Genomic DNA, 273008 nt, shown 5'->3' on the forward strand with positions numbered 1-273008 from the left:
AGAAGGAGAGAGTGGGCAGCCCTGTCTGGTTCCTCTTCCGAGAAAAAACCTGTTTGAAGTCTGTTTATTAGTTCTAACTGATGCATTGGGGTTGTGATATAATATTTTGATCCATTTGATGAATGCTTCTCCAAAACCAAACTTATGGAGGGCGGCAATAAGGAACTTCCAGTTTACTCTGTCAAAAGCTTTTTCAGCATCCAGTGATAGTATGGACATTTCCTGGTTGTTAATGGTGGCAAAATCTATTATATTAACAAGTCTTCGGAGATTGTCATCCGAGTGTCTGCCTTTGATAAATCCAGTTTGGTCGAAGTCAATTATGTGAGGAGTGATTTTTTCTATTCTCTGTGCTAGTGCTTTGCAGATAATTTTTACGTCTGCATTGATTAGAGAAATAGGGCGGTAGCTTGAAGGACTATTGGGATCTTTGTCTGGTTTTAGAAGAAGAATTATGTTGGCTGAGTTCATGTTAGGTGGCATTGATTGGCTTTCATTGATAGATGTGACCGTTTCATAAAACGTTGGTGCCAGCTGTTCCCAGAATTCTTTATAAAACTCAGCAGGAAAGCCGTCAGGCCCTGGTGCTTTACCATTAGGCATAAGTAACAGAGCTTCATGAAGTTCAGACAACGAGAACGGAGAGTCTAAGTTTGTTATTTGATCCTCATTTAACCTGGGTAGGTTTACATTATTAAGAAATGAGTCAATACTTTGCTCTGACGGACTGAATCCCTTTTTTTTTAAAGACATTCTGTGCTTGCAAAGCTCTCTCATTGCCCTTTGAGTATTTTTTAAGGGATTATAAATTACTTTCCCTTTAAAAACTATTTAAAGTTGTTGAAGCTTTTTACATTTTTTCCAGCTCATTTGAAAAATACGTTCATGTTAGGAGAATTTTGTGTGCAGATATAAATTTACAGCAGCAAACAGAGGACAAAGTAAAAGTTCTCAATAAGATAAATAAAAACATTTATTTAAAAAAAGGATTTTTGCAGAAAAAGAAGAACAATACCAGTTTTACAACTCTTCCAGGTTTTTACAAAAGAAATGAAGCGTTTAAGGGCAAAATATTGTATTTCTAACCTGAGGCCATTTGTTTCTGTATGACCTTACCTGTGCAGTAAGTAATCCATGGCAGTTTACATGGCGACTTTTTGCATTTCAGTGGTCCTTTTAAAGCTTGTAAATCAATCTTGGGGTCCCTCCTGGCTGTGTGCAGCTATGTTCCTTAATCAGGACATCAAAAGCTGAAAGAAACTCTGCGTCACAAAAATAATGTGGCGTTTCTGATGAAACTTTTCTCATCCTAGATCCGATTTGGGCTTGAAGACGCTTTGAGCAACTTTTACGTTCATTCAGAGGAAAAAAAGCTGAAAAAATATCCATTTGAAAAATAATTTGTATCCATTTCAACAATGATGTTTGTGAGTTCCTTTACTCATTTGAGTCTGACTCATTTTAAAGAAGAAATGTCTTTTTCCTTTACTTGTTAGACTAAAAACTCTCCTTGTTTTCTTCACAGGCTACGGCTGCATCTCATACTGTCCCTCCGTGGCGATGAAGAAGTCATTGAGAGTGTTCTGCAAAAAGTCAAAAGTTGGCCGTTCTTCAGGCCTTTGCCTCCAGCACATCATCATGATATCATAGAGTTCCACAGGGCAATCATCCGGCCGTGGCATCCGGTACGACTGGTCCAGGCACCTGACCACCTCCGGGTTGGTCATGCCTGAAACGAAAACACAGATCACAGCAATAAGTAGAAGTTTAACCAGCACCCAATCAAACAATAAAGCAAATTCTGATCAATTTGGAGGATATCTTAAATACTGCACCTGGATAGGGAATTCTCCCATATGTGACTATTTCAGTCAAGAGAATTCCAAAAGACCAGACATCTGACTTAATTGTGAATGTCCCAAAATTGATGGCTTCCGGGGCTGTCCATTTGATGGGAAATTTTGCACCTTTGGAAAAAAGTAAGACAAATTGCTGAAAAGATTTTATTTAGATTCACAAGTTTCTATTTCCCTTAACTCAAAAGAGTACATTTTGATTTAGAGAAAATGTCAACTCAGTTTTTAACTTTTTTTTTTTAGACTGACTTTTTTTTTTTTTTACCAGTTAAGTCAACCGAGAGCCACATCTTGTTTGAATTGTCAACGTGGACCCAGGAAGTATGTTTTAGAACTGTGGGAGGAAGCTAGGGTGCACAGAAAACATGCAAACTTCACATGGGATTTGAACAAGGGCCTCTCTAAAAAGATCACTCTAAAAGTCAGAGTGATCGGAAACCAACTTCATTTGAACGGCTTTAATTTAAACTTAACCGGGGCAAATATTTTTACAAATAAAGATTTGTAGAAAAAAAATCTTATAAAAAAGTAGAAAATTTTACTATTAAGAAAAAAAAATTATTTCGATCTCCTAGCATTGATTTAAATTTATCAATTGATTTTATTAAAAGTTAAGCTATTACAAAATGGAAAAAGAACATATTTTTTGTTTATTTTATAAATGGAACAGACTACAAATCATCAAGGAAATCCTAATAAGGCTTTAACAGAATGTACTCGGTGGATCTAACTGAAATGTTCATTGAAGACATGATTTAAAAGTCATCTCAACATTGTTTAAGTCACAGATATGATATAAAAGAAATGTTATGGCCAAAAATAGCTCAGCGTCTCTCTAACACCCTGTGAGGCTTTGTAACAAGTATGCATGATTTGGAGAAGCTGTGTTTATAGGTGTTATAGGCTGCACCTCTTTCTGTGCTTGAACCTAACAGCAGACAGAGATAGAAACAGGAGTTAAAAGTAAAGTTCATATGTCTGTGATGTTCATTTGAGCAGAAATGTAAGAACAGTTCAAACTAAAGAGGACGTTTTTTTCTAGACCGCTGACAGGAATATAACTTCAGTCAGAGACAGTTTATTTCTGCATCAGTGTGAAAGATTTGCAACAAATATATTTCATTATTATCCCATTAAAAATATTTTATATATGAATTTAAAGATCAAATTGCACTTTTGTTGACTGGTGAAAACAAGTAGCAGACTTCACCTTCTTGAGCGGTGTATTCAGTCTCGATGATTCTGGCCAGGCCAAAGTCTGCTATCTTGCAGTGCAAAGTCTCACTGACCAGAATGTTAGCGGCGCGCAGGTCACGGTGGATGTAGTTCTTCTTTTCAATGTACGCCATGCCCTCAGCTATCTGCCAAAATAAAAGGCAAAAAGAGGTACCAGATCAAGTTAGAGTTTATTGCATTCACATTATGTTTCACACAATATGAGTCAGCATGGACAAGCATTTGCAGAAGAACATGCAAACCCGTGTCTCTACGTGACAGGGTTCAACAGGAAGCAGCAACCATAAGCTCAGTGAAAGGTTTTCTAAAGGGGGGCTGTAAGGTTGTGAGGGAGCTCAGTGTGGATGGAAAAAAAAAAAAAAGCATGACTTCCTGTCCGGATGTTAATAATTGACGTAGGCGGAGGCTTTGAAGCCACATGTGCAGATGCTTCACCACAGAAGCCACACAGCTACTGCTGACATGTTTCCATTTATGATAGGAGCTGAAGAAAAAACTACACTTTTAAAAGTGTTACCATAGAGCAGACAATAGGTAAAAATAGATTTGTGGTCTGAGTCGAGGACAATGTTTTTAGACTGAGAATAATGGTCCAAAAGCTAAATGGAGAGCACAATAAGTCAAAAATCACCAAGTTAAAGCAAAAAAAAATTAACATAAAAAATCGTGCTCTAAAACAAGCTAAAAATACAAAATTTCTCTGCAATGGGATACAAGGTTTCCAACCTGCGCTGACATGTCAATCAGTTTGTTCATCTTGAGCTTTCCCCCCTCATCTGATTTCAGAAAGTCAAGAAGGGATCCTGCAAATGACAGAACAGACCATCTGTGTGTGACAAAAAATGAATGACAGTTTTTGAAACATCATGGGACTGAGGCGTTTGGTGAGCGTCATGATCCTGACATTTCCATTACACAACAGGATTTGAAAATGTGAAATCAAACGTCTTTTATGTTTTGTTCTAATCTTAAACGAGACATCAAGAAAACAAGAATCTCACACATTTATGAAGTTTGAAGTATGAAGAAAAAGCTAAAAATTTTGCAACAAAATTAAAATATATTAGGTTTCATTAACACAGGATGCTTCCACAGCAGTTATATATTTAAAATAACTTCTTAGATGTTCCATTGCTTGTCACAGAGGCTTTCTTATTTCTGAAATACATTACATTATACTAAAAGACGGTATAGTTCATTGGAAAAGTTCTCACTTAGCAACAAAGAAGTCTTAAGAATGTTGTAAAATGGTGACATACGGCATGAAGGGGTAAGTTTAACCACTAGGTTTTGTTTAACAAAAGGTTTTTTAGATACATTTCTAAAACTGACATATTTTTCAGATTATACAGTAACATATTTTTGAGATAAGGGAAACTTTTTTCCACTCATTCACAAACAGTTGAAGCACACCATGGGTCACTCTTCAAGACTCCTAACTACGTTACCCATAATACTCCAACAGTCAATCAAGCAGAGCAGCTTTGTAGTTTTCTAAAGTCTAACCTTTTGACAGATTTTTTAGCCCCGTGTACCACAGAAAATCAGTTTGAGGTCAGAATTCATACTTAAGGAGTACAGGATTTTAAGGACAGCAACAGGCAGCAACAACAGTAAAATAAACAGAGTATATTTTATTTATTTATTTTTTATCACACTACCAACTATTACATTTGCTGCATTGAGATGATCCAATGTGGTACTGGGTACCTTTAATTTTGAAAGATAAACTATTATAAACTATTTCATAATTTGGAAAAAAATATCTTTAGGTCTTTCTTATTTGCTCAAAAAGACATTTCATATATATTTTATATATAAATAGTGACAATTAAAATAAATGCAAATCAGTGTCTTGTTTTTCTAAAAAGTGAAGTGGGACTTTGGGGCTCAAATCGGGTTGTAGCTTGTGAGAATTACCGGTTCACCTGAATGACTCTTTAAGTGTTGAAGGTTGCAGACCCCCTCCCATAACCCAAACCCTTGACTCTAAACCTGTTTTTAAACCACTGATGACCAAACTAACCACACCAAAGCAGGGGGCCTCACTTTCACCTTTGATTTTAAAAAGATGACTACAGGCCACATCCATTACATCTTCTAAGAATCTCACATTTCTGTTCTAAAGAGGAAGTTAGAAATCTCCCTTGATGTTGAGCTTACCATTCACCATGTACTCAGTGACGATGAGGATGGGCTCCTTGGTGACCACGGCGTGGAGTCGTACCAGCCGGTCGTGCTGCAGTTGCTTCATCAGGTTGGCTTCCTGCAGAAAAGCTTCGGGCTCCATCGTCCCCTCCTTTAAAGTCTTGATTGCAACCTTTTGGGTGTTCTTGTAGTACCCTGCAAAAAACAATCTGGCGTTCCTGTCTTTGTCTTGGCTTGGAGCCATTCCAGTCACTAGATGTTACATAACTTACCCATCCAAACTTCTCCAAACTGCCCAGCACCCAGTTTCTTTGTCATCTTTAATGTGTCACGGGGAATCTCCCATTCATCATGTGCCCAAGGCTCCTGAGGGTCCTTTGGTTTACAAGGACTATTTAATCTCTCGCATAACCCGTCTGCTGTGCCTGCACACAGAAATGGCATTTAAAGTAATGAAAATATAATTTTTCTCACAGTCTCCAAAAACGAAACAATAAGCAGTTTTGATTTGTACTTCTCTTTTAGAATTTGATGGCGTCTACTAGATTTCGGCTCATAGTGTGGTTTGATCACATGAGGAAAAAACTATCATTTCTCTAACACAGGAAATGCAAAAAGGATCAAAAGGGTCTGTCTTCTGTTTTCAATCGAAATTTTACATGTGTGTCAAAAAAATGGGGTGCCAGAGCAGACTTTAGCAGTAACTTTGCGCTAACTTTATACTCACGGCTGTAGTATTTGACCAGTTCGGAAAGCGATGAAAAGGTTGTGGAGGGGGAGATGTAAAAACCACCTTTGTCGAGACAGCGGATTTTGTAGTGTTTTACCACGTCTCCTTGTTGTTGATCGTGATCTCGGATGGACAGTGAATAGGACCCTTAAGGTGAACACACAGACGTTAGGTGTAGGTGTCATTTTATTTTTTAAACCAGTGGAATTCTGACTCACCTTTAGAAGTCTCACTCTCCCGAATTAAAAAGGTGCCTGGTTTATTTCCAGGAGCTAATAGCAATCGTTCTGTCTCCCTCCTACTGACATCCTTGAAAAACCACCTGTCAGGGGGAAAATAAACAAAACAACCATCTTTATTTAGACCGGATCAGAATGTATTACCGCTCTGACATGGAGTTTTATTGTTCAATTCTTACTTCTCCACCTCCAGCGAGTCAGCCCTAGCAACATAGTTGGATGGGATGTAGCCCTCGTCCCCAGTGCTGATTGACTTAGCCAGGCACCATTCTCCTCTCCTGCAAACAAGATGCTTCTTTTTGACTCTGAGCTAAATCTCTGATGCAGCAAAATCTCTGTGAAGACCAGTGGTGTACCTACTCGTGCAAAATTTTGAGTTTGTCTCCCTTTTTGAAGGACAGATCGCTTCCATTTGTGGCTTTGAAATCATGTTGGGCCACAAACACATCTGCAAAAATGACGCAGAACATCAAATTATTCTGATGAATTTGCAGTTTCTTCTTGTGCACTTTTCACAATTTCATTTAGTTTTAGTTTTTATTCCCCTATAAACCTTTTCCATGTTTATGTCTAAGCAGCTTTACATTTACACTGCATCCTGTTTAAATACTGCTGTAATGTTCTAACGACTCTCTAGTGTTTACAGTCTTATCTGAGCCCCAGAAGAGAAGAGAGGAAATTCAACTGAGATTCAAATCGCTAAAATTTGCCTCATCTTTCTGCAAGTATTTATTGTTTGGTAAAAAACAGAAACATTGGCCTGTTTCTTTGGCGCAGAAAGGGTCTCTGCGTGACATGCCAACCCTCCACCTGCCATGTTACCCTCATCTTTTCCCCTTCTAGTGCTCTCCACCTGTCTTTCCTTTCACTCTTCCTCATCAGTTTTCCCTAATTAGGAATAAATAATAGCAAAAGTTCAGCCTCAAATACAAATTTAACAAATTCCATGTTACAATCAAATCTGATCATCCCATGAGGGTCTTAGCGTCTGTTTGCTTAACTTTTGGACAAGAAAATGATAAAAAGAAGGGTTTAGGTATTACCGTTATCTAAAGAAGTATTTCCTCTTTGAGCCTAAAAGGCACAAGGGCGTTTTTGTCAGTGCAGAGTCACCTTAGTGAGAACTTCTTCTTTCTAAATAAAAAAACGTTGTAATTTAGTACTTACTGTATTGTTTGGTGAATGTGTAAACTGAGTATTAGGCTTTATTTTGTAGAAACCGCTATTTTTTGCTTGTTTCTGGCCACTGCAAGCGCAGCCCATCCTGGGTGTACCTCAGCAGCAATCAGCCACATTTACTGTGAAATATGTCAGATTCCAAGACACATTCAGTAATTTAATACAACTATTCTATATGAATTAACCTTATTTGTAACCAACATTTTGAGGATTTCTTGCCTTCTTACCTAGTAACAGATGAACTCTCCCCCTTTTTTTTGGGCTCGTTTTCAGTTATCACCCCTCCCGGAGCCGTCTCTCTCCTTTATCTTCATTCTCGAAACTTAAATAATAATCAAATACATTCAAAACATGAGCTGATCCTGAAAATTGAAGGTTGAAAATGTGTATACAACAATATATAGAAGAATTTTCTTGATAAACTTGGCCTAGATAGAAAAGAAGAAGGAAATAAAACTAAAAATAACTGATTATGAAACTAATTCTCCGTATTTGCATGAAAAAAAGCCCAGCGCAAGCATTTCCAGGAGTTTATGCCTGAGTGAATTTATCACACAATCCAAGAAAACCAAACTATTTTTATTAAATGACAATATTATGCAAAAAATATGTCTTAACTATTTGTCACATCATTGTATGATTGTTTTAAAGTAAGACAATTTTAAATTACTTTTCAGGTACAATCTGCATAAGCGATAAAGCCGGACCAAACCTAAGTGAATAAAATTAGATCCGATTTATCCCCTGATTGGACGCTTTCTTAATACATCATTATGAATTACAATATTACAAATGTTGCTTTTTGTGACGCTTTTGTGCCTTTATTTGGAAAATTAAATACATATTAAATGTCATTTTTAGTACAAAAAGTTAATTGCTGTTGAAGCCAATACTAATTGCTAATCAATCTAACCCTTTATCTTAAGTTCAACCAAAAATCTGTCAAATGCTATAACTCAATTTTGTCAAATAAAAAAAATAAGAATTGGTTCAATAATTATTGATTTAAAGAATGATTTCTCTGGAATTGAAGCATTAAAACAGGTTGTTACCTTGAGCTTTTCCTAGACTTGTTCAGATTAAGGCATTATACAAAATGTTTCTTCGTAAAGCCAAAGTGTCTGTCAGCGTGCCACTTTCATTCTGGCCTGGAAGGTTTCTCTCTCAGTGTAGTCTCCCCCCCAACACACACACACACATATAAAGACCAGGCCTCCCTTCAGGGACTGCAGCGCACTGAACGAACTGAAAATTGGTGCGGTTAGTCGTCTGACGTTTGCTTCCCTGCCCCTTCATGTCACGCCATCAGACAGAACAACAGAACGAGAATCAGCTGATTACATTTAACATTTATCCTGTAAAGTGAGACATTACAGTCATGCCAACTGTAAAAATTCATTGTGGAACACAGTTGTAAAAGTTTTACTTTTTACAACTGTGTTCCAAAATTCATTGTGGAACACAGTTGTAAAAGTTTTATTTTTTACAAAAATATATTTTCTGTACATGATTTTGTGTAGGTTGTACCAACTAACTAAATTGGGTTTGATGTAGTGTAGGGGTGGTTCTTTAAGAGAACATGGTTTCCATGACATACTTCTCAGTTCCTGAAGTGCTCTGTTATGTTTATCTCAACAAAACATCTTCTCAGCTCAGTTAAACGGCCATGGCTGCAGTGCCGCACTTCTGCCACTAGAGGGACTGCAAACAGCTGAAACAACACAGTCTATTTAGAACACATATCTTCATAGTGGGAGATTATGTCCTTATCTGGATTTTATTTAAAAGTTTTCTTCTTTTATTTAATTTCAAAAGGCTTAAAATGCAAAAAGAAATGTTTTACCTAAAAAAACAGAGAAGATAGACAAAAACAAACATTACAATGTCTCAAAATGTCCCAAAAAGGTGGAAAAAAAACTTTTAAAGTAAGATGTTTGGAAAAGAAATCCATGCAAAATTTTAGTCAGTTTTAAACATGACATTTCTCCACATACCTACTTGTTGTAAAATTATTTAATTAACTAGTAAAGACATAATGTTAACATTTCCAATTTCACGGTTCAGAGCAATTAGGAAGCTTTCTAAATCAAATTAAAACTCACAAAAACCCTTGTGCTATCCTAGGCACTTTAACATTGGGAGTTGGGTCATCTAGACCCACTAGACAGTGCTCTGAACCTTTTTTCTTCACTGATTTTTTATCTTCACTGGTGTCCATGGATTACATGAAATCTTTCCACCTTTATCCACCTTTGTCCTGGTAGGGAGAACACGTCAATGTAAGGGTGGGGTCATCTAAGATCCAGGAGCACAAGGGATAAAGATTCAATCCATGGTGTTCCTCAGTTAGACACCAGGGGGTGGAAGAGATCACCTTTAGCAACAGTTTTATTCCAAATCAAATTTGGATAGGTCTTCAACCCCCAAATTGCTCATTTTCTACTTCTAAAGAATTCACACTGTAGCCTCATATAGATGATTCAACAGTGTCTGACTTTCATTTTGGTTCTTTTTTTTGCAGGCTACAACGTGCAGACGTTAACTAGTGCACATGCAAAGTCTTTTGCACCTGGGTGAAAAAAAAGCCTTGCAGAGTCTTGTGTGGTCGATCCCTCACAGTCTGACAATGCTTTGATTTTGACACCATACAATACAGTCAACCAGGTCTTTCCTTTTTCTCACCACGCAATGCGCTGCAGCAGGGAAGTCATCTAACTGCAGAGCATTTCACACAATGACATCCTTGAATTACTTGATTGTTTTATTTATCAGCACTTTTGGTTTGATTGCTATCAAGAAAGAATCAAAGAGGCTTGTGGAATATATATCATTCACGTATACTGTAGTCTGTAGGTGCGGGAACAATAAATCTTACAGCACAGGAAGTGTTTGTTTCCTATGGGGGGCTTTATAGAACACGTAACGTGGGGATATTACTCTCTGGGCAACACTTCACAGGTTTTTGTTTGGACCACCTGTGTTGTGTGTGGGGACTTCTCTGTGCAAACACTCACAGGCTGCAGGTGCATGGTCAGTGTTATTGAGTGCGTCCTGGTTACTAACCGCCGTTTCTCTTTTCACTCCTTTCTTCCAGTTTTCCATCAAGACCTTGTTTTCTTCCCAGGGCTTGACGGATGCTTGTGTACAGCTCTGCTGGGGTCCCCAGACATTGCATCCTGCCTGTGGAAGGGTCATAAGTGGCCCCACAGGATAACGTGAACAACAGTGGGAAAGAAAGAGAGCGTGGGTCTCCTCTGGCAATGCAGTTCTGACCACCTCTGTGCCAAAGGCATACACACTGCCAACAGCAGCTCTCAGTTCCTATTATTAATGTGAGTGTGTGACCAAAAAACATCTGCACGTGTGAACCTTTTTCTTGCAGTTTAAGTGGTTGTTCATCAAAAAACATAAAACGATCTTAAAAAAGGTGTGCAATAAACCTGTGCGTGAAGATTGACAGCCTTTTTTCATTATTACACACACACACACACACACACCCCCCCACACACACACACGCACACACACCTACACACACTTTCTCATTTTTGATCCCTCTGTGCAACACAAGAGGCCCCTCTTCAACTTCCTGTCAGTGTGGGAACAGTTTATATCTTTTGTCACACATGAAGAGAGAAGGTTTTGCTATTATAATAGGACTAAGCGACTGTCAATAAACAAGGAACAACTGAGTCTGCTTCAGTGCCCGCCGTGCATGATGGGTACCCCTTAAAGGACAGCAGAAATTTCTACTGAGCCTAATGCTTTCGTTTTTTTAACAGAGAAACCCAACAAAAATGTGATTCTAGTCATTTTACGTACCTATTTTTGGTCATTTCGATCTAAAACAAACGTGTGAATCACATGAAATCAAAAATTTCAATACAGTGTGTTTTTCTTGTATTTTTATGTAAAAAATTCTGGATTTTTGCTTGCTGAGAACCTTAGCAGAATCAGAATCAGCTCATTTGAAGCAAGTGTCTGCAGCTGCTCCAATGGCAAGTTGGTCTGAGGTAAACAGGGCAGCGGGGAAACCCCTCATTATTGTGCTCCGGATGACGTCCTTCACTCTTCCAGTGTTTACTGTGGAAATTACTGCCAACAGCCAAAGAGCAGGTGCTTCCTCAACATTCCTTTGCCTTCCAGAAGATTGGATTACATTAAGATTACAATAATCTTAAGAAATCAAAGTCATTTTCCTTCCATTTCCTGATAGTCGTGCACAAAAAATAGTTAAAGATATGTCTTGTGAAGGTGAGGCAGCCTCTTAAAGTAAACTATAAAAAGAATAAAACAGTATTTTAATGAAAAAAGAAATATTGTTGGATGTCTTTAGCACTATTAGCATTCCACCTGCATGTTTGTGAACATCTCATTGGAATGGCAGTGATTAACAGCCAGCTTAGTCATGCGTGCCTTTTACTGTAAAAAGCATCAAGTGTTGAATGACAGCCTTCTACTCTAAACAGGAAGTGACTGCCAAAACCTTTCACTGATGAGCTTTAGAGAGCAGGAAAGTCCTTTTTATCACTAACCTAGGGGAGAGGGAATCTTCAAAAAGCCTCAGGACAGTTTTCTTGAGAAAAATATTTATGTTTATTATATGCTGTCAAGAGCAGGTTGTGTTGTTGTCCTTATTGGAACAAGTGTTGCACAATTGTATCTCTTGAGCAACACGTGTTTTGCAATAGCTAAGATTCCTCAGAAGGTGTTTTCAGACAATGAACAATGCAGTAAAAAAACTGTGGCTTAATGTATTTACGTGCGCCACAGTGTTCATCAGCTGCTTAGTTCACTCGTCCGTCTGGCCTTAAACTAAAAAAAACACCTTTCAGGCAAATGAGTCATTTACAAATGTATTCTAAGAAGACGCAGGGAGGGTTTGTTGAAGGCCCTCTCCTTGTGTTTACACTCAAAACATTGATAGGAAAAATAATAATGATCTTTTTTGGGACAAACTAAGAGTTGGAAGATCAAAAAGTGAAAACTTTGATGAGAAAGTTGAACATCAGAGTTTTATCTCACTGTTGTTCATCAGCAGCTGATAAGACAGTAGTGGGTAAAGAAGGCATTTTTTTTTACCCATTCATTTGTTGAGTTTTCCTAAAGTTCTCCCAGCATAAACTGTGTGCATTTCTTTAAAAATCTACACACAACTCACCTGAGCTGTTTACTGTTAAGACATTAGAAAGAGAAGCTATTCAAGGAATTTCTTTTATTGTGGGCTTCCTCTGAGTTCATTCCAAAAGTCAGGTTACGTGGGACTGTTGTATAGACATTTCTCTGCTCAGAAACTTTTTTTTTGATTAATCTTGAACCCCTCATTTAAAATGATTTTATTGCATGTTTTTATACACCTCTTTAAAACTCAGGTATTAGCCTGTTTGAACACACTTTGTTTGCTGGAGTACCCAGACTTAGATGATGTTTGCTGCTTTGTTTTAAATAAAGGAATATCATATCATGGGTGGCAGTGGTCCGGCGGTCAATGATCGTAGAGTCAGCAGTCCGAACCCCGCTCCCCCTAGTTAACTGTCATTGTATCCTTGGGAAAGACACTTTACCCTCCTTGCCTCCAGTGTGGCTTTACTGGTGTGTGAATGTTTATGGATGTCCCGGTGATGGTCATCTTAAATAGATAACTTCAATATGTTACTGAAGATGTCAAAGTTAAAATATGTCTTTACGTCTCAACACAAACCAGTTTGCAAGGTTTTTTGTTTTGGAATTTTGGTAAGGAAAACACAGAAACAAAAGACTTAAAAAAAAGGAGGTGGTTTTGCTGAAAAGGGATGATTAATGAGTTAAATAATCCCTGTCAAAGTAAATTAAAAATCCTGACCAGATTATTTTACCTTTGGAAATGTGATACATTATGTTGGCAAACAGCTGCTGATTCTGTTGTAACCCTCACAAAAGTCTTTGCTTTATTTTTGAATATTTTATTTTTATTCTTATTTTAAAAGTTCTCTTTAAGTGATGGTAAAGGCTAAATCAGACACATTCTATAAACTTAAACCAGGTAATATTTTTCTGAATCAATATTATAATTTGAATTTGAACCACAAGTAGATTTTTTTCCCTTCTAAATATTACCCATACACATATTTTGCACTGCAGTGACCAGGTTATGACCAATTATTACATTTAAGTAAAAAATATCCTGTATTTCTTTTTTGTAAGGTTGTAGAAATAAAGCTACCAAAACCCGATTTATTTTTAATTTTTGATGTGATGAAAAGACTTTTCCAGTCTCAAAAAATATCTCTTTATTTACCTTTAACAGAACAAACAGTTTATGAGCCTTAGTGAAACCACAATTGCCATGTCCATACATGCGATTGTATTAACATAACAAATACATCAATTAAATTAAAATACCTTTACAGAAACATTCATCGTTTTTAGTGACTAATTTACATTCAGATCAAAGCAGTTTTAGTTTGTAGCACAAAGATTAATGATGACAGCTTAAGGGTCTAAAACACAGAACTGAAGTGCTTTTACTTTGAAAGAGAATTAGTAATGTGGTTTAGTGATCAGCTTGACAAGATGTTTAAACCAAAAACCACTAACCACAGCTGTTTTGAAACTCTTTAAAGCAGAAAAAGAATAACTTGACCAACTATAATTTAAACAAAACCAAAAGTTTTCAGATGAAACAGAATAAATAGTTGAAGATAAAATATAATGTGACATCCTGTTAATTCTACAAGCACAGAACAGCAGGAATAGTTTAATTGCATAAAATGAAATTCAAGAAAATGTGCGTTTGCTCTAGTTTGGTACAACTGTTGCAGATTATATTGGTTCTAAACAAACATGGTTTTTGGACCATTTAAAGTTTAAAATGACACCAATTACATCAAATAACATTTTTAAGATAATGCATCTAAACTACTACCTGTGTACACATTCAAGTATTCAAGATTTTGTGTACTGATTCAGCATTGCAACTGCTGTTGGAAAGTGCATGTGTTTCTGTGCTTGTTTCATCACAAACTAATTACAAGTGTTTCAAGTAAAATAGCAGGGTTTAACTTACATCCTGCCATGTTTTTTTTTTTACTGTGCACATCTTTTCTTTGGCTTTTCTGAAAGATCCAAGTGACAGGTTACATTTTGTTAAACCCAGGTTATTTCTGGCTGTTTATTTCTGTCTCAGAATCTTCAATATCTGCATAAGTGCCATCTTCAGATTCATCCTTCTCTTTTTTCAGAGTATCAAGAGGCATCAACAGTGTTTCTTTCCCTTGTCTGTCAGGCTGACTCTGATTGGTTGCTTTGCTTATGACTAATGGTTTTAGTTCAGCCTGAGTATGTTCTTCCGGTTCGTCTGAGTCTTCCTCTGCTTCATCCTCTTCATCGGCAGAATTTCCCTCGTCTCCACTCCAGTCATCATTGGCGGTCTCGGTTTCTTCCTCTTTGTCAAGAGCGTCATCCATGTTTTTTTCTTTTTCACAACTATTAAAATCTTTACTTTCAGATTTCTGAACATCTTTTCTTCCTGTATCTTCTTTGAACGCCTGTCCTTCATCTGTGATGATTGTTAGAACGTCTGTCTCTTCTCCGGCTCCTGTCTCTTCCTCACCAGATTCATCTTTAGTTTCATTTTCTGTGATCACATCTCCAGACTTTTCCTCTGGAACTTTATGTTCTTGCTCCATAACGTCCTCACTGTAGGATTTGTCTTCTTCACTCTTGTCTTCTGTCAATAGTTCACTGGCATTGCTGTCTGCAGGCTTCTCCGATGATTTTGTCTTCTCCTGCTCCTCACTTCTACTTGGAGTCTCATTTTCATCACTAGCCTCCTGCAGAATCTCATCCACAACCTGATTTTTGGGCTCGGCCTCTGAATCATCTGGTGACTCACTGTCATTGCTAACTCTTGACTCGTCTTGTCCTGTTGTGTCATTTGCATCTGTTACAGTTGAGCCAGGTCTGCTTTCATCAGTTCCAGAGTTCTTGCTTTCTTCCTTTGATTCATCTTCACTGGAACTTTCTGTTCTTGTAGATTGATGATCATCTTTTACACTGCAGTCATCAAGCTCTTCTTCATTTGATGTTTCAGTTAATTTTTGGTTTACTTTGTTTATCTCCTCTTCACCCGAAGTTTCTTTTTCTGCAGCGGATATTTCCTCTTTTGTGGAGGCATCTTCATCATCTGCAGAATCATCCTGACTGCTTGTGGTGTCTTCTTCTCCATCTTCAGATGTGATATCTGCCTGGTCTACCACAGGAGTTTCACCATGGTCTTCCTCATTTTCATCTTCACTCTCTCTGTTTGCAGTAACCTCTTCTTGATCGGGCTCTTTGAAGATGGCAGTTGGATCTTCATTGTTGGCTTGGTCAGGTTCCCCTTCTTTGCTGTCGTTTTCGGCTCCACTGGTGACACCAGGATAATCGCTGTTAGTTTCTGGGGTTGCAGGTTCTTCTTCAGTCTTCGGCAGGTCTTTTTCAGATTGTTCATTTAAGGGGTCTCTACACATAGCAACATTCTCCTTTGGGGTTTCATCTTCTGTAGAAAGATCTTCACTTATAACTCCAGTGTCATTTACATCATCAGCTGTGTCTTCCTGTGTGTGCAGTTCAGTCTCCTCATCTTTGTCAGCCTCTTCTGTGCCAGTCTCATCTTCGTCAGTCTCATCTTTAGATTCACTTTGACTGGTAGCAGCCTGATCTTTATCTGTAGCTAAGTCATCATTTGTCATTTTAGCATCTTCTTCTGATGATGATTCATCTGCTGTAGATGTATCCCTGTTTTCATCTGCACTAGTTTCCAGAGGCTTTTCCTTTTTAACCACACTGCTTTCCTCCTCCTCTTCATCCTTCTCTGAGTCATGCTTACTCACACGTCCTGCAGCAGCTTCTTCTGCCGGTTCGTCTTCACCTGAGATTGCATTGGAGGTACCATCAAGATCTTCTGCAGATTGGGATTCACTGGCAGCAGAAGACTCCTCCTCTGCATTTACCTTCTCCATTTTCACAGGTTCCTCACTCTCAGATTCGTGATCACTTGAGGCTCTCACTTCTGAAGAACTTTCCTCTTCAGCATCAGTGTCTTCCTTTGATTCATCGTCTCCAGTGGAATGTTTTTCTTCTGATGTATCATCTTCAGTTGTCGCTATGTCATCTGGCACTTTTGCTAAATCATTATCAGATACTAAGTTCTGGTTTTGAGTTGGGGGATCATCTTCACTTATAGGTGAAACCACCTCTAGATCACTTTGTAAGCCTTCTTCTGAATTTTTTCTTGTTACAGATCCATGCTCACTTGTTGCAGACTCGTCGCTTTCTTTTACAGTTTCATCTTCACCTGCAGAAACTTTAGTTTGGACATCGCAAACCTCATCTTCTCTTGCCATCTCAAACTCCTTCTCCACAGCAACTTCATCTTCTTTTGCATCGTCAGCTGCTTCGCTTGATAATCCGTGACTAGTGGTATCATCAGAAGTGTCATCGTCATTTGTGGTGGAATTTGAATCTTCGTCAAAGTCCTCTAAACCACCATCCTCTTCTTCATCATTAACACTCCCTATTTCCAAAGCTGCCTCCTTGACAGATTCATGTTCAGCTTCATCAAAGTCTTCAACAACCTCATCTCTCTCAGATTTATTTTCATGTGTTGCTGCCATTGATACTTCTGCTGTTTCAGTGTTGCCCTCTTCTTTTTCTGCTGTACTTGCTACAGACAATTCATTTAAGAGTTCAGGTTCATTTATGACACGTATTTCATTTTTGACCAATTCTTCCTCCGGATTCTCATCTTTCGCTGATTCCTCCTCTGCTGCTGTTTCTGCATCAGCCTCCATTATTGCGTCTTTGTCATCCACAGCTTTGGTTTTTATTTCTTCTGACTCATCTTCATCAAAGTCTTCAGTCTCTCCTTCCAATGGGGTTTCATCTACAGTTTTTGCTTCTTCTCCTAAAGTTTCATTAACATCATCTTCACTGTCCCACTCTGCAACTACAGGTTTCTTCTGTTTTTCATGTTTTGTTAAAGATTCCATACTTTCACAGTCATCTCCCTTTTTGTCTACTTCATATGAAGAGGTATTTTCTGTACATTGTTCCACTTTCTCTCCCTCCACTTCTTTCACTGCTGCAAAAACAACGTTTTCTACAAGCGTCTCTGCTACCTTGATTTCATCACTATTTCTGCAGTTACCTGAATGCGCCGCGTTTGTAGCTTCCATCCGTAGAGAGGCCTCTGAGTTCTTTCTTTTCTTTATGCATGTTTCGCATGGACAGGACTCATCTGTGTTGTCACTGCGCTGGTCACTGTAAGGTGTTCCTGTTGTGGAATTGCCACTTATTTCGTCTTGTGATCCCGCTGAATGTTGGAGCCTTTTCTTCAGCTTCTGTTTTCTCTCCTTTGCTTGCGATGTTGATTCTTGGGATACTGTGTCGTTGGGAGGTCTTGGAAGGCCCACACTGTCTTGAATCTTTTTTACCTCTCTGTTGATGCTTTTTTGGATCCGTCTTTCAATCTCAGCTTTTAGTTCATTTATAATTTCATCAAGTTGATCATTATCTGCCAGATTCCATCGACCTTTAAACTCTTTCATTGCACTGACATAGTGTACCATAAATTGTTTTTCTATTTTAGTAAGTAAGTTTATGACCCACACAGGATCTGGATTGTGAGACATACTTTTTGTTAAATCGGCCCTTGTACTAAGAATATGACTCTCAGGATCAAGGTCCTCTTCACCCTTAAGTTCAGCCTCCTGTATTACTTTTTGGCTGATGGTGCTGGAGGTTCCTGAGCTCTTATTTGAAGAAGACGGTGTTTCGGGTGTCTCTCTTGGACTATCATTGTTCCTGATGGTATCATTAGTTTCTGGATTATCTTCCTCCTTTTGCTCTTCTCTCTCAGAATGCCACACAGCATCTCCCTTTGTGTCTTTGCAAACAGGTTGAGAAGCATCTTCGTGATTACTGTTACTGCTCTTTATTCCATCACTGCTTTTCCCAGATCCTGTGGAGCCACTGTTGACATCCACACCAGAAGATGAGGTGTGATTGTAATCATCCTCAACACAACGGTTATCGCTTCTTGTTGGTTTTTGCTCATTTTCTGAAGGATCACAAAGCCAAAGAGACTGAAGGATGTGCATTAAATCTTGGTATTTTTTATCTCGTTCATTTGTATTGTTAGGATTGTGATCTATTAATTGTAACTTCACAAGGCAATCCAAAAGACCTGTAGCAGATGTGCTCAGCTTACGTCCATACACAGGGGAGATTTCTGGTAAACTGTTGCATCTGTCAGACTTTGGATTTAAAAGTACTCTCATGACTTGTACGGAAGAATTTAATATTTTTGAGGCATCAGCTGTCTGAGGAGAGCCATTATTGTCATTGGATGTTTCTGTTCCTGTTTTGCACTCATCGTCAAGGTCGGGATGTATCGCCCCACCCGTATCTATGTCTTTTGAGGTCTCAGCTGAAGAATTGTCGGTCTTCTTACTATCCTCTACTTCATTACCTCCCTCTGCTGCTTGGCTGATCTTCTCGCTGTTTTCACTGAGGTCCTCCATCTCATATATGTCACTCTCTGGTGGTATTGTCTTTAGCCATTCATTTACAACCTCAGTAGGGGATGCATTGGGGAGAATGGATGGAACTAACTCATATTCATCTGCCTCCTTACTCTTTGGTCTGTAGTTGGTGTCGATTTCACTTACAGACTTTGATTCTGGAGGTTCTGCCGCCCCATCAGTCTCTTTGACGACCTCTAAACTGGACAGAGTTTGAGACATGTCACTTTCTTTTGACTCTGCTTGACGAATCAGCTGATTTTTACCTTCCAAAGGTTGCTTTGCATAATCACTCATTGCATTAGCTTGCTTTTTGTCCGATAAGTGTGATCCACTTATCCCTCTGACTTTTACCACTTCTGCCGGATTAGTGGAAGTAACAGTGGCAGCCGACACATTTGTCACTGTGGATCTCTTAGATTTAGCAGACAGATGTGAATGTACGCTAAGAGAACCTTTAGATTTTCTTTCACTTTTTTGACCTTCAGATGATTTCGATTTTTTTGAACGTCCTGAAGATTTAGACTTTAATGACATAGTTGTGGGAGACCTGTCTTCACTTTCTTCTATTGTTACAGCTGGGACTTCAGACTTGTGTGATTTTGCTGATTCGGTTGATTGGACACCATCCTTTATATTGTCTGTGTCTTCTTTATCTCTAGTGGTCTTCTTGTTGGAGGTGCCAGATCTGTTTGACTGCATGGTTTTTGAAGAAGTGTTTGACTCAACTGAAAGAACGCTTGGAGTCTTCTTTACATCATCATCTTCCTTGTTTTTCGTTTCCAAACCTTCTACATTTCTGGATCTTTTCGCATCATATGACAAGTTTGATTTTGTTGTTGTGGATGTTGCATTTGACTTTACAGATATTGGGCTCAGTGCTCTTTTGCAAGCATCCTCTCCTTTGTTTTCATCAACAGCATGGACAACTTGTTCAGGAGAAACATTAGAACCTTGGAGTTTGTTGCATTCATCTGAATGACTTGATTTAGCGGAATTCATGGAGGCTTTACTTAGAGCTCTGTTCATTTGCTCATCAGGCTTTTCTTGTCGTTGAGCATCAGAAATTTTTGATTTGCTGGACTTTGTAGAAAAACTCTTTTGGGTGGATTTTGTAGATGTAGAGGATTTTGCTGACACTATGCTTGTTGATCTCTCTTCTTCATTTGTAAAGTCTTCTGAAAGTTCTCCATGTGGAGTCACGTTCCTCGATGAAGCATAGTTAGAAGTTTTGTTTGTAGTCCCTGACATGTTGCTTGGGGACCTCTCTACTTCTTCAGTAGTCTGTTCTTCGTTGCTCACAGCTTGAAGCTTGCGGTATTTCGAAGATTTTCTTGAACCACTTGAGGTTACAGACATCACACTCTGCCCTCTTTCAACGGAATCTTCTGATCCAGTCAAAGCATCACTTGGTGCCCCTTTTGTTTTTTCTCCTATGGCACTTTCTTCAAGTAAACCCGCCTCCATTGACCTCTGAGACTGCACTGAGGTGTTTGACTTTTCTGAAGCACAATCATTAGCTGGTGCATCACTTTCTTTTAACCCTTTTGATTTGATAGACTTTTCTGATTGTGTGGATTTGGAAGACAGTGTTTTTGTGGATCTAGCTGACAACGTGCTTGGCGTTCTCGCCATAGTTTTCTCTTTTTTATCCACAGCCAAGTCATCAGTGGCAAGTTCTTTGTGCTTCTTGGATTTTTTAGACAAACGAGACTGGTCTGATTTGACTGATGTGCAAATTTTTTCTTCATCACAGTCATTGCTTTCGCTCTCGAGGTTTTGTGAAGCCACAGTGTCCGAACATTTGGAAAGCTTTGATCTTGCAGAAATGTTTGACCTGTTGGTTAGGGTTGACAGTGAGCTCATTCTATCTTCATTGTCTGCATCAGTAGCTTCAGTTTCATGTCCGGACTGTTGATTGGAGGCTTTTGATTTCTTAGCTTCAGAAAAATTTGACTTTGCTGAGCTGGCTGATAAAGAGCTTGCAGATCTTGTCATGTCATCAGAATCAGAAGCACTTCCTTCAGCTGGAGATGCTGAGACCTTTGACTTCTTGGATTTTTTAGAAGTTCTTGATTTTTTAGAGGATGTACTCTTTGCTCTGTCTTGACTTTCTTCCTCATATCTCTCGTCTGGAGTGTTGTGAACAGAGCTTCCAGACATATTAGATTTCACAGATATTGCTGAACCTTGGGACCTTGGCCGACTGTTTTCCTTATTTGGGAAATCAGATTCACATTTTGATCGACTTGATCTTGCAGATGTATTTGACTTCACTGACCTATTTCCAAGATCTTCTTCCTCATGCTGTTTTTCAGTTGCATCTTCAGTGTTAAGTTCACAGGAAATGGAGACTTCAGAGTTCTTGGACACTGCAGAAACATTGGACTCAATTGATTTAGATCGCTCTGACATGTTACTTAAGGTTCTACTTTCCTTCTCCTTCTCATCAGGTGTGTGTCTTTTGGCTGAATCATCCATTCCTTTAGACTCATTAGATTTTGTAGACCTGGTTGATTTGACCGACAGTGCACTCTGTGTTCTCTCTGCACTGTCCTCATGAGTTCCAGCAGCACAAGACTTTCTGGATCTCTCAGTCACGTGGGACTGGACTGATTTGTTCGATGTGCAAGAAGATGCTCTTTCCTCACTCACTATGTTGTCTCCATCAGTGTTCACTTCTTCAGAAACATTCGATCTTTTAGACGCAGTAGAAATTTTTGATTTAGCAGACTTTCCAGATTTGATTGATAGATTGGTTTGTGCTCTGTCTGCTTGTTCTTCACAATCAGTTGGGCTCTCCACATCCGAACATTGTGGTCTGTTTGACTGAACAGAATTCTCTGAATTATTAGATTGAACTGAAATTGCACTCCCTGTCCTCTCCTGATCTTTGCTATCTACTGTAGAAGCTCTTGCAGACTGAGGCTCTGAGTCTTTTGAGTGTACAGACTTTTCGGAAGTAGACGACTTTGTTGATTTAGCTGATAAAGCACTTGAGGTTTTCTTTCCATGACTTCCAGACATTTCTGAGATGTTTGAATGGACAGATTTGGTTGAAACTGCACTTCCTGCTCTTTCTACTTCCAGCTCTTTGAAGGTTTCTTCACTGGAGACAATGTCAGAACCAACGGGCACGTCAGTGGTACAATTTGATTCATTTGCAGATATGTTTGAGTCAAATGACTGAGCTGACGGCAGTCTTCCTTCACTCCCTCCCCGAACAATTCTTTTGTCAGGATGGTCCACTCCATCTTCTGAGCAAACTTCATAAACATCTGTAGCAGCGTTTAGTGTCGCTGACTTTCCTGATAACTCACTGAGAGCTCTCTCTACAGGCAGGTCATCATCAGATGCTTCCTTCTCTGTTGGACAATCTTGACCATTTGTTCCCTCTAGATTTTCACCACGTTTTTCATCAGGGATTTTGCCTGAACAGTTTTCAGAAGCTTTTGATTTGACTGATTTAGTTGAACCACGTGATCTTGCTGATTTGGATGACCTGGCACTATTTGCTGTCTCTGCAGAATTTATGGACATTTCTGAGAAACTTGACTCCTCTGATTTGGCTGACATATCACTTGGAGGTCTTTCATTAACGTCTTCTTTAGAACTCTGCTTACTGGTAACAGACTCTTCATCAGGAGGAACACCTACTCGACTTTCTGGTGTTTTTGATTTTTTAGAAACACTTGATTTAACTGACTGCACAGATGCAGACCTAACATGTTCGCTGCCACTCCCTCCTTTGATATTTCTCTCATCAAGATTGTCTACACCTCCTTCCAGACAGGTTTCAGAAATGTTGGATTTCTTAGATGTTGTGGAAACTTTTGACATTGTGGATTTTGCTGATCTGACAGACAAAATGCTGGGAGGTCTATTTTCATGATCACTGTCAGACACGTTTTCCTTCACATCACTTTCTTCAAGTTTGTGACTTTTTGCAGATTTAACCGATTTTCCTGATTTGGCAGACAGGACGCTCTTGGCTCTTTCTTGACTCTCATCTGGATCCTCTTGTGTTCCAGCTTTTATGCCATTTTCAACACTGAGGACTTCAGATTTGACTGACTTTGCTGATTTAGCTGACAAAGCACTTTGTGGTCTTTTCTCAGATTTTTTTGAGGCAGAAGACTGTTTGGATCTGGAAGATTTACTGCTTGATGGTCTTACTTCATTTGATTCTCTGGTATTTTTAACATCAGGAGTTTCTCTGGAATCATCATTTTGACATTTTGACTTGTTTGATCTTACAGAAACATCAGAGACAACTGAATGACTTGACAACGGTCTCTGTTCATCCTCTCCGTCAACAATACTATCCTCATTTCCCAAGCAAATGTCAGAAACATTTGTTTTCTGGGATGTCAAGGAAGTGTGGGATTTTTCTGATCTGACAGACAGATTACTTGGAATTCTCTCCACGTGTTTTTTACATTCAGACATGTGTTTTTCTGCTACAAGATCTCCTTCTCTTGATTCTGTGGAGATGACTGACACTCCACTCTGTGGTCTCTCTGGTGCTTCTTCTTTAGATGTTTTGTCACCAAAATTTTCTGTATTTGACTTGTTAGACTTCATGGAAGTACATGACTTTGCTGATTTACTTGACAGAGCACTTGATGCTCTTTGTGTATGGGATTGGACTGAGTTGACTGAAATACTGCTTGAGCTGCTGTCTTCAGTATGTACTCTATTTTCATCCAGAGAAATCTCAGTATTTTCATTAGGAGGACATCCAGAGCAGTTTGATCTCTTCGATGTTGCAGACAATGAGCTCAATGATCTTTGGATCTCTCCATCAAATAGAGTTTCATGAGAGTTATCCCCATGGGTATCACTTTTTTGAACTGGAGTTACCTTTGATTGAAACAGAGAACCTGCTGTTCTTTCCTCTGAATTGTTTGACATTTTCGTAACTTCCCTTGGTTCTTCAACATCTCCATTTTCAACACTGTCATCATCTTTGTGCTCAAGGATTTCAGCTGTTTGAGGTCTTTCTGATTTTGTAGATTTATTTGACACAATAGACTTCACTGATTGGGTTGAATGTGTGCTTTGTGGTCTTTCTTGGTTTGTGTTTTCAGAATTTGCATCATGAGACTCCGCATCTGCACTTTTGGCAGAAGCATTAGACTTAACCGACATCACACTGGTGGTTCTCACAGTTGTTGCTTCGAAATCTGTAGATTTTTGAAGTGGTGCAGATGAGTTTGACCCAACAGACTGTGCACCTTGTGTTCTTTTGTTTTCCAACTTTGGAGAAAAATAGCCTTCCTCTGATATCCTGCTTTGTACATTCGGATCACTCTCTTTTTCTTCTGCTGAGCTCTGACTGCTTTCTTCTTCAGATGTCTCATATGCTATGTGTTTCAATTCTGCAGAAACGCTTGATATAGCAGACATGGTACTGGGTGTCCGCTGCTCCAAATCCTCATCAGCTGGCCTTTCACTCGGGACAGACGATATTCTTGATCCTTTAGACTTGGTCGACACTTTGGATGACACAGAACTCAATGGTCTTCTCTCTTTTCCATTTTCTTCAGGCTTGAGATATTCCTGTGATTGCTCCAACTTTATGGAACGTTCTCCCTTGACAGATTTTACAGACTGGGTGCTGGGTGATCGCTCTTGTGAAGCTTTTACATCAGCTGTTCGTTGGCCTTTGGTGGCAACATCCAAAACACCACATGTGGAATTGGTAGAGGCATCTGAATAACATAACATGGCACTTTTAGACCTTCTCCCCTGATTTTCCCTGCACGCTGCATTCTCTGTGTTTTCTGATGTGTTAGAGGCAGGTGATTTAACAGACATGGCACTTATTAGTATCCCACGTTCTTCCTCCGCTTGATTTATATTTTGTTCATTTCTTTCATTGGGATGACCTGCAGGTACTTCACACTGACAGATCTGGTAGAGGTCGGGATTATTTGACGTAATAGAGCCTCCTGAAGATCTAGATGCTTGTTTTTTGAAATTTACTTCCGAGTTGCTCTTCTGAGAAGCTCTTGAAGTTCTCTGAGAGGCTCCTTCCCCTTCATCACTGACAGTGCAGTACTCCACAGTTTCAGCTGCCTGAGTTATGCTCTTTATACAAGTTTCTTTCTCAATAACCTGCTCTGTTAGCTCTTCACTTGATCTTGACATGGACTGCATTTCAACTATCGTCTTCCTAGAGACCACAGCGTATGAGGATGCACTTGAGCTTGAAGAGTGAACACAGCGATTTGCACCGTGTGTGTCAGGTACGTTTTCCCAAATGTCATAATCCCGGAAGTGACTGAAGCATTGAGGACAGTGAGGTTCCTCTGCATGTCTCTGATAGGACCGACTGACCCAAGCTTCTTCGGCAGAGATGGTTTCAGATTCTGAAAAGCTTCTATCACTAACCTGGGCAAAGTAGGCGTTACTGTGTCCTTGCTTGAACTCACAGGTCCCACCTGAGGTCTTCTTTACTTTTGTGGACCAGTGTAATGTTTCGTCGTTTTGTAATCTAAAGCGTACTTTCATCTCCATGGACAAACTACCATCTTTATTGATGCGGACGCGTTTCTTTATGTCATCATCCTTCATGTTGTTGTCGGTGGGGGGGCAGGAACCAACAAGGTCCGGGGAATCTGCACTATCTGGGACGGGCTTCTCAGGTGACTGCTTGGTTCCTTTCTTGACAGATTCTGCTTCTAGAGAGATGACATTTTTCTCAGCAGCAATTCCTTGGTAGATTAAAAACAAAAACAAATAAGTATTATTTATTTTAAAGGCAACACTTGAGGTTGAAACCTAAAATTTAGATCATGCCTACTTTTGTGTCCATCAGTGGAGTCAGTGTAATGGGACTTCATGCCCAGCTTTGGAAGTTTGTCCGTCAGTGAAGGATGAGTAGGCTCCCTGCCCACGCAGACAAGTAGACCCGGGCACTGCAGAAGACTCTGAATACTGTCGATCTGAAACACAACACCAAAAACCTTTAGTTACAGATTGTTCAAAAAGGAAAAGGCATTTTTTTCCTTCCCCCCGCCATCAAGAAGATCACATCCCACTGTGAGCATTGCATAATGGAATCATGATGATGCATGACTTTGAAAAATCACACATTTCTGTGACTGTGACAGCTTTTATTTGCAGTAAACACTATCCTTCTGTATTGTTCAACCCTGGAGAACCGAAGAACAATTTTCTTGTGGGTTTTTTCACTTATGTTGATTTGATTTTTTTTTTTTATTTGTTTGTTCGTTTTGGGCAGCAGCAATTACACATAGCCATAAACATAATATTAGAAAAAAATACAATTAAATGTAAAGAAAAAATTTTAAAAAATTAAAAAAAAATCAGTGGGAAAATTTGAGCCCATGGGTTCTCCAGGAGGCAGTCATGACAACATTAATTTCAACAAGATCTTTAGTAGGTTAAGCAAAGATAAGTGAAAAAAAAAAAATAGAATTGCTAAAATCTTCTAATAGAATACTTTCTTTTTGATCCCCATTTAGCAACATGCTAGAGCAAATTATTTTACATCATTTTACCACTTCAAATTAGAGTTCTAGTGTTCTCTAACATTTGCTATAAAAGTAAAATGGTAACAACAAAAAGCTACAAATAAATATGCTGTTATTTAGAGGGTTTAGTTTCTCCTTTGAGCTGAAATATGGGTCACAATAGGGGGACTTGCAATGAGTCAGGAAGAGATGAATGTATTCTAATCCTGGATCATCACTGAGCATGACGGTGAACTCATGCAGGGATGGACAACATCTGCAGATAATAGCATTGCTCAGCAATATTACCAGCTGTTTAAGTAAAGGGGTTTGCTGCAGTATAAACCGGAAACATTGCGTTAAAAAAACACATTCATTTAACATTATTGTTCCAGTTTATTTGATGCAGTTAGTATCTAAAGTTTTGCATAAAAGCAAACACAGAGTATCTTGAGTCACAGATGATTAGCCTGAAAGGAACAGCTGCTTATCAGTTGGTGAGCGCCTTTCTCCTAAATTGTCCATTCATGGCCCATCAGAGTCAATACTTGGGTAACATTGTAACAAAGCTGTCTTATGCGCTCCAGAAATAAAGTTTCAACTGTCAAAGTTGTAGCAACTTATTTTGTCTATCAACAAAACTAAAATATTGATAGAAAATCAAACCAAAAAAATAGAATTCGGCTGACATTTTTTATCATTCAAAAAATTGTCACAAATTAAAAGATATATCCATTTATGTAGGCTTGATAGTGTTATTAGAATGGACTTATTGTAAATACAAGGTGGTATTTAATAACATTTAGTTTAGATTTTTTAATACTCACTACTCTTTTTTTTGTTGACAGCTGTAAAAACACTAAAAACAGGAACTTGAGAATATTGAGTTTGATGATTTTATTGTGCCCATGTGCAGTTCATTTGGATGACAGTGCACTTTTGGATATCGACTCCACTGCTGTAAAAAGCAGATGAATGGTTTCAAATGTGGTCACGCCGAGCCTGTAGTTCAGGATAATTAATTGCCACTCTGGAAGACACCTTTTCTGTGACACCACTGGTATCAAACGCAGAGGAAATTTCAACATTGACCTGTTTCTGCTCTCTCAAAAATAGCCCTGATTTGACCAAGATTAATGTGGCTCAGAGAGGCAGAATCTGAATGTGAGGGTAAAGGAATATCCCTGTTTTATTCCCTAATGCACAATGGTGGAAGGAAAACCTTCCTCCTGCACAGACTAAATCACTGAGAGCAGGCTGAGTAAAAAAAAACATTTTCTTTAATTGTTTGGTATATTAAATAATTTGGCTCATTGCAATACTAAAATGAAAAAGTCTTTCCTCTTTTTTTCCTTTACTAGGTCTGATTTTATTCCAAACTCGCCTCGGCCCTTTTCCAATAAATCAAATATCATTTATTTTTCTGTCCTGAAAACATTTACTTCTTCTAGTACAATTACTGATGCAATTTCAATTTCTACATAAGGCAACAACAACAACAATAACACAAAAGTGCAAATCTGGTTTAACAAAATATTGCTTTGTTTAAAAAAAAAGTTGAATTTTAAATATATAAATTATCATAAACACAAAGATCTTAAACACTTTCAAATATCATATATTGTGTTCTTGAAAAAAAAATCCTCATAATTTAATTTAACACCAGAAATATGTTTTTTTTTTCTTTGTGAAAAATTATATATTATCTTATCAGATCAATGCAGCACCATCTTTTAACTTCTGACTGTTATTCTGTACTTGTCCAAACTTTGGCTAAAAAAATAATCAGAAACTTTTTGTAAAGCATATGTCTAAGTGCTTCTGTCTCTAAGTAAAAAATCTAGAAAAAAACCAAATTGATTGACTTTTGAAAATGCATTTATATTTATCCTGATGTCCATTTTCTTTATTCTAAAGCAAAGCGTCCCAGAATTCAGTTTGTTTTTCCAGCCATGGTGTGGTCACTAGAGGCCTCCCTTTCTCTCCAGGCCACTGTCCTTGGTATGTCATCAATGCATGACAACTCTTTTACATCAGATTCTACTCTAATTAAGGCCAAATGATAGGCTCCAGCTATTTTAAGTCACACAAACTGCAAAAACATAGAATTACAACATTTAACTTTAAATCCTGGACCCACCTTTTGGCCTTCTGGAGTGTACAGCTTCTTGATGTTGAAGTGCATGAGCTCAGAAATTTCTTCCAAGAAAAGGCCAAAGCTGCGCAGACTTCTGCGGTGCAAAATGATTGTCTTCTTGACTGACGGATCGCTGCTTTTCACCAGCACCACTCTCTTGTTGTGCCTGTGATGGAAGATGTGGCATTCCTGATCTACAGGGGCCTCTTCGGGTCTCCCCGGTGCTCTAAGGACGTACTGATGTGGGTGATATTTGTGGTACGATGGGTGAGTCTGATGGAAATCTGATAGATGTGTCTCCTCCTCTTCCAGGGCTTCGGCATGTCTGTACTCACTGCAAAAGCAGCATTCATCTGTGTGGTCGTGATGGACCACCGAGCCATGCTGGGGGATTCTGGGTAAATGGGTGGTATGATGCTTGAATGGGGGAGAAGATTTGTGGGAGCCCTTTCCACCTATGGCATTGAAGCACTGAAAGTTGTGTTTATGAGAGGACATTTTGGATGGTTTGGGTGGATTTGCTTAGGATCTCAGCTCCGCAAAAGAAAATAACAGCTGAAATGCAGCATACAATAACAGAAGACTGTCATGTTTTTCTGGCGCTGCCTGGAAAAGGGCCCTGAAGGAAACATCTCTATGACTCTTGTTCATCCAAAACTGGAAGAAAAAGATGGGGGGGAAAAAATAACTATTATTGTTTCCTGCTAATCCATCATTTCTGAACATGACCACCACGATAACTAGTTATTCTAACCACAAAAGAAGGGAGTTGGATGCGCTCACATCATCAATAATTAAACTGGTTTGTAATAATGAATCTACTGAGCAGATGTGACATCTCAAAGTGGTAAACACACAACATGGTGGTTATTTACAGCATGTACTGACTGCTGTCAAGATCAAAGAGTAAATGAAGGCAGGGATAATGAGGATAAAGCCACAAATAAATCTGGCACGTTGCTTTAAATAACAAGCTTAAGTTCCCAAGCAGCAAAAGTGGACATTACCTCGGTTATCGTCTTTGTCATTGACAAAAACACTATGTCGGCTCCTTCTCTTGCAATTACAGGAAGAGGATTACCTACAGAAGGCCAAAATATCTCCAATAAGAAAAACGAATACTTAACGTGACAAAACAATGACAAATGACTGTTCATTGTTTCCTGATAAGAAGGGATGCACACCAAAAGCTGCAAATTCTGGAAACGATAAATAGAGTAAGCTTGACTGACAAATAAAAGGTTTGGGCTTTCATCTTTCTTTTATTATTAGAAATGTTGCAGACATTATATAAAGACCAAGAAATGTTACTCATAACTGAGTGTATTTGTTGATAAATTTACATGGATTCATAAATTTGAGCACACACACGTGTCACATTAACAATCTGTCTTTGAACAGATGTTACATTTTCGAAGATAAATCTTAAAATCATTATTTGACTTATGACTTGTTGCTACGGTGACACAGCATTAGGCACCTTTTTTACACAAACAACTGCTAATTTGAGAAACAGATAAAAAGCATGAAACATTTGAACCATTTCTTAAAGTCAATTTTTTAAAATTGCAATAAAAAATGCAAACCTTGCCACTTCAACTAGAAAACACTAAGAATTGTTACTAGTGACAGTTCAAATAAGAAAAAAGAACTTGCATGAGGGCCTGAGAGAAGATTGACATTTTTTGTTATCTCCAAAAACACCTTTTTGTGTTTAATTTCAGAAATTGGATGCCTTTTATAAAAATGGAAGATTTATAAGTTGTCAATCCACAACATGTATGGAATTAAAAGAATACTTACATTAATGAAGAGTGTGATCCAAAAAATAAAGCAAAATATTCGCAAATGTTACGAATGAGATCCGAATATCAAAAATGAAACTACAGCTAATGCAAGCAGTGAAACTGGAAGCTGGTGCCACAGCTTTCCTGCAGAAGTGGCCTATACCTGCTAATCAGATGCACAAGAGGCTAAGGATAGACTGAAAAGCCTTGCTAATCACTCTGAGATGGGGCTGCAATCTGCTGAGGCTTTGGACACATGACTTGGACCTTTGCATTGCATAAAGAGAGTTAAACTGTCTTTTGGAAGCTTCTGCACGCTCACCAAAAGTTCATGACTGAGCATAGGTTTTTTTTTCTTTAGCACCCTTTTTCAGTAATCAGGGTTGCCGAAAACACACAAACACACCCACAAATTACACCAATGGATGTTCAGTGCTGCAGCATCCTTTAATGCACACGTCACCTGGAAATCAAACTAGACCACTGACACCAGATGTGTGGCTGACCTTAAGGGTTTATATATATAATTTACTAAAGAAGGGAACTTAAAGAGATGAAGTGACTAAGCATTGTGGATATCTTTTGACTTTCATTTCTGCATGAAGTCAGGAGATTTTGGATTTTTTTCAGGTTTCTGACCTTATGATCTAATGGCAACAGCTGCTTATGACCTTGCTATAAATTATAATGGGGATTATTAAAAAACGTGTAAAAAAATGTGTGACCAGTCTATTTTGGAGAACATGGTGAAGACATTTCTGGACATTTCCAATTTCCTTTCCAATAATTTTTGGTGTTTGTATTTTTAAACGACAACCGAGCCCTTAAATATTAAAGAAGCCTTGTTTTTTTTTTACTTTTGGAGAACTCTAGAGTAAAATACATCTATGTATGCACGGGGAAATCCATGCAAATGCAACACAAAGGACCCTTATGCACGTTGCACAAAGTTTCCAAAAATTATGTCACATGTTAATGAACATGAAGCCCTAGTTGAGTGAACCTTCACCTGCCATCTGTCTAAGCAGCTTGACAGGTCAGAGCTAGGTGGAGCAGACTCTATAGGTTTAGCTAACAGGTAGACAAACCCCTTAGTCATGATGGTAAGCATGATAAGGAGGAGCCAATGAAGATGCTGTTTTAGCACAAGGGGCACCTTTTCCTTGGCGTAAGATAAAGGACGTTCAGGATTAAAACAAACTACTTACCTTTAATTTGTAGGAATTCCTAAATTTGGTGATGCCTCGCCCTTAATAACATCTCATTAAGAATAATTTCAATAACTGATAAAAGTTGTACAAAGACTGACTGCATTTTTACAAAAATATGTTAAATGGAAAAATAACAGTCATTTTTCTTTCTAAAATATAGTCCAAACAAAACAATTTCTACAAGTTTGAATTAAACGTTGTCTACTTACTTTAGAGACCTGTCAGCAGCCAAGTCTCTGGCATGTCAATGTAGTTTGGATCACAGCAGGATGCTCTAAAGCTCGACATTCCTCAAGCTTGCACGTTGGCTCTGATGCTGAGGCTTAGAGCTCCCTCCTCCCAAAAGCATTTAAAATATCATGACTAATTAATGGGACGCCTGCTGGTTTAAGTCACCAAGTAAATAAAGCGTACACCTAGGAGGTTGGGGCAAGGATAACTGGGCACTGTTTAAGGGAAGGACTTGGATGTTTAAATCCATTGATTGAAAAGAAGATAATCCTCTGAACTGAAATAGTTGCAGAAAAGACGTTTATAATGCATATCTTCAATTTTAGAAAGAAACCATCAAAACTTGTAATTGTTTACAATATTCTGATTTGCATGAAAATGCTTCAGGTTGACAGTAAAAACAATTATAAACAGTATATGTCCCTTGGGTGCTGGCCTCCTGGGCCCTGCAGCCCTCTCTTCCCGCAGGGAGAGGGATCCCTGAGTTCTCTGGCAAGTCCAAGAGCCGGGGATCACATCACACCTGAGCCGGGGGTGTCCGTGTCCCTGTGGTATGGGTTCTAATCCTTGCCCCTGAGCGCTGGGCCTCGCAAAATTTCCAACTGTGGGCGAGCCTGTTCGGGCCATGTTTACAACACTGCTTTTGGACGCCCTCTTCTCCTGGGTGTCCTCCTCCTGGGCGGAGATGGCTGGCCCCTGCCTTGCTCCTTCCTGGACCAACCGTGGGCCGGGTGAGTGGCTGCCAGGAGCGTGGGGCGGGTCTCCCTTGGGGGGTCCTGGCTCTTACCTGGGATTGGGGTGGAGGGATGCCCAGAACTCCTGGGTGGTGGTGAGGTGCTCGTCTGGGGCTGTGGGTGCTCCTCTGTGGCGGGGCCCCACGTTGGGCCGGCGCAGGCCTGCTCTCCTGGTTGGGCTGGAGCTTGCACTCTCTGTCCCCCCATGCCTCCCTGCTCTCTGGCTTTAGGGACCCCCGTGGCGGTCCTGCTGGCCCTGGCCTGCGTGGAGGACACATTCACCCGGGGGGGGGGGGGGGGGGGGGGGGGGGTTCTGGGAGTTCTGGCTGCCGCTGCTGCTGCGGCGGGGGTCTTGGTGTGGGGATGGCTGGGCGCTCTCCCTCCTTCTTTTTACATTACATCATTTATTTTGGAAGAACACAAACACTCACTTGAGCACAGGTGTTAGCTCACCTTCACTGTGATATGGGTGTGATTGAATGAAATATTTTACACCAGTTGGTTTGAATGCATAAGTATGCGTGTGTGAACAATATTTGTACTGTGTACATGTTGACATGTGAACATTTTTAGAGCCAAGAGGTACGTTTGTGGCATTTGAGTGTGTGTGTGGACTGGCCCCACCCTTATAGACTTGTATTACATCTGAACCTCACCATCCAGCAACTTGTTGCTTTATGCTGCTTCATGCCCCACCCCCACCCCCACCCCCCCGCCCCCTTCTTCTATAATTAACCGATGTTCTCTAACATCCCTCTCTCTTCTTCCCTCCTTTCCTTTTCTGTCCGGTCCAACACAAACGATTTTCAAATATGATTAAATTGAATAAAGTTTGACCTCGATTACAAAATGGGTTTATTCAGACATACCTCTGGTTTGTCAGAAAATTCATAACCACTGTTGTTAAAGTAAAATATGTCCAACACAAGAGGCCCTCAGTTCTCATTTGTTTGCCCAGCTGTTGGATAGGACAAGTTAAAGAAAAAAAAAGAATTTTTTTTTTCTTTTTTTTAAAAGAGAATCAAATCCAACAAAGTTTGTAAATTCTCCTTAATTCAGAATATCAAAGCTGTAAACTCAATAAAACAGGCTTTAAACTACAGTTTTCTCAGTTTTCTCTGTTCAAACCTTTTAGCTACATTCACACCACCATTGATGCGTAATTAAGCGACCACGTTCAATGGAAAATCTATGTAAACCAGGTAAATGTGTTTTTCCGGCTTACGTGCTTAAAATTCTTGCAGTCGTAGCAACGCACATTTGTAAGATAATGGAGCAAGATTCCAGAGATTTGCAGCGCTTCGATATTTTGGTGGACATCCACTAAATAGTAGATAAAGAAAGAGTAGAAGAAGCCCTTCCCTGTTTGTCCAGTGTGAACAGTGTAGACTTAACGCACATGTCTGGTGTGTTCGCAGAGTTTCTGTCAGTCACAGACAAGTATGAACGCTCCCAGCTTATTCTTTTGTTCAAGAAAAAATGATTCAGTCTTCAACTTTGAACAATCCCATCACAACAACTTGCTTTTCTCTTTTGTGGGTGTTGTGAGATGGATGACTCATAAGTTACTCAATTTGATATCAAACTATTTATTACATAACAGTATTAGTGTTAAAAATATATCTAAAGGTATTTGTTTTAAAATCTTTGGGAGTAAGAAAAACATAGTTGAAAGTGTATTCTTACACAGGTCAATCTGGACAATGAAACCGTCGCAATCCCATGACTAGACAGGTTTTAGCACTGTTCCCCTTTTAATCTTCAGCTGGAACAGTTCATGAAAAGTGTGCACTTACATTTAAGGTTTGCATTGATTTGCATGTATTCAATAGCTCTCTATTAACAATTGAAGTGTACTTTGAAAAAAAATTAATTCAAGTTGTTTAACTTATTTATAGATTGAAAGGAAGAGTGGCAGCAAATGACCTCACAATATTTGTTTTCAACCACTTTGTACTCACAAAATAGGTTTCACTCAGCCCGTCAGCCAAGACAATTACGGCTTATTTGCGTACATTTTACATTAAAAAATATGAAGCGTCAAGAATATGCGCGTAAAATACACAAATAAAATTGACTTTTAATTAAGCATAGTGGCATTTATTCTATGTGGAGACAATGTACAAAAGTCAGAAAAGAATATATGCAAAGTTTGTATAAAAAAACTTAAACTTGTCCTGTCCAACAGCTGAGCAAGCAGATCAGAGCTTGGGGCCTCTAGTGTTAGACATATTTTACTGTTACAATAGGGGGTTATGGATCTTCAGACAAACAGAGTGGATATTTTCTATAAACCCCTTTTGTATTTGAGGCTAAGCTTTATTTATGATAGTTATATTCATATGCATTCTTTGTTAGACTGGACGGAAAAGGAAAAGAGAGGTGGGATGTTAGAGATGGAGGACTGGGGGAGGTGAGGGGGGGGCAGTCGATAATACAGAGTCACACCATGAGAATGTATAAGAGTTTTATCAAATTAAATTTAACAAATGTTCAATGCGGAGAACGTGTGTAAAATATGTAAAGAATATGCATAAAGTACATAAAGAGAAGGTGCAAAAAACTTGACTTAAAATTAAGATGCACTTGACTCGGACCAGTGAACATGTGCAAAGTTTGTAAAGAATACTTCATATGCACAAAAGTAGACAAAACTTGTGACTAGAAAACTTTAAAGGGAATGTTTTTATGAATACTCGTCACATATTATGCAAATGAACGGCTGCTAAATGTGTTAAACAGTCAAGATGATCTTTTTTTTTAAATGAAAGACATCATCAGAAGTTGGATCAGAACCCACAACTTCCCGTAGGTTGGGATGCTGAACTATACTGAATAACCAAAGCCCTAAATTGTAGGTTTAAGAGTGCTGAAAGGAGTGAAATCTGATTTTAAAAACTAATACAAAATACAATGTCTATACACACAAAAACTTAGGTTTATAGTTCTGTATCTAATCTGCCAAAGGCTCCATCATCTTATTAAAATATTTACCAACTTTAAAAACAGCTATGTGAAGCTTTTAAAACTCTAGTGTCCTTCTTGTTTCACAAGCAAAAGCTGAAAATCTTACTCAATCCTAGTTTGATTCAATCTTAGCTCCTCTGGTTTTCATGTTATTTCCTTCTTTTGTTAAAGATTTGGGTTGGAAATAAAACCCACAATCATTCACATGTCCACTTTCTTTTTAGCAGCCTTTTTAATATGTTAAATGAAGTGCAACATTTTGTATTATTTTCCTCCAGTCAGAAGTCTGCATGTTATGATGCAGCAAAGAGGAAGAGTCCACAAAAATGCTTTGATTAGTTTGACCAACTAACACTTTATTTTACACATTTTGAGCAGACCTTAGGATAAAAAGCAAGACAGGGTACAGACAGGGTACAGAAAAAGACAAATACGCATAAAACAAATGACATGCATTAACTTTAGTTTTTATTTAACTGTGTAAATGTATGTAGTAATGTAATCAACACAAAAATAGGCAACAAGACACCAAGACTCTGAGAAGCAAATCCTGGGATTGCATTTCGTGTTTGAATACACTGTTTGTCCTAATGAGATGTAGGAAGGAAATTGTGCTTATTCCCAAATGTTGATTTCATATTTAAACCTTTATGTTCCAAAAATGTCTTCTCCAAGGCCTTTAATGAAATATAACACATGGATCCAGGTTAATGGAAGGAAAGATCAATCAATTTAGCAAATTTAACCAATAAATTATTAGCTTAAAGATAGCTTTTTTTTAAGTTATTTTGTGAAGAAAATGCATCAGTCTGCCTTTAAGCAAATTCATGTTTAAAGATTGCAGAATTGATTTCTGATCAAATATTAGCGTATTTTACTTTTTTTGTGGTCTATTGCCAAATGTTAAAGGCTGCAAGGCAATTCCTTTACATTAGTAAAAAGATGATTTTTCCGACATGATTTCACTTTAAATAACAAATTAAAAGTATACACCTATGGGGATATTCACAGGAACAATAGAGGAGATCATTTTCCTTGCAGATCTAACTATATATAGATAAATCACACTATTAGTGTGGCATTGAAGAGAAAAACAGAGTCCAAATGTTTAAATTGTAGCAGCATAATACTCGTATGCATATGGAATAAAGTCTTTTATTAGATAATAATCAGTGTTGACAGAAAATGAACACTATATCAATGGCTAAAGTCCAAATGTCAGTGTGCTGACTTGTGGGTCAAACTGAATACGTGACTGAGCCTGCTTGATCTGCTATCTGATCTTTCAACTATCACTGCTCCTAAGTAGTCTGCCATCTGCAATAAACAGACCTATGCTGCTCATATCCTGTTTTGAACCTGTCAACATGGTGCTTTAGCCGGAGCGTCTGAACCTTCGGGAAAACTGTGAGTCATTTCCATGCTCTCATTTTTGATGTGGCGTCTTTAAGGAAGCAGTTCTGAGCATCCAGCAGGAAAGGATTCCTCTGAGCTCAAACATCAACAACATCCCAAATATGAGCCCTGTGGAGGAACGGGAGGAATCATGGAAATGATGCCAGGGTTAGCTGTTGGCAAGGTCACCGAGGAGCATTCTTGCAGAGAAATTCTGGGTATAAACTCAGCACATCAAGGTGCAGGAAATACATTGTGTCATAACTGACGTCCTTTGCCTCTGAACAACCAGCAGTAAATTTGCTTTTGACATTCTTGTCATCTTTCGCATCTTGAATTTGTCCTTGAAGTTTTTTATGGTGGAGGATGAGTTCCACAACAAAACTAATTCCAGAGACTTAAGTGTGAAACCATATATGGATCTTTAACTTTGCAAATGTTTGATTATGGTGAATCATTGGTTGTTGTTTACTGTTGCAATGTGCAACAGACAACATCTATTAATATGCAATACACACTAGTTTTCAGGCGTCACTATAAGACTAATTTTGTAAAAAACCTTAAATTCAAAAAAAAAACTTTTCAGTGTGTTTTATTTTTTATAAATAATCATAACTTCTTCTGTTTTCTATAGCCTAAGAAAACTTTGTGTTAAGAATAACACAAAGAAGGGCTGGATCATCAAATTTGTAGTTTTTCTTATGTGTGATACTTTTTTAAAGGATTAGTTCAAATGTTTTTATTAAGTCTGTTCAATATAAATACAAATGTATTAAGCCTTATAACAAAATAATTAGTATTATTTGTCGAGAAATTACACAAAAATAAAAAATTCTTATGTATATAGAATAGTATCTTTAAAAAACAAATTTTGCTGGACATGTACTTTATTAAATTCCCTCACTCACATCCCCAACAACAAAGACAAATGTTTATTAGGGCAAAGCATCTAAACATGTTAAACCAAAGAATCTGTCATGATTTGAACTTGTTGTCTTGTTTTTGGTCCTTTTTCTGTCTTGTTTCTGTTTCCTGTTTTATTTTGAAAGTCTCCTGTCTTGTCTGTTTTCTTGAGTTGTACTTCCTTTGGTCCCCATCAGCCCTGATCGTGTCCACCTGTGTCTTGTCTGCCCTGTCTGTATATAAGTCTTGTCTCTGCCTTCTTCCTGGGTTGGTCCATTCTGTCACGGTGGTGGGGCTCGAGAGCCGGTAGGACCCAGAATGCAGAGGCGGAGGCACACGGTTCAAGGGCAAGGGGTTTAATTACAAACAAAGGGCGCTGCCGAGCAGGATGACAAAACCAAAAAACAAAAACTCACTGTGACGTGGCATGAGACAAGGAACAAGGAACGAGGAACATGGCATGACATGACATGAACACCGGAACAGGAATAATGGACCAACCTATTTTTCTGGACCCAGCAGAGCGGGACATGATGCTCCTAGAGGCTTACTGCCAGGAAGCCGAGCGTACGAGGTCTTACTGGGTTTTTGACCAGGCCCAGTTTGCCTCGTATGCCTGGAGTGGGAGCCACAGGGAGCCGTCTTGCCCTGAGGGGGGGGTCGTCGTCACCGTCGTCCCCGCCGTCCCCTTCCTGTTCCAGAGGTGGTCCGGCACGCTCCACATCGCTTTCCAGTGGTGGTGCCGGATGCACCCCATCCCCGTCATGTTCCGGTGGTGGTCCCGGATGCACCACAACCACGTTCAGTGGTGGTCCCGGACGCACCCCGACCCGTCCCGGCTCCCAGGGGGGTGCCGCCTGCGCCCCGACCCGTCCCTGCTCCCCGGGGCGTTCCGCCTGAACCCCGACCGACCCCCGCTGCCAAGGCCACGCCTGTCCCGCCAGAGCTCGGCTCCACGCCTGACCCGCCAGAGCTCGGCTCCACGCCTGACCCGCCAGAGCTCGGCTCCACGCCTGACCCGCCAGAGCTCGGCTCCACGCCTGACCCGCCAGAGCTCGGCTCCACGCCTGACCCGCCAGAGCTCGGCTCCACGCCTGACCCGCCAGAGCCTGACTGCTGGCCCGACCCGCCAGAGCCTGACTGCTGGCCCGACCCGCCAGAGCCTGACTGCTGGCCCGACCCGCCAGAGCCTGACTGCTGGCCCGACCCGCCAGAGCCTGACTGCTGGCCCGACCCGCCAGAGCCTGACTGCTGGCCCGACCCGCCAGAGCCTGACTGCTGGCCCGACCCGCCAGAGCCTGACTGCTGGCCCGACCCGCCAGAGCCTGACTCCATGCCTGACTCCACGCCTGACGACTCCACGCCTGACGACTCCACGCCTGACGACTCCACGCCTGACGACTCCACGCCTGACGACTCCACGCCTGACGACTCCACGCCTGACGACTCCACGCCTGACGACTCCACGCCTGACGACTCCACGGATCTCATGCCGGACCTGCCTCGCCGGACCGCTCGGCCCCCCGGCCGTCCTCCGGACCTGCCTCGCCGGACCGCTCGGCCCCCCGGCCGTCCTCTGGACTCTTGTGCCCGTCGAGGTTTATCCTCCGGGCCCCCCCCCTCATGTGACTTTTGGAACCTCGGAGCGGTTCCTTGAGGGGGGGGTACTGTCATGATTTGAACTTGTCTTGTTTTTGGTCCTTGTTCTGTCTTGTTTCTGTTTCCTGTTTTTATTTTGAAAGTCTCCTGTCTTGTCTGTTTTCTTGAGTTTTACTTCCTTTGGTCCCCATCAGCCCTGATCGTGTCCACCTGTGTCTTGTCTGCCCTGTCTGTATATAAGTCTTGTCTCTGCCTTCCTCCTGGGTTGGTCCATTACCCCTGTTATGGTGTTCATGCCTTGTTCCTTGTCCCTCGCCATGCCACAGTAAGTTTTAGTTTTGTTTTGTCATCCTGCTCTGCAGCGCTTTTTTGTTTCTATTAAACCCCTTGCCCTTGAACCGTGTGCCTCTGCATTTGGGTCCAACCAGCAAAAGACTTTTGATTTGACGATATTTTTGTTTTTATCAAGAACAGAAACAAATTTTCTAATTGGAACAATTTATGTGACTGACTCTCAAAAAATTAAGGCTTTTAAAAAGGGTGATTTTGTCCCATAATATCTTTTTTTTTTAAGTTCTACAAACTTTTTAAAAATAAAGAAGATGAATAATAATGGTGCTTTTTTTTTTATAGGCTTTAGGATTAAAAACATTTTTATGCAATCTCATAGAATAAAAAAAATTTGTTTGTTGATTCGTTTAAGTTCAAATTTATTTTTAACCAACAATGAGTTTTATTCGCTGAAACATAGCGGCCCCTGTGTCTGGCCGGCTGTCATCAGACGTGGAGTTGTGCTTTGTCTATCCTCCACAGTAGCTGTTAAAAGGGGCTTTCTCACACCGCCGAACTTATAACATCACTCATCTGCGTCATTACGCTGCCTGCTTTTCAGGATGCATGCTGAGTAGGCTCTGTTAGTGCAGGACCACAGGCCAAAGCCACCGCGGCCTCTCACAGGCCCACTAAAATGGAAAAGATTGGGAGTGACTTAAGATCAAAAGCAGGCATTTTTCTCAGCTGTGTGCAAATTCACTATATCATTTTCCGGGGAATTGTTTATTTAAATTTGACTGAGAACCAGTAGAAGAAATATTATTTAAACCTTATAACTGAAGATTTCTGTGTTAATATTTGTATTTAATAAAAAAAAGTGGATTGATAATAATGCTAAAAATGTTTATTCTTTTGGGTCTTTTGTCGAGGAAACGACATCTTTGAAGAAACTTTATTTAAATGCCACAACAGCAGCTTTTGGTAGACATAAAATTAAAGCAAAATAATTTTAAAAAAGGCTTCTAAAAATATTCCCCGGAATATTATATAGCACACGTGAGAATATTCTATTCTTTAAAAGAAAAAAAAAGAAAAAACATTGTAATTGGGAAGCACAATAGGAACATCCTCCCCTACAATGAGGTGAAGCAGTACACCCCCCCAAGGGAGAATCTGCAGCAGTCAAACAGATAGTGATGTGGTTTGCAGCAGTTCTAATACTGATCGAGCCATGCAGGTCAATCTGTGAAAATAGAGTATATTCTGCAGTTTGTTTTTTTCCAGAAATGTTTAAAATAAAATTGTACAGCTCAATGGTTGAGTTTGTTGACAATATTTGTTAAAGTGTATTTTTTAATTTTTTTTCATACTGCAAACACTTTAGTGTATGTACCGATTTGGTAATCAGGTTGTGCATTTGGGTAAATGGAAATCTAGCCGTCTCCTTCTCTGTGCTGGCAGCCAGTTGCTGGACTCCCTCTGTGCTTTTGCCGTTTGCCTGTATCTGCTCAGAGCAGGTGCCAGAGCCCGTTCAGCTGCAGCATTCACAGCGCAGGTACGGGTGGGAGGCCCTTGGCTGCAAGTACAGTTCCCCAAGTTTTCCAGGGGTCCCCATCTGTGTCCCCGCACATCCACTGCCACATGGCACCTGTCCCTTGACGAGTCTGGTCCATTCTTCGTCCGGCGCCTTACTCTCCTTTCTGCCACACCACACTCTGCCTGTTTTTGAGCCACAATGAGATGAAGAATAGCTGCACCCATAATCCTTTGCTGTGAAATGCATGTGTGTGTTTGTGTGTTCTTTTCCCCTCCTGCTCCTCCTTTGGACAAATTTAGTTCCAAGTACAAATTGTAAACAGCTTATTATGCTGCTGAAACTCCAGTTGGATATGCACTCCTCCAACATGCAGCGTGTACTGATGTACATGGAATTACTAGTTTACTTTTAAACTGTATCCCAAAATAACAACACTGCACTTGTAGAATTGATTTTTCCTTCAAAATTGATTTTTGGTTTTCATCCGAAAAATTCTAAATCAAACCAGAATAGCTGAGCACTCAGAACACGTCACAGCAAGTTAATTTGGAAAGGGGAATTTCTCTCTGAAACTGTGACTTATGCCTAAGTCACGTACCTCAAATCAACTACTTCCTCTTAAGCCAAAGTTAATACATTAAGAAAGTTGTGCAGCTTCAATAGTCTTCCTACAAGTGTGACGTGCCTGGACCTCTCCCTCCTGAGCTACACAATGGACACTGGTCCAACCAGACAGTCAGCCTCCTTTATGCCTCCTGAGAACACGATCAGTGATCGGTGCTCCCCACAGTCCCTGTAAATTGGTAATATTTTGCACAGCTGTGATACTTCTGGGTCCTGTCCACACACACGCACGCACACACACACGTCTTACGCTGTTACCTTGACAGTTGGCGCTGCATTGGAGCTGCGCTGTTGTTTGTTTGCCCAGGGAAGTGACACGTCGACAGAAGAGGAAATAGGAAACATAACAGACTACCTGACAGACTCATTCCATGGGCCTGACCTGAGACTGGAACCGAGCCAACCAGCAATCAGAGAAAAATAACAAACGGAGGCTGTTTTGTTTGTTCAGCCTATATCCTTAAAAATTAAAAAATATTGGAAATCTTATGAACCTTGAACGGTGTGAAAAACTATCGTTCTCATTTCATAGCTGTTATGAATGCCATTGTCAAAGGAAAAGGGGTCACGGAGCTCATTTGCTCCAGCACCAGAGAGAATAAAGTGTTGTATTTCTGCGGTTCAAAAATATGTCAAGCTACTGTTTTTGTCACATTCTGCCCTTCTTTTCTGATTGATTGTAGCTGAAACAGCAATATTCGCTTGGTTCCTCCAACTGAAGTATGGGAAGAGGATGAGCCAACTCCTTCGGAGGAAAAAGCAGGCTAGTTTTTATCTTTCTTTGAGGAAAAAAAAATGCAAAAAGTCCAGTAAATAACCTTGTTTCAAGGTATTTCAAAGCTCCTGTTTGATTGGATTAGCTTCGGATTTGGAAGTCCACTAACAGCAGGATTAGAGGTTTGATCCCCTTCATTTCCCACTGCCAGAGTGTCCTGAAACAAAACCCTGAACCCCAAATTGTTGCTGATGCCAGTTCAGCTTCTCAACATCACTTGTGTACAAATATATCTCTATCAACTTAACAACCGAACAGGAAAAAAGTTTAGCAAAAATTCAGAATATTCCTGTTCATAATTTATAAAATGAATAATAAATGTTTACAACTGCCTGAAAGTCTCTACAGATCAAACATAAAAACTGTATTAGCAAATATTTGTGGTACAAACCATTCTTGTATTACATGCAATAAATGTAGGATAAATATTACATATAACAAGTATTTCGCTTTATTTAGATACAAATTTAGAAATAAGTTAATTTTAAGTTAATAAGTTAATTCTAATTTTAAACACTGCAACAGAATTTGAGCTCCAAATAAAAGACTAAGTATTAACTCTAAACTGGAAAAAATATTAACTTTTTCAAATTTTTCTCATTTTAGTTAGCCGCTTAAAATTATAGACTTTTGATGGAATAAAATATGTATGATAAATAAATTAAAATAGTCCCCCTTTGCCATAAAAAGTTCAAAAATTGAATTTTTGTCTAAAAAATGAGATCAGGTTTGTATTCTGTTTACATTCAAGCTAGAAAAATAAAAACATTTATTTCGTTAATGCCTACTGGTGAAAATTTTCATCAAACCACTTTACTTTTATAATTACTTCTTGCATCTTCTTGAAAGCAAAAACAGAAGTGATTTCTTTTTCATTTCTAGAAATAAATTTAGGCATAAAGGGGTTAAGAATCAACAAAGATTCCCCAGTCCATGCACATGCATCTTGCGCGCCGTCTAAGGTGACGATGCTTTGTTGACACTCTGTCCTTGTCCGTGTTGCGGCGCCCTACCCCGAGGTGGTGGATGCGATTGTTCAGACAGGTCGCCCTCACCTAGGGAGTCTGCAGCAGCACCCTGAGCTAACCCCTGACAACACTGGAGCTGAAGCCCCATCAAAGACCACTTTTTCACCCAGAATGCCTCAGGAGTCGACCTGTCCGAATCCCAAATTCAGAACACGGGCGGCCACCCCTGCAGAGTTTAAAAACCCTGAAGCAAAACGGGGTAATGACCTAACCTCAAAACACTAACTGGATGCTAAGACGGCCGCATGATGAATGTTGTCATTCTGGTCAGTTAAATCACATCCGAAGGCTCACCGGAAATGGGTTCTGGGGAAGGTCATGCTTTGCACATGTGTTTGCTACAAGGACCTATGTGTTTAAAAAGGTACAAGAGGCCGGGTTTTCAAAGCCTCCCCTGAAAAACTGGGCTAAGTAAAGACAAGTAGGTAAGATGTTAATCAGCCAAGCGGTGCTTCCTCTCGTTTGCTGAACAGCGGGTTCCCTTCCTTCTCTCTGGCTCTTTAATGCTGGGCCCTACCAGGCCCAAACATCCTGATGGAGAGAGGCTTTTGCCTTATCAGTCAGGAAACACCGCTCCTCCGCTACATCCTCTTTACAAGAAGCACGACTCAACCATTCCCAAAAAAAAAAAAAAAAAAGGCAGGAAGACCAGCCAGACTCCAGGATTTGTCAAAAGCCCCCAGAATTCCTTTTATCCGACGAGAAAAATCAGAACGGACTGGGTGAGAAGGGGACAGAGAAAAGTGAGGGGAATTATGTTGAACAGAATATATCCAAGATTAATTTCATATTTTATTTACGCAGATTACAAAAGGTCTGTATCAGCAAGATAGATTACGGGACGAGGGAGTGGGTGTGGAATGGGTAGGGGAAGTCCAGCATGCCTCAGAATGGCACCCAGAATAAGACTCCAGCAAAACAAAGGATGGTTGAGAGGGAGGCAAGTGACGACAAATGTGCCTATTTTACACTAATCCTCCAAACAGGGATAAAATGAAAGAATGAGGAAATGAGAAAAGGGACATGACGGAGGGCGGAAAAAGCGTGTGGCATGGTGGGTGTAGGAATGAGCTTTTCTTCAGGGCCCAAAATAAAGACAATATCTCTGCTAAAAGACTTTCCCCCATTTAATTCTGCATTTTTACAAGCCACAATTCTGTTCAATGGATTTTTTTTTTTAAGTGCTCAAATTTTCTATTGGCTTTCAATGGCATCGCCAAGTATCTGTTGCAACACGGAGTCTCCTCTTTATACTGTCTACGCAGCAACCACAATTCTTAGAAAAAAAAACTGACCTTTATTTTAAATTATTTTCTTCATAAACCTAAATCATCATACAGTTACAATTATTATTCACTCTGGTGCAGAGACTGATTAACATGGATTGAAGAATTATAAACGGCTCTTTCCTCTTTTTCATTAAACACCGTTTACTCAAACCGCCAACTAAAACCTCATTCACTTACAACTATTGAGGTAAGACTCCCAAACCGATGAGAGCAACAACGTATAATACAAACATTCGAATGGAAAGCGGGGATAATAGCATAACATTTATGCAAGACATCAAAGGACTTCGGTTAGCTTCCGTAGAGCATCTGTACAGTAACATTTACAATTGGGCAAACACGTTTTTTACATTTGTTCTATAGATTTTGGAAATTTCATGACACTTGGAACTGCTTCCCTGAGATGTCCATCTCCTTTTCTTCATATCTATTTCTTTGTTCTGTTGTGGCTCCAGAAATCATATTGCTCTGAAACGGTTTCAGCTTATTATAGTCAGGTGCATTTAATGGTTTTGCATTAACAAATGTTGCCCCTTCCAGCACCGGCTTGCAAAATCCTCCCATATCGGTTAACTGAATGCTCTTGCAGAGTCCGTTTAGTCTGTGATCGCGTTTACGAAATGCCGTAGTTGTTGTAGTAGGCAGCAGTTGCATCTGCGAGCACAGAGATGAGGCTGGTTTCTGTACTGCTGCTGCTGCTGCTGCTGGAACACGGGGGTGCAGCTGATGCTACCTGGATGTGTCCCGTTACAGTCATGCTGCTGCCCTGTTCCGGGTGGAAGCCGCTCCCATTGGAGTTCAGGTACTGGTCGAACTCATTGCGGTCCACCTCACCCAAAAGTTCGGCCTGGCTCAGCTGATCTAAAGTCTCCAGGTGACCCTGAGTCTCTGGTGGGGGGGACAGCTGACCCAGGTGGCCTTGATGGAGCCCGTGGTGAATTTGGGCAAAAGTTGAAGAGCTGTAGTAAGAAATGGGAGGCCCATGGATTGGTCCACCACTACCTCCAATTTGAGACATGTGAGGCATGTGACCCAAATGTGTGCCCCCACAGTGGAGTTGGCTCTGGGTGTAGTCAGTGTGGTAGGGAGGTGGGCTGCCCATATGTGTCTGATTCTGGTGATGTTCGTCTGGACAGGAGGCTGAAGAAGAACAGGAGACTGAAGAGCTACCAGACGCTGAGTAATAGGTGGGGGGCACATGCTCATGGTCCATGGCGTCTAAAGGGGACATCTCAGGAGGAGTTGGCAGGCCGTACGGGTATGTGTCGAAGCTGCTGTTAGAGCCAGCAGGTTCTCTGAAGGTTCTGACGCTGGGAAGAACAGTGCTCGGACCGGAAAACCCACCGCTGATTTTGTTGGGGCTGCCCTCATCTTTGTCGAGGGGGTGACAAAGGGCCCGCTGCTCCGGCAGGGTGCTGTGTTCCGGAGCCAGCCCGCTCAGGAGGAAGCCAGGATCCACTCTCTTGCAAATACGTTTTAGCTGTTTCTTCCGGCGAGGCCGGTACTTGTAGTTGGGGTAGTCCTGCATGTGCTGCACCCGCAGCCTTTCTGCCTCCTCCACATAGGGCCTCTTCTGAGGAGGAGTAAGGGCCTTCCATGACTTTCCTGCATGCAAAGACAACAAGAAAAGAACTTAAGTTTCACCTAAAACTTTTTACACTTCTTTGTGCTTGTGACATTTTCTTTTATTACAAACATATTTTCCCCCCATTTTATCACTTAAAATTATAAATGTTATTTTTAAATGAGTATTTTAAGTTAATTTTCATATTAAGTTGATTAAGTGACAGAAATCAAAATAACACCTGATTACAAAACAAACTTATTTTTTATATTATTTTCTAAGCTTTTTAACGATTTCCCCCCTTTTTTTAAATGTTAGTAATTTTTCTTCAATTATTTACAAACCAAGCTAAACTTTACCTGTTTTTTTCTAACTTTAAAATTTCCCTTGTGTTAAATTTGAGTTTTGACGCACCTTAAATGGAGCGCAGTTCAGTTTGGAAATGCGCGCGACAGAGCTTTCAATTATGTTTTAACTGTGAATCTAAAGGTGTCTTAAAGTCTGAATTTGTTGTGTTCTTTTCTTAATGGGTTTTTAAATTTTTTTACAGACACTTTAACACCAAACAACAAAGTTGTGTTGTCTTTTTGATTAATGCACACAAACATGATAAGACTTTCTACAGGGTTCTTAACAGTAATATAACATTTAAAAATAATTATTTAGATTATTAGCACCAAAAAACTCTGTTACTATTTACTATCCAACGGAACCTAAAGAGGAAAATGCTGACAAACTAATAATAATAATAATAATAATATTAACAATAATAATAATAATGGTTGATAACTTTTTTTCTCACCTAACATTTTGCTGAGCTCGGCATTGTGCAGGTCAGGGTTTTGAACCGCCAGACGTTTGCGCTCATCTTTGGCCCAGACCATGAACGCGTTCATCGGCCGTCGGATCCGCGGCTCCGGCGCCTTGTCCACGGTTGTCCTGTGCGATCCGTGCCCATCAGGCCCATCTCCGTCTTCTGGAGAACATTCGAAGGACTCCGGCCACGACGAGTACGCGCTGATGAGAGCAGCCATCTGCCGCGCGCTCTCCCCTCTCCAAACTTAAAAAGTGCGTCTTTCTTCAATTTTAGCCTCAGCTGATTAAATTGACGAAAAACTGAAAAGTAAAAAGAACTTCAAATGTTCAAATCGCTTTCCTCTCTGTGTGTGAAAGAAGTTATGTCGGGAATGATTTTAGGGGGACCACTTGCGCGCCTACAGCGGCTCCTCCTCGTGCGTAATGGTTCAGTCTTTCCTGGCGGATGGGAGAAGCGCTTTATATTTGAGGAGCAGGTTCCAGGAGAAAGCCCGAAGGACTCTCGACTCCTCCTTGATTTCACGTTGAGCCCAGTAAATGAAAGAGAGAGGACACAACATTTCAACACAACCAACTCCTTAAACTTGCTTCACAAAAAAAACCAACAACTTTAATTTATATGAAAGAGCTTTTCCTGCTGATTAGCACTGACATTTTTGACAGAGGGCTCACCAAAAACCATTAACCAAATACTTTCTATGTGTATAGTAGTTGTTCTTGTTGAAAAGATTTTAAGATTTCTGTTTTTTTATGTCAACAAAGAAAACATTGCTTGACAAACTTACCTAACTTGTTTTGCAGCCTACTCTGCTCTGCACAGCACAGAAAACTGCACTGATTAAGTGACATTTTGAGCCCTCCTTTGCACTTTAAGGGCCAAGTTAGTCATTCCATGCCAAGAAAAACTCATTCCCCCCTTTTCCATGTATGTTTTTTAGTATAAGAAGTACAACTTCAAAAAAGTAATAATCACATTTATTTTAAATCAGTTTTGGCACAGAAGAGTTTTTGGAAATTTTGACCTTCTCCATGGTTGACCAAAGCAATGAAATCACTGAACACGCACACTTTCCGAACAAATCAGTTTTCCTTTTGCGGCCAGAGGCAGTTGCATATCAAATTCAGGAGTTCCTGTTGACAGGATACTCTCTGGCTACAGTTGAGGAGTAGCTCACACTCCCCCACACTCTCACACTGCTCAAATGGAGCTCCTGATCACAGGTCAGATGGTATCTTATCTGCACCTTCTGTGGAAAAAGGAGTAACCTGACAACAGATTGGAAGAATATCCAGTGTTTGCACACAGGTAACATGGCGTTTCCACACATATTTGTTTGTGATGGAAGGAGTGGTGGTGGTGGGGGGGGGGGGGTACCTATACTTCTAAGTCATAAAAGTGAAGTGTCAGCTCTAGTTTGGTCCACACAGGAACAGGATACGGCACCTGAAGCCACAGATTGTGCACGGCGCAGGCACATCACTGATATATAGGCCTGCACTTCCTCTTCTGAAATGAACCACATTAATGTGCAAGCAGTGAAAGTTTGAGGAAAACGATGGGGGTGACTAAAAGGACACATTGGACAGAGAGCATGAATAGAAGTTAACTTAATTAAAGCTCGAAATCCAGACTTTTATTAATGGGGAAACAGCAGCTGCCTGTCTCAAACACTGTGTGGGTGGAAGCTGCATCAGCCGGCTGTCGTTAGCCCTTTCAGAGTAAAAGACATGTGGTTAAGGCCTGAAAAGGGAGGTGGTCTGTGGGAAAGCTGAGGGCAAATTCCACAACCCCAAAGATCCTTACTATAATTCAAGGATGGTTTGGGAACAGTAAGTTCAAAGAAATAGCAGTAAAAAAGAAGATATTTTTATAAACATAACTGATTGATAAGATTAGAGGAATTTAAGTTTTTCAAATCGATTAGATAAAAAAAAAATCTAAGGATTAAACTAAATAATTGAGCACAAAGCTATTGCATCATTTCAGATGCTAAAACGTCTATGAAACATCATTAAATTCAATGTAACATAGTGCAAACACTCTCCAAATTTAATAAATACTGCAAGCTTCGCTATTTTTTGAGCCTAAAGGAATGTAAAAGAGACCATTCTTTTTTAAATTTTTAAAACAATAAACAACTAATTTGAGAAATTTATTTCTACAAAAATACAAGTGGCTTGAATTAATTTATTCAGAATAAAAAAACAGCAACAAAGAGGTTATTTTTTTTTAAATTCCAGCTTTAATACAGTTTCTTAATCATTTTGGTTAAATGTTCTAACTGATCTAAATGTTTGGGACAGGTAATTTCTTGTAAACTTCTTGTGGAAAGAAAAACAACTTTTTTAAAAGCTTAAAAAAAAAATAAAAAAAATCATACTAAGCATTATGGGATTTTTAAAAAGCTCCTTCACTCACAATGTAAAATACATTGTAAATTATTTGGATTTTTCTTCTTATTTCTATACTAAAAAAAAGTGTAGTTTAACTTAGTTCCACAAAATTAGAACAAGTTTGGAAAATCAGTAAGTACAGGGGTTTTTACGTCTCCCCCTAAAATGTGCTTATTTACATTTTAGTCTTTGATGATTGTTATGTTGTTCAACAAAAACAACCTTAAGTAAAACATATTCATAAAGAAAATAATACCTGGCCCAAATCAGCAACAAAAAGTAAAGCATGGTTGAGGTTTGATTATAATATGGGACTGTTTTTCCTGTATAAAGCAATTTTTACTCATACTTTTTGAGGATTTTCGTATTTATTTTAATTTTTAAATCACATTATATACTGGTTATTAAATTATATTGCTTTCCAAAGTACTTCTATCTGCTTTTGTCTTGTAACGTATTGAAACCTACCAATACACTTTAAATCTTGATGAGGTTCACCTGGTTATGGCTGTGCAGCGCGTCTCCTGTAAAACGCGCTTAGAAAGCGGCTTCAAGAGTCACAACTCCACAGAATATGCCGAATTTAAAAAAATCAGTGTACTAGGGACGTGTGCCTAGTACAAAGTTTACATTTTTTTTTTCATTCCAACTTTCCAAGCAGGTTGTTTTTCTCACTTACTGCAACTGAAGGAAAATGATAGCCCTTACAGTTTTTTCTGTCCATTTCAAAGACTCAAAACCTCATTATCATTACCTTGTTGTAGTTGGGAACTGGTTGGTCTGGGTAAAAAGCAGACGTGACATATCCAGGTAACACTAGTGGTATATGACGACAATAGATGGAAACTGTATGTCCAAACGTGAGATGCCTTCAGGAGGCGTCAAGCTTTCTTTAGTCAAAGAAAATCCCCAGCCTTGAACAAACTTAAATATTTTTGCTTCCTTTTACCTTCTTTGACTCACGCCATGCAGGTATGGATCCAAACAGTCACGTCTGTCAGATTATTTCAAAACATCTCGAGTCGGGTACTGAACTTGAAAAGACAACTGTCATTTTGGATTTCTTCAGTGTTTCCAGCTATCTTGTTACGTGTTTCACAGGTCAACAGCGTACGTGCCGTTTTCACCAACAGACAGGAATCGAATTTTTCCCTTCGTGTTCTCTAGGTGGATGAAAAAATAAATAAATACCCATTTTGCAAAAAAATGCCTTTATTCAAAAATGAATTTGATTTCGACAAAACCCAAAATACTTTAATGTGATGTCTGAAAGTTTGACGTTTTTCAGAGATTAAACTTTATCCAGACATTTTTGTAAAGATTTGGGTCAAATATTTCATGCATCCAAAAAGTTTTAACAAGTACATTTGTAAATATAATATTTTTGTAGTCTTTTGAAACATTTTTAAACCATTTTCAATCTATGGAAAATGGTGTGTCCGAAAAAACCTAAGATGCCTACTTTAAATTTATGATTTAACTGAGGCAGATTTTTTTTTAATTGACTTATGCATCAATATTGGAGATCATGTCATTTTTGCAGTAAACTCCTGATTGACAGGATTTTTCCTGATTAACATATTTTATTTGTCTATTGAGGAATATATGTCTATTTACTCCATGAATGTGACAATTTAGAAACAGGAGTAAACATTGAAGGTGAAGAATATCTCATTTTATCTTCATCCTAATCTTGACTTTGCCTCTTTCTCTTCTTTTTAGATTTTTTATCCATCTGCTCTGCATCATTCTCTATAACTAAACAGTCCTGTTCCTTCTCCATTCTTTCAGGGGAATCACAATCTTTTATTGGCTCTTCTTTTTTGTTCTTCTTTGACTTTCTCTTCTTAGAAGAACGCAGATGTTCATCTGCAGAGCCACCCTTCTCATCTGTGTCATTTAGATTTTCTGTCCCCCTTTTCTCCTGCTTTTTTTTGTCTTTAGTTACAACAGATGAGCCGTTCTCCTCGTCTTCCACCTCCTCAACAAGTTCCTTGTTCTTCTTTTTCTTCTTCTTTTTCTTCTTGGGCTCTTCTGTTGCATCGCTCATGCGGCCTGCGGAAAGCTCTTCCTTCGCCTGAGAGTCCGCTGCAAGTGCTGCACTCTGGTTTCCACGAGCCTTCTTCAGCTGAGCCATTCGCTGGGCAAAGTACTCCTGCATGGTGAGAGTGCTGGTCACAGTCTTGGCGATGGACTCCGTATCCAACTCCACGGCACTTGATGTCCCGTTTTCCTCAATTTCGCTCTGGGAGGCACTGCTGCTGCTCTCCTAGTCCAGAAAGACACACAACAGAGGAGCATGTAGAGAGGCTGCAAACCACAAGGCTAACAATGACAGACAGAAAGGCTCAAGTGATTGTCAATCATCATTCAGAGATTACCCACACTGCGAAAACCCCCAAATAGGACTGCAATGTGACAAAAGGTGTTAAAGCCCTAAAATAAGTACATTCAACATAACTGTTCGATCTGAGAACAACGTTTTGTGGTTCTTTACTTGCACTTGGGTTTCTCTGCAGAGTCAGCATCCAACCCTTAATCCCCCAGTTCCTCATCTGGATTACTGCCACGGAAATTCAAACTAAAGCATTACGACATCATCCAGACACTTTTTTCCAAGATCCACTTCCTCCTTTTTTAAAGTGTTATATGGACCTGGAGTTGATGGTAATCTATAATAAAGGGAGCAGACAGTGAGGCTCATTTCCCTTTCCTGTCTTTAAAGACCCACTCTGGTGAAAATAGTGTTTTTGGTTTTTTTTTTTTTTACAGGTTCTTGCTGCATTTGTCTTATGATATATAAGGACAATTAAGCTTAAATTTGCATTTCTGAGTATTTCTTTTTTTAAATCGTAGTGAATCGGGAGCAGACGAAAAAATGCAGCCTGAAAAAACTTGTAATTGTGGCGTAAGATCTAAAATTCTATTCGGTGAGCCTAAAGCTCATCGCTCCACTCCATTCTGATGCATCTACTTGTAGACGACTAGATCCATTTATGTCTTTGTTTTCCTCATCTGAGCTGGCATTTGGATCAAAACTGTACAGCTGGATAGCTCCTATATTGTTTGCCATTTTTGTAGCACCGCTAAGGTTAGCTTGGGGATGTGAAGGAATGTACCGGTAAGCTAGCAGGAGAGAGTGTAAACAGAGAATTGTCAGCAATGATGAGGGGAAGGGGGGGCGGGGTTTCTCAATGCCAACAGTCCCACCCACAATTCCCAGGTGAAAATCTGATTGACTCCTGCCGCGCTGCAGAAACCATGTATTAGAAAACGACAGGTTTTGTGATTTTTGACTAGAAAATGCACAATTATAATCAAAGTTCCACAGAAAACGCTTTTTACAATAGATCAAAATATGATTGGAGCAGGTAGATTGGGAAAATCTGGAGCTAAAAATGGTGTTTAACATTATGCAAGTAAATCTGGAATCTTTTAGGATTTTTTAAAACCATTTTACCCTTTATTTCAATGATGGGGAAAAAAAACAACACAATATTTATATAATTTCAATACTTCTGTTCATAAGTTTGATCACAAACTCCGCCCTGCAGCCTTAAACACTAAACAGGTCTACCTTCACATCTGTAAAAAGGCCATAAAATGTGCAGATTTTAACTCCACAGCATGAACAATTTGTCACCTCACCTGTATAACTCATTTGTCTTCATTTTCCTAATGACCTACTCAATGCATAATGATTTGTCCAAAAGAATACAGACGCTCCTCTAGAGAACTGCGTTAAACAATGCCACCGTTCTGCGGATTATTTCCGATGGTGAGGCGGACGGCATTTTTCAAATCCCACCGATTAGGGATAAATTGAAAACACTGAGTTGTGTGAAGTTGTGCCTCAAGTTTGGCCTTTAAGCTCTTAAAGTGAGATTACAACAGATCTGCAGTTTTTTTCTGAGGGCTAAAACAACCCGACACCACAGCTAAATGCAGAGTTTAGATTAATGTTTCTTTACAGCCGATCTGTGCAGTAAATGCTGGGGGGGGGTTTAAAAAAGCGGTTTGGAAATGACAAAATTCTTGACTATGAATTCAAAAGAAGAGCTTTTTTTTTCCAAATCTTAGCCCTAATTATTTCAATTTTATCTAATAAGTGATTTTTTTTACATCGATGGGGATCATTTGTTGGGATTTAATCTAAACCAAAGTTTTCAAAAACCTAAAAATCTTAACTAGAAAAAAAAATCCAAACTTCTAACAAAGAGAAGGGCTTTTTTCAGGTTAGGTGTCATTAAACAAAACTTTCCAACATCCAGGAGAAAATCTATATTCCCTGTTACTGCACAATGGCATCCTCTCTGCTTGGGAGAGGGAAGATGGGGCTTAGCGCTGACAGCGCCAAACAACATGTAACTGGGATTTGGGAAGATGGCTGGGGGCCATTTTAGAACTGCCTTTGAAATTACTCTCAAGAGAGGCGAAATGAGAGAGGTAAGAAAGAGGGGAGAGTGACGGAGAGAAACATCATCAGCAAGGTGAGGCAGCTTGAGCCAGGTTTGTGGTTCTTTCTCACTGCCTGGGGATCTCCATTAGATTCTGATCCGACAGCAGGAGAAGAGCTGCGACCAGCAGAGGCTGGACTAGCACAAACACTGAACTGGCTGCATTTCTGGCAGCCCTGGAGATCTTCCTCGCCATGATGTACTGAAGGAAAACATGCAAGTAAGAAACTGCAAAGCAATTGAAAAAGTAAATTCCATTTTTATTAGGTTTACACTGTAAATCTGACTTCGATTTCTGGGCTCAACCGAAGGTTTAAACAGAAAAAAGTTGTCCAATTGAATGTTTTTTAACGTATTTTCTAAAAAAGGTAAAGTAAAGTAAATGCAAAAATTGAGTAATTTTCCAGCTTCCAAATTTAAATATATCAGTTTGTCGCATTCTTGATTTAGTTATGATCTGAGCTAAAACTGAACAGAATGAACTGACTGACATTTTTGATTTAAGCACTGATCTCAGCTCACTATAATATTCAAATTCAAGTTTTAATCAATTTAGTTCAATTTAGTTTAGAATTTAGTTTAATTTAGTCAATTTTTGCAAATTCCAATTCATGAGTCTATTTGATGCTTTTGAATGTTTATTTCATGTAAATTTAATTATTTCCTGATTGAGGATAACTAAGCAGTTAAGTCTGAAAACGTGTTAGAAAACAAGTTTTTAGTGCAACAAGAATCTGCTGAAAAATATCTTACAGGAAAATAAGAGTTTGAATCGTGTCTCTTTTGGTAAAATGGTAAATGGTGTGTACTTGATAGTGCTTCGAGTCCCAAAGTGTAAGATATTGTGGTTAGGGCGGGTTTTATGCTTTTATTTTGGTTAATTTTGTTACTTCCTGTTGTCCTCTCATATCAGATGTCTTGACTTCTCCTTCCCAGTGTAATTCTTCATCAGTGTTATCGCCCGTTTTTCCTGTTGTGCGCACCTGTTTAACTGTTTAATCACTCCTCCTGTTTTAAAGTCTGCATCTTCCTTCAATTCAATTTTATTTGTACAGCCCAAATTCACAACAACAGTCGTCTCGATTGGCTTCATATCGGTACTACTGAAAAAGTGAAGTGTAAAATCAATAGGATCATGAATACATAGAATTCAATAGGAAAATACTAAATTGAACTAACAAACTGACTAAACTAAACTGGCATCCCTGCCCTTAGACCCCCCTTCGTGGTAAGGAAAAAGTCCTAAACAAACAAGATTCCGGAAAAAACGAAGAAACCTCAGGGGTATCCACATGAAGGAGGGATCCTCCCCCAGGACGGACAGGCGATTTACCAGAAATGCATTCGTTGCCGGATTGTTTTGTGTTTGTATGAGAGCTACAAGCCTTCTTACCTTTGTTTCCAGTTTATTTCCAGTCTGGTTCCTTAGAAAAGGAACTTCGGATTCCGAATCTATCTGCGTCCTGCATATTGTGTCCACACCCATCCTGACACAAAGTGCCTCAGAGTCAGTCACTAGCACCAATGGCCACACATGGTGCCAACCTGTTAACCACCAGGAGTGGTAGGGGGCTAACCGTCTTGCCCAAGGACACTGCCTCATAGGGAGGCAAAGCGGTAACCGAACATGTGACCTTCCAATCAGAGGCCAACCGCTCTGCCGCTGCACCACAGCTGTCCCCATACACATGATAGTGACATCATGTGTTGGTTCACCAATGTCACATGTCCAGACCAACACTGCTTACAAAAATGCCAACAAGTTCAAATGTCAGAGGTGAATTATAAATAAAATACTATACCACTCTGCAGAAACTATGCCCTATAAACTATGATGATCCAGGTTCTTTTATTTTGGCTAAAACAGCATAATCATAATTAAAGGACCACTGGGAACACTATGACTGATGATTGGAGTGAAGTCCATCAATAACAGTTGCTCAGATAAAAATGTGCTTGTTAATAGTCAACATTTTCTCTGAATGTTTATCTTTATTCTTTATTTCTGAACACGTTAGGTAACAGTCTAATTCTTATAAGACGTATTTACAAATCAGTGGAATAAAATAGTTTCAGTCACATTGAGAATAAAGCTACTTCAGTCATTAGTGTGTAAATACTGGACATTTATGCCGCGATTCCATTTGTATGTTGAGTTTTGATAGCAACTGGGACCCCCCCCAAAAAGCCAAAAAAATCCAAGGCTGAAGAACACACCTATATCAAGCAATGTCTACCCTTTCTCCTCCTTTACCCCCTCCCCTCGCAGACGCAGAACCCCAGGAAAAGGATGCGCTCAGTGCACAGTGTGCAGCCCTGAGATAAGGCTCCTTCAGCAGAGGAGCGGCCTGGCTGGCTATCGGGTCCTTCCTGTTTCACTCTCTCCCCTGGCGGGGGCTGGGCAAGGAACACAGGGAGGGTCCGTGGAGGGTCCCAGAGAAAAGGAGAGGGTGGGAAGGCATTCAACAGGCCGCCTCCTTCAAGACAGTCCAGTTCTATCTTCCCAGGCTTAATGTGGCCAATGGAAGGCCAGTCATAGCAGACGTGCCAAGGAGCCAAAATACCGAAGCCAACAGATTTAGTGAGAGTCCATCAAGCCAACAGAGATGATGGGAAGGCTTCGTGGAAGTTCTGGAGGAAAGTTATACAAAACTGGGTGTTACTGAATATTTGTGGTGGTTTGGCAGAAGTTATTAGACCACATTATGGTCATCTGTAGCAATGGCAGAGTATAAAGACAGAAACAAACTTCCAAATGTACAAGAAATTTGATTGATCACATTTTCATATTTTCTTCAAACCTTCATTGTCAGAATCTTGTCTTATGATTTATTTTGGTTCAACACAAACTCTGAATAAGAATGCGGATTGGGTGCATTTCTGCTGATGCTAAAGGCCATTGACCAGAGTTCAGGAGGATGTTCACATCAAGGCATTTAATAAGATCAAAGTCAACAATAGAAATGGCAATACATATTTTAGGGAAAAACAATCCAACCATCCATATGTGCTAAAGTTACAACAGCAGAAGTGTTAAGGCCCACACCTTTTTTACTCAGCTTTCCAGAAGGTCACAGAGGCGTTCCAAGAGACCCTGCCTCTGAACAAACTCATTCAACCTCCCTAAAAGGTCCTGGATGAGTCTCATCAGTAAACATCTAAACAATTAAATCTGACTCTTCAATAGAGAAGACCAGTGTTCTGTGTCTGTGCTCTCAGCTTCTCATGGTAGTGAAGCTTCATCCCGTATCTCCAATGGAGAGTCACAACCCTATGAAGGCAGCTCATTTTGGACTGCGTGGGAAGACAAGACTGTAGATTAACCAGTAAATTAAGAGATTAACCATTTAATTCAGATTTCTTTATACTACAGCAGACCAGTTGAGAATCATTATTACCACGTCTGTCAACTTGGCGCCATTCTTCCACTGGGGAGAGAACAGCTGAAAACTTGTACTTGGTGACTCATTCCAAGCACATTACACCCTTTTCTGTCTTCAGACCTGAAAGAGGTTCATCCTCTTCCAGAAGTTTGCAAGACCATTTTCTAGCACTTGAGCTAGAAAAATAGCTTTAGCTGATAGTAAGTTTTGTCTCCAAGTAAATTGTTTCCTACACTCAGGTTTGGAGAAGGCTTTATGCCCCCCACCTTTGCCTGCTGGGTTTCTCTTTCAGAGGTTCCCTTCCCAGCAAACCTTTCCTTGGGCCTACCAGGTCAAGCTTAGTCACATGCGCCCATACAGGAGTTGATTCATAATGGCAAATGCAGGTTCTTGGGTTGTCAGGGCCCATGGAGGGTTGCAGAGAGGAGCAACCACATCTTAAAGAGGGGGACCAGTGTGTCTTGCAGCTCCCTTGCAGCTTTTACAGCCACCTTAAGTGACATCATGAAAATGGAATGCATGTGGTAAGTGCATCATTAAGTATTTGTAAGACGATGACGTCACTCAATCAAAAACTCATGGGTCACTTTGACAGTGTGCAGGATTTTGGAGGTTCTCACCACCAGGTCACTTGTGGTACCTAAACAAATCCTGACTTTATCAAAGTCCCAGTGGGTTTTATGGGGGAAAGACTTTTACTCCTATGCCAGAAAATGCACAACTGAAGAGGAGAATGTCTGGGTGCAACTGAAAAAGTAAATGAAGCATACCTGACATGACAAACCCGATGTTTACAAAACCCTCAGCAGGTAGAGAGCGAATCTGTTTTTCAAAATAAGTCATAACTTAAAAAGCGACAGCACTGACTGAAGTTAAAAACTCTTATGTGAAAATGACAAGACTCAGTTTTGTACCTAGACAGGCTATAATGGAGATAAGACGGGTCTGTTTAATAAACCACAAGGTGGCTATTGACAGCAGCACACCATAGTTTTATCCCCCCCCAATTCCATTTCTGTCTTAGAATTAAGTAATTTATGAGACAAAACATTATTTTGCTGGCTAAACAGCAAAATGATTCCACCGACAGCAATTGTGTAATTCAGTTCAATAGCATGCTGTTCAGCAAAAACCTAGCTAGGCCATACAATTACTTACAAGTGTAGTTCTGCGGGGAAGCTGCACAGATACACACACTTTCTTCTTGGTGATGCAGCACCACAGCCAGGGAAAAAAGATGAGAACAGCTTAAAAATAAATGGATGCTGAAACCCTTTATTACATTTTCTTTTTATTTGCACTCCACGTTTTCTGTTAAATTGCTCTCCGATATGATGCAACCAGAACAGCCCAACAGAACAAGTACCACAGATTATTCATTTGTCTTTTTTGCTGCTTTGGTTTGCATTATGGCAATGCTGAGGAGGAGATTAGTTGTATTTTCAGAACTTTTCACAGCTTATCTTTTACATTTCTTTTGATGCAACAGGTGTGTCACTAAGTAAACCTGTGTGTGTGACAATTAAGTTGGAAGATGCATCAAGTTTCCATAAAATATGGTAAAATCAAAGTTTAGTCTTAATTGAAAGGTAAAGTGATTGTTTTGTTTTTTGCCACAAAAGCCTGTCTGTCATTTTCCTTTTTATAGCAACAAAAAAGGTGTTCACCCATGTAAATCGCTCTGTAATAAGTTTATACACAATCCTATGAGTGTGAACAATTAGAAAAAACAAACACAATGGTTGGATGTTATCTTACTCAAGATAGAATCTATGAAACAAAAACCAAAGTGGTGTACACTTACTCAACAAAGCGCAAATATTTCATTTGATTCGTTATGGCAGCAATGTAAAAGAAAAAAAAAAGGACTGTAAAAGAAAAAAGGTAAATTTTTTCATTTGGTTTAAATTTTTTACTAAAATTATTCTTCTGCTATGTAAAGTTTTGAGCGACTCGCATTTTAGACTTGAGCTTTGGTTTCATCAAATTCTTTGGAGGAGGGTTTCACATTTGTTCATTTAATAGCAGAAATTCACGTTAAGGCTTTGCAATTATGCCCAAGATATTAAAATAAGTCATTTAGTGGTAACAATTAGTTAACGCAGAAATTAAAGTGATTTAGATGAAAACATGTTTTTGTGTCTCTAAAATACCAAAAAGACTAATTAAAAAGTTTTGTACAACTGTACTCCTTTAAACATACACCTTTTGGATGTTAATTAGAATTTGACACCATTACTGTTGCCCATTCATTTTCTTAAAAACTGCCTCTTTGCATTACTAGCTTTTTTTCCACTCTATAATTTCTAGCCAATATTGCTTGGGTGTGTAATTGCGCGACTATGCCCTCATTGTCCTGCCACAATAATAAATTTGGTAGTACTCAGGGTGTATGGATCAGGGCCTGATTAGCCAGCTGTCTCTCCCTGATGAGCTGCAGTGGTCCGGCAGCCCATCGTTCATCCCCCTGACGTGGGCGGATAGAAAAACAGGTGGATTTGTTATTCCCCGGCAAATAAGAAAATATGTCAGTCGGCCGTCAAGGTTTTCCACCGCTCGACCCTTGTTTACGAAGATGACAAAGTACTAAGGTGAAAGTCTAAAAATTATGAGAACTTGATGCATTATATGTAATGCAATCCAAAACCGGACCAAATGTAGAGTACTTTTAACAGAAAAGAAAAAGAAGAAAAAAAACGCCTTAAAAAAATTGCTCGTTCTCCCTACTCGAAGAGCGTTTATCATCAGTAACAAATGAAGACAGCATTATGCATGCAGCATGACTGCCCTGTGCTTGTAGAACACTGCATACGGGAACCGAATATGCCCCCTCTTGAACACTGGGGTCTCCACGCCCCAACCCCAGGGAGGGAGGATGCTGCGATTATTTTCTCCAGCTGTGATTAATTAGATTAAAGAGTCAGTGATTAAACAGTCGTCTGTGACTGTAAACAGCCGAGGGCTGAAAATCTTTGGGTGGTTAGCTCCACCAGGCGATAATTATCCTGCTCCCTGAGTATTTTAGCATCACTCCTGCAACCAAGAGACGACTGCTGGTAACATTTATTATTTCCCAAGTTATTCATTTATGTGTTTTTGTATTGAGCTAAGCTGAAAGTGTCAGCATGGTGGCATAGGCAGAAGTTTTCAGTTCACAGAACAGCTAGATAGATGATTGGGACAGGTGCGGAGTTTACACTTTTTCAGAGAAGCATAGAAACGCATGATGGAAGTTGTTGGCAAATCTTGACATTTAAATAGTAAAATAAAAAGCTTATGTATTAATTAGCATAGTCAAAAAAAATCAGGTTGAAGGCACTTAAAACTATCCTTAAGATAAAAGAGAGTTATAACTCAAAGAGTTTAACTCGGATCCAACAGCAGCAAATGGGAATCTGCACAGATAGGATCAGGAATGAATGCATCAGAGGAACAGCTCATTTAGGATAATCACTTTGAGGAGCGGAGGATTGGTGATCATGGTGGTAAAAGGATGCTGAGGTTGGAGCTACCAGGAAGGAGGCCAAGAAGAAGACCAAAGAGGAGGTTCATGGATGTAGACAAAAAGGACATACGACTGGATCGCGTACAAGAGGAAGACAGAGGATAAAATTAGGAGGTGGAAGAATCCCCAAAAGAGAAACAAGAAAAATTCAAACAGCAGCAAAGTTTAAAATAAGGTGCTTCAACTCAATGTTGTTTGATAATTAACGTATTTTCAGTTTTTCTAAATCTTGCAAATGTATCAACTGTGAAAAATATGTAACTGTCTACCTGAAAAGCATCTTGATGGACATAAATGTTTATTGGGAAATTAAAGCTAAAAGTATTTGTAATTCTTGAAGGAGGAAAGACTGTGAGCTGCAAGTGGTGGAGGATGAGTTTCATTTTTTGTTTTATTGTCCTTTGTATGAAAAACACAGACTTTGTTTGTAGTAATGATGATAATGAGTAATGATAATTTGTAATAATAATGAGGTAATAGAAAAGAAATGTACTCATTTGTTTTGGTCATCTGAAGATAAAATCTTACCTTTGCTTTTTGAAAATGAAATTTTTTGTTTGGTAATTTTTGTGGCAAAGGCATGGAGAATAAGAATTGACACTTGGTACTCTGTTAGACTCTGATTGGGTGGATTATTGTATTTTTGTGATGCCAATTTTCTGTATTTTGTCTTCCAGTGTCATATCAGCTCATGCGGGCTGGCCACATTAGTGCCTGACACTTAAATTCAATCAATCAATTAATCTTGAGAAATCACATGGAGAAAAAATAGATTTTAAATGTACAATAGTCTATAAAAGTAAAGTATATTTTCTGAAACAAACCTAGAGTTTGTGGAGTAATTGTTCTATAATCCTATACCATTAAAAAATTTCAAGTTTGGTTGTCAAATATCTCAGAAATTGTGGGAGAAGATACACCCAAAAAGTGTAGTTGAAGCAACTGTTTGTTGGGTCTGTAATATACACCAAGGAAAGGGGAATTTATTTTTAAGCAAATGTAAAATCCATTTAAAAAAAATTAAACTTTTCAAAAGGTCTTCATGAGCTGAACAGATATACATCCTTGATGAGCAAAAACTGCTGCAAAATTGTTATATTATTAAAAAAAAAGAAAAAAGGTAACTTGTGGCATGGTTACAGATCATTTCTGTTCTGTGGTCAATGTCTATGAGCTGTCAGTAAATTTTCACCAATAGACTCCGCCCATTAGCTCCCCGGCGCTTCCAAGATGCATCTGCCAAATGCTCAAGCCCTCCAACCAGGGTCGCCCCGGCACCATGCTCCCTAACAGTGGTATCAGGGGAGCACCTGCTGACGCGCGATCCTTCATGGAGACGACGCGTGGGAAGAAACGCTGGCAACAGGTGCCACCCGACGAGGCTGGATCCTATGTCTTTTGTGCCGGAGCAGGAGTGGGAGTGGGAGTGGGAGAAGCAGCAGGGGTCACGCTGACCCGAGAGCCAGGCGCACCCTGTCCCCTGTCTGACTGGAGGTTCAGGAGTCAAAACAAGGCTTGCACCAAATTATACTCAGCCATTTTTCTTCCTTGACACTTAGGGAGTAGAGATATAAATGAAAGGATTAATACTGGAAAGACTTCAATGTTCGAGGCAGTCAAAGTCCAAACATAAAGGCTAAACATCCAGTAGTAGTTTCAAAAACAACAACAGTCATCTATTAAAAACTCATCTTATAAATGAAATTAAATCAGAGTTAAAAAAGCATTAAAACTACAACTAAAATATGAATAATGTCCTTATATTTCCCATTTGCTTCATATTTAAACGTTACATCTGAATATCATGCAAGACTGGAAACATTTCCAATGTCCTTTAAAACAGTGGGGAAAAGGCAATAACGTATCAAATAGTTTTTAATGATCCACAATTTTCAAAGAAAAACACACAGTTGAAAAAATAAAACTGCAGCTTGTTTCCACCTTTCATTTTAGCAGGCGGCTTTAAAAAATGACCAACTTTCCTTGATGTATGAATCGGCGGGGAGTCTATTTATCAGCAGGCCCTCTGCGGTCGCCCGCTTGGGTCCCTCAAGTCACAAACCGCGTCGTTCCCTTTTGACTGATTAATTAGCCAATCAGAGGACATTTTTCACTGGGCGGCAGAATGGTTTATTTCAGCTAATGCCGAGCTTTCGAGCAGAGACCCGCTGGAGCCTCGTCGGCTCTTTCGGCCTGCCTGAGTGGCTGGGCAGAGGGGCAAGGGAGATAAATCAAGACAGGCTGGCCCTCTATGTGGCTCCCTTAACTAAACCCCTTGAGAAGGGCATGGAGAGCAGAGGTGGTGGAGAAGGGGGAGGATGGAGAGCAGGACGGCCAGGGGCACTGCTCGCCCGCCGATAAGCACGGGGAGCACAGGGCTGCCAAAGTGCCTTCATTTAGAAGTGGCCGGGGCTTTTTGATATCTCGGCAGCGAGAGCCAGTCATTTGTCATGCGGTGAGTAATTGTGTTGAGAGGAGCAAGAGGAGGCAGGAGACGGAGGGAACAAGCAAGCGTGGGACGGGTGATGGATAATGGAGAGCTAAGTAGATGGACGGACACTTCAGTAAAACTCTCACTGGTCAGACAGTGGTAAATAATTTAAAACTTACATTTTAGACCTCTAAAAAGGGGAAAAAACATAGGAAGTACTGACTAAAACATTAATTTTTGAAATATTTTTGGGACACTTGCACCAATTAAATAAATGTGTTATTTGCTAAACACACACTGTAAATTTTTAATTAGTGCTTTAAATCTTCTTACAGTAATTTGCTATTTAGGACTTACTTACTAAAAGTATGATACTAAAAGTATCATAACTCAAAACATATATTTTAATAGGATAAAATGACAGCTTCCTAAATTCTGGCTTAATTAAGGAATTTTGACATCTGACTTTAAGTTTGTTATGTCTAAACGTTTATAAAATATCATAAATCGACATTTTCAGATTAAAATTTGCATCATGTTATTTTTAACACATTAGAACTGCTTTTGATGGGCTGAGGCCTTTGGGACAGTTAGACGTGTGTGCGCTTGTGTGCGCCTGTGTGCGCCTGTGTGCTTTATGCAGCGTTGTGAGCAGCGATAAGGGGTGAACAGGAAGCACATCACTGCGGAGGAAGGAAAACACCCGCAGAGGGGGACTGGTGGAAAGGCCGCTAAAGACAGAGAGGTGGGTGGTAGGTGAATTTCTGGAAGATTCATGAGTGGAGAAAGGGGGGGCCTGTCTGGAGACAGCCATGCAGATAGGATTGACAATCTCACATTATCCTGATACTGCTTTGCACAATAATGCAACCCTGCCACCAATGCAGATCTCTAAACACTCACGACTCTTATGGGGCGTTTGATTTTTGCACGAGCTGATGCGACAGCAGCAACACAGCAAAGATCAGTGAGGGATGAAGGTCACCAAGTGAGGAAAACTTTCACGGAAAATCCGGCTAAAAACCTCGCCGCTTGGCTGGTCAATCCCCCCCTTTATTCATTTTCAACAACTTCTGACACTGCTGGGCTTTAACACAAGGCCTCATGGGAAGCCATTGTGGTTGTGGCCTGTGTTTTCGATATGGTCAATGGTGTCCCCTCTGTCTAAAATATAGCAGCCCATAACCAAACAATTAGAGAGAAAATAACTGTGAATTGCTTGCATTTCCAATGTTAATCAGCTGGGGAGAGCCCGCCATTGTCTTGCTATGGCAGAGTACCTACAGGAGAATAGAGGCGTTTTTCCAGGTAAATTTATGTTGTTTTTTTTTACAATGCCAGTTTCTTCCAGACAAATGTTAGAGATAAGTACGTGATGCAAACAGGGGGCAATTGTGCGAGTTTGTGTCCCGAGGTAAGATGATAACCTGTATATCATATAGATGACCTATCAGGAAAGATCCCGGAGGATAGCTGAAACTGAGGCTTCCCAGCAAAATATTGCAGCAAGCATTCCGTCCCTTTTTTCTTGTTGTGCCAAATCTTTTCCAAGTAACCTGTCCAAAATATCACGCAGCTCTCTACATGATGCAAAAGTACATTTATTTTAGAGCAGGACATTTGGGTCCAATTCTAATGTCAGCCAGCCTACTGTTGGCGTTTTCTTTTGTGGACATGCATGCAGGTGGATACACAATGACCTGTAGTGTGCTCTAACACCGTTCTTTTAGAACCAACATTATGCTTTTGTCACAGCTGCCCTTACGGGTAGATTCGGGCTGACAGTCTACAGGCCAAAAAAGGCTAACCTGTTATGAGGCACACAGGTGGCCCATGTGAAAAAGCAAGGTCATAGGCCGCTTGGCGATTTCATACAAAGAAAATGTTTATGCATGTTTCTTTCTACAGGTATGTTGCGAGCAAGGGTACAGTAAGGTAGAAGGGATGTCATCCAGATTTTTCCTTTTTTAACCCACTCCAAAACTTGCAGATTGCACAAGGGGCTCAAAGGGGCTGTTCACGTGATAAATACGTACTTGACTGTTAGAAAATTAGAAAATTAGAAGGGCGTAGTTAGTGTGGGTATCCTACAGGGACTTGCATATCCCCTGGATACCCACCCCTGCACGCGGTCAGTAAGGGGCTAGTACTTGGACCTCACTAACAACTAAAGCGTAGTTTAAGCGCAAACGATTTACATTAGCCTTACAAATACTTAACAGTACACTTACCCCACACGACAATCGTATGTTCCATTCTAAATGACGTCCCTTGAGGTGGCAGTTAAACTGGAAGACAAACCTACGCTCAACTTAAAATGTGGCCTACCTCTCTACCGGACGACCCAAAACCCTGCAGTACTTGTATAGATGTCACGGTTTTAGTTCTTTACTTTTGTGTTCTGGTTCTCTTTTGTTTCTGTCATGTTTTGAGTTCAGTTCCTGTTTTATTTTCTAAGATTTCCTGTTTTGTTGTCATATCGAGTTTTGCTTTTGGTCCCCATCTGTCCTGAGTGTTTCCACCTGTGTCTGGTTTGTCTGGATGTATTTAAGTCCTGTCTTTCCCTTCCTTCTGTACTGCTCCATAGGTCAATGTTCCCCTGTTCCCAGTGTGTATAATATTTCGAGTTTCTAATTTGCCCACCTGATGCAGTGGTTCAGTTTTGTTTTGGACTATTTTTTATTAAAGCCTCCTCCTCCTCTCTGCGCCTGGGTGCTTCCCTCATTCCCCGTTTGTAACAATAGATCAGCCTCATACAGGTGCATGTGACCAAGGCTTTACTTTCTTCTGAAATTTAACCCAAAGTTGTTGATCTGATACATCGGATCACACAGCTTTCACCCCGAGTGCGGTCTCGGCCGCCACTGACCATCACTCCTTCCAACTGTCATTTCAACTTTTTTTGCAAGCATCATCACTTGACATTTTTACACAGCAAACCCGCTCTTACTTTTTCTCTTTAATAATGCCTGCTGGCACAGCTAAACCACCTGATATGACACTTTAAGGCAGAAGTAGGAAAAAAAGAGGGGGGGGGGGGGGTAAAATGAAGGTAGTAGGAAGGGGTAGGAGTGTAAATCCCTTAAATGGATTTAAGAACTCTTGCCACCATCAGCGGCCTGCTGGCGCTGTTAAAGCTGTGCAGTGTGACATGGCTAATCTACAGCCAGAGGCTGCTCGGCGGCCCGGGCCAGTAGAAGCAGCACTGGTCACATGACACCTGAGCATCTGATGAAGGGATCAGAGCTGATGTTCACCAGCAATTCCAGAAACAGATAAGCTATTCGCCCAACAGCATGGCCTCAGCAGCCTGAAAGTGGACTTTAAGAAATATAAGAGACCTGTTTGCTCAATTTCTATACAAGTGGAACTTGATTCTTCTGCTTCTGCTTTTCTGTTCCTTCAACAGTATCTTTAAAAAGTCTCTTTAAATTTTACCTGCTCTTGGTCTTTTTCAAGTCTCGACCTCTTCCCAAAGATACAGTTCAGGTCTGTTTCACTTTTGGAGGACAGGTCTTTTCCTGTGGAACGAAGCAAAAACAAATACATATAAATCAACAAGGTAAAAGTCATTTTTAGTTTGATAAGGAAAAGATAAACCACCAAAAAGATATCACTCAAACACAGTTAAAGAAAAATTAAACTTTTAATAGCACCATATGATTGATTAGAATACAAAAAAAAAACCTGGTGTCTGATGTGGATTCAAAATAAACACATGGCACCATCAGAACATGTGTGTTGGTTGGGAGGTGTGCGTAGGTGGCCACACTGAAAAGATTCATCGCTTCACGTCGCAGGGATAAAACAGCAAAGAAAAATAAACGGAGGATGAGGTCCGCCGCGACACGCCTCCGGATTCCCATTTTCAAGCCGGGCCTCAAAGACTCCTGAAGCACGCAGTTGCCCGTCTCAGGCTGGGGTCCTGTTCGTACAGCTGCATCCTTTTCCTTCAGTGGGGCTCTGATAACATTTGGTTATTTATTGCTCTTAAGCTTTATCTGCCCCAGCTCTTGGCTTTGAAAGTCACTTGCACATGCAGGTCTAAGAAGCTAAAAACCAAGAAAGGAGGGCCTGTGCTGTTTGTTGCCGAGCAAACTGAGGTCAGAGGTAACACGAAGCCCTCCAGATCAATCCTCGGTTTGGACAAGGAAGTGCCCGTCAAAATTCTTGGGCTTTTAGGTGAAAGTGCAAACAACAATGCTCTTCAAAAAAAAAAAAAAAAAAAAGTTTCTCCCAGCTGCGTTTCAGAAAGATTTAAAAGTCATTAAGGTGCCAAGCAAGACAAAAACTTCTGGGTACAATTCAGGAAAATCAAAATTAGATTAATTTCTTAAATATTTACTTACTTTACCATTTACTACGAATGGTCAGTAACCCTATGTTGCCAAAAAAAAAAAGAAAATATGCCCACAAAGCTGCAGTAAAAGCGCCACACAGCGCAGCAGATGGAGGGCTGCAGTTAGGTTCTGCACCAGCCACCCTGGCTGCCCTGACAGGTGATGGATGGAGGTACCAATTAGAACTGGGTTACCGGTTTATGCTGCGAAGCCTGGGCCTGAGCAACACAGATTTCAGTACTTTTCCCTGCAAACAAAGACCATCAATCCTCAGTGCAGGCAAAGAGGGAGCCAGCAGGAACAAGATATCAATACTTTTCTTTAAGCAGCAGGAGGAGGCTTTCATTTGGAAGGAGAGGTGCACGTTTGGATGGTTCCTTGATGTTGAAGGGGTCAAAGAAAAAAAAAAACTGCAATGAACTCACTTTAGCAGCTTTTATCATGTTAATCTCATTGTGTATGATTTTACTTATTTAGTAACACACTAGGCCTCTGAATCCAATGTGGAATAACAGGCCTTTCCTGCTGACCGTCGATAACAGAACTATGAGAGTATAACATGACCTTTTCAGCCTCTCTTATAACAAGCTTAGCAACAGTAAATCTATTATGAAGCCTTAGCTTGGCAACAACCTCGCTGTGAGAGGAGGAAGCATTCAGTGGAAGCATGCAAAGAGGTGTGGCGGGTTAAATGTTGCCACACAAATCTGTGGCCTAAGCCAGTCCACATCTAACAGAACAGCAAGGGCCAGACCCACTAATGAAAACATTTCCAATGGGCGCCGTTTGCAACGCAAGAGCGGTCACCAACTGTTGTGAGAAATCAGAGTTTGTAAAACCGTTAAATGTGTTTTCAGGAGAAAAGTTTTTTTGTTTTTTGTAATAAACTCTTTTTACTCAAAAAAGTTTGACAAAGAAGCTCAAAAAATATTCGAATCTATTGTTTCCTCGCAAATTTTTAATTTTAAAAAATTTTATGCAGATGATGAATAATTTCCGTTTCTTACATTGCTAAACCTTTGAATAAAACGATCCCTTTCATTAGAACACAGTTGTGCAAAACTAGCTTTTTTTTCTAGGCAATACATTGGGTAACATATTTGTACAAAAATAGATAAGAGGACAAACTAGACCACAAAACCCTGTGAATAAAAATAAATGATCTGTAGTTTATTTAAGCCAGACATAAGAAAGTTTAAACCTAAAGACATTCACAACAACAATTCCTAACGCTTTCTTGAAAATGAAAATTGGGGAAACTATGTTTTTGGCATTTTTAAAACGTTCTTGTGTTATTTTTCTGATGATAATGATGATATTTAAAGAGAATTAATCTTAAATTGCATTTTTTTGAGTGTTTCTTTGAAGAAACAGTTGTGAATCAGAAGCAGACCCAAAAATGCTGTTTGAAAAAGATCGTATTCTTGATGAAGATTATATGCTGGGTGGGCCACAAGCTTCCTGCTCCGCTCCATTCTGATGCATCCACTTGTAGGTGAATAAATCCATGCACGTCTGGGTTTTCCTCGTCTGAGCTGGAATCCGGCTTAAAACTGTACGGCTGCTAATGTTAGGTTGGGGGTGTGAGGGGCTGTAAACTAGCAGGAGAGAGTGTAAGGGTGGTGGGGCTGCAACTCAAAGGTGAATTTCTAATGAACTCCTGCCGCTGTACAGAAACTGTCTTAGAAAACAACACTGTTTTTTCTTTTTGGGAAGCTAATCATAATTAAAAAAAACAGAAAAACACTGGGAGTGCTTTAAAAAAACTCAAAAGATGATTGGAGTGGGTCAAAAAAACTATGCACCTTCTAACTGAGCTATTATTAGACATTTGAACTGTTAGAAAGCCTAAATATAGCTGAGTGGCGTCAGCAGCCGTCAGCTTGGTTTTGTTTGACTGTCCTGCAAACATCTCTACAGTGTCCTTTAGAGCTGCCTGAGTGGAGATGTGATCCTTTTTCCTGTACTTGTGAACATCTTTGTGTCTTCAGCTCCAGGAAGGATGTGATGTCTGTCTGCTGTTGCTGCTGACATTTAGGATGCTGTGCTGCAACGGTGAACACTCATGGTAGGCTTGAGAATCTGCCATATTATAAAGCAGAGGTCAAGTTTGACCACTTTCGTTAAAAAAAACAAAAAAAACAAACAAACACATATTTGGCTTTATTTTAAGTCATTTGTACAAAAAAATTTAGTTACCTTCTGCTTCTGAATTCAAGGAAAACCCAAAAGTATCAAATGTTAAACGACCACTGGATGCAGCCATCAGACGAGGAATTTCCCAGTAACTCCCACGTTAAGAATAAAAGCATGCACAATAGAGCTGCACGATACGAGGAAAACTCGCGATATGCGATATTAGTGATCAGTATTGCGATGACGATATAACTTGCGATAAATGAACAAATAGCAAAAACAATAAAAACATTTCCATTTTACTGCAAAAGTTTAATTTAAATAAGAGTCAAAATACCTTAAATTAGTCTCCAAATGACCCTCTTCTAATTAGGAGGGCAACATCTAACATGAAGCTCCATCCGATTGGTCAAGAACGTGAATGGCCCCATCTGATTGGTCAAATGGATAATGGGATTTATTCAATTCATTAAATAGTTCAAGTTGTCATAAGATTGTTTTAGCACCTTTAAGGTTTACCATTTATTGCGACTTTTGCGATATGGATATTGCACAGCTTGAAATCGCGATAACGATAAATTTGCGATTAATTGTGCAGGCCTAATGCACAACATACCATTTAAACTTATCACTTTATTTCCTAGTCGTGACAGGTCCGAGTGAGAGTTTTTGTTTTATTTAGAGCTCAAATTTGTGCATTAAGGGCGTGTCTCTTATTTTGACTGGCAGGTGGGAGGACCCATGGCTGCACTGAGCAAAGCTCTCCTTAATTCCTGCCAGTGTTCCACCTCCATAACTCCATCACGACAAAGATGAATGATGACACATCAGTAATATGCTTGTCTCAAATAAGTGACACATACTGATGAGTCACTAAAGTCTAATTTGACCTGAACTCTTCAAGCTACATATAATAAAGAAAAAATGCATTTTATGTTTAGTAATAAAAAAGAAAGAACAAATAAAGTTGGATGTTGGTTTACAGATGACCACAATCTCCGAATTCTCTCACTACTCCTCGGTTAGTGACGAAAAGGCCTGATCTACAATTTTAAATTCCCCAGAAATCTCTGAGAAAAACTATTGTGCATCAATGCTCACTAGATTGGAGAATATAGACCACACTTCTTTGCGTTAGACTCTTTTAGTGGTAAGAAAATAATTCAGAAATAGCCAACGATTCACAGATTCAGTTTAGTATCTAGTGCCCTGAAATTTAACGCAATTTGGACACCATGCTTAATACTATTGGCACTATTTTGAACGCCAAATATGATGTCACCAATTTCCTGAAGTCAAAACCTATTTAGCACAGACAGTAATGTTAAATTCAATATGTTCTGATGATTTGGATGGTTTACAAAAAATACATTTAAATGCAATTTTTTTTCAAATAAAATATTGTTTGAACACAGTGCATTGTGGTCTGTATTCACCAATCTAGTGAGCATCAATGCACACTAGTTTTTTCTAGAGACTTCTGGGAAATTTCCAGGGCACTAAATTTTGGAATTATAGATATGAACACCCTGGAAAAATGGCGAATGCCCTATATAGTGCACTATATACAAACAGAGAGAAGTGAGGGGATTTAGACGTAACCTATGAATGCTTCAAGGTTAAAAAAACATTTTTATGTCATGAACTAATTAAAACCACAAAAACAGGTGGAGAGGGTCTGGGAGAGAGACCAAGGTTCTTTTTTATCTGGCAAGGTCATCCAATAGGTCATGGAAGGCGTTGTTTCGGGGGGTAAATAGAGATGCCAGATGACCAAAACAGGAAACAGGAAGGTGCAACAGAATGACATCAAGTGTACACGGGTCCTCCAGGTGAGGCAGAGGTGGAAATCGTTTTGTTTTGGGAAGTGGATGATGATGCCGATTTGAACTTGATGACACTCGCTAATAAGATCATACCAGATTTAAGGAGGAATTAAAACCCACTTCAGGACTTCAAAATGCACACCACTATCCTATCCAAATCAGTGCAACTTTCCTGATCTTTCTGGAAGAGGTTTGTTCTTGGAGGCATGCAGATTGTCACGACTCAGCAGTAAAACTCTGTAATTATTCATTTTAGCCTCCACTGGTCCTGAACGCTAAATTCCTTCTTGAGCCTATCAGTGTAATGGCCTTGACCAACAAATCTCAGCTTCCTGACGTGTTAAGAGTAATGAAAGGAGTAGGGAGAGTTATAAATAAGCTCTCTTAACACGCATGGGGTCAACTGACCTAGTGCAGGCTGACTGAAGCTGAGCAGAATCCGAAGGAAAAGCACAGGTCTCAATGAGGGGGTCAAGCAAGCACTTTGAATGAGAATTGGAGGTTTTTGGGTGGCAGAGAAAAAAAAGAACCAGAACTTCCGGTTGTCTGTTCATTTCTTTAAATTCTTGCTAAGTAAAGAATATTTTCAGAGATTTCCTGTCAAGTTCATATACATAAAAAATAAAAATAAAAAAAAGAACTCACCTTTGGTGAATTTCATGTAGTGGACCCTCTTTTTAGAAGTCTTTGATTTCTCTTCTAAGCTGAATCCCCTTTTCTCTTCGGATGGAGCTTCTGCAGACGGAAAAAATCATACATAGAGAAAATTAGATCGAATGTTGTTGACTCCTCTGATGATCAGTAAAAAAAAAAAATAGCAAATTCAGGTCAATTATAAAGTTTGGAACAGGATGTTTCATATAGAAAATGCTGTGTTATAGCTCCCTCTACTGACCAACAGAAAAAATGTGAAACCAAATCAAGTGGCCTCTATTGGAAACTAAATGTCTGATAGAATCCAACGGGATAAATGAGTCTGTGGGATGTTATTAGTGATGCTTTTCAAAAGCACATCACTAAGGAAATGAACTACTGAGATGCTGATAAGACAAACACAACTGTGTGTATAACAGTTACAGCTGTTCTACATGTGACAACCTGAAGTTAAATAATTGCCCACAGCATTACAACAGCCAAGGGAAAAACACATTAAAACTAAACTTGGGTTAAAAGTTTATTACATCCTGATGGACCACAGTCTGCCTACACACCGCTGCTCTGGGTTTGACCATGATGGTTGTTCAGCTGAGCAAGAAGTTCATTGAAGTCATCTTGATGGGCGATCCAGTTATCCTGCAAAAATCAAAGATGTCAACAAAACGGAAAACAATTGTTGAAAAGGAGTATTTGAATGCTTTCAGAGAAGCTAGAGAAGGTATTAGTTAGAAAGTAAAAATATATGACTTTTGGTTTGAAATAGGCATTTCTAAAGAGAGAGAGGGCCAAAAGAAATTTAAACTTCAGGTCAGTGTGTTTGTGCTCACCTCATGACTTGCATTGGTTCCAAGCCCATGATTGTTGTTTTTAACTTTTACTTTGATATGTTCTGTAGAACCTTGCTCACTCCTTCCCAGTCCCTGGAAGTACAAAGAATCAGCTCATATTTATTAATAATCACCTGACTGTAATGGTTATGATGTAACTGCAAAATAACTGCAATCAGCGATGTTTGTAAGTTCCGCCAAATTTTGAAACATCATACTTCTCTCTTTCAAGTTCTGTCAGATTACTGTTTCTGTATTTGTATCAAGCTGAGTGGACATTTTAACTCTGTCTGTTTACGTTATTACACTATCAAAAGGAACAATAGGCACAACAAGCACAAATAATTATTGTAAACTAATGCACTCAAAAGGTCCAACATGAGTTTAAAGTCTCACTCCGATCATTTTTTTCATCTATTTTAAAAGCGTTCCATATTGGCTTTTTTAAAATCATGTTTTTTGGGACATAGTTTCTGCAGACCATAAGAAAATTGCCTCCAAGTTGTGGTTGGGACCATTGGCGCGGTGTAAATCCGCCACTAACTCCCAACATTCATCTGTTAACACGCTTTTTAAACAACGACCCTGAAGTTGGCTTCCGATTCACAGCTTCCGATTCGCGAAGGCACTAAAAGAACATTCCGCTGCATTTTTTGCATTAAGATCACCTTAGACCAGGTCCTGTTCAAAAACCGCTGGACCTGGACTGCTCAAACCTGGATTAAATTATAATTAAGATAGTAAAGAACACATTAAACACAGTTTCTGATTTGTGAAACCTTCTTCTGATTTGTGAAAATGTGAAATAGGTTGATTTTTTATCGCATCTTACGCACTGAGTCCACCTTAGACCAGGTCCTGTTCAAAAACCGCTGGACCTGAACTGCTCAAACCTGGATTAAATTATGCATTAGATAGTAAAGAACACATTAAACCCAGTTTCTGATTTGTGAAACCTTCCTCTGATTTGTAAAATAAGTTGATTTTTATCGCTTTTTCTCAGACAAGGTCCTGTTCATGAAATTTGGGTGGAAATGTATTTTTTTATTCCTTAACACTTTTATTTTTTATACTGCATTGTACTATTGTATTTCTCCACACAGGTACGAGCCGGTGGCCCTAACATATCACCTGGGTGACCAAAATCACTTTGTTGCAATACACAGACTTCTGCCCAGACAAAAGCTTGGACCTTTTACGATGCACTACAGGAATCCAAGAACGCTAGACAAGGCGACATCAAAATCTCAACATTCAAAAGAAACTGGGAAACAGATGTCAGATTGGACAAATAGTTATAGTCATGGTTAGCATGAACCCCTGACTTAAGTTTTGTTTTTTTGTTCAATATTTCTTGGTTTGTTTTCTGATTTACTTTAGAGTTCCTGTTACGGTGTTTTCCTTAAAGTTGTCCTTCCCTTGTCCCCATTATCCTTAAATTGCATAAAATTTGATGAAATGATACTATTTCCCACAGCGGTTTTTGAACAGGACCTGGTCTGAAGTGGACTCCGTGCGTAAAATGCGATAAAAAATCAACCTATTTCACATTTTCACAAATCAGAAACTGTGTTTAATGTGTTCTTTACTATCTAATGCATAATTTAATCCAGGTTTGAGCAGTCCAGGTCCTGCGGTTTTTGAACAGGACCTGGTCTGAAGTGGACTTAGTGCGTAAAATGTGATAAAAATCAACCTATTTAACATTTTCACAAATCAGAAACTGTGTTTAATGTGTTCTTTACTATCTTATTTATAATTTGATCCAGGTTTGAGCAGTCCAGGTCCAGGACCTGGTCTGAAGTGGACTCAGTGCGTAAAATGGTATAAAAATCAACCTATTTCACATTTTCACAAATCAGAGGAAGGTTTCACAAATCAGAAACTGGGTTTAATGTGTTCTTTACTATCGAATGCATAATTTAACCCAGGTTTGAGCAGTCCAGGTCCAGCGGTTTTTGAACAGGACCCGGTTTTACGGTGGTCTTAGTGTTTAGGGCCCTCGCGAATCGGAAGCTGTGAATCGGAAGCTAACTTCAGGGTCGTTTTTAAACAGCATTTTTCCCTTCTGCTTGTGATTCAACACGATTTGAATAAAGAAATACTCAGAAATGTCATTTTAAGCTTAATTTTCCTTAAATGTTTCACCCATCTTAAGAAAAAAGCAACGAGAAAGAAGTTCTGAAAAACAAACAAAAACTATATCTGGATTGCATTCACTTTTAAAGATATCAGCATAAGTTTAGACCGCTTACCTTGCCCTTGGACCAACCCATTCGCTCCAGCATCTTCTGGCCAAATTTAGAGTCATCTTTACTCCAAGTGCTGTTCCTGGGGTCAACCGACCACTTTTGTTTCCTTCGGGCTAAATTCACAAAAGCAGCAGCATTGTTACTCAACAGTCTGTCATTAAATAATGACAACTAGACTAGTATATAGAGCTCAAAACGCAGAGTGAATATAAAACAGTGCTGAAGATAAACATATGTAATGTGCTTTAACATTTTTTATACAAACATCATGACAAAAAATACATCTTGATTTTAATCCAAGGACAAGCAAGTGAGAATGTAGCACACACAAACGTGTAAACTACTATCCAGATCTTACAGAGAGTTCTACAAAAAAAATAATAAAATAAAAAATAGGCCACGATTATTTTTCAAAAAATAAACAGTCAAAAAGCTGATTTACAGCGTTTGCAAATCCTTCAGTGTTCGACATATTTTTCAGATACCCCTACTCTTCCTGCTACTGTAGTCAAGCTCTGTGCTTATAAGAGGCAGCCGGGCAAGTTGAAAAACAAATACAGCGATGACTGCAGTTTGACACATGTTGTAAAGTAAGAAACACGTGTTTAAAGAAACCGATGGGGGAAAATGCTAAAGCTAATGCTAACCTTGTTAACACTTTGTTAATGGCAACTCAAAAAACCGTTTATAATTTATACCGTTAGGCATGGTGCTTTGGCTAATATCACAATGAAGAAAAAAAATAAACAAAGAAAAGGAATATATACACACATGTAAGAGAAAAGTACTTACGTTCAGCTAGCATAGACATCTTGGGTCCTCAGTCTTGTGGACGCTCGAGCATTTAGGTACCTTCCAAAATGCCTGAATAAAATAAATCACTGTTGTCATTTTAAACCTTAAGTATCTGTAAATTAAATAAAATGACATTTTTGTTTACAATTTATATATAAAACAATATTCTTTGACTTTTTTATATTTAAACAAAGACTTTATCACCGAACTTTGCCTTTTACAGCCCAAATGTTTTACCAATAGAGGGCGCCACAGCACCTCAGAGTCCGGTTGGGATCTGCAGTGTTACTTGAGTTCAGCTCAAAAGTCTCAACTTCAGCAAACATGTGAACTTCTCCCACTTGGAATGCCATTCTAGGAACTTTTTCAGGTAATAAAAACACGTGAATAAGATGAATAACTGCTATCCAAACCTAAAATACGTTGTATTCTGTAAGGTCACAAAGAAAAGTGACAAATTTAGGTTGTGGAAGAGTGATTTAGGAACTAAATGACATTTTTAAACTCGGATTTTCAGTCCAAAAAACAAACAAACAGTCTCATACCCTAAAGAAAAACAAAAGATTTAAAACAATTATTTTCAAGGCATAACCAAGACATGTTTTGTGTGGTATGTTTATAAAATGTTAGTAAATTCTGTGGGTATAGGAAAAATACACTCATACTACAAAACATTTGCTCGTAGGTCACAGTCAACATTGCATTGGCCAGAGAATAAATGTACTTTTGCGTGAGGATCAGCACCATAACATGTTATTTTAGCCTTATCTATTACAACTGATCATAACAACTTATAATAGCAAACTTTATATTATCTCATAAATGGATAAAACAGTCTGCAAGACAAGAAATAAAAATTTAAACAAAGTAGGATTGCAATAAATGTCAGACAGGCATTCACTGTATAAACTTTGTGCATTCAAAGAAATTGTAGTTTACTTAAAAAACAATACTAATTGTTTGTGATTGGCTGCGGTTTGTAAGGAGGCAGATTCATGTTAGCTGTTAAAAAAAGAAAAAAAGAACATATTAAAAAAAATGTTGCAGCTAAACACACAAGGGAAATGAAAAAGCATAAAACAGAAATGAGCTCAAATTTGTTCCTCAGCATGTTTCTGTAGTAAACATATGGGGTTATTCTAATATTTCTGTTAAGTTTACAATGTGTACTTTGGTTTAAAGCTGTTTTCCTTTTTTTTAATTCACAATGTCTATTTTCCACATTTACAATCTGGTTTTTCATTCACTGTAACCTGATTCTGATTTGACCCAGCGTAAATGGAGAAAAAGTACCAGTAGGTTTTTTTCAACACTAGAAGCAGAGACCACAGCATAACTCAGCATTTTCCAAGCTTGAAATACAAATGCTTCAATTCAAAAAAAAATATTTGAAATGTTTTCTTTTAGTAGAAATAAAGAGCTCCATAATATGCAAAAACAACTAGGCTTTTTTATGACTACTACCCATTATTCTATTTTTACATCCACTGTACTATTTACATCAAATCAAAGATTTGCAGAATATAGAATTCAAATTGTGCAACACTAACTTAACCCTTGTGCTATCTTAGATGACCCCACCCTTATAGTGACGTGTTCTCCCTACCATGACAAAGGTGGATAAAGGTGGAAAGATTTCATTTAATCCATGGACACCAGTGAAGATCACAAATCATTGAAGAAAAAAGGTTCAGAGCACTGTCTAGTGGGTCTAGATGACCCAACTTCCAACGTTTAAGTGGCTAGTATAGCACAAGGGTTAGAAAAGACAAACAGAGGAAGCCTTGTGTTTAGCTTGTGCCTGGAATTTGGGTGTCTGCACACTCCTGACAGGTCTATTACATAACACTAATAGTTTCCTGTTACACCACACAGAAATGCGGAAAGAAAATATTTACCGTAAGTCATTTCAATAGTAAAAAAAATATATTTAAAAGCTCCTATAAGTCATTTATAATGTTCTGTTTCATGTCACCAAGTTTAGTTTAATTAAAAAGAGCAAGTGGTATTTTTGAAACGTACAATAAAAAATCAGAATGCAGTCAGTTTTTTGTTTTAGCTTAAAATATTGCTCATTCCAAAAGGCAAGACAAAATGTGAATTTGTATGGTTTAAAGTGGCTGCAAAAAGGAGGCCCAACTCCCCCGCGTGTTCTCTCGTTTTTGCGGTCTAAATGAAAACCAAAGCAAGGTCAACTGAGGCAGCTCAGATAACCGACGCATGGAAATTCAAGAAAGACCATCCACCGGGTTGTCAAGGACACTGTTGTCCTCCAGGATACAGTAGACACTCTCACATTGTGGCGGAAATGAAAAAAAAAGAAAAGACCAGCAGTTGCAGAAGACAAGGAGCTGCAAGGATCAATGGGCAAATTATGCAAAACAGAAATTTACCACAATTTGTAAGATTTAAAAATGTTAATTTCAATCTTTTCTGCAGTGCTATTGATATAGAACTGATGTTAAACAGGAAATGGAAGTCAAACAGTTTCTCTTTTGTTTGATGCTCTATATTCAGGGCCAACCATCTTTGTTGGGTTTCTTGGAAGAGTTCTTCCTTTAAAAACAAGTTTCGCAAGCCAAGGCTTGTCATGGCAATGTGCCCTTTCACTGCAAACTAATAACCATGTTATATCACCTGTGCATTGGTTATGCAAGATAGTTTTTAATCTTAAGAGACTGCAAGAAAAAAAAGATCATGTGTGAAATTGACCAAATGGACAAATAGAAAATAATCTGGTCCACAAAAAAAGTAAACAGAAGCACTTAGAGAAACAGATTTTAATGTCTTTAGGAGGAAGCTCTCACACATTCAACGACAGAATAAATAATATTGAAAAGACAGTAACAATTCTAAAATTCTTTAAGAGTTGCGCCTCAAAAGACACTAAAAGATAAGCAGGTTTTGCATTTTTTTCTTATAAAGAGCAAAATAAAATAAAATACAACTTGTGCTTGACATTTTCATTGGAAATGTGGCTAAACAGAAAAACCTGATCCGTGCTTCAAAAGCAGCTAGAAAAGCACATTTAAAAACTACACAGAAAAAAAAACGATCATTAAAAAACAAGTCGTAAAACTGCAATTCCTGGCAACACTCCTCTGCTGATGCGCCGCTCCTCGCTTATGCAGTCCCAGCGGAAAAGATGAGAAGTGAGCTAAGCAGGACTGAACAGACAAGAACATCGCAGATCATCTAACCTGCTCGGATATCTACATTGAAGCCATTCGGCGACCTTTCAGCAGGCAAGAGGACCCTTTCTGATATTACAAAGAAGTGGGGGAACGACTATATACAAACTAGGCTTCTCTGTATTTCTTTGGTCAGTCTTTACGTGGTGTGTAAAGAAACATTTACAGTGTCTCAGTTAACTCGAGCCATGCGCGTTTCCTCTCTAAAGTAGTTGAGCATAGTCTGGACCAGTTCTGGAAGATCATAGTCGTGTTTCCAGCCCCAGTCCTTCCTGGCGTTGGAGTCATCAAAGTTCATTGGCCAGCTGTCCGCTGAAAAGACAATGAAACGCAGGTTTTTTTAAGGGTTGCGAAACATGTATTTTTGTGACGGATCCATCAAAACCCAGGCTTACCGATCGCCTGCCGCACTGGGTCGATCTCATATGAGACCTCCAGCTCTGGCATCTGCTTCTGGAGCTCCCGAGTCAGTTCTTCAGGAGTGAAACTCATGGCGTTGATGTTGTAAGTTCTCATGCTGAGAGTGTCAGCTGGTGCCTCCATCACTTCCAGAGTTGCACGCAGACAGTCGTCGATGTACATCATAGGCAGCCGGGTGTCGGGTTTCAAGTTGCACTCAAACTTCCCCGTTTTGATGGCGTCGTGGAAGATCTGGACGGCATAGTCTGATTGGAAGACAATACGGACACAATTATTAAACAAGAAACGATCACAAAGGCTCAAAAGTTTAATTTTAAACTCTTAAAAAGAGCATCTGCCATAAAAACACTTGGCAGGCTCAAAGTTACTCTGCCCTTCAGTGATTTTATGACACCAGCTGCCACTTTTAAATACTTCACCAAATGACTGTAAATGTCACACTGTGTTCCCTAAACATCCTAACTCCTTTTAGAGTTGCACTTTCAACTTATTGGGTTACTACATTATAACATGGTACAGTGGTTTTTAAGATTTTAGTGGCCTTAGGTCCAAAGGTGAGACCCCTACCTGTTGTTCCACCTCCTGGTGTGGAGTCAGCAGAGATGATTCCTGGGTAGCGAAGACAGCGGAAGTCCAGACCATAGCGATGGTGGTAATACTATCCAAAAAAATTAACCACATCATTACAAAAAATGTCAAATATCCATTCAGCGTCGGCTTTACCCAACTATATTTAATGGTAATGAAAAACGATGGAAGAGAGATGGAAATCTGGGCCCCTCACCTCTCCCATTAGCTCAGCGTGGACTTTGGAAACACCGTAGATCGTGCGTGGTCTCTGCACACACAGATCTGGCGTGGGGTTGCGAGGGGAGGTGGGGCCAAAGGCACCAATGGTGCTGGGGACAAACAGACGCAAGCCATGTTCTGCTGCAATGTCAAGGATGTTGTGAAGCCCTAACAAACATGAAAATGAACAGAGTATGACATCGGCATTTAGAGCAAACTCAACAAATAGATCAACAAATCCTGGCATTAAACAATCATCTTTACATAAGACATTATACTATATATTTACTATAAGACATTTTTCAGAATAAAATACACTCAAATGCATCCAAATTAAACAAAAAATAATCTGAAGTGTTGCTCTTGTAAAGACAGTTAGAACACCAGTTGCCTATGTACTGTGAAATCAGTGTTGTAGAAGTCAATGGTGACCCCTCGCTCACCAGTAATGTTAACGGAGCGTGCCAAAGCCACGTTAGCCTCTCCTACAGCACTGAGAAGAGCGCTGTAGTGAACCAGCCAAGTGATGCGGTTGTTTACCACAATTTCCCGGAGGTTCTTGTAGTCCAGGATGTCGGAGTAAATGAAAGGCCCTGAGGGGGACACAGCAGATCAAAGAACACCATTTAAATTCAGACCCTTTAAACTTGTGTATAAAGAATGTTTCACTTTTGTTTTTAGATACAATGATACATGTGACCAAAGAGTCACAGAATATTACACAACGAGCAACGATTTCAACATATACAAGAACTGATTTCTAATATGGTCACTTTCAGGTTGCGTCTATCCAAATGTCATGTTTGTGAAATACAGGAGATTTTCAAAGAAGGTCACGATGTTAGTCATAAACTGACTTACTGGAATTTTAGGTGTAACTACGTGATAGCGGAGTCTGTAAAAGTTTTAATGTGCGTTTTATTGAGCAACAGTATCGTTTTGAGTTAACTTACCACTGTGAAAAACGCTGTTTGGTGGCTTCCTGATGTCTGACAGAATAACATTGTTCTTTCCGTACCTCATCCTGTAAGGGCGACAGTATTACATAACCTTAAAGACTTTGAAAAGAGTCACAAGACCAATGGTTTATGTTTCCAAGTCATTCTCACCTCAGTAGTTTGGCCAGTCCGACTCCAAGTTGCCCGAGCCCACCTGCAAAAGAGTGTCATGTGAGGACTTGCTTCCATGGAGACTCTAGCAGGCCTGGAGAAAAAGGTCACATCTCCAGACAACCTTCTTTGTGTTAAACTGGCATCAACGGCTGCGTTGATTGCCAGACTTTTTTTTCCCCCTAGTGGTCTTGGGGTTTTCTCCAAAAGTACATTTTGTACAAGCTTTTCCTTAGGGAAAACCTCTTGGCTTCAGTGCTTTTTGAGCAAGTGCAAATATCATGCTGTCATGCTATACATTTGCTATGATTTTGATTTGAGTTCAAACAGGGGGTAAAGTGCAGTTGGTTGAGTCTGAACTTGCTCAGTGAAATTTATCATTAGTATGTCGCCTGTGTTGTTTAGAAGCAGCAGTGCCGTCTTGATGGAAGTGTGTTTTTGACTATAATGGATGGATAAGGATGTTTAAACCAGACAGCAGTGGATGCGGTTTATGTTTCTAAGCAGAAATGTGTTTCAATTAATTCATGCATTTGTTGCTCTAAGACTAGGCAGATGTATATATTTACCCAGAGGTTATTGAAATAAAAAAATGGGTGGTCCACACTACTGCAGCTAGAATTTTAATAAAAACTGGTGGAAGAGATCAGAATTTGACAAATTTAGATGGAAACACTCCTTCATATCTCTGGAAGCTCATACTTATTGCGAATGACTTGTCATTCTGAGAATTTCAACTTCCTGTTTTTTATTGGAAGCCAGACACCTTTCTATCTATACAGCTACACTTAAAACATTCTTAGGCGATAAAGCTTATCATTAAAGATAGCATTGGTGGCCTTGAGCCATGGCTTCACTTTTGTTGCTGAAAACCTCAGTCTGCTGAGGTTCATGGTAGGACACAGCTAGTGGTTTTAAACCATCAACCTTCAATTGTGGGGACAAAAATCCACACGTTTTCCTTACCTCCCTATTCTTTTTGTCATTGTTGCAGTCACTAACCTTTATGTCTCTTGTCTTCTAAAAGATGTTCCAGTGTGGACTTTTTGTGGATTCTCGTTTTGTTTTCTTGTTACAAGTCTATTTTTGTCTTATAACAGACATTTAAACGGCTAAAACATTTTCTGCCTATCCGGTCTGCAATATTACAGAGACTACAAGGATTTTGTGTACATCTCCTTCCTCTAGTCTCAATGCTGCCGTTTTACTTCACATGCTCATAATTCTCTTCTTTTCTATCCTCTCAAACCACAATTGGTCACTGCAGATAGTTTGACTTCTCAGTCTGGTTCTGACTTTCTCACTTATTTCAATTTCAAGGGAATTTTTTTGCTTTCTGTAAATGCTTTTTGTAAATAATCTAGACCTTTTTGGAATTATATGGACTGAATTGGATTATAATAATTATTATTTTCAATCTGATGTTTTTAGCTCTTTGTGTGGAAACAAAAAAGGGAATACACCGGTGTTGCATTTGTGTTTGGGATAAAGGGTCAAAAATATGAATGGGGCCTAAATCTCTTATGGGATGGCTACAGGATCTACAGCTTGGTGGCTATTGTGTGGCAATGAGTGAATGAGTGAGGAGGTGGGACATGGAGGAGGAGCGGGTGGTGCCTGCAGGCCATCCATCGCCTCTCTGGGCTTTAGTTTGACTTGATACTGCAGAATAATTCACAGCCCCAGTTTTGTGTTTGTTTACGATCACGAAGACCCGGCAGTAGGTATCAAGACACAGTTGGGGTTAAACTGCCATTAAGAAGGCACACAGTCAAAACATGCAGATCATTTTCTGAAACTGCTTGTATTAGAAACTGAACCAACACAAACATTTACACAAGTGTGTAAAGATGACACCGTCTCAAAACAGCATGTTGTAAACTCTTTTGAGTATAAATGTTCTTAAAAAGAATCAAGAACATTTGAACCTTCTTGCTTACCAGTGATAAGCACCTTGGGGTGGTCTGTTTCAGAGAAAGACACAGAGTGGAAGCTTGCATCAGAGGTCACCTGGCGAGGGGAGAAGCTGATGCTGCGCACAGCCACCGTTAAAGGCTGGCATCCACACCCAGGGGTGCCCATTAGGGCCTGCTTGGCCACTTTGCTGAGGGTTCTGATGACAGGCATGCTGATACCTATATGGGCAAAGGAGTGGAGGTGAGATATTTGAATAAACTTGAAATTTGACTAGAGCATGCTCTCCAAGGGAATCAGGAGGTGCATACATAAAAAGGCTAAAAAGATGAAAGAATTTCACTTGTCTAGAAACAAACTATAAATAAACGTTGTGGACAGTATAAGCATATTGTCTGACTTTGTTCCCCGATGGTGCAAAGTTTTAAACGTTGGAAAGGTGTAAGCAACGTGAGTGTTTCTGACTATACGGCGAGATCCAACCAGAGCCGGACGCGTGCGCTGCGATTTGGGTGTGGCCTATTTATAGGACGCATTATAGAACCGCCTTAAACAGAACTCCCTTTTATTTTTTTAGAGACATTTAATACGCCCCGAATTGCGCACGTGTCGCACACGGTGCAGGGTTGCATAATAGACGGGGCTCGGACCCGTTCCTGCTCGCGTCACGGCGGCATCCTTCCTCCTTCCGCGTGAGATGAGAAGAGCGCAGCTTTTCTTAAAACGGCGGCGTGTCGATCCGGGAAACTCACAAAGGATTCCCGGGAAAACCACTTATAAGATCAGGACACAACGTTAACGGACGGAGGGGGGAGAGAAAAGCCAGAAACGGAAGCGAAGAAGAAGATGTCGTGCACGCTGCCTGAGCTCCCGATATAATCATTAAAGCTGCATTTTTGACTAGTTGGCTTTAAGGTTTTTTTTTCCCCAAGTGTTTTTAAATTATTATTATTATTGTCCGTATTTAATTACAAAACAAAAAAAACTTGCAAACGAATGTGACCCAAAAATGAAACATATTTATACATCTCTTCAAAATATAAAACATGTTTTAAAAATATTATTAAAAGAAAAAGGCAGAAAGGTAATTTTACTCACCAGAGATGCGAAAACGAGTTGAAAATTGAGTGACTTGCTGTAAGAAAAGGTGTCTTCCTGGTTGGAGTTCTCCCCGCTGCGCGCTGACTCGTTATCTCCGCTCAGTGTTGCATCAGCTCCAAATATCAGCGGCCATCTGGCTTTGGGGGAGCCGACTCGGCCTCTGATTGGTGGAAGCGCGGAGGTGCGGTCCGCCTTCTCAGACCACGCCCTCTCATCACGTGACCGCGCTGCTGCCTCACTTTCTGGGAAATACTTCCACATCAGATTCAGCCTCGGATTACTTAAATGCAACAGTGCTGACGTTTAAAGTTCGATTTGTTTTCACAAGGTTCTGATTTATGTGTGTATTAAATACATTTAAATATTTAAAATGTAAATTTCAAACATTTGTAGACAATTAAGTACAGTTTTTTTTCTATTACCTTCAAATTGCACGTAAACAAAACAAATGTCCAAATATGTTTAAGATGAATAAAATTACCATTTTACCAAAAATCAGTAAAAGACACCAATGCCAAAAGATCTTTAAGTAGCCTATGTGTATTTTGTTCAGGGATGCCCTGCAACAGACCTGTTCAGGGTGTGCCCCACCTTCGACCTACAGCTGCTGGGTTTGCTCCAACAACCTTGTTACCTCGAAAGGGATTTAGCTGGTTTTGAAGATGAATGGTTTAGGGGCGATTGTGAGATGGCTTAGTGGAAAAGTTTTATTTCTGTAACAAGAAAAAAGTTAAACAATTCATTGTTTTTTTATCCGTATGTCCCACATATACACCCAGAGGTGTGGTCCACATGGTTCAAAGGGAAGGAAGAAACCCTACCATCCATCCAATTATCCAACTATCTATCTTCTATTCCCACTCAGTCCTCAGCAGGGTCACAGGGTTGCTGCAGCCTATCCCAGCAAATTTGCACCCTGAACAGTTCATCAGTCTGTTGTAGAGCCAGAAGGAGGACTCTTTAAAATTGTTGATCATTTTTTCAGTTTGTGGTTACATTTCCTGTATTTGAAAAACCAAACATTTAAGGATTCAATTTTTGACATGTGATTCAGATAAGATGAGTATTTCTATTTTGAAGAGGAGTATTTTGATTCTGAATAAGTAGATATGGTTTTTATTTATAGGGCTCTCTTTTGTAAGTCAAGCACCAGATTCACATGTAATCTCCTCCTGATTCAATTTCAAATTACGTAAAGCAAAATGAGCAAACAGGAGTTACAAAATCTATATTGACATCTGATTTTAACTTTATTTTAAGGATTAGAATATAATAAATAGTATAATAGCATCTATAAAATCAAAGTTCGTAGGGCTGGGGAGCGGAACTGACCTCTTGAGCTGACTTTTGTTTGAGCAGTCAAAGTTTGTCATTAACAAACATGATGTTTTAGCAAAAGGAGTCCATCAGTACTGGCACCAGGAAGCAAATCAGTTATTGGCTGTGCGGTCATGTCATGTGACGTTTGGTGATGTGTCTTGTAAACTTGGTTGAAGAGAGTGGCACAGATGTCAACTAAACATCGACTAGTGGTGACCTGGATTCCCTGGAGAAGGCCAGACAGACTAGATAGTCCAAACGTATTGAAAGTCTGCTGTGAACCTGCGGCTGAGCCCAGGGGTTAAATGTTCTTCCTTTACCTTGTTTGGGAAACGTCCAACCAGAGAGAAACTAGACACCTTAAATTGAACATCTCCTTCACCTTTATAGTGCAGCCGCTCCGAGCTTTGGCAGTTTGGTCTCTGATACCACCTTGAAACTGGGGGTGGACACCAAAAGGGCTGCCATCAAGATGAAAAAGGATTACTATTGAGTCTGGCTGTCTTTTGGGACTCCTTAAGCAGCTGGTAGGTACAGGTGGTCCAAACCAACAACAGAGGCAAGAAATCAGGCTCAACTCTTGCCAGACTTAAGTTCTTGGGGAGGCTACAGAGAAGGTCTATTGGTTAATTCTGGTAAATCATCTGGGACCCCAGAGTGGGATGTCATTGCTCTTCCAACTGTGTTATAGTAGCAGCCTTGGAGATTTTGACCTCAACCATTGGGTTTTTTTGAAAGGTGGGAGGATTACTTTGAGGACACTGACCTACTTAATCTCACTGATACAACTTCCATTGAGGAACCAGGAGCTGAAGATTCTGAAATGGAGCCAAAGTTGAAATCACAGGGCAGTCAAAAAGAGGCAAAGCACCAGTGGTGGATGAGATCCACAAAGGTGGATTGGAGGGTGTGTCCCAACAACAGGGAGATCCCACTCTGGCTCCAGGGTCCGTTCATGATTATCACAAACAGAATAGCTTTGTAGTTTAGAGCAAGAGGGAGTCGGGTTTGGAGCCTCGTGGTTTTATCTTTGCATTTTGCAGTTCATGTAGTCCTGCTGCCCTGTGGTGGTTTGCAGTCATTTGTGAAAGTGGCTAGGATGATAATTAGCACCTCCAAGTCAGATACCAGGTTTTTTAAACAGAGAAGAGTGGTTTGTTCTCTTGAGGTAGGCAGAGAGCTCTTAACCCAAGTGAAGGAGTTCTAGTATTGAAGAGTCATGTTTGCAAGTAACGGAAAGCTGGAGCCTGAGATTACCAGGCATAAATGTACAGTTGCTGCATTAGGTTTTATGAATCCGTTGTGGTGAAGAAAGCGCTGACCCAATAAACACAGCTCTTCATTTACTGTTTGCTCTTAGATCTTTCTCCCATTACTGGTCATGAGCTTTGGGTTGTGACCAACAGAACAAGAATCCAGATACAAGCAGCTAAAATGGGTTTGTTTGCATATGGACCTTGTTTGCAATAAACAGGATAAGGTGTTTGGTCACCAGAGAGAAGTTTGGAGTACAATCGTCGCTAGTCCTCCCCATTAGAGATGAGTCGACTGAAGTTGGACATCTCTTTGGAAGGTTGTTCCAGGTATTTCACAATAAAGAAAAGCACCAGGGACGACCCAGAACCCACTGGGGGGGGGGACTATGTCCATCAGCATAGTTGAAGGAGGTGTCTCAGAAGAGGAAGGTCTAAACATTTCAGTTTAGTATTGTGCCTCCGTGACCTGACTCTGGTTAAGAAAAGATTTGTCCTTAATAAAATTAAAAAAGCAAGATATACATTCTATTAAAGAATTTCCTACAGTTATTGTGAGTTTTAGACACTGAATGGTAAAGTGAAGGAAAAAACACAAAAGTTGGCACAAGCTGCTCAACAGGGAGCACATCACCAGAACAAGAGCTGCTATTCACGAGGAAGTCAAAGATATTTCTGTCCTCACAAAGCTGTGTAATTTAACTTCTATAGTGATTGGGTAACAAGAAATATATTCAGGATGCACAGCCACATTCATGGGCATCAGATCATGCTTGCTAAAGAAAAATCCCCCTGTGCAAACCCCCCCTGCATATCTAGAAGGTTTGTTTGCAAGATAGTTAATCTATTAACTGACATGCTTTTTTATCAAAGAGTTCAGATTGCTTCTTCTGAGAATGAAGTGCCAGTCTGTCCATATCTGGTTGAACTTTGATAACCTCATTTTTGGGGATCAACCTAAATGAGGTTATTAAGGTGAGCCACAAATGTGCTAGTGGTCTGTCGCAATCCACTTTGTGATTGTTTTCAGCCAGTGTACGTCTCTACGTTCAAAATTTAACACTGCAATGTAAACAATGCAGGTGCCGCTGTGTGCCTCCATGAAGCAGCTGATCCCAGAGTTATTTATTCCCTCAGTCAACACGGCAGAGGATGACTTCATCACAGCAGAGTCAGGATTTCACATGAAGAGGCTGAGGTGTTGTTTACTCACTTCTGAACGGGGGCATAAAGACATAAAAAAAAAGAAAATCTCCTTTCATACCTCTCATCTGATTTTTTTTTTATGTCATACAGTTAAATGTCAACTGTGTGGTGGCATTCAAATGTGTTAAATTCAGTGTAGTTTGCATGTTTAAAAAGGATTTGCAGCAGATAAAGGATCAGACACAAAAACAACTTGATTTTTAAACTTTTATTGTCTTACATAACAAATAAAAGCTTTAATAAGTGTTGTGAATTTAATCTTTACAGTAATGCATTGCACAATCTTGATAAGCAGACAAAACAAGTGTTTGTTGAAGTTTAATGAGATTAATTGTTCTTCCGAGCAAGGATAGATGATTTAGCGACCTTAATCCTATTAAATATTTTGGATTATGCTACATAAATCAGTCTAGTTTTGCAGTGATAGATTATAATTTTACAATAAATGTTTTCATGTTTTATTTTTATTCTTGCACGCAGAAAGTATTTGGTGTAATGTTTTTTTTTTTTTAAATGGATAAAATACTCCTTGAGCGAGCATGTAAATATCCTTTTTCCCACAGATTAAAGTTCTTCAGGGATTATGTCCTAACCCTGGTGGTAAATCAGAATTACCATAGTAAAGCAGTGAAAGTGGATTTAGTTGGAGGCAAACAAGTTACCAAAGACAAGAACAGAACATTCATTTTGACACATAAATTAGGGCTTTATGTAAAAAACAAACAAACAAAAAACAACAGAAAAGGCAGAACGAACATTTTTCAAAGAAACTTAATTTGCTTTTGAGTTTAGGTTTGGTAAGAACATTTGCATAATTTTGTGTTTTAAAGATACTATTTCTTGGAAAAAAATGTTTTTTCACAGAAAGTGCATAACTTGAATTTTTGTTCCAACAGTTATGATTCCCACTTGGATTACCAAGTGTAGATTAGTGTTAAACACAAACATTCTTCAAAAGACTGGCGTCCTCTTTTTATCACTATGGCAACAGCCTCGTTACCGCATCATCATTTCTCTGCATCACACTCTCCAGAACATTTTTACACCACGAGTTGGGCAACTCGGGATCTGCTCCGACCCGGACCGGGATAACGAGGACGCAGAACATGGGATGGAGAGATGCCTGTTACTAATCGCAGTACAGAAGGTGATGACCCAACCTACACGTTTCATCTCAACACCCCGGAGAGCCACATACTGCCTTATCTACATATGTTGCCATAGTTACGCCGCAGTGCTTCAGTTCTATAAGCATTTGGGAAAATGCATTTAAGGAAATAGATGAATTCAACAAGTGAAGTTCTTGATTAAAAAAAAGAAAGAAAGAAAAATCACGGAATGTGAAGAAATCTCTGTATGTTGGGGACAGCATGGATGCTGATGTTAGAGGTACATTAGTGAAATTAAATAAAAAAATTTAAAGCATGTTAAATGCCTGATTTCCTAATTGTGAAATAATGTTTTACTCCTCCTCGTTTTTCTCCTTCAGTTTTTAAGTGTCTTTCTCATTTTTATGGGGTTCGCAGCACCGGCTCATCCGTTTCCAGCTCGGCCAGCTGCCGGCGCAGGCAGTTCACTTTGTTCTGAAGTTCTTTGTTGTATTCAATGATATGTACCATTTCATCGTAGGCCTCATCCAAACACTTGGAGGATCGGTTCCAGCGAAGGAACACTCCTGTAAAAAAACAAACAAGTTAAAGTAAGAATGAACTATAAGCCTCATTTTAATTAAAGTTTTTAAAACTTTCTGATGTTTGAAGTAGAAAAATGTGGGATCTAAAAAGGGTGTTCCTTCTGTATCGAGCTCCTGAAGCTAATTGGAGTTGACATCAAGCTGTGTTGAATCCAGGACACAGATTGTGGGATTTCACAGATTCACCACACACTATCAGTTCCCATCAGCCACTGGAGACCTGATCCTCCACGGGGCCTTTGGAGGTAAATAGTCATTTTCAAGTGAGTGCCTCATCAGCGCGAGCTCACGCGCCGTGGCGATTCTCAGATGTCAGCTTCATTTAGAATTTAGGGGTCAGGATAAAGTGCTGGGCATGAGACTCCCAACAAAGAAAGCTTGGACCCATTCACCTCTAAATGCACACAGCTCTTCTCAAGCCCAACTTCTCTCTGTCAATGTCTAATAAAAAAAAAAAAAAAACATTTTTGAACTTTAAAACCCCAAAAAACAAACAAAAAATAAACAAAAATATATTAGAGACTTCATTGGCATCACTAGTTTGATCACATTTTATTTTGTGGCTTTATCTAAGCCATTCAAATTGAACAATTTCACATTTTTTCAAATGAAATTTTTAGCAAAACTTTCTTGACATAATCTTTCTGAAACATTGACCTCAAGGGTTTTACCAGCCAAGTGTAAGAATGTGCTACAGGTCTAAGATTAGCCTGCATATGGTCACTGACGGAGGACAGGTTGTAAAATGTTATACTGTGTTCAGTGTCAACTTTCACTGAGGACACACCTACAGCACTGACCACATAGGGAGCAGGAAGGCTGATGGGATTCCAAAAGCCATCGTGCAAAATAAAATAAAAAAACAAATAGTCCAGGTGAAACTTCTCATTCATTTTTGGTCTAAATTTGTACAAATCAAACAAAAATTGACTTTATTCTTGGTGCCTGAGAATAAAACAGCAAAAATACCTAAGTTCTGCAGCAATATATTTTTGAAAATGAATTTTGTCTTTACAAAAAGTGACGCTTCAAACTGATTTATGTAAAACATTGTAAAGCACCATTTGATGCCTTATTTTGTATAGTGAAGAGAAAAAAAGGTATATTTGCCACATTTTGCAACCAAAAACCAATGTTAATACAGAAAAATTAAAGTGTTTTCATCCAAGACAGCTTAGAAAGACTTTCAAGCCTTTAATTTACTGAAATAAAGGCGCCCCCTTCTGGTAAGATTTTAGGGAGCCAGAAAAGAAAGAAAACGGGAAAAACGACATAAATTAGAAAAAGTGTTTGTGTAAATATTACTGTGAATTTGTATTTTTAGTGATATTAAGGACACCTTCAGCCAAGCATCGATGTAAAGTGTTACATGTCAGTTAAGGCTGATTTTAGTTAACCTGAAAACGTAAAGATTAAAGCCGTTTTAAAGGCAAAAAAACAGATTTTTTTGGGCGACATTTGCATAAACTCATATCAACCAAATGATCGTGTTTACATCAGATATATTTGAGACCCATATTAGAATAAAAGCAAGTATGGTTGAGTCAATATATTGTAAAAGAAATGTTTTGTGGCGTCAATTTTGGAAATAAAACTCAAAATTGGACGCAAGACATTTTTTGCATTTTTTTGGAGTGCAGCTTACCCTCCCACAGCAGAAGGCTCTGCGGGGCCACTGACGGCCAGATTACAAGACTGTTGGCTTCATAGAGGGGGTTGGTCAGGTGCTCCAGCTCCTGAGGCCGATTCATCCACGACCAAAGAGATACAGTCTTCTCAGGCAGAAAGAGCCTAGCTCTGATAAAAAGGGGACAAAAACCAAATGTCATTTACTTCAGATCCTTCCACCAAAAGTAAAGCTCAGATCAAGGAGACATAATGAAATTTACCATCAGTTTTATCCATCTTACCTCTCGGCTGCACAGTTGCAGAGAAAAGTACCGAACTGAGAGGCGTAGGCATGTTCAAACAGAAGCACTAGGAAGCTCTCATTGAACTCGAAGGAGCAGGGAAACTGTCGGAGGATCTGCCACACGCAGTCCAGGAAGAGCAGGAAGACGGGGGCCTCGTGGCGAGGCTTGCTGTTGGAGTACGCAGACTGAGCACAGCGCTGCTGGAACGGGTGACCTGCCTGGGAGAGATGCAATCAAAAAGACGAATGCTAAAAATGGAATTTGCAAAAATGATCACTTTCTGTCCTGTACTTTCAGAGACGTTTAAAGTTCAAACCTGGATCCACTCCCGCTCCACCAGTCTTTGGAAGCCTTTGATGGTCCTGCAGCTCGGATCAAGAATAATCTGAGCCAAGGAGGTCACCTGCAGGGTGGAATCTGTCCCCTCAGTGCCATGGACAAGAACTGAAGCCCCCTCCCTGGGATGAAGCAGATTGTCAGCAAGTCTCTCCAGCAGGTCAATTTACACAAAAGCAGAATCATCAAATGAAAAAGAACATTAGTGGCCTGACCTGTCAATACACTGGGCAGCCAGGCAGGCAGTTGTGAGGATTTCCCTGACATGAGACAGCCAGTTGGACGCCTCTAGCTTGCTCAACCAGCGGTCCATGCTGTGGGACTGATCATTACAAGCCTCCACCAGTTTTATCAGGCTCTCCTGGAGGACGTTATACCTAAAAATGAACACATTTTATCGAATTATAACACAAATAGATAAAGCAAAAACAAATATCTCCTTTAAGATAGAGATCTTGCTATGAAACATTTACAAAATCATCACTGGATCAGCTGCAGTCCTTCAATCACCTCTCAATGGATTTGTGGATCCTCCTCCACTGTGGGTAGTTTGCCTCAGACTCAAATCCCCCCCCGCGAGCTTTGGCCTGCTGGGCAACATTAATGGTGCGAGTGTCAATGATGTAGCCGCGCTTTCCAGGCCTCAGAGTGGCATTGATCAGTTTTTCGTCTTCCTTACACCGCCTCCCGTTGGTCCCCGCCAACGGCTGTCCGGCTCGCATCATCACCTGAAGACAGACATCAGGATTTTTAGGAGGATTCGCTGCTATTCCCTCAGGCAGTGTCATATCTTCGATCCATTCTAAGCGCACTTACCATGCCGTTTTTGCTGTGATAGTAACTAAGCACTGGGAAACGGCCGCCGTGGCGAAAGGTGGCAACTTTCCTCAACGCGTCATCGTCGACGTCTTTGGGTACCACCACAAGAGAGGGATATGACGAGCACACGCTAAAATCCTTATTGACTTCACTCAGCCTCCACTCATCGGTCTAAAAGAGGGAACGATACGTTAAAAAGAGGGAGAGGACTCGTCTGAGTCAGTAAAATGACACTTGTCAGATTTAAGCGGACCATGGACTCCAAGCCTTTAAATGCATTCTGTGGAAGAAAAGAGTTCCATCCATCCTCCAGGACCTCGAACATGGGCCGGTAGAAGAACGGATACATGAGGGAGACGGAGTCAAGAGTGGACAGGGCCTAGACGGGACACAAAAGCGACAACATGTTAAGCCATATTGCTTAATAAACCAAATCCAATGAAAATTGTGTTTTTGGTGTTTATTACATGTTCTTGTGGCATTTTTCTGATGATGGAGGACATATATATTTGTAAAATTCTTATTAAAACTGTATTTCTCAATATTCATATATTCAAATCACGAAACAGGAGCAGACAAAAAATGCAGTGTTTGTGATGTAGAAAATACAGTTGGTGCATCACAAGCTCTTTGCTCCGCTCAATTCTGATGCATCGAGTTGCAGACAAATAGATCTTTGTTTTCCTCGTCTGAGCTGGAATCTGGTTCAAAACTGTACGGCTGGATAGTTACAGTATTGCTCGCTATTTATTTTTTTTGCACAGCTAATGTTAAGGTTGGGGGTGTGAGGGGCTGTAAGCTAGGGGGAAGAGTGTGCAAACAGATAGGTGATGGGAAGTGGGAGTGGGGTTGCTGCACGCCTACAGTCCCGCAGACAACTCAGAGGTGAATTTCTAGTGAACTACTGCCACTCTGCAGAAACTAAAAAAAATGTGTCTAAAAACAGCATAATTGTCGTTAAAACACCACTGGGAAAGCTTTTAGAATAGATCAAAAGATGATTGGGACTTTAATCGCATGGATTATCGAGCTAGAGTTTGCAATAAAAAGGAAAAAGAAAAAAAAAACTCTGGGGCATCATTAAGGCTTTTTACCTCAATGGAGCTGGCGATGTTCAGGCATTCCTCCATGCCGGGGATGTCGAGCTGAATCACTCTCAGGTCTTTGCATTTGACGATGATGCTTCCCAACGACCCAACAAACCTACAAGAAGGAGCAAATTGTTAAACAAATAAATAAATAAAGTTTCGCAGAAGGTTGCCATCAGAGGACAAAACCCATTTAAAAGGAAAACGTGTAGATAAGCGTGTTAAGGTCTGCACTGATTCCATTACAAAGTCTCTTGTTTTGTTCAAACACTTAATATGTTTTGATTTTTGTCTTGATTTTTAATAACCTGAAGTACATACGATCGTGCTTAGATTACCCCAAATGTAAAGATAAATGCTATTTAGTTTTCCCCAAAAAATGTTTAAAAATGACTAGCACATCTGCATCTGTCATAGCAAGGAAGTACCAAAACATTGTCTGTTGATCTTGATGGAGCATCAAATAAAGACCATGCAAACAAACTGAACAGGAAACAGATGTTAAAAGCTGTCAAAACAACAGGAAGATGCTCAACTATGAATGCAGCGTCACCTCTTCTCAATGGAGTCGATGTTTGAATGAAGCAGCCACAGCTCCTCCGTGTTGTCCTGTCTGGAGGAGAGAATTAGATGGTGGCCAGTTAAACAAAGAGTCCCTTCCACGTTGGGCATGAAGGGCCGGTGCAGGACAACGCCGTCCGCTCGGGGAGTTTTGATCAGCTCTGCGAACTCCATGACTGTCAGGACACAAAAGTATGCGCACAAACACACTGGTTACTCAATTCAACAGGACTTATGTGGCGTTTCACTGCAAACTAACCACAGAAATTGATGTTGGAGATAAACTGCTGCCAGACTGACGAGTCACTGAATCAGGAAGCAAAGTGGCTAACATTAGCTAGCAGGCTAATTGTGCAATAAATCCATGATTTTCTTTAGACGTGATTTGTGTCACCATAAATATTGTTAAACGTTTAAAGTACGTCTATGCTATTAATTTTTGCAGCCACGTTTTCCACGAACGCGAAAAAGGTTTGTCAGACACTTACCTGATCCTGTTTTGGGGCTTTCGGACAGCTGGGTAAATATTCCGAGCGCACCCCACCGGAAACGTCTCCCGGAAATGTCTTTTTCCCAAAAAACTTTATTAACACAATACAAAACAACAGATAGGAGAAAACACTACTGTGCAACTATAGCACATCAAAAATATGCATTACAGTTCAGAGTTTTATGTTTTGTTTTTGAACATAGAATAAATGGCACGTTTTGTTTTAAATATGCTGCTTCTTTAAAAGATGAAGTGTTCTTGTAGCCTTCGCATGTGTTCTTGTTTTGTAAGAGGACTTAAAGTCCTAATAATAGATTGCAGTAAAACAAGGTTGTAAGCTGGACCATTCACATTATGAATATGGTATTTCCCAAAGATAATCAACAGTTGAATTATAAAAATGACATTTTTTGATAAGCCATGTAATTCAAATATAACATGACATAAAAAATATTAATTTTGATGTCTAGATTCAATTTTGTGATGAATAATTCTTCCAAATCCGACACAATTTATTTGTGTAGATACAAATAAATTGCAGAATGGCTTCCCTTCTTGACTGGCAAAAAACACAAGATTCTTTGATCCTTATTCTAAATTCTGTAATAATTTGATATGACATTTTAAATGAAACTTCTTTTATTTCGTTATTAATGCAGTATTTATGAACAGGAGAAATAGCATTTTCCTGATGTAGGTCACCCATGGTTGAAAACCAAAAAAGCTTTACAGCAGGTGGAACTGAACGAGAAATCTGATTGAACTATATGGTGCATCCTTATTGTGATGTCCACATCTCCAATAAAAACTCTATTGATTTCAGCTCAATCAAGTTTTAATGATATATGTTTTAGAAACTGAAAGTTTTAGAAACTGAAGGGAGATGGTACGATTGCATCGAATACAACGGCATATTCTTTCGGTGTCACTGGTAAGCCAGAACTCTGAAGAAATTCTGAATATGACATGAAAAAATCATAGTTTAGTAACTGACCTACCAACAGTATTCCTCTGTCAAACCATGAGCAGTAAAACGATTATTGGAATTATTATTAATTATTGGATTAAAGGAATTCTTTGCAAAATCCTTTGCAAAAAAACAGAAAAAACAGTTGCTAATAAGAGATCTGGACTGAGCAACCCCCCCCCCCCCCCCCCCCCCCCCCCGCGTACCAAATAGGGAGTACCTGCTGGCTCCAAGAAGCCAAAATCCCATAGACTTCTATAGATAATAAAACAGCTATTACTCAGTCATTTTATTTGACAGAATGACAATTCTTGCTCTGAAGCTTGTTTTTAACATGTTCTTGTTAATCCTAACTTTTTTCATGATATTGTTGCTTAAGCACAGGTTCCTCAAGGTACAAAATGACCAATCAGATGCCTGAATAAAAGCACTCGGACCAATCACTGCTTAATGTCGTCGTCTGGACTTATTGGATGTACCTATACATTAAATGAAATTGCATATTAAGCTGATGTATGGCATCAAACTCTCTGCCTGTGCAAATCAGTGAAAGTTGATTTGCTGTGGCAACCCCTGAAGAGATATGTAGATGTATAAAACATTTTACCTGACTAAATATCAGCCAAATTAGGAAAAACATAACCACAGTGATCTGCAACTGTAACAACAGTAAATGATAATCACACAGTTTCAAACTATCTTCATAAGTGTGGGCGATATATATATGAGGGATATCTTTAAATATCTTGTTTTTGGTATAAATAAAGTACAGTATAATCACTCTTGCGTATCCAGCATGTATGTTTAATAACAAAAAAGGACTCTAGGTGGTAGCAGTGTGACATTTTTACTCAATCTCTTCTGCAGGTGCCTGAGTGGGATCATTCAGAATTAACCCATCCATCCATTTTCTTACCCCACTATATCTCTTTCTGTGTCACTGGTTTACTGGAAAGGTTGTCAGTCGGTCACAGGGGACACAAGGACTCCCACACACACTAACAGGCACACCTAGGGACACTTAGAGTGACCAACTGACCAAGGAAGCATGGTTTTGGACTGTGGAAGGAAGGCAGAGTAAAAGGAGAAAACCCACGCATGCACAGGGAGAACATGTAAACTCCACACGGAAGGGTCCCAGCTGGGATTTGAACCAGGGCCTTCTCGCTGTGACCACTGTGTCACGGTGCAGCCCCATTCAAAATTAATATAAAGTTAAAATGTGTGCAGTTTCTATGTTTCTGTGAAAAAAAATTATATTTAGCAAGTTTAGAAATAAATTGTATTGTAAATAATGAATCTACAAAAAGGATTACATGTTTAGCCTGACTGCTGTGATTTACTGTACTTTCAAGTGGTAGAGAAGTTAAACAATAATAATATTAACGGAAAATAATCAAACAAATGATCAAATCTGAATACCTACCTTCTATTGATACAAATGCATTCTTGGTAGTTTGCATTGATTTAAAAATCTTGTGAAAGGAAACCACAATTCAACAAGACAATTACAGACAGTGTGTAATGTTGCTAATGTAATGTTTACAGACCCAAGATCCCGAAGTAGAATGCAGGCAAAATGACTAAACTGTGAATCCTATCAGAAAAAAACAAAAATAAATGTAAAAGAATATGTCAAATAACCTTTTAGACTATGAAGATCGTTCTGGTCCCTTCATGCTGCAGAAATTCAGTACATTAAAAAGAGAAATGACAAACAACACTACAAAATGCTTTGATGCATGTCAATCAAATGCCCAAGTGGAAAATCTGCTGATCAGTAACATTTAAAAAAAAAAAAAAAACTTAAACAATCGTTTCCTGCATGACAAACAAGATGTTGTTTTGAATTTTCCTTTTTATGGAAGACATAATGACTTTTATTCTTTACAATGATGGTTTGTTCATTATATCATTTGCATATTGTTTTTCCAGCATTTTTATTACAAAAAGGCTGTTCTAGAATGTTTTAACCTTATGCCAGAAATACATTGAAATGTGAGATTGAAATATGTTTCTGTTTAAGAACCCCTCTGAAGCTAAGGTGATGTTTGGTCCTTCTGCAAAAACAAAATCCCTTTTACCGGTACTTACCCCAGAAGTCAAATGTATTACAATTTGTGTTAAAAACACACAAATGAAACGTTTTTCTTGTCTGTGTTTGTTGCTTAAACTTAATTTTAAGTGTTTTATTTGAAGTTTATATTATATGAAGCTATAATCTGAGTGAACCACATTCTAACAGCATCACATATTTGCACTTTTCTTTGCATATTTGCAGCCTTTTGTGTTTGAATAACTGCATATTTGGCAGATTTGCCCCGTTCTGCCAAACTGTGCTCGTCAGACAGATGGCCTCATATTTTACCAGAATCTCTGGAGTTGAAAAGTTTGGTCCAAATTCATTAGGAATGGCATCAGGTGACAGCATAAAACGAAGTACACAAACAGGCTGTGAGCCAAACTGCTAGAGCGAGGAGTTTTGATTGGATAATTAACAAATTAAGTGAGAAAAGACAAGTTTTTTTTTGCAATTTCAATTCGCATATTCAAGTTTGTTGCTAATGAAGGAACCTGGAGCTCATTCTGTGTGATATCCATTATTGTGTCACACAAAACCAGGGAAAGAAGCTGTGACTGTTGTTGTATGAGAAAAAGAAAAGAGGAAGAAGAAGAAGAGGCAAGTCTGTTATGTTTTGGTATCAATCCAAAGGGATGGTTAGCTTATGTAGTAAAGGTTGAGAAGGAGATTCCCTGGAGAAGTGTGGGCTGCATGGTTCAACAGGGAAGCTCCATTAGAGAAGTCACAAGATGTCTGAAGTAAAGGTGCTAGTTGGCAGTCAGCAGCAAACCACACTTTCATTTCCTGATGGAAGAGGAGGGGATGTGGAACTTTTATAGATGCTGATTAATTGTGGGAAACAACATGAAGCTGACTTCAAAGGCCATAAATCTGGCAGAAACATAGCTGGGAGGAAAAAGCTGCAGCCTCCAGATATTTGTCTTAATTCCTCAGTATAGTGGGGAGTTCCCGCTCGCTGGGATCTCAAAGAACATGAAGGGACACACGTCGACCTTGAATGACTCCCCATGAGGTAAACACTTCCAAACAGAGCTGCAGAAGAAAGGCAGAGATGTTGGCAGAGGCTTTGGTTTGCCAGTTTGCTTGAGATCTTTGTCAGAGCGGTGATCGTTTGTTGTTTGTCTGTCGGAGCTTCACAGCAGAGGGTTTGTTCTCAGCTTCTGCAGCTCACATCAGAGGCAGCTCTGGATGCACGTCAGAGCTCAGATGGATGTAAAAATCCATCTTCTCACCACAAACCAAATAAATGTCTTTCATCTGAGAATAATAGGCTTTGGGCTAATACAAATAAAAAAAAAATTCCCTTTACATTTTCACAAGGCTTAAAAAGCAGTAACATTTTTGATCCAAAATAGTACACAAATAAGGGGGTTTGATAAATTGACCTTTGGGCTTTTTGGATTGGTTTAAGTGTTTCATTTGATCAGAATTTCTCAATTAAAATTTGTTTTTAAAAAACAATTCTGTCCAAAAGTGGACAGAAGTGATCCAAGTTTTCAAGGTCCCACTCTGAGGACATTTTTTCTGACGATGACGTGGGGACATATGTAAAGAAATTAAACTATAAAATTGCATTTCTGAGTATTTCCTTACTTAAATGATTGTGAATCAGGAACAGATGAAAATTGCCGTAATACACTTTCAAAATACACTGAGCGGGCCATTTATAATACATCAAAAGATGATTTGAAATATCAAAAGGTTTAGATTTAGATTTTATTCGAAGCTGGTTAAGAAAAAAGTTCTTATTCATCTTTTGCCCTATCCCTTCAGGGGTCGCCTCGACAAATCAGCTTTCACTGATTTGCACGATTTGGCAGATTTTTATGCCGGATGCTCTTCCTGACAATACCTCGTATTTTATCTAGACTGGGAACTGGCATAGGGGGGCCCAGACTCACACTGGATGAAGCTCATTGCTCCCTGGTAAAAAAAAGTAATATTCAAATGAAGCAAGCTTTAACCAGAGGATATCTCCTCCCCCCTTATATTTGGTATTGTATTTGTTTTGTCACTTCATCTGGACTTAAAGGACCTAAAGACAAGTACTCAAACTAATGAAGCTACTTGGATGAGTGGTGAAACACTTTAAGAAAAAAAGACTTAGTCCAGATGCCATGACCCAACTCCATCCATCCATCCATCCATCCATCCATCCATCCATCCATCCATCCATCCATCCATCCATCCATCCATCCATCCATCCATCCATCCATCCATCCATCCATCCATCCATCCAATGAACCTGCTGAATCCCTTTTGGGGTCACAGTTGCTGGAGCCATCCCAGCTACTGTTGGGCAAACAAAAAGAGACCAATGAACCTATGAAGCGACTTTTTGGACGATGAGAGGAAGCCGAAGTTCCAGCAGAAAACCTACACATGCATGTGGAGAAGATGTTAACTCCCCATGGGACACAGGGAGGTTTCAAACCAGGACCTTCTTGTGATGAGAGCAACTTTGTAAATTAAATTTTAAAAATGTTCTTTAAATAACCAAAAAAGATCTGCCAATGGGGTAAGGTAAATGTTTTTTTAAGAAAAAATTCTAGTCACTAACACATTTTGCTATTGAAAACCTTTCCTGATCAGATTATTTTTCTTGCAAGATTTTTCTTGAAATAAGGGTCTTTTTATTTTCTAAAGATTCAGTTTTTATAGTGAATCTGCAAGAATTAAGACGGACTTAAGTCCAAGTCTCCATTTCTGATGCTCAAGTAAACCTTTTTGTCCTGACTACGATCATAAGGGCTGCTTGACCTTTTTCTGTTTGTCTTTAGGAGAAGGCAGGGTCCCCTGGACAGGACATCTTGCCATCACAGAGCACAAAAAAAAAGCAATTTTGAAACTCCTATTAACTTAAAACATGTTTAGACTGCAGGTCGAGGCTGGAGAAAAGTCGTTCATCTGCAAGGAAACCTGATTTGAACATTTTTAACACCACCCTCCTGTCCAGTGCAGGGATTTTCTATTTTAAGTTGGAAAACACTTCAGTGTTGCAACAACATCAAGGGCTGGCTGACAGGATGATGTAGAGTCTGCTTGTTAAGAACAGAGCTGGGTTTGTGGGGAAACATGTTTGATAAATGTGCGGAGTGAGACAGAGGAAGTTATGGAGGTCGGACACTGGACAGTTCCAGGAAGAGGGCCTGATCCAATCAAACTCAAGAGACATTTTCATTACAGTTTTGTCCACATTCTCACAGCTGTTCAGCCAGCAAAAACACAGATTCTCTTAGCTCAATCATAATGGCAACATAAGATTTCTGGTTTGAAATAAGAACATTTATTTTAGTTTTCCAAAATGTGTCTACCTCGTTTTTCCCTAATGACGCACTCATTTCAAAGGACGTGTGCCCTAATAACACAAGGACACTTGGACTGCGCATTTGAAACTCTGACACGCACTCCATGACCCCCTTTCTGCACACACTCATCCCAAATGGTGTCACTGTGACTGATCCAAACATCCCTGCCAACGTGTTCCACGGAGTCATGGATACATGTGGTCACCCCCACCCCCCACCCCCCTCCGGCGCGCTTTTTTGACAGCTTGAAACGAGACACTAGATGGCAACCAAGCTGGGAGTGAAAGACAGCGTCTGTATGTAAGAGGATGGAGGTGGGGGGATGAATTACGTCGACGTGGGACAGCGGAGGGGCGGACGGTCCGATGGGACTCAGCCTGCAGCTGGAGGCGAGCTGCAGGGAGGGCGGACATTCAGACAGAGGAAAACGGATGGATGCTGTTTAACGGGGTTTTGGTCACACTGTCAGAGCTTTAAATTTAACAGTTTGAACTTGGAATCCCTTTAATCGGAGCTCAGCGGCGGGAGAAGAAGGAAAGATGCGCTGCGTTTTTGGAGACGCTGACGCACGGCTCGGGGACGGAGTGAGCCGCGGAGACGCGCCGTCGCCCCGCTTTTAGATGGCTCCAACATTTGGGGTGCAAAACAGGTGTCAGGGAAGTGTCGTCACGAACCCCGGAAGCCGGAGGAGGTGGAAACATCAGAGGGAAAGATGGCAGCGAAATCCGATGGTCGCGGGGTCGTCACGGGTTTCGCCCAGCTGCACAACCTGGACGAGGTGGTGGGGACGGGGGAGGACGACGCGCGGAACGGCAGCTCATTCCATATCTGCCACTGCTGCAACACCTCGTCGTGCTACTGGGGCTGCCGGAGCGCATGCCTGCATTACCTCCGGAGGAAAGGGAAGGAGAGGGATGCAGCGCGACCACCGCAGGAGGAGCGCCTCTGGCTGGACTGCCTGTGGATCGTCCTGGCGCTTCTGGTCTTCTTCTGGGACGTGGGGACAGATTTGTGGCTGGCTGTCGACTACTACCACAACCAGAACTTCTTGTGGTCAAGCCTGACCTTATTCTTTGTGCTGGTTCCATCGGTTTTGGTCCAGATCTTGAGCTTCAGGTGGTTCGTGCAGGATTACACTGGGGGAGGACTGGGCTCCGTAGAGGGGCTGAGCAGTAGCAGAGCAGTAGCCACTTTTCAAAGGGACAGATGCTGTCGCCTCTCTGTCTGGGTCTGGCAGACCATCGTGCACATCTTTCAGATGGGACAGGTGTGGAGGTAAGATGAACTTCGAGTTCCCAGAATTGTGCCAAACTCATTCAAAGGATTTCCGCCTCCTCACGCTTACACCCACCCCGGCCAGCAATCGAACGTCTCCTTGGCCGTCACCTGGTATAACCCGATCTGGTGGACATGACTTGAGTGATAACCAGAAGCCATTGCGCTCTCCTCGCATGCCCTCTCTATTTTAGCACACAAATTTGCAGCCACATCCACTAACCAAGTCGTATTTTTTTTTGCACTTTCGGTGACAGATTTTACCCCAAATCAAAGTGCCACATCTGCACAAATAAAAACAAACAAACAAAAAATAAATAAAAAATGGCACCGACTTTCAGCGCAGTTGCGCCATTGCGCTTGTGTGGGGAGGGAACTGTTTGTCCAAAAGAGGGGCTGTACAGCAGGGAGACTACGTGTGATTGAGTGAAGGAGTAAGTGAGCGCGTGCCATGAGCGCCGGTAGCATCATCATAGCGCACAGTAGCCTGGATTCACCTGCTCTCCCTCACCGCAGCAGACACTCCATCCAGAGGCCAGACGAGCATCTGCCTCCACGGCTCACAAAACTCCACCGTCCCCCAACAGACATGATGTCATCGATCCCTCTGCGACGAGCGACTTGCCCCCCCAATAAAAACAAAAGCAAATTAGTGGTTTTAAAAGGTAGACGGCTGCGCGCGTCATAGTAAACGGAGACGCAGGAGCGCGCAGCTCATTTTACTCTGTTTGGGCTGATCAGCCGGCGCGCGTGGGCTGCATTTTTTTTTTCGTTTTGGTGCAGACAGACGCAGTGGCTGGCATTTAATGGGGGGTGTGGGGGGGGGGGGGGTAGTAACGCATGACGGCTGCTCTGAGAGGGGCTGGGAATAAAATGTAAAGCAGCATCACGCTGAGAGCCCGCTGAAAGGGTCAGATGATTTCCTCCTGTATGTAGGGGTTTTTCTGTCTTACAATTGATCCCTGGTGATGGTGCAGTATTTGGCAGCACCCTGTGCCTCTCCTCAGCAATGGACTGCACTAACACACGTGCAATGAACTATTTTGATGCATGAAAAGGTTATTTTTCTTCTCACAGGCTGAATTACTATACCATGCAGGAGCGGTATTACTCCAACTCACTGACCTTTTGATAAAAATGATCAAAGGCCTGAAATGAGAAGCCCTCTCATGCAGGACATTTCCCCTTTTACAGTTTAAAGTAAATATGTATTGTAATTTTGCATTAGGGTCAAAATTGCTGCGTATTGGCATATCCCAAAAAACATCAGAATAGGAGAATCCTCTGCATCATTTTTAGGCTGCATCTGCAATTGTTAAGTAGAGGTTCTGCTAATATATGAGGACAACAAGGCACATTTACAATGTTAGCTTCTGCATGACAGATTGAAGCATCTTATCTGACAAAAACACATTTTAATTTCACGAAAAATACCATTTCATTTTAATCTAATGTGTTTGCACTTCCTCTTTCTTAAGGGTTATTAATATAATAGAACACAATTAAATTGGAGGCACAAGAGGAAAAAATAAACCATCCATCCACAGCTGTCTAGAGAAGCTGACTGAAGTTGGATGAAAAACCAAGCTCTTATAAAATTGGCTAATCAATTTCTTGTGTAGTCTCCATCGGTTGCCTAGCTACCACTACCGCCCCTCTCACTGGGTTGATATGATGTATAAAAATCGAAAGGTTTAAGAACGTTAGCTTTCATAAATTATGTAGACCAGAAGGGAAGTAAGTGATCATCAAACATGAAAAATGATTTACTAAAATATATGTTTTGACCTTAAGGATGTTTCAGTTGGACACAATCCACTCCTGGTTGGAAAGTGAGGGTCAAGCTGGAGCTCATAACCTGCGAAACCCACAGGGCAAACACTTGACGATGATCAGACACCAAGAGGTCAACATGCCACCAGGCAGCAAACTGTTCCATAGGATTTTCAACCACATGACTTCAAATTTGTTTGTTTGATTATGTTTTGGAAAAATTAAAACAATTTTTCAAATTGCAATAAGAATATTCGATAAGTCAGCTGCTAGAGCAGTCGTTTGTGAAAGCGTTATTAATATGGTAAAAACAAGACGAACTGCTGACAAGAGTCAGAAATGCTTTATCATCATGTCTCCTTACTACATTCTGTCTTTCCCTTTGCATTGCAATTAGCTCCACCTTTCCTCCTCTGAGCGCCAGAGGGCCAAGCGGATGGCAGATCTGCCTCGCGGTTATCTCTGTGTTAACTGTTGACAGATTCCCATCTGTAACCCCACCATGTCACCAGTAACCACAGCTCTGTAATGTCCTCCCTTGCTGTGAATCCCCAGCTCTGCTGATGGTGTTAAAGATTCTGCTGGCGTACGCTCAGCAGCTCGGTGGATCTTACGTACACAAAGGTCCCTAGCATGGTGATGGACAGCTTTATCAGCGGCCATCTCCTCCCCCCTACTGTGCAACAAAGTTCTATAGGAAAAGATTTGTAAGCTCAATGTTGTCAGATGTACCAGTTTGAGAAGTTATTTTTTTTTATAAATTTAAGAGTGTGGTTAATAGTTTTGTAGGTCTGCAACCATAAAATTGGTCAAAGCAGTGATTTGAAAAAGATAAGTAAAGTGAAAAGATGTTTATGTGGAGGTTTGTTTCACTCTGTAACCAGGCTCTGTTTACACTTGCTGTTTGCTCATCAGAACATTTGTGCCCACTGAAGAAAATCCTGGAAACGAAAGTCTTAATTCACGTGCAAGTGAATCCTGATGTGTGTCAATACAATGTGAATATGCACATTTTTCAGCAAATTCAAAAACACAAGCATAAAGAAATGATTCACACAACATGCAGCTCGTCCAAAAAAGCAGAAATTAAGAAAAGTTTATAAAGTTGAAGTTATAAAATGTGAATGTCATGATCAACATGCAAGAATCAGAAGACTAAAAAGTCTTTCTTTTTGATTTGCTTATTTTTTGGCCATCACTCATCACTTGAGCAATACCACCTGTGAATAAAGGTGTGAGGAAAGTGAGACATTTTCAGCTAAACCCAAATCAGCCAAACTATCGTAATGTGAAAGCACCCTGAGTTTTCAAAATCATAGATGTTTGAATGCATATAGATGGATATCTGTGCAGCTATGAAATAACACTCCAGAAGTGTTTTTTTCCCCAGAAATAACAACTTTTTTGTGGGAGCTGTCCGGTGCTGAAAACCCATCTCTGGTATACAGATGCTGATTATTCCCTGTTTATTTTTTTAATACATAGGGTATTTTGAAATGTATTTGTTTCAAAAATTAATTTTTGTAGTCATTCATTGTAGGTCAGCAGGAAGAACAGTTCTGTCTTTGCTCATAATGTGTGATTCGACAAGTTTTGCAATACATGTTTCAAGAGAAACACGTATTTTGGCTATCTATTTCTACTCTTGTTAAACAATAAAAGCCCAAAACACTATAAATAGTTAATTTTTGAGAGTATGTGCCAGTGTGTCAGGACACAGTTTCTGAATTAAGTGTGAACAATTTGATTTTCTTCAATGATCACAGTTAATTGGGTTGGTGGATGGATTTTTGTGTTGTGTCATTGAGGAAGTTGTGAGCTCCTTTCCTTTTAACTGTGTCACACTGTCTAAAATGCATGAACATGTCTCATTAAGAGCTACTAAGGAAGTTAATAGCAGCTTGAGAAGATGTTGCAGTGCCAAAAATATTTTTAATGCTGATAATCTGGTTGCTTGGATTATACTTTAATCCAAAACAAGAGTGGTCTCAGTGCCAAACAAAGACATCTCTGATTGACTGTTCTCTGGTATGTTAATAGTAATAGAGGCAGCAAAAGGAGCTAACAAAAGGCTTTTTTGGCTGGTTGGACTGTTCATAGGTGTGCGGACACAGTGAAGCATGGGGCCAAGGCGATACATGGCAACCAGGCGCCATGGTGCCGAAAAAGCAGCCGTGGGTGCAAAAGTGTGAAATGACAAGGCTTGGATAAATCAATGACGATCCATGAACATTAGTTTAATGTTCAGATAGGGAAACATGAGGACATCTCATTGTAGTTGGAGTGGAGCCACTGAAAGTATTTTTTGAAAAAAAGGGGAGAGGGATATTTTTGCTGCATTATGACACCCAACACAATCCATAAAAACCCTTAAATCTACTCAATTATTTTGAGATTTTGCAAAGAGAAAAATAACTCCAAAGGATGCAATAAAGTGGATAAACTATAATACGACCCCCATTATCTAGGTATTGAATGGCTGTGCACAAATCTAAAAACAAACTCTTAATTGTATTCAGATATATATCTTATTTACAGACTTTTTTCTCCTCTGGGAGAGACAGTCTAATACTCCTCGTTTTCCAATTAGTGATGATAACAGGGGACAAAACGTTCTTTCTGTGAAAACCCCCAATTATATGACAGAGGAGCGCATCAAAATTCAAGGAAGTGGCTTTCTGGGAAAATGTGGCAGCGGGGAGTAAATCCACAGAAAAACATCAAGTGGTTGAGAACCATATACTTTAGTTATTTCAAAAGCGATGAAAAGTATTTGGAATGAGGATTCAGCTTAAGCTTAGGTGCTCTCTGAATTTAAACGTTTCTTTTTTAAATAATGTGTATCATTAAAATCAAGAGGCTTGTGTTTTGGTTAAAGGGGGTAAAACCTCAGAATGAACGAGTAACCAAGGTGCTCAGCTGATTGAGGCTTTGAGGCTCATTTCTGTAGGAATATTGCCATCTGTTAATGAGGAGAGCTCTTTAGTTAGACTCAGTAGGAATGAAAAGCCTGTGATTTAGCTGCCAAAGGCTTGTTTTAAAGCAAAACTAAATTTTTGAGTGGAAACCCTAAAGATATTAATCATCTCAGCTTCTCAATGGTTTCGACATGCAGTCAGATGCTTTATTTCTTATTTCTGCAGCAGCTTTCAGACTTACTTAACATGAAGTGTTTTCCACGAGCTTCATATTATACAAAAAAACAAAAAACAAAACTCATACATGCAAAGTTAATTATTGCATCTCTAATTTTGCATATGTTTTTGCTGAAAGTGTCAAACACGTGTTTCAAAAGGATTTATTATTTATTGTTTGACTACATTACACCAGGCTTAGAATAATCCAACTTTAAGGGTTTTCTTCAATGTTACTCACTTAAAAAAATAAAAATATTACTTCTGAAATATTTGTTGTTTTGTAATAAACAAATCATATACTGAACAAAAACAAAACTGTGACTCAAAAATCAAGGTTTGAAAGGATTCTGGGCAAACTGCATCCTTAATGGAGATATACTTAAATTTATTAAAATAGGAATAAAAAAAAGGGTTGGAAAATACAAGTATTTTACAGATTTGTGTTAGTTGATTACTCTGATATCACAAGCAATGAAAGAAAGTGTTTAAAGTATGTTATTAAATACAAAAAAAATAATTAGATAGAATAAATACAAAATTACTGAGTGATGAGAAAATCTTAAGATGAGATCCTTAGAAAAAAATAAACAAATAATTGTATTCAAATAAGTACTAGTTTGTTTAGAGCTTTATTAACCAATAAAAAACCTTCAAATCAAGCCTCACACTGACTAAAGGCCAGTCACAACAAGCATGAGGACAGAGAACTTAAGCAATTGTAATTTAATGTGGAGTCCTTATCCGTGCTTGCATTTATTTATTCATTCATTTATTCTGTCTCTTCGAGTCCCTTTATCAAAGAATGAAGACACATAATGCGTAGAGCGCTCCTATGGCACTCTTATTTTGAAAAATGACATTTCCCCAGTCTGAAGAAATAACACTTTCTGTTATATTTTTCAATAAATTATTAATAATTCAACTTTAGTGGATTTTAATCCTATATTATGGAATAATGATGTTGTCTCCCTTCCTTGCTGACTTACATCCTCCTAGAATTTCCTTGAAATTTTGCTGAGTTAACCTGAAGATTTGTTTTATTTAAAATGTATTTTTAGAAAGAAGGATCTATAAGCTGCTTAATGAGGTCCCAGTTAGACCCGTTTTATTTGAATCCTTTATGTGGGAAAAAACTACCATAACACAGTTCTAATATCCAATGGACTACAAAAGGGTAAAAAGTTGCAAACATTTACCTAAAATATTAATTTTGTGTTTAACTGTAGCCTTATTTATGTTATTTGACAACACATGTTCCATCCTCATTCTGAGTTAGTCCCAGTTTGCTTTGGCATATGTTCATGTGTTTGCACTCATTTCTTTCGGCTTTAGTGCGGTTTAGCCTGCATGCTGTTGGAACTTGGCTCTCGCCGATGCAAAATTTATCGACACTCAAGTCTGTTGTTTGTCGTGCGTGCCTGACTCCGCTTGGCAGTCACTGTGGCCTCATAGGCTCAAGTCTCTGCTGTTTCCCTTCTAAACAAAACCAGAAAAAATCTATTGTGATGAGTAATAGACCACACTTGTGCATCGGGTATCATCATTACCTGGACCTGGGGGGTATCTAATGGGACTTACTGAAAGTGCATTTTATCTGAAGTCCCTCAAAGCCCATGCTTGCATTTGTAACATAAATTCATGCTTCCTTTTCTCCTGAAATAGGTAAGGCTCATGTTCCCAGATGTACAATTTAAGATCATCATGTGCTTTTTTTTGTTTGCTCTCTCCCTCCATTAGTGCTGATGGTGAGCCCAAGCCAGAGCATTACCATCTGTCTTCCCCCTGCAAAGTTAGCATACATTTATATTTTTGTCCCCCCATATCGCTTATACCTATTACAGTTGTGTGGCTCCTCATAAAGCCTGTTATTTCCCACCCTTCATCTTAAAAAGAGAAAACACTCTGTCCTATCTTCTCATTTTCCGATTTGCTATAGTTAGAAGGGCCATGTGCTCAAACCCGGTGTCCCTTACCGCTACTTAAAGTCATCATGCTGCCTTCCTCCTCTGCATCTTTCTCCTTCTATGACTCTTTCCCCATGTTGCCTTCATATAAAGCTGCACTTGACCTCCATTTCTGTCAAAGAAAGTGGAGCATCTGGCTGCTGCCCCACTGCAGCTCAACACTTCCTCCCATCCTCTCCCGGCTCCCCCTTTTCCTGTCATACCACCCATCTTTTACTCCCCAAAGAGCCCTCCTTCAGATGTCCCGCAGTCATTTCGGTCTGACAAAACGGCTCATTTCTACAGGAAGCTGTCACACTTTATTTCACAAGTCCACCTGTGGCTTTACCAGTCCCTTCTACAGTACATGCTGTTCATCTAAAATCACAGCTGGTTAGGAATCTTTCAGGTTTACTGTGAAGTGGATGAGAGAGATAGATATAGAAGAATAAAACATAAAAGAAAAAGGTTTCTTACACAAGAGCTGGTTATCTAAAATATGTTTAAGATTGAACTATGTTTTTTAAACATATACAGTCTCAAGTTATTTGATGATTTATAAATATGAGGTTTGAAACAAGCCCATTTATTTTTGGTTAATCCTAGTTTTATTGTGTTCATCAATTCTTCACTGATGCAGAAACAAATGAACAATTTAGAAATGTAATAAAGTGGCCAATGAGTGTATGTATGTCTGCACATGCGTGATGCCAATCTCCTGTTCCCTCACATCCCAACGGTGATCTATTGGGCTGAGATCTAACTATGGAGAACATTTGATTCCAGTGAACTCATTGTCATGTTCAAGAAACCAGTCTGAGGTGATTCCAGCTTTATGACATGGAACATTATCCTGCTGGAAGTACCATCAGAAAATGGTACACTGTGGTCATAAAGGGATGGACGTGATCAGCAGCAATACTCAGGTGGGGTGTAGTGTTGTTGGTACTAAGGGGCCCAAAGCGTGTCAAGAAAAAAATCCCCCACACCATGACACCACCACCACCAGCCTGATCTGTTGAAACAAGGCAGGATGGATCCATGCTTTCATGTTGCTGATGCCAAATCCTGACCCTCCCATACAAATGTTGCAGCAGAAATGGAGACTCATCAGACAAGGCTACCTTTTAACAATCTTCTAGTCTAATTTTGGTGAGTCTGTGTGAGTTAGAGCCTTAGTTTCCTGTTCTTAGCTGACAGGAGCTGCACCCGGTGTGGTCTTCTGCTGCTATAGTCCATCTGCCTCCAGGTTGGACGTGTTGTTCATTCTGAGATGCTATTCTGCAGACCTTGGTTATTAAGTTACTGTTGCCTTTCCATCAGCTGGAACCAGTCTGGTCTTTCTCCTCTTACATCAACAAGACATTTCTGACCACAGAACTGCCACTCACTGGATGTTTTATCTTTTTCACTGTAAACCCTAGAGATGGTTGTGGGTGAAAATCCCACTAGACCAGCAGTTTCTGAAATCCTCAGACCAGCCCGTCTGGCACCAACAACCATGCCTCGTTCAAAGTCACTTCAATCACCTTTCTCCTCTTTCTTTGAACTGCAGCAGATCTTTAGACCATGTCTACATGCCTAAAAGCATTGAGTTGCTGCCAAGTGATTGGCTGATTAGAAAACAAGATGCTTAACATCTAAACAATCAGTGTAATAAACTCACAAGTTTTTTTTCTCAAAAGTTATTACATCCATCCTTTATTCTCTTGCAATTCAATAGTTGGAAACTATTTCTAGCTCCATGTGGAGATGAAAAATGGTGTAGTAACACCCCCCCCCACCACCACCACCACCACTACAAAACACACTGACACACCCACAAACAAATACACTCATTTTTCTTAAACATTTCTTAAACTCTTATTATCGGTAGTTTGCTTTGTTGTGCTTGTGGGTCATAAGGTTACTTACTGAATCTTTTAGTTTTATCTGTTTAATAGGTTTATTTAGTTAGTTGTCTAACCAAACTCCTTCTGTTCTCTGAATTTGCGTCATATCAGTCATAGACCTTCAAGGATCAGATCTGCATTTTGTTACAATTCAATTAAAAGTTTCTTTTTAGGCTCTCTCTTTCACATTGTTTGTCTTAGAGTGAAAGAGAATATTAGCAACAGGTTTCACTATAGGCTTTCGTCCGGCAGCCATCATGCCGATACAGAAAGACCAGTAATTCTCTTTTGCGAAGATGTGCGCACATAAAAAAGCCATGTAAGTTCAAACTAAATCAACTTGACTAAGACTCGTACTGAACATGAGTAAATGTGCTCTTGAAAAAGTGTGAAAACATGCACAGGAGGTGTGAATGTTCCTTTGCCTTATGCTACAGTGAATATGGAGAGGCAGTTGACTCACCTCATATGGAGGGCTGCAAAACATCTGATCCTGTAAGGAACGGCAGAAGAGTTTTGCTTTTCTGAAAGGTTAAATTTAATCAACCTTAACCTTAACTCATTTCTAGTTCAAATCCACCCATTCATCCATTTTTTAAATCTGCTGTATCTCTTTTAGGGTCATGGGGTTGCTGGAGCCTATCCAAGCTACTGTTGTCATTCACAAGACTACTTTAAACTGTCTTTAGTTAAAAAGATTGCAATTCAGAGCTGGATGTGGAAAAAACTAAAAAAACAGAGAGAAGAAACCAAGTCCAAACTGAAACTTAGATGTAGATAAGATAATTAAAAAAAAATATTAGCCTACTTTTTTTATTTCTCTATGTGAAAATGTTGACATATTTGTAGTTTTGATCACTAATATACTTAACTATTTCCTAAAACTCATTCACTGATAACTGATAGAGCTATGGATCATCAGCATAATATATATATATATATATATATATATATATATATATATATATATATATATATATATATATATATATACATATATTATATATATACGTATACATACGTTTATACTTATATACATTTAAACATTTAATAGACGTTTTTATATATGTATATATGTATACGTATGTATATATATATATATATATATATATATATATATATATATATATATATATATATATATATATATATATATATATATATATATATATATATATATATACATATACGTCTATTAAATGTATATAAGTACTGATGTAAAGATTAATTCAAGACTTTAGAGAAAACAAAAATATATACATATATAATGAAGGCAGAAATCCTATAGTTTTTTAGACCAAACATTTGATATTTATTGTGAAAAACCACAAAATGTATAAAATCTAAAACATAAATATTTTATATTTTTATAGTGTGAGTTTATTGCTATGCAACCTTGTTGATGATGACACAAAATCAGGAAAGAGACACTTCTTGTGGAAAGAAACTAAATGTAATAAATTAGTTTAAATTAATTAACAAAGAAGAAAAATTGGAATAAATGGAAAAAAATGTTTTAAAAATGGGTGAAGAGAGGAGAACCTGCCACTAATTAAAAGAAAACTTTAGACTTGAGGACTCATCAACAGAAACAGCAGCAACATTAGACACCAGCCTTGACAATCAAAACATTGTTCCAGTTCCACTGCAATGGTTTATGGGTGAAATGCAGCCACACAGATATTTTCAGCCACTGTGTCTAATTGGATTAGTCCAAAATTCCTTGAAAAGGACAGAACACTTAAAAAATGGCAGGTGCTAAATGCGAATTCCCCAGACTTCATAGAGTCACTTTAAAGATACGCCATTATTCAGAAAAGCACATCAAAAATAGATCGACCAAATAGAATCACATAAAAACTTTCTTTTAGTTTTCAAATGTGGGCCTATGTTTTCGTATTCATTATGGAACACAGTGAAATCATCTTAACATTGAAACTGCATACTTCTGCCACGCAAATCGCGTTTAGTGTGAACGCAGCATCAGAAACACAACTGCCCTAACTGGCAGGATTTTATTTGACTTTAAGTTTAAGTTAAGTTTAAGGCAAATTCTCAAAACTGATTATCAATGTAGCTGACACCCATGGATCAACATACGGTAACTCTAGACATTGTGTTTATATTTATAGCGTTGATTGTCTTTACGAGTAATATTCCATCGCATTTAGCTCAGATTTGATCTTATTGGTATTTTATCTGCTTTGTAATTTGCTGGCTCAGGAGCAGAGTTACACAATTTGTTTCAGTCTGTGGTGAGGTGAATACCTCTGTGTTTAGTTGAGTGTTATTGTACTGCAAATGCTGTGAGCTTCTTGTTAATACATGTTTGTGCATTAATGGCTGCTAGGGGTGTGACGAGTCATTTTAACAGCAATTTGATTCATATCAACATTTGTGGTTGCTGATATGTGGTTGTTGGTTTTTTTTACACAAAAGTAATACAAACAGAACATTAATAGAACATTATACCACAGCGTATGATCACATGTCTTTGCAAAATTCAAAGTTTTCCCACACATTAGACTTTAATGATGGCTGGATAGCACTTGGTAGTTTTTGCATTTTAGTAAAATACACCTACTATGTCTCAATCCACATGGTGTTCTCCAAAATAGATTTAATCGATTTATTTCATTTGGCCCTACGACAGACTGGCCAACTATCCAGGAAGTACCCGGCCTTCACCCAACAGTAACAAGGATAGGCTCCGGCAACCCTGTGACCCCAGAAGGAAAATAGCAGGTTAAGAAAATAGATGGTTGGATGGATGGGTGGGTTGGTGGATGGATGGATGGATGGATAGATGGATGGATGGATGGATGGATGGATGGATGGATGGATAGATGGATGGATGGATGGATGGATAGATGGATGGATGGATGGATGGATGGATGGATGGATGGATGGATGGATGGATGGATGGATGGATGGCAGGATAGATGGATGGATGGATGGATAGATGGATGGATGGATGGATGGATGGATGGATGGATGGCAGGATGGATGGATGGATGGATGGATGGATGGATGGATGGATGGATGGATAGATGGATGGATGGATGGATGGATGGATGGGTTTATGCTCAGTAGCTTGGAGTGTTATGCATAGTCTGGGAAGATTTGTAAAACGTTTAATTATAAGTCTTTGAAATGAGCGTAACATTTATTTGAGTCCAAGGTAGGTGAAATGTAATAGCAGAAGACGACTGTATATGTGTAAATATGTGTAAAGGAAAATATAGCATTGCTCTGTGTACTTATTTTTCATTATTTTTATGGACATTTGAGTTTTTCAGGGTTTTAACACATTTATGACTTTTGTTGTGGCTGACTTTTAACAAAGGCTACGTTCACACTGCAGGCTGAAACGACCCAATTCCGAATTTTTTGTCCCTAAGCGGCCCAATTCCGATCTTTTCATGACAGTCTGAATGACACAGATCCGATCTTTTCAATTGCGACCCAGGCCCCGTGGATTTGCCGTCCTGATTCCGAATTGTAGCCGTTCTTTTCAATTGCGACCGCCGTCTGACCGGCCAGGCGACATGATTCCGAACTGTACGTCATCGACACGCAACAAACGTCATCATTTTGCGTTAAAGTAGGCGGGAACGAGAACGTAAACATCAACCATGGTGGACGATGCTGCTGAGATCAGTCAGTGGAAGGGAAGCGAGGTCACTGATTGGATTAATATTTGGGCTGATCGCTCTTTCCAGGCCAAACTCCTGGGGCCTCATTTATAAAACTTTGCGTAGGATTTGCGTCAGAAGTGGCGTACGGATGAAACATAGGATGTGCGTACGCACAGAAATATTCGGAGTTATAAAACCGTGCGCACGCACATCCTACGCATCTTTCTCTTAATAAATCACAACCAATTCTAAATGCTGCGCAGCTTTTGCGGCCTCATGACACGCCTATAGTTGCCCATAAATAGTCCGTGAAACGCCCACAAATGAATATTCATTGATTGCGAAACCATGCCAAACACGGAGAGAAAATCAAAAAAACGTAACTTCACTCAATGTGAAGTAGAAGTTATTGTTGGCGAGGTGGAAAAGAGGAGAATAATGTTGTTTGGAGGGCACAGTGTGGCCTTACTAATGCCAAAAAGGCACGTGGCAGACGGCGGCAGACGCCGTAAATGCTGTAGCCTCACAACCTCGGACCGTGGCCGAAATAAAAAAGAAAAGATCGGACATCAAAGTCAAGGCAAAAAAACGTCTAGCGCTGACCCCCCCCCCCCCCCCCCCCCACACACACACCCGTGTCTGCCACGGGTGTGTGTGGGGGGGGGGGGGGGGACACCGGAGCTGACCCCTCCTGATGAGAGACTGGCGGCAATAATTGGGGAATCCCTTTTAAGTGGAGTGGTGACTGAGGCGCAGGGGGACACCGAGCGCCAAATGCACCGGGTGACACACCCCCAAAAGCCCGCAGAGGAAGTCGGAACCGGCTCATAAGCCACTCGTCCTCTTTTGCCAACAAGTCTTCTTGCTGTCTAAAGATGCGTTCACTCCGAATTCTTCCATTTGCCACATCTTCTAAGAGCGCAAGATCAGCCATTGTGCGTCATTACGCATTGTGATGGGGCATTTTATTTCCATCCATTTAATTACATCTGACAAGCTGCAGATGTCGGTAATAATCGACGTGGAAATGGGAAATTGATCAACGCAAATGTAATTTCTTGTTGCTTTCTGAATGGTCGAGACATACGCCATACATTGTTTCATCAAAAATAAAACAAACTAAAGGCATATGCATGAATACCATAATTCTGTAGCTTATGAAGAAATGTTTTAACATGAAAACAACTTTCCCGAGTGGACAATTAATGCATCTCTCTCTATATATCCATCTGTCTGTCTAATTGCACCTATATCTGCTCCGCCAGACGGACACATTGACGGGAATGTCAGTTTTGTACATTATTTCGTTCTGTTAAATATATTATTTATGAGGATGAATTGCACAACATGCCAATATTGCAGAAAATATTTCACTTTTCTTTTTGCAAATATGTGTTCATTTGAATTTCTGTTGTAATTTTCGTTTGATTTTTTTTTTGTTTGTTTCACTGCTGATCGGTCCAACGGGTGTTCGTGTAGGCTGTTAATTGTAAGACTTGCTTTGTGAAGTCTTCATGTTATTTATGAGAGGCAGTATTGTCATTTTCACTTTCACATGTTTCTTCCATCTGCCGACGGTGCCGCCGTTTCTCATTTCACCCGTTTTTGTGCGTACGCCTGGGTCAGAGCTTGCGTGAAGGACCGCACATTTTCCCGTCAAGTTTGCTTTTTATAAATCTCAACTATTGCGTAGAGAGTGGCGTACGCCTTCTTTTGTGCGTACGCAACCTTTATAAATGAGGCCCCAGGGCTCTTATCGCAACTGGGCGGTTTTTGAAAAAGATTCCAGATAAATGGCAGAGCGTGGTGTTGAACCTTTCCCGCGATGACTTTTTTTTTCTTTCTCCCCTTCCGACCGTGCTTAGAAGCGCGGGGGACCCGATGCGATCCTCCTCCTCCCTGTTCTGATCCTTAGATTCTCCAGAGCGGGTTAATAAAGAGTCCATAGCATTTATTCTGCGGGAAACCTTCTTTTATTACCGTCCTCCGTAACACACAACATGAATGCACGCCCACACTGCCCCCCCCCCCCTATTCTCTATCGCGGCACGCGCTTGCACACACACAGGGGGCGCGCGGGCCCAACACATACACATTTCCATTCCACAACAATGGGTACAGATGATCCCGACTCCAATGCCTTCTTAAAATGAAAGATTGTAATTGTGCTGCTCCTTCGTGAAAATAAATTTAATATTACAAAAAGAGCTCCGCTTTTGACAACACTGTTGTTGACATCTGCTCCACAAACAAGTGACGTCGTTCACCGTTGAGTATTCTTCTGGCTTCTGCGCATGCGGGTCTCGTTTGGGTCGTGTCACGGTCACACTGGAGATCACAAAAGTTCGGATTTACTTGGAAATGTGAACGGTCTAGCAAACAATTCGGATTTTAAAAAAAAATCCGAATTGTGCATTAAGCCCTGCAGTGTGAACATAGCCAAAGTGACAAGACATGCAGAAGGAGAATTTGCTAGTTTTTGCCATTTTATTTACTTTAACATAGCTCAGTCAGTATATATTAGCCAAAAATAATAAAGTTATAAAAAATGGTTTTCAAAAAAAATTCTAGTCCCATTTTTTCTTTAAAGCTTAAAATAAATCTTAAAATTGGTTTTATTTCTTTTGTTTTTTTCCTACTGGATTTGTCAGTGATCCATCTTTTATACATGAATGCCTTCATCACTGCACAGTCGTCTTTACATCTCAGTTGACTGAAGAGGTTGTGTTTACATGCCATGCTTGTGTGGCGCTTCCCCAACTGACTGTGAACTGGCTGATGATGATGATGATGATGTCGCATGTCAGGTTTCATTTACTCCTGCCTTCACCAGAGACCCTCGGAAATTAATTGAGCCAAAACATTAATTTGCTAAAGGTCCCTCAAAACATCAAAGTGGCCACTGGTATGCCTCACATCAAAGCTGGCGGCAGTGCAGGGGAAATACAGATTAAAGGAAAAAAAGACCTCATGGGAAAATACTCCATGATGTAAATAGCAAGTTAGAAAAATAGTGTTTTGTGTTCTTTTTTTTTGTTATTAGCTTCTTTTTTTCTCTTTTCATCATGCAGAAAAGTGAGTTACTATTGATTTTTGCTGCTGTATTTTAAATACATTTTAAATCAGCTCTTTCAAAGTATTTGGATTCCATTAGAAGCTGTGATAGAGGTGTTAGTGAGTAAAACTCAACAACATTCAGAGAATGTAACACGTTTTGTATTTCCACATATTCAGCCATGAAAAGCTCCTAAATGACTTCTTTTTAAGTTTTTAAAGACCCACTCTAATCATCTTCTGATCATCTATTTTAAAAGTGTTCCCAGTGGGTTTTGATTATAATTGTGCATTTTTTACATTCATTTATTCAGTCAGTGAATGAATGAATGAATGAATGAATGAATGAATGAATTTTTAGCCAAAATCAAAAACGGTGTGTGCTTTCTAGAACATAGTTTCTGGAGAGTGGCAGTAGTTTATTGGAAATTCGTTGTGGGCGGGACCAATGACGCAAAGCAACCCCCCCCCCCCTTCTCTTTCCTACTGCTGAGAGCTCAGAGTGTGAAGCTTGTGGCCCACTCAACATATTTTTTTTAATCACAAATACATTCTTTCTCAAATTTAATTTTGCTGATCCGAATTAACAACAACTTGAGCTAAGAAATACTCAGAAATGCAATTTTGAGCTTAATTTTCTTTTCTTTATGTTTTTTCATCAAAAAAGTGCCACAAAGAACGTGTTAAAACACCAAAAACACAATTTTCATTAAAATGGGTCTTTTTTTTCTGGATCCTTACTGGATAATCAGATGGAGAACATCCTTTTGACAGTCCTGGCTTCTGCTGTTTGGTCAAGGTGCTAAACCTTCATCCACTGATTGAAAAATATAAATGTTGAACTCATTTGTGGAGAGGTAGATGACACAATGTGCAGCTGATCTTTCACTTGCTATAATAAGGTGCACGTAGCAGAAGCAGCCCTAGACTTACATGGAGATGAGAAACATTATTTCCTTCTCCACAGGAGGCAGAAAGCATATAATATGATTGTTTTTAGTATGTTTTTTGTTTTACTTCTTTTAAATTCTATAGGGTGTTTTTTAATTCTCTCCTTTCTCCTTTCTATAGTTATTAACAATCAAATAATCAAAAGACTTGTTTTTTTTTTCTTTTTTAAGCAGCGAAGAATATTGAGTTTCATGAATTATTTTTCTGATATTTGTCATGGTAAATGGCATATACTTATATAGCGCTTTACTACTTTCCTTGAAGGCCCAAAATGCTTTACAGTCCCATTCACCCATGCAGACACATTCACACACTGATGGTGACTCTGCTGCTGAACACTGGAACCAACCAGGAGCAATAGAATTCTTCAATACACGGGTTGGTAGGGTGGGAACCAAACTTACGATCTTCCAATCAGAGGTGGAGCGCTCTACCTCTGCACTTTGGCTGCCCTATTTTTGCCCTCACCAGTAAATGTGTCAAAGGCCGAATCCAACTTGCTTTCCTACCTCTTTGGCTTCTCCCTACTCCTACATTTATCTCCCCAAGTGGAGAGAAATGGGAAAGATTAGGGTCTTCAAATTAGGAAGTTAATACATCTTGATGATGTCATCAGTGGTCATCATTTCAATGTAAGCTTCTGTAATTTAGGGCACACCCACATGAAGAAAAGTGTTTCTTCTCGGATCAACCTTGCTGCAGAGGGATAGCCAACGCAAAGTCGCTACAACTCCTCCTTAAAAAAACAAGTTAGTACACCATAAAAACAAGTTTAGACACCAAGCAATTCAAATTTGGCCAAAGTCTAAACCACTTATTTTTTGTTCAAAACCTTAAAATTGAAAAATTGCCTTTACTTTTCCCTCTCTTGTCTTATCTGATCCTTCAATGTCATGGTTGAGGCACTATGTTTTTAAAGGTTTCTCCAAAGGCTGATTCATCCTGTTTAATGAAATTCTTCTCCAGCTTTTGTTGTCTTGTTCGTCACATGCAATAGTATATAAAGATCAAAGAACACATTTGTCAGGTTGAGCAGGTTATACGATTTTCCAGTGTAGGTCAGAGTCATCCGTGTACAGAAGGTGGTGTCCAGTCAGGTGGAAAACATTGTCTTCTTAGCCACCCTCCTGTCTGACCTGCTGACCATGGCCCCACCCTAAACAGACTCGTCAAATAATGACCTCGGTGACTCACTGTAGTCTGAGCATTCTGCAAACTCTTCCTTAACCTCTGACGCACAACCCCTTTCACTGTGTCTGCTGGCCATCTTGTGTTGGCTCTTCCCCCTCGCGTTTGTACCTATCCCCTTTGATAGAGCGACCCTCGCCACAGTGGCGTGACACATCACAGTTCTGCTCCCACGCCGCACTGTTTTTATTCCTCTGTTGTTCCTTGTTTCAGCATTTCTACAATTCCCAGACCCATCCTGTGGGCTTTGGCAGGCAGCAGGCGATGACAATTGTATTAGCAGTCAATTTTGAGGTCACTTTCACTCAGCACCACTGAGACCTGGCAACTCCGTCTGCGCTGAGGAACGCAAAGGAGAGAAAGACATTCTAGAGCTAAAAAAAAACCAAATGGATATAGGCTTGCAGGGGAAAGCAGAGGCTCAGGAAATACACAAATACATATTCACTAAATAAAACAATGATTTTGTTTTTTATTTTCCATTCAATCAGATCAAACTAACCTCACTTTCAGCTCTTATTCATTTGACAAATTAAGAGAAATAACATACTGTATATGTCAATAGTGTGTTTTTCAATAGTGCTAAAATAAATGTGCATTTGACTTCCAAATTGAAGTTTGTTTAAAAAGTAACCAGTCAGAAACCACTTGATACATGGCAGGTTGATTTCCACACACTTCTATGTAAAATTGACTTTACCGCAAAAACTAAACACATCTCATATTTGATTTAACCCAACTGTTCATCTTTATGGTTAAAGGATCATTTCATTATTTTATTTTTTACTTACACGTTGACCTTATAATTGTTTATCAGTGATATGAAGCTCCTGAAGCTTCATGTTTTTTTTTTCTGAAGTCACATCCATATTTATTTTCCTGCAAGATCAAAGTAACTTTTTTTTAAAAGTTTGAACTGATAAAATAGAAATCAAAAAGCACAAATAGAAGCAAAACGATAAATGACAATTTGAAAAGTTCGAAAAGGGGTTTGGATGAAGTTTAACAACTTATCGAGTCCAAACCCCCATTTTCAAATCAGTCCAGACTTAAATCTATACAAATATTTAAAATTTCATTAGAATTTCATGGCAAAAGTAGCAACTTTTCATGTGTATTTTCATGTTTGTTTGTTGCTAAGCTGAAAAATGCTAGGGCTAGACTTGTGTCTTTTTATGTTGGCATAAAAGCTAATGAAGACAACCACAACATCCCTTGATGGACATTTTGTCACCATGGCAACACATAAGCTCCAAGTGCTTGCTCTTGGGAGAGCTTTTACTCAGCAGGAATAAAGAAAACAGAACAAAAAGCTTTCCCAGGAAGCATTATCGTTCTTTTGCAGCTGAATTCGAGATGACTGTAAGTACTGTAAACCCACCAGTCTGCAGATGTCTGCCCCTCCCTGCAATTCCCTTACCTGCATGCAGCTGCTGCACCACTGCTTAGACGGAACTAGTTACAACATGACAATCAGCTCACACTGGCAGGTCTGGTTGTTACAGCTTTCCTTTGTAATGATTTTGATAGTCAACAGTTTTTTCTCTCATGGTGGCTTTCAGATGCAAGATGAACCATATTTAATTGCAATTTTTTTATTTCAGATGAGTGACAAAACCTGTGTATAATTTCTCTAAAATTGTCCAATAAGTTTGGGATCAATCTGAGAAATAAACAGACAGTAAGAGCAACAACTTGTGATGTCAGAAGTAGAGAAAATGAGGAAGTCCTTAAATTTGAGTCTTGTAAACACAGAATCCAGTCTAATTTCTTTCATCTTCTAATTCATTCATCTTCTAAACCATTTGTTCCCTCTTGGGGTCTTGTGCCCGAAAAAGCCCAGCCTTCAGCCACTTGTGGGCGAAGGCTGGGGACACCCTGGACAGGTCGCCAGTCTGTCGCAGAGCCACAATCACACACCCATGCACACTCATATTCACACCTATGTACAATAACCAATTAACCTATGTACTTGACTTCGATGGAAACTTAAATAAATAACGTATACATCAGCAAACTTCAAGGACCCTCCACTGAGATTTATGTGTGGAGGCTTTCTGACCCCTCCCTTTTAGGCTCAGTGTTTGGCAGAGCACATATTGTTGTTAAAGTTGGTGTTTCACACAAGATGCTTTGTCTCAGTGTGGTTATTCTGCAGATTGATGAGAGGCAGGAGCCTCCCACAGAGCTGCTCTGCAGAGTGCTAAAGACCTCGGGTCCTGTACAAATCATCATAGAGTTATACAGATCTTCTTCTCCACTGTGCGCAATTTAAATAGGTAAACAAATAAAGTGAAAATAAAACTTGACATCAAGAGCTTTCTTTAAGATAGTAAATAGTTGATTATTCACTAAAACCTGACGGGTTCTGATGTTTTTTTTTAGAGATATTATTTAAATAAAGATATTTGTGACTCTTGTTTTATTGTAACATATTGCCACTCAAACCCCAGTGAAAAAAATGTTCTGCAGCCCTGCATCAAAGTTTTTTTTTTTATTTCACCCATGATTTAATAGTGTGTCTTTTTTCTTTGTAGCTGTCAGCTATTATTCCGTTTAAAGGCTCTTCCTGGGAGAACTGGGTGAAAGAAGTGAGCGTAAAGCCCGAGGCAGAGCTGTTCCTGCACCAGCTCTCTGCCTCTTCCTAGAAAACCTTCCATCGCTCGTGCACAGCATGACAGAGACGGTTGTGACTGACTTGGAACTCCATGATCTCCATGATTTAAAGCATTAATTCTAAAGATGGAATTCACACTGACTGATATAGACGTTTAGAGTGTTAGCATGGAGAATTTTATATATTTACCTCTGTGTTTCCTCATTTCTTCTTGCTTTTGGTACTTAAAAGTCCCACTGTGATCATCTTTTAAACTATTTTAAAAGCATTCCCAGTGGTCTTTTAGTTATGATTATGCAGGATTTTAGGCAAAATAACTTGTGTCATTTTCTGGGACACATTAGCAGTGCAAGAAAAATAGCGAGTAATATTGGAGCGATCCAGTTTTGTTCCAGATACCGATTCCGATGCGGAAAACAAAGACGTACCTGGATCTAGTTTTACAGATCTACAAGTGGAAGCATTGGAACGGAGCAGAGCAGGGAGCTTGTGGCCAACCGGCTGTAGCTTGTACATAACAAATACAAGCTTTTTTTGCTGTGCTCCTGATTCCTAATAAAGAATAAATAAATACTCAGAAATGTAGCTTGAATATTAATGTTCTTTACATATGTCCTCCATCATGAGGAAAAATGCACCAAGAAAATGTCAAAAACACCAAAGTTTTCATTAAGGTGGGTCTTTGACGAGACCAGAAAAAGGTTATTCCAGGTTAAAGTTCCAGCTTCCTTTAGAAGTTTTTATTTCTCTTGACGCGTGAAAATTTATCCACAGAACATAATTCTGGTACCTTTGTAAGGATTGGGAACTTTGGCTTGGTTCTTGTCACTGATGGTTGTTGGTCATGTTCTGTTTTGAAGTCTTTCTCAGTCACACCAGTTTCATGTTTTTCATGGTTCACAGCTTTCTTCATTTTAGTTAATTTCCCTCAGTCTCTTTACGTTTCTGGCTTCTTATGCAGAAAAATTGTAATTTTTTTCAGGTGGTTGTACATTTTAAAAAATTTGATCCGCACACTCTTCTGTTTTGCTTTTAATATGGATCCACCACAAGCCTATTGCTAGTGTAAGTTTTTGGGTGGGAAAGATTAAACAAAAGATAAAATATCTGTACACATTTTTTGATTCTTCATACATAAAAGTTTTTTAGAGAACTTTCCTTGTAAATATCCCAAAAAATTTATTTTAATAGGTCTTGTCACACTGAACTCTTACAAGACTATCATTATAGAGAAATGAGAGAAAGGAATATTACTAATAAAGTGAGCATATAACATAAAAGTAATGAAAAAGATGTATGTAGGATGGCATGAGAACAAGAGGTGGAAGAAAAGAGATGAGAGTGAAAGTACACAGGTACAGGGTCTCTTTAAAAGGCTATTAGCCATTGGGGCTTTCTCTGATGACCTATTGACTTGGTGCTTCTGAGCGTGCTCTGTCCAGGAGGTTTCAAAAGTACAAGCTGGTAGGGCTGAGATGCGCTGTTTGACAGAAAGAGTCAGTTTGAAGCAAATTTTGGTCTCTGGAAAAGCAAGTGCGCCTCTGACATGTTGGTGCTGAAGGTTCTGTCCCAGCTTTTGTGCAGCGATTACGTTTCATATCCAGGCTTTATTTGCGCTTCTGTAAGCACACCACTTGTGTTTGTCCTTTTCCAGACTCGGGGCCCATCTATGCACTTGTTTGTGCGGCATGATGTGCAATTCCATCCCAGTTTGCATCATGGGCTAATTGTCTGCATGGTTTATTTTTAGAATGCGACACGACCCCGGCACAGCAGGAAAACCACATAAAAGCACAAGCATGACAATGGCCGTTCCTCCACTGTTGGTAAAAGACCCTGGCCTTAACCCTGTCATGCTGCCTGATAAATACAGTCATAGTGATGCGGAATATGTTGATAATTGTTGTTCCACAGCACCAATTTCACTGCTTTAGAAAGCTTCAGTCCATCCAGACTCAGCTTAAGCATAAGAATAGGTAAGCTTTTTAAAATCTTGAAATGTAAACACGTTTTAAGAAAATATATTGTAATATTCAGTGAAATCTTTGCAGTCTGGTCCCTTTTTAGCAGCAAAATGATAGTGATTCACATTGAGGCGAAGCTGACAGCTGACACACCATACCTGGAGCTGTCAGGAACCCTCATAATATGTCTGTGGTTCTTTTTTTTCACTCAATTCCCCCACTTGATGATTTAGCATCTGTCACACTCTCCTTAACACACCAAACTAGGGTACTTTCAACATATTTACACAGATCAAACAACCTGCAGACCCCCTTAACCTACATTCACACACCGCTCCCACCAAAACAAGCATTTAAACTGCCACTTGCAATGAAAAGTCTATAATTGTTTAGATACAAAACCATTGACGCGTCCATTGAAGGCACATTGAAAGTTACACCAATTCTGACCAATCAGGGACTCGGACTTAGTAGTGACGTTTGGATAGCGTTCCTTGTGATTTACGGACGCGCCAACCATTTGAAAATCGATCATTGAGGAGTAATTAATAATTGTGATATGTGCCTGGCCGGAATTGTATCACACGTCAAGTCTTTCATATATCGGAATAGAGCTGTACAAAAAAACAAACGCCTGGAGCAATATTCACAAAATTTGCACCACTTCAACATTTTGCGCCAAACCTCCTCCAACTGTAGGTGGTGGACATGCACTAGCATCAGGTAGTGACAGTCTAGTGTGAACATGTGGGCAAAACATGTGTTTAGCGCTTTTTTGAGCAGGGGATGCTTGCCCAGGGTGAAAATAGCATCAGATCCAGATCTGTGTTACATGAGCTACATGTGCCTCAGTGTCAGGAACTGGTGGTGTAGGACACAATATGCAGGAGACCAGGTAGGTGGCAGAAATGAAAACAACCAGCTGATCATCAAGAGCTAGGCTAAAAAAAAAACAATCACAGATTTCAGTAATAACTCAGTCTCTTACAGATGGAATTTTCAAGCTCATAAGTGACTTATGTAGAACTCGGGTCGGGTCATGTCTTGTGGATCTGTGTCTGAGCTGAAGAAGTCGGTCACCTGTAAGTCGAGGCTGAAAGTCAAAACAAAATGTGGGCTGAAGACGACTGCAGATACAGGCCACATTTGGGCCAAACATCCTTCATTTTCTGGGACATTTAGAAATTGCTTATCATTCTTTTTTTCCTAGGTAAATTATATAACCCTTTTTGCTAAAGAATAAAATGAATCAGACTCACAATCTATTTCATAATAAGATTTTCATTCATTTCACCTAATTTTAGCAGTTAATAATGAAAAAAAAAACGTACATTTCCTCCTTCCCGACCATAGAAACAACAAATTGCAGCATTTTTTTTCTGAAGCACCAACCTCTCAGAAAGAAACAAAGATGTCAGTGTCCCCTGTTTTTCCCCCCCTTCTCCCTTCTTTCCATCTCTGTCACTGTGGGCTTGCTCTGCCTCTTTCAGGCTTCATGTATACAGCTATTGACAGCTTGTTTTCCCTCACATAGTGTGGCGTTTTCAAGGGACTGTCGCTTCTCATTTGCCATTTAATATTTCAGTGTGAGGTGTTCGGTGGGGATTTGGTCGCTGTAGGTTCTGCTGCTGGGATTACACTTTGATGACTTGGTGGAGAAACTGTCCTGCAAAGAGGCTTATATCAAAGTTTATCAGTTTGGAGTTTGCAATAGTTTGTTTTAGGTAAACTTGTAAAATCTTTTATTTTTTTAGAAAAAACATGTTTTTGCTCTGTTATGTCCTAATTCAATGAATTGTCTTTGAGTCTCAGTGTTTCTTGATCATTAATGATTTAGTCATTACCAAAACAAAAAAGGAGAAAAGAAAATGTGAAATGGAAAAATTAATGTTCACAATCAGACTAGGCTACTCAGTTTTGGAGAAAACTCTATGCTTATGAAATGAAAAAATATTACTTGAATAAAAGCATTTTTGCTTGTGCTTTTCCATACATTTTGGCCACAAAGGTTTCCATACATTCTTAAAATTAACATTTTTCAGATCTTTTCTATAGACACAAAACAAGCCCCCAATTCATAATTTATACTGAGGTTTCACTGGATTTAGTTTGTTTAAAAAAAAAGAACTAAAATATAAAATTACAATTCTACCTTGAAGAGGAAAATCTAGTTGAAAAGTAAAAAAAGATATACAAAAAGTATTTTTAGTGACAAACGTTAGTAACTGATCAAATCTTTAGCTCTGACAATAGATGAGCAAATCAACTCAAGCCGTACAATAAACTTAAATTTTGAAGTTTTTTTGGCAATTTTTTTATAAAGCAAAATAAAAGGTTTGATAATGGATTATTACATTTTCTCTCTTCTTTTTTGTTTTTCATTTATTTTCAGTGTGTACGCACAGATCATACAAACATCCCATTCCTGTAATTAAAATTAGATACATTTCAGGATATTGTCAATCTAAAAACTTTATTAATCCCATTTACAGATACATTTAAGAAAATCCAACAAAATATTTTCAACACAAAATGTTTAATGGCATCACTTAACAACCGAATTTCAAGTATAAGTACCTAAACATCTATGAGGACTCTTTGTGTATTTAATGTAACATTAAATATTATCTGAAATAACTGAAGTTTAGTGGCAAAGTCAGTCAAATATAAATAGTTTTTTGTCCACTCCTTTATGATTTGATGCCATGACCTTAAGAAACATTAATGTTGCATCTTTTTATAGTCTTTTTTTTAATCATATTGAATATTGAATTCTGTCAAACGTCTTGACAAGTCTGGTTTTGTGTGAAATAAGCTCTCTAATTCAAGTTGGATTCCATTCAAATAACTTTAGGCGGTGGTGCAGAGCTGGGGAAACGAGAAGATCAGAAGGAGGAGAGGAAGAGAAAGTAGGACAGAGATGGGTGGGCCTGGCTCTGGAAGGACAGTGTCTCTAATCAGGCCTGAGCAGCTGTTATTACTCCAGCAGTCTCTGAGGGAAGGAAGGAAAAGCTCTGCTCCAACATCAATGCAGAATCCCTAAAACCACAGAGTTAGACGCTGATCTAAATTAAGGGGAGGATATTTCAGTGTTGCAGCAGCCAAAAATGACTTTCTTATTGATCAGCATGTAGAAATTATGCAAAATCATTTATAAATTGTACTCACTATTACCCCTTGTGCTATCCTAGGCACTTTAACGTTGGGAGTTGGGTCATCTAGACCCACTAGACAGTGCTCTGAACCTTTTTTCTTCAATGATTTGTGATCTTCACTGGTGTCCATGGATTCCATGAAATCTTTACACCTTTATCCACCTTTGTCATGGTAGGGAGAACACGTCAATTTAAGGGTGGGGTCATCTAAGAAAGCACAAGGGTTAGTTAAGGGATTTTTGTAGTAAGTTCAGTCCAGTTAGATTTATCAACTTAAAATGTAGGAAGATACAGAAGTTTAGTTAAAACATGTTCAAAAACATGTAGTTTTTACAAACACACATGCAAATATGGTTGAGTTTTCAACATTTAAGGAAGTTATTCAAAAAAAATTGGGATTTCGTTTTTATTTGAAAGGCTATAAAATTTCCAGAAGCCTTTATGAGGGAACTCAGAAAATCTTAGTAAGGAAAGATCCTTTAAAATATATTACTGCTTCCTTTTATTGAAGGGAATCTCCAGCTACAAGCTTCAGCACCAAGTCAGTTCAGAGAAACACATAGCCAGTAAGAGGATACACAGACTGAGAGAACGCTCTTTTCCCTTTTCCCCCTGGGATGTAGCAGGTTGTTCTGCCTGGGGTTGGACATGCCTGAGGTTTTGTGAATGAAATGGAAACCTCGGTTTGGTGCCCATGCATTCTACAGCCATGTTTCTGCAGCCTTTCTTTTCATCTTCTCGTCTCGTTTCGGACCCCGCAATGACCTCGCAGCTACTAAGAGAATTGCAACAAGTTCAAATCCAGTTTCAATTTAGCAAAAATCCCAACTCTCCATTTGCTTAGATTGTTTTCTGATACATTTTCAGGTATAGAAAGCAGAGCTATATATTTTGTATAGAGAATTAAACATCAAAAACACAGAAATTGTTGTTCTTAACAAAAGTTTTTTTTACACTTTATTATTTAAAGGATTTATTTTGCTGCAGATTAATATTTTGCAAACCTGTGATTGTAGATCACAAATATATGACAAAGTGATATATATATTTGTCATTCTTCTCCGCCTGACATCAGAGCATCAATGGGAGAGAATATGATCAACTCAAATGTGATCAAAAGCCTGATCACGTGAGATCAGGTCCGTTTATGAATTGCAATTACTTCCAAAACATAAAAAGGTCAGTTTAGTGTGTTTAGATCGCCAAAATAAACCTAAAAAAATGTTTGAAAAACTCATAATTAGGACTAAAAAACTGTTAAAAACTGTTTTTGTGATGGTCAGTCACAAGGAAAAAAGGAAACTTGTGGTGTATAAACAAGAAGCAAAAGAAACCACAGAAGAAGACAAAGAAGGCCCCATTTATCTTTGTGTGCATTGTGCGTGTTAGTTTGACCATTGCAGTTCTTTACATGAATTTTTCACTTCATTTTAAACTTGATTAAAACCTAAAAGCATTTGCAAAGTTTGGGTAAAAGGCTCTCAAATTGGATTAAAAAGCTCTTTTCTGTGTTACCACGCTCTCTGACTGATGTGTTCAAGAGGCATTTAGGGAACATCAGTAAATCCAGCTTTAGTTGTGAAAGCAGCCAGTGGCTCCGCATGTTTGCCAGTGATTGTGGCGAAGGAACCCGGTAATATAACGAGAGTTTACATTTTATTGTCTCATGGCTGCCACCATGGGCAATATATTTGCTCTTCTGGTTTACTTAAGGAAGTCTGTATTTATTGATCGTGGCAGCAAACACATACAACCTCTCTCTGTGTAAGATAATACATCTGTCAAAACAAGCAAATTACACATTCACAAAACATAACTTTTAAAAACTATTTATTTCTAGATTCCAGTGTCACTTAAGGAATAATTTTGCCACATTAGCATGACATTGTTTCTGTAATAGAAAATACAAGCTTTGGCAGTCTGGGGTTTCGGGATCCTGTCGAGCACTGATGATCCGGGAAGTAGCCTCGCCTTAAAACAGCACAGACAAGCCCCAACCTTTTAATGAGTCGGTCAATGAGTGAATCGGATCTAATAAATTAGTAAACATGTGAGCTAAAACACGTAAATAATGTAAGTCAACTTGAATCTTTTCTAAAGTTGTGTACTTTAAAGTGTTCCTTTGCACACAGAAAGATTTGAGTTTGAAGGTGGGCGCTTCATAGTCACAGTGATAATCATAGTCCAACCCCAAAGAGGTTTAGCAGCTTTGGAAGATAGACTGATGAAGAATTTATATTTGGCAAATTTGATGTTTAAGAAAACTGGGCACATATGGAGGACAAATCATGCTTAAAGTCCCCAGAGTACGCTCTAAATTGTAGCTGAAGGTGAAATAATTAAGGTCACTTCTCAATCTTAAGACCATCAAGGCATCTTTGTGCAATTTTAATTCCAAAAATTGAAATAAAATACTGTAAAAAAAATTAATGTCAGAAAACTTTCAGAAACAAAACTAGCATGTTTTACTTTTGTGGCAAAGTTGGACCTCCTTTTTATTGGACTGAAGAGGGAACACATTAAGTGTGAACCGAGCCAACTATAGTGCTTACTTAGTGAACGGACTTGGCTCCAGCCTTTTGTGTAAAGTTGCCTCAAAGTGTAGGCAGCAGTCTGTTTGGCTTGCTTCAGAAAATCATGTTGAGTTGAGTTCTGCCATGGATTGGTTAGCTGTCCTGGATGTACCACCCTACATCCTTCAGGTTGGAGAACAACCTAGCTACTCCTGGATGGATGGATGGATGGATGGATGTTGCTGTTATACTGACTTCATCTTTGACATTTTCTAAAAGAGGCTAAAACGTTAAGTCATTCATGAAGTTGAGCGCATCGTGACATGAAGTTCTTCTGAAAGCTGATTATCCATCTGAGGTGCTTTTTATTTGTTTCTTATGGGTCTTTAAGTTACGTTTTGCCTTCTTTAGCTGGAATTAATTTCTTTTGTGCAGTTTAAATGATAGAACTTTGCAATAAGAGGTGACATCTTCCAGGTCATGAGCACACTCTGTCTCAACATCTTAACAGCAAAAGCAACCTGTTGACCTTCATTTGAGCCTCTATGAAGTTTCTCTTGAGAAGGAAATCTCCCCAAGTGTGGATTTAAAGTTGAAACATGTTTATTTATACGTCCAGATGTGTCAAAAATGGCTCATGGTTGAGCGTTTCTTGACATGGTTCCTTGTCACCAATGTGATTTACAGCATCCTCCACTGTAGCTTGTCATTCTGTCTAGCTGCTGTACGTATCATAGCATTTTGTTGTCTTTTTATGCATCCTTTAACGCGCCGCTGCCCTGAGGCGCAGATGCAGCAGCACTCGTATGCTCATCGATGACAAGCATTGTTTGCATCTGTCCTCCACGTGGAGAAAATGAGAAGAGAGGGAGGAACTCCTTTGCATAAAAAAATCTAAGCAAAAGGGAAAGACTCAGGGTATTGATCAGATTCCTTCCCCCATCTCCTGCCCTTCCTCGTTTCCATCTAACCATCCCCCAGTCCATAAAGGTAAAGCACACTCTGGAGGTCCTGAATCAGCTGATTCAATACATGTGTTTACCTGCTACTCCGTGTGTTGGTTCATCTTTAACATCTGAAGCTATCGAAAAAGGTTTCACACATTTCCTTCTTTTGCTTAGTCAGGGTTCCTACTATGCATCTGTGACTTTAGAGCACCCCAAAATGACAGGGATCTCTTTGGATTAGCTCTTCTGATTGCTCTGCAGGGCTTCTCTTGTTCTTCAGTGTGTCACACTCCTTCCCCGCTTGCACCAGACGGGTATTTTTGATCTGTCATAACAAGTTTCTCTCAGTGGGCCTGCCAGTGACTAGCAGTTGGGGATTCACACACATATGCTTCGTGTCACTGGATCCCCTCAGGTTTAACGCATGGCTCGGGGTTTTTTTTTGTAGTAACACTGTGTGATGGTGTGAAGGCTGGTGTTGTTTTTTTCCGTGTGTGTTCAGCAATGCACTAGGACTGCACTGCATGCTTGCATGGGAACTTTTGGCTCAATCTGTGCGTGTTTTATGCATGCAGTGGTTCTATTTGGACCTGAGGCGGCCTTCTGCAGGAGTGTGGATGCAGCAGCTCTCAAAGGAGCAACATCTGTGTTGCAGCGGATCGATGAGGGGGTCAGTAATGAGCTCACCTTGCTCTCATGGATTCACACCTCTTTCGTAAAGAAGGGTTGTGATTCTTAAATTTAGCGTGCCATGTGACTAATCTCCCTCTTCAGTCAGTCTGTGAAAATAGGGCAAACTGCTGCGTGAGGTAGCGTTTGCATTTTCCCAGGGGTGTGTTCCCTAAAGAGGAAGATTAATATATCAGCGGATGACTTCGTCATAGTTAAACATACACACGAGGTGGCTGGCTGCGTCTGTGCGTGGGCTTGGGAGCGCTCGCATGCCTCTCAGGGAGCTGCCTCTTGAATTTGCATGTCTGGAGTGAACATCTATCATCATCATCAAGATGCTGCAAAACAGCAATGGAGGGAGGGAGGCTGCGCCGCTGCTCTCAGGAGAGACTGTGCGCTTTCAATTCTTTTCTCCAGCAATATCAAAACATTTCCTAAATGCTTTTGGGGGGAGGGAGCCTTTTGACGCTGCATAGATCACAGATTTCTGTTGCAATGTAGTATTTTCCCATCATTCCCTGTGTCACTTCACTTGTTTAACAGGGAATCATGAACGTATCTTTAAATGACACCAAAACATACCACCTTTTTTTTTTAAACATTGAGTTTCTCAATCTGGGTTTGACAGCCAGGGGGATTACAGAGCAAAAACTAAACAGTAGAGCATGGAAATGGTTCAGTCAGAGAGATAGATGAGGGAGAAACAGAGTGTGTGTGAGCAGAATAGTAAAAAGAGACCCAGAGACGAAGAGGGGTTGCATGAAGCAGCAGTATGGTGGGTTGGAGGCACAGAGCCAGAAAATTGCATTGCGTGCTTGGTGATTAGTTTACCTCCTGGGTCTTATTCCTCACCTCCTCTCACTGTCCAGCTTGCTCCCCACCTCTGGTATCTTTTCCTCCATGCATCTGTCTTGCCACTTTGGCCGTCTCCCCATCCTTCCTCGTTGCCTCTCACTACATCACTTTGTCACTTCGCCGTCCCCCTCTCGGCTCTTCTCCTCCACTTTCTCGACGGTTATCTACTCTTGCTCTGCTGTCTCAGCCACCCGTTCATCCCCACCTCCGCTGCAGCCTTCCACTTCTTTTCCTTCTCGTGTGCTGACTTGGCGCTCGCCTCCCTGTTATCTTGAGGGCAAGAGAAATGCAAACTGCCACCAAACCTCCAAGTGAAACCTTGGAAAAATGAAACAGTGTTCTGGGAGGAAGGGGCATATTTTTTGGGGGGAGAAGCATGAAGGTTTTCCCAAAAATCAATGAGAATATTTTTAGTTACAGCTTTAAAGGTAATAAACATTAGCTCCAAGTGCCGGGTGTGTCACAGCACAAGACGAGTGCTGACTCGGAGTGGAAGCCAGCCTCCCACGACTCTCTTTGGATTACTGTCTTTGAAAAGCATGTGGGTCAAGCCTTTTCTTCCTAATCCGTAAATAATCTTGCCCTTACTTCAGTGAAAGAGCAGACTCAAAAACTAGAAAGGGTGGAGAGACCAAAAATGAAAACACAGGAGGAAAATGGGACACCAATGGGACTCTTTAAAGGCTTTTTACTGCCTTCAAAATAAGTAAATAAAGAAATTATTTGGGATGCCGGAAGACTAAAGCTAAAACCTGTCATTTTTGCTCTTTTTTCTTTGAGCCAGGAAGTTGAATACCATCTTTTACTTTTTTTTCCACTCTCCCTTTCATAATAAAGGCTTTGAAGCTGACGACAGCTGCAATGTGTTGTCTCTTAGAGGAGGCAATTTGGAGTTATCACAACAGCTCATACTGAAACCATGCAACTTTGAACCAAAAGCCAAAAGCCAAAAGAAAGGATAAATGGAAAAATTCTATTTCTAGCACTGGTGTATGAGATATGCAGTCTCTTTTGGATTTAAAAACCAAAAGGTACTTGGTTTTAAAGGTTTGAAAATAAAAGACCAAATAACCTCGACAAAAGAATGTGTTTCTTTAAGTGATGCAGAAAAAATAATAAAAAAGAAGTGATCCTGTGTATCTTTGAATAAATAAAAGCTTATGATTAAACCATGAGTAAACAAACAAAACAACAACTGCTGGCTAACATATTTTCATTCAAGTACTTAATGAAGATAAATTAGTTTGCTGCCTCTAAATTAACTGAAATCCTTGGCTTGAAATTGTGTTTTTTCATTACAAAATAATCTGTTTTGCTTTATGAAATGTCCCTATTGTCAAAAAATACTATAAAAAGATTCATAAATTTGTGTTCTGACATCCTAAAATTTGTAAAAATGAACATTGTTTTCAAATTTTATGTTAAAACTGAACCAGAAAAATATCCAAACGTGGCTAAAAGCTTAATTTTGAAGTATTGTGAGTCTTTTAACTAATTAAGCCACGCCCCCCCCTCACAACCAAACGAATGTTATCTGCTAATCAGCTGATCAATACAGCATTTCAAAGGCAGAACACCACCCTTCCTCTTAAAGTCCCACTCTGATCATCTTTGAGTTATTTTCAAAGCAGTCCAGCCGTCCAGCCGTACAGATGCCAGCTAAGATGAGGAAAACAACAACGTGCATAGATTTATTTGTCTACAAGTGGAAGCATCAGAATGGAGCAGAGCAGGGAGTTTGAGATTTGCCATTGTAGCTTCTATGTCACTGCTACAACCTTTTTCTAAACTGATTTTATTTTGTCAGCTCCTGATTTATAATGGTTTGAATAAAGAAATATTTAAAAATGCAATTGTAAGCTTAATTTTCTCTATCATGAGAGAAAGGCCAAGAACACGTTAAAAACACCCAAAACACTGTTTCAGAATCAGAATCAGAATCCTTTAATATCATTGTATACAAGAGGCTTGTTACAATGAAAATTCTGGTGCTCTCCAGCTGCTTGAGCAAAATAAAATAAAGTGACATACATATTAGAATAAAAATAGATAATGGAAAATATGTGGAACTATGGATATATACATTTTTGCATTTTCATCATATTGGGTCTTTTATAACTATTTCTGTATGTGTACATCCTGGTCCATCTATCGTGTGTTAGTGGAGAATGGCTGGCTGTCACACGTCACCACAGTTCTTACTTTCTTCCCTGTCGTGCACACACGGTACTTTACAACCTTTGCTCTCATTTCCTGTCGTCCTCGTCTCAGTGCGTTTCTCTTATCTCCGTGAGTGTACAATGTCACATCTCCACAGCTCCATGAGTTGGGGTACCTGGTGACTGTTGCTAATAGAGACAAATGACTTTATGCACACAGAAATAAAAGGAAACCTGCACAGATGAGGAATGTGATATATGACGGGAGCCAGACTGTCACTGCTACATGACGTGTAAAACAAGGTTAGTTTTTGCATCAACTGAGAATTGGACAGTTAACTCAAGTCAACATATGTGCCTTTGCACAGAGTCACATATTTTGTAGGTATTTCAGTAGCAGGGCTCAATAAAAACATCTTGGTCTGTTTTTTCCCATTCACCATTCAGTGGTTATCTCAGGGGAGTGTCAAAACTTTTGCAAATGGAATGTTCCTCACCACTACTTCAGAGCCACCCCACACTTTACGCTGCATGGAACTCATTGAGCAGTTTTTTATTATTCAGCATATCTAACAGGTTGTTTCATATTAAAAGAAGAATCAGACAGCTGCATATAGAATAAAGTCTGAACCCATTCATTTGCTCTATCATTCACATGCCAGACCAATTAAATTGTTGTTGTTTTCCCTTCTGTTCATTGATGGAAGCGGTTTTTCTTGTGTGATTTAAAAAAAAACAGTCAAAAGTCATTTATTTTGACATTTTCAAGCTTTTTTGTTAATTTTATTGAATAAATGGTTAGCCTATGGATATGTTCAAAACTGTTTTCTATATATATATATAAGAGTATTTTCACATAAATGCACCACAGAGAATATATAAATCAGATAACCTTGGTTCATTTATTTATTATTTTGATTACGGTAGATATAAAAACTGAGGACAATATGAAAGAACGCTAATCAAGGAATCAGGATCATTCAGGAAATATCTCATCTGTACACTTTCTGTAGCAAAGAGGTTCAAGAGACCAAGATGACTAGCAGGACTAGTCAGATAATCTCCATGCTTCATTAGCTGATCAGGGCTTGTTTGGGACAAAACCACCACCAAACAGATGGCTGTAATGACTCCAGTTTTATATCAAAGCAGAACAAAATGAATGGAGGTGTCAAATTTGGGTGTGCTTCCCAATTCAGCCAAGATCTGCCAAGTTATACCCCAACCAAATCAATTTTAAAGCCTTGGGTTTTTCTTGTTTTTGTATTTAAAGGGTTGAAAGGGGGTTAGGAAAATGGATGGATGGAGGAATGAATACCTTCTTGTAATGTTAAACTTTCACGATTGATCACTTTTGATTTATTTCTTTCCTTTTTCTGCGATTTCAAGTCCTAAATGAACCTCAATAGATTTTTTCATTGCTTTTTTAAATTATTGCTTGTAGTAATTGCCCTTCTCTGATGTCTCTGAACTTGATTTAGAAAACAAAACAAAAAAACTGTCTTTTTAACCCCTATGACGCCTGAATTTATTTCCAGCAATCTTCCACTTTCGGCTTCTCCCATCAGGGGTCGCCACAGCGAACAAGTCGCATGGTAAATAAAAAAGCAATTATGTTATTGCTTTCAAGTAGATGTAGCAAATTAAGTTAATTTTGAGGCCAAAGTGGTTTGATGAGTATTTGACTTTGATTTTCTCCCTTCTTTTAGCCCAGACTGTATTGAACCAGCTCCTCTAAACAAATGCCAGTAAAGATTGTCAGCTTTCCAGTTTACCCTGCATCAAACATTTCTGTGTGAAGGAAATCGGTTGAAGTTAAATGACCTTAACTGGCTTCTTCATAAGTGGAGATGCAGCAACTCTGTTTCCAGCTTAATGCATACTTGATATTTGTGTTCTTCTTTCTGTAAGCATCGTAATGCTTCATAATACGTGCTTAGAAAAACTCATGGCCACAAGTACAACCTCAATAACAAATCATTTCCTTGCAAAACAAGCAAGTTGGACAAAATTCCACCTTAAAGGCACAAAGCTACTAATTCCCAAAGAAGGAAAACATCAAATATTACAGCTGTTTAACCTGTTTTGAATGCAGAAATCATATTTAGTCAAGATGTCAGTCCTGGTTAACCATAACAAACTCAAAGAACTGACGGGTCAGAGCGGAGTTGACACAGAATCTCTGGTCTCAGCCTACTGCTCTCCATCGCTTTCAGCTTGCATCGTGTCAGCCACGTCTCTGCACCCATTTTAGCATTCCTCCATGTGGTGAACACCCAGAGGCGCTGGTCACAGATCGTTGTGTGCTTTTATGTGAGGGCATCTGACTCGCCTGCAGACATTAACTTTAAACTCAGCCAGCCTTTCATCCAGAGCCATGCAGCACCACAAAGACAAGAAACTAGACTTATGCTGGATCAGGGAATTTCTGTTCAAACTGAAGCTCCCCATAAGTCTCAGGGAAAATAGTTTGGAAAACTGTAAAATAAAAAAAGAATAATCATCTACTGCAACACTGTCAGTACTTTAAGAAAAGTTTGTTTTTTCTTTTAGAAAACGTTATGTATCATATGCTCTCTTTAACGTTATGTATCATATGCATCCCAGTGCTCACAGTCACAAAAATGTATTTGCATTTAAAAACAAAAACTATCACAGAATTTTAAAGATTTTATTGTATACAATCAGGACCATAAATATTTGGACAGAGACACATTTTTTCTCACTTAGTTTCTGTACATTACCACAGTGAGTTTTAAATAAAACAACTCAGATGCCATTGAAGTGCAGACTTTCAGCTTTTATTCCATGGGTTGAACAAAAAGATTGCATCAAAATGTGAAAAACTAAATCATTTTTTAAACACAATCCCTTCATTTCATGGGCTCGTAAGAAATTGGAAAAATGAAATAACTGAAAACAAAATGGTCATTACTAATATTTGGTTGAAAACCCTTTAATGGCAATGACAGCCTGAAGTCCTAAACTCATGGACATCACCAGATGCTGGGTTTTCTCCTTCTGAATGCTCTGCCAGGCCTTTACTGCAGCAGCTTTCAGTGACTGTTTGTTTGTGGGCCTTTCTGTCTGAAGTTTAGTCTTCAGATCAAGATCATTTGACTGACTTGGCCATTCAAGAATATTCCACTTCTCTGCTTCAATAAACTCCTGAGTTGCTTTGGCTGTATGTTTTGGGTCGTTGTCCATCTGTATTATGAAATGCCGTCCAATCAGTTTGGCTGCATTCACCTGGATCTGTGCAGACAGTATGTCTCTAAACACCTCAGAATTCATTGGGCTGCTTCTGTCCTGTGTCACATCATCAATAAACACTAGTGTCCCAGTGCCACTAGCAGCCATGCACGCCCAGACCATCACACTGCCTCCACAGTGTTTTAATGATGATGTAGTGTGCTTTGGATCAGGAGCTTCTCCATACTTTTCTCTTGCCATCATTCTGGTAGAGGTTGATTTTTGTTTCATCTGTCCAAAGAATGTTTTTCCAGAACTGTACTGGCTTTTTTAGATGCTTTTTAGCAAAGTCCAATCTAGCCTTTCTATTCTTGAGGCTTATGAGTGGCTTGCATCTTGCAGTGTTCCCTCTGTATCTACTTTCATGCAGTCTTCTTTTTATGGTAGACTTAGATATTGATACGCCTACCTCCTGGACAGTGTTGTTCACTTGGTTGGCTGTTGTGAACAGGTTCCTCTTCACCATGGAAATGATTCTGTGATCATCCACCACTTGTCTTCCGTGGACGTCCAGGTCTTTTTGCGTTGCTGAGTTCACCAGTGCTTTCTTTCTCAGGATGTACCACACTGTTGATTTTGCCACTCCTAATACTGTAGCAATTTCTCACATGATTTTTTTCTGTTTTCTCAGCTTAATGATGGCTCCTTTCACCTGCATGGAGAGCTCCTTTGACAACATGTTGTCTGTTCACAGCAAAATCTTCAAAATGCAAGCACGAGTCCTCTAATCAACCCCAGGCCTTTTATCTGCTTCACTCATAATTACATAACAAGGGAATTGCCCACACCTGCCCATGCAATAGCATGGAAGTCAATTGTCCAATTACTTATGAGCCCATGATATGAAGGGATTGTGTTAAAAAATGCTTTAGTTTTTCACATTTTGATGCAATCTTTTTGTTCAACCCATGGAATGAAAGCTGAAAGTCTGCACTTCAATGGCATCTGAGTTGTTTTATTTAAAATTCACTGTGGTAATGTACAGAAACAAAATTAGAAAAAAAGTGTCTCTGTCCAAATATTTATGGTCCTGACTGTATATTGACCCAGTGAGATAAATGTCAAACACAGTGCTACCTTGCTATATTGTGGTTCACCATTTGCAGTTTTGCAGATTATTTTCAGTGCTTTTTTTAGTGCACTGTGTTCTGCATCCTGATGAGCTGTTGAGCATTTCAATCAATCTCCTCCGCGCCGTTTCTCAGGTACAGAATTCAGTTTGTTTTCCACAAAACTTCAACCGCAATCTCGTCTTTGTCTTTTATTCTATCATACTGGACTTATTTTTTACGACTGTTTAAGCTTAGAAAGTTTAAACAAGAGAGGGAAGTGTGAAAATATTAATGTCTGTCTAAATAAAGTGTACAAACGATGTTGTGAGAAGTTTTACAACCTTAAAACATCTGTAATCCTACTTTACGGATTTCACCTATCACAGGTTATTTATGGACCATAACCCCTGCGATAAATGAGGTAAAACTGTACAAGTCAAGTATTAAATAAACTAGTGATTGGTCTCTCAAAAACTGGTTTTGAAATTAATGTTTTGACTACTTTTCTGAAGTTTTTAGAAGCCTCATGATATATATAGAAGACCCAACAGCCTATTGAATTCTAGACATGACATTTAAAAACAGATGGAACCACCAAAGATTTAATTTACATCTTGGAAAAACTGCCTGCTCAACCAAATGGTAGAAAACATATTATTAAAACAATGGTTGTGCACATTATTCCCCCAAAGCAATAAACAGCAGGCATAAACAGTTTTATGACTTATGCTACGACAATAGAAGATCCTTTAATCTGTAATTACTAACAACATTCAACATGTATTTTATTGAAAGTACAAGAGGCCTTTACAAATGAATACAGGATGGGTTAGTTTGAGATTTGGATAATCATGAGTTTGATGGGTAGTTGGTACATTTTGGTGACATCACGGTCTGTTTTCATTCATCAAACACTAGACATCACAAACTGCATGTCTCACCCAGGGCAAATTACTGCCAGAATTTTAAGGGAGCAAGCAAGCTCCTGCTGCTGCTCATACTGAGAGATGAGCCATCACTGCTGCGGCCAGGCCGACAGACCTGAGTGTGTCACACACAAATATGTTTTGTGGTTTCAGATTTGGAGCGTGTACGCTTACAGGTGCAGGTGCTTTTATCTCACCCCCTTTGAAGGACTTTTTGCAATTGGAGGTCAACATGGGGTTGAAAGTCTTTCTCAAGGACCCAATTTAAATCAAGTCCAGGTTTTGAAGTCCAAATCTATCTAAAATCCAAACATCTAAAACCTACCCATGTGGACAAGTTTTTGTGTTGTTTAGTCTTTAAGGGTCTTAGAGTACTTCAAAAACTTGTGTTGTTGGGTGGTTCCAAAACATGTTGCACTCATGCTAAACTCACATGTTCAAGCAACCCCTTTCATGTCAATGTCCATATATGTTCGTTTCGGGCTTACGTATTTAAAACTTTCACATTCATGCGTAACTACACAGGTTTTTAGGTCAGTGTTTGGGATCTAAGTAGAGCAAGAGCAAGATTCCTGTCTGCTTTGACATTTGGTACCACGACTCTTCTAACTGTGAGTACATGCGCTAATATTGGGTGGCGATAGGCCTTTTAAACAACATATGCTAAAAGTTCGTTCAAAAATCCACATTCAGCGTAATCTTAAACGCGCCACACATGTCTGGTGTATACATAGCATTAAACTTAAACTTGCAACAAAAGATGGCTGAGTTGGGAAAGCAAACAACTGACTTTAACTTTGAGCTCAACCAAGATGACATCCCAATGATGGACTGGCAAACTATCCACAATCCCCGCCTCCTCCCTACAGTAAGATAGGCTCCAGCAACCCCAAAAAGGATTGAGCTGGTTTCGAAAATGGATGGATAAATGGATGAATGGATGAATGGATGGGTGAATGACTGGATAAATTGATTAATTAATGGAAAAATGGATGGACAAGTTAACATGAACAATTGGTTGTAACTCTTCTACATAAAGCAACCCATTCAATACAGTCTTTAAAACCATTGAGAACCTTGATGCCTTTTTGAAAGGTGTGCATCTTTGTTTTGTTGAATTAAGATGAAGATGCACCTTTGAGTAATTTAGTGGTTTGTATGATAAAATGTTTGCCTGATGTCATCTGGACAGGAAGGGGATCTTCTTTCAACACTCTAAAACAAGACATTGAGCACAAAGAGTTAAAATAAAACTGTTCGGAGACAGCCTTGGCTACTAAGATGTCCTTTAGAGGAGAGTTCTAAAGATAAGCAAAGCCAACACGGATGGAAATGGACGCATCCCACTCTGATAAAAGAGCTTCAAACTTCATTGAGAATGGATGTGCTGCCCCTTGGAGTGACTCAGATAGTGACTCACAGCCCCCAGCAAAGATCCACTCATGAACATGCACACACTTTCACAATCCTACAAGCTGTATGCCCCTGCACTTCGTGTTCAGCCAGATTCCACCTGTTACAGCTGATGCATAAGCTCTGTTTCATGCTGCTGCAAAAGAGCACTTGATCTTTTTATGAATCAGCTTATGACAAACGATGAATACAGTCTGAGAGGCTCAGCTTCTTTGAGGGAGCATGACTTCGAAGTCAGATGCTGTCAAACTTGGCAATGTGGTGCATGTAATCCACCCAAACACCTACTCAACGGATCAGTGGAAAGGTTGGTTTGATGACTCAGTGAGTTTGGAGGAGAGCATCATGGTCAGGTCCTCCACATGGTCTGTGTGTGTCATAAGCCGTGTCCATGGCTCACATTCCACTCTCACGTTATCATACCAGCGCTCAGGCTGGGTATCTCAGCCAAAACTACTGAATTATTTCAATTTCTTAATTGAACATGACTCTAAAACGATGCATTGGAAACAAAAAAAAAGCCTTTTTGCCTCCATAAAATACATAATTCATAGTTTTGATTAATCAAAGTAAGGATCATTTGGATAAGTTAATCGTTCCTAATTGGCACTGCCGTAGTATCGATATGCCTGTGGCTTTCAGCAGATGTTCAACTTCTTATGGTGGAAGGGATGTTGGTCAACACACGTTGATTGTATCTCAACAGCAACACCAGTCGTCTGGGCTTAAAACGTGACCCCGGCATCAGTTGAGATGTCAGGCCAGGCGTACGCTGTCTAACGAGCCATGAGTGATTGCTGTGATCTTGCCACAAATAATTCATAAGGAGTCCTGTGGAGAAGCTATAGAGCTAAAAGGGAAGGGGGAGAGAAGAGGCAGAGAGATCACAGCCCTGTGATGTGTGTGTAGGTGTGCATAATTGGGGGTTTTTGAAAGACAAATAGCGATCTGTGTGATAGATGTTTCTGGAATTGAAAGGAAATCCCACATTACCTACAGCACTGACAACTCAGTTTGAGGAGTCTGTGTGAATGCTTGTTTTTCTGAATCTATTTGTGATGCTACATCTGAAGAAGCACTGAGGGAGAGGAGAGCGTGCATCACAATTACAAGGGTTCGGGTGAGATTCTCGTACAAGTACACTGCAGGGTTAAACATGGGATAAAGGGGGAGTCCAGATTTCTTTGACAGCACAGAAACTCAAATGTTTACACTTCTACAACCTGGTTTGCTTTCTTTCCTATTATTTTTTGCAGAAGCCACAGTGAAAACATTTATCTAGCATATATCTTTACAGTATCCTACACACTATCAACAATAGTCATTTATCGACAACTTTTATTGTTACCTCTATCCATCCAAATATCCATCTAATAATTTGTTTTTTATCTCCAAACTCTAATAATCATCTATTTTTCTTTATTCATAGCTGTATATTTGCACATGTGTAAATGAAAAACAGGTGACGGAAGTGAAATAATAAAGATCCAGGTGTGTTGTGTATCCAAGGCAACCACTGTTTCCTCCTTGTGGTGTACAAATATAAAAACAGCAGTAACGTACAAAGCTAACATTTCACCCTTTGACCCAGCCCTTGAGTCTTGCGGTCTTGACTAAAAGCTAATGAAATTCATAGCCTGACAATGCCAAAAGGACCATGTCTTCCACCAAAAATGAGCCTTGTCTTCCGAATTCCATGTTCCGGTACTGCTTTTATCCAGCTTCCTTGCTACATTTGTATTTTTTGGCTGCTCTGCTTTATTTCAGTCAACACTCATTGAACCGTCTGGGATCTCAATCTTTACAGCCTACAGTACTGTACATGGAATTCATTCAGCTAGAAAGTGTAATTACTGTTTTTTTTCCCTTTTCTTTTAATCTTGTTTAACACAATTTCTTTAATCCATGCCATCAAAAGGACTTTTGAGACGATGCTGTTGCCCCCTTCATCTGTGTGTGTAGCTGCATCTGTTTATTGGAGGTCACTAGTCCATTCACTTCTAAAGCAGCAGTTTTAATTAAAGGTTTTTAGAGCTGCAAACACATCAGAAGAAACTTGTGTTTTTTCCATGTGACCAAATGAAAGAAGATGACTGATTCTGATGGATGCTTTACAGACAATGCAGATGTATTTGGACAAATGACTGTGGGGGATGAAGACAGAGGGCTTGTTTTGCCTTGTGGCGTGTCATTAGTGAGGGAGAGGGTTGACTTGTTTCATGTGACATTTACCAGTCGGACTGAAAATGTCACAAAAAAGGCAGCTTTTACCTCTGGATGTTCTGGTGAACAAATGTGGCCCCGTTATGTTTCTGTCCCCCTCCTTGTTCACTGTCATCGGACTGATCCGACTTTACTCCGAGCAGTGTCCAGCTTTCAGAAAAAACTATTGCTAACGTTGATACATGTCAGCGGGGAGCTGCAACCAAACATTTAAGTTGTGGTTGTTATGCTCTTCATGGGTTTATGCAGCTGCTTTTAAATTACACATAACGTTATTTGGTCAAAGTCCTTTAACATTTTTTTACATTTTCCAAAGTTTTTCTTTTCCTCACAAATTAGACGAATAATTAAAAACAGCCCAGAAAGATCATGAAAAATTAACAGTAAGTTTTTTTTTTTTTAAAACAGCAAATTAGTGTTTTTTATGGTATTAATAATGAAATGAAATTAACGTTTATTTTGTGATGACAAGAAGAAATGCTTATTTATTTTTGAATGGCTATAGCTGCTTCAGGCTTTTTTCTGACCAATTTTGGTTTAAAAGGTTTATTTACAAATGTGTATTTAAAAACAAATGTTTGTCAAAAAATAATATTATCTCAATGAATAAAACAATAGATTGAAATGCTACATGTTAATCAAAATTGTAAGTAATTTTTTTATTTGTTGAAAAATTAGTAAACTACTGTAAAATTACGTTACAGTAAAATTACTTTTTTCTTTTTTACAGTGTAAGCCTGAATAAAGGTAGCCAAAACAGCTGCTTAAATAAAGTTTTTTTTCATGTTTGAGATCAAAACTTTTCTTTTTCTTTTTAATATAGTAATTTATCACTTTGCTAATGAAAGCTCCACTTTGTTTACTGTATTTGCGACACTGTAAAACACACTTCAAAGCCTAAATTTCTTGGGAGAAAATCACAGATCATTATAATCCAGAGCATCTTAATGAATTAATTCTGGTTTTGCTAACTGTTGTTGAAGCAATTGTAAGAGGAACATGGTGCCCTATCAAAATGGGGTTGGGTGTTATTGTGAATACGCTAACGTTTTGCGATGTCGGAATGCATTTTATTATTTTTTTACGTGTTACTTACAAGGTTGGGAGTCAGCGTAGTCACAGTAACGTTTGTTTTAGTGGTATCAGTTTGTTTTCTACGTGTTGTTAACAAGTTTGGGAGCTACAGGTGTTGTAAATACACAGAAAGGGGTCGACTTTTCTAACATGGCTAATATGTAGCGTGTTACAAACAAGCTCTAGAATTACTGTTAACAGTTAATAAAGTCTGACTGACTGACATACTTATCTCTGACCCTTTTGTTTCGCTTAATGCACATTATAGTTTGGTGTGCCCTATGTATAACTCAAGTTCAGACGCTTTTAAGTCTGGAAAATACAGTATTGAGATTCACTAAATGAACATAGTTTTATAGCCCAACAGAATACATCTGGTAATATATCATTGGGAATTTAAAACATGTTTTAATATTTGTTTGACATTAAAATGCAGACTTGGTTCCTCATTTATCAAACAGTTACCTAAATTGTGAACGTTTTTAGCCAGCATTGGTTGGAAAAATCCAAATCTAAACAAATAACCATTTGTCAATGTTGTAACAAACTAAACAGTGATTTCATATCCAACCAGGATGTTAAACAAACCTAACTTACTGAACACCTCTTGATGTTTTTAGTTGTGCTGCAGGAACTTCACATCTCTCTTTGAGGAACTGAATTTAGATCCCCGTCCTGTCTTTTTGTGCTGCCCAGTGCTACTGTCTAGTCTATTTCTGTCCTTGCTACTCTATTGTACTCGGTTGAGTGCCTTTGCATCAAGTGCTGGATCTTTCTGACCACTCTGCCAGCTCAGGCAGTCCTGCTCAGTCCCTGCAGCTACGAGTAACATGCAATAGTGAAATAGTTTAAGTCAATGATGGTGTCATGTTTGACCAGTTTCTCCACACACTTTTGTTTGGTATGTTTAGGAAACTGTGTTTTCTACGGTTTCTAGGTGACAAAACAAACAGTTTCACTGCTTCTTTTCCTCAAACAATGGATGTGAAGTTTCAAAACCCTCACTGAGCTGTTCAATTTGTTGAAATCTACCTGTAGTCTTCTCCACTCATCAATCGGCAACTCTAATTGCTGTATTACATTTCACAACAAATCCATAGCAAGCGAAGGTAGTGATCATTATAGGTCAACAGTAAACACATAATGCTCCATCAATAGTTCAATACACTGCTGTGAGGTATGTGAGCTGTCTTTCAGATGTAGTGGAAGCTGCAATAATGCAGGACCTTTGAATCTAAAGCCTAAATATATTAAACAAATTGCATCACAAACATGCAGAGAGATGACTGACATTCTTTATTCTTACTTAAACCACGGAGGTGTTTAAGGTTTAGTGACACGACTGAGCAGGCAGCTTTCTTTTTAAACAATTATTACAAATATATCCAATTCCTGCAAAAAACAAAGAAAAGCTAATGAGAACTATAGAAATGTTATGTGTTTAGGATTTTTTGGTTTATGTTTTTAATTGCCTGTGCTCAGGTTCAAATGTGGAAACATGTTGCAAAATAGAAATAAAGGTAGTAGTAGTGAGCCTAACATTTATTTAGTTACGCTGTTCTTGAATAAAAAATACAAAATGTACACAGTACAAGTCTTCAGAAAAATCAAACAATGGATGCAACTAATATCCTTATTATTTTTTATTTAACCAGGAAAGTCACGTTGAGATTAAAAACCTCTTATTCAAGGGAGTCCTGGCCAAGCAGCAGCAGCGACTAAAATACAGTTACATAATTACAAAGAGCAAAATAACAGGAAATAACAAACCGATTATGAAAAACAAGTGCATGTTATGGAGTCAGCCTCGAGACCTCTCAGTTTAAATTTAACAGCATTCAAGGAAATCAACTCTGTCAACTTCCAGTCCTTCTGCAACATGTTCCATGCATAAGGTGCAGAGGGGACAAAAGCCTTTCTGCCCAGTTCGGTGCGAGCAAATGGAACAGAGAGCAACACATGATCATGTGAACCAAGAGAATATTGATGAGGAAAATTGATTTTTTTTTCCATTGTTTTATGTTGAGTGGGCTTTAGAAACACTTGCATAGTGTACCTTAACCCCAATCACTTAAAACAAAAGTAGGGATCCTCTGATCCTTTAACCCTTTGATACTAGATGTGTTGCGAGCAAGTCCTGAACAACTCACACTCTATGATCTACTGTTATTCTTAGACCGTTTACACAATCAATGTATTCTAACTGTTTCTGAAAAGGATAAAAGTGGCTTTGCCCTGGTATGCAATAGTAAAGGGTTACTCTTTCCACTTCAGAATCCCTTGGAAATCATTAATTGCATTATGGGTTGAATATTTATGATAGTCAAAAGAATGTAAACACCGGAGCTTAAACTCCAGTGTTAAAAAGTCAAAGGTAGGTATGTGGCTAAGTGGTAAAACTAGGATTTACCCTCAAAGGTTGTGTATAGTTTTACATCATCACTGTCGGCACATGCACACAAAGAGAAGCTTTGAGACAACAGGTATCGGTGATAACATCTGTTTAACAATGTTTTTTTGTACTACACTTGGAGCAGAAATGGCCTCTAGCCATGAGAAATGACTGTGATGGCAGCATTATCAGCAACATTTTTCTTGTTCTTTCTCCTCTCCTTTCTATAGGTACATTAGAACCATGTATCTTGGTATACAAAGTCACCGGCAAAAGGAGAACCAGCGGCGTTTTTACTGGGCGATGATGTACGAGTATGCTGATGTCAACATGCTGCGACTGCTGGAGACCTTCTTAGAAAGCGCTCCTCAGCTGGTGCTGCAGCTCTGCATCATGATCCAGAGCAACAAGGTTGAAAGGCTGCAGTGTAAGGGTTTTTTCCCCCCGTAACTTTTAGATGTTTGCAATACCACAGCTATGTTGCTATGTTGGCCCTAAAAACACAACATTTCTTCCCATATTTCTCTATGAGTAGTTTTTCTTACCATAAAATCCAGCTTCCATTCATCACAGCTATGGTTGAATCCAATATTACTACTGCAGTCTCCTCTTGCAATCCAGCTCCCAGAGGAAAGTAATTCAATCATAACAAGTGATACCCTTCATGGTCAGGGTGTCTATAGAAATGTCATCGATACAATTGTTGAGAGGCTCTGTGTCGCTGCTCTGAAGATTATCCTCCATCATTTTTCATTCAGCAGGTCCCTCCCATGACATATCTGCTGTCTGTACCAATGCAGAGGAATTAAGGAAACTGAATTGGTGGACCAAATGGAGACAGTGTGTAATAGATGATGTGCGAAGCTCTTAGGGTTAATGTGATTTTCTAAAATGTGAAAGATGGTTGTAGGAAATGTGTTTGTTTTTGTTGTAAAATATTTCTTGTGGTCTTTTCTTCCAGTTTAGATGTTTTCAGATGCTAATTCCTTGTTCTTCTCTGTTTTCCTTGCCAGGCCTTTCTGCTTTGTCCTCCCTATTGTCCCTGGCCTGGGTGCTAGCGTCTTACCACAAGCTCCTGCGTGATTCGCGTGACGACAAGAAGAGTATGAGTTACCGAGGTGCCCTGTTGCACCTCTTCTGGCGCCTTTTTACCATCTCTTCACGGGTGCTCTCCTTTGCCCTTTTTGCCTCAGTTTTTCACATCTACTTCGGCATTTTCGTGGTGCTTCATTGGTGTGCCATGGCTTTCTGGGTCATCCATGGCGGCACTGACTTCTGTATGTCCAAATGGGAGGAGGTACTGTTCAACATGGTGGTTGGCGTGGTCTATGTCTTCTGCTGGTTCAATGTACGCGAGGGACGGACGCGGTACAGAATGGTGACCTATTACACAGTTGTACTGTTGGAGAATGCCCTCCTCACCTCACTTTGGTATGCGTACCGCGACCCAGCCACCACTGACGCCTATGCCTCTTTTGCCCTCTGTGGCGTCTTCCTGTGCTTTGCCTCTGGTGTGGCCTGCATGGTTATCTACTACGGCGTCCTGCACCCCATGGGTCCCCGGCTGAGGGTGCTGGCCAGTTCCTGCTGTGCTGAGCTGCTATGGGGCCTTCCGTTGCCACCTGAGGCCGAGCCCATGGCTCCTACACCTGGGCCTCGTGGTTCCCAGGCTACTCCTACACGGGGTTTGGTGGGGGAGCACATGGAATCAGACGAAACAGCCACAGACACCTGCCTTCCAGTTTTCCAAGTGAGGTCCACAGAGCCTGTGGATGCAGCTGGTAGACCCATCCATCCTGAGGGTCCTCTTATCAAAATAGACATGCCTAGAAAACGCTACCCCGCCTGGGATGCACACTTCGTGGATCGGCGCCTACGCAGGACCATAAATGTGCTACAGTATATTAGCCCAAATGCAGTGGGCATCAGGTATAGGGACGGCCCACTTCTTTATGAACTTCTACAGTATGAATCCTCGCTCTGAAGACTTCTAGCGTTCTATCACTATGTTTCCTTTTATTCCTATACCCTCTTTTCCCTTCTTTAGACAGTATACTTCCACCCTCCAGTGAGTTTTTCTTCTCTCTGCTCTATGATCAGAAAATTATCCAACAGAAGATGTGGTTTGAATATCTGTGAGGACATCCTACACACACTGTCAGTTTATTTTTGGAAAAAAGAAAACATGTGACACAACTAGAAAAACTGCAAACCAACAGTATCTAATGTGATATATACATATGTTTCTTATAAACTCCTCTACGCGGACAGAGGAGTCTTTTATATGAGTGTGTAGATAAAAAATGAATGTTTCATTATGAAATGTGTTGATGCATTATACTGTATTGGTGATTTAACCTGTGAATAATTGTGAAGGGCATACTGTATGTCCCTGTGACAAGGGGACTGGCACAAAGCCTGATGGGAATGATGGAGGAGAGTCACAGTGGGGTCAGGAGTGAAATTTTACTGCCATTCTTTCTGCAAATAACTTAAACAAATGACAGTGTTTACAAAGTCTCAACCCCAAGAATAATGATAAAAGTGAAGCAGTTATTGAAAATTACAACATGAAACAAAACCAGAAATGTTCAACATACATTGAATTTGATTTCTGCACACTTGCATGGCTCATTACCATGCTGCTTGTACTATTTCTGCCAAAGAAAATAATCTAATCTGCATGGTAAAAAAGCACACTGACCTTCAATCTGCTAAAATAATTTTTTACAGTGCAGTGTCCTCTAGTGGGAGGTTGCAGTTGTTGCATGTGTTACACAGGATTATTATCACACAATATCTGAAAGACTTGGGGAATAGTGCTTTTTTTAATTGATAAGAAAAGAAATTACTGTTACAACATTCCATAGACCGAAAAAGTTGTTTTTTTCTGTTGTTTTTATAAGAAAACTGGAAGGGCACACACTAAAGCTCAAAGACAACCTTCTAGGTTTCCTCCACCATTCCCTTTTGAATCCTATAAATTAACCCTTGTAAAATGTTTTTTTTTTCTTTTTTGTTCCGCAAAAAAAACCCTCTAGGTTAATTAAAAGCATATGCTTACTAGATAAAAATGCTAGTAAAAAGTTGTAGGACAAGCGATGGAGAGTTTGAGATATTTCTATGATCCTATACTCTTGTGTGTATTTGTGTCCGTATTTATAGTTACTGACATAACTATATTTTACCAGAACACAAACTTTTTTACATAAGAAGCTACCGCAATGTTTAAAGGTGTAGTCCTTAACATCCGTATGGCCTCAAAGAGGCTACACTGGTGTGTGGATCTATAGGGCCACTGCTCTGACACCTGCCGAGCAGCTGAAACAAAGCCAAATCCTATGTAACAGTACTGTCTGCTTCATTTATCCCGCCCAATGTCCTAGCTGAATGAGTTTGTGCAACAAAAAAAAGAGTGCTATATTCAGGCTGGTTATAAATTCACATGAGTTGCTCAGCAGGACTCCAACACTGACAAACACAAGATGATCACTGTATCTTGTGCACGCCTTCTAAATCAGAGGAGCTTCATTATAATTTCCAGAGAGGGCTAGTGAACAATTCATGAGAAAATTGTATATTATCTGTTTTTTTGTTTTTTTCTTGTGTAGTGTTTGGGATCATTTTACTATGAAGTACATAAATGCACCCAACATGGGAAGAACAAGAGCCTTTTACATTACAGAGATGACTTTTTTCTGACTTATTGGCTTTCTGCTTAGCTGTGGCTTCATGTGCCTGCGAACACCGTACTGTAAAATGCAGAATTCCTGTAAGTCAGGTTGAAGGTGAAAGAGGGTTTTTTGCCAAGGATGGATAAGACGTGACCGGGGGGACTGACTCATCGGTGTTGTGATTGGATGTGAAGTAGCGGTTTCTTAAGAAAAATGCACTGTTTTGGTTGTGTACCGGAGTGTCCTCAGCCCTCGTCTTTCGTTTGACTCCATCCTTTGGTTGCTGCTCTGTCCTCTTTCTAATCTCTGGTGCTCTGGGCCTTGCCGCACTCCCACTGTCTAGTAATAGAACAGCAGGGTTGAGGCTGAACAAACAAAAGATCCTGACATGAGAACATGCAATGAGTTACACTGCCAAAACCAAAAGCTTTCAGCATCCAGGGTCTGTCAATTCTCAACTTAAACCTCAGCCCTGAGTAATTGAAACCTGTTTGGTCAGTTGGGACAAACACACACAAACACTATCACTACATTTATATATGCAAACAATCAGTTTGCTCATTGTTTATTATAGTAGACAGCAGTTCCTCTCTTTTACAGCGAATAAACAGCCATGTTAATAGTTTGTTGATAGAAGAAAATGATGATTAAACGTTAACTATTGAAAAAAATGTAACAGCCAATGCAGGGGTTCCACAGAAAACTGCTAAACCAGCTGACTCAGGGGTGACTCAGTGCAGTTCTCATCCCCAGGCAAGTTCTTAAGAGTCTCCATTCTTTCCCCTCACAAACTAAATCCTCTCCTCATCTGCGATATTGCCACAAAATGCAGGTTAGTACATTTGACTTGTCTAGGAATTGACGTTGGGGTCTAGTTTGGTGGTATTTGGCTGTTCAGCGTGCAGTGCATCCCGTCTAAAGACCACTCAAGCTTTCCACACATGTACAGATCAGGTTCAAATACACTGTGATTCTTCTCTTCTCTTTAGCGTTTGTTTGTAAACGGGACAACAATACTCCACAGACCCATAATCCAGTGGACTGCTTCAGTGGTTTTTAAGTGCAAAAAACGAATGAGATTAAAATGTTTATAGGACATACAACGTTTTACATGCAATTTTATGTATGCTACAACTACAATTATGCCACATTTTGTATCTAAGTCAGATGCGCCACACCGTATCAACCACAACACAACAAGAGCAAATGTCGTCACTTCTGTCCTTGTTGTGCCTTGTTACTTTGGGTGCTTTTATCAAGCCATGGCAGCCACATCCACAAACAACTATGGCGGTTTGTTTTTTTACGTTTTTTCCCCCACGCCAACTCTGACTTAACAAAACCAAACAAAAAGGAATTCCCAAATCAGATTCTCAGTTCATTCACCACACACTCTGTTTGTTTTTGCTTTTAATCCCACAGCTACTTCCAAGATGTCGTTTCAGGACTGTTTCTAGTAAACTTCCCAGTGTTTAAGCTTTGTTATAATCACAGATAGTTGGGCAATCCCTTTTTTTAATGTGTTGTTGAGTTTATGAGGTTTGATTAGGGCCAATCTCTCCAGTTCCTGTTGAATCAGCAAGATTTAAAGTGCAGTATTGGGAACCCCAAAGGGTTGTTTTGATGAAGAGTTATACAAAACCTGCCAACCATGACAACAGATTTTTTTGGCAAACGATTGTTTTAAACTTTTGTCTATGCCTTTGAAATCTTCTTCTGTACTGCATTTATGACCAACTTGTGGTGCCAAGAGGTAAAACTTTCGTGTTTTTCGTGAACAGCACTTTCTGAAAGACAATAAAGACCTAAACGATGTGGGAGAACCATAAGGCAAAATGTGAAAGAAATCTGTCAGGTTTTATTTCCTCAAAATGGAGTGGTAAAACTGTTGATTTTCTTTCAAAGAACCTCATGTTACAGTCTCTCTTCCAGAATACAGCATGCCTCTTTGAAATCATTGTGAAGTGACCCTCGATGTTCAGCATGTTAGTGCCCCCAACAGCACAAAAGATCTTTTGATTTCAGCATTAATGTGTAGCAATAGGCAACTGAAGTGTTTGACCTGGTTTAAGTCTCAACCTTTTGTGTCGTAGTACGATCAAACAGTAAATCTGGGCTTTTCAAAAATAATTTCACTCTTCTTTCTTCCTCATGTTTTGCCAATAACCTGGTGCTGAATAAACATTCTAAAGGTGCTACAACTGTGGACTGCACATGCCTACTTTTTGGCTCTCTGAAGGCCTCCTGGTTGACTGAGAAAGCCTGCAAACCTCACTACCTTGCAGTCTCAGAAAGCTCCACAGCCAGCACCTCAAATCCACAATGTTTACAGCAGAACTAAACTATCAATGGTGCCACTATTTTCTTTTTTGTTTTGCATAAAAACAACTCTTGCTCTACAATATTTGTTCTCCATAATAGTTCGAAATTTTTTTGATCATGATTTGTAATTTTATGAGGCTGGCAGATGATAAATACATGTTTTTAGCTAAGCCACAGAAGCACTCAAGTACTTCTGCCAAAGGGATTTGGGTTAAAAAAAAGTATAGATAGAATGTGATTGGTGTGTGTTGTAAATTTCTGTCCTTTACATGTCTTTTATCAGTGTGTATCTTTTTTGGTTTATTTTGTTGTAGAATTGGCTGTAACATTTTGTTGGACTCAATATTCTAATACGCAACTACATTGTCTTATTGGTTGCGGGTTTTTGGAAGTGTAATGAAAGATGTTGGGAAATGTGGCTTTGTTTATATTCTCTCGATTTATTGATTGTGTTAGCTTGTTGGTGTAGTTCTCAAATCTGTTAAGGTATTCTTCAGGCTAAATTCGGGCTTTTCCAAAAGTTGGCATAATGTAAGAAATGGATTTCTGCTACAAAATGTAGACTCCTTATCAAAGTGGACTTTTACAGCCTATGTTGTAATTGATCATATAAAAGGAAAGATTTCTTTATTGTCAAATATAACATGTAAGTCAACAGTTTCAAGGATTTCTTGTTCTTAAAAAAGGCAAACCTGATGTCCAGTGTTGTACCTGCTCCCTATTTTGAGAATAATATGAATATTATTAATGACATATGGTGCTAAAGTTCTTTTTGTATGTTTTTGGTTTTTAGACAAAAAGAAAAATATTATGCTGAAAAATGTAATGTTTAAGCCTTACTGTAGATTCATATATCAGACTGTTCATCCCAGAAGAGAAAATAAATATTAAGTATTTGAAAGTGCAATATAATAAAAGAGTAGTTTCATTTATGTCTCAAAACACACAAAACAAACACATAAACAAAAGACTAACCATCCAACAAGAGTATGTATGTCCAATTTCAATTTAATTTGGATTATTGTCAATGCCTGCTAGATTTTTCCCCCATTATTTTCTAAAAGATTATTTTTTTATCATGATGGGAAACATGATCATAACGGATTGGTGAAGTAACTTAAAGTTTAAGATGTTTTTTATGATGTGTGCAATGGCGGACGCTAATGCACAAACAGGATGCAAATCCGAATAGAAGTACCTGACTTCTATTAAGAAATAAACAGCTATTACTCAGTCATTATCTGTCAGAATAACAATTATTGACAATCCAGTTTTTTTTTTGTCATTATATTATTTCCGTATTGCAAATACTTCAAGTTTATAAACTGGCCAATCATGGGCAGTATGTGTTTGATGTATTGGCCATGATTGGCCAGTTTATAAACTTGAATTGTGTTTGACAATGATGTTTGCAGACGATGTGATTGTAGCGAGAGCAGGGCACAGGTGGAGGAAAAGATAGAGAGATGGAGGTTTGCATCAGAAAAGAGAGGAATGAAGGTTAGCAGTAGCAAGATGGAGTACATGTGTGTGTGCACAAAAGGGACTCAAGTGGAAGAGTGAGTGTACAGGGACAAGAGAAAAAGAAGGTGGAGGATTTGAAGTATCTTGGGTCTACAGCCCAGAGTATTGGAGATGTGGAAAAAAGGTGAAGGAGCAAGTGCAGGTAGGTTGAAATGGACGGAGAGGTGTGATAAAAGAGTGTCAGCTCCAATGAAAGGAAAGGTGTAGAAAACTGGTGAGACCGGCCATGTTGTTCAGCCTAGAGACAGTGGCACTGAGGAAAAGACAGGAAGCAGAGCTGGAGGATGTAGATGCTGAAGATCTCTTCAGGAGTGACCAGGATGGATACATCAGGAATGAGTACATCAGAGGAACAGTACATGTTAGAGGTTTTGGAGAGAAAGTCAGAGAAGCCAGACTGAGATGGTTCGGACATGTCCAGAGATGAGACGGTGAATTTACTGGTAGAAGGATGCTGACTCTGGAACTGCCAGGCAAGAGGTCTAAAGCAAGTTTATAGATGCAGTGAAGGAAGACATGAAGGAAGCCGGAGTTAGAGTAGAGGATGCAGAAGACAGGGTAAGATGGAGGAAGCTGATTTGCTGTGGTGACCCCTGAAGGGAAAAGCCCAAAGAAAAAGAAGAAGATTGACTCAGAAACATAAACTATTGAACAACTTTTCTGTCATCGTTCATACTCAAAGACTCTCTGGAAAAACCTTTTGGTTTGGCTCTCTCTTCAATCGTACTTTGGACAACATCATGTTTGAGACCAACCTGAAGGACTCACAAATAATCTAGCAATTTATCATTAATCTCAGAATCTTTCATTTCTTCAGATTGAAAAAAAGCAATGCAAACGTTATTATATTTTTTTAAATCTAAGAGAAAATTATCTCAATTTTTTAAATGTATGCATATCAAGGACAATATTATTGAAAATTAATTGACTAATTGAGATTATTCTAAGACAGAATAAGTATGAGTGAGTGACAATTATTGTATTATTCCATCTTCGTTATTTTGTAATGTGTCAGCGTTTGTTTTCATCTCGATTTCCTTGGTTAAACTAATTGTCACTGAGTATTTAGTGACAACAGCCTGTTTGCGTACAATTGCTAATAAAGTTTTTTTTTTTTGAAGAAAAAAATGTTGGACCATAGCTTTACGCCCAAAATGGCGGCACAGTTGAAAAGTTTTGGCAGTTTTCTTCGAGTTAGTTTTCTGAACACACCGCCCCTTTAGTTTTTTCTTAAAACAAGGAAACGTAAGATTTTTTGTGAACGTGGAGGACCGCAATGTTTTCTGACGGTGTCGGCCTGAGATGAGGACAATAATGGCCATTTGTTGTCATCGAAGAATCGAGCATCTTTACCAGTGCTAACTAAAGCTAAGGTAGCCTAGCAAGCTAGTCGCCATCACATTGATGTCGCCTAAAAAAACTGTGTCTCGTGGACATCAACGCTGAAGTGAATATGAAGACCAGAATATTTCCTTAGAAATGGAGGATGATGTGAAAAAAGTGAAAAAGGTGAGTCGAGCAGGAGAAACACTTTTATCAACAAGTTGTTTGTATGCTAACTCAGTACTAGCCAGCTAACAGTCTGCAAGTGGAGGAGTTCCGTCTCAATCAAGATTGGGAATAGCACACATACGCACCTTTTACATCACAACGTTGATATATAAATCAGATCCTTGGGCTTACATCAATAAGCTAATAAACCGTAAATAATAAGTTAAATCGAGGGTAACTAAGTTAGAGAAGTTTTGAATGTTAGCATCTGTGCCAAGGCAAGAATAAGCGATCATTTTTCTTCCACTTTCTTTTTTTCTGGTGTTTTTATTTTTTAGTCCAATCTGTACATTTTCAAAGGACGGAGATTTCTGTAACACACACTAACTCAATGCTTTGACAGACTTCTCCTAGGCAAGGCAAGGCAAGTTTATTTGTATAGCACAATTCGTACACAAAGTAATTCAAGGTGCTTCACAAAACAGAAAAATGCATTAAAATCACAATACATCATAGAAATAATCAACGTAAAATTTTCTTTAAAAGAAAAGGGAAAAAAATAATAATAATAATTGAAAATTGATTTAAAAATAAAGGAAGGAAAGGAAAGAAAAGTGCAGATAGGACCTTTCAGTCATATACACGGCTAAACAGAAATGTTTTAAGTCTAGATTTGAACATGAACACAGAAGAGGCCTGTCTTACGACTTCAGGGAGGCTGTTCCAGGTCCTAAAGACCTGAGCGCTGATGTCAGTTGTCAGTAGAGGTTCTTCATCTCACACTCACAGCAGAAAACATTTATGATTAGCTTGGGACCATTCTACGTCTTTTCTCCCACACATTCAGCATCTCTGTCCTCATCCATGAAAAAACTTTAACAAAACAGCTCTTATTTTAGAACTGTATTCATTCAAAGTGCCTGTCTTGGTTGCAATTAGACACTGTTGTAATATTCTAATAATAAATCACCACAAAACCTAATAAATTAAATAACCGAATAAAAAAACCCCCCACGATTTATTCAAATCCATAATGTTTTCCTTCAAAGCAGGTGGTTCTGGAGCCTCAGGTTGCAGATGCCCGTTCTAGATTGATGCATCACCTTTAGTTTTAACCATTTTACCGTTTCGTTCTTTCAATTCCTTATTAAAACATCCACAAAGTTTATTTTTATATCAAAAGTATGAGTTTAACACTTTTGAGCTAAAAACGTTTCAATAAAGTGTAAACGATTTGTTAGAAATGTATATTTAAATAGTTAAGACATGCATTTCACTTTACTTTGAACTCAAAATCAATAATTGGCCATTTTTGTTCTAGTTAAACGAATATATAGAAATGCTCTGATTCATTCTGCTACAGATTATTTGTGAATTCTAATTCTAATTGTTTTTAAGAGCTTTATGTATGTTATTGAGGGTTTTCTGGACTGTTTGCTTTAGCTTTAAGGCCAAATCACGTGCAGTTCCTTTTTGTGCCACATGGTGCTATTAAAGGACAACATTTATTCAAGATAAATGTTGGGTTTTAATGTAAATGTGTGTACTGTTACTACGTTTCAGGGATTAATTTATTGTAATTTACATGCCACAAATAAATTAACCTCTTTTTTTAAACTTTTGGCATTGAATTATGTTTTTGGCTTAAAGAAAGAGTAAAAAAAAAAAGGTTTTTGTGTAAAAATATTTGTTTGTCTTACATTAGATATTTATACCAGCTCAGTGGCTGTGTTTATCATTTTGAATGATTAACATTGAATGGGGTCAAATCGACCCCAAGGATAATAGGAGGGTTAAACCACCAAATGGTTCCCGAGTGCTGCTGTGTCTGCAGCTTTCACACACACCACAGCTAATGGGACTTTGACTTGACTTTAACTTTATTTTTATAATACAAATATAATAACCTCGGCAATCACAAAGTAACTTTAACTATTTTAACTCCACGTTTTCTTTTTTGATTTGGAAAGCATCTTCCACCTGTGGTTTCTTGCAGCTGTGGTTGCACTGGTCTCACATTTCACAAGCAGAAGCTGTTAAATGTTAATGTATGGGCCTTCAGCTGTTCCAACAAAACTAAATAATGCAGAGTCCTATTGGTCACATTGTCCTTGAAAATATGAGGTTTATTCAGATTCCAGGGCATCTTGTAGCCACTAAATTCTATGATTTTTTATATTACTAAAATGCTTTTTTTTTTTTTTTTAAGATAAAGCAATAAAATTCATCAGGAACGTAAACACTACACATGTATATGTTTATGTGCGTGTTAATACACTAAGTAGTAAATTGTGCAACCTTAGATGTTTGTGACATCGGTAGAGGAGACATATTGATGGAAAGAACTGGGTATATCTGTAGATTGTCAGTTGACTTGGTTTTTACACCCCAGAATTTCATTAGCAAAACTTTACCTCAAAGATTGAAAAAAGAAAGAAAAAAACAGCGATAAAGTTTAGGGTTTAAATGTTAAGTATTTGTTTATTTATGTGTGCTTTCTAATCGTTTAGGCTGATTGGTGGTGACATATCAAGCTGCTGACGTGTCAATTAAATGTCGTACTTGAATTTCGTAGCGCTGGGTAAGCAGTAATATAAAAGCAATCAGTAAACGGTGAGGTGGATCAGGTTTTTTTTTGCCCTCTCTTCTTTAGTCCTAACCACAGTAAACTCGTCTTTTCTCACTTTGTGGTAAAGATAGTTTTAGAACTAATCCATCAATTCCAGCTTTCAGCTCTGCCACGTACACCATACTACCTGTTTTAATAAATAGATCAGTTTCTCTCTTGGTGCTCTGTAAACTTCCTAATTCTTTGCCACTACATCACTTCACACCTCTTAATAGAAATGGCCTGTGAGGAATCCAGGAAGTAGTTGGACAGGCTGTGTAAGACATCGAAACAGAGCTTTGTTAACCAGCCTTTCAACAGAAAATCTATGTTCACATCAGATAAAGTGAAATTATACATTTGGCCCTAAGCACACCATGTTAATTATTGATTTGTGTTTCTGAAGCCTGATCATAGTTTTTATGATCCAGACGTTTTTGGGTAACCGTTGCTTCCACAGCTTACAGTTTTGTTTATCACTCATATTTTTGTCTAAAGGCACGTGTCATCACAGGAAGTTGCGGCTCGTCTTTTCCTGTTCTTGAGTGAGCTTATGAAGTTAGCTACTCTTACACTTCCCCTTTCTATTTGTCTTCCTCCCACTCCCTTTTCAAGCGGTTGTTTAGTTTAAAAAAAGAGAAAAAAAACGGTCAGTGCCCACACCCCTCACAGCCACAGCATTGGTTTGATCCCTGCTGGCAGCAGTGGAGGTAACAGGTGGTTGTTTAGCGCCGCAGCATCTCTGGTGGTGGGGTCGCTTCAGCTGAAAGGCTGCTCTCATGGAGAACGAGGTATGCGCTGAACTTTGTGTTGCTGCAGAGGCTCAGCAAAGCCTGATTTCTGAAGAACATTTTGTTTCCAGTTTTCTAAAAGTTCTCGACTCTCCAAACTATCTTAATGTTTAAAATTGTAGATGCCTTCATAAAAATGAAATACATCTGCGTAATTCTGCTTTTTGATGCATGATTGCTTCACATGAAGTTATAGTTCTATGTGACGGTTCAGTTTCTAATCATAAAATGCAACCACACTTGATTGTGCAACATGCAGTGGCTTGTGTACCGATTGTACTGCTGCCACCAGCAAGGCGACGAGATGCAGAAACCCTTAATGCTGATTTGTTTTTTTTTAATTCAATTTGTGGTGGTTTAATGGCATGCTCCTATGTGCTGCTTTTGTTAATGATTACAGAGTTACACAACTCAAAACGCAGTATCCCGTACACATGGTAGAACACTCAGGTTCTATTGCAGTAATTACAAAATACTGCCAGTTATTCATTTAAAGAGTATTAGATGTCTTTAAAGACTGATAAAAGTTGTGTTTTTGGTGTTTTAACAAGTTCTTGTGGCATTTTTCTGATGATGGAGATTAATTTGCATTTCTGAGGTTTTTTTTTTAAATTCAAATTGTTGTGAATCAGGAGCAGATTGAAAATTCTGTTTGAAAACGATCATATTTGTGACGTAGAAGATCTACTTGGTGGGCCACAGCATCCCTGCTCCGCTCCATTCTGATGCATTCACTTCTAGACAAATAGATCCATGTATTTCTTTGTTTTCCTTGTCTGGCTCAAAATAGTACGACTGAATAGCTCCAATGTTGCAGCGCTTATGTAAGCTAACGGGACAGAGTGTAAACAGACAGCTCTCAGCAATGGGGAGGGGGGTTGCTTTGTGCCAACAGTCCCACCCACAGCCATGCGGTACATTTCAGAACTAGAGCAGCTCTGCAGAAACTATGTCCCAGAAAACCAGACAGGTTTTGTCTAAAAATTGCGTAATTATAATAAAAAGACCTCTTGGAAAACTTTGAAAATAGATCAAAAGATAATCTGAGTGAGTCTTAAAGCTTTGTACCTGGAAAGGCTAAAATCCAAAGTTTGTCATATTGCCAAATAGATAAGCTTCTTCTGTCTTTTCTGTACCCCACAGCCTGGTATCGTGTCCCCGTTCAAGCGAGTCTTCCTGAAAGGGGAGAAGGGGAGGGACAAAAAGGCCCAGGAGAAGACGACGGAGCGCCGGGCTCTCCACACCTTCTCTCTGTCTCAGCCCGACCACCGCATCGACCCCGACATCCTGCTAAACGACTACATCGAGAAGGAAGTCAAAGTGAGTGTTGTTGGCAAGGAAGAAAGTTGTTAGACTGAACTCTACTAAACCAAAGGGAAATTGTGAGTCTGAAAGAGAACTTAGTTTTCTGGAGCCTAAGTAGCATAAATGTTTCCAGTTAATTGATTTTCCTAAAATCATCCGTATTTTTTTTTTATTGTTTCACGTATTTTTAGGGCAAAAAAGATCAATAAAACCTTTTAATTCAACTAATAATACATATTTGGAGCAATGAATTGAACAGATTTAAAGGCAGAGTAATCCTTGTTTTCTAATTGAAGCATGTTTTCTTCAGTACTTGGGGCAGCTGTCATCTATTCCAGGATACTTGAATCCATCAAGCAGGACGGAGGTTCTTCAGCTCATCGACAATGCCAGGGTATAAATAATGTCATCCTTTGCTGGGATTTGTCTCTTCTTTTTGTGCTCCTTTAACTTGAACTATGCGGCTTTGTTTTTGAACCAAAATGTTTCGCAGAAGTGCCATCAGTTGGCGGGCCAGCTGACACCAGAGCAGGACGCCGTCATTAGCTTGTCGGCGTACAACATCAAGCTCGTGTGGAGAGACGGAGAGGAGTTCATCCTGAGAGTTCCTATTCACGACATTGCTGCTGTCTCCTACATCAGGGACGACTCGCTGCACCTTGTGGTGATTAAAACGGGTAAAAAAAATATGAAACAAACATTAAAAACTCCTCAGATTTATAATTTTGCTTCTTTTTTAATGTGTCACAGCACATAGCCAGAGTTCCACCTTTTTCTAGAAGGAAAACCAAAATGCTATTATTGATGTGCAGTTTTTTAGAGACAAAGAAATGATTCATTATTGGGTTTTGTCTGTTTATATTAGATACTCATTATTCTATTCCATTCTAATCTGTTTTGCCCTAATAATAAAAAATGTAGAAAGACAAGATGGCGCATTTAAATAACACAAAAACAAACAAACAATGGACTAGAAAGTATAAAAGTTTTTATTATCCTTTTTTGTTACGAACTACAGATTAAACCACTTTAATATGATTACATTTGAGTGTAAAAATAAAAAATTGGACCTTCTGTGTAGCCCTTTAACCCCGTGCTGACGCTGTTTTGAGTACCGTAACTATTCAATTGTTATGGGGATTTCTTTCTCCACGTCAGAATCAGCGCATTCACGTTGATTGTGTGAACGATTGAAGAGCTACGGTTTGTCAAAGAGCGTGTGCTGTGTAGGCGTCGCCGGTGACATCTCTGGTGTTAAAGAGTCTTGTTCTGCTTGTATATTTTGTGCTTCTGTTGAACTGTTTAGCCTGTTACCTGGTGGTAATAGAATGGTTGTCTCATGATCCGAATTTCATCAATACTAATAAGCCCTTAAAACTGAGCTGAGTTTCATTTTTTTAATTTCTTTTTTAATTAATTAATTAATGTATTTTTCTTTAATGCAGCCCAGGATTCTGGAGGTTCTCCTTGTCCCAGTTCTTGTCCCGATCTCAACAAGTCCCAGACGCTAAGCTCGCTGTCGGAGAGTGGAGCCGTTTTGGTGGAAGTCTGCTGTCTGCTAGTGTTGGCAGTGGAGAATAAGGTTCTGTATTTAGGTCATACAGTTATTTTACACATTGTGTTGATGCATTAGGTGACATATTTCAGAAAACTGTGGTATATTTTAAATTCCTGGTCTTTTCTTTTTCTTCTAGGCTGCTGCAGAGGAGCTGTGTTTTCTGCTTAGTCAGGTTTTTCAGATCGTTTACACAGAATCAACCATTGACTTCTTGGACAGAGCCATTTTTGACGGAGCAACGACACCAACTAGACACCTGTCTTCATACAGTGGTACGCAGACGCAACAGCAAACCAGATTACAGTGGTCATTCGTTTATCGCAGGAGTTGTGTTCCAAAAATAACCGCCAATAGATGAAATTTGCAAACTACTCAGCTTTATTTTTTTTTACAAGAACTAGAGATGTATTAAGGCTGTAAAACCCCTTCCTTATACTCATTTTTAGTTTTCTTTCTTGTTTAAACTCTCAAAGTTCAAATCTTCATAGAAAAAAGGTCCAATGTTACAGAAAGAAACCAAAGATCTGCTCACAATTGATCATTTATGTAGTTTTAGCAAGCTGAATAAATTCTGTGCAGAAGACACGACACAGAGGAGTTTGATTGACAAGGACACTGAAAAAAAAAAACTAAAATAATCTGTGAGACCATGAAAGGTGAAGCAAGGGATCACTGTATCCTTTCTTCTCATTTTTTTCATTTTTTCACATTTAAGGTCAAATGAAGTCTGAAAATCTTACAACTTTATTTTGTGATTTTTAAAGATGACTCCTCGAGTAAAGTGGACGTTAAGGAGGGTTTCGACGCAGAAAACAGCACATTGTAAGTAGACTGAGCGGTGCTTTCTGCTTGAATTCTATTCAGATATTTATTCTCAGTTCTGTTCATCACTTTGCACAGTTTTTCTCGGTGTCTTTCTGAGGCTGCTTTCTCTCAGTCCGTTCCAGGTCAGTATGGATGCAGATGGAAACTCTCCGTCTGCATCCACCCCAGCATCCCCTCAGAAGAAGACGGCAAGTGAAGGAGAGCTCAGCACAACCGCCGCAGAGCTTTTGCAGGACTACATGACCACAGTACAGAAAGACTTTTTTTCTCTTTCTTGAAAACACTTAAAATAATCTTTAAAAAAAAAGGTATTCAACTGAAAATAACTTTTGTTTTTGTAGTTGCGGACAAAACTGTCGTCGCAGGAGATCCAACAGTTTGCAACTCTGCTCCACGAATACCGGAACGGGGCTTCGATTCACGAGTTCTGCATCAACCTGCGACAGCTCTATGGAGACAGCAGGAAATTCCTCCTACTGGGTAAAAAAACTGCATTACACCGACTTTCATCTTTTAAAACGATGGCAGAAACTGAAATGTGGATTCATAATGACCACAAAAATGACTATTAATAATTTACTGCATCATTTTTTCTGGTGAGATCTTGTGACCCTTTTCATTTCTTGTAGGTTTGCGCCCCTTCATACCTGAGAAGGACAGTCAGCACTTTGAGAACTTCCTGGAAACCATCGGCGTGAAAGACGGCAGAGGCATTATAACGGACAGCTTCGGTCGCTGCAAACGCACCGCCAGCTCCGCCTCTGATTCCACCACCAACGGGAACGGCGCGGCAGGAGGAACCGGCGGCAGCGCGTCCTCGGGGGAGGAGCAGGAGGCCTCCGAGGGCGACGAGTGGGACCGCATGATCACCAACATCAGCAACGACATTGAGGCCCTCGGCTGTAGCATGGACCAGGAGGCATTAGCGCCCTGATGGGGAGCAAAAGCGGGTCATTTTGCGTGGAGGCGTGGCCATTCCTGTAGGCATGAGAAAACCGGATCAGATGAAGGTGGTCCTTAGCACTGACCTCAAATTAGCTTAAACGTATATTCCTCTGTTTATCAAGAGGGCGTTCAAACTCCCCACAAACTCAAGGAAAACCTCAACTTGTTGCCATAGGTCAACAAACGCACTTATGCAGTCTGCGAGAAGCAGGAAGTTGACTCGTTCCGCATTTCAGGTGGATTCCTAAAGGATTTTCTTTTGGTTTTGTACTTCTTATTGGCAGCATCTGCCACCGCTTTTAGTAATGTAGCTGCAGCCAGTACAGCCCAGACTCCAGAGGATCCATCAGTGCACATATTTCAGAAGGTTATTACTGAAGTTTGTGATTCTGTTTTTTTATTTTATACTGCAATATATCAACCCGCTTCATCCATGTACTTCACTTTTGCGTTGTGAGTGTGTAACATGCTTTTTGTTTTTGTGTACTGCTCTGCTTTACACTAGCATTTGTTTATCAGTGTTTACTCCTCATTATACAAACTGACCAAGGAAATGCTGTAAAGACAAAAGCGTCACCAGTTATTTTTGACAAAGCCACTAATGACTGGCTGATGTTCAATCACGATTTGCTGGGTTTTGTCATGCAGACCGTTTGTTGTGCATCTATTGTGCCTTTTACACTGCAGCACTACTGCCAGCTGTCTGACAGACAGGGAATTAGAAACTGTAACTACAGTTGCTCCTCTTGTTACGGTTATTAAATAACAGATCGTTCACTGATTGTATTTTAGTATTGCAAATCTGCATTTATCTTAAAGTTGCATAAAACAAACGTTGCAGTCTCATAAATCTGTCTGCATTTTTTTTATTTTTTTTTTATTTACTTTACTAAAATAATCCCATTATGATCTTCTGAGCGCTTGGGTGCACCTAAGCTGCTGTGGAACTTAAGAGAGCCATCAAAGCGGTTCTGCTGGATGGCCTCAGTTCGGATTAACTGGTGAGTGTCGGCGACGGAATATTGGCGAGATGCTGAGCACATTCCGTTCTTGAAAAGCCTCTCAGTGGCGTGTTTATTTCACGTTCCCCTTTTCTCTGCTTTTTCACCTGTAAAAATCTAAACCAGGTCAAACTGAACCAAACTCGACAAACTGGGTTTGATAAGCTTTTTTTTTTTCTGCGGTGAAATCCACCTGCTTGTACTAAAAATACAGTCTGTAGATGCCCGTTTTTGGCCACTACGTCAAAGAATGAACTAAAAAAATGTAAATGTTTTTATGAAATCTACAAAAAAAAAGTGCTAATTATTTTTTCATGAAATATAGATAATATCACGGATGTCATGTTGGATGCTTTCGTAAGTTTTCTTCACACTCTTAGTTTAAGATGGAAAAACATTGGCATGAGTGTTCAGAAAAAAAGCAGCTTATTCACCCAGTCTCAAATTTGATCCCCTCATTTTGAACACGGTATAACTCAGGTCTGCTCATTCCTGGTCCTCCAGATGTACCCCCTGCCTGTTTTCCAGCTCTCCCTGCATTGTTTACTGCTAATCACCTGGGCCAGGTGTGTTCATTCAATCAGAATGTGGAGGCATCTGATTGAGCTATCAACACATTTTGCATTCTTTCAAAACAGCAAGCAGTCATTAAAAAAGAGTAACAATAGGAGTTATCACCATAGGTGTTTGAAAATTACCTTGACTTTTTTCAAAAAGCATTTCTGAAATTTCATTGAAGTGGCCATTTTGAAATGAGCAGGAAAAGCACTTCTACTGCCCCTAGTGGAATGATGGTGAACTACAGGGCAGAACACAGGTTCATATATACATATAAAAATGTTTTTTTAGGAAAGTTTGGATTATGCTAATAAGTTAGGGATCTCACAGATGAGTGTTTCAAATATTACACGAGTGACTACATAGGGTTAAAGTCATAGTGACTTGACGTGTGTAACTGAACTGTTTTCTCACTGTACTCAGATTAATCACTAATTGACCTGCAAATTCTCGTGTAATCCAATTTTCAGAGGCATCAGGGAAGACCTTTGATTGAGGCAAAGTGGTTACGAAACAGTCAGCTGCTCCAAACAAACTATTCGAAAATCTCCCGCTGCTCCATGAAGCCGATGCCAATTAACTACAATCATGGCTGGAGCCCCTGTTGGGCCAACTTGAGCATGCCCCCTGAATAATGGAGCAACAATGGCCGTTGAATAATGAAATTACAGTGAGTTCAGCCATGTTTTGTAGAGTTTAAAAACATATATGAATGCGGTTAAAAAGCAGTTTCCCATTTCAGATCATGCAGCTACTACACAGTAAATAAAAAAAATACTTTGATTATCTAAGATCAAAATTAAATGACACAGGAATTAAAAAGAAACTTTTCCTGGAGCAGAATCACTCAAGTCAACAGGTAAACATAATGCTAAATTTTAACCAAAAAAAAAGGATAAAATTACATTTTCCTTAAGTTTGACATTTCACATTTCATAACTTTTCTCCTACTTCAGCATCATATTTGCAAAGTGCCACATTTTCTGCTTCCTAAATTTCCTACTAAACCAATATTGAAACAGTGAGGTAGTCACAATCTGTTGGACACCCAAAAAGATTTTTGAGTCTTTAACCTACAACACTTTTTATCACTTTTTACAAGGTTTTTCTATACATTGAACAAAAAAAATGTGTGAAAGCCTTAAAATTTAGCTTGTTTTTTGTCTGAAAATCAAGCTATTGCAGAGATCTTTCACCTCGTCAGGTAAAAGTATTTTTTTACTTCTACATGGTTGCTGATACTGTCCCACCCACCTGTATGCTCCTTAGGGGTGCTGGTGACCAAAAAACTTGCCTTTGACATTGATGAGCTAAGTTTAAAAAATAAAAGACAAAAAATTCTTAAACTATCTTCCCAAAAATATTTTATTATTTTAAAAATCTCTCACTTTGCTGCAGAAAGTGAATTGATGTGACCTAAAAACCTGTTGCAGGACTGCTGCACTTTAGATTTGAGACGTGCAGAAAGAGCCGCAACCTGATCCAGAAGTTTTCCACAGAAAAACAGTGGCACTGAAGCTCATTTTCCTCTCCAAGCTTTGGTCCTGGTGCTCCACTGATCCATAAAACTCTCATTTCCAATGATTCAGCAATAAAAATGTCAGATTCCATCAAGGATGTAAAGTTAATTACTGTGGTAAAAGTAGATTTCGGGTTTTGGAAAAAAGGATTAAACAGAGAGGAAATTTCATATAATTCAAGTACAAAAAAATCCAAAGCAGTGAGTAATCCATCAGATAGAAATGATTTTTTCCTTTTGTAATGTCTCAGGTTGTGTGGATGTGGTGTTTAACAAGCTCGTCTTTGCAGCGTGCATGCCGACAGTCTGGGATTCTTGCCAGACTCCCTCTGGTTCCCCTTGGTGAAGTTTCTGTCGGCTGGAGTTTGCAGCTCTGATCCTGGTGAGAAGTGCCTCTCTGTGTTATCACATCTGTCACTTTACTGGAATAGGATGCCAACTGCCAGATTAAGTGTGAGAGAACATCACAGTACAGTTTCTTTGAAACACATTAATGTCACAGCATCTCCTAAAAATACCAAGTATTTTCTTACTGTCTGCACGCTTTTAGAGCAGATTCACTAGCCTCTCGTACGCCTGTCAAGTGGTTACTTTGTTGTGCAAATTAGATAGCTAATGTATGGAATTATTGCCATGCCAAAGTGTGTTTGGTCGCTAATTATTCTCTTTTGAAAGGGGAAAAATGAAGAAAAATAACCCGAATTGATTACTGGCAGCTTATGTGAAAGTAAAAGCTCTTTAGGCAGGGTTCTCAGCAGACAGCTCAGATGAAGCTGGAGTTCATGCATGAAAGCCTGAAGCTCAGTGCAATCATTCAGCTGCAGACACAGGGATCAATGAGTAAAGTCAGACGAGCGTGCATAGATGATCCTGGCTATTTCCTGGAGCCATTAGAGCGAGAGTGACTGAGAACCTGGAAAGAAGGCCAGAGTGTTTATGCCGTTCTCCAAAGCTGAGAGGGATAATTAAACTTAATAGCGAACAAGCTTGGTTCCTTGGGAACGAGTCAGATAAGAAGCCGATTGCGCCCCCCCTCCCCTGCTAACTGTTTGTGAGGGATGCTCTTAGCAACATGCAGGGAGGCTCAAAGGTGCAGACAGGCCAACTCAGCCTCCTTATAAATCAATTCAGATCTTGTTTTAGGTTCTACAGTTAGAGTTTGAGCATTTAGAAATGCTTCATCTTTGTTCCCTTTGCAGCAGTTCTGTGCATGCATGACTGCACCCTTCAGGTAATGAAAGGCTTTCTTCTGCTGTGCTTGAGTGACAGGTTTCATACATGAAAAGATGAGAAACCATTTAGGAATTTTGCATTGGGGCCCTTTAGGGCATGCTCCAGATGATTATAGGCTCAGTTCTATAAGATTAAGGAGGTGCAGCGACTGTTTTCATGTCAGACGACACAAAGGCCGCGCACTGGAGTGTACAGCACTGTAAAACCATGAAACGTGGAGGACGAAACGTCATTTAAGAGGTGGTAATGGGAACAAATTTTCACTAGTCACAATGCTTTTGCATTGAAAAAAACAAAACAATCTTCAGTGAGAGGCTTGATGATCTGCTTCAGAGAGCCTGAGTCACTCTCAACTCAAGCTCGAAATCGAACACGTGAAGGTTGAGATCTTACATTCTTTGGAGCCTGTTCCTCTTTGATGAACAGTTTGAAGCTGCAGCACCACTAAAGTCAGAGAAGAGGGCTTGTAATGGTTTCATTTGGTACACACGTTATCGTGTTTACACAGGAAATGAAGCTACGTGGAGCTTTTCAAACAAACAGCGAGGAAAGCTCAGGAAAAGTGCAGGACAGTGTTACATAAGTGAAGTTTCCCGAAGACTATCAATTTCAGGAAACAAAACAACCTCAAATTTTTTTCCCACAGATAAAACAAAAATATGCAAAAGTATGTATTTTTTAAAGTCAATAAGGCATTTTTTACAGAAAAACGTCAAGTCTGGAGACAAAATGAAACACTAATGAGTTCAACTGACTGCCTTGAACTGACTTGAAGTTAGAAATCTATATATAGAATATATATTTACGTATTTAGTCTGTGCTTGATAAAACTTGGCTTGAGACCAAGGAAACACACAAGAACACATTAGCTAAGTACGTAGTTGATGGGCCGTTGAGGGTGAACAAGAAATCACTTTAAGACCAACAGGACTGTTTTGATGGTCTGAATAGCTTCTAGTATCTTTTAAAAAGGATGCCTTTGTGGTGTTATTGTTGCCTTTCCATGAGCTGTCACTTTTCATATTGGCAAAAACCTTTAATCAACCTTTTACTGATAGTTGTTTGCCAATAAAATGCTTTTAATTTGTCTTTTTTTATGCAAAAGTTGCTAAAATGTGCAACTCAGTCATGTGACCACTTACCAATCCATCATTAAGAAATTGAAAGTGTCTCTTGTTTTGTTCTTTCTTAGCAGAGCGAGAAGCGGCGAGAGTTTATGTTCATTTTGGTGACTCCGATGAGCCTCAGTGGGGCTGAGAGGCCGAGTCCCGGGGTGACCGGGCACTCGTACGGCAGGTCCGAAAGCTCGTCCTTCTCCTCCAGCCCGTAGGTGGCGTCGTTGAGCATCCGCCGATGCAGGTGACACGTCTGCTCGATCTTCAGCATGTTTATGTCGCTCCGCAGCTGCATGAGCTGCCTCGCCAGCTGCTGGTCCTGCCTGCGCATGTCTGTCTGCAGATGCAAGCACGAGGACGAAAGAATGTTCAACCAAAAAAAAACAAACAAACGCAAGAAAAAAGAAGTACAATTATGGATCAATGATAAATTCTCCGCCTTGCCAGCTGTCCGTATTGATCCAAATTTCATTTGAGGGCCCCGCAAAACTGTTTGTGGCCCCAGACTGTGTGAGTCCACCTCCCATCAGTGGCGTTTTTGTGTACTCGCTCCAAACTCACAACCCCCAGCTGAATGTGCGGCGTAATTGAGCAGAGTAAAAATGATTACACCCGCAGGAACTCTGTAATTCTATTGTGGGAGGCACAAAAAACTCACACTGACTGACATGAACAAGATTCTTCTGGCCACTAATTGGACAGTGTGAGCTTTGTTAAGTCCTAAGTGGCCTAAGTAGCATGAAGTTTTTTTTTTTCCCCCTCAAGTGTTGGAACAGTGGTGGTGGAAATATGGAGGCAAAAACAATGAAGTAAAAACAAAAAGACTTACTAGTTCTCTTCTAAGCCAACTGAGAGCTTCATCGATGTTCTCAAATCTGTTTTTTAGTGGACTTGATGATTGTTTAGGCTGAATGTCACTTGCAGTCCCTTTGTGGACAGCCAATCTCCCATCAGCTCCCACTTGGACCGGCTGTTTTCCAGGTTCTGACCCTTTGAGCCTTTCTTCCCCCAGCTGGGCTTTCCACTCCAGGTAAGAGGGCCTCCTGGTCTCCAGTCTGAGCTTCTCTGCCAATGTCTTTAACGTCAAAAGGTGGTCGTCAGCCGATGAGCTTGCACCTTTCTCAGAGTTTGTTTCGTCTAGATCATTCGGCTGGTTCACCACAACCTGCGGAGCTGCGGCTGCATCCATTATGCTAAATGTAGAAAAGCTTCAAATAACAATAACATGGTCAGAGGTTTTCATTCATTTTTCTTTGGGTTTCTACTTTGTTTTTGTATACACAAATATTTATGGTGACGTGCAAATGTCTGAAAAGTCTATCTGCACCATAAAAAATCAAAACATCTCCCCACCTTCCAAATGTTTCTTCAAACTATTTTTATCACTTGCTTTATCAAATATCAAATGATCAAAGCTCAGTGGGTCACCTCCAGGATTCTCCTTTATTGGAAACAACTAGTTTCCGTAGCAACCACACATGCACCTTAAATGAATCTGCATTTTTTTTCTCATATCCAGTTCATAGAGTTTATTGCTTTGGCTAACCAGAAGAGACAGCAAGAAACTGGGGCAAAATTTTGTCAACAGTCTGATGTAACTTCACAAAAACACACAAAAAATGACCTGATTGTTGCAAAACAAAAAACAAAAAAAAAAACATCCAGCAAATAAAAGTAATTGAAGCATTAAATGATGGTCCGTTTCAATGTAACACTATAAAATACAACAATAAAAGGAATTGAAAATAAGTTTGAAAAAGTTGAACTTTCTTAGAGTTTATTGGATCCTTTGTACGTTTGAAAAAGCTCAAACCAAACTTGTCACCATTAAAGTCCCACTCCAATCGTCTTTTGATCTATTGTAAAATCGTTCCCAGAGGTCATTTAATTATAAATATGCTGTTTTTAGGCCAAAAAATAAAAAAATAAACCTGTGTCGTTTACCAGCACATAGTTTCCGCAGGATTCCTTAGAAATTCCCTTGGAGTTTAGGTGCAGAGTAAGCCTGCCTCCATTTCCCATCATCCATCTGTTCACACGCCCTCCCGGTAGCTTACAGCCCCTCACACTCCCAACCTAATATTAGCGGTGCAACAAAATTGACGAGCAATATGTTGTGTCTGGCATCTTTCTTTCATATCAGTTTATTTAGTTCTCAACAGCCTCTGTTATGAATTTGACACAAACCAGGAAGTACCAAATGTAGCAGTTTCTCCAAAGACCACAAGAGGCTGGTTACAGAACGGAGCAATTTCCCAATAACCCCTAAGCTAAAAAGCCAATTTTTTCCATCAAAACTAAATACATTTACCCTCTGTTTTTAATGTATATTGATATATTTTTCTAATCCATACAATTTGTATTAGATCAGTTCAAATGTATCCAGATTTAGGGGTGTCTCTTTGATTGACAGGTGGGTGGACCCAGCAGAGCTCCGAATTTTACTTTCCTCCAAATGGCTTTTTTAAGAACGGAGCAAATTTAAGTCAACGTGACCTTGACGTCAGCGATTATGTGTCCAGTGTCGATGGGGAGAACCTAAAGGTGACTGCATTAGCAAACGCACAATGTTTTAGTAAACGAAGCAAAGATGGAAATAAAGGACAATATTTCTTTATGATGATCAAATCTGTGAACAACTATTATTAATGATGTTATAAGAATGTAAAACATATTCAAACTCTGCTTTTCATGGTGTGTCTAATTTTTTTTATCGTTAAATTAAAAGAATTTCAGCAAAAACTGAGTTTGTCTAGATCAGTGCACAATTCCCATCCTTTTGGAGATGTAGAGGTTAAAATCTTATTTGTGACGAGAAAGAAGTGAAAACAGTGGCTTATCAGCATATAGGCTCATGAGAATGTTGTATTGACAAAATAAACATTTGTCTTGGAGAAATAGCACACGGAAATAGCATGTGTGTGTTAGCGACTTTTCTATTTCTTCCTTGTGGAAAGTGAACATCTGTGGCAGTGAAAACTGAAAACACCACGGATTCTTGCAAATTTGCCTAAAGGAACACCACCTCCACAGTCTCACTAGATCATAAAGTGTGTGTATTAAAACATAAAGACCTGATTAGAGAAATCATGGGGTAAATAGCTCTCACAGCTTGCTTAATGATGCTGCAAACATCAAGGGGCAACAGCTGACTTTCTGCTCTGTGTCCTCTTGTACAGAGTGATTTGTGCTCATTTATTCCACAATGGGCTCAGCAGATCAGCGGTGAAGTCACTGGCTTTGAATTTAATGACCACTTTTTATGTTCTACAAGGTAAAACAGTTCTCTGATTCTGCAAAGCAGGGCACTTATGACTCCCCGGGAGCGGATCTTGATGCTGATATTTAAGAGAGGCATTAAGGCAGTAGGGAAAATGCACGTTTGAAAGCATCTAAGACTTTTTAAGGGCTTTGCGTGTATTAACAGTGAGATTTGGATTGAATAGGAAATGCAGAGCTGCAAGTAAAAGCAAAATGAAGGGTTTGAAATCCTAAGTGAAACCTCAAATCCACCTCAAACTATCTGATATGGTAAAGTCAGCCCTTTTTGAACAGACTTGCAGACTGTGCTTCTTCAGCAGGCCAAATTTAACATACTGACTGTCAGATGCAGGCCCTACAAAAACATCACCAGGAGCCAAAATATGGTGAGGGCATCAGCCATCAATTCTCCTTCTGCTTTATTTCTGTTTATTTGAATTTTTTAAACAGTTGCTGTAGCATTACAAATTCATTTTGTGGTCCTGGAGTGGGTAAGATGCCAAAAAGCCTGGTCTGGGTGATCAGCTTCTAAGTCTACATAACAAACATGACCACAGATGACGTCACTGTTTTGGTTTCTCCAGTTTTTTTTTTTTTTTAAGAGAATTGTTGCTTTAGATTTGAGTGCATCCAATAGAAAAATTCAAAACCTCAAAACACCTTAAGTGCTCCCAGAATTTGTAACAACGATTTTTCATTAAAAAGTTAAAAAGAAATATTAATTTTAACACACAAAAAGTACATTCCATATACCTTTTTTTGATCAAACAAGTTGTCCATATTTAAGCTTCTGTTTAAAGTGTACCCATACTTTGTTTTTTCTTATAGTTCTGAAACGCTACAAAAAAGGGTAAAAGGCTACTTTACCTGAAGAGTCTCCCCGCAGACAGGCTCAACTTGGACGGCGCTCCGACTGTCACTAACCGCGCGTGCGCCGCTCCGTCGCTAAACAGAGCGAGGCGGTCCGCTTGTTTCTGAGCAGAGAGCTACCGGAGGAGGGGCGGGCTGTTCTTAAAGGCCAGCCTGTGGTTACGTCAGGTTCCAGAAGTCCATATTAGGCGCTCCTCTTCATGAAACCAAGGAGGAATGGACGGTCAATGCCTTCAATTCTATTCAACGTCTAGTTTTTAAAAAAAATTCTTGTTCGAAACAAAAACGTTTAAAAAACGCATTTGTTTTTAAATTTTATTTAAAATGTGCTTAATATGAAACAGCAAAAAATAAGTAAATGTTTATCAGTCAAAATCTACATATATGAAAACATGTATAGCATTAAAGTACAAATGTATAAGAATGACTGAATAAATAGGTATTTTAGTGCTGATTGTCATTAGAGTTTATAGTGCAGACATAAAAACAAATCAGCACAGGAAAAAATATTCCTGTTAAAAGTCATGTTGAACCTCCTGGTCTATATATGGGTTAATCTGACCAAAAAAAGACAAACATAACTAGTAGTCTGCAGTAGTGAGGCTGACCTCAAACATCAACACAGACCTTTTCTCTTTGAACTACTACAGATTCCCTCCAGACTTAAGAAAAAGCACCCAACTCAGATCCCTCATCGACCTCAAACCTGACCAAGTCACAAAAAAATAAAAAAAAGGAAACATGGCAACCACACCCTGGAGCAGACGGATAACGGATAACGCCAGAATCCAGGGATTTTACAGAGGATTCGACAATCATCACACACATTACTGTCAAATCACAGAATATTCTTACTGAGCTACTCCTAAAAACATCACGGGAGCTGACTTTCTTTTCACTACCAAAAGCAACCCCAAAAACAACAGAAATACAAAAATGAATAAATACAATTAGAAGTTATCTAAACATACAAAAACAATTCCTGAACTTTTCAAACTGAGTAAAGTGCTAAAGTGTTGAACGGTACAACCGTCTTCATACCTTCTTTTGATAAAATAATCATAGTAACTTTTCTGTCTATTACTTTTGACATTTTTTACAGAATTAGTTCTTCTAAGTCGTCGTCAAATGAAGGGATGGCACGGACAGCAGGTCGGCTTTCCTCCACACGCAGAGTGTTGACGGATGCTTGATGGGCTGGAGACCCTGAGCTAAAGTTGATCATTCTTTCCCGCCGTGAGGGCACGCCGTTTGTGGGTGGAGGGCTGTTGAGGAGCTCTGTTTTACTGTGAGGACTCAAACTGTTCCCAGTAGACCCAAACAGCTGCTGCATGAGGTGGGATTTCTTGTCTTTCACCACCTTCTTTTCTGTGTCTCTGTCCTCTGACCCTTTTAAACTAAGAACACCGATGCTTTCCAACGCTGGGCTCCGGTCCAGTTCTGGTGGAGGTGGAGGGAAGCCAAAGGAGGCTCTGGACGTTGAATGTCCAAACGACGGTGCGTAGCCTCCGAACGCTAATTCGTCAGTGGAAGTTTGGGACGGCGGCGTCCTGCTCTGTTTTTCTGCTGTGACAGTTCCACTCTCTAAACCCGGTTTTCTTCTTCCCCCTTCTCTGATTCCAGTGAGGAACCGACCCGTCTCCTCTGGTTCAGTGAGGCCGGTCGAGGAGGGGTTCCTCTGCGTCTGCACCAGGGGGCGAGGAGAAGGCTGGTCACTGGCGCTCCTTTTGTTTGGGGAAAAACTCAACTCGTCCAACCTGGAGTCCTGCACTCTCACACTTTCTTGGTCTATTTCTCTCATCTTTGCCAGCAGCTGCTCTTTCTTGCGTCGCACTTCGTCTGCTGCTTGCTGACCGGATAGGGACTCCTGGTTCCACCTCGCCACCGCTTCCTGGACATGGCCGTGCTTCCCGAAGGTTCCGTCTTCCTTCTGGTTTACCACTAAACCGGCCATCGTTCTTTTCTCTTCTTCATCCTTTTCTTTCTCCAAGCCTAAGAACAGAAAATGAGATTATTACTTTTCATTTGCTCTTAATAAACAGAAGTGTATTATTGATTTAAGTCAGACTCAGAGGAATCACACTGCATTTGAGTTTCCTTGGGTTTCATTCATCTCATTACCTAGCAACAGATACAAGCAGGTGTACAATTTGCTGAGAGCACGCTAGTGTGTGCACTAGGCCGCTCATTAGGGGTTGCTCGGCTCTGTTGTAGAAACAAGGGCATCTCCTTGTTTAACAAACAAATTCGGCTCAGGAAACAGACCAGAAAATGTAGAAAAGCCTTAATCAGAAAAAGATGGGGAATGTGTAGAGAGAAGAGAAACTGGAGCAACTCCAGCATTAGATCTTTAGTTGAGGTTAGAAGGAGTTTTGTTTGCACTTTTGAGAAAGGTGGTTGGCCTTTACCCTCTCTTAATCTCTTGGGCTTCTCTTCTAGAACATCAGATTCCAGTTTGATTTTGTACTCCAGGTCTTTGTCTTTTGCTTTTCTCTCCGTCTTCTGAGACGTATGTCTGTCGCCTTGGCCAACTTCCTGCTGACAGTGTTCGGATGCGAGAAAGAAGAGGATGATTTAGAAGCCAAAAGAAATAAAAAAATCAGAACGTTCCAGCAAAGTATAACAATAAAGAGCAGATACCTGAAGGGAAATGTATTCTCCAAGCTGCTGGTGACTTGCTTCATTGGCATCGCAGATGGCAGGGGGCGGCGTGGGAAAATCCAGACTTGACGATCTGTCATCGGTCTGAACGCCCTTGGTGCTGCCCGAGCTGGGAACTGTGGAAAACAAAATAAAAGTACATATAAATTCCTGTTACTTATGCAATCAAATAGCAATAATTTCTGAATTTTTTCTCTCTCTGTTTGTTACATCTTACTTTTACGCTTTGTGCCTCCGTCTGAGTCTTTCTTTGAGGCTTTCGCCAGGCGGTTGGCATAAATATTCTTGGCATCCAGATCTCTTTCTTTTTCCTGGTAAAAAAACAAAAACAAAAAAAGGAAATAGGACTTCATATAAAAAGCAAATAACGTTCTTTTTTTAAAACACAGTATACTGTACGCACATCACTGGTTGAATAAGGTCGTCACCTTAAGTTTGTTGGTCAGTCGCTGCAGCTCCTCCTGCAGAGTCCTGACCTCCTCCTGAGCGCATACGGTCTTCTTCTTCTCTGAAACTATTTGTCTTTGGAAGCTGCTGTTGGTGAGTTCCAGGTTCCGTTCCAGGTCCTTAAAAATAAAAAAATCAGTTTAGGGAAGAAAAAATTTGAGTTTGAAGACACCTTTTAGCTTCATTGTTGACAAACTTTTCAGCTTTATGTCATAATTCAGTGTTTTTCAACCTTTTCTGAGCCACGGCACACTTTAACCTTAAAAAAAATCCTGCGGCACACCAGCATCCAAAAATTTAAAAAAAGAAGGAAAAACTCATAGTCTGTATTGATCTACAGCCCCTCCACAATCTCACATGCATTTTTGAGATAATTTTTGCAGAAAAAGCTGGAAACTGCAGCTGTTTTTTTCTCTAAAAGATTCAATAAAAGTTAAGTTAGAAGATTTAAAAATAGTTTGATGTGTGTTCGTTGGTTTCAAGACGTTAACGACAGATCTCCTTGTGCCCTGTCACTCTCACAACCCAATGCATCATGGGAGATGTAGTGCATAAAACGGCCGGAGATCGGTTTTCGGAGCTTCATTGTTTTGTTCACTTGTTCCACAGTCTGATACCGGATTCTGTGGAAAGCTACACCGCTAAAGACGAGCTTTAGCTGGTATTTTTGTTAGAACTGAGCAACTTTACGAGCTAAATCGGGACAAGGAAGTGAAGACTTTAAGCACTTCTGATTGGTCAGACTGATGACATGTGATTAAGCCTTCAAGAATGATTGGTGGAGACAGTCAAAGGGACGGGACTTTTCCCAAATACAGCCGGAGCTGCAGCTGAATCGCGGTACGGTCATTCTTATCAAAATGTCTTTAATAAAATAAAATAAACGCAAAGAAAAAGTATTTTACGATCTTTTATATTCCTAACTCCTCAGTGTTTTATCAGGGCCTGTTTGGATGAACACAGAGCTGAAATCCTGGAGATGGGAAATGTTTTTAGATCAGTTAATGAGGGCAATTTTCCACGGCACACTTGACCATCTCCCACGGCACACTAGTGTGCCGCGGCACACTGGTTGAAAAACACTGTCATAATTCAATATAAAAATACTTTAAAATTTTAATTTTAACTGGAAGTTGAAAAAAATCTACTCTACAAAATAAAAGTTTTCCCCCCATAAAAATCTTTCAAAGGTATTGGAATTGCTTTTGTTAAATTATTGAGCAGAGATAGAAAATCAACAAAGAAAATATGGAGTTATTCTAGAATACTGGATTTTAAAAATCTATTTAAAAAAATGTGAAACAGGAAATCACTTCATTGTTTTGGTGATAAGATGGAAAATATGTAATAAAACAAATGAAAAGTATGGATAAATGGTAAAAGACCCAAATTTTAAACAAATATAAACATAATCCTTCTGTGTCTTTTATTCAAAACTCCATACTATGTTTCATACTGTTGGATGAAAATAACCCCATCAAATTTTGAATGATCACACTGTGATGACTTTACCTTTATCTTCTGCTGTGCTTCTTGGGTTCTTATTTTCTCTTCATCCAGCCGGCGACTTAGCTCGTCTCTGGTTCCAAGTTCTCGCTGGTCCACCAGTTTCTTCAGCCGTGCAATAGTGGCCCGGCTCTTTTGCAGCTGCTCCTCGGCGTCCTTCAAGCGCTGCTCTGACGATCGCTCCCGCTCCTGCGTGCGCCTGAGTCTCTCTCGGAGAACGTGGATCTCATTGGAGTGGCGTGACAGTAAAAGGGAAATCTCACTCTCCGTGTCGTCGTAATGCCGCAGAGCTTTCTCTTGACGCACTTGAAGCTAAACAAAGAAAACAAGTTTTAGGTTGGTTTATTATCACAAATGTTACCTGTGTGTGTTTTAAATCTTTTGCAATTCACACTCAAAATTTTCCGCTACTTTTTGTAAACTAAAACAAAGCCAAATATGAGAGAGATGTACCTGTTTGAGTACTCGATTTTCCTTCTTTAGATCCTCCATCCTCTGCTGCAGTTCAGTCAGAGCGTTACGCAGCTCATTGATCTTCAGGAGGCGGGCTGAAAGCATCCGCTTGGTCACCAGGTCCAGGTCTTTGGGAGGTGATGACTCCTTACTTAGAGATCGGGTTCCCCTGTGAGGCTGCTGGGTCAGGGGAAGGCCACCTGGTCGGGGGGGACGAGACATGCCCCAGCACCCAGGGGCCCCTGCAGCAAAGTTGAAAGAAACACAAACCTTGTCTCAGTAGATTAAAAACTCAATTACAACACACATGCTGAGAAAGAAATGAGGGCGGTGTTTGCCACATTTAGATTGAATGGAAATTGAAGCTGACTGGAGAAAGAAATGCCTTATTTTACTTAAATCACTTTTTTGGAAGCTAGAATTTTGATCAAAACAATTATTTGTTTGCGTCAAAATCTGCTGCTTTTTCTGTCCATCTGAAAGAAAATGTCAAAGTGGCCTTTTACTGCCATCAACTGGAGAATAACGTGTATTAAAACTGCTGCTTTGAATTTGATTCCTTAACTTAAACCCAGCTCACTCACCTGCCTTACGGTGAGCATTTCTAGGGGCTTGCTTTGCTCTCATCCCTTGTGGTGGAGTGGGTGACGGAGTGAGAGAACGTGACAACGAAGAGAGCGAGCGCTCTGAAAGGGTGTCCTTCTCATAGCCTTCGGAACAATATGAGCCATCGCTTCTTCTTTCCTCTTCATCAGATATACGGTCCCGATCTGGATCTGAGTTCCACCTTCTTGTTTTGGATCTGCTGTTACAGGAACCATTTTTCTCATCCTCATTATGAATCCGGTCTTGAAAGCTGTCTTGATTATCTCTTGAGGAAGATGCTTTGGACTCTTTGGATAAACTCTGACGGGACATTCGACTTTGATCCCGGCTGTCTTCATAAGGGTCAGGTGCTTTTTCAGACTCCATGTGGTCCCTATATAAAGTAATAAAGAACACAAAACTTCCTTTAAAGTTATATTTTTTTCAGATATTGATGTAGAATTCAGAAAAAAACCAGGACTTTCCTAACTAAACTAAATATTTGCATTTTTGTAAGAGTTTTTTTTTTTTTTACTTACAAAAAGAAATGCAAATAAAAAGAATACGAACGTTTTTTCTGTAACACAAATTGAATTAAAGCTGACTGTTTTATTTTTCCAAGGTATGGATCTTGGTCACAAAGAAAAAAAAAGAATACAACATAACACTTTCTGGATGTTCTTTCATCAAATTCAGAAGGCAAATCCTGACATTTATTCACACTTTTGCATAAAAGCATCTTTGGTTTTTAGCATTAGTGGTTCTATCATTCAATAAATGAATGGTAATAAAATGCATAGGTCGTGCAGTCACCTGGCCCTTTCCTAAGCGCTTAGTTAAATAGAAACACTTCATGGAAATGCATCTATGGCAACATCAGTACACAGGGCAACGTCACTACAAATGGAAATGAGCAGAAAAAGTGTTATACTAAACGCAAAAGTGCTGTTAAAAAAATTCATTTAACCTTTAGTTACATTTAAAGGCTTTAACCAACTCTCCATTTAGCACAAAATAATGAGGTGTTAATTACAAAAACCAGATACTTTCATGTCAGACCCCTGATGCTGGTTTGCAAAGATCCCTTCATTAAAACTGTAATCTCATCTTTTAAAATAAATATGCACACATGCCAGAGGAATTCGACACCCACCATATTATCTTTCGTGTTTTTCAAGCTCACTGACGTCTCTTAATATTCGCCTGAATTGTTTTCAAATTCTTGATAATCTCAGTCGTTCCAGGACGCTGATGGGTGCTAATAATAAATAAATACAAATAAACGAAGCACGCGCCCTGACTGAGCGACAAGTTGAACAAACTATCCTCAAATAATACAAACAAGGGTACTCTAAATTAGGTTGTTGTAGTAGACCAAAGCTAAACAGAAATGTAGTCTCAGTTAGACATTACCTAATGTCTCCAGAAGGATGATCGGGGTGCGGGATGGGTGACAGCCGTTCGTGCTAGCATGGCAACTGCAGGAAAGAAAAAGGTCAAATATTCAACAAGTGAGGGTAAAGCAATCACGTCTGTTACTACGATTATCTCTGCTTTATTCCTTATGTAAAAACGTTCGCTGAATTTATTTTAAAACTAAACACGAAGACAAGAGGAGCCAAAAAACTCCACTAGCTAATATAATGCTAACAACTTACTAGCAAGCAAATTCAAACTACAGCTGACTTTAATATCATAATAGGTTAGCCGGTTTAGCGTGTATATAGCCATAAATGCATTTAAAAATGTCAACTTTTGTCCCAAATTTGTTAAAACAGGAACCCCCCATCGAAAACGTACCTGTTTCGTTTCCGTAAACACTTTTTATGATGTATTCCATGCATGCAGCCTCTAACGCCGTACCATGGCAACCACCTTTTACATCACCCAAGAACAACCAGAGTGGCGCTGTTTTACCAGGTAAAGAACACGGTACACGTTTTTAACATTACAAGCACAATTTGTTTTGGTAATACAGCAATGCACAAATATGTTATGTTGTATAAGCAGTAACCAACTAAATGTTATTCCCAATTACCTGCTTTACCGCCGAAGAGTTGAAGATTACTGCAAATCAAGAAAGCGGAAATTAGGTTTCTTTCAAGCTAAAAGCGGAAACAATAATTCCAAATTCATTTGATATTATTTCCACTATATAGATATATTTAATTTGATTATTTTTAAACCTATCCGAAGGAAGGAGACAATGCACAGTTGAACGCAGAACCATAAACATTTATATAACAGAAACCTGATGTTTATGGTTTTATTTTGAAAGAATCACCGGAACCATTAGCGTTCAATGTGACGTGTGTTGCATGTGTTTAAAGAGCGTCTTTAACTATCACAACACGAGTACACGTTGGTTTACCCTGTCGCATTTGAATTCTGGGGAAAAGGTTCTTTCTTTAATTATTTATTAATTCAATTGTGTGTTGATATTATTTAGTCTGTAATACAAACACGGCCTGGCGGCAAGAAACTGTCAGTCGATTGACAGAAATTAAATTGGGATTAAAATGGTCATCAGGGTTTACATCGCCTCATCCAGTGGATCTCTCGCGGTGAGTGTTTGCAAACACGTGAAACGCGATTGAAGTTGTTAAGAATTCCAGGTAATTAAATGTTTTTTTTGTCAATCTCTGACGTATCAGTCTAATATAAGTGCGTAAACAGACTGCCTTCCATCATCATATAGGGGCGATGCCCTGACATTAAACAAAAAAATGTTTTAAAATTCACCTTCAGATAAGACATGATGGAAAATATGCCTTTTTTCAACGTTGTGTGCCTTAAACTTTATATGAAACGTTAAAATACTGAAATCAAAGCTATAGTTGTGTGTGATGCTTTAGTATTTTTGTTAATTAAAGTTTTGTGCTTTGCACATTAGCATATTTAGAGTGGCAACTCACTAACTGAAGAAAAGTCAGAAAAACTGCCATTCTTTCTAGCAGAACTAATACTTTTTTATGTTTTAAATGCCAAATAGATTTGCAAGATGGATATTTTAAGAATCAGGGGAAATTTTAATTTTACTTCCTTCATCTGAACAGTTTTAAAAGATTTTGTTAGAACATTTCAACAAGTAGCATGCAGAATACTCAATGTTTACATTTTCATTGCTGAGCCTTTGGGATTTTTTTTCTTTAAAAACTGCCTTTTAACTAAAAAATGAACATATTTAACCGGTTAAATAATAACAAAAGTTAATTCAATCAGCCTGTGTTTTAAAGAAGAATGTAATCCTGTTGAAGTGTCTCAGTAAATAACTGTCACATGACTTTGAAAGAATCCAGCTGATGTGAGTGCAGTCAGAAAATCCTCAAACAACACTCCTGCGCAAATGCGTAAAGAGTTAGATAATATTAACAATGACTTAGAAAAGGACATAAGCAATAAGTGTGTTTAAAAAAGGAGATATTTTTAGGTCCATGACACACATTATGTTCAAGTCACACACAAAAAAATGACACACACACTCAGTTAAATACACTTTAATTTGTCAACCATTGGAGTAAAAGTAAATAAAACATGTCAAAAACACATTTGATAATTTAAAAAAAAAGGAAAACCCACCCAAAATACCTACAATAATAAAATTCTGACCAAATGTCGGTTTCATTAAGACTGTAAGCAGATTAGTGGAGCATAAATTATCAGCACAGAATGGATAGGATGCAAATTAGGTTAACCCCTACTCTTGAGCAAATACATGTGTCATGATGAGTCTCATCATCGTTTTTTTGTGTGGCTCCAGTAATGAATGAAGGCTTTATATCATTGTTTGTGTGTGTGTTTTTTTTTTAAATAATATGGGCCATTAAATTGAACTATAACAAAGCATAATGGTCAATTCTGTGGAAAAATGTAAATTATTTTGGTTAAAAATCCTTTTTAGATTAAAAATAAACCCACGCATCCCGTAAAAAAGTAAATGAGTGACTGCTATATTCTATATTCTTGTTTAAATTTTTGTTTTAAATGCTTGTCTTGGTCTGTCACCTCTGTATGTTTATCTCTCTGCATGACTGAAGGATTATCAGCCTCTCCGTTAATCCCCATAACTGAAAGCCGTCACAAACAATACACAAACGCATGTATGATTTAAACATTTGGAACATTCTGGAAGCGGTCATACTGACCAGTGAAATCTCCATCCATACATGCTTTTGTGAACAATTAAGAACATGTTCTGACAAATTTTCTTCAGTCTTGAAACCTTTTTTCCATCATCTGAAATAGTACTTTAAGTAGCAGAACACATATTTTGAGATGATATTGCTGTCCGAAACATAGTGTCCATAACACTTGGTAAGTTTTATTTTTAAGTTTTACCTCATCAAACACAACATTTCTCATAGAATGCCAGAAAGGACCTAAACAGAAGAGACAAAAGAGATTATTCACTATTTAACTTTAAATAATTAGACACTTTTTTTGTCATACATGTCTGTTTAGATACAAAAATATGAGGTAAGAGACCATGGCCCCCCATTATTGATTGTTTATTGGATTCTCATAAATTAGGATTATTTTACTCCTAATCTCAGTACTTCAAATCTAATTTTCAGATAACCTTTATGCAAAAATATAAAAAATATTTATTCTCAATTACAACTTTAGAAGACAGCAGCGATACATTTTAAGGCACTTTGGTGGAATAAATCTGGAAGACAAAATCAGTGAACTAACAAACAGAATGGGAACACAATGCATTACGAATCCCTAATAATTTAACAGCTTCCTGTGTATGGATGCTCTAGTGTGGACGTTTTTTTCTTCTATTTTTTAACTTAAATGTTTTCTTTCCCACGACATTTCCCAAGCTCCCACATGCAGTTTTAATCACAGAATGTCCTGCAGATCAGTGCTTTGGGGAGCTGTGTCCACGCCAGATTACAGCTGGCAATATTGTGTTTATGTCCATGTGGCGCATTTAGAGATGTGCAGTTGTGTGCAAGGATAATAACCTTAAAGTGCACCACTGACATTACCATGCTCTCTTCCTTAACTGGGTCAGTGTTAAAATCATTGCATTGTTATTCCACTTCTGTCATGTAGAGCAAGAATGTTGTTGTGTTTTGATTTTGTTTTTGGTCATACACATTTGAGGCCATTAAAAAGAAAAAAGAAAAAAAAAATCTGGGTCATTCTTGACCCATAATAAATCATTTTAATAATATTTCTGCTTTGATTTCTTGAAATAAATCATTTCCAAATAAAAAAAAACAAACAAGAAAAAACAATTTAGTCCAAAACCACACTTAATCATTTAATTGTCATTAAATCAAAAATACTTTTCTTTTTTATCTTTGAGTGTGTGCCATTTTATCTGTTTATAATTAATTATATCCGCTTTCAGATTCAAACCTAAGCTTAGTGTTCAGTATTACTGCCTGTAGAGGAATTGCATATTCCATGTCATATGTATGCATTTATACGGGACTCTTAATCAGACAGTTTCTGGTTTATTTATGAAGTTTATGAGAACCGGCAGACTTTAAAACATTTGATTGGTCTTAATGGGACATGTCAATATTATAGAGCTCCTGGTTGAGTTTAGAACAAGTGTTGGGCATCAGCTGGGAAATGTATTTATTGAAAGTACAAACATTTTGAAAGTCAATCCAATCTCCCAGCGAGAATAACTTTATAATGTTGAGAGGATAGATACAAAATGATAGTATGATAGTAATAATTTTTTTTTCTTAACTTCGTCCAGGTAAAAAAGCATCAGCAGGCGGTGGTGGGCTTCCTGGAAGCAAATCGAATCAACTTCCAGGAAGTAGACATCACCATGCAGGAGGAACAGAGACTTTGGATGTACCGCAACATCCCCAAGGATAAGCAACCAGAGAGGGGCAACCCACTTCCTCCACAGATCTTCAATGAGGATCATTACTGCGGTGTATGATGAAAATTAGATTCTAGAAGTCACAGTTACACCCATAAACATCATTGAGGCATATCTGATGAAGGGATACATTTATAAATAAAGCTAAAAAAAAGCTGTGTAGATGAAACTAGATTTTATCAGAGTGATAAAAGTTGGTGTGAAATATACACGTTAAATATAAAAACAGGAAAAAGTAGACATTTGTATGCATAGAGAAAAGTTAATGTAGTTTTACTTGTAAATTCAAAGTTATTTTACCTACCGGTACCTCTATGGCTAAAAGCCTTACCACCTTCCATCCAAACAATTGAAGTCAGGTTTTTCTGTCCCCATTGTATGGAATTAAGCACATAGGAATGCAAACTGTCTTTATAAACATTTGTGAAAGAAGGAGCTGCTTTTAGGGGCTCTGCGTATGTCTGTGATAAGATGTTACCTGTGCATCAAATCTAGTCATAACATTCCCACACTTTGAACATTTCCACTCTCTAAAGTGTTTTTATTTAAACCAAGATTGGTAAAATAAAAAAGTGGTCCTTCAGATTAGACCCACAGCAGGATTCATGGAGGTTGATGGGATGTTCTCATGGCTGAGCAGTTGATCCAAACTAAACATCAGCATCCTAAGTGTTGGATGGAGTCATGTAAAGCTCAATGCCACTGGTCTCTAAGCAGGGGAGGAGTATTATTTATTATTTGAATGTGCTTAAAGTCACTCTCCCATCATCTTTTGATTTATTTCAAAGCTATTCCCAGTGCTCTTTTTTAAATTATATTTGCCCATTTTAGCCAACATTTTAAAAAAAAGTGTGTTGTTTTTTAGGACATAGTTTCTGCAGAGCAGCAGGAGTTCTTTAGAAATTTGGTGCAGAGTAAGCCTGCCCCCATTTCCGATCATCCATCTTTTTAAACGCCCTCCTGCTAGCTAACAGCTCCTGACACCTCCAACCTAACGATACGGGTGCAACAAAAATGGAGAGCAATATTGGAGCCATCCAGCCGTACAGTTTTAAACCAGATCCCAGCTCAGACGGGGAAAACTGAGACGTACATGGATCTTTTTGTCTATAAGTAGATGCATCCAAATGGAGTGGAGCGGGGAGCATGACGACTGTAGGGTCTACGGCACAGCTACAGGCTTTTACAAACGCAATTTTTTCATCTACTTCTCTTTCCCAACTCATTTTGAATAAATACAATGGTAAGAAAGGACAGTTTCAGAAAAATACAACAAGAACATTTTAATGATTGGGTCTTTAAGCAGGGTAAGATAGAAAACATGCCGGACAGTGTTCCCTGAGGATTTGGAATGGGAAACACTGCGTTAGAGGGACACCTTCCACTTGTCCATTTGATAACTTGATGGATGGGTCAGTGTCAAGAGAAGATGATACTCATCTGACTGTGTAGTTTGGTGGAGAATGAGTTACGATATGGAGCTGTATTTTTGGAATGCAACCCAGTTTTTTAAGATGGGTTTGTTTTTTTCTTCTTCTTTTTTTGGTCAAAAAAATTTTCAGAATTATTCAGCATGCCAAGAGATCAATGCTTCCATCTTTTCAGAAAGAGTTTGGGAACACCCTCCTCGTTCACAGTTCACAAAGGAAGGTCTATAACGACGTGGAAAAGCCTTTTGGCGTGGAAGAGCTTGACTTGCCTGTATTTAATCCTGACCTTAACCTGATCCAACACCCCTGGGAAGAACTGAAGCAAAGACTGTAGGCCAGGCCTCCTGCTTCTTAGAAAATGAAAATGGTCAAAAATTCCTATTGGTACGGTCCATAATCCTGGATAGCCAGAAGAGTTGAAGCTGCAAAGGGTGGGTTTATGTCCTGACACCATATAGACTAAGAATGGGATGTAAATAAAAGGCAGATGAGCAAATACTTTGAACAGTTTGATTTACGTTGGTGAATCGAGCAGTTACAGTCTTTGAGTTTATGTCCTCGTCTGAGATTGCACACAGCAGAGTAATCCTGTAGTAATCCACTTCCATGGATCGGGCAGATTATCTGTCCTGCCTTCAGTTACTCTCACTGACAGTCCAATGAGTTTCTGCACTGTGTGTCTGAATGCATTTAAACAAAAACATTATTCTTTTTCCCTGTAAAAACTAGCATTGAAACATGGAGATCATCAATGCAATATCTCTTTTTCTTGTCTGTTTTCCTTCAGGACTATGAAGACTTTTTTCAGTCAAAGGAGAACAACACAGTGTCTGAATTCCTTAGACTCACTTGTCATCAGACAAAAACAGTAAGTGAACGTTCAAGCAAAAATGCACAACAAGTCCTTGTGGTTTAAGGAAGATCAAGGAGCAACTTATTTGTGAATTGAGAGCCCAAACTGGGATAAAAAAGGAAGTAACGTCAAAGTCCACGTGTTTTTTTCCTCAACATTATTCTTCCAAATGGGTTTAATTTTTTAATTTGGTTTTTTTAAATCAATTTGCCCAAAAAAATAAAAATAGTAATCAGTGAAGATCAAGGTGGTGCGATAGCATGTCACATTCAAATTCTGTCATTAGAATTGTTACATCAAACCATAGAAATGTAGTCTAGATTTCTGACCATTTGATTTTATTTCTTTTTTGTCCTTTTTTCCAGGATTCAGCCTCTTAGATCAAGTGGATAATTTGTATTTGCCTGGAAACCTCAAAACCCCTATCACTTTCTGTTCCTTATTCTTTGGACAACTTCAGCATTTTTTCTACCCATTTTTGCTCGCTGATGCTGCCAGGACCTTTTCTGAATTCACTTATTTTTCTCAAGTGTTTTGCTTTAAAGACTGAAACTAAGGAGGATCCCCTTCACGGTGGCGGTTGCCTATAAACACTGACAAACGCTGTGACCATAAACACTTGCTTTCTGCACACAGTTTGTAGAAAATATGAAAAAAAGCTTGTTGCAGCAGCTTTTTTGCTTCACTGCCCTTTAGATGCTGATAAATAAGTGGTGGGAGATATAATTGGGTGCAGCGCATCACGCCTGATTACACAATTGCTTGTTTGCATTCAGTTTCCACCATGATTGTTAGGTTTCTGAGGATTCACCTCAGTTTGCGGTTTTGATGGTAGCTGTTGGGCAAAAGACCACCTGACAAAATGAAAGGAGCCGATACTTTTGCCATTATGCTTGACTGCAAAACTATAAATCTAACACTAAGAATCAATTATGAACAGAATTGCCAGCTTTCACCCTTAATTTGCAGCAAAAAGCAGTCTGACAGTATGTATTTTTCAATGCAGAAACAGTTTTAGCTTCACCAAAACGAACTGCATAAACTTGACCTACAGTTTCTGTTTATCACATGATTTTCTGTGATGGAATGCCAGGCTTTTTATTAAAGAATTAGTTACCATCTGGATCAGAGGCTACAGCTCATTCCATGGTGCTGTTATATGTTTCATCTGTACTGAAAATTCATTTTTTCTGTTTTGCCAAATATAAAAAATGATCACATGACAAAGATATGCGCTGGCTGCCATGTTTAGATTCTAGAAGAACAAAAAAGCAGGTGTAAGTTCTTTGAACTTCTTAGTTTTCTTTATTCCAATGTGAACGTTATTGCTATTTTTGCTCATTTGACTTCTTCATTGTTGTTCGGCTAAGAGAACATTTTATTTTAAGCATTTTGCTTGTAAACCTTAAACAACAATGGATTTTTTTTAATACTTTTTTTTTTAAATCAAGTTTTTGTTTTATACATTTTTCTTTTTTGTTGTAAAAGACTTGTGAAAATTGCAATATGTGTCATATCTCTGTATTAGTCTATTTTGTGTTGTTTTGACCAATGAGAAACATGTTCGGAATACCCATTGTAATCAAAGCAACGTTTGACAAGGACTGTCTAGTGATTCATTAAAAATAACTGGTTTGGTGAGGAGCAAAAGAGAACCACCAAATAAAAAGGTACTGAAGTATATTTTTCATAATAAACTTATTCCAAAGCTAAAGGTTTACTCTTTTTTTAGCCTCTATCTCTGTCTCGCTCATGTTAATTTAACAAAAACTGTAAAATAGAATTTCAAAAAAATAAAGAAACATCCTAAAATAAAACTATTTTAACAAAACAGGAGTATCAATCAAACACTTAAGGAAAAATCAAGGAAAGAAATAATCATGTAGAAATTTGTTTCTGCATTTTTGTGAAGGGACCTCAATCCACATTGCTTTGAAAATAATTTCCCCCCAACATAAGTCCTCAAAGATCCAGTTGTAAGTTGTTGTTTTTTAAGATCTGGCATTTCTTTAGGCATTGCAATCGGTAGTATATTTACTTTATGCATGTTTGTAGAATTTGTTATGTAGGTTTGGGTAAAATTTTCGTGCCAGTATTTTTTTCTGGATAGTGTTGTAGTTACGACACTTTGTACACAGAAAAAAATTGAATCATTACCCTCCCGCTACCATGCTTGGCAGTATTAGCTTGGTCTTTATTAAACTCTGAGAATGTTAAAGATGGATATAGGAATACTACGTAGTAGTTAATAAAGTACTATTTTGCTGGTTAACCTTAAACAACAATTGATTTTTTAAACTTTTTTTTTTAAATCAGATTTTTGTTTTATAAATTTTTATTTTTTGTTGTAAAAGACTTGTGAAAATTGCAATATGTGTCAAATCTCTGTATTAGTCTAGTTTGTGTTGTTTTGACACATAGTACTTTATAAAGTACTATGTGAGGCTAATTGTTTCACATTGTACCTGTATAATTCTTTACATCCAGAAACAAAAGTTAAGAAATACCGGTAGATTTAAGTTACACTGCAGAAAAAAAAAAAGTTGCTCTGTCCATCCATGTTGTCTAATCCAACTGAGTGTACCAAACTCAAGATGTCCACAAGTCCAAAGGCTGTTTGAAGTGTTGCTACAGTCGACCAGATCGTCACACATGTTTAGAGCTTGAGGCTGAAAATGGATATTTTTGTCCCTGACCCACAGGAATGTAGGAACCAAAGCAAGATCATTTTCAGTGATTTCTTGTTTGTAATAAGCACATGTCTGCAAAAAGCACATGTTTGCATTGTTTCTAACATGACCCCGCTGCTGTCAGTTCACTCAGAAAACTCTCTCACAACAAATAGGTTTGACCATGTTTTCCCATCAGATGATGACGTGGATCTCACAGCATCTAATGATTTACAGGAAAAAAATCAATATGTGCTTTACTAGTGTCCTCCACAATCTGTTCTGACATTTTAAAAAGTGTACAGAAGCCTTGAAGGTGCTCAACTTGGGTTTGGGGTTGTCTTATTGATTTGGCTTGTTTCTGCTGAGACAAAAACTTGGCTCTACTTCATTTTTATAGAGAATCCATTCAAATAAAGTTGTCAATCACATCTGTTCTGAAATCTGATTTTAGAGAAGATGGCAGGAGCAGTTAGGGGATTTATTATTGACTGTCCATTGGCTGTGTGTGTGTGGTGGGTGAGCATCCTCTTACCCCTTATTGCTCAAAACATTTGAGAAGCTGTGATGCCGCTTTATATTTTTATATATGTGCTTTATATTTGTACCAGCTCAGTGGCCTTGTGGTTAGAGTGTTCAGAGTGTCCGCTCTGAGACTGGAAGGTCGTGGTTTCAAATCCAGGCCAAGTCATACCAAAGACTTTAAAAATGGGACCCAATGCCTCCCTGCTTGACACTCAGCATTTAGGGGTTGGATTGGGGGGTCAAATCCACCAAATGGTTCCCAAGCACAGCTGTGTCTGCAGCTCACCACTCCCCCAGGGGATGGTTCAAGTGCGGAAAACTAATTTCACACACCTAGGTGTGTGACAGATTGTGTGTTTTAATTTAAAAAGAAAAAGAAATCTACCCTAATATGTTCATTGAAGTTAAATAGAGTAGCATACAACCTTTATGAAAACAAAAAAGCTAGATCAGCCTTTTTTTTTCATTGTGTAGCAATCATTTTTCTGAGAATCCATTCTTTTTATTATGAAACTTTCTGGTTTGACATGTAAAGTTAGCATGTCATGGAAATGAAATAATATGGAGCAAATCTGACTGTCATTGTTGATTAATAAAGTATTTAGAGGGAAAATAAAAGTATCAATCTGTAATTATCATTATCATTTTGCTCTTAGAACTTCTGCCAGTTTTGGAATTTTTAATCTTAAAATTTTAAATGCTGACTGAGGTCAAAAGCTGAGGGTGTGGCAATGTGGAAACATGTTGTTGTAGCCGCACATGACAGTTAAAAACATCTTTTTTTTTGCAGATGGATTGCCAAATCAAGTGTTCAAAAATGCTGAACACACTCAATATATTGGGAAATTGCATTTGTTATGCAATAGGATATATGATACACTTTTTGGTTTTTGATGTACAGTGTGTTCGTATTTGAACAAAAACCATCAGAGTGAAAATCCATTCAGCCATTTTCAGAACCCACTAAATCCATGTTATGGGGCTGCTGGAGGATATCCCTGCCACTCTTGAGCAAAGGTGGGGTACACTCTGGACACCAGTCTGTTGCAGAGCAACAGGATCACATACTCTCTCATCCACACCGAGGGACATTTTGAAATTTTCAATGAACCTATGAAGCATATTTTTAAACTGTGGGAGGAAGCTGCAATTCCATGAGAAAACCCACACATGCACTAGGAGAACATCCAAACTCTGCACAGAAAGCCGCCCGCCAGCTGGGATTTGAACCAGGCCCTCCTTAATGTCAGGCTAGTGCTAACCACTACACCCCCATGCAGCACTGTTGCAAAAGTCACTATCAGTAAATTATAAACTCAAGGGAGTGTTTCACTACATTTTTGTCTGGTATGCTTCTTGGCCTGCCGGTGCTTCTGGCATTACCTTATTTCTCAGGTACAAAATCCCACAGTTTTCTGTTTTCTTTTAAAAAAAAAAAAAAAAAAGCTTTTTCTTGTCAGCTAATCTGAACAAAACTCATTTCTTTAAAAAATCTCATTACTACACAACCATGCCGGTGTGAAAACCATTTCTTTTGGTTTTGGGATCAATTATGTGCAATCTGCGGAGTATTTTGTAACTTTTACCCCCAAGAAAATGTTTTGAATGCTTTACTTCTGCCTTCTTAGAAGACAGAAATCCAATTTTGAGAAAACATTTTTTCAGACTGATCCATTGTAGTTGATGCTTTGCAAATATCATTCCTATTGTTTTTCCTATCAACCAAAAGGTCCAGATAACCAAGCAGACAATGTTCAATCTTAAAACCACACATGCTGGTTATCTTTCATGAAACTAAAGATTCACAACTCTTTCATACCTATTATGAAAGAAAAAATGCCTGACTGTTAGAAATGAGGAAATTAGACAATCCGAGTGTAGTTTGTTATCTACGGACACTTATGTATCACCTGCACACCCCGTGTGTCTGTGTGCACCTTACTAATGACTAGAATGTGACGTAAGGACACCGTAGAACTCCATCACCTGTATGTCATAAGTGTGTGTAACTTATAATATCCTTATAAATACTTCACTTACCACATGTACAAAAATGGTTCGCTCCATTTTCACGACATGCCCTAAGGTGGCCGCTCAAGCCTCAAGGGAACCGAAAGAGTGACTAAGGCCAAAGGGGGTAACTTATAGTTGCCCCAAAAGTTTTCTTCGTTCTTTCTACTTTCTTTTTTGTCAAAAATGCAGAATTCTTGAGCGTTTAATTGATTTGTTGTTTCTCTAACATAACTTGTGGCTGATTCTCAATTTGTGGGCAAAAATGTAATTATGAGAGGAAGCCATGTTTTACATTTTATAATTAAAATGCAAAAAAAAAAGTCATACTGTATCCCCTGCTACTATTATGACCCAACACGACTCTTTACTGTAAATATAGTTAATCCAAATAATTTCAAGGTAAAGACAAACCAATGGTATTTGTGATTTAATATTTGTTATGATGAATAGTACTTCCCAAACAAAAAGACATATATATATATAACAATTATTTTTGTGAAAGTTTTAGGAGGAACTCAACATGATGGAATTTTGCAATAGGAAACGTTTTCCATCTTGAAGGTCATGTTAAAGTAAAAGGAAATAACTTTTGTGCAAAGTCCAGTGTTTCTGAAACAGACCAGTGGTTACTCAGCTCCTCTGCTCATCAAACGCTGCATCAAGTCCCTTTCCCAGGTGAGAAAAAGACTTTAACACAATACGGTTAGTCTGATCATTTAAGCATTCAGTCCATTTAAAGTTTTGATTATTTGCAGGCCAAATGGTTGATTTTTGACCAACTTTTTGCCTTTTAGGGTGACATTACCCAAATTTTAACTGATGACGTACCTAAATTAAATTTAATCAAGAGCTCTTAGATAATTTCCATCTCTTTAAGATTATACTTTAAATTTTTCTATAGTTACTATAACATCTATGCAGAAATAAATATAACGTAGATTATTCAAATTGATAAAATAGTAATAATATCAATCAAAGCAATAAAAGTGATTGACTAACATCAGAAAACCTATTTAAACACTTCCAAAAGTTACGTTTGCCTTAGATTTGAGCATGTAAATCCTTTCGCCTCTTCATTGTAACAAAATTACTGATTTGTACATGTTTTTTTATTTTTTATTAGCTATTTGTGCATTGTATGAATCCAGTTTTTAAGTTTAGTGCCACACAGTGGCACACAAAACTTCTCTTGTGATATTTATCAATTTGGTTTCACTGGTTTCCCTGACTTTGTGGCCATTTCCTTAGATAGGTTTTTGAATTTTTTCTACTGGACCTTTTTGTAAAATGTGCAGGACAAACATTGACAAGCTCAGGTTGTCAAAGTCTGGATTAGTGAAAAAAAAGTGTTTGATTTTGCAGCACATTTTTGGAAGTAAGGAAAAGGGATGTGGTGGACTCGTAAAATAATTACCTCTAACTTCCATACAATAATTAAATATGGTGGGTTTCATGAAAAATATTGTAAAAGTGAACATTATATTCCGATATATACTTACATTTTTTCTATTGAAATTCTTTTGATAGTTTAGTTCATATGTGTCTGATGTTTGACTTCCTTCTTTACTGTCAACAGTAAGTATTTATTTTCATTGCTCTTGATTGTGAGATTATTTATTTTTAACAACTTTTCTCTGGCTTTTGAATTAGCTGAAAACTTTGCTTTTATTTTATTCAGTCTTAAAGACAATTTGACTTACTTATCAAATTAATAATTTCCCCTATAATTGTCTGTAAACTAAAAATATATTTGTATCAAAAGCAAGCAACAAAAGTCTCATCAGTTTTGTTAACATATTTATACCGAACAATATGTTTCTTAGAATTGATCCTAGTGGGACACCACAAAAGGTTTCCATGGAATCTATGATAAAGTCACCCACCTTGACAAACTGTTTTTTCAAGTTTTGTAGTTTAAATTAAAAAAAAATTTTTTTTTAACAAAATGTCCTAAACTTTATTATTTTTTAAGTCACAAAAGGAGGCAAAACACAAACGTTTTGATGCTTGTCAGAACAGAAAGAAGTTTAGAAGAGTCGGTTTACATTTCAACATTAAAGAAGTGCCATGATGTGCAGATTGAAGGGGGCTGGGATTTTTTTCTGATCAAAAGTTCACAGGTCAAGTACAACTCTTGACATTTCCTTGTAAACATCTTTGACCTAATTACCCATCCGATTTTTTTGTTTTCAAACCCATATCACACTTAAAATAAAAATAAAATAAGTAAATTTCTGCATAAAATGAAATGATACTGCACATTTTATATTTTTGTTTTGTATAGTAGCATTTTAATGCCATTACTCTGTAAAACTTCAAAAGTCCTCGTCCATGCTGTGTCTTTAATGATTGATGGAAATGTCAACATGTGTCCAGTTTGCAGTCCAGGTCCAGGCGGCTGCTTTGATTCAGAACAATTCCTGGATTTGGAGATGGGACTTCCATTTTTCGGATAGTTCTGACACAATGTCATTTTAATTCTGAAGATTTTGAAAAACTTTTCAACACAGTGGATTTATAAAGGTGAGAAGACAAGTTTTCCACTTTGAACCACATTTTTTAGCATAAGAAAATAACCTAACATGTTTTTTTCTTTCAAATAATTAGAACTTGTCCTGCTTTTAAGACACAATATGACTTCAATTTTTGTGAAAGATGTTGCTTTTCTCTTGTTTACAGGTGAGTTTTTAATTTTGTTGCTGCTTTAACATTTATACCCCAGCCTGCCTTATCTTAAAAGCAGAACTGGTTAAAATGTTGGAAATTCTTTGAGCTCTTTTAAAGTATCATTTCATACTAAATTGCTAAATTAAAGCAATAACACAAATTTTTTTCGCAGGTTTCATGAATCTACTACTTCCCATGGGTGAGCATTCTGAAAACTAACAAAGTATTTTCAAACATTGGACTAATTCCTTTTCATTTCTAAATGCAAAGACTCAACAAGGAAAAATAGGATCTCGCTTTTCATTTATAGAATGTGAAAAAATTCGATTGGTTGGGCCTTCACGTTGCGCCGGCAGAGTGGAGATCTTCCACGAGACCAGCTGGGGTACGGTGTGCGATGACCACTGGAGCATCACCAATGCTGATGTGGTGTGCCGAGAGTTAAACTGCGGCACGGTTCTGGAGGCCAAGAAAACTGCCTTCTTTGGCGAGGGCAAGAATGAGATCTGGCTGGATGATGTGCAGTGTACCGGGTCTGAGCCCTCCATCATGAAGTGTCCACACAAGCCTATTGGGATAAATAACTGTGGCCACGGAGAAGACGCTGGAGTCGTTTGTGCAGGTGAACTTACATTTGATCTTTTTTGTTTGCTTTAATTTGCATATCTATTCATTATTAAGTGCTTAAATTTTATTCGAAAATTGCTGAGTCTTACATAGCCTCATGTTCCTGCTTCAATTTTTTAGACTGGTTTGCTTGCTCTAAGTGTACCAGAGTTCGTTTCCCTGACAATGCAGGACAGATTTTCCGTCTGAATAAACTCAAGTGGACCCTAGTCCTGGACCAGGAACCGCTCTCAGGCCCGTCCATCGAGATGGTCTTTGTTTGTTTCCAATTGGACTGAGCTTTGGTTCGCTCTGAGATTTTTCAGTCTGAAGGGAATAACTGAACCAAACGGACACCGTAGCCGGTTGTCACATGATCTTAAAAAAGTAGGAAAGAAAGAAAGGGAGACCTGTGGACAATATAAAGCAACAACTGTGTTATCGAACAGAAATAAGGGTCAAACTGCTTTATTGTTAAAACACTTCTTACTTGTTTTTCTGTGTCTCGTTATGCGGTACGCGCCCAGGGCAGCTGTGACATCATTCTAAAGGCTACTTTATTGTTCCTAAACACAATTTTCTTTAAACATTGCCATAACACCACAACGTTGATACACAGCAACCTATTGAAATGTGATTGGATGAATGCAGGCTAATTAAAACATTTTTTGCGTGAGACACATTGCTGCTCACTGTTTTCCTGACAATCTATATGTCATAAACAATTATCAGCATACCTTCTTTCTCGTCTTTTTGCCAATATCTGGCTTGCAGCATGCCTTCACCTTAACTTCCATAATTTTTTCCCTTTGGTTGCTTTGCCCCGCCTTTGTAATTCCTGGCCAATGACTGAAAAGATCTTTAGTCACGTGGTTTTGTTTTCAAGCTTTAGTTTGAAATAGGAAAGTCCACTCGACGGCAGACTGAATCCAGACGAAATGCAAGGTTCAGGACTCAATCCGGACCAAATTAAGTGGATTTGGTCTGGACCAAATGATTTTCCCTGAATACACCCTAAGTTTTTCTACAAACAATCGCAACTCTAAACGATGAACTGGGGTCAAGTTGCATCATCTCTGCTAGCACAGGAAATACGGTGTTCCACACTGGTGCCCAAAATAAAAGGTGCTGCAACTGCATTCAAGGTCTTACCTGTCATGCCAGCTTTTGCTATGAAATTAATGTAAATATTAGCTATTTGTAATAAAATAACAAGAAATGTCACAACTCAAGTAGCTAGTTATTACTAGTGGCACACTGGTTTGCACTCTCACCTCACACTGAGTTGTTCGGAGCGGTCAGGCACTCCAACTTTCCCCAACAGTCCAAAAACACGCTTCATTTGTTAATGAATGTGAGTGTGAGAATGAAGCAGATGTTGAAAGAAGCACGTTGATTACTTATTTTTGAGAAGGAACAGTGAAATGTTTAATTAACTTTTAAAACAGGAAAAGAATTTAGAACAAGCTTTGAATAACATTAATAAAGTACAGCGACAGCTTAAAAGAGCACAATAAAGCTATTATATAGTTTAATGGCACAAAGCACAAGTTGACAGTGTTGGAAGAAGTAGACAAATGGGGAACCATGATACAATACGTTTTATTTATATAATTTTGGGAAAATACTTAATAATCATATTGATTAAGAATGGCAATCTCAGCAAGATATGTATGAGTTTAGCTTATCTTTTCCTGCAAAAACACATAAACATTAACAGACTAATTATTTATTTGCCTCCATTATTTTTCTTTTAGAAAATGTGCGGGTGATGAATGGAAGCAATCGTTGCAACGGTAGGGTGGAGGTGTATCAGGATGGCCACTGGAAGCGAGTGTGCAGCAGCGACTGGGGCAAGGAGGAGGCGGAAGTGGTCTGCCAAGAAATCAAATGCGGTACTCCCCTGCTGAATGTGATGCAAAATTTTGGCGAGGCGCAAGGCTTGGCTGGGATCAAAACCAGCTGTGTTGGAAATGAGACATCAATTTCTAACTGCCAACTTCAAGAATTTAAAGAGAGTTGTATTGATGCTACTGTTGTCTGTTCCAGTGAGTATCATCTTCACATTGTAGTCCCTATTGTCTCCATCTTGGATGCATAAAGTTCTTTTTGTGTTTACTTGATAGACAGTAAACCAATACGACTCATCAATGGGACTGATCGGTGCTCAGGCCGAGTGGAGGTCTACTATGAAGGACAGTGGGGAACCGTTTGCGATGACAAATGGGGGATGCAGGAAGCAGCTGTTGCATGTCGAGAGATGAACTGCGGCAATCCGATGGCAATCAAGACCAAAGCCTTTTTTGGCAGAGGTTCCGACACGGTCTGGTTGGATGATATTGAATGCCTGGGCCACGAAAAGTCCCTTGCTGACTGTCCACACAGGGGTTTTGGAGAACATGACTGTGACCACAATGAAGATGCTGGTGTCGTTTGCTCAGGTAATACATGTTCCTTTTGATGCTCAGGCAGAATTCCCTATGGGTCTGAAACTGCTTGCCTTCCAGAGACACTGCGACTCTTCAATGGGACTAACAGCTGCTCTGGCAGGGTGGAGGTCTACCAAAATGGCAAATGGGGAAAAGTCTGTAATAACAACTGGGGCAAGAAAGAAGCCTCAGCTGTGTGTAAGGAACTTGGTTGTGGAACGGCAAAGAATCAACAAAGAGCCTCCAGCTTTGGCCACAGCTTGCTGAGAGGGTTTATCAGCAGATGCTCCAATGATGTGACTTCCTTTAGCCAGTGTGATTTGGAGGAACATGTAGGGACGTGTGACGATGCCACTGTGGATTGTACTGGTAAGTACACAAATTCCAATCCATAACAGTAATGTTCCTGCTATTTAAACTTTGGCAAAAAAGACACACTCCAACTTTTGGAAAATATGTTAAAAACATAGCTTGTAAATGGCATATACTTTTTGTACACGCCATTTCTCCCAGAAGGTGATGAGGAAAAACATTTTCAGCTTTTGTTTAAATTTAAACAAAAATTGACACATCCACAATTTGCCAGAGTAATAAATAATTTAGGGATGGCAGGAATATCAGAATGAAATGAATTTAGCTTCACTGTTTGATCCAACTTTAGGTAATCCATCTATTAGACTGGTGAATGGTACTGACCAGTGCTCGGGGAGAGTGGAGATCCTGCATGACGGCCAGTGGGGAACAGTGTGTGACGATGAGTGGGACATCAGGGATGCACAGGTGGTGTGCAAGGAAATGAACTGTGGAACAGCTCTGACGGTCAAACGATCAGCTTTCTTTGGTCAAGGCCAAGGAGAAATCTGGCTTGATGACGTCAACTGTATGGGAAATGAGACCTCCCTCTTGCACTGTCGACGTCCCTCATTTGGAGAAAACAACTGTGGTCACGGTGAAGATGCTGGACTCGTTTGTTCAGGTATTTCCACATATTCTTTTGTTAAATATCTTAAAACATGCAAATGTCATGTACTGACCTCTTGCAATTTTGACTTTTAGCCACCATTAGGCTCTTAAATGGAACTAACCAGTGCTCAGGAAGGGTAGAGGCCAACAATGGTGGTCACTGGGCACCAGTGTACAATGTCAACTTTGGAATGAATGAAGCTGCTGTGGTGTGCAGAGAAATGAACTGCGGAGATCCTGTTCGGGTGTCGACAGCATTCGGTCAAAGTGAAGATCTCCAAGGTTTTAAGATCTCATGTGGGGGTAGGGAGGGGTCTCTTACACAATGTTCTTTGAGAGATTATACCAGGAGCAGAAATGATCGCATTCAAGAGGTTTCTATTGAATGTTCTGGTAAGTAATTTGCTACTTATTTTTTCTTTTTTTTGGAATGAGAGTCAATTTTTGAAGGTTGCAGTGCATCTTAGGTAATGTCAAAGAAATGACAGCAACATGAAAAGTTTTATTTTTACTTAAAATCTACATCTGTTTATTGTAGAAAATGTATCAAGAAATAATATTGAAAATATCTTCTTGGTCTGCTATTGTAATGTAGCATCTCTCTAAATATTTATACTGTACTTTGCAAGATGTCTGTGAAATTTATCAGCAGGTGGCAGTAGTTCTCTTCTGTTCACACTGCTTAACATGAACTAAAAAAATGAGCATCAGTGGTCTATGTAACTTTCTCACAGTGTTGTTTACAGCATAAAATCCCTAAATTAAATACTTTTAGTGTTTACATTTTATACTTTGTAACATTAATGTTTGAATTTTGATAGAAATCAAAGGGCTCAGTTTGTTTTTCTACTGACAAACTAAGCTCTGGATCCCAAACTGTTCAAATAAATCTATTTATCCAATTAGAAATACATATATTTGAAAAATGAATTAATCCAACTTAAAAAAAATTCTCAATAAAATGAGAGTACCTATAAGAGATGGGAACAAACAACCAACTGTAACAGAATTTTTTTTTTCAAATGTTTTCTTGTGTCTCTTTAAACTTTATAAACAACTTTTAAAATGCATTTTCAGGAAATGTGAGGTTGACTAACGGTCCTCATCCTTGCGCTGGACGAGTTGAGGTCTACAATAACGGTCAATGGGGAACTATTTGTGGTGAATCCTGGGACCTCAGTGATGCATCTGTGGTGTGCAAACAGCTGGACTGTGGGAGGGCTCACAAGATTTCAACATTGACTGAGTATGGCCTTGGGTCGGGACACGCTTTTACGCATCGATTTGAATGCAATGGAAGGGAGCAGACTCTCAGCCAGTGCTCTCAGAGATCCATCCAAGGTCTAACGTGCAACACCACCTCAGTTGCTGGTGTCGCCTGCACAGGTACAACTAAAGACTTATATGGTTCACTAGCAAATTCTTTGGCATTTCTTTTGTGGTCTTCTCCTCTAAAGTTTGTGCAGCTGTTTGAATCTGATCACATGCTACATGGTTCTGCCTTCACAGCAAGTCTGGAGGCCCGACTGGTGAATGGTAAGGATGAGTGCTCTGGAAGAGTGGAAGTTCGGAGCGGTCAGACTTGGCATACACTGTGTGACACAGACTGGACCCAAAGTAAAGCCAATGTGGTGTGCGAGTTGCTGGAATGTGGGAATGCTTTAAGTGCCCCTGGTGGTGCCAGTTTTGGCCAAGGAAATGGGACAGTGATGGAGGCGAGTGGTTCATGTTTTGACAATGTGACGTCACTCAAGCAATGCTCACTTCAAGGATTGAGAGCAGCAGCAACCTGTGGGCACGAACGTGATGCTGGTGTTTCCTGTGCAGGTAAAGCAACAAAACTTTACTTTACTTTTCTGTTCACTTATAAGTAAAGTCTTGTAAAATGTATTGAATAAGACGCACTATTACAATGAACTAATCCTTAATAACTGCTCATGAAGCTCAGATCATTCAGGCCCCACTCCAATCATCGTTTGATCTCTTGTAAAAGATTTCCCAGTGGTCTTTTTAGGATTATGTTGTGTTTACTCAAAATAAAAAAAACCTGTGTCATTTTCTAGGACTTTATTTCTGTTTGAAATTCGCTTCTGAGTTGTGGGTGCAAGAGCACCCCCACTTCCTGTCACCCACCTTTATACAGGCTATTTTTAAATCTATGAACAAAGCAAGGGTATAACGCATATTCAAGAAGGCGCTAAATCTGGGTTCTTGAATGTACATTTAGCCCATGGTTTTCATACTGGATGAGCAGGGAGGAGCCTTTTTTTCTTTGCCTATATTTTAATGTTGTGTTTCCGCCACCTATAGTTGGAAGAGGCTCAGTGCGACATGTCAAAGTAGAGCAAATCTTACATATCTTGCTCCAGGTTTTTTTTTTCACTGCTCTATTCTGATATACGTATGAGAGACTTGCTGTCAAATAATTCCATCCGGGTACAAACCCGACTTTTTAATTTTTCCCTGATAGGTCAAAGTTCAACATGTTTGAGCTTGCAACACGTTCACTGGCCACATGTTTTTCTGAATATGGAGTTCAAAATCAGTTGTAAAAACCTGCATAGCTCATAAGAATGTGAGAGTTTTGAATGTGGAAACCCGAAATGCATGTGTGTGTGCATTTACATGGACTTTTCATTGGAAGAGGCTGCTTAAGAGTAGCTCAACCCTCCTGTTAATTCATTTGTGAGGAACAGAGATTATGTTCCTGGGTCAATTTGACCCGGTGCATGTTTTATTGATTAAAAAATGTCTGAAACCCAGAAAATCCTAACAAACAGTATGAATATATCATCACTAACTCCATTACCAATTATTCTTTCAAGAACTGAGTGAAATGGTGTTCCTTACCTCTAACAGGTAGTGGTTCAATTATTAGATAATTCACTCGTTTTTCTTAAAAATATACATGTTCTAACTTTTTTTGAATTTTTCACTACTGTATTACTTTTGAAAGACTAACATATAAAATACAATAGTTTTACATAACATTGAAACATAATCTTGAAATTTTGTTTTACATACATGCACAGTGAACCAGAAAAAAACAAAATCACAATATAACAAACAAGCAATCGCAATATGAACTTGTGTGTGTGTCTGTACATATACACAGCACGAGAGTGACCAGGTATCACACTGTGCTTTGTGCAAATTAATTTTGCACATTTCGCACAGGTCATGCCTGTTTTGACCTGGATCCTGTCTCCTGCTTGACTCCCCCCCGTCGCCCCCCCCAACTCCATCTGGATGAAGCTCGTCTGCTGGACTTTAAATATGTAGTTGTAGGGTTAGATAAACTAATTTCTCTTTATGAGTTCTGGTACATCGCCTGTCCGTCCTGGGGGAGGATCCCTCCTTCATGTGGGCACTCCTATGGTTTCTTAGTTTTTTTCTGGAATCCGTTTTTAATATTAGGAGATTTTCCTTACCGCGAAGGAGGGTCTAAGGGAAGACCGTTTAGTTGGTTCAATATAGTTTTTTTCTATAGAATTCTATGTATTCATGATCCTTTTGATTTTATGTTTTACTTTTTCAATTACCGATACAAAGCCCATCGAGACGACAGTTGTTGTGAGTTTGGGCTATACAAATAAAATTGAATTGAATTGACATGGTCACATGAGTCACTGCCATCCTAGTGGGCCCTGGCACTGTCTTTATTATGTTTTCTGCAGACAGGTTTGTCTGACGCATATTTGGGGATGAAGACCAATGTATTTCACCATTCTTTGATATGAATGTCTTGCTTGGAGGAACAGGAATAGCAATTCCCTCATCTGGTTCAAAATCAGAATCATTAGAATCAGAATTTAGCTCAAGATAGTCTTCTTCTGATCATGATCAGTGATGACTAGCAGAACCTCCTGGACTGTCATCGTTCTGCTTCTGCTGCTCATTTTCTAAAGGTCTGCCTGACAGAGTGTGATGTTGGAAGGACTCCCTGCAGAGAATCTTTTAAATGTTTTGCCCCTCCCCTGTTGAGTGTCCACTGAATGTGGGTAGAGTTTTCCAGCGAGAACATAAATGGTTCCTGTCAAAAGTCATAACACCTAGGCACCTGTGTGTGTGTGTGTGTGTGGGGGGGGGGGGGTTGTGTGTGTGTGTCTATGTGTGTGATTGGGTTGAAATATGTCTCACAGCTGCAAATAAAAGAAAACTAATAATAATAAGACATCCTTGTACCTCCAGTTTGACTGCCGGGTCAAATTGACCCGAACAGTATCTATGTAATACAAACATGCAGGGGGGGTTGCATATATGTGAGATGAACCATTTTCATAATATATGTTGATTACGCTAATTAAGGCAAGCAGAAGAAGTTTCATGCTGAAAATTCTTTTTTAACTATTTTTCTTAGATGTTCAAACTTTAAAACGGGTCAATTTGACCCGCAACATAACAGGAGGGTTAAGAGTTTGATCCTTGTAACTTTGTAAGACTATGGACTTTCTTTAAAATGTCTTTTTAAAATGAAAATTATTTTTAATTAAAATACTATTTTTATTCTGCAAATTATTTAAAAACTTTGATCTTGATTTTAAAACATACACTTTAGTTCAAGAAATCAGAAAAACATTGAATGTTTGTGAATTTCTTCCTATTTGGGCTTCTCATATTGCAGACCTCTTATTGTTTTTAAATGTAATTGTGAAAAGCTTTGGTAATGACACACACTGCTAGTATTCAATTTGCCACATGAGCTTTAATTTTCTATTTGAGGTTTTGACCACTCCTTATGAGTTTGTTCAATTCTCTTTAAACGGATAATGGTTTTCATGTCATTCTTTCCATGCCTTTGGAAATCCTTGAACCCTAATCTGTCCTCTGCGTCCACTTCTTCCGTTCCTGCTGAAATGGGCAGCCAGCCTGCGGCTGGTTGGTGGATCCAGCCAATGCTCCGGCAGACTGGAAGTCTTCTATAAAGGGCAGTGGGGCACTGTGTGTGATGACGACTGGGACATGAGCTCTGCTGATGTGGCGTGCAAGCAGATTGGTTGTGGTCATGCAGTTTCTGCCCCTACTGGCGCTCACTTTGGAAGAGGATCTGGTCCAATATGGCTGGATAATGTGGCCTGCACAGGAGAAGAGTCTGCGATCACTCACTGTACTCATAATGGCTTTGGAATAAACAACTGTGGCCATGGGGAAGACGCTAGTGTCATCTGTTTAGGTAAGAGAGTTGATTCATTTTGGTTTATAATCAGTATTTTCCATTTATTTGTACTTGTCATAAAAAACTATGTTTGTACATTTTTAGGTTCTTTACAGAAACCCCAAATCACTGTACACCCTGGTCCAGAGGTGATCTGGGGTGAAAAACTGGAAATCACTTGCACTGTGGCACCTGAACACCTGGGTGGGATGTTTGTCCTGAAAAACACCCAGGGGACATTTGTAAAGGAGAAATTCTCTGACCATGAAGCTGCAGCTTTCATCTTCCCTTCTGCAGACTTCAGCTTGAAGGGCTCCTACTTTTGTGAATATCATAAGAAACTGCCTAACCAAATTATTTATTATCCTCAAGGAAATACAGCTGACATCTCTGTCACAGGTAAAAGAAATTCAAAATCTACCAAAGAGCGGAAGTTATGTCAACTTGTTTGTGTTTATGACAATCTTCACTTTTGTTTTTCAGTAAAACTAGAAAAGCCCAGCATCTCCCTAACATCTCCTCACTCCATGGTGATGTACAGTCCTCAGAAAATCTCCATCCCCAAAGGCAGCTCCTTCTCCATCACCTGCTCCACTCATTCTAGATACTCCAGCGGTATCTTCTACCTGAGGAATGTTAACACAAACACTTCTGAAGAGAAAGAATCCTTTGGCCACAGCATCTTCTATATGGCATACTTTGAATTCCCTGAGGTTGATCTTAAGCACCAAGGAGAGTATTCCTGTATTTATGGGATTAACATCTCCTCCCAGCCCTTCCTTTCCCTTCCATCAAAAACCCTTCAAGTCAGTGTAGTTGGTAAGACATAAAAAAACATGATTATATCTTTCTGTAGGTATCTAGTTTTTCTGCAGTTTGACCTTTAACAGGCCTTCTTTTTAGAACATTATATTAATTTTATTGTATTTATAAACTTTATTTTGGTTGTAGAAAATGATCAGTGTAACTTGGACTAAAATAGATGGAATCAGATCAATCTGAGCATGAACATACTGACTGTATGAAATAATTTGATCTTATCTTCCACAGAAATTACATCTTCTTCAGTTGTGGCAGGAGTTGTGAGTGTTTTACTCGTGCTGCTCTTCCTGGTGGTGGTTGGTTACCTGGTTTGGAGAAAGAAATGGCGAGGCGCTGGTAAAGTATTGCAATGTTCACATAGCATGTTTAATCTTTCACAAAACATATTAATGAGTTACAGTGGAGAATAAAGTTTGGCTTTTTTTTTTTTTTTAGGTGTCATGGTTCAGTTTAGCAAACGGTTTGGAGAAACGGTGAAACAAGACCAGGACAGAAGCAACGGGGGACTTGATCAAAGGTAGGATAAAGAAAAAAGAAAGAAAAGTTAAATTCTGGTGTTTTCATCTGAATCATATTAGTTTTGTGTTATCTTTTATGGCTCCTGGTCTTAAATTAGCAAATTATTTTTTTCTTTGTTTTGTTTCCTAGAAGCATATAATAACTTATTGATATATAAAAAAGACAAAACTTTAAAGACATGTTATATACATTTTTAAATGAAATCTTTTTTTCCTAATATTTTATTTGTTTTTCAGTTCACATTTACCTTCTTTGTGTGTTTTTTTGTTTTTGTTTTTCTCAATTCAAGTTTGGTTCAACTAAACAATTGGGAAACTCCAGAATGGCAAAAAGTTTATCTTTTCAAGAAGGTTTCCCACAATGCCTCACAAAAAATTACTGATAAGTAACGCCACAAATAGATTGAACAATTTTTTTTCTTTTTATGCCATACTTAGCGCTTTTCAGAGTTTTGAGGATTGTTTTTCAAAAATGTTTTAATCTTAGAATTCTTAAAAAGTGTATTGAAAATTAAAATTAAGAATGTAAATTGATAATTTGTGTGACTAAAGTTTCACTGAGCGATTCCTGCATTTTATATCTGCATAAATTTTTTGACCAAAGTAACTACAAGTAAAATCCACATTTGTTTTAGTTTCTGTTTGCAGAAGTGACATAAAGCAATGAGGTTTTCTTGTTGCTAAAAGAACAAAAGCAGCACCTACATAAAAACCAAATGAGTTTTTGCTTGGCTTATAAAATCTGAATTCATTGTGTGTAAAAAGCATAAAAGTTTACACTGGAGAGCCATACATGGATGTCTTTGCACCCACCTCCAATGTACAGTACATGCATATTGAAAGAGAGACAATTGACCTTTCTGTAGTGCAGATACTGCCCTAAAATTCATTTAAAATTCATTTAAAATCTTTGACAAGCTTCAAACCTCCAGGGAGGTCATCATTCTAAGGACCTGTCACCCCCTTTTTCTTAAAAAAAAAAGAAGTTGGATGTTGTCCTTTGTTGATGACTTACTAATGCTCACTGTCTGGATTTTCTTCAGAGAGCGCACCAACCAGCTGTATGACAGGAGCCTACCAAGCAACAGTGGAGAAGACGCCAACGCCACCGCAGAGGCTGACAACGTCGCAGAGAAAGTCCCTGAAGATCTAGCAGGGAGAGTGTGTTACGAACTTGAACCTCTGGTTGATTCCTTATGAATTTTGATGGTATTTCTGACAGTACCCAACATCAGTGTTTATTGTGTTTCTTTATCCAATCATTTCCTGCTGAGAGACATTGGTAAACCTTCTTTTTCTTCTGCTTTTTTTTTGTCAGCTTTGGATGCATGTTTTTTTTTTCCTTGTAGAAGGATTATGCCACATCAGACAAAAGATTTACTTTGTATTCTTGAAATAACTGTGCATGTAAAAACTGATTGGTAGAATCTTTTATTCTTAAAACACCAACCATTTAGAAGAATTTTATATCAATTTAAAACTAATGGGTGAGATTCTTTAGATGGGAAAAATGGGCTCTAACTTGTTGAGACAACTACATTTTTATTAAACTAAAGCTGAAAAATAAAGATAAATTAGGTGTTTAAATCTTTTATTAAGAAAACATTTGAATTCTTCTGTATTTTAAAAATTATGTTACTATTTGAGAAAAAATGTATTAAAATAAAATATAAAACAAATACTTATTGTGTTGTTTCATTTTAACGGTGTTAAAAATTAGGCAATATTTTAAATTCATAGAAGTCGATTGGTCATATGAGATAAGATACAGCAGTTTTATAATAATAATAATAATAAATTTTATTTAGAAAGAATGCACTTTACATTTTGAAAAAAAAAAATCAAAGCGCTAATGAGCAGACAGTATGTATCAGTTCACAAAAGTGGTGTAGAATGTGGTGGTCATGTGACTTCAACCAAGAAGTGGATGTTCATCAGGAGTTATCCTCATTTCATTTACATAAATAATCCTAAACATACTGTTATTAAAATTCAATTACCTCTTCTGGGAGGCTGAACTTTTGCAGGGGGGGGGGGTCTGGCTGGGTTTGTTGGCCAGTCACTTGGTTTTGTGTTGTAGGCAACACTAGTGGTTAGTACTCTTGCCTCAAAGCTGGTTTGAATCCTGGCTGGGATCTGTTCAGAGTGTAACCTGCCATTGCCCCACAGTGGCTGGGATAGGCTCCAGCAACCCACAACCCCCAAGAGGGAGTAAGCATATTTAGAAGACAAATGAATGGTTTTGTGATGTCACAACATAATTTGAAGACAAAGAATTTGAATTCAAGAAACAATAAGTGGGTGAGACTACAACATGATGAGTCCTTTGCACATTTTTCGGCCGCACAGAAGCAGAAATCAAAAGGAGAAAAGGGTTCCCGATCACTGTTTAAGCTTCCAAGCAGGAATTTTAAGACATTCATTCACGTCAAATCTCCAAGATTAAACAAAAAAAACTATGAAACTGAAATCTGTTGAAAATAGCTTTCTAAGATATCTTGCAGACTCTACAGAACACAAGTGATGACATGAATCAAACATTTTTGCAATCATGTGGATTTTGGTCAGATCAAAGCAGCGGCAATAAGGTAGCGCTGGCTAAAAACAGAAGTGTTTCAGTAAAGACAAAAGCAGTGATTGAGGATGAGTGTGTTTGAGTGTGTGCTTTCACACATTGACACAGGCATGCCACAACTAGAATGGGGAATGGGTGTGTTCATGCAGGCAGGTAAGCTTTGTTTAAACCTGCTCTCCTTGTCTGCTGCTTCAGCAGTCCAGCACCACATACTTGCATTCAGGATCCTGGAACCCTCCCTCATCAGGTCATAATTTCTAATTCTGTGTTTGCCTTGGCTGGGTTGGAACCGTCAGAGCAGGAGCTATGTCTGTGACCGTGTTTTATGCCAGTGTGAGCGGTTCTTTGGAGGTAAAGTAATACTTCTGAATGCTTGTTTTGGGGCTTTCTGATATGTGTCATTTGATGTTAGATGTTGTGTCATTGGGACTATGTTCACTTCCAGTAGTTTATGATGAAGTCATTTTGTGTCTTCTTTCTAGGTGAAGAAGCGTCAAGAAAGGATCAATTCTGTGCTAAGTTCCAAGAAAATCGCCTACAAATCTATCGACATCACACAGAAACCCGAACATAAGGATTTGATGAGGAAAATCGCTAACAACCCAACAGCAATGCCTCCTCAAATAGCCAACGGTTCCAATTACTGTGGAGTAAGTGTTGCACACGCAGGAAAAAGTAATAAGGAGTTATGATTGTGTCTATCTATATTTATTTTCAATGAATTCGAAGAAAAGTTTTGGTGTAAACAATCTGAGTGCTTGCAAAATAGTAGGACAATGACGCAGCAGGATGTGGACATTAACTGCTATTGACAATGAGACACACCCTCAGTCTGGCTTGACAGGCACCTCCTCAGCTCTGACAACTGAACCGTAAAGGAGTGTTATTTTTTTACTAGAAATATTTATTAGACTTATTCAAAACTAAAAACATCAAACAAGACCTTCAGCTGAAGATGGCAGGGCAGGCATGACATGCCTCTGCAATTGAACTCATATCTAGAAACCAACCAAAAAACACAATTTTGATTTAAAAAAAAAGAAAGGTAAATAAATATACTATAATAATGGCAATTAAAGGAGTGTACTTAATTAAAAAAAAAAAAAAAATCACAGAAACATATTAAATGTCACCCGCTAATTTGTTAAAAGGCATTTAAAGCACAAATGCATTTAGAACCACAATATTGTAGCATTTGAGCAAGAGGGTGGGTTATAAATGAACCGAAAAGAAGGCATCTAAGTGATATAACCCAGAGGACTTATTTTCCCATTCTAATGTGACAGGGAGACTCAAAAAACCCATACTTTTTATTTAGAGAAATACTCAGTATTTAAAAGAAGAAAACGATATTTTTATCGTAATGCCACTGGCCCATCAGTGTTCTCTCAGTGAACGAATTTGGACACAAAGAGAAGAAAGAAAGAAAATATAACAAACGCAGTGTATGATTGAAAATTCGCAAGTGTATGATTGAAAATTTTAAAAAGAAGTTTATTTACTAAACATGTGTATCTGCCTCTGTGTGGAAGAACTCCTGTCATATGCTTATTCTAATTTATGTATCTTTTCTTTCTTCCAGGATTTCGAAGCATTTGAGAATGCAATTGAAGTGGGAAAATTAGAAGAATTCTTAAAAATTTAAAACATTGACCAATACCTGGCTGCCCTTGTGATGGAAGAAGCTGTTTCTTTAATAAAAAAATAATTCATTTCTGTTTGATTAAAATGAAAGAAAAAGTGGAGAACAATGCTTGCAAAGCCCAAGTCTTATTGTTTATTTGAAAATAATTGATTGGAAAATAATTGATTCAGTTCTTTGAAATAAATATCTCTAAAAGTTGGAATTACTTGTCTGTCTTTTTTCGTTTTCTCCTTTCTATGTGCAAAAGTGACTCTGTGGTACTTCATGTCTTTTTTTCTATATGTCAACAAAACCCTTCCACAATCTCAACTTACTTTGCTATTATAAAGGCAATTCATATCTATCGGACAAATAATAAACTACAAATCAAAAAATAAATTAATAATAAAAATTGACTTTTTTACAAGATAAAAAAACGTCTAGAAAAGAGCCATTAAATAAAACAATGGAGGGAAGTTCAGTTTTTTCCTTTAATACAGACATGCCAGTGATTTATTCCTCTTTTTCAGCTAAACAATTTGCCTTAAATTTATCATTGTACCCGATACAATTTTTGGTTGGATTTGATCATTCACAATGTGCATTATTTTAATTTTTTCAGGACATTTGTAGAGTGGTTTCTTGAAGCTTTTTCTAATTTCACGATTCAAGTATTATGTAAGTTAGTTAATGACATTAAATATGCATATTTTGTAGTTAAAAGCAAGTAAAACTTTAAAGAAACTGCATCAGGCACCACGTCGGGCGCACATCGGGGGCCTGCTTGTTGTAAAACGATGTCGCGAGCTGATGACGTCCTCTTTCTCCGCTGCCCGACAGGAGCACAGAGTATGTTTGTTACTGTGCGATGACAATCCATGATTTAAATAGGCATCGTAGCTTTTAAAATCAACCCTGGAACATTTTTGTGATTGATTATAACTATTTTCTTGTATTTTTGCTTTATTGCAGAACTTTGAGTCCGCCATCCATCACATTTGAACAATGGCCGAGGAAGGGTGAGCATGACTTTCTGTGAGCTAAAAGTACAGCCTTTGGGACCTTTGTCGTTATGCTAACCTGCTTGAAGTGACTAAAACTGTCCACAGAACAGACTGACATCCGCACAAAATTTATGATAAAATGTAACTATCGTAAACGATAGAGAATGGGTCCTTAAAAAGTCCCTAAGTGACTGACATAGTTAGCTAGCCTAGCCAAGAACCCGGTATGGATTAGACATGTTCTTGTGTCGCATTCAAATAATAGGTTTGTATCAGTCTGAATAAAATGAAACAAAACAACACGCACAGTTGTGCAGTGGTTAACACCGTTAGTGAAAATGTAAATATCAAAGTTCGAACTCTAGTTAGTAAACACACTTAAGCGAACTAGGTGGCACTGGCATAATAAATCGCAAGCATCACCAAAACATTCTTCTTCCTTTTTTGTAGCTATGGAGTCCAAAGCTGTTATCACTAGGTGTGTTTGCATTTATACTACCCACCAATCCAGGAATGCTCATTCTTTTAAACGAGAGATGCTACAGCCTGACCCACTGGTTTGATGGCTGGTCTGGTGGCTAAATTAAGTCATGTGAGCATGCCAATATAAGTTTTCTGTCGAACTTGCCAAGTTTAAAAGTATGTCAAGGCTTTAGATAAATATTTGACTTTTTTTAAAGTTTGAAATCATATTTTTTGGCTTTAAAGAAGAATGCCCTTTAGTTTGGATAACTTGTTTAAAAAAGTGTAATTGGTTAAAAAGTTTAGTGTTAAAAGGCTTGTCAATAAAGTTTTAATTGAAGATGAAAATTTCTGTCATCCATGATACATGCTTTCATTTCGGATTTAGAAATTCATGAGTTTTACTTATGTCGTGTGGGTTTGAACCAGTGTAAAATATGCACTCATCATTCCAAAACAAATGATAACCTAGAAGTGATTATTAAAATGTTACCACCAAGGTATGCCTGATTCGATCCTTGCAGTTTTGCAAAAAGAGCTCTGCTGCATGAATGATGACTTTACATTCTTTTGTCGGATACCCCTTCACTCTTCAATGAGTGATATCTTCTTTCTGACATGCCAGGAGCTGAATATAATGATCACATCTTTTAGTGTTGCACTTGCACTGTAAATGTAAACCCTTTTTTTCCCCCCTTTCCCTTGGACAGCATTGCTGCCGGAGGTGGGATGGATGTGAACACTGCTCTCCCAGAGGTGCTGAAGACCGCACTCATCCATGACGGCCTTGCCCGTGGAATCCGCGAGGCTGCCAAGGCCCTGGACAAGTAAGCCCAAATGCTCCTTGACTGCCATTTAACCCTTGTGCTATCTTAGATGACCCCACCTTTACATTGACGTGTTCTCCCTACCATGACAAAGGTGGATAAAGGTGGAAAGATTTCATGTAATCCATGGACACCAGTGAAGATCACAAATCATTGAAGAAAAAAGGTTCAGAGCACTGTCCAATGTTAAAGTGCCTAGGATAGCACAAGGGTTACAAGAAAAACTGATATTTCTGTGATGATATCCTGGCTCCCTCTGCTGAACATCATGTGGAAGTCTGCCATCGTTACCCAATGTCTGTCTGAGATATGTAGTCCTCTCAGAGCATCGGTGTTGTTTCCATTTGTGCTTGAAAGTAATTGTGGTCTTGCAGGCGTCAGGCCCATCTCTGCGTCCTGGCCGCCAACTGCGATGAGCCGATGTACGTGAAGCTGGTGGAAGCCCTCTGCGCTGAGCATCAAATTAACCTGATAAAAGTACGAATGCATCACTTTGCCTTATAATGTTAGCAGTGGAAATGTTTTCATCCCTGCAGCATTAGAGACGATGAGCTGCACTTTCTAAATCTGTATCACTGATGATAATTTGGCTCCCTCTACTGACCTCTGTGAAGAGATGGCCATTGTTACCCAATTTCTGTCTGAGATGCAGTCAAAGCGATTTTAAATATCTATTTTCTCTTTGCTTTTTACCACAGTTGCCATGTTTTAACACCTCGTTTGAATTGCTTTGTAGGTTGACGACAACAAGAAGCTCGGTGAGTGGGTCGGTTTGTGCAAGATCGACCGGGAGGGCAAACCCCGCAAGGTGGTCGGCTGTAGTTGTGTTGTTGTCAAGGTAAACATCTTTATTTATTTTAATTAAAGAAAAGAAAAAAGGGGTAAAGCTATGATTTGGCAGAGCAGTTGTGTTTAGGTGATTTTTTTTTTTTTTTTTTTCCCCCTCTTCTTAAATAGGATTTTAGCCAAGCAAGTGCAGTTGCTGTGCTTTGTGCTGCGCAGCTGTTTAATACCTGGCGAGATGACAGCCATAGTACGAGCCCCGACATCCTCATGTGATATCTGGGGTCCCTATAAGTGGCTACATATGTTAGCAAAACAAGCTATTATTTCATGTTTCCGTTTATGAATCCATCTGAATTGTTTGTATTTGTGATTGATGTAGACTAATGACTTTTCCGACTGGTAAAAAGTTTAAAAGCTGCCTGTGGAGAAACTTGGCGAGCTTGTACTGCCGCTCTTTGCTTTGAAATGTACAAAATAAATATTGTAACTTGATTTTTAACGATGAGCCAACATGACTGCTGCAAGTGATGTGAAGCTCTGAGAATGATCAAACTTTTAAAAAAGTAGCTTTGGTTTTAATGAGCATCCTTCTTCCCGTCTAGAAAAGCTTCTCACCATCCAAGAATCTTATGTTGCCTAATCCTCAATGGCACTTTAATACTTTAAATTCTATGGTGGCGTCATCTTAATCTGTAATTTTGTGCTTTCAGGATTACGGCAAGGAGTCTCAAGCCAAGGACGTGATTGAGGAATACTTCAAAGCCAAGAAATGAAGTGTTAATAAAACATGAAAATGAAATTGTCTTAAGTATTTCCTTTCTGATTTGTGAAAGGGTATTTGGCAGAAAATTGGGATACACAAAATGCATCCAGGTTAGTGGCAGTAAGTTTTACATTTGAATGAATATTGTTGAGGTTAAAGAAAATACTGAGGTCTCCTTTTTATCTACATATTCCTGAAGTGACATTCCAAACCAAAGAAGCCCTTCAGAAGAAAGCAGTACAAAAAATGATGAATAGGACAAACACTTAAAATTTGCTTCCATGACAATTGAGACTAATGATCTGTAATTTACGTTTATTGGAAATAATTTACATTTTATACCACAGACAGCATTGTGTTGTGATTATACCACCAGGAAGAAAATTATTTTTTTTAAAGTCCCAGTATTTGTTTGTACAGAGAAGCCTTCAGGTAGAGATGCTCCGTTCCAGGTGACGCCTTGCTGCTCCCAGGATGCTCCGTGTAGCTCTTCATCTTCCGCCTTTGTGCTTCAGCTGCATAGACATTCTAAACTGGGGGTTTCAGAGGGTTGTTCCTGCATCAGGACCAGGTTGCTAAGGTGACCCCTTTGTCTACCCCTCTAAAAACCTCTTTGCTTAAGACCGCTCAGAATTATTCAGACATTCAAAAAGAAAAAAAAAGATGAGAAAACAAACAGTTGCAGCGTAGAGTGCTTTTGTTCTTAAATAGTAATACAAAAGGAGGAAGGGGGCTGCCTGGCTGACCATTTCCATGGTAACGTTGCATGAGTCCATATTGCTATGACAGTTACAGGTATTCAAACTCCAGTGCTTGGTGAAGCGCCAGCAGGTCAGAGTGACTGGATATCCTCCAGAAAGGCATGTTGTGCTGTGGAGTGGAGACAGATGATTAAAACCCAACGGCTCTCTGCCACCAAAAGTCATGCAAGCTACAGCAGCTTGTTTCTTTGCAAAGGCACCACAAACACAGCCCCATGCATTTCAAACAGAGAGCATTTTGGGAAATGTTATGTAGGAAGTAAGGAATTAACCTCACTTACATCCAGATAAATCTGACTGGAAGTGAGGTTTGCTGAGTAAAGGGAAAGTGTATTCTTTTTTTTTTTTAATTATATGAATTTAAGTTTTCTGTAAAACCTCAACGAGGACTACATATCCCAAAATGCTGTGCATAGTTTCAAACAATTCCAGTCCCCCTCAATATAAATGGAAACCAAAGTTAAAGACATTCATATACAGACCACCACTACTTTGTTTAGGCATAATTCCAGCATTGTTGGTTGCCATAAACGGACTTCCAAAGCTTGGTTAGTGAGTACATTCAGAAAGACACTTCAGATTATATTCAAGATTTATAATCTTATTTTAAGAAGGACATACGCACTAAACCAAGCTCCAGCCCCAGACCCTGACAGTTCAGGTAACCCGTCACTCAAAAGGAAAAAAAAAAAAAAGCCAGTAGACCAGAGAAAGTCAAAGATTGAAACAAAACTGTCGCAGCAAAGAAAGCCAGGGCTCGTCCAACCAGAGCTCACACTGGGCGGAGTAGGCGGGGTTGGTGGTAAGGTAGCGGGTCCATTACCTTTTTGGCCGCCTGCTCCTCTTCCACACCGTCCCCAATAACAACATACACAACTTTTCTGCCAAACCTTTGCATTATGCGTTCAAAGCAACTCTCTTTTCCTGCAAAAAACAAATAAACAAGGGGAGGAAGGAGGGTCACATGGTCAGAGGGGTCAACGTTCCGAGGTCATTTGATTACCTGGCTGGCAGCATGCTCTTCATCCTTCCCATCGCCAATCACAACATATGTAATGTTAGTGCCAAAGCGGGAGACTATACGCTCAAAACAGCTCTCTTTGCCTGGAGACAAACAAACGGCTTTCACAGGTTTATCTTTGTTTGGGTGGAATCAAAATGCAGGGAGAAGAAGCAGAGCTGTGCACCTCAGAGTAACTATGAGAAACACACATTTACAATATGTACAAAAAAAATATCAAAGGATCTTTACAGCATTTCTAGGTTTATCACATATGTCAGATAAATACTTTAAACTGTAAAGGAGTCTTGATTCAAACTTCAAAGTACAAAAACATAATGATTAAAAAACATCTCTATTTTATAAAGTTTTTAATATGTCATGATTTAATTGGTCAGAATTGAAAACTAACCCGTGATATCCCAAAACAGATCAATTCTAAAGAGAAACAAATGTATTATTCATATCACAGGCATCTAACTAAATATTGTTTTTAGAGTAATATATATTTTTAAAATAAAATGTATATAAAAGGGCTGCATTGGTGGCGCAGTGGTTGGTGCTTTCGTCTCACAGCGACAGTCCCCAGCTGAGGACCTTTCTGCGTGGAGTTTGCATGTTCTCCCTGTGCATGCATGGTTTTTATCCAAAAACATGCTTCACAGGTTGACTGATTACTCTAAATCGTCCCTAAGTGTGGATGTGAGTGTGTGTGGGTGTGCGATTGTGTGGCGCTGCAACAGACTGGTGACCTGCCCACAGTGTCCCTTGCCTTTGTCCAACAGTAACCAGGTTAGGCTCTGGCCGCCCCGTGACCCCGAAAGAGATAAAGGGTTGGATGAATATGAAAGTTCATTTGTGAGGCTGGATTTGTGAACTAATAATGGAAACATTTTTGTCTGTAATATTCAATTTCTTTGGGAGAACCCCCCCACCCCACCCCCTTGAGCTCCTTCCCTTCTTGTGGTCCATTATGCAAATCCTAATTAAAAAAACTTTTTTTATTTATTTATCATTAGGATTACATGCAAATTTCTTTCGTCGGATGAGAAAAAAACATTACCAACACATTTTACACACACCCAAAAAAATTCACGATAATGGAAATGTTGGTAGTCAGGAATCCCGACACAAACGAAATCAACTTAAAAACACCATAAATATGTTTTCATGCTCATCTTCTGAGTAAATTCTCATAGCTGGGAAGCAATTCCTGCTAAAATCATCCAAATATCAATTTTTACTGCTTCATACCAAAAAAAAGTAATGTTTTTTCCTAACAATGCAGATGCATTTATGAAGTGCTGCTATTTTTATTTCCCTACTTTACAAACAGCATTACGCTTTGTTACATCTCCATTTCCTGGTATCCTATCTCACCTATTTTCGTTGCGCTGTAAATGTTCTCGATTGGGAAAACGGATCCAAGACTGTACAGGAGAACTTTAGCGAGTGCTGGTATGAGCTGCGTTGTGGTCACCAACACGTTTACACAGTTACTCCTGCAAGACAAAGGGAAGAAACACAGTGTGTGAAGACAGAGATCCTTCTCTGTACTTTTTAAAAGACCCATTCAACTAAAATGGTTCTTTAACCCTTGTGCTATCTTAGATGACCCCACCCTTACATTGACGTGTTCTCCCTACCATGACAAAGGTGGATAAAGGTGGAAAGATTTCATGTAATCCATGGACACCAGTGAGGATTACAAATCATTGAAGAAAAAAGGTTCAGCGCACTGTCTAGTGGGTCTAGATGACCCAACTCCCAATGGTAAAGTGCCTAGGATAGCACAAGGGTTAAGTGGTTTCAACACGTTCTTGTGGCATTTTTCTAATTATGGAGGAAATATATAAATAAAGAAAATTAAGCATAAAATAGCATTTTTGAGTATTTCTACATTCTTATAGCTGTGAATCAGAAGCAAAAGGAAAAATGCAGTTGAAAAAAGATTGTAGTTGTGATGCAGAAGCTACTATTGACTAGCCTCTCTGTTCCATTCTGCTGCATCCACTTGCAGAAAATTAATCCATGTAAAGTGGTAATCATTTTTTTATCATCCACTTGTCTTCAAGGAATTGTAAGGAGGAACTTATGGTTAAATTTCAGGGTAAACTTGACAAAGCTGTACCTGGAGCTGATGATGGACAGGGATTTGAGGGCGTGAGTGAGCCAGGAGTCCGTGAGAGCCTCCACCTCAGCTCTGAGCTGCAGCCAGGCGTCTCTTTTAGCAGGACCAAGCAGACCTAAAACACAAGACCTTCTTTAATCTAAAGATCAGGCATTAAAAGTTCTGTGCACAAACCCTCAGAGTAGCAGCAAAATAAAGCACTTTCATTTGTCTCCTTCATTTGCGCCACCACTGAACATCTGTTTCACTCTGGGAAGCATCACCCCTCCTGCTTAAAAACTTGTAAATTCCATTTTCATTGGCTTACCCCCCACATTGTTTTTGTATGTGCTATACAACTCTTTGACTCGTCGGTAGCGGAAGGCAAGTTTCCTCATCCAGTCGACCCCCCCGCGGACACCCGTAGCCAGGCACAGGTTGGCGCTGGTTGCAGCTGCATGGAAGCCATCAGTTGCAAAACTGTAAGTACTGTCAATAATAATAATATGTTTTATTTGAAAAGTTTGCTCTGGCAAGTAAAAACAAAGTAATTATTGGTGTATTTCTCTCTTTACAAACACAAGAATATTAGTTTCAGAGGAGCTTGATCTACAAAAGTGGAAATTTTCAAAATAAAAGAAATCCAAAAAATCACCTTAAATCCTGGCCATTGTCGTCTGATGATACGTCATCGATATGTACCTGATCACATTCCTAAAAGGCACGGATAACAACACAAATGAATGGCTGAGTCTCAACGCAAATATTGTGTGTTTTGACCACTAGAGGGCAGTAGTTACATTTCATAAAGTGATCCTGCTTTCAAGCTCATTTTTGTTGCATACAATTTTGTGAAAACTGCTCCACTACTGAGGGTAAACTGTGTGTTAGCTGTGTCGGTCTTGTGGCTCACCTCCAGATCATTAAAGAACAAGTGTGTGTCGGCCAAGCTGAAGATCATCTCTTCCATCCTTAAGCCGAGAGTCACCGCCATGGGAGGGTCCTGCGGGGGTGGGGGGAGACATCATTTTAAGAAAATATAAAAAATTGCTTCAAATGCTCTTCTGAAATGATTGAATCCATCTGTCCTCAAAACCATTTAGTCTTTGACACACTTTCCCAATTCACACCTCTACTCTCCCACCTCTATTTGTAGAGTTGGTACATTCCACCCATCACAGCGGGTACTGACAGACAGGTTGCACTTGCTCTGTCCCATCAACATTCCTACTGTTTGCCCGTGTGTGCATGAGGGGGGGGGGGGGTGCCGGAAGGGGGCAGGAAGAAGAGCGTCTTGCCACTGCAGAGGGTGCAAACCCTCAGATGCTGTATGTATTTTTTTTTTTTTTGCATGGATTGTGCACACGCGTGTGTGTTCTAGCTGCACAAACCATCACGTGGGATAGGTTTGTGAGCTACTGCACAATTCGCTGACGCTGTCAGACGACCAGAATAGAAGGAAAACTGACAGGAGGGACAGTGAAGTTAGTGACGAGAGTGTGAAAAAGAACAACATGAAAATAGAATGACATAGATTGAGAAGTGTGGGTTGTGTTGGACAGACTGATCATCTGGTCTCCTGCTTTCACTTGAGCTTAGCAAGGCCGACTTTTCATGGTGATGCCATATTTACTCCTGGTTATTCACGGATCCCTTAGTAAAATATGAGGAATATGACAAGCGTGCATTTGGCCGCATGTGCATTCTTTCAGAGAACCCATGTCCTCAAAGCCATATGTTAGGGGAACGTAGGTCTTGTGGTTTCTGTTCCAGTAGCATTAAATCTATTTTAGGTGGAAGTGTGAACAGACACAGCTGCTCCAATATTTCCTTATTAGCAGAAAATGAGGTGAAAAATTGTTTCAGAAAATATTTTAGGCAAACATTTAGAGAGGTGCTTCATCACTATTAATCATAAGCACTTGCTAGTCGGCACAGGTTTCTAAAAGAAAAGCTGAGATGAAAATTCTAAATTCTTAAGTTAAAACTTTTGTCCTCTGGTTGAGACTAAATTGAATAATGAAAAGTTTGTCTTTGCAAAGAAAAGACAAAAGAAACATTTGGAGAAGCCATCATTGTGATGCAAAAGAAGGCACATTTCTTAATATCAGCCCATCCTCTTCTGGCTCTAACCCCTGGTCATGATCTGTGTCTGTGACAGGCAGATTCAGGATGAAAAGTAAAGAAAATGAGGAGCATAGATTACAGTAAAAAAAATAAAAAACAGTTGAGGGGCTTTGGACATGTGGTCAAAATGCCTTCTGGATGTCCTCCAGTGGAGGTGTTTCAGACATGTACCACTGAGACAGCTGGTATGGGAATGCTTTCCTTTCCTTTGGGAGGAGCTGAAACAGCTGGCAAGAGAAGGAGAGGCCCAAGAGTGGTGAAGAAATGGATGGATGGGGTGCTATCAGAGAAATGTACTTGTATCTTCATTAAAATCAAAATTCTTCTTATTTAAAGCCCCACTCCGATCTTCTTTTGAGTTATTTTAAAAGTGTTTCTCAGTTGTCTTTTAATTATGATTATGCCATTTTTAGACAAAATTAAAAAACCTGACATTAGAGCTCCTGATTCACAACTGTTTGGATAAAGAAATACTCAGAAATGCACTTTTAAGCTTAATTTCCTCTATAATCCATCTTTAAAAAATGGCACAATATGTTAAAGAAAAAATAAAATTTTCATTGGAGTGGGTCTTTAAAGTCCTTTACACAAAATAAACAGGCATATGGTGCAAAAAACAAATAAAGACACTTTCTTAATATTAAAAACAAATTTTCAAATATTCCTCTTAGCAGCCACAAAGCATACAGGACTTTTATTAATGCCCACAAACTCTTTCCTCTGCAGCTTTGCACAAGCCTGCCTGTGCTGTGCACGTTCCAGCTTCCGCCTGTCAAGGACCAGAATAGGTCAGGGAAGCAAAAGCCGTGCAGGCAGGCTGGTGGCTACCAAAGTGCCCACAGGAAACGACATCACCCCATAAAAATCAAAATCCTTGGCTCCATGTGATAGTCCTAGATCGGAGCCAAGAACCATTAAAATGAAGGAAACTATAAACATTGCAGCTAATATTAAAGAATGCGAGGCCACCGAATCAGTTCACAGTGAAAACTGAAGTAAACATCGCTCCGAGAAAGAAAAAAAAGAAGTGTTGTATGTACTAATGAAAGAATGGGCGGTTATTAACAGACCTATTTTATAATTGATGCAAGCACAAATTAACCGTAGCATTCCTGGAGCAACTGATGTAATTTAAGTAACCAACTGAGGGAAATGAACCATGTGAGCTCACTGAGAGTTGTCAAGTTAGAGTGGACATGAGCCGAATCACCATTATGTTGTCATAATAGATATATGATATAGTTTTACTACTATAAAGTTTTGTTTACATTTCCATTCCTAGTTCCTTTTGTAGCCTTAGGAAGGCTAATAGTGTTTTATTATTTATTTTTTTAGGATTTTAATGATTTCAAGCGGTTACCATCCTTGTAGGTTTGAACAGGTGATGTACAGCGGACTAGAAATGTTCATCAGACCTGACTCTGCTGAGATTTAGGCTACCTCTACTTCCATATTGAAGCATGTTAAAAAAGGGAAAGCAAATGGAGCTAAACACACTTTATCAAGTAACCCTTGGGGGTCAGTTACACAAGCGTCCCAAAAGTTACAATACTTTACAAAATCTGATTTGAAAAAAACGTATCGAACCTCTGTGGCAGATGTTCATGATTTTTTTATGTCCATCCATCCATCCATCCATCCATCCATCCATCCATCCATCCATCCATCCATCCATCCATCCATCCATCCATCCATCCATCCATCCATCCATCCATTGTCTTTCGCTCAGGGGGCAGCAGTCGAAGCAAAGATCCCCAGACTTCCCTCTCCCCGACCACTTCCTCCAGCTCCTTTAGCCTCTCCAGGATGTCCTGGGTCTTCCCTGGGGTCTCCACCCAGTGAGCCAAAATGGCTAAATACTCCTTTAATTCATAAATGTACTCATTATATACAGGCTATAATGGCTTCTCCATTATATATACATATCATCAGAATCTCCAAATAAACCTCCAAAATGGGGAATTTCAAGGATCTACAAAGTGAGTTTTCATGACAACCATTGAGAGATGTAACCACACCTGTAATCTTTCAATTTTTTGAATAAACTTATAGTGGAATGTGCAGCTTGGAGACCAAAATGACATTTAAGATGCTTCAACAATGACAACTGTGTGAACGAACTTGTCTCACCTTCCCATATTTCTGTGCATAAGAACCTGTGAGCAGAGAATGGAAGACAATGATGGTCTCGTCCAGATCCCAAACAAACACTCTCTGCAAAACAGGGAGGAAAGACCGTGAGAAATTCTTCTCACAGAAATATCACTTATGCATGCCTGTAGTGTCCAGACAACCATTTCTTTCAAAGACTACAGTCACAGGGTAGATAAAGATCAAAAGGAAAATCATATATTCATGGAGATTTGAAAGGAATATCCAGCCAGTGCTCCAAGTCCAATGTCAGAGCATGTGTTTTTAGGTCCCTTACCTCCAGGTCACTGTCAGGGGCGGGAGAAGGATTGTTTTTGCGGCCCCTTCCGCGGGACTTGGATCCCCCACTCCGGCAGGCTCTGTCATCCAGCTCTTTGATGGGCGTGGAGGGGCTCTGCACTGTATCGAAGTCCGCTGAGAGGGAACGTAAACACAGACAGGGCGTTTGAAATATTAAATACTAATAAGTCCTCAAACCTGACAAGCAATATAGGATGTGCTCTGCAAACACACCCAATCAGATTCCACAGGAATCATATCCACCGCAGGAAGAGCGATAACTTTCCGCAATCAGCTGCTGACTTGTCAGGTTTAATAGTTCGACATCATCGGTGTGACTTCAGTTAATAGGCTACCGGAAAAAAATCTCTTCCTATTAGGATTGACTGATGGGGATGTAGATCATTGTGAATTTATCAGAGGGAAGAAAAGACAGAACTTTGCATGAAAGCATTCGAGTTATGCAACCTGATTCTTCAGACAAAGATTCTGCACATGCAACAGTCTCACACACATTCTCGTGCATGAGCTCCCGATGCCATATGGTCCCACTGCTGCTCAGTAATTAGAACCAGACCCTAAACTTCGCCTCTTGTATTGTTATGTCTCAATCAGAGAAGAGAAAGAGTGCAAGGGTCGGGGGATGATGACAACGACAGCCAGTTTTTAACTTACAAATTAATAGATACTAGCTGGAACTATCAGGGAAAAACAAGGCTAAAAGGAATTACAAAATTAGCTTTAAAAGGAATAAAGGTAGTGACAAATTCCTTTAATCGGGCTTCAGGAACAACAGCCAAAACAAACCACAAAAAGGTTAAATTTGAAGCCAAGTTTCTGTGCTCAAGGCCAATTTTTTCTGAATCTGGTTTTTCCTTTTTCCTCTTATAGACAAAACTGCAACATTTAACATAAATTAATCCTAATCAAAGTATTTAACGGTACATGTCAGCTCTCCTAATTAGCTAGGGGTAGCTTTGGCTTCAGAGTAAGGCTCCTTCCTGTGCTTCATCATGGTACTTTGTTATTTTAAATCAAAAATAGACAACAAAAGTGTGACAAGAAGGAGGTTTGCATGTATATTGATCATTTCTTTTTTCCAAAAAAACCCTGGAACAAACCTGGGTGAAGCTCAGCCGCCTGTCCGGTCATGGCAGGAGCGGGATCCTGCAGCTGGTAGGCTGCAGTGGAGCCTGTGCCATCCACACTGTTGGAAGTCATGTATGTCCCATACGTGGAGGCAGAGTAATACTGCGCATATTGGTTTTGGCCAAATGTTGTGTATGAGGGATAGTCCTGCAATAGAAAGCATGAAGCATGAGCACTAAGCAATGGAAATCAACAGGAAAAAGCAAAGGGGAAACTGTGATTATTTGATTTTTTTTTTCTTTTTCTGAAGAGGGGCCAAGGCAGACTTTTGAGGACAGATTTTACAAGCGTTCCCTCCTCCTTCTCTAATCTTTTATCCCCGCCAATCTGTATTTTACATTTCTGAGACAATAAAGGTCCTGTGCTGCTTTTTACTGACCCAAGTTGAGATGGGTGCTTTTATGAGTCAGCTCTCTTAACCTGTCACCACGTCCATCTCTGGAAGCCCTTATAAACCAAAGCATACCACATGAATGCACACACATGCATGCAAAGTGAATGTGCAGTACCACCGCATCAGCTGCACACACTTTAACCTATTTTATGTCAGTTTCTTTGTTAGGCTTTGTTTCTGTAAAATGTATATAAACAAGCTTTCATGACTTCAAAAATGGTTTTTGAACCTTGGCAGTAATTAAAATCAAACTCATTATAACATTAAACCTAAATGCCAAACCTACAAAGTTTTTTATACTCCTATAATAAAGTACTTTTTTGTTTAATACAAAATGATCATTTAAACAGATTTATGGCCCCACAACACAAGGAATTCAAAGAGACCATACTCTCCACAAGGGTCAAAATTTACTTTTCTTTCTGTAAACAGAGAAAAAAAATCCTCCATGATTCTGTTACTGCTGTAGATGTGTCGATCATATGGACATGAAGAACTATTCTGCACAGTCTTTCACTAAGACTAATTGTCTGTTTCTGTTAAACCTTTTCCCACATTTGAAGATTTTAACATTTCATTTTCAAATCTCGCCTGATTGAAGAATGTTGCGTGGGAGCACTGCTGCAGAACCGATTCAGGTCTTCAATATGGTTGGAAAGGAAATGGAAAAAGTTGCTTTGCTTGAAGGCACTTTAAGAGCTTTTCTTTTCAAACTCTAATCATTTGCATATTTAGTACACATTTCTGACAGCCCTATGTCATTAGCATGATTCAAATTATCCTAAAACCCCTTGTACAGAACTTAGTCCATGTTTTCTGCCTTGTACTTCATCATCTTTCCACTAGGGGCAGTTAAGGGGCTTTTCCTACTTATTTTCAAAATGGTCGCTTCCATAACATTTCAAAACCCCTTTTAGTTTAGTTAATTATCAAAACATTATGGTGAGAATAACTCCCTCATTGTTAATAATTTTTTTTTAAATTAGTACTTGCTGTGTTGAAATAATAACATTTGTTGATAATTAACTCTTTATAAAACAGTCACACCATTTTAAAATCTGTGGATGAAATTTAAGACACATGAGGTGCTTTTTTCCTGAGCTCTCATGTCAATATATTGCATCTTGAACTAACATTGTTGTGACCAAAAACGTACAAAAACACCCAACATTTCATAATTTATACTATCTATGTCTCATAAAAAAACTGTACTATAAAAATGTTTTTGTAAATTTCATCCAAGGGTTTGAAAAAACATCTTTAATCTAAAAAAAAAGGATATTTCTGTCAATTCTCTGTAGTGGGCTTAACAGGATTAAGAAACAGGATCACCTATAACGGGAAAGTGGCGGCTAACTGTTAATAGCTGCACCCCCACATTCACAAATGTAAACATTCCAATAGTTTAACACCTTATTGCACGAGGACCTTCTTGAAGTAGCAACTTTGCTTAACAGCGCTTTGCTCTGCACAGACTGCATACAAATGGCTCAGACAGCATGAGAATGAGCGCGAGGTCCTCCTCGCATACCAAACTGACAGCATCAGTGGGAACCAAGCCAAACCCATAATCAGCTGTTCTTTCTCCACGCTCTGAATGGATGAAGCTCCTCAAGCAGTAAAAGACCTTCTTTATTTTAGATTGGTGGTTATAATGTTACACCAGATCAGTGTCATTGATGGGAATGCACGTTTTAAAAGAATTAGGGTTTATTCTAGTACCTGCTGCGTGGCAGTGTAGTTGGCGGGGTTGGAGACTGAGTTGTTGGTGGCGTAGAGGCCTGAGGAAGGAGTGAAGCTGGAGCCTTCAAGAAGAAGAGCATCTTAGTGTGATTGTGATGTAAAATTGTATATATTGTTTAATGTTTCAAACATCTAAACCCGTTCAAAGCGCTCCAACCTGGCATCTGGTATGGTGAATATGCAGTCTGTCCGGGCTGAGGTGTGGTGAAGCCGGGGCTGTAGCTGAGGCCTGTCTGCAAGGGGGACTGACTCTGGGTGAGGCCGCTTTCAGTTTTAATGCCTGGAAGCATTACACCAAGGTCTGTGAAAAAAAAGGAAAAAAACAGAATAATAAAGCAGAGCGTTACTAGTTTAATACATACTATACATAAATAAAACAGCATTGTGGTCATGAAACACATCACTTGTTTTATTTCCTTCACAAAAAATGTGGCTGCAGCTCTTTTTCATTGTGTGTTCATGGATACCATAAGTGGACAGTCCGTAGGGCTGTCCCGTCTGAGAGTAGGCTGTGTAGACAGTGGACTGCTGCATGCTGCCGAACTGGGGTTGACCAGCGTATGACGGCATAGAAGGGGCTGCCGGCGTGGAGAGGATGTGAGGGTACGGCCTGGGTACAAACTGCTAACGTCAGTCAACTGACAGCAGAAAAGTAACGGCATAGGGAACGTGGCGCCAAAACCAGACTTACTTTGAAGGGTAGAGAGGAGGAGAGTACTGGTGGGCTGAGCGAGGGCTGTACCCGCTACTGGTAATGACTGAAATAAAGCAAAACAATATGCTGACAGCAGTTTACGGATGGTGCCAAGTGACATTTTTTCATGTTTTAGCAAAAGCTGTTCTTGAAAAGCTCAACTCAAGGCCAACTGGAGCCATTCCATTCCAGTTAACATAATCTGAAGCATTTTGAATGGACAGAAGCCAAGCTAAAATCCCCTACAGCGGGCCTCATAACAAAACACAATGTCTGTTTATGGTCATTGAGATGTCAGAGCGCAGCACTGACAAACACCCTGCTGCTCCTAAGCCCTCTTTCTATTTTGTCTAATGGCTTTCAAGTCACAGTGTTGTGTGTTCTGTTGCGTAAAAGTCGCAAAGGGTTATGCGTCTGTCTAAAAATGTCTTCCTGTGTCCAGCCTTTGATGATGCAATTCAAGGACAGGCAATACTTGAGTGGATTAAAGCTTTCAGCAGTGTAGTTACTGATGCATGATGGGAAATTTTGACTTTGGAGCAATCGGAAGAGATGCAGACAAATGCAATGGGCCATACCTGAGCCTGCGTATGTGTCTAGTGCTGTGTCGCCCGTCGTTGTGACTGTGTCGCTGCTGTTCAGAGGCTCTGTTTTTACTAAAAAAGGACAGGAAAGCATAACAGTTTGAGTACGACACTACAAATTGATCACACACCAAAGAAAAGGAATAATAACACTGGCAAAAAGCACAAAACTACCATGCACCTCCCTGCCTGTGAAGAAAATGTGTGCAGCCCTCCCATCTGATGAAACTCCACATGGCTTTCAGATTTTATGGCTCCTTGGCTTTTTCTTGTGATTTTTTTACTCTCAGGAAAAGTATAAAAACCATAAAGTGTGATGACTGATTTTAAAAAAGTAATCATGCATTGTGAACCTCTGGAAAACCTCCCTTAAACATGCTGCAAGTTCATCATTTTTAACACGTTGACAGGGAACCATGTGTATACTGTGTTTAAGCAGACCACACACACTGTAGCAAATTCACAATGGGATGTGAAAAGGAGGGAAAACCTCACAGCAAATGAAAACAAATCACAGCAAGGGGAGACAAAAAGAAAAGTCTGCTTTAAAGCCATTGCCTTTCCGTTTAATGTAACATTGTGTGCCCACTGAATTCACACACATGCACCTCTGTACCATAGTCCTTGGAACTGGAGGCAGGGGACGGACTGCTGCAGCCTAACAGCCAATCAGCCGTGTTTAGAACAGTCATGTTTTCACCTATGGAGGGTGCAAGGTGGGAGGGGTGTGAAGAAACATTGAACTAAGAACCTGCCACTGCAATCTCAGATGAACCCCTTGAATTGCCACATAGTAATATCAACTCTGAAAGACAAAACATTCACATAACTCAGGGGTCTGCAACCTGAGACTCCAGAGCCACATGCAACACCATCCACTGTGTCTCCTTATCTTTTAAGAAAAATACTATTTATTGAATTTTTTTTTTTTTTCTAGATTTTCAACACGCCAGATAACTGCATCACGATGGTAAAAGGCTTAATCTACTGTCAGAGCGGTTTATTATTAGATAAGCTTAAAGCACATTTTCTGATCTTCTGCTGCACAACAGTGTTGCTGCTCAGAGGTAAAGCCCCTAAAGTATATATTAGCAATGATCTTAACATTTTTTCATTGAAAATCTACTTCAAAGTTGTCATAATTATAACTGATAGTAAGAAGAGAAAAAGGATGAAGTTGTTGTGATAGAAAATGCCATTTACCATTTGGCTTTCATGCATTTTTAAAAAAATCTGCTACAGCAGGAGGATCTTGGGTGAATTTTATTTTGAAAGGAACTTGTATGTAGCTGTCAAAAGTAAATACAGTTGTAAGTAAATTATCGTAAATATTTCACAGCTACATTTTAATAATTAGTGGCCTAATGGTCACAAAAGCATACTAACCCAAATGGCTCTTTCCACGTTAAAAGTTGCAGACCCCTGGCATTACTTAAGTCACACATAAGGAAGTAGTCATGCAGTGACTGTTCTTACACTCCAGTCAAATGGATTAATAAAATGTTTAACGGAAAGTTAAAAATTGTTATTGGAAAAATGCGCTAAGATGTCTTGCATTAGCTGAACTGCAAGATGCATTTTTTAAACAATAATTAGCCTATTTCAATTCAGATGTAAACAATTGTTTGACCATCTGTGCAAAGAAAATATATATTATTAATGGTAGGTGTTCATATACAGCAAATGTGTCTAAATCCCATCATTTAGTTGGATTTGAGATCATTTCAGTACATTTGCTGTGGAGAAAAACCTGTGATATGTTCTTTGCTTACACTCAACAGTTTTCACAAGGACTGTTCATAGACTGTTTATTACACTTGAACCACACATTCTATCAAACTTATGGTAACTCTTGCTCATTCAAATGTTTTTTAAGTCAAAGGATCTTACAATAAATACATTATCATAAGTATCTGGCAACAAACATTGTGGGAATTAGATAACTTGTTTGTAATTTGCTGATATGATGGGGCCACATCATCACATATTCTGCTTTCGTTAAATCAATATAATAAAATAATACATTTTAAACATTTCAAATAGGCTATTTTTAAATGTGTAGGCTCAAATTTCTGCCAAAAACAGCTTCTTAAATCGTAAATTCCTGAACTGTCTCCCAAATTGCTTTTGTTTGTTTGCTCAGTGCCTATATATCACCTGGAGGCCCAAATATGTAGTTTTTATTTTATTTTTATTTTGAACGGATAAAATAAACAAATAAACACCAGAAACAGACATATAATGATGACAGTATGCAAAGTTTAAAAAAGACTTTGGATGAAGTTTAACGTATGAAAACAATTAATTTTGGAAAGAAAAAAAATAGTAATAAATGTTGTTGACTCCTTTATATGTATACAATACATCACCCTTTATAATTGCATTGTATTTATTATGGATTATCAATTTTTGATGTTTTCTCTGCAGTTATTCCATAACTGAACCCCTTTTGTGGAGATTTTCTTACAATAGAAAAATATTTTTTAATTTGAAATTAACGGCACAGTTACAAATTATTTTGAGCTTATCTGACATTCTGTCATGTTGGTTTTGAACCAGTTTAGCTGCCTTTTCCTTTCACTTTTTGTCCAATCCTCAGGCTAAATAAAACTATGTTTTTGAGTAACTGGAAACAGGAGGTGAAAACCTAAGTTTCTCTTGGTAAAACTACAACTGAAAGTTAATGAATTAGTGTAATAAATACCATGAAAAAAAACTTAACAATGATAGTGATCAAAGCATTAGTCCACTTGTTAAAAAACCTCGATATATTCTGTATTAGCTTTCCAGATAGTTTCTGTGCATCTGATTAAACTTCATCACAGTATCAAAACCTCATTTAACTCAGAACATCTTCATCATTCTCCTAAAGGAGAAAAATATAAGTATGAATCAGTTTCTGTGGAAATGGTGGGTCTGAGTGTTGGCTGATGTAAGGTAACAGGAATGTTGGGTATGTAGTTTATTTTGGCTTTGTGTGTACGCCTGGCTTTGCCTGCTTAAACCATTAACTGTGAGCTCATCAAAATGGATTTAACGGCTCTAACAGGGTTGGAATTGGTTGTTTTTTTTCACTCAAAGGTTGACTGTTGACACATCAAGATGACTAAAATGCCACAGCTCACTTTTTCCATCACATTATGCCTTAAAAAGCTTTCCGTTGCCCGTTGAAGCAACAGCAGATCAAAGAATTGCCCTGAACAGAATCACCACATTCAGGGCTATTACGTCCTGGTGCCCTGCCAAAATTGGCTCTGAGACAATTAAGAATGAAGAATTGATGGATGGAAAGAGACAGATGGGAAGAAAAGATGGGGAGAAGGAAAATGAAACAGACAAAGTATGGACAGGGAAGAAAAACAAGCCGGGCAATGACAGAAAAGAGCAAAAGGGCTAGCTGACGTTGACACATAAGAGAGCAGTTATTCTTCAATGCTGTTGTAAAGAAAATAGTTGCCTGAGAGGTTTTGGGCTTAAATACAAACATTCTGACACACAATAAACTGAATGACAATTCTATTTAACCCTTGTGCTATCCTAGGCACTTTAACATTGGGAATGGAGCCATCTAGACCCCACAAGACAGTGCGCTGAACCTTTTTTCTTCAATGATTTGTGATCTTCACTGGTGGGTGTCCATGGATTATATGCTCTCCACCTTTATCCACCTTTATCATGGTAGGAATAACATGTCACTGGTCATCTTGACCCCATAGGATAGCACAAGGGTTACACGGAAGTGTCTTTTCTTCTTCTTTTTTTGTTTTATAAGCCATAGTCTGTCTATCAATTTTACTTCATTTCTGCAGGCCTAAAGCCTCTTGATTATCCTGCCCAACTGCAGATACATTAAGATAGAGGATTATTTCCATCAATATAAAGTTGTGAGTACTTCGTTTAAAATTGTAATAAGACCAAGGCCGGGGATCACAACACATCTGACCCAGGGGGTGTCCGTGTCCCTGTGGTCAGGGTTCTGGTTCTTGCCCAAAATTCCAACAGTGGGTGAACCTGGTCAGGCCATGTTTACAACACTCCATGGGGACCCCCACTTCTCTTGGGCGTCCTCCTCCTGGGCGAGAGTGGGTGGCCCCTGCTTTGCTCTCTCCTGGACCTCCCGTGGGCTGGGTGGGTGGCTGCCTGGAACATGGGGCGGGTCTCTTTTGGGGAACCCTGGCTCGTGCCTGGGTTTGTTAGGGGGGTGCTCAGAACTACTGGGTGGTGGTGGGCTGCTCGTCTGGGGCTGGGGGTGCTCTCCCGGGGTGGGACCACACGTTTGGTCCCCCGGGTGTGGCAGGGGGCTGCTCTTCTGGTTGGGCTGTGCTCACCTGTGCCCCCCTGCTCTCTGGTATTGGGGGCTCCTTTTTTTTTACATTTCATCACTCACCCCAGCAGAACATAACACTCACTCGAGCACAGGTGTTAGCTTATCTTCGCACAAATAGTTTGTGTGACTGAATGAAATGTTTCACACTTGTTAGTCTGAATGCATAAGTATGGATGTGTGAATGGTAGTTGTATTGTGTACATGTTGACATGTTTGTATGTGAAGATTTTTGGAGCCAACAGGTATTTTTGTAACATTTGAGTGTGTGTGGACAGAACCGCCCATTTTAGATCTGCTACACAGCTAAACCTGATAGTAGTTATTAGAAACTTCCAGTAACTTGTTGCTTTATGATGCTTTATGATTTAACCCCCCCCCCCCGCTTCTATAATCCCCCCCCCCCCCCCCCCCCCCCAATATCTCTCTCTCTCTCTGTCTTCTTCTTTTCCATCCGGTCCAACAAACAACGGTTACAAATATAATTAATATAAATAAGGTTAGTCTAAATTAAAAAAGGGGTTTATTCAAATATACATCTTGTACATTTGAGGCTGAGCATAACTTTGTCCTGTTTGTGCTCATAGAGGTAAAGTCCAAAAAAATGCTGGGTAATCTGGGAATTTAAAAGTGGTTCCGAATATGAACAACAATGCATTAGCATGTTTAAAAAAGGTTGTATTTTCGGTTTCTCTTTACAGAATTTAAAGGACGATCAATAAAAAAAATGCCTTGAGGTCATGGTGGGCACTGGAATCATAATGTTTTGACCATCTCAGCAAAATTAAAGGGGAACTTAAATGATTCCAGCTTTAGTTTTCTCCTCTTTTTTCACTTGCAGCGAGGTCAAGGTTCAAGATTAGGTAAAGTATAAAATGTTTCATATATATCATGAAGATTAAGGAAATTCTTCATAGTATTCTTGATGTTTTTATAATACTTCTCACCTCCTGTTCCATTGCTGGTGATGGAAGGGCTTTCCAGGTTGCTCTTGTCCAGTTTGGAGCCTGTTGAATCACCACCTCCAACTCGGTTATGAGGACTGGCTAGGTCCTGCATTTCCATAGACCTGACAATGGCGAGGACGGAAGGGAAGGGGGTGAGATGAGGCGTGGTTTCTGAAAGAACAGCTCTTCCTCAGCGGTGATCACTCTCCCGTTTAGTGTGGGTATCCCACTGAGCACAAGCAGCACATGCACAGGGATGGATGGTCATAAACGTCCTCATATTCCGCGGCAGTTTGCTGACATGAGCATGTGTTCAGAGGCGCTATGGATTGTCTGTGGACCTGCTGGTTTCTTTATGGAGTGATAGCGTGCGTGCTTACGCTGTCCAACACAAACCTAAAGCCTGCCAGCGTCCCCCCCCCTCCCCCCGTTTTACAACGTGTTCCAGAAGCATGATGGGACAATTCGGCACATAAGGCACGGATGGTGAAGGGAAAATGCGTGTTAGCGTGATAATTGGAGACGGAAGAGGACCTAAAAAGACATCTTTACTGCAGATTTATTTATTAAAAAAGGTGTTTAAATAGAAAAATCTCCACACGCTGCCAAAGACCCTCATTCAGAGTGTTTTCAAAAAGTGCATAGCAGGAAAACCAGAGTTTATAAATCACTCCTGCCACAAACCCCAACATTAACATGTTCTTAAGTAGAAGACATACTTTAATGTTGAGTCAGCCCTTGTTGTGAACATAACGTGTGTGTCCTGACTCATGCCGCCTGCAGGTTTGGTCACACAAGTGCTTTTATGCGAAATATCAAAGCCAGAAATGACAGAGATGGAGGAAGAATTAAACAAATGCGGGCTGCTGTGGAAGGGAGTGCACATCTGTGTGGAAGCGGCACATCTCCACGCTGGGGGGCAGATGGCATCACCACACATGAATCCAAGCCACAATGAGACTGTAAAGGGAAAAAAAGGGCGCAGATTGCTCCTTTTTAAAGTTAAGCTTTGCTTTTCGTCACATCTCAGTCAAAATCCTGAATTTATTCTGGGAAATACACATTTTGAGCGATTAAATTTGGCAAAACCTGGTAAAGGCATCAGGAACTTTTAGAGATGAGCCTGTTTCCCTTTCATGTTCTCACCAACTCTTCATTTATCCTTTTCTTTTTGTCCTTCAGCAGCAGGAAATGATTCTCGCTCCCCTCCTCACTTCCTCCTACTCTGTTTAGCTCCTCTCGGGAGGTGATGGCAGGAGTTGGTGTTTCATAAACTCTTTTCTGGTTTCTACATTATCTCCAGCAGCTGAAAAATAAGCTATGTTTTGCTGAAAAGTGTCACATTCTGGGCTTTTTTTCACAGATTAAATCTGTTAAATTTAATCCTTAGTTTACAGTACAAAGAAAGAATAAAAATATTGTTTTATAATTATAGTTGTAAAAATGATAAGGATTCACCTTTTTTTCTGAGTATGTGTGCAAATGTGTGCAGATACTGAAGTCTTGGGATAATACCGATGACCTTATTGCAGCTCCAAATGCAGTGAAACCTCACCTCTCTGCACCATGACCGAAAAGCTGAGACACGCATATAGCTGCACGAACACACACTTTTGAAAAGTCAACGTTTTTTTTTTTTTTTCCTTCTTTCTCACGGCAAACGTGTGAGTGTACCTGACGTCTGAGGGGTCTGGAACATGAGATTCACTGTGGGATTTCTTCACCTGCAGAGAAACAAGAGGAAAGTAGGTTACTTCACACACAAGCTCCCATGCAGTTCAGAAGTATCGCAAAACATGTCATACATGATTCCCATAAACACGACAAAGCATTTTTACCCATTTGAAGCCTAAATTTATTTACAGCTATGAAAAAGAAGATGCTAAATTAAGGTAATTTTAGGGCTTAAGTGGTTTGATGCTTGCATCATAGGCATCACCAGAAGGTAAAGTATGCATCAAAATTATTATAAAAAACGAAAAGATAAATCAAGGCACCATCACCGTAGTAACAACACGACAGAAGTGCTAACTGGCATCTAAGTGACAGATATTAACTTTCCATCGTGACCCCGTTTTATCCTGAACTGGATTCTCGTTATTAACCCTGTGCAAGTTGAAAGGTCCCGGCAGGGCCATGGCGTTCACCCTTAAACACACCCCTGCAGGGACTAAACTTGACTTTGCGGGGGACATTTGGTTCTGTCAATCAAAAAAGAAATTCAAAAAATTGGGAAAACACAGCCTTGGTTCCTTTTCACCGCAGGGTACTTTCCCCACAAGCGGCCTAGTTTCATGTGTGGCTGTGTGAAGCAGGACCAGTGGTTATCTATTAAAATTCCTCACTCTTATTTGGAACAGGAACTAATTAGAACAGTAAATGCAGGGCGGAGTGAGGGCCAATGTGTACCAGCTGCCCTATAATCACTGTGTCAACACACTGTCGAGGCGAAGGGCACGCGCGGGCTGCCAAACGCACACACAAGCGCTTGTACATGGAAATACAAGTCACACACACGCGGCCAATTCCACCCAGGCGGCATAAATCCAAGTCATCTCCACATTATCGCAATCACAGGTAAGTATGTGGACAAAGTGCCTGAGTAAGCAGACACAAAACTGCAGGTATGTGGAGACTGAGATGTTTCTGTGTGCAGAGAGGACGCCCATGTGCTGTTATGGTTCTGATTAGAGGATCCTGTAGAGAGCGGATAAGAAGCAGTGCTTGGCTGTTTAAGGCAGAGTGCAGAGGTCAGCTGGTCCGCACCTACAGATCACTTTACAAAGACGGGACGCACACACACAAGCCACTTTCATGTCACTTTTCATGCTTTACTGAAATTTAACAAGGCTGTCAGTCACGCCGTCAACGGCAGGGCCGTGAGAAACCTCAGTCCACATGTAACACACATACGCAGGAGCTTCACACACTAACACACACACCGTAAAAAGCTTGGTTTCTGTCTCAACATGATCTGTGAAAAACACAACCACACGCAAGCTTTGATCCCAAAAAGCTTTTATCAGCGGGGGTTCATTCATGCACACTTTCCCTCTGAGCCTCCCTCATCATCCGCACGTATTTGTCTTTCAAGCACATCTGCCTCCGATTCAATTTTACCTAACAAGCTCGCTTACAAACTCTTAAGCTGCAAGACTATAAGATTCTGTTAAAACCAAAAATCTGCAGCGCAGTAATAAGGTTACTAAAAGTGTGCAGACACATTTGTGCAGACATTTGGCATCCGTCTTCCTGTATTTCACAATAAAACATACTATTCTCTTCAGAAACAAAACACCTCTGAGAGGAGTCCAAGGTTCCTGCGATGTCTGAATAAAGCATTTGTGTCACCTGAGCCTCTTTGGTGACCTTTGACCTGGTTGGCCGGGTGACCGCGTTCAAACATTACCTGGCCGGAACAATGAGTCCCCGAGGGATCAACCCGAGCGCAACTCGTAATTACCATTTATAAAGATCCACATTTTTAAGAAATATCAACGTTCTAGAATTAAAAAAAGGGTGGATTTAACCCTAAAATTGAAGAAAGAAGCAGATCTAAGGTGTGAACTTCTCGTTCGTTTCCACTGAGGAAGTGTATAGTTGACCAATAATCATGCAGTTGTCTCCAAATGTGTACAGTCTCAGAGTGAGGGATGAAAAGAAGGAGCGAGGAGTCTTTTCGGTAGGAACAAAACCCATCTGCACCGAGACACGCGATACCGTGAGTCGGATTTACTTACAGAGACTTGTACAACTGCTATATGATGCCTATAAGGAAAACGCTAAAACAATTCTTACATTCAGCTCTGGGAAGTATTTCAGTCTACTCTTAAAATATTCTTTTGTCAATGCTGCATGTTTTTTATTCATTCAAAATCAGGATTTTTTTTGCTCCATTTTTCTTCAAAACTGGAAATTGTTTATTTAAAGCAAATGAATTGGTTATAAGGGAGTGAAGGGAAGCAAACTGATATAATCCCACCATAAAGTTAATAAAATATTTAATTCCTGGAAAAAAATCTAGTTGAAACCAACTTAATTAAAAAAATATAATGATAATAATAATAATTTACTTAATAAGTTCTTTAAAATTATTCTACAAAGCTCCTTAAACAGCCTATGTATAAGTTCCATTTTTTTCTAAAGTACTAAAAACAGCAGTAAAAACATCAGTTTGCTGTCAGCCCTTACCTTAGAGAGTAATCAGGTTAGACGGCGGTCCAATACTTCCACAGAGCATTACAGAGCTCCAGCTCCCCCTCAGAGGCAGATGAACAAAAACACGCGTGCTCCTTGAGGCTTTACCTGCCTCTCATTTGGGGCGTCACGTGCTCTTCTCGTTTCTGTTCCAGAGGGGAAAATGCATTCTTTTTCTCTTTCCCTATGACCCCCTCTCTTTCACTTTGAGCAAGCCTGTTTAAACTAGACAAAGGACGAACTGCATGTAAGCTCCACTCTTGTCCTGCGCTCTAGAGTCGCTCCATGTGCGGCTGCTGCCTTCTCCCACTCCAGTGGTGGGGAACATTTCGCTAGTCCAGTCTCCCTGCTCCTCCTGCCTCCACCCCCTCTTTTGCTCCTCTCCTCCTCCTCCTTTTATCAGCTGTCACTCCTTAAAGTCACTCAACAATGAAGACTTTTGCTATTGTGAAAGCTCGAAATTTACATTAGAACCAGTTTACTACAGCTTCTAACAAAAAACAACCTAATTGATTCATGGATGGAGATCAGGCCACCGTCTTGCTGTGGAGCAGGGTGGACCATAAACTTCACACCATGTAGTTGACCCCCAGTGCCTCTGCACACCCTCCACAAACCCCCCATCTAAACCACAAGGCACAGGGACACCTGAGTGCACAAGTCTGAGTCTGGGTCAGCTGGAGCCACACAGCTGCACACGTGTGTCACAAGTGGAGCTCAGCTGAGCTGGAATGGAGGGCGGCATCAACGCTGAATACATAAAATAAAACTCTCAGCTTTTCTAAAGACGCTACTTGCATACTTTGGTCGTTAAGGTGCAATCAGGGGATTCTAAACCCCAAATTTACCTAGTACATCAACAAAAAGTTAGAAAACATAAAAAAAGAAATAAAAAATATTTTAAAATCAAATACATTTGTTAGAAAATACTACCAGAAAATTGCTGAAAATTATGGTCCGTGAGTATCATTCGTCATTGGATTATCAAATCAAGTAGAAAAAAAGTAAAAAAAAACAAACAACATAAACTTTTACTCAGAATTTTTCCACCCCTGGACAGAATCCCAAACTTACTGAAGATTGTTTTTGTTTTGTTTTTTGTCAGAGGTAATTTATTAACTGTTAGGAATATAACAAAATGGTAAATGGTGTATACTTACATAGTGCTTTACTATCTTCCTCGAAGGCCCAAAGCACTTTACAGTCACAGTCCCATTCACCCACCCACACACGGATGGCGGCTCCGCTGCCAAACACTGAAGCCAATAGAACCACCAGGAACAATGTGGGGTTGAGCGTCACTTCAACACATGGGCAGGCAGGGCGGGAAACTGAAATTGCGATCTTCCGATCAGAAGTTGACCTCTGCACCACAGTCCCCCAAACAAAGAATTATGTCCAGTAGGATAAATGGACAAAAGCCCAAGCATACGTTCAAACTAATCAAAGCTTAGTACCTAAAAATCCTCAGTGATCATCCCATTTACCTGACGTGACCCACATAAGAAACCTCTGTGGGTTTCACAGAAAAGAGGTTTTTGCTTATAAACCTGACATTCTTTTTGCTGGTGGGCGTTGAACTTTAGAAGGGCTCCATGAAGCTATGCTTTTTTTTTACATCTGTAGAAATTGCAACAAAAAGGCAAATTTGTCTTCTAAAGAGGCAGCTAGTAAGAGTTGGGTTTTTTTCATTTGATAATTGTCAGTATGACTTCTAAAAAATACTTTAAACTTCAGTATAAGCCACGTTTAAAATATTTTCTGCTATTAAGTGTTGCATATTTAAACAAAGTGGATTTTAGCACCTCTTTAGATTTCAATGACCTACAGGGATTTTTAAAAATTAGAAAAGCTAAACCTTTAGTAAAATACAAACCACTTCTAGTGTTACTGTACTTCCACTCAGGAGCAGCAAACAGCTGAGAGGGGGTAGTAAGTGTTAGTCAAAGGGCCAGCTTGGTGCAGGGCCACCAAGTCCAGCAAGGCATCGGCTACCTTCAACTTGGTCACCACGGTAACAACATGTAGCCCTATCCTGGAGAATTCATTCCCAACCGTAATAAACATTTTGATGGATAGACTGTCTGTGGACTTGTGCGCATACACCGGGACAAACGCCTGTTGAGAGCGCGTTATTCGTGGCCGGCGTCGTGCATGTGTGGGACGAGCTGTCAGAACAGATTAGGGTGCTGCCGAAGTGCTTGACAACTCAAGCACTTTATTATTAGACAGGCAAGACCCCATAAGGAGGGGTCGTCCAAAAACATCCCGATGAAATATTTTCACAGCAAGTGGAGAAGGGAGCCGGGGAGGTGTCCCCAAACATGCCTGATGAAATATACAACCTCCTCCCTTTTCCCCACAAGACCCAAAATACAGAAAATAAGAAAAATAAACAATAATACTTGTGTTAAATGGACTCATTAGAGCATTAAACCGAGCAGAAGAAAACACTGTTGAGTTAAAATCTGCCTCTTTTTAAAAGGCCCTTCACAAAAATGTTACACTTCAAGCGGAACAACAACAGATTATCTTTCCCTCAAAAAAGAAGCCAGCAGATGGCTGTTTTTCTTTTCTTTTTTCATTCTTTTGTTTTAACACAACAAATCTTCCTTTTATTAACAGTTTTTATAGTTATTAATTACTTAAAATTGGTTTCTGTTTAGCACATGTTTGTCCAGTGTTTGAGATCAAGAAAATTGATTTTAACCAATAAGAGTCTTAACGAATAATCTATCTACTAAAATGCTAATATACTATATCTATTAAAAAAAGAGAAATAAATCAAGCTTTTAATAAAGAATCCAGTTATACTAGTCAATGATGTTCAGATATAAAGACTATGGAACGGTTTGTACTTAAAGAAATTGTATATATTTTTTTACATGAAGATCAACTCAGTTTTGCTTTTTTCTATTTCCATGTAATGCATTTTGTGCACCCAGAATGTAAATATAACTTATAGTTCCATGAGACTGAAATTTTCCTCCTGAGACACCAACAATTTTTTCCAATATTTGCAGTATTATAGTATTCTATAAGTATATAGCAAACAAGAAGATGTAAGAAAAAAATGTGTGAATTTGTCGCAATAGCTAACAGCTGTCAGGAAAATGTTAAGATACTTCATTTAAAAAAAAGTTGTGAACATCACTAAACTAAGCTGCCTTGTAAATACTTTAATCTAGAATACTTTTTTTTTCTTCAAAAACATGCAGCTATTTGTGGTCCTGCGCAAAAACATGCCACACAAACACACACACGCTTCAATGTGATCATTAGCCGTCACTCTGTCGTATATCGGCTGGTGTGTTGACCACAAAACACACTCCTGAAGGTTGCTGCTTCCCACACCAACACCACCTTCATCATCCATCGTCCACACTCTGCCCCCCTTTCACACGCACACACTCGTGCACACATTCGTGCACTAAAGTCCCCCTCGATTACCTGTCCCCTGCTCAAAGCTCTCTGCTGTCCCCATTTGTATGAGTGGTTATCAGCGTAGTAACTCTATCCCCTTCCTTTCATGTAAAATACATTGTGCTGAGCCTCCTCCCTCTCACCCTCCCCCCTCCTCCTCTCCTTCTCCCCCTCCCTCAGTTTACTGGCCTGGGAGGTGTAAATCTATCCCTCTCTTTATACCTCCAAAAATGCCCCTTTTTCAGGTGTAGTAGGAAGCTATAAAGGAGGGAAATAAAGGGTCTGTGGAGTGAAAGGAAAGAACAGGGTGAGTCTGTGGAGCAGGTAAAAGGGGGAGGAGTCGGTGTTCAGGTGAATTGGGTACTCTCCATAAATGTCTGTGCACGTCTTTGGCAAGGTGCACCTCTTTCTGAGGTATGTTGGCCCATCTGAACTCCTTGTTTTTAAATAAATTTTGGCCAATTAAAAGTATTTTAATAAAAACAATCAACGCATTATCAAAAATTATTAGTTAGTTTACTTTTTAAAAGTTTTGTTTAACCTTATTTTACTATTACTCAATCAAAAGATTAGTTTTAATTAAAATCGCTTGCAGTGAATCCACGTTTGGAGAAGGGAGGGATCAGGTCCAGTCGAGGAGAACGGTGCAATTCCTCGTCCCGCTCGCCTCACTGGTGGTCCTCCTCTCTGCTGTTTCATACGGCTCCTCATTGTCTCAGGGAGTGAGGGAATCACAGGCTCGATTTAATGCAGCTTTGCTCAGTGGAGACGAATGAAAAGTCACTGACGGATTTGTGCGTTGGTGTGTGCGCGTGCCAGAGCGTCCGCACCGGTTCTGTGCTGTTAACTGTGCATTTGGCCTCGACTGCCCCCTGCTCAGCTAATCTGATGAGAGTGATTAAAAAAACAACTGAGGAAACCCAAACCAACCCACGGCTGACCAGGCAGACACACAAGTACACACACACACAGTGGACATCACTCTAATCAGTGACAAAGACTCATTTACACATATATGTGAAGTTCATATATGTTTAATATTTGATAGAAAGAGGTAAAACACCCTTTAGAGTCTATTTTAGTTAAACTGAGTGATTATGTGCAAATATATCATGGGGTCACTTAGACCAAGAGTCTACAACTGTCAACTCCAAAAAGAGTCATTTGAACCAAAAAAAGGGACAAAAAGTCCCACCTCAAAATTTAGACAAGTAAACTCTATTTAGGGTGCAGCTTTTAAATTTTTACAATAATTGATAAATTTCTATCATATTACTTTTTACAGCACCACATACAAATTCCTTTCAAAATAAAATATATCCTGTGTCAAATAAGATTCCGTTGCTCTAGATCAGGGGTGTCAAACTCATTTTCACTGAGGGCCACATCAGTATAGTGGCTGTGGTCAAAGGGCCAAATATAACTTATACATGTAACTAAATGGAATGTAATATAAATGAAACTACTCCTTAATGTGAAATAACGCATTATTTATTTATTATAACTTTTTTAATGACAATTACAGTTGCATAGAAAACATATGTTTGCTTGTTACTCTAGCATAAATCCTTTATCATTTGATTCTGTCAGGTTAGGTTATATTGACAGTGTTTAAGTCCTAATGTATAGTTGTCCAATCCCATATTTCAAGTCCGATTCCCCTTAGATATGAATAAATACACACCAATTTTTATTTTTTATTTTAAGAAATTTAAAACCTTCATGCTCTCGCGGGCCACATAAATGACATGGCGGGCCACATTTGGCCCCCGGGCCTTGAGTTTGACACATGGGCTCTAGATTCACAATTATAGTTTTAAGATCTTTGTCTCTGAACAGCAACAAGACATAACATAACAATATGAGTTTTAACATACTCTAATAATAAATCACTATGACAACAGATCAAATCTTGTACCATAATTTTGCCTAGTTATCTGACGTGTGTGCATTTTGGAGAAATGGTAAAGCTCCCAATGCTTCTTGATTTATAGTAATATCAGCAGCAGTTAAAAAGAAAAGATAGTTCATTTGAACTTATGCAAGATCACCTCAGTTTAAAAATCTAAAAAGAAATGACAACGCTTAACACTTAACAAACCCATTATTTATTGATATTGTTGGCATTTTTCTTCAAAACCAGAGAGCCACAATGGAGGAAAAAAAGAGCGACATGTGGCTCCAGAGCCTCAGGTTGCAGATCCCTGATCATCAAAGTCCCTAAAATTTGAAAAAACACTTTAATTAAGTTAAAAAGCTTTAACATGGTAGAATAAACAAGCCCCTTAAACGAAATAAATCAATAAAAAAGCTATTAATAAGAATAACCAAAGACTCCCTGTTGTTTTGATATTAGGTTAATGAAAAATTAAATTCTTATTTAAATTCAATTTGATCTGTTTCATTGGGGTTTTGAAATAATTGTTAGGTTGCCGTGTACAGGTTGATTGATAAAGAGGAGTGTAGTGGATGAGAGCAGGAAGAATTCCTCTTGCTACTGCGAGGAGCTTAAAGAAACACAACACCGTCAAACCCTCCAACACCCTCACCTGTCAAATAAACTGCAACCGCCTCATCCTTGATTGTGTCCCTCTTACGTATAAGTCTAACAGGATTTTAAAGAAAGAAAGTTAAAAATAGGAAAAATTGCAAAGTAAAACAGAATTATTTTCCTTTTACAAGAGTTAGAAGTAGTCATAGCTGGAGTGTGTCAGTGAGTTCCTGCGAGTTAGTCTGTGGCAGCAGAAGCATGAATAATTAAACCTAATCTCATTAGGTCCCAGATCTCTTTCAGACGCTTTTAATTAAATAATGAATGAACTCCCAGCTGCCTGTTAAATAATGCTGCTCATGACATCACGGTGCGAGGGGTCCAACATAAGGTAGATATGCGCAGGAACAAACTGCGAGGAGAGGCATTCAGCGAAGAGAAAGGTATGGCCTCACACACACACACCATCTGCTCTTAGATTTAATATGCAGTCGATTAGTGGACGTTACTGCAGACAGGGAGCAGGAGTTAAATGTCTCAAAGACCGCAAGCTGTTCTGTCATACCACGTCTTGAAACACTTCATATCGTCTTCCTAATAAAATCATTCACAATACCATATGTCTACATGGAGAGACGACTCACTGAAGGAGCAGGGGATGCACATTTGATGTGGAGAAAGAAAAAAAGGAAAGACAAGTTCACAAAGTGATGGAGAAAAGCCAGAAGGGTGTCAGGAAGGAGGGCAGAGACGGAGAGAAGACCACAGCGATACTAAGAGCAACAAGTGAACTCAGGAACAGGTCGGTTGCCAAAGCACCTGGGGCTCCAGACGGCACAGACATGGCTATGATAACACCCATAATCCCTCCTGTTGCTCATATCTGGCCCTCTAAACGTCCCCCCACCCCCGTTTCATCCCATCGGCGTCTCCCCACCCTTGCTCATGGGCTGGCTCTGTATCTGATTGCCAACTTCACAATAGACCTTGAATCATCACTCTGAGCGCAGGGAGACTACGAGGCGGGTGAGGAGAAGGTGGGACAGATACACAGACAAAAACAGCAAAACAAAGAGGCTAAGAATGATAGTGGGTCAAGCGGAAAAATTGTTACTTGAAAAAACTAAGGCCTTTTCCAAAAGTTAACTAAGAGTATTGTTTGTGAAACATTGGCTCTGTTGAAAAATGACGATGTTCAACAAAGCTGTGATGGAAAAAAGCCACAGGAGTGTCAAAATTATGTCTGTATTATAGTGATTCTGAATCACTGTCATTCAGAATCTTAAGAATACAATTTTAATCTAAAAAATTGAAATAGCTTTATGTATCATTTCTGTGCTTCAAAGTATTTTTATTCCTTTATTTCTCTAGCAGGGACTTTGGCCAAAGCCATATAAGACTTTAAAAATTAAAATATTTCTAATAGAACTAACTGTGATATATAATCTCTCTGCAAAAATGCTCCAACGCAATATTTGGTGGTGACCAATATTACATCCTAAGTATGGGTTGAAAATGTAACCTTAAATGCAACTGGGAATGATGAAAACTTGACATTTGTTAATGCCCCACTTAATGTTCTATTACTTACTTTACAAAGTAAAGTCAACATTTTTGGCCTTTACAAATTAAAGTCCCACTCCGATCATCTTTTGATCTGTTCTAAAATTGTTCCCAGTCTTTTAATTGTGATTATGCTGTTTCTAGCCCAAACAAAAAGAACCTGTCTTTTTCTAAGACATATTCTCTGCAAACATCAGTAAGTAGTCCCAGTTACTGATCAAGAAATAAAGTATAGTTTATAGTTTAATACCTTTTGCGGCATATAGCTTTAGATATAGATCCCTCTTTGACCCAAACGGGACAAGAAAGTTAGTGACCCCAATCAATTTTGAATCTCAGAATGCAAACTTTCATTGCTTTTATTGAAAATACTGAAAAAGCCACATTATTAATTGATACACAAAACAATTTTCTTGAGGACACAGAATTACAGTTTCCCAAAAAAAAAATTTGAAATAGACATGTAAAAAATGTCTATTTGAATACAAATAAGTAGCAAAGACTCCTAGTTTTGCATCATCTGGAGTCTTCCCCTTCTCTGTTTCTGCACTGAGAAACCAAATCTTCTGACAGAGCAGCAGAGGAAGTTCTCGCAGCAGGCAGGACAGGCTGGTTCCTTCACAACCAAAGCACCATTGTTGCCGTTTAATTTCCTTCCCAACAAAATGTGAAAATGTGCCTTCTTTTTTCTTCTAACCTGAGACAGAGAAGTTTCTCAGAGACTGGACTGAACAAACAGCTGGCTTCATTCCCAAAGACTCAAGACCTCTGTACTCACATCAGAGAATTTTCATTCGTCTCCACTGTTGCAAAGCGAGACTTAAATTCTCTGAGCTAAACGGCTTCGCAATAAATTTAGTTAAAAAGCTTGAAGGAAGAAGAAAATGGAACATCTGGCAATAATGTGTTTTGAAAGCTCCTTGAGTAATCAATAAAGTGAAGAATCCTGGCAGGAAGCACAGTGCCCTGATTGACTTCCATCAAACAAACATGGCTATAATACGAGACAGTCTCCGCTCAGATGACTTCAGCCGCCCCACACCACAGAGAGTATATGTCTAAAACAGAGCTAGAAACACCTCCACACACATACTCTCACACACAGCAGACACTCAAACGCACATATCATGCGGTTTCCTGTCTGGTGCGTTCTTGTAGAAAGCCCACGCTGCTTGCTGTGGTATTCTAGATGGATTCTCCAGTCTGTTTCAGGGGGGTTTGACTCTGTGCCGTCTGTGACCTAATAACCTCACACCTAGCTGTCTTTCCCTGGCTTGTCAGACGCTCACTCAGCTCTCATATGTGAATTATAAATTTCAGCTGAAGGACAGACGCTACACTTATTTCACACATCCTAAATAAAACAACGTCAAGAACTTTTTGAAATATGTTCTCCCCCTTTTTTTTTTTTTTTTTTTTTTTTTACAATTTTGTGGTTCGATGTTTTTTTTATTATCAGCGGAGATCAAGTTTGATGAATGGGATGTGTTTTTCTTTTTTACCAAAGCTTTGGATGGAAGCAGCAATGAACTGCCAGATTATTAGTCGTGAGTGGAAGATTTTATTTACTCTGAGATCAGAGAGCTTTTTGGGGATCTGATTCCTTTTAAAGACCTTCCAGTGGAGACATGTTTTTTATTGCAAGCTGCTCCACTGAAGCCTTTTCTAGAGATCCTTGACTGCAAGATAAATTATGTCTCAGCTGTCCTGGCAACACCTCAGTGTCCACATCTAATCCACAGGTGTCGTTCATTCTGTAATTTCTCCAGTGAGCATGAGATGTATGGAGAGAAATTAGACTCAGTCGGATTTGTGCGTGCATAATTCTTGATTTGTGCGTAAATTAGGATTTGTGTATGCATATTCTTGCTTTGTGCGTGCGTAAATTAGGATTTGTGCATAAATTTGGATTTGTGCGTGATTTGTTACTCACATAATACGTTTTGTGTATAAGTTAAAAAAATATAAAATGAAAAAAAATACAAAATGCAATTTACGTATGCACAAATTAAGATTACAACAGCTTGAAACTACTTACACACACACATCTTTAAAAAACACGCATGAATCCCTTGTTACGCACACACGAAGCCAAAGTTACGCACGGATCTACCGTGAGACTGTTTTCACGTCTCACAAATCCGTCCGTAAGTGCTGCGTTTAAATACCAGTGGAATGCTCGGTCATTAGAATTTTCCTATCAGCCTTCCCTTCTAAACATATTTCCTTCAGTGGGTGTAGCAGGGCTCAAAAAAACTTTAAAGGAAAATAAAAATTATTATCTGAGAATATGACGTTCACTTTTAAACGCTAATATATATATTAAAAGTATATTATTCTCAGAGACACCGAATTGATACAAAATGCGTAACAGGGACGACCAGTAGGGGGCACTGTTTTTTTCTTCCGGAAAAATCAAAGGCAGTCAGACTGAGAGAGTCACGGGAAGAATGGCGGCCCATCTCGGTGGTCAGCGCCCCGAAGTAAGTAGCCTCTATGTTCAACACTAACATCTACTGTCTTCATGTATTGATTGAGTCATTGTCTGGATACGTTTAGAGAGTTTAAAGAGAATAACTTTTTTCAAATTTGGGAAGGTTCTTCCTTCTTTATGTCCACAATTTAAATATTTCTACCTTTAGGTTAGACAGTTCAGCTGTGTCGGTAAAAATGTATGTGTTTAAAGAGGCTCTAAATCCCACAGAAAGGGGGCTCTCTCCTCACTGTTCAAGTTTAAAGGGCCTATATCATCCAAAATCAACTTTTTGAGCTTTCAAGTGTATTATAATGTGCATCCCTCACAAAAAAACAACCCCAAAGCAGTATTTTGATCCATTCAGACGTTTCTGAGTATTCTCTAAAACCCTGCTCTGTGAGCATCAGCCCTTCCCGATTCAGAAAACGAGCAGGTCCTCGCATTGAGAACAGCCCCATCCAGGAAGAGTCTGCGCTGCCAGCCCCTCCCCCTAGGCTAACACACATTTTTTCCACTGAGCTAGCGGTGATCGGCAAAAACGCTTTCCTTTTATATGCACATCCATCGATGCAAAAGTTTGGATGTTGTTTGTCTTCATGGGCAGACGCACTGGCAAGGCCGACTCTCGCTTGACGTCATGAAATGAGCGGCACCCACAAGGAGTGAAAGGCGGAGCCTCAGAGATCGAGTTGTCTTACTTTCAGGTAGAAAAAATAACAAATATTTAATAAAAAATGTTCTCTAGTGTGCCAAAGGTAGTATATTATCATATATACAAATATAGTTTACTCTGAAATGCAAAAGAAAAGTATTTCACATTTTTGCATGTCTATATAAAAATCTCTTTGCTTTTTTGGGGGGAAGTAAGAAATATTTCAAGGCTTTGGACATGTACATGTTAAAACTGTTGATTATAAAAAAAAGGTCAATTTGTGTCTTAAAATATTTATTAAAGACCCACTTTCATATAATTGGTGTTTTTGATGTTTTTATTATTTGTTTGTGGCTTTTTTTTAGGGTAGAGGAAATACATAAAGAAAATTAAGCTTAAATTAGCATTTCTGGGTATTATTTAAATTGTTGTGAATCAGGAGCAAAAAATGTTGGTCCCACCCACAACTCAAAGGCGAACTACTTCCGCTCTGCAAAACCTATGTACTAGAAAACGACACAGGTTTTTGATTTTGGCTACAAACGGCATCATCCTAATTAAAAAACCACTGGGAATGCATTTGAATTTTCTCGCTGCAGTGCTTGGGTGCCAGCTAAGCCTTAATCTTATAAGAACCACAGACACTGATATAAACTAAAGTGCACCTTGGTGCCACAGTTGGGATGCCAACGTACAAGTAGGATGCCAAGAAGTAGCTGTTACACTCCACAAGTCGGTCCACATGCCTTGTTGCCGGGCAGATTTTGAAATGGCCGTGCATGACGCCAGTGCAGTCTTAGCTATCAGGGTTGGGTTGTGCTTGTATAAAGCTTCTGCTGCTGCGTGTAAGTTTGTGTCAATGTGTCTGCATAGGATTGTAGGAGTGAAGGGGGGGGGGGGGGGGGTGCAACCTGACCCCCTTTTCCCTCTCTTTCTTGGCCTCTGTCTTTCTGGATCCCTCTCACTCTTTTTCTGTCGCAGTCTTGCACACATACTAGGGCAGCTGCTACATGGGCCTCTCCCAGTGCACTAGAGGAAAAGGCTGCAGCTCAAAGACCTTTTTTCACCCCTTTTTTATTTATTTAACATCAACTTCATCCATATTAATCCTGAAGAGGAGTAGGGATCACAACTCAGTACTGCCTCCACAGATCTAACATTTAACAAACTCTAACAAGAGATTGTGACTCTTTAAGTGTTGATCTGATGAATTTGTGCCCTGCAAAAAAAATCAACTATCTTTCCCCCGTAATTCTTCTTAATGGTGTGATCCAAAGCATCATAAACTGTGAGAATCCCACGGAGCATCACTCCAAAACAACTGCAAAAAACTGTTATCACCTTTTCTCCAAAGCTAAGCAAGTATGTGACAACAGGTGGAGCGAGACACTTAAACAAGCTAAAAGTAGCATTACAGGGCTAACTACTGTTGGCCCTGCCCCTGACTCCTTCCAGCGCTCCCCGAGGACCCCAGACGGCAGGCTGGAGTTAGGCGGATGGGCGGAGCGGACGCCTAACCATAACCCAGATGACGTGCAATGGATGGGGTGGGAAAAAGGCGGGGCGGAGTAATCAAAAAGCAGGACAGGGTACTTTAAAGGGTAGAGAAAGGAGGAGTGGGGGGTATCAAGTATCCACCGACAACTCCCCGAAACTTTGTGTGTGAGGTCTGCGCTGTTTTTCTCAGTCACCCGAGACACGCCTATTCCTATGAATCGGCGGCGAAACGAATTCGCCACGTTCAGTTTAAATTTCACAGAAAGAACACTAACAGAAAAAAACAGTAAAAGACAATAAAGGTGACACCGTTTCAATTAGTACAAGGAGCCCTAAATCTCTTGCAAAATTTCTAAACATATAAAATAAAGAATGAGCTTAGAAATGTACAAAAATTACATAACCAAGATTTTGTAATAACACAAATGATTATTTTGCAAAAAATCTTTCTGAGATCTCACCAATTTATGGCCAATTTTAATTTTTTTAGTTCTCTGTGTTATGGGTATTTTTTGATAACAGTGTTTAGCAACAAAGTACGCATTCCATCATTTTACAAAAGGCTATGAGGATATTTTGCAGAATTTTTACTGTTTACTTTATATAATAAGAAAGAGCCAAGAACCGTAGACAGGTCAGATGGACTGCAGTCAAGACGCCAACACAGTTTTGTGTCACTGTCAGCTGAATAAAGAAATCGTGGCCGTTCCTGGCAAAGAAGCAAAATCTAACAGTCTAAGACTGAACATGAAACATTTCTGAACAAGCCGTTTCAGCTCTATCAGACTCAGTGGTTTGATTAAAATTTGCTGCCCTTGCTTTGAGATCCCATTTCCAACAAGAACAATTAATCAATGTCTTGGAGCAGCAGCTCAAATTCACATTATAAATGATATCACCGCCCTATTTAAAGCAGGTGAGGTAAATGAGGACTGCGGACATCAATATTTTATGTGCGGATAGCAGAAATGGATGTTTCTTTTTCTTTTGTTCCTTTTTCTTTTCATGCATTTGTTTCTCTGGCGCTCTTATGTACTGTACGCATGTGTGAGTGACACGAGCTCCGCAGGGGTCAGCCTGTAATCCGACCCAGAGCGAGTCAGCTCTACAGCAACACAAAAAAGTTGGGGAAAAACAACATACTTCGTGGGCTCTGTCCCACTTTGTGCTATTATTACTGTCGAGGCTGGCAGGTCAGAGGGAGAGAGAACCCGGCTTGATGGAGGACCAGGAGGAGGAGGAGGAGGATGAAATTACACCTGTTTTGGTGGCTGACTAACGACTTTGAAATGCGAGCGGCCCTCGCTCGCCGCCAAAATGATTTTCCCAACAATAAGGAGTGATCTTTAAACAAGCAGAACTGGGACGCTGGGCTGGTGTGACGCAGAGACCTGCCGAGCTGAGACACTTGCAAACCCTCCGGCTGTGTGTGTGTGTGTGTGAGCATGGTATTAAATTTTTTTTTTATATTTATTTCCTTTTAGCACCTTTTAGCACTAGATTGCTTTGACTGAAGGCTCTAACCTTGCCATCTGGCTACCGTACAGTCACTGAACCACATCTGCAGTGCATTAGCGAACACAGACACACAGTGTCACTCCAGTGCTCCCATACCTGTGTGTGTACGGCACAATGCATATTACTCTATGACACACACTCGTTCAATAGCTTTTTACTCACCATCTGCTCACTGGTGTCCACTGAGGCTTCCATTGCTTTCCTGGAGAGCGATCCATCACACAGTTGACAAGCAAAATAAAAGAAAATTAAATGTGTGTCAATACAATTACATAAAAAGGAGAGAGGGTTAATTTAATTGCAACAAGTCTTTACAGTATGTTTTCCTAATTGCCCACAGCAGGTTAAAAGAAAAAAAAAAGTTTTTCTCCAGATCTTTGAACGTCTGAAAACTTTTTTATGGTTTTTATATTTGAGCAACAGGAGTCCGGAAGAGGGAAGCACCAGTGTTAACTCCTGCATATCATCTTTGGCTGAGGGTGAGGTGGAGAAGTAATTGCAGAAGTAAATATCAACAATGAAAATGGAGACGTGTAAATGATAGGGCTGCTTGGCTGCCTGTGGACCACAGACACAGTGGCTGGCTCGGGCTGGAAGACAGTGAGTGACCCTATTATATGGACGGGAGACGGGTTGGCATAGGAGCTGGATGAGATAAGATGCGACGGTTTGCAACATGAAGACGAATAATGCATCCTGAATGCTCTTTTTGCTGAATACAGAAGAAAACGACAAACAAGGTCAACAAGGGCACACAATAACACTGCGAAAATGTGTTTAAACTAAAGAAAAGAGAACAAAAGAGCGGCTTCTAAAATGCAAACATAAACGTTTTTGTCATCAGATCTGTGGTTCCCAGCAATGTCGGAATGAACTTTTTCCAACTTTTCCGTGATGTTTTTTTCTGATGCATTTTCAAGACTTCAGCTCTAAAACTTTTCCGCTCTTGCATATTTAGAAGCTGCACAAGCAGCCCTTTTTTCTTGCATGCAAACACTAGTTATTATTTCCAAGTGCCGGACATCAGAGATAAAGACTCTCCTGCTTCTACAGAGGAGTTTCTCGTCCACATACAGACCTCAGCGTTGGGTGTGTGTGTGTGAGCGCTGAGGAGTTTTCTAGCTCGATCCTTTAAACTAACTGGCATCCTTTTAATTTTTTATAGCGCTCAGTTCCTACTGGCCTGAAACTGAAGACAATAATGCATCTCTCAGGTGAATTGATTTGTGCCTGAGCCTCCACCCTCATCCCTCCTGCCTCCACTGCCAGGCTCTTTTTTTTTTGTGGAGGATATAATAGGTCCTCTATTCTGCTGGTTTTCCATTCATTATGAACTTCATTTATCACCTGCATGGATGGTGAATAAACCCTTTAAAATGTATATACAATGCATAAATATTCCGTTTTTGAGTTTGTTTTGCAGCCCAATTAATTAAATCCTGATGTCTTAAGGGGTCTGCACAGTCTCAAACGGCCCTGCAAAGCCATAGTCATCTGACACTAAACAGGGGATCAATAATTCCTGCCATTTCCTTCTGCGTCCCAGAAGAGAATTATATTTCTCACTGCGGCTATTGACAGCGACAGAAGAAACACGCGCGCGCGGGACGGCTGCATGCAGAAGGAGAAAGTTCACCGCGCGCGCGCGTCTGTGGACTGCGGTAATTTTACGCTCTGGGAGCCGCATAGAGGAGCATGTTCAACAAACCGCAGCGCAAAGTCACGTGGTCCTTTGCAATTGAACCTATTAAATTAGTTCTGATGCGCAAATCCTCTGGCTCTAAAATAACAGGTTTTATAAAGATGAAAGGCCAGAAACAGCGCATCATAAATAAATCTTCGAACCCTTATTTATTTATTTAGAATAAACTAGATTTTTTTTAAAAAACGTATTACATTTATTTAATAAAGTAAATAAATAGCAATCAGTTAAAAGAGAAACAATTGCGCACAACTAATAGTAAGCGTGTGTTTTATTTGCCGAAAAAAAAATCAAATAAGTATTTATTGTTTACAATAGTAACCCAAATGACTCATATTTTCACGCATTGGAGCGTGAATCCTCAAATGAAACTCTATCCGCGTGGATTATGGCGCAGCAGACCCTATCACGTTTTGCGTTGGCGTGTCATGTTGTTATAGGGGCAGGCCAATAGCCAGGGCCACTCCAGCCCCGCGAGCCGGATTCCCATTCCCTATATCAAATATAAACACAAACTCCACGTGGGATGTTGAGGATGAGGATGATGGGGAGAAGAAATCGGCGGGCAGACGGCGGGATGGAGACAGAGCTAAAGGAGTGGGGGGCGAAGATGCATAAATTAAAGGCGCATATCAAAAAGGATAATTGGGGACTCACTTAATTTATTTTGCATTAATAAAAATAAATATTGAAAGTTTGTTTTTGTTTTTTGAGCTTAATAAAGCCAGTAGGTAAGGTGAAACTGCAGAAAATACTTCATTTGAAGATAACTTAAAAATATATATGTTAAATTTTGACTTTATTCATGTCAAATTTTGTTTTCTGAAAATCTACAAATCTAAAACGTTATTATAGCAACTGGAACATTGTTTTTATCTTTTTATTTTTTATTTTTTATAGGTGTCCCCTCAAAAAATGTCTTAACTTTGTTTGGAAGGAGAAAAAAAAAAACAAGTGAAAGTGAAGAAAAATAAAAGTTGGAAAGAAATGTGGGGAAACATCACCTACCTGTGTTGAAGTTGTCTCCGTTCCAGTCAGAAATCGGCTCCCAGATTCCCCTCACTTCTTGGAAGCGCTCATAATCAGATGCGTTGCGGCCGCTGCACAGCTCTCCCTGCTGTCTGCAGGCTGTCACTGACGCGATGGGAGCCCGTCAGCCGCTGCTGCCCATGACCGGCTGGAGTGCAAAGTAAACAAACAACAACAACAAAAAAAAAAAAAAAAACTTGTCAAATCTTTGCTTCGGTTCGATTACAAACTCCTAATCGACTCCCAGGGCTCGGTTTCGGTGACAGGAAAGCTCACTTCCGCGGTAAGCGACATTATTTTTGAGTCCTGGTTGGAGCTGTTCTGAGCGCCTGTGGGCAGCGTCGGGAAGCTGCGCATGCGTTCAGTTGCCATGCGGGCTCAATGGGCAAGATGCCCAAGAGTAATGAAGTTCAGTCAGAGAGGGGTGGGATGGGTGGTCACCGGAGTGACTCCTTATTAATAGTTTAGTCCAGCAGCTTTAAATATCCAGCCCTAAACCAACACCTTTAACCACTGTCAAGATTTTCTACAAAGTTCTGAAACTTTTCTTTAAACCTAAAACTTTTCACTTTTAAATTAGAAAAAACAAAGTCTTCCAATTTAAGACATTAATATATTATCTACTGTGGTTGTAAAGGAAGGAAATGTTATCTCAGGGTGGGATAATTGGGTTCATTAATAGAAATCCTGCTTACATCATGAATTTATGTTTATCTACATAAATGATATTTGTGCGATTTTTCCGACCACACAAACATCCCACAGAATAGTAAATGTTAATGTCCAAGAGGTAAATTTGAAAGAATTGTATCACAGAACAGGAAAACTGAGAATGTTTCTTCTGAAATTTTCTTCTTCTCTTCATTCTTTTCCTTTTAGAAACATAATTTTCATGCCCAAAATGCGATGTATCATTTGTTTCTATATTTATATTCCTTCCTGACAACATAGTTGTACTTGTCCTTTAACTGTGACTTAAGAGGGACGCATCATAGAAAATTGAGTAATTATTAAATAAATAGAGTAACTTTAGTGAATTAGAAGTCTGAATAAATGCAACAACCTTTTCTGTAATAAGCAGAATAATGTTAAGTAGCAGTGAGATTCATCCCCCAATCCTAGAAAAACAGAAGTCAGCATTAGAAAAGAGAGAAATGCATATCTGGTTTACTTATTTAGCGATAAAAACCTATCGAGAGTCTTCCTTTATCTGCTCAGGATAGAATTTATAATCACATGGTTTCATTATAGAAAAAAAAGCTAAAGAACATTTTGTTTTAAAAAAAACCTCAAATGAGGCAAATTCTTAATTTATTGCTGTTTGAAGCTTCATCTTAAGAGGAGCACTGCCATCCAGATACAGCACAGTTTTACAAATGTTATTGATGTTATTGTAGCTTTTTGTTGAATTCAAACAAACTCTATTTATAATATTTGTATTATATGGAGTGAAAGTGTTTTTATTGAATTTTATATATTACCTATTTGCTTTATTTTCTAATCTTTTCAAAGTTTTTTTTTTGTGTGCTTGTTTTTGCTTGATCAACCATTTGGAACAAAGAGTACATTAACAATAAAAAATGAAAGTACATTTAAACGACACGATGAAATAGTTAAATAATATTAAGTAATACAACTTGTGAAGGAGCAGGGATTTCCTTTAAGTTTAACATTACATTTTTAAAAATGTTTGAGCTTAAGTCTTCATATTCCTTCATGTAGCAAACAAAAAGACCTAAAGTTTTTTTTTTATTTACCACAACCAAATATTGAACAAATTTAGCTTAAGCTACATCAACCACCACATTATTCAAGCTTAATTTTGATTGGTGGTGGCTCATCACTACAATTAGGACAAGAAATGTCATTTGTTTGTGTTTTACTCTCAAGAATTTTCAGATAAGGTCAGAGTTTCTGCCTGCATCAAATTATTGCTCAAAAAAGCAGGAGGTCTTCCTGCTGTCCTGGTCCTGAATCCGTCTGCCAAGCCATTGACACAGTCTGGCAAAATAAATTAAAACCTCAAGCTGTGACGCAGCCCAAAAATAGCAGGAATCTGTGGCTGACCTGCAGTCATGTCAGCGAGCTTTAAAAACCTGGCAGAACATTCTGCTCAGAGGAAGCATGTACAGGTGTTGGTGCATTTCTCCCTCAGAGTGTGAGCGTGTGAATGAGCCGACAAGCCACGATGCATGTGGATGCTTTTGGCCACGCCTACAGCCTAACTGCTTCCTTCAACCAAAAAAAATGTTGTTGATTTTTTTTAAAAGAGAAAAAATACGCCGGAAGTCTTTTTAAAAAGTGACTTTAAGTCCAAGTTCTCTGGATTTTGATGGCAGATGGATCCATTATTCAGTCCAGCTGTTCTCCAGAGGGGACACTGATGTGGGGGTAGGGGCCCCAAGATGTTAAACAGCACAGACCGGCAAGCCTGTTTGCCAAGTCACAGAGCTCCTGGTCCCTGCCAAGCAGAGGGGGTGGGTGGGAGAAAATGCCATTTAGCTGGCTGGTATTTATAGATATGTGAAGAACTTGTGCTCGGGCCGGAGCGAGGTGCTGACGACGTAAAATGAGAGGATGATTTCAGAAGCCGAGTGTCAGTGCAGGCAGACAAAAATACTCGGTGAAAGATGGGCCTGGTCATTAGTGGCACGGTGTGGCATGTGACATGGCAGCATTTCAAGGGTAATTTATGATTATTACTACAGTTAACCCAAACGGCTCCCCTTCCTGTGCCCACGCCGACCCCTCCATCCCAAATCGGTTTGCCAAAAGCTTTGGGCTGGTTTCAGTAGCACAAAGCTTTTTAAGCTCCATTTGCCTGGTTTGGATTGCTTTGAACTGTCAGCCTCTTGGAAGCATCAATCACATGTTTAGCCACAAAAACCTTGTTGAAGACATCATCACTTGGGTCAGTAATGAGCTCTCTGCAGGTCGCCGCCTGCTGTAATTGTCAGAGCGCGCTGCCAGCCAGGGGAACAAAGGAGAAATTTAACACATCATAAATTCCTGTTGTGAAGCTGCTGCTTGGGTTACACTTGCAACAATGAAAACACAGGACACGCTTTGTAAATAGAATTAAAACGTAATGAATTTACTGTCTGCTCAAGCAGAAACCTTTATTCCCAGACAAATGCATCTAATTATTTTTCATGCAAAAGGACCCTGGTCCCAAACTGTTTCTTGTTGAATTCCTTCCGAGCTTTCCATCCCTCAGGACGGATGACGGAGCAGATTTCTTCCTTGCAGAGATGATGATGGAGTGCATGTGAGAGCAATGCAGACAGAAGATGGAAAGAGCAAGGCAGTGTGTGAAAGCATGTGTGTTATACTTTGTGTTCGTTGTGGCGGGATAGCAAGCCAACAAAATTAGTTTACCATAAGCTCTTGCACAATTTGACTCCCAGACTCTTGTCCGGCGTTTCTTCCAGCTCCCTCCACCTTATTGGTGGCTCGGGACGGTTTTACTGCCCCACCCTGGGGAGGCTACTGTAGCCAGATCTGGACCAGTTGGTTTTATGTGCATTGAATGTTTTATGGTTATGGATATGATATTTAAGTGTAGAAACAGTCACACGTAGATTGACTTCTGGACCACAATTCCCAGTTGTAACAATTACCAGGGCCTGGGAGAGTTGAGAAGGAAAAGTTATGTAAGTGAGCTTGCAGTGTGAAACATTTGGTCAGTTACAGATACAGAGAGCTCACTGGTTAATCCCTGCACCAAATCACTGATGGTGGAGGACAGTGTACACAGGCCAAGCGGTGTGACTCTTTAATGGAGAAGCATTGTTTTGCACATCGTGAGAACATTATCTTCCTGTTATCAAAGTACGGCGGAGGAAGGACATTAAAATGGGGTTGTTTCAAAATGCTCCCTTACTTCCGTAGAGGGGTCAAATTAATACCTAAAATATTTTGGATACCAAAAAAACAAACACAAATTAGAGTGAAAAAAATTAGTTTGTTTTAAATGTTGGCTTTATTCAACATTTCTGAAGGATTTTAATGAAATATGAGACACAATTCAAAGAATAAAAACGAATATATTTTCAAATACTTTACATAAACTACATAGATTTGTCTGTTTACTCAACTGTCAAAGTTTTTGCACTGTTTAGATAACTTAGCAAACATCTAACTACTTTTCCAAATATTTTCAAATACTTATTTGATTCAAAGAGAACACCAAACACTTAAATAGTTACATTTACTTTTTGAAGTAAATTTACAAGTTACTTTTTTAGTTATAAAGAATAAAAAGTAGAGATACCTGTGATTGCTGTTCATCTAAGCAACTTCTAAGATTATAAAAGCCTTACATGGAAGATAAATAAATAGACTTTAAAAAAAATACATCCTCCATTTGAACTTTATTGGACTGACAGCAGTTCTGCAGCTGAACTTTCTTTCTTTCTGCACACGTAGCCCAATGGTGATTTAGTCCAGGGACTGTCATGCACGAGCCGCCGCCATAACGCTGAGGCTGAATCTCACTGGTATTACAATTGGAATGTAAGCTATGTTTTCTCAACTAATGAAAAAAATGGAGAAAAACAAACAGAGGCCAAATGAAAGTGAAAAATGATTAGAAACAGGAAGGTCGGAGCTGGAAGAGGAAGTAGAGAAGCAAACGTATGTTTCATTCAGCTTGGGCTCCCCTGGATGTTATTATTACAGTTTTTCAATATCAATTACCAATCTGCTTAAATAGATTCCTCATATAATTTATGTTAAGTCAATTTAACGTGAAAAGGTTGGTTAATACCTTCAGAATATGAAGAAACAACATTGTTGATCATTTAACATTTTTTAAATGTGAAATTCACACACAATTTTTTTGACTGCTTTTTATTGTTTGGCAGATCAATCAATTGATTGGGAAGCTGCTATTTTACTTAGTCCGCCATTTATCCTCCCTGCGAATGAAATAATCGAATTAGTAAAAAAAAAAATCAAAGAGTTTCGTTTTGTTTTTCACAAAAATGGACTGCGTTTTATCTGGTAACAGCCCTAAAAGAATCAATCACATTTAACAGTGGTGCATTTCTTTTTGTCACTGTACAGGAAGGAAGAAAACAATCAGTGAGTGTTTGTGAGGAAGTCAGAATTGTAGAAACTTTTTGTTAGACTTGCAGTAATGAATCACACAGAACAGCTGAGAGGTGAGGACTCTGGAAATGACTAATCTGAATGAAAAATGTATCAGAATCTGGAATAGTGAACCGATTTGATGTAAAGAAATCCAACTGAGGAGAGTAAAAGAGAAGATAGGAAGAAAAAAAGTTGGTGCCTTAATCTACAAGAAGGCCCCCGTTGGAACCCAGGCAGGGTCCTTTCTGTGAGTAGTTTGCTTGGTTATTAAAGCATGTGTGGGTTTTCTCGAGGCACTCCAGTGTCCTCCAACATGCTAAAATGTGTATTATAGGTCAGTTGTTTCCTTCAAATTGTCCTCAAGAGTAAAAGTGAGTGTGTGTGGTTGTGTGACCCTGCAATGGGCTGGCAAACTGTTCAGGGTCTACCCTGCCTTTGCCCAACAGTGACTGGGATAGGCTCCAGCAATCCTGAAAGGGCTAAAAGCAGGTTTGAAAAATGAATGAATGGAATGGATACATTTGTAAGATGGAAATCTGCTTTTTATTGGCATTAGAAGTGATATTTTAGGAATAAACTTTGCGTGTATCAGTTGGAACTCTGTAAAAAAGTAATTTTGTCTTACTTTGAAAAAAATCCTTAAACTCATGAAAGCAAAAGAGCTTATGTTATGAAACTTAAACTCTGTTTAGTTAAAAGTGTAAAACCAGCTTTTCCGTTATTAGCCTTTACTGAACTGCACTTATACATACTTTACAAAATCTGAGATCTAATGCTTGATTTGTAGACATTTTGCTAAGTTTGCAGTCCTTTTGCACAAAAAAAGCCGTTGTAGCAGAGCTTCTCAGAGGTGTTCTGATATTTTGTGGTCATTGCACACATCTCCATGATGTATAGATTGAGTCACGTTGAGGTCAGTGGCCAAAAACGTCAAGTTACACCTCTGCGCTGAACAGTTGCAAAGGTGTTTTCCTGAACTTTTTTTCCGTCACAGCTCTGTGCCTGTGTGACCATTTCTATTGAGATTTAGGTTCATTTGGATGTTTAGTCACATACTTGTGAACATGTTTGAAGGCAGAGAAGAATTATTATTATGGAAAGATCATTTCTTGCAAGCAAAAATGGTACGATCTTAAATTTGAACGGGTTTTAGCCGTTTCACATCAAAAATGTTAATTTTTGGAGTGCACCAAAGAGGTCAAGGCTAATAAACCTCTTTAGATCAAGTCATGTGTTGCTGTGGAAGGTGCTGTGCATTAACATAAGCAAAAGCCTGACCCAAAATAAAAAAACTGACCAGTCAATATGCTGTGTTACAGAGATAAATTTCCAAACACACGTGCATTTCTAAGTGCTTGTTTTCAACATCTGCTTCTTGTTTTAAAGTCCCTTTTGGTCACTTCTTACTCGTGTTCTTGTGGTCTGGACATCTTCAAGAAACAGCGCTCGGAGCATGGGATGCTGTCATTTCTCTCCCTCTTGAAGACTTTATTGTTTTGTTTGGCATTTGCGTTTCGTTTGGAGGCAATCGTTGAAGAATTTGAACAGCACATGTCCTCAGCAATCATAGCCGTGAAATCCCCACTGGTCTGTCACACACACACACACACACACACACACACACACACACACACACACACACACACACACACACACACACACACACACACACACACACACACACACACACACACACACACACACACACTTATCACACACGGACCTGATTGCCGCTCAGTCTGGTCTGTGTAAGGCTGAGAATGTGGATTGAAGTTGTCAGGACCTCACAAGAGCATGCTGGGACATGGAGGAAAGGGTGGAAGAAAATGATCAAACATATTTCAGTGACAGAAAAAGAGGATTTTAAAGCCTGAAAGTATGTAAAAAGGGGGCAGATCTGATTGTCACACCGGTCGCCCTCCATGGTCAAGTGCTGTGATAAAGTGCTGTGTGGTGTTCTCTCACTCTCCGAGCCCCCCTGAGAGTAGATCAATACTCATCGAGTTACTGCTAATGTCTTCATGTTTTTTAACCAGGCGTGGTGTGCATGTGGTCAGCGAGCCTGTGTGTGTGCATCTGCCCCTGACGTGACCCAAGTTATAATTATCATTAAATGTCAATGAAGGCAACAGGAAGAGCAAGATATACCATTACTGCTGGAAGCTCTGAATCACAGCGCCCCCACTTGATTTTTATGTGAAACAGCAGTTTGGGAGGGAAAGCATCTGCTCAGAACTGTACACAACCAAAGGATGAACTTTATCTTTTACAGTTACATTTAACCCGCGATGCCTATTGATGCAAATATTCACCAAACCACTTTGGCAAAACATAAATGTTTTTTTTTCTTCATAGCTGGATATAAATTCAGGCATCGAACAGCACTTTAAATTATATAAAAAAGTCTAAACTGTATTTAAACCTGTTAAAAATTTTATAGCTTCCTTCTGTTGTTTGTTTTGGATCGTCGAGGTTAAACTTGTAAAATGAAAGTGCAAGAAAATTGTAAAAAAACTTCCAAATTATCAAAACAATAACCTAAAAAAGACACAATTGACAGTGATTTTATCAATAAAATTTGTTAAAAAAAAGAAAAACATTGTCTCTGGAAACAAATGTTCTAAAAGTAACCAATCTAATCATAACTACCTTTTTTGCTCTAAAATCACTTTAAAAAAAATCTTCTTTTTTTTTTTTTAAAACAACATTACTATTTTTTAGCACATATTAGCCTATATGATGGCTATATAAGTGAACCTTCTTTGTTTAAAAATAAAATATACACATAAAATTAAATGTTTGACATAATTTAGATGTATGATTACAGTTTTGGTTGAATGATGCGCTCATTGTTCAGAGCAAAGAACTCTGTTGTCAGAAAGACATTGTTACCCCGTCTTACGCTTTCTTTTTCCCGCTTCCCCCTCATCTCTCCATCACAATCAATCTTTCCCTCCCCCTCTCTAATGCACTCTTTCATGTGCTCTCCTGTTTCCTCCCCTCTCTCTGCTGCCCATTCGGGCTCACCCCGATGTCTCATGGCTCCTTTGTAGGCTCTCCACATTTTTAGGTGAAACGTGATCTCCCCCTGTTCCTCCCTGAGGTGGTCCGCTCCGCATTCAAATAACAAGCTCAGGCTGAATGGAGCTGGCGATGGGGGGGGGGCAGACATTGTGAGATGGAAGGAGCGACAGGAGATAAAAAATGCATTTAGAATAGTTAGTACATCTCCTATTTTGTTCATGCCTTAGCCCGGGTGTGCAAAAGTGTTGAATTTTAAGCAGGAGGATCATTGGAGCGTGAGACCGTACTGTACCTGTGCCATCTGTTGCATCCAGCAGCTGCTGATCCCTGCAGCACAGTTGCCTTGTTCTCCGTGTTCATCACTATGTGCAACAACTTCCACATTACTGAGCCAGTTGATCCATTGTTGACACAGAGACAGTAATTGCACGGCTCTGTGGTCATTTTCAGCATCAGTTTGTGCATAAGGATGATCGTTCACTCTTGATGACTGGTTTCACTCACCTAGAAAATGGGTTCACCGTTTTATTGCACATTATTTATTTAGATAGGTAGAGCTTTTGATAACAGCTTTATGTAGAGTATTTTTAGTGATTGTTGCATCAAAAAAATGAAATCAAGAGCTTTCAGGACAAAATTATAACTCCACGAGTAATACGTGTGGGGAAAAAAATGATGATTTGGAAAAAAGCAAAAGCAGATAATTTGCATTTCTGAGCATAACTAAATTAAAAGTGAAAGGTCTTCTTGCCTTTTTTACATAACTGGAGTAACTGTTATTTTGTAGTACAGAAAATACATACATATGGATATTTTTTCTTCCAATTTTTTTTTCCTTTTTTGTCCAGTTTCACCTAAATCAGATTTTAATTAATCACATTTCAGTCAGTTTGTCTTTGCTGAATGATTCTTTCATACTAGCTTTACAAAATTTGAATTTATTTAAATAAATTGGTCACAACGGGCTCCTCATGTGCACCCTTTTTATTTTTGTTGTAAAAATAAAAACTTGTAGTTTTCTGTTAGAATTAGCACATTGAAGTATTTTAAAGAAAAGTACATTTCTAGTTTATTTTCCATTTTTATACACACAGAAACAAATCCACCACAATTAACAATGCCATTTAAAAAAAAAAAAAAAAAAAGGTTAAAAAAACAGGCAAGAATCATGTTAGATTGAAAAATGGTGCACATACATTACATGCACTCACTTTTAGCCATAGGAATAAATCTTCATACTCACCTGCACACTAACTAGAGCAAACATTTGCTCTGCAGCAATCACTGCATACTCACACTTTCACCAAATGAAGGTCATTTTTTATCCTATCTTTATCATCTGCGATAGAATCGTTTAATAAGTAATTAGGTAATTTAATAACCGGAGAGAATTCTTTTGGAGTATGTGAACGTGTGCGTCTGGGTTTGAAACTGTTGTTTCTGGCTGCAGGATGGAAACTCCGCTCCAGTTTGGCTTCAAACTTTAAACCTCAGGCTTTTGCACAAACACACACACACATACACAAAGAGAAAGTGGTCTGCTGAAGTGTAAGGAGGGAATGCTGTGGTCACTTCTGAGAACGCTCTTTCAACTAACCTGCCCAACATTTTCTCCTTCCTAATCATTGCCTCTTTCTTTGGAGAAAAAACATAAAAAATTGTTTTTCTTTTACTTCTGTTTGTTTTACTTCTAAACAGATCGGAGTTCTGCTAATAAAGGGTTAAAATTTTTATTTAAAAATAAAAATTGGTTATTTAAATTTTTTTCATCATTTGTCATTCAATTGGAGAAATTAAAGATCCAATCTATGGCACAGTGGTGTAAGTTTAAAACGAAAACAAATTTGAACAACAGTTTTGTCTTGAAAGAACCAACAGTTAAAGGCCCACTTAATGAAGTAAATTTTTTTGGTATTTTTGACAGGTTCTTGTGGCATTTTTTTCATGTTGGAGGGCATATATAAGGGCATATATAAAGAAAATTGGTCTTAAAATGGGGTTTCTGAGTATTCATTTGTTTGAATCATTGTGAATCAGGAGCAGATGAAAAAAATGCAGTTTGAAAAAGCGCATTTGTGATGTGGAAAATGCACAAGCTCCCATTCTGGTGCAGGCTTTTTGATTTTGACTAAAAATGAAAATCATAATTGAATGAGAAAATACATCGAAAGATGAACAGAGTGGGTCTTGAAAACATCTCACCTGAAGAACCTCCTGAACACATTTTTCTGTCCAACATTTTCCAAAAGAAGGTACTGTCCACATTTACAGATTAACAAATGCAGTTCTCCTTCAAATCCAGGTTTTCAACACATAAATTCAATTTACTCACATCTGACATAAGGTCAAAGTATTTGTATTTAACTATAAGTGTCTCTCTAGGTAAATAATTGAAATATTTTGCTTAAAAAGTCAGAGCACAAAAGGTTGGAAAGTTAATCCCAATGACCAGTGGGACCAGTGCCGCACTCTGGCACGCACACGTTTTATCTGTGAATTTCAATTCTAAATGAATGGGATTAAAATGGTTTTAAACCAGAGTTAATGGATTTTGACTGACTTTAATCCTGGTTTAATGAAGACCAGTGTAGCGCACAGCTTACTTCTGTCATCGTCCTGCAGCCCACCAGGATCCAACAGGTAAGTTCATCAACCACCTCATTGTGTACTTCCAGTTTTTTTCTTAAACTGTAAATGTTTTGGGTTTATAATCCATTACTGGATTATTCCTGATGCCCTTTTTCACTTGTGTGGCTGCTGCTTTTGGCCTTTTTCTCGCTGGAGTGCGCAGTTGCTAACTCACTCCCCATCCCTATGTAACTAGAGCTCCCCCTCCCCTGTCAAAAATAAAAATCATTTGTCCGTTGCACGAGTGCGTCCATTAAAAATGCATGGTGGAGGGAGCGAAGGGGGGGCGCAGGGGAAGAAAACTGATAGTTGACTCTCGAAGGGCATTGGTGCCACGGTGAACAAATGGCATGAAGAGAAAGGAAAAGGGTAAAAAAGGAGAGTTAGAGTCATTTAACGAGTGAATGAATGGTTCTTTTGTGTTTTTTCTGAGCGCTGCAAATATGCGGATAGAAGTTCATCCTTAAAGTTTTACAGATTGAGCATTTTTTCACATAACAGACAAGTTTTGAGACAAAAATTAAGGTAATATCCAAACTTTAAAAAAAAAAGAGTCTCTACGAAGTGTTTTCTCTCAGTAGGACTGACTGTTTTCTTTCCTTGGTCCTTCCCATCTGCTTCCTATAACACTAGGACTGTCCAATCTGGTTTGCAGGAATGTCTACAGCAAAATCAGACATTTATTCACGTACAACCAAAACAGTCCTCCTTTTCAACAAAATAAGCCAATAAAAATCTGTCCTGCTCTGGGGTTTCAGTGGGGTGGTCGAATCTGGACCCAATTAAACGGGGGACCCTCTAAATTTCCTTCACACCCAGCATGAGGAAGACCTCAGATTAGAGGAATATTTTCCTTATTGCCGACTTTACGTTTTTCGCAGAATTCCATGGGTAATGATTGAACCCATGTGTGCTCCCCGTTCCAGGGTATTCCCGTTTTAGCAGCATGCAGTCTCAAAACGTAACTTTGAGAAAGCCATCAGGGCAATCACAGATTGATTCAAATTTTTCCCCCTCTTCTTCCTCTGTTTCACCACAGACCCACAAACGTTGTTTGGAATTAATAGAGGAAGGTGATTTCTCTTTATTTTTTTACACATCCCAGTCTGCATGGAACGAGACGGAGGCTCAGATGAGATCAAATAAACAAAGTCACCTGTGAATGATTTCAGCTCATAATGAAAAGCAATTGAGCCTGTTCGCATGCTGCATGCACCGGTGAATGTCTGTGCTTCAGGCTGGGTAAACACTAAAGCAGGTGTCTGTTGGAAGCCACCGTGTACCCCCTCATCGACACACCACCCCGCTTTCTACCCAAATACACACATTCGCCAGCAGCCAGGATTAGCTACAGCTTCTCATAAAACTCATGACTCAACAGTGAAAGCTTGTGTTCTGCTCGCCTTATGCAGTGACCCATCATCCTGCTCCCTCCTGCTCCAGGACTGCTTTAATCAAGAATGAATAACCGCTTGTTAAATAAACGTCAAGACAGTGCTTGGGTATCAAAGCTGCATCCGTGGTATTTTTCCAAGTGGCAAGGGTAGGTCAGGCACTGTGACGCTGCAAAGGACTCGGTCACCACAGTTTTTGACTGCAAATATCTGCCTGTAATGGTCGTAGACCTAAATCCTCTAAAAATAACACGCAGGTCATTTTAATCCATGCACAGGATCACACGGGCACACTCCACATTGGAGTAATTGAGCCCACCTGGGAAAACATCATTCAGAAAAGCACCCCTTCCTTTTGGTAACACTGTTTTTACATCCCAGATGTGTGTGTGTGTGCGTGGGTTTGTAGGCCTGACCTCCAGTACCCTCTTCTGGCCCCGCAATGAATAAAAACCCTAATCAATTACCTTAGTCAAAACAAGAAGAAAGAGAAGTGAACCTTTCCAAACAGGAAGTGTGACTCCAAGAAGCCAAAATCCCATCGAGAAATTAACAGCCATTACGCAGTCATTCTTTCTCTGCTACCTTTTTTTAGAAATGTTCTTGCTTTTTTTATAACGTTTTTTCTTTGGTGCAGGTTATTCAAAGTTATGAAGTGGTCAATCAGATTCCTCACTAAAATTAAAGTGGTCTCGTGTCAAAACATTTAAAGCGTTTGATTGACAGATTCCCCTGTTTAGGTGGGACGGTGTGGCCTATGGAGATGTAAAATCAGACCCACTCGGACCAATCACTGCTTAATGACAACATCTGGATCCAACATTGCGGCGTCCGCATCGCACAAAAATGGTGACTGGATTGACAAAATTTAGTTGGAGCCAGAAGTAAGTCATCTTATTTGCATCATGCAGCATTTTTTTCTTATCTTATCTTATCTTATCTTATCTTATCTTATCTTATCTTATCTTATCTTATCTTATCTTATCTTATCTTATCTTATCTTATCTTATCTTATCTTATCTTATCTTATCTTATCTTACATTTCACTTTTTCATATAAATTCTAAAACATTCATCCAAAAATTATCTACTAAAAACAGGGTCAGGTCTTTGATATGAAGATAAAAATGTAAACAAACGTTTCTATTTATTAGCCCTGCTGTGAATGAGTTAATGTTGCTAACTTTCAAAAACTCTTTACATGTTTATATTCAGACACATGTTGTCCCCAAAGAACATATCTGTTGATGATTCTCAGTGACAGAAATTTATGTTTGTGTTTTAGAAAAGACTCTCGCTGTTCCCTCATTTTTGATAAACCTACAAATTTGTAATATATTACTTTATGTTAAATCGTTTTAAGCAATAAGGCAAAATCTGTTGGATGTTTAACAATTAATCTGACTAAAATGATAGTTTTATGACATTTCTGTAAAAGAAACACAAGCAGATGTTTGTTTTTTTGTTTTGTTTTTTACAGAGGAAATAAAAAAAACAACTTTATGCAACAAATAAATAAAAGTAAGGAAGAGTCTGGAGGATTTAGAAGTGTCCTTTAAAAAAAATCAAGCTGAATGGGTGTGATGAAGAATTAAAGACAAACAGATGCCCGATCAGAGCTGACGTCAAGGGCACGAGTCCGATGGCAGACACCTGCTGTGCTTCTTTAAATACTCACAATGTGATGCCCGCATGTACACACACATATGCATGGCTGTGTACATGCCATTGAGGAACTGGGCAGGCCCCAGCTATCTTTGGCATCTCCTCTGCTCTGGTAGCTGTTGTGCCAGTTTGTGATGCCATCTGATAGGATTTGACACCAAAGACAGCTGCCGTCCAGCTTTGGTCATGTTGACTTATCTGGCAGGCTTTTAAAAGCAACATCAACATGGAGTTTTACATAATTTAGAACGGCAGGGATGCATAGCACTTATCTAACCCTGAATTACTGAGCTGCAGCAGCAGCAGGTGTTTTTTCCTCAAAAAAAACAATGCAGGTCTGAATAGAATTCAGTGTTTAATAATTCAAATGGAAAAAAAAGAGAGAGAAAAAAAATCTGACAACTTTTAATCTTTCCAATTGACTGAACACACGATCTGCTAAGAAGGTCAGCACAGCTGTGGAAACCATTTCAGGCTGATTGTTTCGTCATATTTTGTTCTTGTTTTCAATTTACTGTCTGTGCATCTTTTGCTTTATTTTCAGTTGAATAATTCACTGTTTTGACTAAAGCTAAAACTTTTCACTTCATTTTCTGTTTCTTTTGTGGAGCTCAGATGCTTTAAGACTTTGCATATTTGTGACATTTTTTGGAATTGCATGTATTTTGGAAAGCAAACAAACAAACTAAAGCCTATCAGCCATTGTAAAAAATTGTCTTCTATATGTATTTAATGTGTATTGATGTATATGTGGATGAATTTCATGATCAGTTAAATCAAATTGAATCTCCTGTAACTCTTCAGAAGATGCTCTTTTCTTTTCCATTTTTTTTCCACTTGGATTTAATGTTTTTCTAAAAACGTTCTTCTGCTGCCATCTACTGGTTTCTGGTCCCCCCCCCCCCCTCCTTTGCTGCCATCTACTGGTTTCTGGTCCCCCCCCCCCCCCCTTTGCTGCCATCTACTGGTTTCTGAGACCCCCCCCCCCCTTTTGCTGCCATCTACTGGTTTCTGACCCCCTCCCCCCAACTAAAAAGGCAAGTCAACAAATATTTATAAATAACTTAACTGCACTACAACGTTTTATGAATTTTCATTCATTTATTTATCTCACATTAGAAACAATTCTGCATTGCATATAATTGTAACTAAAATCAAGTTCAGAAGCAAAACAAAAAAACAACAACTAGTTTTCAATTTGAATTTTCTAGCCAGCTGTGTTTTCTGCCTCCCTATTTGGTTTCTTCACCTTATTTTCTTCTTACCTGTAAGAACTGCAGATAAAGATATTGGAAAAATAAAGTAAAGTTACACTTTACACACTTTGATTGTTTGAAAATAAATCATACAGGATCTTTCAATATTAATTGCTTTTATTTTGAATTGTACACTCCATTTACATTAGAATAGGGGAATTTTACAGTGTTCAGCAATTTCTTAAATATATCTAATCTGTTTCAGAAAATTTACAATCCAAAAATCCTCTTATCCTTATATGAAAGTGTGTTAAGGACTATACGTCTTAATGGTAAATGGCGTAGGCTCCACTTGTACAGCACTTTTCTACCTTCCTCAAAAGTACAAAGCACCTTACAGTCACAGTCCCATTCACTCTATCAGACAATGATGGCAGCTCACAGCAGAACACTGGCGTCTTCTTTTGCCAACCTTCAGTGTCTTGCCCAAGGACACTTCCACACATGGGCAGGCAAGGCGGTAATCGAACCTGCAATCTTCCAATCAGACCGCCCTACTGCTGCATCACGGCCGCCCTGTTCAGAACATTATAGTCCCTAAAAAAAACAACTGGACACATGACACCTGAAACGGTTTTTACTTAAATTTTGCACAGTGTAAAGTTTTTTGAGTGCATAAAACACAACCTTTTTATACAAATACAAAAATATAAAACTTGCAGTCAAAGTTCAGCAGAAAGACATTTCTTTGTCACACTAAGAATCGATGAGAAAAAAGTTGTCTGGTTTAACCAAGTGACTATTTCTCCAGTAGATGGCGATGTTTGAGGAGCAGAGACAACAGGCATAAGTCAAATCTGAAGGCAAACTAAGCAAGAACTACAACAATGGATAAGGAGTCAAACACTAAAGCTTCTGGATCCCCTGAGAACCACATCTACCTTTTCTTTCCTTTTTTGTCTCAACCCCACATTCATTATTTTAAAGCAAACACTTAGACATGTTTATGAATCTTATTTTCATTTTCGTAGAAATAAGAGTTTGAACAAAATATAATTGACAGTTTTTCGTTTACTAACACATTGCAAATGGATCAGCCAATCTTGGGATTGGACTTCCAAAATGAAGATGTTCATGATTATAATTTAAAATAACAACAACAGCCTTTGAAATAGAACAATTCGATTTAGAATTGGCCTTATGTTCTTTGGTTAAAAATGATTTAAATGAGAAGTAAATGATTAAAAATCAGAAAAAAATTAGTACTAGTATATCAAAAAGAACTGGCATGGTAAAGGAAGCATAATGATTTGGGCCATTACGCAGCCAACAGATTTGAGCTTAAATTGAAGTTACCTGCCGTTTTTTTTCTTTTGTTTTAGGATTGTCATTGATGTTAGAAACTGGAAGCCCAGTGATTGGGAAAAGGCTGTTGTTTCTATTTGCTGGACTGTATCTGTGCTGACTGACACAGCAGTGTTGGAATGTAAACTGCACGCTTTGGTTTTTGGAGGAAACACTGCTCATGATGAATGTGCCAATATGAGGTTGGTGTTGTGAAAGAACAACAAGGATCATACAGATGTGAAACATGATGGGATCAGCAGGAACAAAATGTGATTTCTGTCCTCCCCTCAGTTTAGAGTACTTTGTTCACATCACAGTTTGGGCAGACATCCAACAAAACAATTAGCAAGTATGGGAATCCCAGCCGTGCTCTCAAACAAATCCCTCCCTCCCTTCTTTTTCTTTCTTCTTCTCTCTGTCCTTGGGAGAGACGAGGCCAAGTTTATTTTCTTCACGGTGGTCCCTTTAAGGTGGTGGCGAGGCCCCTGCCATGCTGCTGCTGATGTATTAGGTGAGGGTCCCCGAAGAGACACCAGCGGGACTCTTTTATTACAACAGCACTCAATCTTACTGTTACTGTTTGAGGAGACGCGACAGTGTCTTTTCTTGAGACGATGAGGCAACAAGTGCATTAAGTCAGCGAGCAAATCCCTGCTGAAGAAAAAGAGCTATCAGTGACAAATAAGGCTCTAATGAAACCTATCTGAACTATATAATCCATAAAATGAGTCGCCATAGTACAGGAGAAGAAAAGGTTCATTTGAATGTTATAAGGTAAAACATTTTTGCTTTTCTCAAACAAAAATTCAGTGACTTACAAGACAAAAATATAAATTCAAATTAAATGAAAAATTTATGTTTTTTTAAGAAAATAGACAAATTTCATTAAAAAAACTCAATGGAAATTCTTCAATTTGAGGAAATCCTGCAATCCTGCAAAAGAGTTATTTGTTTGCAAGATTTGCAGATTGATTTAAAACAGCAGGACCATACTAAAAGTAATTTATCAATTGAAACATTTTTAATGTATTTTATTTTGCAATAGAATAGTTTCTGAAATTGTGTAAGATCTTAGTTAATTTTTGACATACTATCATTATAAACTTAAGCACAGTTGGCGTAAAAACATTTCTGCCATGTGACAACAAGGCAGAGGGCAGAGAGTAATCAGATTACATAAAGGCTCTATATTTGTAGCATCCTTCTTTTAGGGAAAAGTGCGAGAGAGGCCTTGTGTCAGACTGCATAAATAACTGTCCGTGTCATGTAAACACAGCGGTCATAACCCGGGCAAATTAAAACAACGGGTCTGGGTGGGACTGAAACTCTAAGCACAGTTTTTTTTGTACTATATAAAAACTAAAGGGCTCTATTCTGATTGGCTTGTAATATTTTTGTTTGTATTTCGTCACAAAATCTTGACAATTTTAATTTACTTTAACATAAAAACTTTTGAAATGATTGCCCAAAACAATAACGTTGATTTTTTTTAAATTTGTGCTTCATTTGTGATGCAATAAAACCAAATTTTAAATGTTTAAATAGGGAGATATTCAGTCTTCTTTAAAGACAAACGTTTGTTTATGTGAATGACAGCCTCGTCCACTGTTATCATCTTGAAACAACATAGGAACTTATCTGCTCAGAGCTTTGTCGTAATCAGGTTCTGCTTTTTCTGAAGGAGAAGACTGATAAGAGGCCTGATGAGGTCAGAAAGCGGCCCACACAAGAGAATAAAACAAACAGGAACCCGAATGAAGTACAAAAATGTAATGCAAATATATTTTATATGAAAGCTGTACAGTATTTTGAACAAAAAGGGCAACTGAAATGTTCATGTCCATTCATACTGATGCAGTTTATAATAGACTATTAAAAAAAACAAGCTGTTAAAAATATCTTTGAACCAGCAAAGACAGCAGGAGAATTAAATACTTTTTTATCAGTTCTAGATACGGGAACGAGGGGGGACTGGATGCGCACCCCCGGTATTCCCACTCACAGTCAGCGCAGACATGAAACTGAGTCACTTTTTGGGGTCTTTTTGTTCCTTTTTTCTTCTGGAAAAAGTCCCTCAAAAATGGTGCAGACGCGTCTGCGCATCAGGACGCAGTGGTTCCGCGCATCAGGACGCAGTGGTTCCGCACAGCCGCGTTGCGCTCAGCATCTCCTTCAGGTCGGTCTCTGGTTTCCCCGCAACTATGAAAGGCCACGTCTGCAGGTGGAAAGCATAATTATTATAATTCAAATTTTATTTTTTATTTTTTTTCCGGATTCCTAAATATGATAGTAGTTTTTTTTTAATTTATGATCATTCTCCTGCATGCAAACAAAACCATATTCACTGCCTCATTTTTTTCCAACACGTATTTTTGTACTATTTTTGTATTACAATGTTACTTTATGATCTAAGTAGGATTTAACAACATATCATTTACTGAAAAGAAATTTGCATTACATTGCAACAACCCAATTACATGTTCGCCTACCTGCAAACAATGTCAGCACCAGAGGCCTTTCGTTAAGCCTTGTACTTTAGTAATTAGGGATGTCACCCTTATGTCATTTTTAAAAAAAGTTACCAGAAAAAAACATTTTAAAAATAAAATAAATATCTGCACATGTGTCTCTTACCAGGTTCACTGGGTGAATATATCCATTCTCATATTTGTCATTGGCCAGGATCTGCCGGAGATGCGCGATGTAGCTGGACGCCAGACGCAGTGTGTCCAGCTTGGAGAGTTTGGTGTCCGGTGGTACCCAAGGCAAGGAGGTTTTCAGCCGCGAAAAGGCTTTGGAGAGCACGCGCATGCGGGCCCTCTCCCGCGCGTTGGCTGCGTTCCTTTGCACCTGCTTGCCCTCCTGCTGCGCCCCGCCCTTAGCCGCACTCTTGCGGGACCCCGTCTTTCGCCTCTTCCCTGGCGCATCTTTCCGTTCGTCGTTTGCGCACGCTCCCTCGCAGTTGGAGCTCTCCTCTGTGCTCTCGTTGGAGTCTTTACCTGAACTGAATTTCAGGATGCCGTCCAGAAGCTCGTCGTCGCTGAGAGACCCGGTGGACATGGTGGATCTTCGACTAGAGTGGCTTCAAAACATGAGAGCGAAAGCTCTGGGCCACATTGAGAAGAAAAAATACGCCTGTGCG

General features: G+C 39.2%; 17 protein-coding genes and 3 non-coding genes across 31 annotated transcripts in view; 9 read left to right on the plus strand and 11 right to left on the minus strand.

Annotated features, from left to right (window-relative positions):
• Positions 1 to 955: 955 nt before the first annotated feature.
• blk (BLK proto-oncogene, Src family tyrosine kinase) lies at positions 956 to 8827 on the minus strand. Its single transcript, XM_020714546.2, has 14 exons — positions 8441 to 8827; positions 7616 to 7710; positions 7377 to 7507; positions 7253 to 7283; positions 6570 to 6657; positions 6389 to 6487; positions 6189 to 6292; positions 5968 to 6117; positions 5513 to 5665; positions 5256 to 5435; positions 3819 to 3895; positions 3067 to 3217; positions 1836 to 1967; positions 956 to 1729 (listed from the first exon to the last, which is right to left on the minus strand). The coding sequence occupies exons 3-14, from the start codon at positions 7470 to 7472 to the stop codon at positions 1527 to 1529; spliced, it is 1464 nt and encodes a 487-aa protein (XP_020570205.1). The 5' UTR covers positions 7473 to 7507; positions 7616 to 7710; positions 8441 to 8827; the 3' UTR covers positions 956 to 1526.
• A 5694-nt stretch (positions 8828 to 14521) lies between these two features.
• On the minus strand, positions 14522 to 19150 carry LOC111947115 (dentin sialophosphoprotein-like). The gene is made up of 3 exons (XM_023953296.1): positions 18616 to 19150; positions 15568 to 18465; positions 14522 to 15387 (listed from the first exon to the last, which is right to left on the minus strand). The coding sequence occupies exons 1-3, from the start codon at positions 19148 to 19150 to the stop codon at positions 14522 to 14524; spliced, it is 4299 nt and encodes a 1432-aa protein (XP_023809064.1).
• A 1683-nt stretch (positions 19151 to 20833) lies between these two features.
• On the minus strand, positions 20834 to 30964 carry LOC101163945 (RP1 like 1). Its single transcript, XM_020714664.2, is given in 6 exon segments — positions 20834 to 21034; positions 21036 to 25647; positions 25737 to 25878; positions 28550 to 29203; positions 29554 to 29627; positions 30350 to 30964. Coding segments are annotated over 4 exon segments (5361 nt in total). The 5' UTR covers positions 29045 to 29203; positions 29554 to 29627; positions 30350 to 30964; the 3' UTR covers positions 20834 to 20922.
• Positions 30965 to 44716: 13752 nt separating this feature from the next.
• On the minus strand, positions 44717 to 47497 carry sox7 (SRY-box 7). 2 transcript variants are annotated; one of them, NM_001164869.1, is made up of 3 exons: positions 47266 to 47497; positions 46070 to 46504; positions 45513 to 46039 (listed from the first exon to the last, which is right to left on the minus strand). In NM_001164869.1, exons 1-3 carry the CDS (start codon positions 47495 to 47497, stop codon positions 45513 to 45515), a joined length of 1194 nt encoding a protein of 397 aa, NP_001158341.1. The 2 variants fall into 2 exon arrangements, with proteins under 2 accessions (XP_011490013.1, NP_001158341.1); XM_011491711.2 differs by having other exon boundaries at positions 44717 to 46504.
• A 3370-nt stretch (positions 47498 to 50867) lies between these two features.
• pinx1 (PIN2/TERF1 interacting telomerase inhibitor 1) lies at positions 50868 to 76351 on the minus strand. Its single transcript, XM_020714563.1, has 7 exons — positions 76280 to 76351; positions 75491 to 75600; positions 73236 to 73328; positions 72963 to 73044; positions 72397 to 72486; positions 66888 to 66970; positions 50868 to 51942 (listed from the first exon to the last, which is right to left on the minus strand). The coding sequence occupies exons 1-7, from the start codon at positions 76296 to 76298 to the stop codon at positions 51361 to 51363; spliced, it is 1059 nt and encodes a 352-aa protein (XP_020570222.1). The 5' UTR covers positions 76299 to 76351; the 3' UTR covers positions 50868 to 51360.
• A 2693-nt stretch (positions 76352 to 79044) lies between these two features.
• On the minus strand, positions 79045 to 84933 carry LOC101169257 (L-threonine 3-dehydrogenase, mitochondrial). Its single transcript, XM_004083686.3, has 9 exons — positions 84804 to 84933; positions 83732 to 83926; positions 81792 to 81834; positions 81636 to 81706; positions 81126 to 81275; positions 80678 to 80850; positions 80461 to 80551; positions 79869 to 80138; positions 79045 to 79785 (listed from the first exon to the last, which is right to left on the minus strand). Exons 2-9 carry the CDS (start codon positions 83916 to 83918, stop codon positions 79646 to 79648), a joined length of 1125 nt encoding a protein of 374 aa, XP_004083734.1. The 5' UTR covers positions 83919 to 83926; positions 84804 to 84933; the 3' UTR covers positions 79045 to 79645.
• A 3845-nt stretch (positions 84934 to 88778) lies between these two features.
• mtmr9 (myotubularin related protein 9) lies at positions 88779 to 95579 on the minus strand. Of its 2 annotated transcripts, none has more exons than XM_004083687.4 (11): positions 95484 to 95579; positions 94988 to 95171; positions 94441 to 94549; positions 93600 to 93725; positions 93344 to 93517; positions 93038 to 93255; positions 92743 to 92904; positions 92508 to 92649; positions 92189 to 92409; positions 91924 to 92075; positions 88779 to 90260 (listed from the first exon to the last, which is right to left on the minus strand). In XM_004083687.4, exons 2-11 carry the CDS (start codon positions 95167 to 95169, stop codon positions 90097 to 90099), a joined length of 1650 nt encoding a protein of 549 aa, XP_004083735.1. In that variant the 5' UTR covers positions 95170 to 95171; positions 95484 to 95579; the 3' UTR covers positions 88779 to 90096. The 2 variants fall into 2 exon arrangements, with proteins under 2 accessions (XP_004083735.1, XP_020570217.1); XM_020714558.1 differs by lacking the exon at positions 95484 to 95579 and adding an exon at positions 95255 to 95464.
• A 6976-nt stretch (positions 95580 to 102555) lies between these two features.
• On the plus strand, positions 102556 to 154816 carry LOC101169752 (XK-related protein 6). Its single transcript, XM_004083688.3, has 3 exons — positions 102556 to 103118; positions 148139 to 148335; positions 148922 to 154816. The coding sequence occupies exons 1-3, from the start codon at positions 102556 to 102558 to the stop codon at positions 149890 to 149892; spliced, it is 1731 nt and encodes a 576-aa protein (XP_004083736.1). The 3' UTR covers positions 149893 to 154816.
• A 1750-nt stretch (positions 154817 to 156566) lies between these two features.
• ccm2 (CCM2 scaffolding protein) lies at positions 156567 to 165801 on the plus strand. 2 transcript variants are annotated; one of them, XM_004083689.4, is made up of 10 exons: positions 156567 to 156937; positions 161462 to 161638; positions 161934 to 162017; positions 162117 to 162300; positions 163069 to 163205; positions 163318 to 163453; positions 163946 to 164003; positions 164119 to 164254; positions 164348 to 164486; positions 164636 to 165801. In XM_004083689.4, the coding sequence occupies exons 1-10, from the start codon at positions 156908 to 156910 to the stop codon at positions 164938 to 164940; spliced, it is 1386 nt and encodes a 461-aa protein (XP_004083737.1). In that variant the 5' UTR covers positions 156567 to 156907; the 3' UTR covers positions 164941 to 165801. The 2 variants fall into 2 exon arrangements, with proteins under 2 accessions (XP_004083737.1, XP_011490087.1); XM_011491785.3 differs by lacking the exon at positions 156567 to 156937 and adding an exon at positions 160182 to 160318.
• Positions 165802 to 167857: 2056 nt separating this feature from the next.
• On the minus strand, positions 167858 to 174740 carry fam167a (family with sequence similarity 167 member A). Of its 2 annotated transcripts, XM_020714467.1 has the most exons (4): positions 174506 to 174740; positions 171207 to 171585; positions 170405 to 170714; positions 167858 to 168468 (listed from the first exon to the last, which is right to left on the minus strand). In XM_020714467.1, the coding sequence occupies exons 2-3, from the start codon at positions 171564 to 171566 to the stop codon at positions 170451 to 170453; spliced, it is 624 nt and encodes a 207-aa protein (XP_020570126.1). In that variant the 5' UTR covers positions 171567 to 171585; positions 174506 to 174740; the 3' UTR covers positions 167858 to 168468; positions 170405 to 170450. The 2 variants fall into 2 exon arrangements, with proteins under 2 accessions (XP_020570126.1, XP_004083739.1); XM_004083691.3 differs by having other exon boundaries at positions 167858 to 170714.
• Positions 174741 to 174809: 69 nt separating this feature from the next.
• Positions 174810 to 182061, minus strand: lca5 (LCA5, lebercilin). Of its 2 annotated transcripts, none has more exons than XM_011491787.2 (10): positions 181961 to 182061; positions 181574 to 181638; positions 180160 to 180554; positions 179576 to 179817; positions 179129 to 179434; positions 177598 to 177735; positions 177387 to 177480; positions 177149 to 177285; positions 176917 to 177043; positions 174810 to 176500 (listed from the first exon to the last, which is right to left on the minus strand). In XM_011491787.2, the coding sequence occupies exons 3-10, from the start codon at positions 180545 to 180547 to the stop codon at positions 175605 to 175607; spliced, it is 2328 nt and encodes a 775-aa protein (XP_011490089.1). In that variant the 5' UTR covers positions 180548 to 180554; positions 181574 to 181638; positions 181961 to 182061; the 3' UTR covers positions 174810 to 175604. The 2 variants fall into 2 exon arrangements, with proteins under 2 accessions (XP_011490089.1, XP_004083878.1); XM_004083830.3 differs by having other exon boundaries at positions 176917 to 177046.
• sh3bgrl2 (SH3 domain binding glutamate rich protein like 2) lies at positions 181988 to 190014 on the plus strand. 2 transcript variants are annotated; one of them, XM_011491786.3, is made up of 4 exons: positions 181988 to 182080; positions 185886 to 186071; positions 188235 to 188315; positions 188666 to 190014. In XM_011491786.3, exons 1-4 carry the CDS (start codon positions 182003 to 182005, stop codon positions 188678 to 188680), a joined length of 360 nt encoding a protein of 119 aa, XP_011490088.1. In that variant the 5' UTR covers positions 181988 to 182002; the 3' UTR covers positions 188681 to 190014. The 2 variants fall into 2 exon arrangements, with proteins under 2 accessions (XP_011490088.1, XP_004083740.1); XM_004083692.4 differs by lacking the exon at positions 181988 to 182080 and adding an exon at positions 182485 to 182724.
• Positions 190015 to 194101: 4087 nt separating this feature from the next.
• LOC101164448 (scavenger receptor cysteine-rich type 1 protein M130) lies at positions 194102 to 208298 on the plus strand. Its single transcript, XM_011491788.3, has 18 exons — positions 194102 to 194182; positions 195884 to 196030; positions 196115 to 196186; positions 196347 to 196373; positions 196485 to 196796; positions 198538 to 198828; positions 198907 to 199221; positions 199288 to 199578; positions 199871 to 200185; positions 200266 to 200565; positions 201250 to 201558; positions 201682 to 201999; positions 205037 to 205345; positions 205433 to 205726; positions 205811 to 206146; positions 206378 to 206485; positions 206585 to 206666; positions 207711 to 208298. Exons 3-18 carry the CDS (start codon positions 196141 to 196143, stop codon positions 207865 to 207867), a joined length of 3810 nt encoding a protein of 1269 aa, XP_011490090.1. The 5' UTR covers positions 194102 to 194182; positions 195884 to 196030; positions 196115 to 196140; the 3' UTR covers positions 207868 to 208298.
• A 1107-nt stretch (positions 208299 to 209405) lies between these two features.
• LOC101171125 (SH3 domain-binding glutamic acid-rich-like protein 3) lies at positions 209406 to 211089 on the plus strand. The gene is made up of 3 exons (XM_004083693.3): positions 209406 to 209593; positions 209725 to 209892; positions 210825 to 211089. Exons 1-3 carry the CDS (start codon positions 209549 to 209551, stop codon positions 210885 to 210887), a joined length of 276 nt encoding a protein of 91 aa, XP_004083741.1. The 5' UTR covers positions 209406 to 209548; the 3' UTR covers positions 210888 to 211089.
• A 530-nt stretch (positions 211090 to 211619) lies between these two features.
• Positions 211620 to 214748, plus strand: rps12 (ribosomal protein S12). Its single transcript, XM_004083698.4, has 6 exons — positions 211620 to 211715; positions 211839 to 211885; positions 213043 to 213159; positions 213534 to 213636; positions 213896 to 213997; positions 214656 to 214748. The coding sequence occupies exons 2-6, from the start codon at positions 211872 to 211874 to the stop codon at positions 214716 to 214718; spliced, it is 399 nt and encodes a 132-aa protein (XP_004083746.1). The 5' UTR covers positions 211620 to 211715; positions 211839 to 211871; the 3' UTR covers positions 214719 to 214748.
• On the plus strand, positions 212878 to 212954 carry LOC111947132. Its single transcript, XR_002872947.1, has one exon. It is a non-coding gene; the product is annotated as a small nucleolar RNA SNORD101 (small nucleolar RNA).
• LOC111947126 lies at positions 213388 to 213471 on the plus strand. Its single transcript, XR_002872941.1, has one exon. It is a non-coding gene; the product is annotated as a small nucleolar RNA SNORD100 (small nucleolar RNA).
• Positions 213728 to 213810, plus strand: LOC111947125. Its single transcript, XR_002872940.1, has one exon. It is a non-coding gene; the product is annotated as a small nucleolar RNA SNORD100 (small nucleolar RNA).
• Positions 214749 to 215006: 258 nt separating the features above from the next.
• eya4 (EYA transcriptional coactivator and phosphatase 4) lies at positions 215007 to 253880 on the minus strand. Of its 6 annotated transcripts, XR_002872892.1 has the most exons (21): positions 253499 to 253879; positions 250951 to 250990; positions 234646 to 234695; positions 232972 to 233093; positions 228317 to 228400; positions 227695 to 227772; positions 227114 to 227180; positions 226890 to 227032; positions 226580 to 226723; positions 226402 to 226484; positions 224258 to 224432; positions 223135 to 223271; positions 222837 to 222920; positions 219493 to 219582; positions 219235 to 219293; positions 218908 to 219068; positions 218601 to 218715; positions 217850 to 217971; positions 216473 to 216573; positions 216293 to 216393; positions 215388 to 215578 (listed from the first exon to the last, which is right to left on the minus strand). XR_002872892.1 is itself a non-coding variant. In XM_023953127.1 (20 exons), the coding sequence occupies exons 2-20, from the start codon at positions 250981 to 250983 to the stop codon at positions 215498 to 215500; spliced, it is 1929 nt and encodes a 642-aa protein (XP_023808895.1). In that variant the 5' UTR covers positions 250984 to 250990; positions 253499 to 253880; the 3' UTR covers positions 215007 to 215497. The 6 variants fall into 6 exon arrangements, 5 of the variants coding, with proteins under 5 accessions (XP_023808895.1, XP_023808894.1, XP_023808896.1 ...); XM_023953127.1 differs by lacking the exon at positions 216293 to 216393 and having other exon boundaries at positions 215007 to 215578; positions 253499 to 253880; XM_023953126.1 differs by lacking the exon at positions 216473 to 216573 and having other exon boundaries at positions 215007 to 215578; positions 253499 to 253877.
• A 17741-nt stretch (positions 253881 to 271621) lies between these two features.
• Positions 271622 to 273008, minus strand: part of tcf21 (transcription factor 21) — a 1635-nt gene continuing 248 nt past the window's right edge. Inside the window, exons 1-2 of the mRNA XM_004083700.4 lie at positions 272501 to 273008; positions 271622 to 272081 (exon numbers count right to left, since the gene is read on the minus strand). The exon at positions 272501 to 273008 is cut by the window's right edge and continues 248 nt beyond it. Of these exons, the coding sequence (XP_004083748.1) occupies positions 271992 to 272081; positions 272501 to 272926 (516 nt within the window). The 5' untranslated portion in view covers positions 272927 to 273008 and the 3' untranslated portion in view covers positions 271622 to 271991. The remainder of the gene's footprint in view (positions 272082 to 272500) is intronic.

Source organism: Oryzias latipes, chromosome 24 (assembly GCF_002234675.1).
Source record: "Oryzias latipes chromosome 24, ASM223467v1".
Taxonomy (NCBI): Eukaryota; Metazoa; Chordata; class Actinopteri; order Beloniformes; family Adrianichthyidae; genus Oryzias; species Oryzias latipes.

Coding starts and splice junctions, on each gene's coding strand:
- sh3bgrl2 (XM_011491786.3), top strand. CDS start 182,003: ATGCAGCCTCTAACGCCGTACCATGGCAACCACCTTTTACATCACCCA. Junction 182,081..185,885: donor GAGTGGCGCTGTTTTACCAG/GTAAAGAACACG, acceptor AACTTCGTCCAG/GTAAAAAAGCATCAGCAGGC. Junction 186,072..188,234: donor ATGAGGATCATTACTGCGGT/GTATGATGAAAA, acceptor GTTTTCCTTCAG/GACTATGAAGACTTTTTTCA.
- LOC101169257 (XM_004083686.3), bottom strand. CDS start 83,918: ATGCCTGTCATCAGAACCCTCAGCAAAGTGGCCAAGCAGGCCCTAATG. Junction 81,835..83,731: donor CCCCAAGGTGCTTATCACTG/GTAAGCAAGAAG, acceptor ACTCTTTTGCAG/GTGGGCTCGGGCAACTTGGA. Junction 81,707..81,791: donor GGACTGGCCAAACTACTGAG/GTGAGAATGACT, acceptor TCGCCCTTACAG/GATGAGGTACGGAAAGAACA.
- fam167a (XM_020714467.1), bottom strand. CDS start 171,566: ATGGATGCAGCCGCAGCTCCGCAGGTTGTGGTGAACCAGCCGAATGAT. Junction 170,715..171,206: donor GTTGGCTTAGAAGAGAACTA/GTAAGTCTTTTT, acceptor TTGCATCTGCAG/ACAGACATGCGCAGGCAGGA.
- LOC101169752 (XM_004083688.3), top strand. CDS start 102,556: ATGGCAGCGAAATCCGATGGTCGCGGGGTCGTCACGGGTTTCGCCCAG. Junction 103,119..148,138: donor CAGATGGGACAGGTGTGGAG/GTAAGATGAACT, acceptor TCCTTTCTATAG/GTACATTAGAACCATGTATC. Junction 148,336..148,921: donor CAAGGTTGAAAGGCTGCAGT/GTAAGGGTTTTT, acceptor TTTCCTTGCCAG/GCCTTTCTGCTTTGTCCTCC.
- LOC111947115 (XM_023953296.1), bottom strand. CDS start 19,150: ATGTCTCAAACTCTGTCCAGTTTAGAGGTCGTCAAAGAGACTGATGGG. Junction 18,466..18,615: donor AATCTCCCCTGTGTATGGAC/GTAAGCTGAGCA, acceptor GTGATCCTTCAG/AAAATGAGCAAAAACCAACA. Junction 15,388..15,567: donor AGAAGAAGACACCACAAGCA/GTCAGGATGATT, acceptor CTACAAGAACAG/AAAGTTCCAGTGAAGATGAA.
- LOC101164448 (XM_011491788.3), top strand. CDS start 196,141: ATGACTTCAATTTTTGTGAAAGATGTTGCTTTTCTCTTGTTTACAG. Junction 199,579..199,870: donor TGCCACTGTGGATTGTACTG/GTAAGTACACAA, acceptor ATCCAACTTTAG/GTAATCCATCTATTAGACTG. Junction 205,346..205,432: donor CGCTAGTGTCATCTGTTTAG/GTAAGAGAGTTG, acceptor GTACATTTTTAG/GTTCTTTACAGAAACCCCAA.
- ccm2 (XM_004083689.4), top strand. CDS start 156,908: ATGGAGGATGATGTGAAAAAAGTGAAAAAG. Junction 162,018..162,116: donor AGCTCATCGACAATGCCAGG/GTATAAATAATG, acceptor AATGTTTCGCAG/AAGTGCCATCAGTTGGCGGG. Junction 163,206..163,317: donor TGTTGGCAGTGGAGAATAAG/GTTCTGTATTTA, acceptor TTTTTCTTCTAG/GCTGCTGCAGAGGAGCTGTG.
- pinx1 (XM_020714563.1), bottom strand. Junction 73,329..75,490: donor TGGGTTGGTCCAAGGGCAAG/GTAAGCGGTCTA, acceptor TTGTACTTCCAG/GGACTGGGAAGGAGTGAGCA. Junction 66,971..72,396: donor CTACATGAAATTCACCAAAG/GTGAGTTCTTTT, acceptor TTCGTTCCACAG/GAAAAGACCTGTCCTCCAAA.
- sox7 (XM_011491711.2), bottom strand. CDS start 47,497: ATGGCTGCTCTCATCAGCGCGTACTCGTCGTGGCCGGAGTCCTTCGAA. Junction 46,505..47,265: donor CGAGCTCAGCAAAATGTTAG/GTGAGAAAAAAA, acceptor CTTTGCATGCAG/GAAAGTCATGGAAGGCCCTT.
- blk (XM_020714546.2), bottom strand. CDS start 7,472: ATGGGCTGCGCTTGCAGTGGCCAGAAACAAGCAAAAAATAGCGGTTTC. Junction 6,488..6,569: donor AAACTCAAAATTTTGCACGA/GTAGGTACACCA, acceptor TCTTGTTTGCAG/GAGAGGAGAATGGTGCCTGG. Junction 3,218..3,818: donor TGATTGACATGTCAGCGCAG/GTTGGAAACCTT, acceptor TTATTTTGGCAG/ATAGCTGAGGGCATGGCGTA.
- rps12 (XM_004083698.4), top strand. Junction 213,160..213,533: donor GCTGCCAAGGCCCTGGACAA/GTAAGCCCAAAT, acceptor GTGGTCTTGCAG/GCGTCAGGCCCATCTCTGCG. Junction 213,637..213,895: donor ATCAAATTAACCTGATAAAA/GTACGAATGCAT, acceptor ATTGCTTTGTAG/GTTGACGACAACAAGAAGCT.
- lca5 (XM_004083830.3), bottom strand. CDS start 180,547: ATGGAGTCTGAAAAAGCACCTGACCCTTATGAAGACAGCCGGGATCAA. Junction 177,286..177,386: donor CGGAGGCACAAAGCGTAAAA/GTAAGATGTAAC, acceptor TGTTTTCCACAG/TTCCCAGCTCGGGCAGCACC. Junction 176,501..176,916: donor GCCCAAGAGATTAAGAGAGG/GTAAAGGCCAAC, acceptor TTCTGTTCTTAG/GCTTGGAGAAAGAAAAGGAT.
- LOC101171125 (XM_004083693.3), top strand. CDS start 209,549: ATGTCTGTGACCGTGTTTTATGCCAGTGTGAGCGGTTCTTTGGAG. Junction 209,594..209,724: donor GTGTGAGCGGTTCTTTGGAG/GTAAAGTAATAC, acceptor TCTTCTTTCTAG/GTGAAGAAGCGTCAAGAAAG. Junction 209,893..210,824: donor ACGGTTCCAATTACTGTGGA/GTAAGTGTTGCA, acceptor TCTTTCTTCCAG/GATTTCGAAGCATTTGAGAA.
- eya4 (XM_023953127.1), bottom strand. CDS start 250,983: ATGGAAGCCTCAGTGGACACCAGTGAGCAGATG. Junction 227,181..227,694: donor AGACACATACGCAGGCTCAG/GTATGGCCCATT, acceptor GCTTTATTTCAG/TCATTACCAGTAGCGGGTAC. Junction 215,579..216,472: donor AAGAGCATGCTGCCAGCCAG/GTAATCAAATGA, acceptor TCCACTCCACAG/CACAACATGCCTTTCTGGAG.
- mtmr9 (XM_004083687.4), bottom strand. CDS start 95,169: ATGGAGTTCGCAGAGCTGATCAAAACTCCCCGAGCGGACGGCGTTGTC. Junction 93,518..93,599: donor TTAAAGGCTTGGAGTCCATG/GTCCGCTTAAAT, acceptor TCCCTCTTTTAG/ACCGATGAGTGGAGGCTGAG. Junction 90,261..91,923: donor GAGCCTTCTGCTGTGGGAGG/GTAAGCTGCACT, acceptor GTTTTTTTACAG/GAGTGTTCCTTCGCTGGAAC.